At 39.0% G+C, this 213,011-nt stretch overlaps 7 protein-coding genes across 13 annotated transcripts; 4 read left to right on the forward strand and 3 right to left on the reverse strand.

Moving 5' to 3' along the window:
* Nucleotides 1-26,625: 26,625 nt before the first annotated feature.
* Nucleotides 26,626-30,816, forward strand: LOC124158293. Its single transcript, XM_046533474.1, has 3 exons — nucleotides 26,626-26,923; nucleotides 27,032-27,146; nucleotides 28,804-30,816. Exons 1-3 carry the CDS (start codon nucleotides 26,777-26,779, stop codon nucleotides 30,642-30,644), a joined length of 2,103 nt encoding a protein of 700 aa, XP_046389430.1. The 5' UTR covers nucleotides 26,626-26,776; the 3' UTR covers nucleotides 30,645-30,816.
* A 5,665-nt stretch (nucleotides 30,817-36,481) lies between these two features.
* Nucleotides 36,482-62,289, reverse strand: LOC124157074 (dihydroorotate dehydrogenase (quinone), mitochondrial). The gene is made up of 8 exons (XM_046531545.1): nucleotides 62,049-62,289; nucleotides 61,691-61,900; nucleotides 60,605-60,804; nucleotides 53,740-53,931; nucleotides 52,886-53,069; nucleotides 51,756-51,909; nucleotides 48,132-48,291; nucleotides 36,482-36,953 (listed from the first exon to the last, which is right to left on the reverse strand). Exons 1-8 carry the CDS (start codon nucleotides 62,070-62,072, stop codon nucleotides 36,875-36,877), a joined length of 1,203 nt encoding a protein of 400 aa, XP_046387501.1. The 5' UTR covers nucleotides 62,073-62,289; the 3' UTR covers nucleotides 36,482-36,874.
* An 84-nt stretch (nucleotides 62,290-62,373) lies between these two features.
* Nucleotides 62,374-78,893, forward strand: LOC124157075 (threonine aspartase 1). Of its 3 annotated transcripts, XM_046531547.1 has the most exons (11): nucleotides 62,374-62,508; nucleotides 62,589-62,656; nucleotides 62,731-62,859; nucleotides 64,893-65,041; nucleotides 67,925-68,004; nucleotides 68,966-69,039; nucleotides 72,067-72,195; nucleotides 73,230-73,443; nucleotides 75,044-75,204; nucleotides 77,847-78,002; nucleotides 78,585-78,893. In XM_046531547.1, the coding sequence occupies exons 1-10, from the start codon at nucleotides 62,481-62,483 to the stop codon at nucleotides 77,937-77,939; spliced, it is 1,125 nt and encodes a 374-aa protein (XP_046387503.1). In that variant the 5' UTR covers nucleotides 62,374-62,480; the 3' UTR covers nucleotides 77,940-78,002; nucleotides 78,585-78,893. The 3 variants fall into 3 exon arrangements, with proteins under 3 accessions (XP_046387503.1, XP_046387504.1, XP_046387505.1); XM_046531548.1 differs by lacking the exon at nucleotides 62,731-62,859; XM_046531549.1 differs by lacking the exons at nucleotides 62,374-62,508; nucleotides 62,589-62,656; nucleotides 62,731-62,859 and adding an exon at nucleotides 63,675-64,387.
* Nucleotides 78,894-85,768: 6,875 nt separating this feature from the next.
* On the reverse strand, nucleotides 85,769-148,058 carry LOC124157077 (girdin). Of its 2 annotated transcripts, none has more exons than XM_046531552.1 (25): nucleotides 147,809-148,058; nucleotides 147,526-147,679; nucleotides 147,364-147,452; nucleotides 147,171-147,279; nucleotides 144,613-144,849; nucleotides 143,370-143,622; nucleotides 142,298-142,500; nucleotides 141,491-141,669; nucleotides 133,781-134,025; nucleotides 131,770-131,999; nucleotides 129,541-129,693; nucleotides 127,833-128,042; nucleotides 126,967-127,073; nucleotides 122,213-122,446; nucleotides 118,219-118,408; nucleotides 111,845-112,030; nucleotides 111,067-111,345; nucleotides 108,568-108,771; nucleotides 102,940-103,085; nucleotides 101,823-101,912; nucleotides 99,839-99,911; nucleotides 97,291-97,444; nucleotides 93,673-93,839; nucleotides 92,760-92,896; nucleotides 85,769-90,724 (listed from the first exon to the last, which is right to left on the reverse strand). In XM_046531552.1, exons 2-25 carry the CDS (start codon nucleotides 147,649-147,651, stop codon nucleotides 90,541-90,543), a joined length of 4,185 nt encoding a protein of 1,394 aa, XP_046387508.1. In that variant the 5' UTR covers nucleotides 147,652-147,679; nucleotides 147,809-148,058; the 3' UTR covers nucleotides 85,769-90,540. The 2 variants fall into 2 exon arrangements, with proteins under 2 accessions (XP_046387508.1, XP_046387507.1); XM_046531551.1 differs by having other exon boundaries at nucleotides 93,673-93,881.
* Nucleotides 148,059-148,166: 108 nt separating this feature from the next.
* LOC124157081 lies at nucleotides 148,167-168,023 on the forward strand. 4 transcript variants are annotated; one of them, XM_046531556.1, is made up of 7 exons: nucleotides 148,167-148,298; nucleotides 148,437-148,594; nucleotides 149,185-149,356; nucleotides 149,524-149,687; nucleotides 159,281-159,486; nucleotides 164,365-164,485; nucleotides 167,297-168,023. In XM_046531556.1, exons 4-7 carry the CDS (start codon nucleotides 149,677-149,679, stop codon nucleotides 167,913-167,915), a joined length of 957 nt encoding a protein of 318 aa, XP_046387512.1. In that variant the 5' UTR covers nucleotides 148,167-148,298; nucleotides 148,437-148,594; nucleotides 149,185-149,356; nucleotides 149,524-149,676; the 3' UTR covers nucleotides 167,916-168,023. The 4 variants fall into 4 exon arrangements, with proteins under 4 accessions (XP_046387512.1, XP_046387511.1, XP_046387513.1 ...); XM_046531555.1 differs by having other exon boundaries at nucleotides 149,199-149,356; XM_046531557.1 differs by lacking the exon at nucleotides 149,524-149,687 and having other exon boundaries at nucleotides 149,199-149,356.
* Nucleotides 151,748-158,715, forward strand: LOC124157078. The gene is made up of 4 exons (XM_046531553.1): nucleotides 151,748-152,147; nucleotides 153,330-154,901; nucleotides 155,000-155,121; nucleotides 155,200-158,715. The coding sequence occupies exons 1-4, from the start codon at nucleotides 152,065-152,067 to the stop codon at nucleotides 156,285-156,287; spliced, it is 2,865 nt and encodes a 954-aa protein (XP_046387509.1). The 5' UTR covers nucleotides 151,748-152,064; the 3' UTR covers nucleotides 156,288-158,715.
* A 700-nt stretch (nucleotides 168,024-168,723) lies between the features above and the next one.
* On the reverse strand, nucleotides 168,724-206,952 carry LOC124157079 (caldesmon-like). Its single transcript, XM_046531554.1, has 8 exons — nucleotides 206,639-206,952; nucleotides 206,454-206,562; nucleotides 201,539-202,677; nucleotides 190,592-190,714; nucleotides 187,743-187,924; nucleotides 178,113-178,272; nucleotides 176,471-176,681; nucleotides 168,724-169,683 (listed from the first exon to the last, which is right to left on the reverse strand). The coding sequence occupies exons 1-8, from the start codon at nucleotides 206,720-206,722 to the stop codon at nucleotides 169,493-169,495; spliced, it is 2,199 nt and encodes a 732-aa protein (XP_046387510.1). The 5' UTR covers nucleotides 206,723-206,952; the 3' UTR covers nucleotides 168,724-169,492.
* Between the last annotated feature and the right edge of the window lie 6,059 nt (nucleotides 206,953-213,011).

Here is a 213,011-nt window from a genome sequence, read left to right on the forward strand (position 1 = left end):
TCCGGCTACACAAAGTTTTCAAAACTTTCCAAGGTGCTGAATACCTTTACGTCATTCATAAACTCTCTGCACCAATCAATCGAGTTCACCTTGGAATGCGGTGGACATAAAATTAACTTTTTAGATCTAAACATCGATATTATCACGGGAAGACATGAGTTTTCAATATAACTTAAACTTACGTTTACGGATGTCATTATGCCAATTAACTCTAACCATCACCGTATTCATTAAACAACTTCGCTAAAATCAATGGTGAACAGGCTAACAAGTATACCTATGTCTCAAGACAATTTTAAGATGGAATTAAACACCATTAAGTATATTGCCCAACAAAATGGCTTCGACCCAAAACTGATTGATAAACTTATTTAAAGATCTAACAAAAAAAAAGCCATAAATCTTATAACTTCCTTTCAAGGTGATACTGAAAATCCTTCACGCTGGTGCAAGCAACCTTTCATACACCTTGTGTCACACAAATTGTGTAATATAATTCATAATGTCAAAGTGTCATTTTATAATCCTGTAACCGTGGGTAAAATCCTTTTTAATACAAAGGGCAAGTATGACGATCTAAAAAAAATGGAGGTGTTTATCAGTTGAAGTGTGATACCAGTGAGATTAAATATATAGGACAAACTGGGAGTAACTTTAACGTTAGAATGAAAGAACATCGACGATGTTTTATAAATAATGACGAATCCTTTGGAATAGCAAAAAATTAATGTGACTAAAACCATTGGTGTAATTTTGACCCCAGGATTTTACATTGTAGTGACAAGGGGAGAAAAATGGCCTTTTTAGAACAGTTTGAGATAGTGGATTGCCCCACTAAACTTTGTAATGACCATATGTTCCCCTCTCAGTCACCATTGCTTAACGTCACGCTACCATCCCCCTACGACCCTCAACCTTGATTCCCTCATGTCTTTTAAACCTTATGAGAACCCCTCCACCTTCATCTTTTTCCTTGTCCTTTATCCCATTCAAGCCAGCCCAATCCCCCCCACTCCTTTCTTCAAAAAACACCTTTACCCGTCATCAATGCTCCTTCCCACCTACCCCCTTTTTGGCTCCCCCCCCCCCCTTCCACCCACGGTTACCTGATTAAGAGCATGCCACCCATCTAATTGGATTTTCATTCCCTGGAGAAAGAGAAAACATCCATGCTAACCGCAGTGTTGCCATATTTCCCTAAGGGACAGCGCCCCTATGGCCACATTGGGAACTAAAAACAAATGAATTATAAAATGCGGGGGATGGGGAATTAATTATGGGATTATGGCGCCAAGCATTTGACAAACACGTTCTTTCGGTGGATATACTTGTTGAAATGTGTTTATATTGTGAATTTTAAGATGCACCCTGCTATTTATTGTTATATGTATTAATACTATACATTGCAATAGTTAATGTGTTCTATATGGATATTCCGATGTTCTACGATAGTAAATAGTAATTATTGAAAGAAGGTGATCAGATGACGACAAACCTATTTCTTTGTTAAGGGAACCAACAAATGATGGAAGAGTGTAATATATTTGCTTATTGCAAGTGAAAGAAAGTGATCACAAGACAGCAAACCTAATATCTAATTAAAAATATCTTAATGTCAAAGTTAACACCAGCTTCTGATTCAGTGAAATATATTCGCACATTGCAAGCGAAATAATGTGATCACAAGACGGCCAACGTCATGTTTAATTATCAATATCATATTTTAATATTCAAGGGTATTACCAGCTTATGATTCAGTGAAATGTATTTGCATATTGCATTGAAAGAAAGTGATAACGAGACGGCCAACGTCATGTTTAATTATAAATATCTTATTTTAATATTCAAGGGTATTACCAGCTTATGATTCAGTGAAATGTATTTGCATATTGCATTGAAAGAAAGTGATAACGAGACGGCCAACGTCATGTTTAATTATAAATATCTTATTTTAATATTCAAGGGTATTACCAGCTTATGATTCAGTGAAATATATTTGCATATTGCAGTGAAAGAAAGTGATAACAAGACAGCAAACCTCATATTTAATTACAAATATCTTATTTTAATATTCAAGAGTATTACCAGCTTATGATTCAGTGAAATGTATTTGCATATTGCAGTGAAAGAAAGTGATCACAAGACGGCAAACGTCATATTTAATTACAAATATCTTATTTTAATGTTCAAGGGTATCACCTTCCACGGTATCACCATCATATGATTCAGTATGTATTATAATTGCAGATGGAATAGGGTGATCGCAAGACAGCAAACCTTATAAATATTTACAAATACCTTACTTTAATATTCAAGGGTATCACCTGCAGCTTATGATTCAGTGTAATATATTTGCATATATATTGAAGTGAAAGAATGTGATCACAATATAGCAGACCTGATATCTATTTAAAATTTTCTTACTTTAATGTCAAGGTTATTACCAGCTTATGATTCAGGGAAATATATTTGCATATTGCAAGTGAAAGAAAGAGATAACTAGACAGCAAACCGTATATTTAATTTTAAAATCTCCTAATTTAAGTAGATAAGCAATCATTCGTGGATATCCGATTTAACGAGTACAGTCGTTTTTACGAATTCCTCGTTTTTACTTAGTCCCCATTTCTACGTAGTTCTTATTTGACGAAGGTCTCATTTCTACGAAGTTCTCATTTAACGTAGTCTTCGTTATTACGAAGGTCTTAATTAACGACATCGTTGTTGTTACGAAGTCCACGTTTTTACGAAGTTCTCATTTAACGAGTCCTCGTTATTACAAATTTCTCGTTTTTTCGCAGAAAACTGTTGGTCCTAATTTAATTGCTGATCTAATCTTCATATCAATTCAACCAAAAACTTTGGGGAGGAAATATCTAATTACGATGGACTGGAAGTCAGAGATAGGTGGGGAAAAGGAGAACTTGAAATGGGGAAGCCATCAGTGGGGAGAAAATAAGAAATTTGTTGGAGGTACAAATTAGTCATAACAAAAGCACGGTCCAGGCATCACATTAGTTGTGGAGGCTGAGGCGTAGCGAGCGGTGGTTTTAGGGGATTTAACCCCTTAGAACTCAGAGAATGTTTTTTTATTAATATATTTTAATAAATAATAGATGGTAGCACTTTTCCACAAAATATTTGGAATAATTTTGTGGAAAAGTGCTACGATCTTTTATTTATTTAAATATGCCTAACTTTCACCAATTGAGTCCTGAATCTGTTGAACTTTATATATTTTATTATGACATTTTTAGTAACTAATATGAGGGGGACGGGTGGCTCACAAGCATCACATGAAATTATTCACCCAGCCGCAAACTTATACCAATTTCAACCATTTATCTTAAAAAGTTTCTTTTGCACCTACCGCTTACCCCAGTGGGTATATACCCACTGGGGTAAGCGGTATATATTCCATATATTATTATATTCCATACCACACAGACCCTTCAGAACTAGTTGTGCCTAAAGCCCCCCTTTGTGTTAATTGTCCTGGGCAGAGTTACACTTAAGTGTCCACACACAGTGTAAGTACACACATCCAATTGGATGAGTCCAGATCTGGACCTCGAGGTTTTGAGGAGATATCTGATAGACTATACCATGGTAAACCAGAGGTATAGGAATACTTTGAAAAACTTGGGCAGCTTCAGCAATTTAGTGTTTATGAGAACCCCTATGAAAAAATTGTATAAACCTGTTTCAAAATTTTATACATTGCCATGGCAATGTATAAGAATGCATAAAAATTTGAAACAGATTTATACAATTTTTTCATAGGGGAAGCAACTAGCCTTGGCTAAGTCTTTAGGAATATTATACTGACTGAAATTACCTGAATGATTTGAAAAAATACTTTAGCCACCATATTCTAAGATCAAATAAGCACAGCAAAGCTGATTGGCCTACAATCAACCTACAAACAATTAATGATGTCAACAAAAGTATTCCTCATTTTATCATCAAGTTCAATAGTATTCCAGTGTGGGAGTTGCTAGAGATTTCCAATCACTTCAATTAACAATTTTGCCAATCTGTGACGTTCACTGCATCTCTAGTCTTACTTTGATATATTGTACATACACATTTTATTTATTTGTCTTTTTTTTGGCTCCCTCAGATCTGATTTAAGTTAAAATTGTTATTGTTATGTGTTTGACAACAATCGGTCTGTGGGTTAGGATGGATACCTATGCCATTTTTTATCTGTTTACCATTTAAAAATTATATATCTGCCTCTCTGTTATATATTAAATCTTTCTCTCTTGATTGGACATTTTCCTAAAGCTCTCATAACATGTTTTATATCATCCATAGAAAAAGGTTCTTGGAGTGGTTATGAAAATTAAAGAACCATTGGCATTTCTTATTTTTTCTAAAGTCTTTGAAGCTATGTTATGACTAAATCCAGGTAATGAAAAATGTAACCTTTTACATATGTAAAGGTTAAATTAAAAAATAAATAGATTTGTGATTACATAAATGCATAAAAGTACTAGAATTTATTTTTCTGTTAATAACCAAATGAGTTTCATTAATGATTGATTTTTTCTAACTTTTGCTATGAAATGAATCATCTAAAATTAACGATGCCAGTTTCTAATCACTTTTTCAATGAAATTGATCTTTATATTCTCTTGATTGGGTTCATTACTTATTTTCTAGTGAATTTTCCATTTGAATATGAAACCGTATGTAAATTATGTGCATATAATTAACATATTCCACTGAATATAGTCCCCCCCTAATTTTGAGGCTTCAGTTTTGGAAAAAAACATAAAAAAATGGGTTTGAATATAGTCCCCTCCCATAACTTTTATCACGGGCATTTTTGGAAAAAAAGGGGGGACTATATTCAGACATATACGGTACTGTTCTCAGCATTTCCAGTGAGAGAGTGAATATGTATTTTCAATCTCCCTCTTGAAACGTTATAGTTAGTGATTTATTTTGCACATTAGATGAAATGATAGTTAATGTTTTGATACAGTTAATAGCGTTTCGTGTCACAGAGGTTATAAGAGCTCCTGGTTGGTCTTATGAGATATTCAATTAACTGTTTGACTCTGTTAAAAATTCGTAATAGGTTACAAAATCTGGTAAGCTTCTGAAGGTGATTGCTTGACTACAGATGACGTTCAGTTGCCAGTTGGTTACAGATGATGTTTGGTTGCCTACCGAACCCGGTTGGCTACAGATGGGGTTCGGTTGCCTACCGAACCCTGTAGGATGTTTCAAAAAGCATATAGCCTACTGAAACCGGTAGGAAAAATTTCCAGCTGGGCATCCTTCTCATAATGGATTCTCAAATGAATATTCAACCATAACTGCAGCCTTTCACCTAATTAATAAGATAATTTGGGGGCTTTCTAATAAGAAAGACATCATCGGATTTTTTTACACATAAAGAGTATTTGATACTAAAGACCACACAAGACACTACTTAATTTCTAGGATTATATTTTAATCTGAATATTGATTGGCATGCCACATATGAATGGTTGCAACATGGTTACAACCACATATTATAATAGTACTGCAATAATCACTAAAATAACTACTGCGATCTACATGATTAATAAACTTATACCAACTACCTCAACACAGGCTATAAGAGCCTTTTCTATTATTATAGTATTCTAAAGATTAAGGTAGGTTTCATTGGAGTACTTAAGAAGCATTCTGGGAGTCTCCCCTTCCCTCAACCACTTCCCTCTTCAATTCACAATAAGGCCTACTCCCTTTCAATCTATAGATTAGATAGGTATAGATATATCTAAAAATTCCATTCTTTTCCTTCCTCTCCGTCGTTTACCTAATATTCAACCATCCTACACTTTTTTCAGCATTCCCTTCCCAATAAGTACTCGCTCCATCCATACCTTCTGTCTCCTCCATTTCTCATATAAGAGCTGCCTCTCCTCACCCATCCTATGCAGCAGTTCATCATTCCTCCTCCTCTCCATCCGCTACACCTTTTCCATTCTTTGCCTTCATGTCCACAATTTTCTCCCGTCCTCCTTCCTAAGTGCCCATGTTTCCACACTGTAAAGAGCTGCACTCCCGATAAAAGCCTTCACTAACCTTAAAGAGTATGCCAAAATTCATCCCTATTTAGCATACCTACGGAATTGTCTTCTAGAGAAATGCTAGTGTAGCGTCCAAGTCGTTTTCAATGCAAAAGATGGCTGTTAAATCCATATTGTGCTTTTCAAAAGGGTGCTAGGAAGACTAAAATATTCTTGAAACTCATGTCACTCACTCTGCCATGTATTTATAACTAGTTATGCCCAATTCTGCAACACATTATAGCAATGAGACATGGTAGAGAAAATGTTCATGGCCAGTGGCACAGCAATGGGTGGTGGTATGGGGGATAAAACCTCAGAGCTCAGAGAAATTTTTTAATTTAATCCATTATACTTAATTGGATTGATATTACTAATAGAATAGTGTTTACACTCCTATCCTATCCTATCCTTACAAGGATTAATAAAATTTCCCTCATAAAGCCGTAAAACTCACCATTTTGATCCATTTATCTTAACATGCAGCAATTTATTAATCTCGCACCTACCGCTTATCCTGGTGGATATTATATACAACCCCCCCCCCCACACATCGCACTATTAGTTGCACCTAAACCCCCACCACCACCTGCGTTAATTCCTAGCTGCCGCCATGCATCTGGCAAATCAGCCACTAAACATAGGCAAGAGAGGTCTTCATAATTCAGCCTCAATTATCTACAATAAGATTCCATTTCGAATTAAAATAGTCAAAAAATATGCCTTTAAAATAAATTAAAAGAACTGCTATTTCATAAATGCTACTATAGCATGGTATGTTCTTGAGTGATGAATTTATGTAGTCTGTATTTATAATACGCCTAAATGTTTATACAATACCATACTTGTCTGAGTACAGGTCTACAGAACTTTAGTGGATTGCATGGTTGTTTAAGTATTACTAACTAGAGTGAGATTTATGCAAACACTTAAGATTGCAATGATGCTTTGAAAGGATTTTTTGTAGTAATAAAATATGCTGATAGTATTTTCACTCTGTACATTAATAGGTTTCAACTGGATTCAAACATTGGTCCCTTGATAAAACCATTTAGGTACAACATCATAAAAATAAAGTGATGATAGAACACTCATTACCAGGTATTTGTAGACCTAAAAAGAAAAAAATAGCTGACAAGGAAAAATTACTTCCCAAAGCCATTCCCTTCACAAAGAAATATAATATTTTAAATAATGTATACATGAGGTTTGCCATATAGTTATCCCTTTCTTTCATATGCAATAGGCAAATATATTTCACTGAAACATAAGCTGGTGTTACCATTGGCATTAAAATAAGATATTTGCACTAAATTATGAGGTTAGCCTCAAAGTTATCATTGTCTGTCTCTTGAAATAGGCAACTTTATTCAACTCTATCGTCATTTTTTGGTTCCCTTCACTATAAAATTAGATATTAGCACTCAAATATGAGGTTAACCTGGATGTTTTCACTTTCTGTCACTTGAAATAGGCAACTTTAATCAACTCTATCGTCATTTTTTTGTTCCCTTCATTATAAAATTAGATATTAGCACTCAAATATGAGGTTAACATGGATGTTTTCACTTTCTGTCACTTGAAATAGGCAACTTTATTCAACTCTATCGTCATTTTTTGGTTCCCTTCACTATAAAATTAGATATTAGCACTCAAATATGAGGTTAACCTGGATGTTTTCACTTTCTGTCACTTGAAATAGGCAACTTTATTAAACTCTATCGTCATTTTTTGGTTCCCTTCATTATAAAATTAGATATTAGCACTCAAATATGAGGTTAACCTGGATGTTTTCACTTTCTGTCACTTGAAATAGGCAACTTTATTCAACTCTATCGTCATTTTTTGGTTCCCTTCATTATAAAATTAGATATTAGCACTCAAATATGAGGTTAACATGGATGTTTTCACTTTCTGTCACTTGAAATAGGCAACTTTATTCAACTCTATCGTTATTTTTTGGTTCCCTTCACTATAAAATTAGATATTAGCACTGAAATATGAGGTTAACCTGGTTGTTTTCACTTTCTGTCACTTGGAAATGTCAAATGTATTTAACCATATAACAATTTTTAAACTCCTTCGTGTTTTTTTCACTTGTTATTAATCCGTGCTCCATTTGTTATAACAATTTCATCTGTCTTTCGTCCAATTTAACGTTTACACTTGCTTTTTGAATCGTACGTTTATATTTCACGGTATATGATTATCGTCTGCAACGGGCGCTGTTGCCAAATTTAGGTTAGCTTTCATGTTATCTCTTTCTACATTAAGAACGACTCATCTAATTGTACCTGATGATAACACTAGACGCTGAAACCCGGGTCGTGCTATTTAAAAATAAAGTGTGGAATAAAACAAAGTTATTTTATTACATTCTATCCCGAATAAATAGAATAAATACTCAACCATTTAGCCCCTCATGTGCTGGACAACGTTTTCAGTGCCCTTATCTGGGCTACCTTAATGTCAGTTACTTAAAAATATGTGTGCAATCAAACCAACTGTTTATGGTTAATTTCCTTCGCTGATATAATTGATATAAAAGTTTCATTCAATATAAAATTGAACCACCTGCCGATTTTTCATGATGGTCTCATATGGGAATAAATTTAAAAAATCAATAAAACCGAAGGATCTCAATTTGAAATCAAAATAATTTTTTATTCTCAGGATTAATGATTTTTTGTCGCGATATCTCCATTTATATTTATTAATAATGCGGCTCTCCAAATATCTCAATCACGTCGTAGGCAACAATGGATTTCAAGTACCCTTCATTCGTTACCATGGATGAGATGTTGAAGGCTCCGGCGCTGAACAACAATGGGACTCCCATGGAGACCATTGCTTTGGTTCCTCATTTGGCCTTAGTAGCTGCTTAGTAGTGGACTTGTTTTCGTTAAGCCATTGCTAAGAGTGTAAATGGGCTGCGTTCTTTGCTGCTGCCGACGCCAGGAGGAGGAGGAGACGGAGGAGGTGGTGACGGTCCTGGCTGAGGCAGTGATGGAGGGAGAGGATGAGATTTCGTCGGATGCGTCCAGCGAAATCTCGGAGGGAGGCTCTTTGGGGGACGTAGAAGACGAGGGAGAGGAGGAGCTTCTACCCGTCCCCCACGATGGCAGTGGTGATGGCTCGGAGTCCCATCGCCACCTTCAGCCGCTGGTTGATGGGGGCTATGGGTCTTTCGAGCGCATCTTGCTGGCTCGAGGTGACCTCTCAGTGGAGGACATCTTTCACGAGTGGCACCTCAGTCTGCAAGATGTGGAGTGAGTGAGAATGAACGGGGCCAGAGGAGGGTCACGGCCCTACTCTGACCTCGGGGGTGCGTGGTATAGGCCTGACCGGAACCGAAGGGGACCGGAAGGGGAATCCCCACATTAAACAGGATAACGAGCCGACAGCGCGGCCTCCTGGGCTCGGCATGGAATGCGCTGAAGAAACAATTGTTCAACACAAATGAATTAGAAATCAATCCATGTAAATTGATTACTCCAATAAAACATATTTTCCCTTAACTGTGTCATATTATCATTAAACCTTAGCCCTCAATCCCAACGGGAGTAATAGGGTGGTTTCCTATTATTTTTTATTGCCTAAATCGAAAGATTATTACTCCTGGAGTACGTTTTTCACGCTTTAAGATTCCTAAGTGACGATCTCTATTTTTCGCGATTAAATGAAAAGTGAAAATTTTCAAGCGCGCGAAAACGAGACGGCTAAGTGTGTATGCTGGCAAAATCCCGTGTGACGATATTCTGGTTCCGCCTTCCGCCGTGTGAGGCCACCTTGGCGCGAGGCTATGAGCGCCGCTACGATGTAGGCTGCTTGCACGTAGCACTTGGCTTAAATAAGGGTTATTAAAGCCCTATCAAACGAAGGAAATTTTCCGACCTTAGGCAATTTAGTAGGTGATTATTAACAGATGTTTCCCTGAGCTCTGTGCCTCATGCATGCATTGGCAATATCAGACGGTGTAAAACTCCTGACTATTCGTACAGCGTCTTGGTCCCGCTGACGTCACGTGGAGTGGCATCGCATGGGCGCCAATTTGGCCTTTTTAAAATGAGGTTAAAATTGACCATTAATTTTCGTCTAAACTGGGATTCGTGAAACCACTTCATTTGTATATTATGAATACACTAATGGCGGGTAACGAATCCCTATCAATGACTTTCGTTTTCTCTGAGGAAGGAAACTACCCTATTGAATTCCCATACTTGAAGTTTGCCTACGATGTAAAGGTTGTGAGAAAAAAAGCCAAGGCACACGTAAAATCTGTAGGCATTGCATCTGGTAAGAATATAAAATTACAAGAAAAGTTTTGAGGCTCTAAATAATTAATGCTCCTACTCCAGCTCTTCGTTTTATATGGAAGTCATCCATTTATCACTTTATTCACTTCAACTTCAACAAAAGGTTAAATTTTTTTCAACCAATTTTTATATTAATAATACTTTTAAAATAAATTTGGCAGTTTTTAAAACTTACTTTTACAAACAGTCTTCACATAAACATCAGAAATATTAATTCATTGGCATTGTTATATTAAAATAATCTGATTCATTAACACAATAAAAATTATAGTAATCACTGATTTTTTCATCAAATATTTCCTCAATTACGCGTGGGAAAAAAATTCCTGAATCTTTAAAACTTTACACTCAACACCGGTTTCGTTAGAATATATTGGTTACTTAATTTTCTGAGGGAAAAAACTGTAAATCAAATAATCCTATCAAATACATCCTACCATAGAGTAAGTATATTATATACTTACTCTATCATCGTACTCATAAATCTGTACCTCACCTTATGTGTTTTTTTCTCCTACTCATCTGACCAGGGGCCGTATTCTGTAACTCCAAACCGATCGGTGCGGCACCGATTCGTCGGGTGCGACGTCACACCGACTCCCGGTAAGAAATCGTGCGATTCTGTACGAACCCGGTCGGTGCGGCACCGACGAGAGGACGGGAGATCGTCGGTAGCCGCAGGTAGCCGTACCGACAGCAAAGAGGTGTCGGTACGGCCACCGACTAGTGGGTTTCATGAATTCCCCGGTGCGCATTGTACGTTTTATTTTGTTTTTACCTCATCACCGAGTAAATAATGAGGTTTTCTCCAATGTTATCTTTTTCTGCCCCTTCGAATACGCCTCTATAATTCACTGTGTCATCATCTATATTAATTACCTTGACAGAAATATAAGATAATGGTTAATAAAAATGAGGTTTGCTAACATATAATGACTTTCTCTCATTTATGTTACCGCACTTTCACTCGCTTGTAATAGGCTTTATTTCTCTCTATCATCATTTATTTGCTCCTTTGACATAAAAAAGATATTTTTGATTAAATATGAGTTTTGCCGCAATGTTATCACTTTATATCACTCTGAATAGGCGACTATTATTTCACTCCATCATCAATTTGGCGTTTCTCTCGGCATAGAAATAAGATCTTTTTATTAAAGTATGAAGTTTGCCACAACGGTATCAGTTTCTTTCATTTGTAACGGGCAACTATATTTCATTTCATCGTCAGCCATTGATTCCCTTGACGATAAAAGAAGATATTTGTTAATAAGTATGAGGTTTACCGCAATATTATCATTTTCTCTCACTTGGAATGCGCAACTTACACATATGTATTTCACCCAATCACAATTTATTTACTTCCTCGTCATTACACTTCTTTTAATTGCACCCAGCTCCATATTTTTATAACAATTTCCTAACTTGTTCCTCTAATATTACATTTGCATTTGAATCCTACGTTCACGTTCCATAGTATGCTATTTTCGTCTGCTACGGTGCCAATGGCATAACATTCCGTTGATAACATTTATACGGAACTTACTTAATGACAACTATATTACCAAATCATGAATAAATAGCATTATACGGAACCAATATTTACAAAAAGAAACTACGATCTCAAGGATAGTTTCAATAATTCATTCCAGCAACAAATCTCCATCACATACAAACTTTATTGTGATGTTGTAATATTGTTTCCTTCGATTCTGTAGGTACAGCATTACTACCACACATTATATAAGCATTGTTAATAATTTGTCCAATATCGTTTATCTTAATCTAGCAATAAGTCGTAATTTCCGCAAATAAAAAGATTGAGAATGACGACAACAAACTGTGCCAATGAGTCTTCTCTTGTTTTTACCCTTCTTTCATTGGTGGAGACACGTGAAACTTCGGATATAGTCGGATTTTCCCTGTTTGGGAAGGAGAGGGAACCGTACCGACTGGTTTGAAACCGACGACCTTACAGAATCGCTGAAAGTGTCGTCGTCGGTGCGGAATCCGTTGTCGGTACGGTTTGATGTCCAGTCGGTGGGCTTGAAAGGGAAACCGACCGGTGCGGCACCGACGAAATACAGAATACGGCCCCAGATTGAATCATTTTATTACCCTTATTGTTCATATTTAAAATCACAAATACTTGTTTGCCTCCAAAGGACGTGTACTTTCTGATTCACATTTTCACTCTAATTTCTTTCTTTTACTATTGCGTGGTATACAAACTTATTAGTATCTCTAATTTCTTCTTGATTTATATCTTAATTAATACGATACTTTTATCATGCCAGAGGTAAGTTTGTTACAATTGATAAGTTGCCGATGATGAAAACTTATATACTAAACTCATTTCAAATAAGAAATGAAAAGGGGAGTGATAAGAACAATGAATATGTGGACTACAAAAAAAGGAAAAATTAATGGCGCTGAACAATAGGGACATATTATAAAATTTCTGACAGAAGCTTTCATTTCTGCTCAATCAGTAAGAGTAAAAAGATCTTGATTTCTCATATATTAACTCTCAGGCCACAATTCTCACTTACTGACGCCTTCTTTTGCAATTCATTTTTTCTGCCTGTGGAATATAGATTAATATTTATTTTCATCGTTGCATGAAAATTATTATGAACACTTTCTTTGCATGGAAGCAAATATCATAGCAGCATCGGTATTTTCATTGCACAAAAATATCTGGTCACCTAATATTCTGACACCTACGTACAGGGACGTATCCAGCATTTCTTTCTGGGAAGGCACAAGCAAGGCCGTATCCAGGATTTTCTTCTGTGGGGGGGGGGGGCACTAGGATACCTCGTAATACAAAACGTACGCAATGATAACGGGACCGTATTAAAAATCTTGCATATTTTTCAAGGGACTGGGGGGGGGGAACGTACCTCCCTGCCCCCTCCCCTAGATCCGCCTATGCGAACATATTTCTTCCATTTCACTTCCTTCTTTACCTGTTCCGCATAGTCTATTCGCGGTCTCCCATTCTTGACACCCAGATGTCCCTTGACTTCATCAGGCATTCATATCTCAAGATGGGGCTGAAGTAGTTGTTAACTCGAGGTCTACCGCTCCTCAGCCGGTCCATCAGCGGCTCTTCACCTCCCCTGATATGCCATGCACAGTAATAAAAGACATTCCGGGACAATTTCAGCATCTCAGTTACTTCAGTGACAGTTAATCACCCTCCGCCATGTCTATTATCAGACTGCGTAAGGCTGAACTCGACCGCGAGTTCCTTTGCTCTTCCACAGCTCAGAAATTCAAGACTGGTTCTGAATAGGGTTGTTTCCTATTATTTTTTAATGCCTAAATCGAAAGATTATCACTCCTGGAGTACGAATTATCCACTTTAAGATTTTTACATGGCGATATCCATTTTTCGCGATTAAACGAAAAGAGAAAAATTTCAAGCGCGCGAAAACGCGACGGCTAAGTAGGAATGATGGGAAAAAGTCCGTGTGACGTAGTTCTGGTTCCCCCTGCCGCCTTGTGAGGTGACCTTGGGGCGAGGCTTGAGCGCTGATACGACGTAGGCTGCTAGCAGATAGCTGAGGACCCTGCTAGCTGGTAGCGCTTGGCTTAAATAAGGATTATTGTTCCCCTATCAAACGAAGGAAACTTTCCGAACTTAGGTATTTTTAATGTGTGATTATTAAGAGATGTTTCCCTGAGCTCTGTGCCTCACGCATGCATTGGTAATCTACTATCTCTGTAAATGTAAATGTAAAACTCCTATCTGTTCGCATAGAAAATAGGTCCCTATTACGTCACGTGGAGTGGTATCGCATGGACGCCTATCTGGCCTTTTTCAAATGAGGATAAAATTGACCCTTGCCATTCGTCTAAACTGGGATTTATAAAACCAAATAATTTGTATATTATGAATACACTAATGGTGAATAAGGAATCGCAATCATTCCATTTCACTTTCTTTGATTTACCCTACTTTACTCTCTACCCTATTGCTGATGAAGTTGTTTGTGAACCGCATGCTTTTCTATAGTTCGCCGTTCCATGGTTCACGGTTCCCATATTCCGCTCCCTTGATTACTCTTCAAAACTATGGCAATCTTTCCTTTTCACATGCTGGTAATTCGTGACGTGGAGAAGTAGTTTGAGTGTTAAATTGCTATGATAAAGTTTCAGGTTCCCACTGCCAATGAAACTAAATTCTTTTTCTCCAGAAATTCTATGATTTCAGTGTATTTACAGTCATAATTATTGTACAATACTTTTCATAGTTTATCAAATGGTTTTAATGTGTTTTGTATACAAGGAAGACTGGTGAAAAGGAATATTTTAATGTGCGTTTTCATACGCTTTTCCTCTACTCGCTTTACCATGGTATTCGGTTCCACGGATCACGTTTCCATGGTTATCAATAGAAAACTTTAGCCTTATCATACATTAGCTTTCAACTGATTAGGAGGGTACATGGTACACGCGTTAGTTTCCATAGGAAATAAATATAGGACTCCTATAGGGTCATGAAAAGTCTTTTCATTTATCTAATTGATCAATAATGGGAAAGAAAACGTTAAAGATTTTAAAATAATGCCTCAAATATGTTCTAAAATAAAAAAAAAATTATTTTTGCTAAAGTTGGTTATAAAAATAATGAATGTTTTAAATTCTCATAAATGCGCTCGATCTGACGCAATAACGATTAAAAGTGTGTCTACTACAGTAAGTGGTGAGGTCTTTAGGCCTTCTAGGTCTTACATTCTCGATAGGGTATAACAGCAATAAGTTTTCTTTTTCAGCTCAACGATTAATTGGACTGTTCCGTCCAGATAGATCTTTGCATTAATTGAGAACCATAGAACAAGTTCAGCGCGAAATCCAAGTGAAGTGATACTTGATGATTATGAAGGCTATTTATGCTATAGAGCTCAATTGTAACGTTATTTGATGACGCTCACAAAGTTATTTTTACCAATATCGATGATCACAAAATCCGCATACTTCACGAAGGTGCAAATAAGTTTTCAAGTATTACAGGACAACAGAGAACACCGAGGAGAGTGTGTAGTAAACGAATTCTAGCAAATCATTAAAACCATCATTAATCTTAGCGAAACGATAAGTTTCTAATAAAAAAGAAAATGTGTGGCCCCTTTGGCCAGTCTATGAACTGTTCACTAACGCCAAATTCGGGTTTTTATCCATCCTTCACCATCAGCTAACCCTATTTTACGGATACCTATCCCTTGAAATGTAGCCATTAAAAAAGGATAAGGCAAGCCTTGCCCTATTCCTAAGTTTAATATGCCAGAAGTAGTAAGGGAAACTAATTTTCTTCGAGGAGCAGAAGAGGTGCCGAAAACTTTGCCCTAAAACTTTTGAGAGTGGCGTACATACCAGCAGACGGTGTGAGTTCTCACCGATCACGCATTACTCCATGCAAATTGACGCTAATCATTGCAGAGGGAGACCAAGGCGAATGAAAGGTTTGTTTGACGTATTTCAAGCATGGAAACCCTGCATGGGCGGAGTTCAGGGCCAGGAGGCCATGGAGAGCCTGCCTCCCTCCCCCCCCCTCAACTTAAATGGTAATATCTCCGAAAAATTACGAAACCAGCACATTAATGTATGTACAATGAAAACAAAAACATCAATAGTTGAAATAAATTTTAGACTTACATATAACTTAAAATACTGTTTTCAGAGGCTAATTTAAACAAATTTTCCTGGGGAGGGTCCCGTTTCACTGGGAGGAGGGGTTTTCCATAGGCCCTGAATCCCTGGCGGGATTGCTAGCTCCCCAACATAAAACTCTTAAACTCCATCCATGAAACCCTAGCACGATACTTATTACAAAATTGTCTACGAATGGTAAAAAAGGCCTTGGCAATATCCACTCGCGGGATTTTAGTACCTAATTCAGACTGCGGTAATTATTTTTTTTTAATTTCCCTCATTTCGGGATGGGCCTGTCGCCCTCTCACCCCCCCCCCCCCCCCCTCTCTCTCTCTCTCTCCCACACCCCGAACATTCCAGCAACGAAACGATAGTAGCTATGGCCTTGGGAGAATCTAAAGGGGGGGCACGCACCCCCCCCCCCAGACCCTTAGAAAATATGCAAGATTTTTAACACGGTCCCATTATCATTGCGTTCGTTTTGTATTACGAGGTATATTTGTGCCCCCAGAACAAAATCCTGGATACTTAATTTTTTCTTCTTATCTTGACCTCGATTACTTAATGGTAAAATAATTCTTGGAGAACAGGTCAAATGTATATGATGCAAAAAGGTTGTTAGTCAACGTTTCAGTTCATATAAAACTATCATCAGGGCTATGAATGAAAACGTGAGAACACAATAAAATACAATGATATACAATATTTTTACATAAATAAATGTAACGATAGAGTTGTGTACATAAATATATGTAGGGTTTGTGTAAGTAATATGTAGAGTTTATGTACAATAATATAATTTTAAAAAATATATATATAAAGAGAATACAAAAAAGTTTTGACATACCTTCCCCTATGGCAATGTGTAAGATTGTATACAATTTTGAAACAGGTTTATACAATTTTTTCATAGGGGTCAGCTTTGCACATATATATTGATTTTACGTTACTAAGCTATTACCAAACCTAGTTACCATTAATTTTGATTAATTAAATAAAAATAAATTTTGCTAAGGTTTTCAATGTCTGTTTTTTTTATTACAGCTGTTAATTGATAAAGATATGTGAACCATTTCTTTGAAAAATCTTTTTCTCAAATTAAACTCATGATGTAAAATTTCGGCGTTTTCATAATCAAAAACATGGCCATTGCTTATGTAATGGCTAGCAAGAGCACATAGTGTTATACAACCTTTTACTGATGACTTGTGTTGTGAAATCCTATTTTTTAAATATTGTGATGTTTGTCCTATATAGTAAGTGTTACAAGCGAGGCATGAAATTTTATACATAATATTACTTTTTAGATTTCTATGGTGTTTCTGATTTTATTTTTGTCTATAGAAACTTTTTTTGAGTGTTATGATTTTGGTGTGCAATTAATCGTGCAAATCCTGGTTACGGCATTGCTTATGCCCCCCCCCCAGAAAGAGATCCTGGATCCGCCCCTGGCTATGGCAGCAATAAGAATTCTTCGTTTTAGCTTACGGCATCAAATGCGCACCAGAGCAGGGGGTTGACGATGTGGGAGGTTAAGGAACGGAGGAAAAAGCGAGCGCATGGCAAGTGGAATGGGAACCTGCATGGGTCGTCGATTGATATGAAAACTATTTTGAACAGGTAAAACGGATTCATTAGCTCGCAAAAATACCAAAAGTTTCCCAACGATTGTGAAAATGGTGGTATTCCCTTCCTTCCTCCTTCCCACCCCGAGACACTTAAAAAATAGACAAGATTTTCAATGGGGTTATTATCACGTTCGTTTTATTTTGTGCATTACGAAGGCTCAATCATTTAATTTTATATTAAAAAATTTCATTGCAAAATAAAGAGAATATTTTCTACAGTAATTGTTGCATTTTGTTTTTAATCTCAAATATGAGAAGTCCTGTGAGACCTTTGTGCCCTCCAGAAAAAATCCTCGATACGTCCCTGTTCTTAGGCTATCATCAACGACGGTGAGTTAACTGCTGTTACTCCCCGCAAATGATTGCATAAGACAATCGAAAAACCGGTTCCTGAAATCAGAGGCGCAGCTAGGAATTAAGGCTGGGGAGGGTTTAGGTGCAAATAATACCGAGGTGTGTGGGGGTATGGATTACCCACCAGGATAAGCGGTAGGTGCGAGATTAATAAATTGCGGAATTTTAAGATAAACAGTTCAAAATGGTGAGTTTTACGGCTTTCTGAGGGATATTTTATTAATCCTTACTCTATTCTACTATTCTATTAGTAATACCAACCCAATTAAGTAAAATGGATTAAACGTAAAAATTTCTCCGAGCTCTGGGGGGGGGGGGTTTAACCCCCAAACCCCCCCCCCTCGCTGCGCCACTGCCTGAAATACTTTCCCAAGCAACTAAAATTGGCGTTTGGAATCAAGGCTTCAGACTTCTTCGGAGAGAGAGAGAGAGGACAAACCTTAATGTGATGTGGCCTAGTCCATCCGCGATGGCAGTCGACGTCCGATGGTCGAGGAATCGGCAGATCTCTGGGTGTGGCAGGAGTCAGCCCACAACACACTGCAGCTGATAATCCGACGCGGCGAGGAGGATTAATCCACACACGCACTCAATAGCAGCACAAGACGTAAGACAAGGGCAACACACTCGGGACGACACTCGATTGCGAAGCTCAAGACACCAAGAAACACTGAGCGGCGGGATGATTCGTTAGCATTCGCAGGAGGTGAGCGTAAACACTCCGAACTGCACGGAACGCACGCTGAGTGGCGGGGCGGGCAGTTAAGTTGGGCGGGCGAGGGCGGAGGTTCGGCGGGGGAACCCAGCCCGCTTTGACCAAAGAGACGTGAACGCTCGTCGACCTAACTTCTTCCCCGCGCGCGAAGATCAGCTGTTTCACGGGCGAAGGGGAGGCAAGGGGAAGTTTCACCCGACGAGCGTCGATGCAGTCAAGGTCCACAGGCTCGTGAGATGACAGTTGAATACTGCCCTGGTTCCCTGGTAAAAGAAGGGGAGGTAGAGGGAGGTTGAATGCACTGCTAGCAGGGGATGGGTTCGAACCAAGCTCTGTTCACTCGAAAAACACGCCACACAAGGACTGTCCGAGGGCACATAGACAACTCGATGCCGAGCGAGATATAACGTCGATTTTAAAAGCAACCTCCCTCGTCAAAGACGACGGTAGATGAGGGGAGGGGTAGTATACCCGATAAATAGTGAGCCAGAGCTAAAGTCTACTCACTTGTAGGAAACACACCAGCCGACGAACGACGAGGAGCTAAAAAGACGACTGGAAGCCTCGCGAGGGATGAAAGGGAATGCTGACAGCACGTGTCCAGTTCAAAGATGATGGGAATGGGAACCACTCTATAAAAAAGGAGATGAGTGTCGAACGAAGGTCTATTCAATCGAAAATCACGCCAGCCTACGTTCGACCGGGGGGCACAACACGACTAGACACCAGGCGAATATTGACAGTGCATATTACACACGTGTCCTGGTTGAAGATGATGGTAACGGGAAGTTATAAACCACCCGATAAAAAAGGGGTGGGGTCGGATAAGGGTCTGTCCACTCGCAGAAAACAATTCAGGCGAGGATTGACACAGGTTGGCAGAAACGACCTGACGCCCGACAAGAGATGACAGCGAATAATAAATATACCGGTCTGCTAGATCAAAACAATGGGATGTAGCAAACCCGGTTGAATAGGTCGAAACCACGGTATATTCACTTGAAGAACAAGCCAGGGGGTGACCGTTGGTCGACTCTTTTGGCACTCGTCGAGAATTCACAGCATGGAGCAAAGGGTTTTTGGCTCAACCGATGAGTGTGGCGACGCGGTCAAACCGAGGTCTCACCAGAAGAACAATCCCGCTGATCGAATATGTCGAGCGCCTTTCCTGTTTTTGCGTCGCAAGGGTTTGTTGATAACTAGCATCAACTAGCCATTAGGATATAACGCAACAATCGTAGAGAATGCTCGCAAATTTCTTCGCCAACTTGAGGTGCGTCCGCTAATAGACCAGAATCCAGTCGCAAGGGCACTCGGAGATGAGCGACTGACAATGAGATGGACTCCTACCACAGACAGCGGTATCGATGCAGACGATTCCAAGACGAGTTGACGGCGTTGTCCGGCGAGGGATTGAGAACACGTGCGCGGGGCTGAGCCGATGCAGGCGAGTTCGTCCGTTTGTGTTTTCTGCCGCTGCGAGCGGGAAGCTTCGCGGGATCGACGCCAGGGGCGCACGAGCTGGCGCCAGGCGCCACGGGGCGCCGCATCGCGAAGGTGCCAGAGACATCTCGTGCAGAATTGTTTGAACTTAATCCTCGGCCCAAATACATCTAGCGGGAATCATGACAATAACGGTCAATCAACACAGCGTATTGCTAAACGCTCACACCTGCTTTCCAGAAAGGGTTTAATACTACGAGAAGAAGAGAAGATAAAACTGGGAATATATCAAAGATTTGTGAGTACGCTCTGCCAGGGGCACAGCGAAGAATTAAGGCTAGGGGGGGTTTTGGGCGCAACTAATACTTTGGGGTGTGGGGGTATTGCATACCCGCCAGGGTAAGTGGGAGGTGCGGCGGCCCTCCTTCAGAAAAAATTGTAAGATAAATGGTTCAAAATGGCAGGTTCTACGGCCTTCTGAGGGATATTTGATTAATCCGAATACTATTCTATAAGTAATACTGATCCAAATAAGTAAAATGGATTAAACTTAAAAATTTCTCTGAACGCTGGGGAGGGGGGGGTTTATCCCCCAAACCCCCCCCCCCCCTCGCTGCACCACTGCGCTCTGCAGTTTCAGTTTTCAAATTTACCATTAATTCAATCTGCATGGGCATGTACATGAAAATATCTATTGGCCACTTCCACTTAAAATATTTCATTCAATCCGTATCCCTTTTTACAGCTACATTCAGTGTAGAAGCACACCTGGAAATATTTAAAAGCAAAACCGTTCATATTAAATATTTATAAAAGATAAATCGCATTAAATTAAAAAAGTCCCGCCCGCCAAACAAGAGATCAAGAGTTCGAGTTCCGCCGAGGTAGGTTACCCCTATATCCAGGGAATGGTTGTTTGTGAACTTGTATTTGTTAAAAATTGTTGAAAAGCCCCGATGTAGAGGCTTTTTTCCGTGATATGAAAATAAATAAATAAAATTGTCGAAGTGCCAAATTATTGTACCAAATTGTCCCCGTGGTAAGAAGTGACTGAATACCATGCTGGTGTTTTCCAGCCGAAATCAAGCAATGATTCCAAGTGAAATTTAGTGTGTGAAATTCATATTATTGCTACAGAAAAAATTCCTTCAGACCTGGATTCAAACCTTGGAAAGCAAGATTTCTCATATTTACCATGCATTGCCATCCTTGATGCACACTGAGGACCTAACACATACAGCCGTGAACCTCCATAATATTGCAGAAGGCAGTGGCGCAGCGAGGGGGGGGTTTTGGGGGTTAAACTCTCCCCCCCCCCAGAGCTCAGAGAAATTTCAAGTTTAATCCACTTTACTTTATTGGATTGATATTACTAATAGAAAGTGTAAGGATTAATAAAATATCCCTCAGAAAGCCGTAAAACTCAACATTTTGAACCATTTATCTTAAAATTCCGCAATTTATTAATCTCGCACCTACCGCTTATCCTGGTGGGTATTCCATACCCCAACACACCCCGGTATTAGTTGCACATAAATCCCTCCCCCCCCCCCCCCCAGCCTTAATTCCTAGCTGTGCCCCTGACTGAAGGAGAGGCAAGGCACATGGATACAGCAATGACTAGCACAGAGTTAAAAGTCTGGGTCCGTGGTTTGATTCTTCATAAAATCGGGTTAAAACTTGGGTGGACCCTGCAGGGACACCAGTTTTGGACAAGGGTGAGTCTTTTATGAAAAAGTACTGATCACACAGGGGTGTGGATAGAAGTAGCCATTCTCACATAAGATGCCACTAAGGAGCATTTGCTGTCAACCACCTCACCACTTGCGCTGCTTCCATCTGTTTATTCATTTTGCTCTTATAGTTTATTCATTTCTCATAGAATCCTTTGGATAGATACTAAAATATGTAGTTCAAACATGCAACTGGGTAGGTTAGACAATTCATACTACAAGTTCATGCAGGTAAAGGATGATTTGTGCATACTCATAAATAGTGATTCCACTTGCCTCCAGGGGCCGATCCAGGATTTCTTTCTGGGGGGGCACGAGGATACCTCGTAATACAAAATGAACGCATTGTTAATGGGCCCATATTAAAAATCTTGCACATTTTCTAGGAGTCTGGGGGGGGGTACGTGCCCCCCCCCCCTAGATCCGCATATGCTTGCCTCTGAATGGAGCGCTTCGCCCCCTTTCTAGTTCTTCATCCGCGCATACTTTGCCCAACCTTATGCTCGAGTCCTGTGCATTCATGGGCTACAAAGTTTTAACTGGATTGTACCGGGGAATTTTTTCACTTGGCAATCCACACAAATTTCATCACCAATCATATATCAGAATAGTAATATACCGAAAATTGTATGATCCTCCTCCTCCATTTTCTTTGAGAAAAAGATGGCAACCTCAGTATACACTGAATACACTCGAAAATTAATGGACAACTAAAAATTTAAAAGCATTTCAAAATAAGCAGATTCCGCTAATACATCAGTCGCCTCGTAAAATGTGCACAGGTTTACATTGAGAGATTAGCAAAGGGGTTATCTGAGGACCCACAACGATGACAGCAAGTTCAAACAGTGCGAGTGATTAAGTGCGGTGATGGGCCTAGTCGGTCGTTTAAGTCACATCGATCACAGATCACCATTCACATTTAAGTGAGTCAATCCCGAATGGTCAAACGTCAACTGTGTAATAAAGTTATTGAAATAGGTCAATTACGACTGATGTTAGTGACAACCGATATCGGTCACTAACAACATCAATCACAACCGACTAAGATCACGAATGATTGATGACGGACATACCAATATCAGTCACCAATGACGGATATCGGTTGCGAATGATTGACAAATTAAATCAGTCACGAATGACCAAAAAGAAACTGTCGTTCATCAGAGTGAAATCGCACATCCATTGGTCACATAAATTATCTCAATTGCATATGTGACCACAAGCAAACATCCGAACCATCACTACATAATTTAGTGCACATCCGATTGCAATCAGATAACTCATTTTTAGATTAGAGTCAAAAACACGGTGGGGTCACTTAGACTTATGGGTCCACAGTGCCAGCCATCCAAGAATGGTCACCCATTGAGACCAATGTCCTTGCCATAGGACAGTGCAGGTATCCAATGAGTATAAAGGCTCCCACACACCTAAGCGGCCGCGGTGGCGGACTAGGCCGCGCGGCAGATACGCCCGCTACGCGGGCACCGCTGTGCACACACCTAAGCGGCCTACGGAAATGTTGCACTTAAACCGAGAGCGACAAACCGACGAAATCCGACCATTCTCGAGGTAGATCTTTATCCAGTAAGTCACTCGTACAATGGAGGTGAATAATAGTTCTGATATTGAAGAGGAAGCAATACTACTAGCCACGTTAATCGACGAAGAGCGAAGGCACAGGTAATTGCTTTTTGATTCTTACCAGCTTCGGTCATACTTTAATGAGCAGTTTACAAAATTGCGATATCTATTATAGAAAGAAGCGTCGAATATGGATTCATGAAATAAATCTTTCTCGAGAGGAGGAAGGAGAATTTCACTCCCTCTACAAGAAGCTAAGGGAGCATGATGAGCGATTTTATTTATATTTTCGGATGGATTTAGAATGCTTTGACCAGCTTCTGTATGCTGTGAGGCACGATATCACGAAGGACTTCACTACTGTCGGCGTCAAAATGATGTGCCGCTGTACTTTGAAAATTTATATCTGGACTTCTTTGCATGCCATAATAATGAATAATGTGTCACTTTAAAGAAAATTTTATTCTCAATTCTAATTTATTTTTTATTTTATGAAAAATTAAAAATGTAGACACGCGAGTGCAATAAATGACTCACCATAAAATCAGCCGTTTTTTCAACTTCATGAACTTTGTAACTCAACCTAGGGAAAACTACTACGTCAACAACATTCATCTTCCACAATATGTTGCAAACATAATTATAGATTAATAAAGTGGATTTTGCGAAGTTTTAAAACGCATATTTTGTTGTAAAATAACAAAAATGTTTAAACATTATCTAGTCCTACAGTTTACCCAGAAAGAAAAAAAGAAAATTGATAGAAACACGTCTGACTTTATTTTCAATTTTTCTATGATCCGAAAATACATGATTTTTATGTAGTATAGATTATGTATGGATGGGCATTAAAAAATACGCCGGAGAGAACGAAAGCTGCGTTGCCACGTCTTGCTCGCTAAATTTTACTTCCTGGTAACCAGCACAGGCCTGGCGCGGCCCCGTTTGGCAAAATGACATTAATAGAAGTTATTGACATTCACAAATACAAATATTGTTATAAATTATGGATCATAGAAAAATTTCAAATAAATTAAGAAGTGTTTCTATCAATTATATTTTTTCTTTCGGGCTAAACTGTAGGACTAGATAGTGTTTAAACATTTTAGTTATTTTGCAACAAAATATGCGTTATAATAATCCACAAAAGCCATTTTATCAATGTACATTAATAATTTCAACTTTTTGTAGAAGATGAATGTTGTTGACGTAGTAGTTTTCTCTAGGTTGAGTTACAAAGTTCATGAAGTTGACAAAACGGCTAATTTTATGGTGTGCGGAGTCATTTATTGCACTGGCGCGTCTACATTTTTGAATTTTTCATAAAACAAAAAATAAATAAGAATTGAGAATAAAATTTCCTGTAACATGATGTATTATATATAATTATGGCATGCACTGAAGTCCAGATATAAATTTGCAAAGTACAGCGGCACATCATTTTGACGCCAACAGTAAGTACCGAAGACCTATAGGCAGGGATGGCAAGCGAAACTAAACGAAAGTCAAAACCAGTAAAATTTCAATAATTTCGTTCCCAGAAATAAAATGTAGAAACGAAACGAAAAGGAATTAAACCCGAAGAGCTAAACTGAGGGTCGAAATGAAATTGGAGTCAAAACTACTTCGGGTCGAAATTAAACTAAACCTCTGGGACGAAGCGAAACTCGTATTACGTTTCGCACCGGAGGGACCACGTGATTCACCTTCGAACAGTTTAGTTTCGACCCACCACCGTCTCAAAAGATTCATCCACAAAATCGAAAGGCAGGTGCCCGTCAGTGGTAAATAAATTGACCCAGTAGGGTCACAGTCAACGTCATAAGGACGGCAAAAAGAATAGCATACCAAATAGGTGTCGATTCTTGGGTTTTTAAGGGTGCCCAAGTCAATGGTATTCTCCGAATACCCGTATTATACACGAATTGACCTTCAAGATAAATACGGAGGTCAAAGGTCATAGAGTTAACCGACTGGCCATCATGACAAACAACATGTCGAACCATAGGTTTTAAAGGGTGCCCAAGTCATTTTTGCAGTTCATGGATCCGCATTGTTATTTTTTGACCTTCGGAGGTCATAATGGGGGTCAAAGGTCAATGAGTTAACCGACTGGCCATCATGACAAACAACATGTCGAACCATAGGTTTTAAAGGGTGCCCAAGTCATTTTTGCAGTTCATGGATCCGCATTGTTATTTTTTGACCTTCGGAGGTCATAATGGGGGTCAAAGGTCAATGAGTTAACCGACTGGCCATCATGACAAACAACATGTCGAACCATAGGTTTTAAAGGGTGCCCAAGTCATTTTTGCAGTTCATGGATCCGCATTGTTATTTTTTGACCTTCGGAGGTCATAATGGGGGTCAAAGGTCAATGAGTTAACCGACTGACCATCATGACAAACAACATATCGAACCATAGGTTTTAAAGGGTGCCCAAGTCATTTTTGCAGTTCATGGATCCGTATTGTTATTTGTTGACCTTCGGAGGGCATAATGGGGGTCAAAGGTCAATGAGTTAACCGACTGGCCATCATGACAAACAACATGTCGAACCATAGGTTTTAAAGGGTGCCCAAGTCATTTTTGCAGTTCATGGATCCGTATTGTTATTTGTTGACCTTCGGAGGGCATAATGGGGGTCAAAGGTCATAGAGTTAACCGACTGACCATAATGACAAACAACATGTCGAACCATAGGTTTTAAAGGGTGCCCAAGTCATTTTTGCAGTTCATGGATCCGTAAGGTTAATAGTTGACCTTCGGAGGGCATAATGGGGGTCAAAGGTCAGTGAATTAATTTTTACTGAAGTCACTTTGACGTATCACCATATTGTCTTTGATTGAAACCCTAGTATGTGGGAACGAAATAATAATATTTATGATTAAGAAATATGTCCTACTAGTTACAACATTGAGACTCTTGTTAGTCTCGACTCGATACGGGATAAAAAGAATATAAAAAATATTTCATTTAATAATGTAAACATGAATGAATCAGATATATTATGCTAACCAAATATATATTTACTAGCAAAAAACTTATCGTATTTGCTGTAGTAAAACACTTATACAATGCTTTATTAATTACTAGAAACCGAATTAATATCCACCTATCATTTATAATAAATGAATACATTAACATCTAATCTCAACAATCAACGCAAAATGATCAATAACTCCGGTGCTAGCTTGTTTTATTAGTACCACGATCCTTGCGTACGAATGACCATTTCGCGTTCAGTGTTCTATTTGTGGTCAAGGTATGAGTGCACAAGTGCCCCATGCAGCAAGAGGCGGAAGGCCGAGCCTCGCCTTCATTCAAAGCTACTTTTCATTTGATGAAGAAACCGGCTGCTCTACCTGTACTATTGAAGACGACAAAGGAATGCAATGTGGCCAAACATTTAAGGTAAGTTGATATTTTCCATGAATTAATAGAAATGAAAACTATAGTAATTATAGAATGAAACGGTATGAGATAGTTCGCCTATTAGATTAATACTGTTTTCTTTTGCAGGGAAAGGCATCGTGCAAATTGGAGAAGCATGTGCATACTAAACATCCTGCATCAAATGCTTTATGTGCAATTATTAAAGCTAGGATAGAAATGGAGAAAGAAAGGATTCATAAAAGTAAGTTGGCAGCGTTAGTTGTGCCGAATAAATTCTAAATGAAAGCTAAGTGAATTTGGCTTTATTTTTCAATGCTTTATAAAAATTATGTTATTAGACAGCAATATTTAGATAATAATAGATTAATATGACATTGCAATATATCCATAATTTGGTGATGGTTTTTCGGGTTTACACCGCGTTGATACATGTTTTGCGGACGACAGTTTCGGGCGCGTTCCAGCTCCCGTCTTCGGGTCCAAATGATTTGCAGATCTGTGATCCTTATTTATTTACAGCTAGTCAGACGGATGTTGATTTTTAATTCCATTGTTGGAAAAGCCGTTTGAAAGATGAGGATAAAGGATAGCCGTCTTCCCTATTGACGTTCTTTGGGTGACTCGCTATTTCAATCGCCTCCCTTATCAGCCTAGGGAAATATTTATTTTCCCTGGCGATGATTTTCGATTCCTTGAAAAGTATGACGTGCCCAGGTTCCGACCATGCATGCTCTGCAACCGCAGAAAGACGAAAATTTTTCTTTTCGGTTGCCTTAAGATGTTCATTTATTCTGCATTTGAGGGATCTAGATGTTTGCCCGATGTATGATAAACCACAGGAACACGTTACTTCATACACTCCTTCATAGATATGACGCCAAACATGGCGTTCTGACGCGATTTATAAGTTTGAAGAAGACCTCTGACCTCCTCCGGAGTGAAAAAGATCGTCATCCATCAGATATCTATGAAGGAGTGTATGAAGTAACGTGTTCCTGTGGTTTATCATACATCGGGCAAACATCTAGATCCCTCAAATGCAGAATAAATGAACATCTTAAGGCAACCGAAAAGAAAAATTTTCGTCTTTCTGCGGTTGCAGAGCATGCATGGTCGGAACCTGGGCACGTCATACTTTTCAAGGAATCGAAAATCATCGCCAGGGAAAATAAATATTTCCCTAGGCTGATAAGGGAGGCGATTGAAATAGCGAGTCACCCAAAGAACGTCAATAGGGAAGACGGCTATCCTTTATCCTCATCTTTCAAACGGCTTTTCCAACAATGGAATTAAAAATCAACATCCGTCTGACTAGCTGTAAATAAATAAGGATCACAGATCTGCAAATCATTTGGACCCGAAGACGGGAGCTGGAACGCGCCCGAAACTGTCGTCCGCAAAACATGTATCAACGCGGTGTAAACCCGAAAAACCATCACCAATAAACTAACCGCGGAAGCCTCCGTAATATATCCATAATTTATTTTAGCACGACACGAATCGTCGTTTCCACAACATTCTCAATTGTTGAAACAACGACATGCATCATACTTAAATAAATTTAGTGGAAATACTGCAATACCTTATTTAAATAATATTAAAATCTTCCACCACATCTTATAACATATGATACAAGATATAATATAAAATAATTTCAATTAACTGTGAATTCGTCAAGGCTGTGTTCATAAGCTGACATTATTCTTTGTTTCTAAGCTTGGAACAAAATATGAACAGAATAATGTGGACAGATAAATATGAACACGGAAATGAGGTCTGCTGTTATGGCAAATTGCGTCACGGATGAAAATTACATTCGTGGGAGGCCTCATTGTTCCTCAATTATTCTCATTCAACGAGTAAAGGTTAACTTTTTCAATAACTCATTTCTTTTTCAGGGTATTCCCATGAACACAATGAGCAAGAGAGGCAGACCAACACTCCTGGACCTTCCAGAACAACCGTGAGAAAGCGCAAGGCAGACACAATCACGATCAAGATGTCAAAGACTCGACTCTTCGAAGCCTGTAGAGAGCTCACGACAAAAAATGGGCGTCCATTTAGTGTTGTAGAGGATAGTGGGATGAGGATGATAATTGATCCCATAGTAAATGCACTAAGGGAACAATCTGGAGAAACCAACTTATGCGTCAACCGAAAGAATATTCGGGATAGTGTTCAAGAAGAGGCCGCTGCGATGCGGGAACAGATTAAGGCAGATGTAATTGGTAGGCTAATTTGTTTAAAATTAGACTGTGCCACAAGGTTAGAGAGATCTGTCATAGGAATAAACATTCAATTCATAATGGAAGGGAAAATAATCCTACGCAATCTTTGTGTCAAACAGCTTTATTGTGCACATACGGCTGAAAACTTGAAGACCGAAATCAAAAATGTTCTACATACTTATGGGATTTCGTTAAAGCAAATATATTCAATTACAACGGACAATGCATCAAATATGATTAAAACAGTTTCCCTCTTGAGAGAAGATTTTATGGAGAGCTGTTCCAGCGAAGAGGAAGAACCTATCAAAAGTGATGCAGATAGTGAAGAACTGGACGGACAAAAAGTAGATTTAGCTTTAGGCGTCGATGGTAATGATGAATATTCAGGTATTGGCACTGATTCCTCGGATAATGCGTCTTCATCCTTATTGCTGTGGCCTAAAACAATCGATGATGTACTACACTCTCTTAAAGAATGTGGCATTATCGGCCAACGGTGTGCGGCCCATACCCTTGAGCTGGCAGTAGGTGACGCTCTGAAAAGTCACAGGGGAATAATAAATAAAGCACAGACCATGTGCAAATCACTAAGAAATCCCTCGTCGTCTGAATTTCTCCGTGGCCTAGGGCTCGCAAAGCCAATAATTAACTGCGAAACTCGTTGGCATTCTACTGCTGACATGTTGGAGTCCCTATTGCGCCTGAAAAATGTAAGTGCAGAGGCAATGAAAAAATGCCGTAGAAAAGTTTTCTTATCGGAGGCGGAATGGAATGAATTGTCCAACATGAGTTCTGCCTTAATTCCATGTAGGATAGCCATTAAGAAAGTACAGGCCGAACAATTGACCGTGGGCGACTTTCTTGAAGCGTGGCTAAGATGTAAGCTAACTATAGCGGGAATGACCTCAATACAACTAGCACAAGATATTTTTGACGCGATGCAACGCAGAGAAAAGACTCTATTTCACCAAGATACAGTTATTGGAGCGATTTATATCGATCCTAGGTATCAAGTGTTGCTGTCAGGGGACGAGAAGGGAAGGGCCATAGAGTTCCTAGCTTCATTGTGGTCGCGTCTACAGGAGTTGGCGGGTATAAAAGAAGCTCGGAGGGAACCAGCAGTTTCTGACGAAGAATTGGTGGTAGATAATGACGAAGATCCAATTGAAAGCCTTCTGAAAAATAAAGAGAGAATCCAGAAGCAAAACTCACCAGGGTGCAACCGTGGAATTTCCATCAAAACGTTATTGGAAGAGTTCTCTGGGGTCCCGAGAATAAGTAAAAGTCAGAACATTTTGCTGTATTGGGAATCACAAAAGTCAAAGAAACCTGAGTTGTATGCTTTAGCTAACGTAGCATTAGCCCTTCCGATGACGCAAGTTAGTGTTGAACGGATTTTCTCAAATTTGAAATTCGTTCTCAGCGTTCTGCGCGGTAAACTATGTCCTCAAGTGGTAGAAGATGTTCTGCTTGTCAGATGCAATAAGTTATTCAAAGATAGTTATATATGAACCTTTTTTTCACTACTCTTCACGGAAGTGTTTGTTATTTTGATATTTTAAATAAATCTTTAAGCGTTTGTACCATTAATGTAGCCTCATACCTTTCTGCCATTTATAGAATTTATTGTTTAAAATATTTGGCGAGTTGGCATACAAATATTAAAAATTCTAATTTTAAAAAGTTTGTTTTCTTTAATGCGTTTTGGCATCTCCAAACTTGTACTCTAGTTGAATGCTATTTCTTTGTAATACAGTGAAATGCAATTATCGCATATGCATACGTTAAAAAAATATTACACATATACATATACTAGGGTTCCAATCAAAGATAATATGGTGATACGTCATCGTAACTTCAGTATTGGCACCAAAGATCCGCTCTCGCCTCCCGAACCCGGCGCCGAAAAATATTTTTACGGTTCTAACATGAAACTTCAAGTTTGTTCTCTAGAATGTTAGAGTGGCTTACGAGAGGATTCTGGAAGGCGACTTTATGAGTTGAAATGCCGTATTAATTATTTGATTAGTGAAAAGGGCATTTATAGGGAAATAACTCTACGACCTTTGACCCCCATTATGACCTCCGAAGGTAAACTATTAACCTTACCGATCCATGAACTGCATAAATGACTTGGGCACCCTTTAAAACCTATGGTTCGACATGTTGTTTGTCATGATGGTCAGTCGGTTAACTCTATGACCTTTGACCCACATTATGACCTTCGAAGGTCAACAAATAACAATACGGATCCATGAACTGCATAAATGACTTGGGCACCCTTTAAAACCTATGGTTCGACATGTTGTTTGTCATGATGGTCAGTCGGTTAACTCTATGACCTTTGACCCACATTATGACCTTCGAAGGTCAACAAATAACAATACGGATCCATGAACTGCATAAATGACTTGGGCACCCTTTAAAACCTATGGTTCGACATGTTGTTTGTCATGATGGTCAGTCGGTTAACTCTATGACCTTTGACCCACATTATGACCTTCGAATGTCAACAAATAACAATACGGATCCATGAACTGCATAAATGACTTGGGCACCCTTTAAAACCTATGGTTCGACATGTTGTTTGTCATGATGGCCAGTCGGTTAACTCATTGACCTTTGACCCCCATTATGACCTCCGAAGGTCAAAAAATAACAATGCGGATCCATGAACTGCATAAATGACTTGGGCACCCTTTAAAACCTATGGCTCGACATGATGGTTGTCATGATGGCCAGTATGTAAATTCATTGACCTTTGACCCCATTATGACCTCCGAAGGTCAAAAAATAACAATGCGGATCCATGAACTGCAAAAATGACTTGGGCACCCTTTAAAACCTATGGTTCGACATGTTGTTTGTCATTATGGTCAGTCGGTTAACTCTATGACCTTTGACCCCCATTATGCCCTCCGAAGGTCAACAAATAACAATACGGATCCATGAACTGCAAAAATGACTTGGGCACCCTTTAAAACCTATGGTTCGACATGTTGTTTGTCATGATGGCCAGTCGGTTAACTCTATGACCTTTGACCCACATTATGACCTTCGAATGTCAACAAATAACAATACGGATCCATGAACTGCATAAATGACTTGGGCACCCTTTAAAACCTATGGTTCGACATGTTGTTTGTCATTATGGTGAGTCGGTTAACTCTATGACCTTTGACCCCCATTATGCCCTCCGAAGGTCAACAAATAACAATACGGATCCATGAACTGCAAAAATGACTTGGACACCCTTTAAAACCTATGGTTCGACATGTTGTTTGTCATGATGGCCAGTCGGTTAACTCATTGACCTTTGACCCCCATTATGACCTCCGAAGGTCAAAAAATAACAATGCGGATCCATGAACTGCAAAAATGACTTGGGCACCCTTTAAAACCTATGGTTCGACATGATGGTTGTCATTATGGTCAGTCGGTTAACTCTATGACCTTTGACCCCCATTATGCCCTCCGAAGGTCAAAAAATAACAATGCGGATCCATGAACTGCATAAATGACTTGGGCACCCTTTAAAACCTATGGTTCGACATGATGGTTGTCATGATGGCCAGTATGTAAATTCATTGACCTTTGACCCCATTATGACCTCCGAAGGTCAACAAATAACAATACGGATCCATGAACTGCAAAAATGACTTGGGAACCCTTTAAAACCTATGGTTCGACATGTTGTTTGTCATGATGGTCAGTCGGTTAACTCACTGACCTTTGACCCCCATTATGACCTTCGAAGGACAACTATTAACCTTACGGATCCATGAACTGCAAAAATGACTTGGTCACCCTTTAAAACCTATGGTTCGACGCGTGGGTTGTCATGATGGCCAGTATGTAAATTCATTGACCCTTGACCTCCGTATTAATCTGGAAGGGCAATTCGTGGATAGTACGGGTATAAAAAGAATGCCATTGACTTGGACACCGCTTAAAACCCAAGAATCGACACCTTTTTGGTATGCTATTCTTTTTGCCACCCTTATGACGTTGACTGTGACCTTTCGGGGTCAATTTATTTAACATAAACGGCTTAACGGTAAACGGAAACTGGCCATTCGATATTTAGCAGAATTTTTTTCCTCTCTACAAGTATGTCAAATGTGAGGGATGGAAACTATTCTCTTGTATCCCCCTCCCATCAACTTTGGGATGGAATTTTAACTATGAGCAGCAGAGTTTCGATTAATTTAGTTTTGTTCCTGGGAATTAAATTTCGTCCCGGGTCGAAATTATACTCATTTGTGATTTTAATTTCGTGCTGGAACGAAACTAAACCCTGGCCTCGTATTTTCGTTTCACTCCGGGTCGAAACTAAACCGTTTCGTTTAGTTTCGCTTGCCATCCCTGCCTATAGGACCAACAGAACGTCTAGCAGTTGCACTAAGGTATGCTATCGAAAAAATAGTAAAAGAATTAAAACATCAGTCTATTTATGTACTTTACTCGTTAGCTACGCTAAATGAAATAATGTTATTGAAATCGTGCACATAATTATGACTTTTGAAAGCATTATTTTCTTCTGATGGATTATTCGTACATGCCAATACGGATATAATTAAAATACCAATATTTTGAGCGTAATAACAAGCAAACTTTTACTAGGTTAAAGTATTAGGCTAAAATTTACTTTTGTCAAAAATACCTTTCAAAATTTCATCATTTTGTTTGATTGATGGAACTGGGGAATGGGTTCCTAAATGAATTACTGTAAACAAATACCAGAATATTTAAATTTAAAGACTTTTATTCATTTAAATGGTTAATCGTTTTATGAACAATACATTTACGATTTGCAGTAACTTCCTAGACCTAATGCGCTTATATTTGCAGACTAAAATAAGAGGAAACCGAGATATGGATACATTTTATGGCTCATTATTTTTAAACATTAGCCTCAATATAAACCTCTTCTGGTTTATGAATGTTTTCGTAAATAAAGGTACCTACATAGTAAATAAATACGTAGGTACTTCATGGTTCCAATGGTCTATACAAAAGCGTTGTATTTTTACGGCTAATTGGTCTCTGATGTTTCAATCCTGTATTTTTTCTATAGAGGCGTCTTCCAGCATATTTGAGCATTTTCTTCACACTCATTGTTAATTTCAGGTAACTAAAATATTGAAATGGCTCAGGCTCGCGAGCGATTTTCAAAAGACAAAAAAAGACTTCAATTGGAAAGTAATGCATGCGTTCTTTGATATTTTATAAACCGCAAATTGAATTATTTCAATTATGAATCACCATCGGAGAAGGTACCTGTACAACCATTTTTTAGGGCTACAATGGGTCGAAATATACTTAAAATTTTCCTCAGGTACTTGTCTTCTGATGATTACAAAAAAACTCAGAAGCAAAGGCTAAGTCATGCAAATGTTAACAGACACATATTTAGACCGTTTCGTGTTTGCGTAGCCCCATTTCGCCAAGGCAATCCATTGGAAAATTGAAACTTTGTAGGCGTGAGCAAACGCGGCCTGCGGCCAAACTCGACAGGTCGCGTTCGGCCGCCACCGCGGCGGCCAACCGCTGCACAGGCCGCGGCCGCGCCCGCTAGGCCGCTCTGGTGTGTGTGAACGCTACATTGATAGTTGGCCGCGTACCGCGGCCGCCACCGCGGCCGCTCAGGTGTGTGGAAGCCTTAACTCTTTGGGTTCCATGAAAGGTGAGCCCAAGGGCCTATACGGAATCCTCACTACCATTCACAGAACAGATTCGTTATTACCTGTGCCCCATTGGTGAATTTGCATTTTTTTCCTCCTTCTCCGACCCAGTTTTACCAAAGCAGAAAATGAGTTTTGAAAAGAACCTGATGATATGAACAACTACCCCGATCAATTGAATGTACTGATGCTTCTCAGGCTTTGCACTGGGTGATGCTTTGTACATAAAAGCAATGATGCTTCAAACAGTGTTTGGAACCGCTTTAGGGGATCAGGCACCAACCAGATGGCTGATGTGTCATTGGAATTTTGTCTGTCAAGCTAGCTTAATGCAATATACCATTGTTGACAATGACACTTGTAACCCTTTTTCACCAAATCTTGGCACTATTCAACCAGCCTTTTCAAGTGCAAAAACCTATAAGCATGAATTTCTCAATGCAAACAAATGAGTGTCAGCTATAGCCGACATGGAGAAGGAAAGTGACTGCTGAGGTAACAATGGTCGCAAGTATTCCAGCCCTGCTTAAAACCCAGCATAGCGAGACATTAGTGCCACTCCTCAGTAATTGGGCCCTACCCTCCCAGCCATAAACCCTTTATCACTTAATGTTGCTTCTAAGCAACATCAAAAATGTTTAAACTTTCAACTCTATTTAGGAGATATCTAAACTAAATATTATTTTGCAGTGTAAATTTTAATGACGAAATATTTAGCTGCCAGGATAATTATCATTGAGAGAAAAATTTTCAAGTTTTCAAAACGAAAATTCTTGAAATTTGATTTCTCCCAGAAACAGCTCTGGGTTAGAAAGTGTTAATGAACTTCCTCATAGTAGCGATCCATGGTGAACTGTTTTAATTGTTAATTATTTTTGCTAAGAAAACTTTGTTGCATACTCCAATCTTTTAAACTTTGAAATGAAATCTTTGTTTTTTTCTTGGCATAAGCCATTTTTGAACAAAATTTTAGTGTTATCATTAACAGACTCCCTAAAAAAAAATGGGTCCACAAATTATGGGATAAATGGGTCCATGGGATAAATGGGTGTAAAAATCTTAGTAACTTGTGTTTACTAACCTTTATAACTTGTGTTTAAAAACAAGTTGTTTTTGGATAACTCAGCACTAATAAAAAAAACATCACTGGGTAGTCTAACATTTACTGCAAAGGGTGACTTTAGCTGTGGAATGGGGATCACTAATGGTAGTGGCTTCTTGTAAGCCTATATTCCTCTTGCATTGCCAACCTTGATTGACCACTGGGACCTAAAATCTAGCACAATGAACTCCGTAAATTGCCGTAGGGGAGTCAAGGAAACTAGATAGCATAGTGGTCTGCTCAGTTTCCGAGAAAACCAAAAGTCTGTCCTTTGATTTGCAATCCAGGGGAATTTTTTCCCATGGATAATCTTGGGAACAACAACAGCTAGCCACTCACACATGAGAAATATGCATCTAAGAAAATGCTGAAGTAAAATTTTTAAATTTGAAGCAGTCAAATACAGACCAGGTTGTTCTCTGTAAATTTACCCAGACAGTTGACGATAGCTTATGTTTTAAGCGAGCTCCATCACCAAAATAACCTGGTCGAGAGAAATATACATATGAGTCCCCTTAATCATATTTTCTGGAAAGGATTATTAAAAAATAAAACAAAACAATAAAATAGTAGTAAAAAATTTTCATCTTCAAGATAAAAATTGATAACATTCAAATGCCGCCAACACTCATATATATCACAAAGCATAACAATGTACATGTTCAGTCTTCTTTATGCGTCACTACAACAACAATATGCAAAAGATAATTCGCTACAAAAAATGGTGAAGAAAAACAGGATTACTTTCAATGTTTTAACATAGCAGAGAGAAAACCACCTGCTATAAAAAAATATTGCAAGATTAATGGCAAAAAAATAAACTGAAAGAAAAGTTAATGATGTTTTCCAATATTGTAAAAGTAAATTGTGACAGCAGCAATATCCTCTAATTAAATTACAATATTAAAAATGTCACACGAACTTAATATAACAGCATTGTCATGCCACATTCGCCTCAAGAGTTAGCCCCAGACTGCAAATACTTTTGTGCATCTTTCCCAACAGCCTCGGCCACTGAGCTCATCCCGTCTTCCCTGTTGAAGAGAGAAATGATCAGACACACTTAAGTCATCTTTACACAAAATCAAAGCATAATACGTTAAAGAAAATCAAAATCAAATAGATGTCAGGGTTCCCACTCTAACTAAATTATAAAATTCACCGTTTTTTCCAGGTTTTCACGGTCTAAATTGCGTCAAATTCATGGTCTAAATTGCGTCAAATTCACGGTCTGTAGATGAGCCATTTTAGGAAGAAATATTGATCACATAGCAATCACCGGCCTCACGTTACCTAAAACTATATAGCAAACGCCACAAACGCCGAGAATGCAAACGCAGCAATTAAAGAGCTCTAATGACGTTGCCCATCATAAGCAAAATTTAGGGCCGGCTAAAGGTTGTGAGTGGGAAAATGGAGGGTGATAGGGAAGTGAAGAGGTGTCCGATTTCTCACCAGGGTTAATGGTCACTTTGGTTAACAGTCCTTCAATCACAGCCTTAAGGTCTGTGTGTCGTCATGGCACGCGGACCAATATTTGCGCTTCGAATATACGTGTGCAGATAAATGCGTGGACAGTGTCTGCGAGTGACTGACCTTGAAATATGATCGACACAATGATTTTTATCTTTATCCATCAATCGTAGATCTACAATCAACTTTGAGAGATTGCTAAGGTTTAATGATGAAATTCACGGCTATTTCCGGGTTTTTTCACGGTAGATGAAATTCACGGCTTATTCACGGTTTTAAGGTTTTCACGGTTGAGTGGGAACCCTGCATCATAAATTGGTTCCAGAAGTGCAACCCAAGATGAAATTTGATGTCTATAAGACTTATGTTCAAAAGTTTGGAAATAAGAATGGCCATTATGCATCTATCAATGGACAAACACAATACTCGCCCAAAAAAAAAGTCTACATGAAATTCCACCAATGATATTTGCAAAGAAAAATTCGTGGCAAGTTCCAACTATTTATACTTTGAAATTAATCTTTGTTTTATTCTTTTTGTTCATAGGCAATTTCTACACGAAATTGTAGTGTTATCATTAATGGACCGCTGGAGGAAAAGACTTAGTACCTTGTTTTTTACTAACATTCTAATTATCAACACTAGAAATCCATTAAAAGTTCTACAATACTTAAAAAATGTTAGTTACTTTTCTACAAGAGTAAATTATTGAAAATCACACACTACATTTTTTTTTAAAGTAATACTAGTGCAACTTAAGTTGACGATGGACTCGTGCTAAGAGGGACTTGGAAGTTCGAGTCGAGTGGCCAAGGTAACAGTAATGGCAATGGTTGAGTTGGATTCTAAATCAGTGGCTCGAGAATACATGGACAATCACCAAAAAGAGCTCTGTAGAGAGAGGTTTTAAAAATTGTCATGCTACTCTTATCACAGACAACGTTTTCCTTTCGTATGAACCACCAGAAAAGGATGGTAACACGAGCAATGCTAGTAGCAAGTCACTTGATGTGGTTATTAACATTGACATATTAGGAAATACAGTAAAACCTCTATGTAGTGAACCTCTTTACATCATAAACCTCCACACTTCATACCACGTCTACGGTCCCGTCTGATTAACATGTAAATTTATAGGCAAACCTCTTTGTAGTGAATCTCTTTATATCATAAAACATCATACCAAGGAGATACCCCCGAGACGGCCTAACTACCTCCGCAAATTGTACCGAGAAAACTAGAGACAATTGATGCAGCCGTGATTACGTACATGGAATGACATTTTCAGCGCTGTTTCACTCTTATTTTTCTTATATACACCCATGTCTCGTATAGCGCAATTTCGATATAGCGCAAATTCGTTCCTCGGGGAAACATTGTAACGCAGTGTAGCCTAATAAAAAATCTTAAACGCTCTCGTGATAAAACGTGAACTTGCGCTAAGTACACTCGAAATTTCTATCAATTTACGCATATTAATCATCTTCGCAGACGTTGCCATAAAATACTTACCGTATAAGCGCGTGTAAGAGGCGCACCTTTTTTCCCAAACATTGCAGCCGAAAATGGGGGTGCGCCTCTTACACAAACTTCTTATCTTCCCCCCTTCCCCTACCCGGTCGCAAGTCCAAGGGGAACTGAGGGGCCTTGGTTTACAGCGTGAGTCAGTCATCTGAAACCCTGGGTCAAAATCAAGCGGCAGATAGGGGAGTTTCTCCCTTAGTGACGTATTTTTAAAATACTCCTGTTTGAATTTCTTGTAAGCATCGCGCCGTCACGTCGGTATCCCAGAGGTGAACATTGAAAAGATCGCGCGGGGTGATTCGCTCCGGAGCGCGCGCTAAATTTACTGCCACGAGTGGGCATCCCGCGGCATTTATACTGCATATAGTAATCGCTTATCAAACGTAGGGATACGCGTGGTTTTGAAGGACATACCTGATTCGTCAACATCTGTCTTGCCGAGCAATTTCCATTCCGCTGAGCACCTGATTTTTCAAAAATTATCTTCAGACGTTAATATGAGGATTTTTGCAACTGAAAATTATATTGGTGTCAAAACCTGCGGTTTAAAAAATTCGAACGAGTGTGTTCATTGTTGGACTAGCGCTGAAGGAGAGGTCGAGGGGAAGGAGCGCGCTCCATATTTCAAGCTACGAGGCTATGAGCGAAGGAGCAAGGGAAGAACACGTCCGATCTTGCATGTGACGTCGTTGCCTTTAAAGTGAAGAGGCGAAGGCACGGCAGTGTTATATACGCAGTTTGCATTGCCTGAAGTTTCCAGTCCGTCTCGTCTTGTTTGAATGCGCTTATGCTACGCTTGTTTCTTCCGAAATTGTGCTGTTAGGACTAAGTTGAATATTAGTAGCCTTGTTTTAGCTATAAATCTTTGTGTCACTCAATTAGAGCTCAAAAAACTTAAATGCTGTCAGATATACGTCGCGTTAGGTCTAATTACTTTTTTTAACCTCGTGCGTGTCATACAATTGCTGAAAGATATCGAGATATATTTTCGAGCTCAGAAGGTGACTCACCTAGCATTTGACCTCCAGAAACTCGGAGAATTGAACCTGGTAGACCGAAAAAGGTCAGTTGGTGAGATGGGGTAGGGATGAAACGCGTTTCCATTGATCCCCTGTAACTTGATAATTTCCTATTTTCCTATGGAGTCCCGGAAAGGAAAAAAACGGCCCCTTGCACACACACCGAATTTGGACGGCCGGTAAAATATCGGCCGATATTTTACCGGCGAAGCGATGCTTGCACACACGCCGGATTTTTACCGGTCAAACGATAAGTTGCTATGTTTTTGAGCCGGCGACGGCGATCCACAGTGACAATGGCCGGCAGCTAACCGGCATTTAGCCTGTGCCGGCGCGTGTTCGGTACGTGTGCAAGCTCCAATGCTCTCCCATTGTTCACTATTGGAATGTGGACGGCCGATATTTTACCGGCCGTCCAAAAACGGTGTGTGTGCAAGGGGCCTTATATCTACGACGTGGTTATTATCCTAAGGCGCTGAGATTGCCCCGATTGTTGTCCTATCTCTTGGGAAGGTTCATGCTATGTGCCTGTCGTTTTTTGCCTTAAAATTTTCCACGGCTGCAATTCTATTGCAATACTCCTGCGAGAGCTTTTAAACAAAATTGTTCGTGAGTAGGACAAGCAACGTAGAGCGATGACGTATGCGAAGAGAGGATCGGAACTCTTTCTACTCCCTCTTATGCCGCTATTACCGCCGCAGTTATAAAAATTTCCTCTTTCAAATAGTACTGAAAGAGGAAATTTCGATAACTGTCGAAATTCCAGGCATACGTCTGCAACACCGCACGATAGGATAAAAAAAATACCGTAAAATTTTTTTCTTTACAGCTTCCTTCCTCAAAATAGGGGTGCGCCTCTTACACGTGTGCGCCTCTTACACCAGCTTATACGGTAATTCTTCATCAGGACTGTATTCTTCATACCGGGTGTGAGATGACCTGTTCATATAGTATGTTTCTCTCATTTTATGCCGACAGGAGCAAGGTTCCAACCGGAAAACGACAGGAGAAACATCTTACAGTATCGGAGAAATATAGATAGAAACGTTATTATCCACATTGATTGTTTTCCTACAAGAGACGTTTTATCATTTCTCAACGTGGTTAAGTATTGGTTTGCTAGCGTGAATTCCCAAAAAATGACACGCAAAAACCTGACGCACAAGGACTGGTGAAGGGGGCAGGACAAAGAAGGGTGGGGAAATGGCCTTCAGCTCTGCCTCAGTCTACTTTTGGGGGCCGTATTTTTTTGCGACGCACACAAGCTCAGTCTCCTTAGGGAGGGAGTGAATGGGAAATGCTGGGGAAGGAGGGGTTTGGGATGCGTAAGGTGGGTGTCAGCAAGATCAGCCAAAGGCGGCAGGAGGGAAGGGACGGCTTTGGAAAGACAGAACCCCAGCATGGGAGAACGGGGAAGCGCGTGAGAAGAAAGTTCATGGTTAGACTTGGAAGTGCGTCTTCATTACGAGAAGCCTGAAATATAAATTGGCGGTAAATAGAGCCCAGTACTTGAGATATTTAAATTGTTCATTCACAAAGGCCAATATATACACGAAAAGATATTATGGCGCGGATTGCATGTATCAACGTCCATTTCGGGATGTTATTAATTTCTGTTCCCATTTATAAAAGTAGCAAATATATTTGAAAGAATGATAATCATGAATAAAAATATCTAAATCGATATCCAAACGCACATGAGCAAAATAGATGAATGTATACATACCGATCCATCGCAAGTAATACCGCTCAAGCTTCTTCCGGTATAGGACTTAAAAATTCTGGATAATGCCTTGGTCCAAGGGCTGGGACTTGCTAGTCGAGTTCGGGGGTAAAAAGAGGACTCGAACATTAGCCAATTTTAGATCTTCCACGTATTTATGAACGGTGGCATTATCCATTATTAAAACAATTTTGCTGTTCTCTCCAGCAATTTTTCTCTGTAGACGTATAACCGTTTGCTGGAAAATTTCTCGGGTCATCCAGCTGTTTTTATTTGCATGGTAAAAAACGGGGAGGGCTTCCAATTTTACATGTTTAAGCACCGTGGCCTTTCAAATTTCCCAATGACAACGGGCTTATTTTGTCCGTGCCCGTTTGGTTGACGCACAGCCCCACAGTAACACGCACTTTACTCTTTTTTCCCCCATGGCACCTTTGCCCTTTGAAACCCAGGGTTACGTCAGGTAAGGCATTAAAAAATAGCCCAGTTTCAGGGGCCAGCGAGGGTGAGCTCGTCGAGGAAAGGGTCCCGGATTAGGGACCCTTCGAAGTGCTTCGGCGAAAAGTAGTCAAGTAGTCTTCGACGTACGTTCACAGCAGTGCAAAGGGTTAATTAGGGGTGTACGAAATACTCCGCGCGACCTTCCTGACATGTTAAAGTACGAATTATTGTCGATGCTATGTTTACGAACAGGCACGTAAATAGGGGCATAATGTCAGCCGCGATATTTTAACTGAACTCCTACTCCCCCTAAATTCCTACAGTGAGGTTTTTGGCGACCCATTTCTCTCCAAAGTTGCATTATTATTTACGATTTCGCACTTTTGATGGACCAGTTGGAAGCGCTGATTTTTTAGCTACTTACGCCGGCGTAACTAGTTTTGTTGACAAATTTTTCGCCGTAGTTCGTATAAACGAATGCCATTTGCTCCTAGGGACCGAGCCGAGGTTCGTAAATTCAAAAAATTTCGTATAATCGAAACTTCGTATAATCGAATAGCGCCATGTATTTAGCATAGGCTTTTCACCGGGACCGCAATATCACTTCATATAATCGAAAACTTCGTAAAATCCTGCTTCGTAAAATCAAGAGTTTACTGTAATTCTATTATCTTATGTGGTGACCTAAATGTAAATTTCCTCCAACAACAATGTGTGAAAGTTACACAAATCATGTCAGTTCTAGATTCATTCCATGTTACGGCCATAGTCAAGGAGCCTACTAGAATTACAAAAGCAAGTATGACCCTTATTGATCAAGTAATTACTAACATAGGGACAGACAAATGCATTTGATACTGGATTTTCAGACCATAAAGGTCTTTTAGTTAATTTCAAAGTCAATGAAAGCTCTAACCTCAGTTCACATTTTACGTATAAAAGGAATTTTGCTACTAATGAAATGCAGTTATTAGCTTATGATTTACAAAATGAAACTTGGGATGATGTGTATGGAGCAAATTCATTTGATGAAAAAATGGACGCATTTCTGGACAAGTTCCTGTTTTATTTTGATATTAACTTCCCAATGAAAAAATGCAAAATATCAAATAGATTGACAAGCAAACGCACCTGGCTCACTAACGAAATTGTTAACATGAGTAGATATAAAAGGGAACTATTTGAACTTGCAAAATCTACTGATGATAAAGAAATTAAATCTGAATATTATAACTTCAATAAATTTCTTAAGGAATGTGTCAGGAATGCTAAATCAGCATGCAATGAAAAATTTATTTCAAACTCTAAAAATGCATCAAAAGCAGCTTGGCAAGTCATCAAGAGGGAAACATGTAATGCAAGAACTGTTAAAAACTTTGAACTAGTTTCAGGTGCCAATGTCCTAATTAATCCTAATGAAATTGCTGAGAACTTCAATGATTATTTTATTAATGCTCCTGGTAATATAATTTCAGCATTTACCAGAAAGAATCATTCTAGCCGACCTAATGTCCCAGAAAGGGTTCTTCATTCCATTTTTTTATATCCCATCACCAATGATGAAATTATTGATATAGGTCATTCCTTTAAAAATAAGTTATCCTCAGGAGTTGATGAAATACCGGACAAGGTAATTAAATTTGCCATCCCTTTTATCAGCAAGCCTTTAGTATATCTTTGTAACTTGTCATTAAGTAATGGTATTTTCCCAAATCGCCTCAAATTAAGTAAAGTCTTACCTCTTCATAAAAAGGGAAATGAAAAGAATGTAGAAAACTATCGGCCAATTAGTTTATTATCAGGAATCTCTAAAATATTTGAAAGGGCAATGTATAAACGTGTAATGAGGTATTTAGAAATGAACTCCGTACTCTCAGGGCATCAATATGGTTTTAGGAAAGGCAGTTCAACATGTAAAGCTCTTCATGAATTTATTACCAAAACATTAAATGCAATTGATCGTAAACATCTGCCTATAGGAGTGTATCTAGATCTAACAAAGGCGTTTGATATTGTAAACCATGAAATTCTTCTTGAAAAGTTGAATAAATATGGAATCTCAGGTGTTGCAAACAAATGGTTTCATTCATATCTGCAGGGAAGGTTGCAATTGGTTGAAATAACTCATTTTGATTCATCATCAAATCTGAAGATAAATTATCAGTCTGCCAAATTGGAAGTCAAATCAGGTGTCCCCCAGGGCTCAATACTTGGACCCCTACTATTTTTATTGTACATTAATGACTTACCTAGTTGTATTCCTGAAGCAGAACCTGTTTTATTTGCTGATGATACAAGCATTCCTATTCATGGGACAACATTACAGTCATTAGAAAGCAGATTGCAAAATACTATGAAATCACTCAATAATTGGTTACAGGAAAATTTACTGGCCATTAATGTCCAAAAAACAGTATGCATAAATTTTAGCAAAGAGCCTATGGGTCCTGTATAATTTAATGATGCTAACCTGTCACTCGTGGATAATGTGAAATTCCTTGGAGTTATAATTGAGCCATCCTTAAAATGGTCCTCACATATTAACTCTTTAATCCCTAAATTGAGTAAAACCCTTTACCAACTAAGGCATCTTCGTCTTAGTACTAGTTTTAATATTCTTAAAATGCTTTATTTCTCTAATTTTCACTCACTCACTGGTCTTTTATTTTGGGGAGGATCAAATCATTGTACAAAAATTTTTCGTTTGCAAAAACAAGCCATAAGGATTATTTTTAACCTGCCTTACAGAGAGTCCTGTAGACCTTATTTCTGCAAATCTCAAATCATGCCTCTTCCTGCTCTGTACATATTTGAAGCTATATTGTTTGTTAAAAGGAATATGAGCATGTATGAGTTAAATTGTGACATTCACCAATATAACACGAGATCTAAGATGGATATACATGTTGAGCAAAGATCCTCTACATTAAATTCAGATGGACCATATCACAAAGGGGTTAAGCTGCATAACGTACTCCCTCACAGTATTAAGGGTATAGACTCTCTGAATAAATTCAAAGCTGAACTGAGGAATTTTATGCTCCAAAAACCAATGTATGCATCGGAAGAGTTTTTTTTGCTTTGCAAGGAGGGTCCTCTGTAAGGCAAGGTCTGTATAATACAACTGTACTATTTTATGTATATATAATGTGATATGAATGTATTGTATGATAAGGGCAGAGGCCCTTTATTGTAAAAAATTTTTTTTTTTTTTTCTTTTCTTCTTTTTGATATGCTGTAATTCTGTAAATTTAATTTGATTCAATTTGACGAAACTATGAAAATGTTCTTGCCTAAAGTGAATAAAAATTATTATTATTATTATTACTCGTCATTGGGTCCAGATAGCCGGCCTACCGAAGATTTATCTCGTCTCCTTAACAGAATGATAATAAATAATTTAGATCGTTAATTAAGCGTGGGGCTAGTGGAAATGAGTTTTTTTTTCAGCAATACGGTTTGAGACGTATTTTAGCCGTCGTAGGTTACCGGGCGATTGACTTCCAGGTAGAGGGTCTACGCTAAAGCCTTCAAGGTCATCAGTATTCACGGGGGAGAAATGGAGTGGTGGCCGAGTTGCGTATGAATAGCATCAACACATAAAAGGGTCCACTATAGAGTCTCAAACACAATGGCTTCGTTCCCTCCCCAGAGAAATTATAGCTTCATCATGAAATTAAGATCGCTCTACCATAACGGCGCGAGTGCGACTTTCGTCCACCCATTAAAGCTCAGTGGGTGGCAGCATTTCTTTATAGTAGTCGAATCCAGAATACTCCATAGCAATATTTGCGGTCGCGGGCTTCGTAAATAATTCATTGTACTAGCATCATTTCCATCGCATTCCGGATAGACAACTGCCGATAAGAAAACATCTTGAAAGGCCCTATGCAGGAGTTCTCGAAGTAAAATACGTCACGATTTTGAAAAATGAGTTTTCGAGAAATTATATTCTGCAACCCTCAGTTCGCTGGCTTCGCGGATTACGAAATTTGAGTCTATTCTAGTGAACTCATCAAACGACCCTTCAATATTCATGACTTTTGTGAGACCCTGCCAGGATTCACGGCTTTCGTCATCACTCGACTCCATCGCGTGGTCGCAGTTGACTGCAAACCGGATTGACAACTCCCGATAAGAAAACAGCTTGGAAGGCCTCATGCAGGAGTTCTTGAAGTAAAATAAGTCACGATAATGATGCTGTTGACTGTAAACCCGGTTTTTGCAAAATAACTAAATATGGTGACAGGTGCGACACGCTTCCAAGCTTTGCAAAGCCCTTGCATTACCTGCAAAATGGTCCTCTTCAATTTCGCCGATCCCTTACATCCATTCGACAAACCAAAAACTCCACTAAAATCCGACGGTAATGCCGCTTTGCCGCAGAAATGACCCCTCGGTCGAGAGGTCGCAACTTAGCTATTGCAGTTGGGGGGAAGAAAATAACACGCACATTTTTTATTGTTAGTCCTATGTTTGGGCCCGTGCAGCGATCGAGGAAGAAATCTACTTTCCCCATGAGTGCATCAACTCCCGCCAACCACCGCTGAATTAATCCCACTGTCATTCATGGATTTTTGCTGCTACCACAGGGGTGAGGCATCACCCCTGTGGTAGCAGTAAAATGGCATGTTTAGACTGTGTCGTCTTCTTCATGCAACAATTGACGGGCGTCGCAAACCTTTTTCTCAGGAGAAAATCAACACCGCTTCACATCACGTTAGGACATCGCTACAATCGCCGACAGACAGAGACTGACCTTTAGTATAAAGCACTCAATTCAACGTCTAGATCAATGGGAAATGTTGGCTTTCGTGTCTTAAGTGCGAATATTTTTTATCCAAGATTGCAGCAAATGCAAAAGTTTCTCCTATTTTTTAGATGATGTTGAAATATATAATGTGAATGAAACAAGAGTAACTACTGAGTCATATATTAAAGATAATTAAGAGATGCAAATTTTGGCTTTTATCTTCTAGCGCGCACATTGTATCTTCCGTAATTTAGTTAAATTTTAAAGAAGTTATCCAAGATGGCGGCCAGTGAAAAAAAATGCTTCTCGGAATTTACGGGTTGTAATTCTGTAAAGTATCTTAAACAACCGTCAAAAGAATGCGTTCGAAGTACATAGCTCTAGATATCATATCTTTGAGCGTGTAAATATTGGGACATTGAGTTATTTACGAAAGTCAGCATTAACATTTTTCGCAATTCGCCGCGAGCCGCGAGTTGGGGTCGGCGGAAACACACGACGGAAGGCTATGGTTACGGTTAATAATGACGATTCTGATTGGCTTATTCAGTGGAAGTCTCTGATTTGCCCTCCAACGTTACGAATATTAAATTATTCAGATGAAAATAAAAATTTAACCGGAAAAATTGGTTATTGGGAGGTGAATTTCACTCGATCGCGCCGAAATTTCATTTCGTTGATCGGGAGTTTTCGTAAAAGAGGAGTTCGTTCATCGGGGTTTTTCACTAATGTGTTTACATAGGCAATTGGCCGGACCAATAGCATTTGTTCGTTGAACGGAGTTCTTCGTTCAGCGGGCGTTCGTTAAGGTGAGGTTTTACTGTACCATTGAAGATGAGCAGTGGAGTAGCCAGGAAGTTCATTCGGGGGGGGGGGGGGGGGGGGGGGTCCAAAACCAAAGGTGAAAATTTTTGAAAAACAGGCTACTAAGTAGAAGGTTTTAAAAACTAATTTTAACACTTTTAATAATGGAAAGAACTTCATTTGTCAAAGAAATCTTTTGTAGTCATGATTTTTCAATATATTTTTTTCTTTTAAGAGGGAAAATAATTGTTTTTATATTTTAGGGGGGGGGTCTGGAACCCCCGGATCCCCCCCCCCCCCCGGCTACGCCACTGAAGATGAGCAATTTCTTACGGCATAAATCTTACAGCATATGTCTACTTATGTCTTATTGTAGACCAATCCTCTCTTTTAAAGGTGCACCTATCTTTCTCCAAAATGAATTATAATTGACTGATGGGTTACCAAGGCAGGGCACTAGCAATGGGACACTAACCGAAGGAGTTGATCTAGTTCTCTCTTGATCCGTGAAACTATAGGGGGGCCATGGTATGTGAAGGCCGTGTACAGCTGCACCAAGCTAGCACCAGCCCTCACTTTCTCATAGGCATCTTGTCCACTGGAGATGCCACCCACGCCAATTATGGGCACAGTGCCTGCAAAGGAAAAGATGACATTGAAGTGAAAACAAGCCAAGAATTTACTACCATTTCAAATATGTATATGAGATCTGGTTAAAGAAAATGATTACATAAATCTGTAACAACTTTAAGTGCAATTGCAGGCAACCACGTAAAGGTACACTGCTGTATAGTCTGCGGTTATACATTGAAAAATATCTATGATGAATTTTTCATTTTTCGATTCAGCCTTTGGACTGTAACACTAGGCAGTGGCGCAGCGAGGGGGTGGGGGGGTTTTGGTGGATAAACCCCCCCCCCCCCCCCCAGAGCTCAGAGAAATTTTAAGTTTAATCTATTTCACTTAATTGGATTAATATTGCTTATAGAATAGTGTGAGTGTTAACAAAATATCCCTCAGAAGGCCGTAAAACTCAACATTTTGAACCATTTGTCTTAACTTTATTTCTTGAACCTACTGCTTACCCTGGAGGGTATACCACTCCCCCAGGCACCCCAGTATTAGTTGCGCCTGAAACCCCCCTAGCCTTAATTTCTAGCTGCACCCCTGACACTAGGTGCACAAACATGATGCCCTGAGGCATAGTATGCCTGAGAGCATAAATCACCAAGTCCTCTAAAGCCAAAGGTTGAACTGCAAATTGAAGGAAGCCATCGTTCACAAAAGTTTTTCAACAATGATTCACATGAGGCCAACGCACAAGGCTGAGGAGTAGGAGAGAGGCAGAGACACACTTGAGTTTGTGATGTCATCAACGTCTCTGCAATAGGGTTGAGGGTGTCGATTTTTTGCTGCAAATAGCTTGGGATGCGGAATGTGAGAATACGAGCCTCTCTATTTCTTACATTTTATCACAAGCAACAGTGAAAAAAACTTAAGTGTACGGGTCCCTATGGCATCTTGATTAATTTAGGGAGATTCTTTCACTGAGAGAAGGAAGAAATCATTCATAAGCAGGGGCGCAGCTAGGAATTAAGGCTGGGGGGGGGGGGGGTTAGGTGCAACTAATACCGGGGTGTGTGGGGGTATGGAATACCCACCAGGATAAGCGGTAGGTGCGAGATTAATAAATTGTGGAATTTTAAAATAAATGGTTCAAAATGGTGAGTTATTACGGCTTTCTGAGGGATATTTTATTAATCCTTACACTATTCTATTAGTAATATCAATCCTCTTAAGTAAAATGGATTAAATTTAAATATTTCTCTGAGCTCTGGGGGGGGTTTTAATCCCCAAAACCCCCAATCGCTGCGCCAATGCTCATAAGAGTGTAAACAACAATGAACCATGCGAGGTCCATGTGCCAAGGAGTAGCTGAGAAGCTGTAAACCCACTCAGCATGACTTTGTGAAGTTATCAACTTATCTACATATGGGTTTAAGAACATTGATTTTTCACAGCAGACGGCTTGAGAAGTAGGTAAGGGATCGAAAAATGGAAAAATACAGGTCAATTCATTTTTTGAACTCTTTTGCAATAAAAAATTTCAAGAAAGAGCCCTTTATACAAATGAAATCAACTGATATTGTCATGACTTGGTGGAACGATGAGATATTCATGGTACCTAAAACAACATACCGTATTTCTCCGAATATTTCTTCTTACATTTTACTCTAATTTTGAGGCTTCAGTTTTAGGAAAAATTTGAAAAATATGTTTGAATATAGTCCCCCCCTTTACTTTTACCATTGGCAATTTCGAAAAAAAAGGGAGGACTATATTCAGAGAAATACGGTACATCATGCTCTTGAATGATTGTAGCACAGTCTAAGTCTGGGTCAGACTTATGAAGAATCTAATAAACCTCACTACCTTGATATTCTAACATTGAGGCTCAAGACATTGAACACAGGGGATCAGATTGGTGTGTTGACTTCCCACCCCATGGACCCAGGTTTAAATCCCAGCAATGGCAGAGATTATCCAGAGCCTGATCCCTACTTCAGTGCTGTATAGAGGGCACTTCAAGTACAGCACTCTATCCGTCAGATGGGACGTTAAGCCGTGGTCACCTCAGTGCCTTTTGTTGAGAGCAGCTTTCATTGAGGCAGCCATCATCCCAATGGTGTCTTTCATCGAGTGCCAGCCAATTCAGGGTTCTCACTCTAACTACATTATAAAATTCACGGTTTTTTCCAGGTTTTCACGGTCTAAATGTCATCAAATTCACGGTTTGTAGATAGGGCATTTTAGGCAGAAATATTGATCACGTAACAATCATCGGCCGCACGTTAACTAAAAATGTAACAAAGCCAACAGATGCCTTGAATGCAAACACAGCAATGAAAGTGCTGTCTCTCTCAGCTAAAATGTGTGAGTGGGAAAATGGAGAGAGCAGGGAAGTGAAGAAGTGCCTGATTTTTTGCCAAGGCTAATGTCTTCCAATCGCAGGCTTAAGGTCAATGTGCTGTCATGGCACACGGGCCAATTAATAAACGCGCTTTGAATACACGTGTGCAGATAAATGCGTGGACAGTGCACGTGACTCGGCCTTGAAACATGATCCAAATATCGATTTTTCTTTTAGACAAATCAAAATATCCATCTGTCTATCGTAGTAGGGTGGTTTCCTATTATTTTTTTATTGCCTTAATCGAAAGATTATTACTCCTGGAGTACGTATTTCACGCTGTTAGATTTTTAAATGATAATATCTATTTTTCGCGATTAAATGAAAAGTGAAAATTTTCAAGCGCGCGAAAACGCGACGCGTAACTATGAATGTCGGGAAATCTCTCCGTGCGACGTATTTCTGGTTCCCCCTCCGCCCGGTGAGGTGACCTTGAGGCGAGGCTTAGCGCTGATACGTCGCAGGCTGCCAGCGGGTAGCCTAGTGCCCTGCCGCCTGGTAGCGCTTGGCTTAAATAAGGATTATTAATACCTTATCAACCGAGGAAAACTTTCCGACCTTAGCCAGTTTTAATAAGTGATTATTAAGACATGTTTCCCTGAGCTCTGCGCCTCATGCATGCATTGGTAACCTCAGACGACGTATAACTCCTATCTTCTCCTATAGAAACTAGGTCCCTGTGACGTCACGTGGAGTGGCATCGCATGGGCGCCAATCTGGCCCTTTTCAAATGAGGATAAAAATGGACCATTGCCATTCGTCTACACCGGCATTTATAAAACGAAATAATTTGTATATTATGAATACACTAATGGTGGGTAACGAATCGCAATTATTGCCTTTTGTTTTCTTTGATGAAGGAAACTACCCTGTTCTACAATCAAGTTTGAGAGATTGCTAAGGTTGTATGATGAAATTCACGGCTATTTCCAGGTTTTTTCACAGTAGACAAAATTCATGGCTTATTCGCGGTTCTAAGGTTTTCACGGTTGAATGAGAACCCTACAATTTCTCTCCACCCATTCTTCCCTAAGGCTCAAGTGACCTTAACCGTTGGCTGCCTCCTCCAAATATGTACCACACCATAAATTGCACACACGTGCTGCTAGAGGCAGGGCAGAGACTTGCCTTTGGTGAGCAGATACATGTCAGCAATGAGGTGCGTAGAGAGCTTCGACAATGGCTTCCCACTCAGCCCCCCTGGCTCCTCACGGAATGCAGACGATAGGCTGGGACTGCGGCTCACAGTTGTATTGCTAACGATCAGACCATCGACTTTACACTGGGAATGGAAAGAGCCACACTTCAACACACAATACGTACTACTCACACAAAATTAGGGATTTCAGTGAATAACATTCACTCTTAATTCATGAAAAGAAATTAACACATAAAAATATTAAACACAAATCAAAGTAACACAAATCAAAGTAACACAAATATTAAACACTATAGCCCTGGGGAAAAAAACCCATGAAGAAAATCGGGGGAGACAACACGTACGTAACTTCACAAATTTACTTCTCACCCAGATTGCCACACAATAAGTTCTTCCAGCAAAAACATCAGGAGCAATGATGCATGCACCCAAAAGCCACTGTTTTCATTACAATACTCTCCTTTTGTTCATTTTCGCATCGTCTACCAGAATTGCCAATCATTATTTTTCAACTTCCATTGCTTTTTTCTAGTGATGGGTCGATTCTAAAATTTTAACGATTCCAATCCCGATTCCGATTCTGACATTTCCATTCCAATTCCATCGATTCTGATGCCATAGGCTCCAAGAAAAATATCACTTAATTCCAGGCAACAAGACAACCACTTAAAAAATTATTACTCTGTGAAAGAATCAGTTGACAAAAGCATCTTTCATATCATCGCTATGTAATTAAAATATAATAGCTAAATTTCAATACAGAACATACCTGAAAAGTGGTGTTACCTCATAGGTATTACTTAAGAATATTAGCACTCATGTTTAAATTTAAAATAAAAGTACCGTGGACAGGAATAAGGGATGAAGATACAAATTGAGCACATATATGGGACCACTGTATGAAAGAGTTGTAAGCCAAAGTCAGGACTTCAAACAATGCCCATTGACTGCTACCGAATGTCAGAAAATCTTAATTTTTCATGCGAAAGTAAAAGTTGTCGATTAGTAATGCATGATATGCGAATTGTTTAAAATTTGAGCGTGCGTAAGTCAAGCCAAAAAAGGAATCTCCACAAAGGTGCTAACAAAGAAATACTACCTTCTTCTTCAGTATCACAGATGCAACATCCTTCCTCTCCTGAGCAGTGAGGTCGGGGGCCAGTTTGAGCAGGAGAGGTCGGCGCATGGGAGCGGGGAGGGCATCCCGGGCCGACAACACATTCTCGAGCAGGACTTCCAGGGGCTTCTCCCCTTGGAGATCTCGCAGCCCTGGGGTGTTGGGGCTGCAAATGAGATACCACGAATCAACTATCCTCTTGATCCACATTCGCATTAACACAGAATACATAAGCATGAGAACGCAAACAACAGTCGCAGCGGATATGAGTCAATCAAACAGCAATTAGGTACTCAAATAAACTCGTTGAAAACAAAATCAACCTGACAAAGGAGATAAAAGTATTTATCTGTGGTTTTGTACTTTTTAAATCATTTCATCAGGTAAATGTTACATTTTTCCAGCTCTAGTAAGTCCCCTTTCTTTTGATTATTTTGGTTACATTTCTTTTCCCTGAATTTTGTATGTATTCTTTTTGTACACAGTAGTTTTTTTTCAAAAGAGCACCTGATTTCAGAGAATAAATTGTTCAACAGCCAAATATGTAATGAATGAATCTAGAAAAAATTATCTCATTATTTATAGCACAAACCATGAAGTATTTGTGCGGCTCAATGACAGTAGTGATTAAAAACTTCACTTTGCATGTAAATAAATTACCCAAAAATCAGAGGATGAAGTCGTTAAGAAGACCCATTGAGGGATTTTTATTATTGGAAGTTTTCTACTGGTTAAGTTTCACAAAGCTTTTGGACAATCATCCTGCCCTGTCTCCCTCCCACATCAAACTACTTCTATTAATGGTTATTGTCACCAGCTGTACCGTTTTAGCATACCTGGAGACATTTATGACTAGATAATCAGCCACATCAGAAAACTTCTGAACCCCCATGATATAATCAGGAACAGAATCCGGCGACTCTTTATTTTTTCCCAAATTTACTCCAACTAGTGCACTGCTATTCTTCTTCCTGAATTCACTTAAACGCTTATGCACAGCATCTTGCCCATCACTGTTAAATCCAAACCTGAAAAGCATATGTTCATTATTATTATTTGTCCCATGATTGAGGACTCAGTCAACGCCCAATAAATAAAATAGGCAATCACAATACAGGACATGTCAGGATAAATAAATTAGTTCTAAAAATTAATGAATATACATTTACAGAGGAATTACTTTTTTCATGCATAAAATACATATGTACCTACATACATACAAATAATATGTTATCTTAACGAAAATCATTGAAGCTATAATATTTTTTTACTATCAAAAAAATTTTCACATCTTTTGAAACATGTTCTTTTTTTATCTTAATATTCCTGAGGCAGCTTATCGTAAAAATTTAACATGGTTGATTTTGGTCATAAACTTGTATCCTTTGTACGATTATAACCAATATGCAACTTTAAATTGGTCCTAGTATGGTGCTCATATTGCTTTGAATCTTTTAGGCTGTTCATAAAAGTGTTAGAAGTAGCTATCAGAATTTAAGAAAATATGGATTAACATAAAAAAGTATTACCATCAAACTTACATCACTTTAAAATGAGCTCCCGCACCAATTTCCCATTACCATCGCTTGCAAAAGAGTTACAAAAATAAAGAGACCAATATTTCATAGACTTTTGATTTGTTGCCAATTTCTTGAGCTATCTGAGACAAGAAAACAAGATTCTTAACCCTTTTGCAGGTAATTTGGAGGCATCAGGAACTCGTGCCAAGCTATTCACCACTTCTCCACTACTTCCCAGTCTTGCGCATGGGCCTCAAGTGGGTTATTGTAATTTAAACTCTTGCAAATATATAATTTCTTCCCTCAAAGAAGGTTCTCTACGAACAGTGAACCATAATTCTAAAGACATCAACAGCCCATGAAAGTTGGGTGGTAAGTTTCCCATTTACTTACTTTCAACTTGTTAGACAACTGGCGAATGAGGAACATTTTTTCCCTAGATAACTTATCCTTCCCTTCTCTACACCAAATTTTTTAAATGAACAACAATATTTGGTGAGAATGAATAATTCCCTTATGCATCAAAATTTAGTGTAATTAGACCATAAAAGGATTTTTTCCTTTTCCTGACATCTGTATTTAATATTAAATTTAATATTTACATAAAAAGGATGTAAAAATTACCGTACAAGCGTATGTAAGAGGCGCACACGTGTAAGAGGCGCACCCCTATTTTGAGCATTGGAGCTATGAAGAAAAAAATTTAGCGGCATTTTTTTTATATTATCGCGCGGTGCTGCAGACGTACGCCTGGAATTTTGACAGTTATTGAACTTTCCTCTTTCAATATTAATTGAAAGAGGAAATTTTGATAACTGCGGCGGTAATAGCGGCATAAGAGGGAGTAGAAAGAGTTCCAATCCTCTCTTCGAGTACGCCGTTGCTCTACTATGCTAATGATGTCCTATTAACGAAGAATTTTGTTTAAACGCTCTCGCAGGAGTATTGCAATAGAATGCAGCCGTGGAAAATGTTAAGGCAAAACATGACAGGCACATAGCATGAACCTTCCCAAGAGCTTGGACAACAATCGAGGCACTCTCAGCGCCGTAGGATAATAATCACGTCGTAGATTTAACGGAACCACACTCGGCCCTCCATCAGCCAATGCCTCTGCCGTTTTTTTTCCTTTCCGAGACCCCACAGGAAAATAGGAAAACATCAAGTTACAGGGGAACAATGGAAACGTGTGTCATCCCTACCCCGTCTCACCAACTGACCTTGATCGATCTCCCAGTTTATGGAGGCCAAATGCTACGTGTTCTTCCCGTGCTCCTTCGCTCATAGCCTCGTAGCTTGAAATACGGAGGGGAGAGAGCGCGCTCCTTCCCCTCCGTATTTCGTTGCTTGCTAGAAGATCGCGCTCCTTCCCCTGGACCTCTCCTTCCGCGCTCTTCACTTATAAGCATTTCTGATTTCTTCCATCCACAATTTAGTCCAACAATGAACACACTCTTTCGAATTTTTTAAAGCGCAGGTTTTGACACCAATATAATTTTCAGTTGCTATAATCCTCATACTAGCGTCTGAAGATGATTTGTGGAAAATCAGGTCCTCAGCATAATGGAAATTACTCGGTGAGACAGATATTGACTATTGACCAGGTATGTCATTCAAAAATACGTGTTTCTCTACGTTTGATAACCTATTACTATATGCAGTATAAATGCCGCGGGATGCCCACTCGTGGCAGTAGATTTAGCGCACCCTCCGGAGCGAAAAACCCCCTCGCGATCTTTTTTGTGTTCACCTCTGGGGTACCGACGTGACGGCGCGATGCTTACAAGAAAAGCAAACAGGAGCATTTTAAAAATACGTCACTAAGGGAGAAACTCCCCTGCCTGCCGCTTGTTTTTGACCTAGGATTACAGATGACTGACTCACACTGAAAACCAAGGCCATTTTAAAAATACGTCACTAAGGGAGAAACTCCCCTGCCTGCCACTTGTTTTTGACCTAGGATTACAGATGACTGACTCACACTGAAAACCAAGGCCACTCAGTTCCCCTTAGACTTGTGACCGGTGAAGGGGAGGGGGGAAGATGAGAAGTTTGTGTAAGAGGCGCACCCTCATTTTTGGCTGCAATTTCTGGGAAAAAAGATGCGCCTCTTACACGCGCTTATACGGTACTTAATTGACAATTTGGTTCTCAATTATCATATCAACCAGAATCTTTAGAATCTTTCAACCAGAATCTTTTTGAATCTTTCTTTCATTATTGATGAGTCAATAAAAAACCATGAAGATGAGCAATAGAAATGACTTGTACTGAAGTACTTTCCATAATGTGACTCCAGGAGCAAGAGAATATTCTTCCAGGTGGCAGAGAGTATTACTTATTTAGGTTAGTAGTACTCTGTGTATATTAAAAAAAAAACATACATACCTATATTTCGTAAAATGTTATCCGGATTGTCACCGGGTCAGGATCTGCATAACTGCCAATGTTTTGATCTCCAATGATGGCCATCGAACAGTTGGCAGTTATGCAGCTCCTTACCCAGTGGCGATCCTGAGAACATTTTACGAAGTCTACTTGCCAGTAAAACACAGAATTCTTATATATACCAATATATATTGAAAAATGGCTCACAGATTAAACCTTCCAGCAACTGAAAATTTTAGGGGAATTAAGTGCCAATCACCACATTCATGCAGTAGGGGTTAGGGGGGGCCAGAGGATTTCTGTAGAGGGCATAAGCCACTACACCTACCATAGGGTAGTTTCTAGTGATGGGTCGGTTCGATTCCTCGATTCTCGGCCAAGAACCGGAATCGAAAACGAGTACTTGCCAAGGCGAAAAATCGATTCCGATTCCAGTAGTACTTCAAACAACAAAATAAACGACCGCGTTTCCAACAGTCATTTGAATTTTCGCGCCATGTAATCGTAATAACAAAACACATATCTTCTTGGGATGTGCGAGTACTCGAAAATTCAAGTCGATCGAGTAGTTAATACTCGACTCGAGCGTTTCGAGTCGCATTACGAATGTCGAGTCGAGCAGTTAAGGTTACAGTGCTTTCGAGGCTAGTAGGTCCAGCAATCTGCTGACAGGAAGCGCTATCATGAAACTCATGTAATAATGCAGTTTTTAAAGCCGATAAGTCATTCTAATGCCTTGGCCTGGTACATGAACATACATGTTCATGGCCTGGTAGTTTCAGCTTGCCGAATACACTATAGTTGTCGACGTTGGCGCCGAATACCTTTACGCCAGCCGCAGCGGCCGATCGTCTTCCTACCCGGCGCACACTAGTCCGAAATCGGAAAAAGCTGGAATAAAGTCCAAAATGACCTTTTTGGGGATAGAGACTTGAAACTCAGCGTAAATACTCATATATCATTACCAAATATTGCTTTATATGCCATTTCACATAAATACGAACCTTTGGTGAGATACAGAGGCCCAAGCATGACCAATTTTTCAATGCCACGCGAGATATCGTTTTTCCTCAAAAAATCTTTGAATTCATCCAAGTGGTTTTGCATTGGTGTGAGTTTTATGGAATATACAATGCAATATTCCTTTGATCTGGTGCTTTGCCTATACTTTCAATGACTTTCGAAGATTTTGGCTCTCATCTGTCGGGTTTTACAACGCAAAATGGCCGACCCGTTTTTCACGTGAAATTTGACATAAAGTAGACATTATCTTTCGTTTACGAAAAATATAACTCGGAAAATTTGATCCACAATATAAAGTAGAGGTTTCTAAAGAGTACTAATAAGAAATCTTGAAAAAAAATTGGGACGAAGGAAATAAAAGCGATTTTTCAATCGTGCGTCAAGGCTGAGCTACACGCTGCGGAACTTTAAGGCTCGGTAACTGAGGCCGATTTTTCAAGTTGTTTAAAACATTAGTCTTGAAAATCGTCATTTAAAGCATAGATAATCGTCTTCATTGACTTAAAACACTAAACTGAGGATGTTAAAAAGGATTATGTATAGATCGACTTGACCATTTAGCACATTACTCGAGTGAAAATACTAATAGGATTGGATATTTTTTGGAACCATCCCACGCATAAGAAATATGCCTTGGGTACTGAAGTAAAGTGAAGAGATTAAGTCAGCATGCTTAAGAGAGAAAAAAGATCTATTTCCGTGAAAGGCAACAACCGATACCCTTTTTCCCTTTCCACCTTCGCCGAGGTGAGTCGCGCGGTAGGGGGAGTTTTCACACCACAAGGCTCTTTTAGCTTTTTTTATTACTGCGACCGTCCGATGTGATATTCATTCGTAGCGTTTAGTTTCTTTCTTGAACTTAAAAAAGCAAGAGATTTTAAGGTTGATTAAATGACGTGAGAAGTATAGCATTTTTTTGGCTCTACAAAACTAAAGTTTAGTTCTATAGTTGTTCGCTTCGACCACTTGAATTCCATGAAGATTCAAGATCCAAAAAAATCGTTGATATAATTTTTAATAAAAATTCCATAGTCTCCGAAATCTTGCAATTTTGGTGGGCAAGTACTTTTACAAGTACAAGTACAAGTAAAAGCAAAGGCAATTATCTGCAGGCAGTAATACTGTAACATGGAGACGTCAAAACCTGCTGGCTGAGCATGTAGAATAATTGGTTTTTCTGCTTGAGAATTTGAAAGGGCCAAATATTACATGATTCATATACGTAGTATGTAATCTTTATTACAGCTATGAAAATTTCTGTACTCAGGTATGTTCTGTTTTGAAATTTAGCTATTATATTTTAATTACATACTCAGTAATTATTTGAAAGATGCTTTTGTCAACTGACTCTTTCACAGAGTAATATTTTTTAAAGTGGTTTTCTTGTTGCCTGGAATTAAGTGATATTTTCCTTGGAGCCTATGGCATCAGAATCGATGGAATCGGTATCAGTAGAATCGGAATCGAAATGTCAGAATCGGAATCGGGATCGGAATCGATAAAATTTTGGAATCGACCCATCACTAGTAGTTTCCTTCATCAAAGAAAACAAACTGCATTGATTTCGATTCGTTACCCACCATTAGTGTATTCATAATATAAAAATTATTTGGTTGTAGAAATACTGGTTTAGACGAATGGCAATGGTCAATTTTATTCTCATTTGAAAAAGGCCAGACTGGCACCCATGCGATGCCACTCCACGTGACGTCACAGGGACCTAGTTTCTATATGAGTAGATAGGAGTTTTACATCGTCTGAGATTACCAATGCATGCATGAGGCACAGACCTCAGGGAAACATGTCTTAATAATCACCTATTAAAACTGGCTAAGGTCGGAAAGTTTTCTTCCTTTGATAAGGTATTAATGATCCTTATTTAAGCCAAGCGCTACCTGCTAGCATCCTGCGTCGTATCAGCGCTGAAAGTCTCACCCCAAGGTCACCTCACTTGCGGCAGCGGAAACCAGAACGACGTCACACGGAGTTTTCCCAGCATTCATACTTAGCCGTCGCGTTTTCGCATGCTTGAAAATTTTCACTTTTCATTTAATCGCGAAAAATAGATATCGTCATTGAAAAATCTAAAAGCATGAAATACGAACTCCAGGAGTAATAATCTTTCGATTTAGGCAATAAAAAAATAATAGGAAACCACCCTATTGGCAGGTGAAGCCAGGGGTCTGCCATATTGTTCTACCTCACCTGAAGCAGAAATACACACACTTCCATGATAAATAAGGCTACTTAAACTTCATCAGAATCCTCTATGAGGGTTGAGGCTATGGGGGAGGGTATTAATCCTGTATCCCTTCTTGCATGGAGAGGGGAATAGTGGGGAGTAGTGCTGTCTCCAGAGGGCGCAAGAGAGGTATGGTCCAGGTGGGTGGGAGTGAACTGACCTTGTGACACCAAGGTTAGGGCAAATCTCATAAAAATCCAGAATATTTTTATCTTTCTGTAGCCTTGTCTATTTGATGATGAACATTTAATTTTCTTTGATGAGTTAAAAAATTTCAGACATTTTGATTTAGACATCTTAGAGTCATATCTGTGTGGTCACGTATGAGCTCAGAAAAATGAAGAGAATAGAACACAAATTGAGGAATGATGGTGAGTACTATATGATATATTTCTTACAGTCTATATCATTGTTTCCTACCTAAATTCAATTTTAAAATCATTATATAGCTGGATAAGGGGGATTCTAAGCAAGCATCATGAAAGCATATGATTTGAAATCATTTGATAGTAAAAAATGTTCAAATACCGGTTAATTATTGCTTCATCTTCCACGAGGCGGAAAACTCTGGGTTGTGGATTTCCAGGCTGTGGAAGAGGAGTAACTGAGCCCACCTCAACAAAACCAAAGCCTAGATCCTGGAGACCATGGATGGCTTCTCCTTGCTTATCAAATCCAGCAGCCATTCCAACTGGATTTGGGAAATGGAGACCCCATACTTCAGTGCCCTTCGAGCAGTATGCGAGAGGGTGTACATAATTGGAGAAAATATGTGAAAATCACATGAAGTAACAGTGGAGACTTAATGCTGGAAAACAATCAATCATATGAGAAGTAATACACTTTGTATATGATTTAGGGCTTCATGTGGTATCATCAAAACCTTCACCACATAATTCTAGGCTATAACATTTGTTAAATCTAAAAAATAAATCATCAATTTACCATAAATCATTGGAAATCAAGGCATGATACATTCTTAAATGTTTAACTTACGTACAACAGAGCAAATATTCACCACAGATAAACATGAGGAGAATCGGAGGCACCTCCAAGGGCGCACCCAGGATCATAACAAGGGGGGGGGGGAACCATGGTCTATGGTCTGGGGGGAGGGCAAACCAAGTTGTGACTTTAGTTTATGAGATCATTTCCTTGAAAAAATTGTTTTATTTTAGTTACATATCTTATACTAATACATATCATATTCCATGGGTTTAAAGAAAATTTGAATGCTTTCGTTTCAATTCAGTACTGATTTTGCTTAAAGACTTTTGCGATTTTTGCTTGCAACTAGCCCCTCACTGGGTACGCCCATGGGTATCTCTCTGAACCGATCTGTCAATCAGCCTTTACACATGTTTCAAAATCCTCCAAATAATAAGGCTATTCCCTAACTAATAGCAAGAAAAAGGAAATCTATTATTTCAGCCTTTGGATAAAATGACAATGTATCAAGGTCGTAATTAATGACACGTTACTCGACATATTACAACCGGGTTGACACTAAAATTAATGCCATTTTAATGTAATATGACACGTGAACAACATTATCCTAAGTAATGTTCAACACACTATATTATATTGAATACATAATAAACATTTCAAACATACCAAATTGGATCCATCTACGAACTTGGTTTTCGGAAATATTCTATACTTGGCTGCCATAATTGCGATATTGTGAGATGTTTCCGGGTCGAGTTTCCGTACAGCAGGCATAATAACATTTCTATAAAATTGTTCATTCTCTTTGTAGACACTCAAGGCGGTGAAAAATCCAAAACCACCACAAGACACCAGCACCGCGGAGGAAACTTTTCTCTGAAAATTAAGACGTCCACAGTCAATTATACACAATTGAACTGCCCTTCAATCAATTAAAATTTCAAAGGCACCTAATTAACCTTTAATGAAAAAGTAGGTGATAGAGACAACCATCCAACTAAAAAACTTTTACTGGCATACTAACCCAAATATTCTTCTTGGCGTTCATTGCCACACTAGATACGAAGAGAGAAAATTGCTGGAGTGCTCGGTAGATGATAAAATGAATCAATGACTCCTGTTTTGGGTCATAGGTTAAGTAACAGGATCGCTTGATAAGTGAACTAGGCAAACAATGACTCCCTAAGATACAAATATGGAACTAATTACAGCAACGCTGTCTTTACAAGAAATGATTGCTGATTAACATTTCATGTTCCATGTTTTTTGAATTATAACAAGTTTCTAACAAAATACACGAGCGAAGCGGGAAGCATTATGCAAACATATGACGGTGCCTGGGCGCGTGATTTAACAGCAATGATTGTGAGCACGGAAGGGCTACTTGATTGTAATACTTGCGTATAAGTGATAAACTTACTGCTTTGTATTTTACTTTTTGTTTAGAATATGCGAAATGCATGGATTCATTGGTGTACACATTGGTAGGCTGTGACGTTGATTCTACCGTCTAATTTCCGAGAATATACAAGTATGTGTAATGTCCACTAACATTATTCCACAGGAGCGGGAAATCACTCGGAAGGTTTGTCGCGAGAATATAAAAGATTATGCCGTTCCGCATGTAGAGTGGTGAGTATCAACAAGTTACTTTTACCTTTGACGCAAGTATTTTTCCTCCATTAGCTTTAACTTTCGTTTCCTAGGGCGTGTCAACTCTTTTGTCTGGAGGAACTTCCGTGGATGCTGTGATGGGTGCGACTGTAGCACTGGAGGCATCAGATCTTACGAATGCGGGATACGGATCCAACCTTAATATAAATGGAAGTGTAGAGGTTGGTACCAGAGGGATTTTGGTCGTTCGTGCATTTAAGCCCTACAGGAAATATTCAATTCCGTTCAATTGAATATTTCCAAAAGGGAAGTTTTGGATCACATGAGTTACAATTATTTCGAATCACTTGTTAAATTGGAACTCTCTATTTGATGAAAAGTTGAGACCATATAAAATTTTACTGTTATGAAATTCGGAATACCTCTACCCATATGTGAATAAATGTAAATGTACTCGTGTTAAATATGACCAAAGTTTCCGAATTTGAGTGACTCTCTTAGTAAAGCCGACTCCAGCCACCATCGTCAACGGAAAGCATCCTTCATCAAGGCACTCCTTCATAGGGTTAGAGTGGTGGGGAGGGCCAGATAGCTTTCCAGAGTGGTGTCAGATGAATGTGCTGTGAGGGATGAAGAGGACCATGTGAAGGAATTATTCAGAGGTAATGGCTATTCTGAATCATTCATCCATCGCCATTTAAGACTTTCAAAGGAATACACAGCATAAGACTGCACATAAAGAGAGTGAAAAACCACGCTAGTTGCCTACGATACCATCCCATACGTTTTGGGGTCCACAGAGAGAATTTCTCCCATGCTGAGGAAAGTAGGAATCGTGGCACTACGCAGGGCATTGAAGAAGATGAAAGACCTGTTTCCTTCGGCCAAGGATTGACTCCATCCCATAAATGTAGAAGGCATTTACAAAATCCCGTGCTCTTGCGGGGAATCCTATGTTGGGCAGACGGCACTCCATAACTTCCTGATTAAAAGAGCATAAACATCACTAACTGTACATGTACATGTACAAACTAAAACTGTATTAAATCAAGGCACGGAGAAGCAGCCATAGCTGAGCATACATTCTCTGAAGAAGGACATAATATTTTAATCAACAAAATGCAGATATTAGCCGAAGAAAGATTTAATCACTGATGACTAACTTGCCAGGCAATTTAAATGGAGAAATGCCCCCAGAATTTTAACTGAGTGGATGGTGTTAGACTCGGACATATGGGGAAGAGAATCTTCCAAAAGAAGTTACGGTCTGGATATTTCCAGAATGTTTACAACAACAATGATTCACCTACCTATAACACCACAATGGGGGAAAGTGTGCTTACTGCTCAAGGACATGGCTGAGAGATCATGTGACATCAGGGCCACCCTTCCGCCTACCTCTCCAGCGGAGTGAGGAGGGTTGTCAAGTATATGAAAGACATCCACTTTCCAATTTTTATTCATTGCCTGATGATGCTACCTGCAATGGCCTTGAAATCTTGCTTGACAAAGCATAAACGCAGATGCTCCTAGTAGCCTTTGATACTAATGGAACACATGCTGTCTTATACAAGTATGCTACCTTATGGTTTTTCAAGAGGAATTTTTTTCCATCTACGTGAAAACTGAACCCTTTCGTTGTGGCCAACCCTCCGGAAACCTACCCATCACATGCGGTGAAAGTGCTGACCGCATGGCAGGGAGGATGAAAGGGTATGTTCACAGGAGCCTGCTGTGCAAATGTGCCAGGTACGTTCAAAGCAGTGAAAGGGTTAATGAAGATCCCTTTAAAGTTTTTTCAAAACTTTTGAAAACTCCTTGCTCTCCTTATGTTGAAGGCTGTCCAATGTCTTTGTTTCACCACCTGTTTGAATTTATATTTTTGCTCATGACAAAATTTTCAAATCAATGTTTGATGATGTTGCTATTCCTTCAATTTTCCTCATTTTTTATGCAACCCTACTCAGGTTTTAAAAAAATGGTAGGGCTATTATTTTATCAAATTTAGAAAAAGGTTTTTAATGAAGGCATAACCCTGGCCTCCCACCATGATGGCATTTTGCACTCATACTGAACATTCAGTTCTCTAGATCCCATCAGCACGTTACGTTGTCCTTCATTTCACCAATTTTAACGGTGTGTTTACCTTTTACCCATGGTGTTCGCCATTTGCTTCCCAGTGAAGGGACTATGGCTGTTAATAGAATCCAGGAGAATTCGAGATTCTCTCTCATAGTTACTCTCCATTCCATAGGTGGATGCAGGGGTCATGGAGGGAGAGACTCTGGCCTTTGGAGGCGTGGGCGCTGCTCCTGGAATGTGCCACCCCGTTGTGATTGCTAGCGAACTCTGCAAAATACAATCCAAAGGATTTGTGGCTCCTTCTGGGCTTGTAGCTCCAAGGTTTGTCTTTTTCCTCCTAACTTTTAAAGTGGTCCTCTATCTTATGAATAGTCGTAACCCAGATAGCACAAGTATTAACTAGTATGCTGAATATGATGTCGCAGGTATAAAAGAGATATTATGTCCAATAGAGTGGTTTCCTATTATTTTTTTATTGCCTAAATCGAAAGATTATTACTCCTGGAGTATGTATTTCACGCTTTTAGATTTTTTAATGACGATATCTATTTTTGGGGATTAAATGAAAAGTGAAAAATTTCAAGCTCGCGAAAATGCGACGGATAAGTATGAATGCTGGGAAAATCCCATGTGACGTCATTCTGGTTTTTGCCATCGCAAAGTGAGGTGGTTACCTTGGGGCATGGATGTGTGCGCCGCTGTGATGCAGGCTGCTAGCAGGTAGCGGAGTACCCTGCTAGCAGGTAGCGCTTGGCTTAAATAAGGATTATTATTCCCCTATCAAACGAAGGAAACTTTCCGAACTTAGGTATTTTTAATGTGTGATTATTATGAGATGTTTCCCTGAGCTCTGTGCCTCATGCATGCATTGGTAATCTCAGACCATGTAAAACTCCTATCTACTGGTATAGAAACTAGGTCCCTGTGACGTCACATGGAGTGGAATCGCATTGGTGCCAATCTGGCCTTTTTCATATGAGGTTAAAATTGACCGTTGCCATTCGTCTACATTGGGATTTCTAAAACCAAATAATTTGTATATTATGAATACACCAATGGTGGGTAATGAATCGCAATCAATGCCTTTCGTTTCCTTTGATGAAGGAATCTACCCTCTTCCAATTCTAAATCCCCCTTTGTATAAGATATTATATTTTAAGGCCGACATATTTCATCCCTAGAAACCAAGTTCATATATTCTATGTACATAATTGTACTAGCTGGTAAATATAATGTTTGATTTCAAAAAGATATAAGATTTGATGAATTGAATAATGCTACGTTCCTAAGCAATCATAAATGGATTTCAATATGTTCAATAAGCTTTTCATGAAGTTTGGACTTCTTTTTTTCCCATATTCGTCTTGTCCAATTGTGGGTATTTTGGCAGTGATTTTTTGTATGCATACTCAAGATTTCAAATTAATATATGTGCCCACTGTTCATTTTCCTATTTTTGTTTTAAATGTGCAACTTACCTAAGTTATTTTTTCATTAAATATGTATGACATTATATTTTCCTCTCTCATTAAATATCTTAAGTGCATATTTATTTTCCAAGTCAGAGGTCATGCCGGTCAGGGAAATAAAAATCATAATTGGAAGTCTGGGGAATTAGATCATGGTTAGGGAGAAACTCTGGAGTTACACCAATGAGAACCCTTGGGGGGGGTTCTTTGAAGGATACAACACACCGGAGCCGGGACCCAGTACTACAACTGATAGGCCCACGCTCCCTGGGAGGGGTTTGGAAGGGAAGGAAAAAAGGAAAGAGGCACCACTGTGATAGGAGCCCGACAACACCTCTGGGATAGGGAAGGAAGGGAGGGACGGGGAATATCCTTGCCACTATGAGAGTAACCAGGGCTCACTACCAGCGAAACCATTGTTTAACCTTTTCCCTACTAAAGACGTAAATATACGTGTGGATGTTTCTTGACCCGGGAGACGAAAGCCGTATATTTCTGTCTGAGATTTTCCTGACCAAGAGAACAAAAGCCGTCTAGCTCTCCCCCTTTTATGACGGTCGCAGATGTACGACGTCTTTGTTTCAGGACCCGACACTGCGGGGTTTAGGCTCTACCCTCGGAATCCGGGAGCAGGTACCCTGACCCCTCGTCATTTATTACGCCTCTGAGTGGAAAGGGAGGGTCATGCAATTGTTTATACAGTCAGTTTTCGAAATAAATATTTGTTCATTTCTCAAGAAATATAAACTAAGAATTGAATTCTTTGTCTTTTGAGCTGCGTTTACAATTTTTAATCAAAATTCTGCGATAAATATTAACTAATATCTCGTGTTCTGTATAAACATCAACATGGAAATTGTTGCTGCATTAAATGCGTTAATATTAACCTAGAACTTCGTTTAAAATTTGACAATGCTCAGAAAAAAATGAGGAATTCAATTCAAAGTCTGCAATTTACGTGCAAGCAACAATTATCCATGTGCTAAATACATATTTAAGCAATGGATAAGTTGACTGCGAACCAATGCCGCCGGTATGGTCATAAACCCGGAAAGGAGGGAGCACAACTACTCTCGGAGTCCGAGATAATGCGGAGTCACAGCGGGGAGGGGTGAAAAAGGTTCCACAAGACCCTTCTTAACGAATGTCCTCCAAAAATGCTCCGTACCACGAGAAAGAAGTCTCTTGGGGCTCAGTACAGCAGTCATGCTAAGACGAAAACTCCGCCATCTCGAAAGGGTAAATGTTTCTACGGAAAGGAAAAAATTTCCTATGAGGAAGGAAATTTCTATGATTTTCCATAGATACTCTGGATGTACAGCAGAGTGATGAAAATTGCGGTTGAAGGAGAAGAGCTGCTGCACTTGGGCAAGCAGCAAGGTGAGCGTTTTGCAGCTGTAGCTGGCCGGCCGAGGGTAGTCTTTATTTCTGCCTGTATTGCTAATGCTTGGCTTTATTTCAAATTATACCTTGCTGAATTTTTCCGTAAAAGCTTTTAATATGAATGCTTGGCCATTGATATCAAGTCTGGGAAATTTAATTCAGGCTGGAAATCAGTGAGATTGAAAATGGAACATTTGTTTGAATGCTGTCATTCCTAGAAAGGATAAAATGGATCAGAATCATATCTTTAGGGACACCTCCCTCCTTCAGAAACTGTTCATGTTTAATTTGTCTTGTTTGGTGATAGATAGGTAATTGTTATCCTTGAATGTCAATCCTGCTGTTTTTCCAGCTTACTCGTGGGCAGTGGAGCTACCAAATGGGCAGAAATTTCCGGCCTGAGTCACGCCCTCTCCTCTTCTCTCATATCAGGTAAAGCCTTCCTCTTTTGCTAAGATTTGGTGAATTTTTTCTCTTCTACCTGTCTACTTATAAATATCTAACGATCTGATCGTTGGATCATTCTTCCTCATAGAATGATCCTCCAAGATCGTTAAAACATTAATGGCTTTGCTTGGTTTCGCTTATAGTAGGGCCCATTTCGCTTCTATAGCGTTGAGGTGCTTTTCCCCGTCCCGTTCCTTCCCCTCCTATCCTATCCCAGAGGCGTCGTCAGGCTCCTATCGCGGCGGCGCCGCTTTCCTTTTTCCCTCCCTCTCCAGCCCCTCCCCGGGTGATCGGGCGTATAAGCCACTGGCTTGGTCCCGGCCCCGGTGCGTTGTATCCTCCAAGGGCTCCCCTGAGCCCTCATCCGCTGTCTACTTATAAAATTCTCTTTGTGGTTAATGATAATGTTTCTGTTTACTCATATGATGGGTTAGAAAATCTTTCATTCATCCAGGCATGCACATAGGCAGAAATGTGCGCCAGGGGGAGCTTGGGAGATATGTGGGTTGCCTTTACATATACATACTTTGTTTTTAACTCACGCTACATATTCAGAAAACCCTGCATTTCATAGAATGTCATTATATTTCATTCACATAAAGCTGATTGTTGAATTCATCATTGATTATTAGAAAACATTATGGAATGTGACGATGTTGGAAATGGAGAGTCAGAGGATAGATACCCTTGGGCTAGTGTTCTCATCAGTAAATTTACCGTGGGTGGTCACCACTAAGGAAAAAATCTCAGGAGGGTTGGGTGGACCGAAGCCCCCTCCCCTGGCTACCAGCCTGCATGCGTTGTATACCTATAATGCATGCCCTTCGCTTTGAACTTCTTGATCATGTACCTTTTTATTGTCTGATTTTTGAATCATCCAAAATGAACTTCCTCCTTTGTTTGGTTCTTTCTTGAATACATGTACATCCTGAACTCCTTCTTGCAGAAAAAGCCAAGAGGCAGTATCACCGCAATAAACGAAAACTTCAACCATTCAGGAAGGATGAGGATTTTGAAATGGTACGTTCCCTGGTGAAAATATTTCCTGTGAGTTTTATGAGAAAGTATGTGAAAATTTTGATGCAGGTCATTCCTTTGAATTTCGTACATTTGCTAGCTGTGAATTTTTTGAGTGAATGAAATTTGTAGGCCTAGGATTCTGAGCGAAGTATGCGAAATCAGCAGGACATAATCGTGAATCCCAAACAAAATGCTTTTGTTTTTAGTGTATAGTCACTGTAAATGTAAAAACTAGAGATGTGCGAATAGTATCCGCGAATACTCGAATACCTCGAATATTAGAAAGTATTCGATATTCGAGGTTTCGAATAGTTATGCGAAAAGTACCGCCTCGAATACCTCGAATACTTTGAATTTCGCGTCATACACTGTCGCACGCACGTCGTTGGTAGTTGACTCGGAAAAATGTAGAAAACTGTAGTCCTTTAGTGCTCGCAGCGCCGTTTTACGCAAGTTGACGAATTACCTCAAATTCGTGGATTTTAGCGGTGAAAAGAGTTCGTCGAGGGGAACCGAAAATGGTCGGGTGAAAAAGTCCGAAAATCCCCGATTCCCCCAACCAGGAGAACCTCAGTGCCGTGGGATAGCAACCTTAGGGCATTTCCCACGATCCGCTATCCCCCTCCATTCAGCACTCGCCTCACTCACTCTGACGCTTTCCTCTTCTCCGAAATCAAACAAAAGGTCCCAGCTCGCGCAGGGATCGCATTGCGAAGACCCCTGCTTCGAAAAAAATATCGAGTTACGAAAACAATAAAAACGTGTTTCACACCCTCCCCCCTTTTCTCACACACTGACCTTTTTCTGGCTACCTGCTTCGAAGTTCCCCATTTCTGGAGGTCAACTGCTGTGTGAGTACCGTGGTATACTTACATTAGCGCATTTCCCAAGATCCGGTATCCCTCTCCATTCAGCACTAGCCCCCCCCCCCCCTCCTCTGAGGCTTTCCTCTTCTTCGAAATAAAAAAAAGGTCACAGCTCGCGCAGGGATCATATTACGAAGACCTTAGCTTCGAAAAAATACCAAGTTACACGAGAACAATAGAAACGTGTTTCCGGCCCTCCCTTTTCTCCCCCACTGACATTTTTTTTCCTACCAGCTTCGAAGTTCCCCATTTCTGTGGAGGTCAACCGCTGCATGAGTCATCTATTAGCACAAAAGGTGTCTAAGAATGACTTTCGTCAATTGATGTTACACCTTTATTGAATTGAAATATTAGTAATGAGCGCGTAATTTCAAAAAGAATAAGACCAAACACGAAGTATTTCTGAGTTTATTTAAGCATTTTACGCAAAGAAATAAATGTCAAAATACGACGGAGACTTAGCATTCTGGCGAAACTCGATATGAGCAGCAGAGCTTCTCGGAAGTTGATGAGGTATTTTTTTCCGAAAGCATATATCAAGTTACAATTAATGAGTGGTGCTATAAATCTTTATTGTTACAATCCCAGTCAAAGGGATATTTTCTCAGAATATTTGGTTTCTCCCTGATAGCAATTCCAATTCATCTTCTTATCTCGTGAGAACTACCAAAGATGGACTGAAAATAATTGGAGAAAATCCGGTGGAAAAGAGCTTGTATTTTGCAAAATGCCTCAGATTTTCAGCTAGCACTTGTCAGCAGAAGTGGGGGTAAAGCGATGTTAGTTGAATTAATTATATGCCCAATTGTTTCCATAAAATTAAAATATTCATTAATCAGCTAAATTCCTGTTCGAATCATTTAAAGGAAATCAAAATTACTCCCCAAAATCTTGTGTTGCCTGCTGCATAGGCAACCGAGTCAAACATTCCAGCATTCATCATTTAGTATTCGAGGTATTCGAAATTCGAGGTATTCGAATATTCGAGCAATGATTTAATATTCGAATTCGATATTCGAATTCGAGAAATCTGCTATTCGACCCATCTCTAGTAAAAACATAACAATGAAGATCAAAGGTAACACAGAAATTCGGCTACTGTTGATACTCATTTACAAAACTCTCTGACTGGAAATAAAAAAAAACTAAAAAAATATACAAAAAATAGCCTGTGAAAAGAATCAAACTCATAACTTTCACAATGCCAACCCAATAACCAACCTATAAATTCCAAATGTATCTCTAATCTCAGGGAATTTATGTACACTTAAAAACCAGGGAAATCTCGTTGAAATATCGAATTGATTCTGGAAATTTCTTCTGTGTCAATAGATCTACCTGCAACAGAAGCGATGTGCCTTCTTTAGCCAGTTGCTAAGTTTAATTTCACTTGTGTCATTGTATATTGTTTTTGTGCAATCATTGAAAGTCGGTGTTTAGCCATTCTATATTAATATGTTCTTATCAGGCTAAGGATGTAAATCAGAGGAGTAAAGAATATGCCTTTATTAGCAAGTTGCTAAGTCAACCATCCCTTGCAATGTCACATTTTTTTAGAATTTATCCTATTGTGGGGAGTGCAATGTTTTTGGAATTCCTGGAATCTGTTTCTTTTGACATTTGACTCTGGATGATTACCCTCGGAAGACGTCAATTCCCTCAGTCTTTTCTGTGGTTGAGCCTTTTTTGTCATTGTTGTCAAGAGCTAAGACTGGCTGTAATAGGTATATGTATATGTATGTACGTATGTATAACCTTCTTCTTGAGTGCTATCCTTTATTCCGTTATTTCAATCTAAGAAAGGGTCATATATATTTATCTCAGATTCTTTTACAGTTTTCACTATGCTGTATTTTTTCATCATATTCATCCAAATATGGAAGTTGAAAAATACTAATCATTGAAAAACATAGAAAAAATTTCTTATGGTTATGAAGAATTTTTAATGAAAAAAGAGTAAAAAACTAATAAATATGACTAAGAAAAACTTATAACCAAATGAATTAATAAAATAATTTTTAACGAGGAAAAAATCAATACTTCCAGTGAAAAATAAAATTTCATTCTGGAAACTTGGAAATCAGCTATAATTTTCAAACTCCCTGTTACTGAACGTCCTGATATAGCGTGGGTGGGGCTCTTCTCTCCTTGCATGTCACAGGTGCAGCCTCCGTGCTCTGAGGATCGATTGGACACAGTGGGCGTGGTGGCAATGGATGCAGAGGGAAGGGTGAGCGCAGCATGCTCCAGTGGAGGCATTGCGCTCAAGCAGCCAGGGCGAGTGGGACAGGTGAGTTGCGGACTGTAGTGGGTGAGAGGGCCTCCTTATCAACTTTCTGAGCAACTATTAACTTGATTTCATGCCTTAATTTATGCACTAAGCTCTATTATAATTGTTATAAGATCCTGAGAAATAGTCTCACAAGGAAGGGTAAGGTTAACCTGCTAATTTGAATGTATAATGAAGTTATGTTATTGACAATTACACTGACAGTGTAAGATCATCAGCTGAGAGGTGGATTCGAACCCATGTCCTTCAACGTAGTGCGTCCTTGGTTCACAGTTGATGTTTACTCATGGGGAATGGTCTCGGAAGTAAATGGAGAGCTTGGGTGACAGTAAAATGTGCCTACATAATAAACCACAGGACACCTTCATGCATATTCTTTGAATGACTCAAATCACTTTTGTAGATTGTTTTATATAAGTCGTCTCTCTGTTTCATTTTTTGATGCTCATTTGTTGTTTGTTTTAGTTGCCCTTTGGTTCTTTGGTGTTTTGGTTGAGTTAAAGGGCATGTTCCTAAACTAAGATTCCATTCTGAAGCTAACCCTAATGTGCCACAACTCATGCGAATATGAAAGATCAAAATAAGTCTCAATAATGTAGTCATTGTCTAACTGTGACTCGGTTATACAAAATTAAGGTTGAGGTCTGGTTAAAGCAACTATATCAGCTTTTAACCGTTTCAAAACTAATAATGTAATTAGAAAAGATGACAGTTATCACCAAAAATTGTTTCAGTTTCTGATAGCTGAAATGTGTGTCGTAGATATTACAAAACCCAAAGTTTGCCCCGGTAAAGCTGGAAATTTTCAAAAAAATACACCGAAAACTTTAGGATGGGATTTAGCAGACTCAAGTGTTTTGTGATCAGTTTGATTTGTTTCTGTGGTTTGTTTGCAAATGAAACTGTGCCAACAAATTGTCCCGTTCTTGCAAATTGTAAGTTTTTTTTTAACCATCATAGTTTAAGTCTGTAGTAATGACAGATGACATGAAATTTCCAACGGTTTATCATGAGTATTTTTCACTTTCATTCAGGCTGCCATATTTGGTGCTGGGTGCTGGGCCGAAAATTGTGGTGCCCGAGGTCCTGGTGATGGCTTCCAAAAAGAGTCAATAGCTGTGTGCACCACTGGCTGTGGAGAATACCTAGTTCGCACAGGTCTAGCTCAGCAGCTGGCTCAGGCAGTGCAATTCTGTGATGACATCGCCACTGTACGTTTGCATTCAGCATTCACAGAGAAATTCCTTAGTAAGTACAGTTTTCATGCACTTCCTGATGAGTGGGCTGGTTTTCCATTTTCTTTTCAGTATCGCTTATGATGGACTTAGAAACAAAACAATACCTCCACTGCACAAACACTCAATAGGGTAGTTTCCTTCATCAAAGAAAACGAAAGGCATTGATTGCGATTCGTTACCCACCATTAGTGTATTCATAATGTACAAATTTTTTGGCTTTAGAAATCCCAATTTAGACGAATGGCAATGGTCAATTTTAACCGCATTTGTAAAAGGCCAGAATAGCGCCCATGTGATGCCACTCCATGTGACGTCACAGGGACCTAGTTTCTGTACGAGTAGATAGGAGTTTTACATCATTTGAGATTACCAATGCATGCATGAGGCACAGAGCTCAGGGAAACATGTCGTAATAATCACCCTCTAAAACTGCCTTAGGTGGGAAAGTTTTCTTCGTTAGCTAAGGTATTAATAATCCTTATTTAAGCCAAGCGCTTCCAGCCAGCAGGGTACTCTGCTACCTGCTAGCATCCTGCGTCGTATCAGCGCTCAAAGCCTCGCCATAAGGTCACCTCACTTGCGGCAGTGGGAACCAGAATGACGTCACACAGAGATTTCCCAGCATTCATACTTAGCCGTCGCGTTTTCGCGTGCTTGAAAATTTTCACTTTTCATTTAATCGCGAAAAATAGATATCGTCATTTCAAAATCTAAAAGCGTGAAATACGCACTCCAGGAGTAATAATCTTTCGATTTAGGCAATAAAAAAATAATAGGAAACCACCCTATTGCCCACCGAATCAAATCCGCGCATCTAGTACTATTAGGGCTACTAGATGAGCAGATTTGATTCGGTGGGTGAGTGTTGAGTGTTTTTGCAGTGGGGGTATCGAAAAATAAACACATTTTTCACTTTTCACATACAAATTCAAGTGTTAATTCGTTATTTCCAGTTTTCCAGCAAAACTAAAATTCTTCGAGATTTCCAGATTCTCAAAATTACTGGACACCATTTCTAGACATCCTATGTAAAGCAATGTTGTCAACTTAAGATCAAATCAAGTGAAAATGTTAAGTGCCTAAAAGTCTTTACTTCCCAACTTCAGTCATACAGCCACAGAGACAATGTGAAGGAGACAGCGTCCATGTCCATCAAGTACAAGGTTTATTAATTTGCTACTTTTGGTGCTTTTTATCAGTTTTCAAAAATGCCTATAGCACAGCTATGACCACGGAGAAATCAAGTCATCCTCAATATTTTCAGTTTAGTATTTGTAATTGCAAGGAATATAATTGCAAAGTCATGAATTTGATTGATTGTATCATAAGAGATATAAATTTCAGTTTATATTAAGAGTTCTGATTATAGCTCATTTTCCCATGAAATTCAGATCCCTCCATCCGCCATATGAGGACATGCCTCAGCTCAGATGCCATCAGCAATATGACGACATTTGCAAACCCATATTAAGAGTGCTATGGGTGACAAAGCACACGGCTTTTGACAGGAGAATCCTATTATGTTTTCATTTTCACCTCTACAGCACTGATTATCTGATGTAATCACAATTTTTTGATGTGATGTATGCATTTCCTTTCTATTGTCTTAGGGTCACCTTTGTTGCGGTTGGTTGATGAAACAGGAAGACTTGCGGGAGCTATCGTCCTTCGTGGAATTGGAACAGCTGAAAAAGTGGAGTTCTTGTGGGCTCACTCAACTAAAACCATGTGCATTGGCTATATGGTGGCTGCCCCCGAAAGTAAACCTAAAGTAAGTGATTACATCTGTTAGTGATTGAATTAAGTTTTATCTGTCTAGCATATCACGACATTTTTATATAACCTCAATAAAGCTGTTTGTTTTCAGAAGCTCCTTTTACGGCATATTTTGCTGCAAGCCATTCAGTGTTCTTTTCATGAGCTGTGTTAAGTCACCCCTGAAGGTCAATGGGCAAAAACTAGAGATGGGTCGAATAGCAGATTTCTCGAATTCGAATATCGAATTCGAATATCGAATTCGAATATTAAATCATTGCTCGAATATTCGAATACCTCGAATTTCGAATACCTCGAATACTAAATGATGAATGCTGGAATGTTTGACTCGGTTGCCTATGCAGCAGGCAACTCAAGATTTTGGGGAGTAATTTTGATTTACTTTAAAGGATTCGAACAGGAATTTAGCTGATTAATGAATATTTTAATTTTATGGAAACAATTGGGCATATAATTAATTCAACTAACATCGCTTTACCCCCACTTCTGCTGACAAGTGCTAGCTGACAATCTGAGGCATTTTGCAAAATACAAGCTCTTTTCCACTGGATTTTCTTCAATTATTTTCAGTCCATCTTTGGGAGTTCTCACGAGATAAGAAGATGAATTGGAATTGCTATCAGGGAGAAACCAAATATTCTGTGAAAATATCCCTTTGTCTGGGACTGTAAAAATAAAGATTTATAGCACCACTCATTAATTGTAACTTGATATATGTTTTCGGAAAAAAATACCGCATCAACTTCCGAGAAGCTTTGCTGCTCATATCGAGTTTCGCCAGAATGCTAGGTCTCCCTCGTATTTTGACATTTATTTCTTTGCGTAAAATGCTTAAATAAACTCAGAAATACTTCGTGTTTGGTCTTATTCTTTTTGAAATTACGCGCACATTACTAATATTTCAATTCAATAAAGGTGTAACATCAATTGACGAAAGTTATTCTTAGACACCTTTTGCGCTAATAGATGACTCATGCAGCGGTTGACCTCCACAGAAATGGAGAACTTCGAAGCTGGTAGGAAAAAAAAGGTCAGTGGGGGAGGATAGGGAGGGCCGGAAACACGTTTCTATTGTTCTCGTGTAACCCGGTATTTTTTCGAAGCTAAGGTCTTCGTAATATGATCCCTGCGCGAGCTGTGACCTTTTTTTATTTCGAAGAAGAGGAAAGCCTCAGAGGGGTGGGCTAGTGCTGAATGGAGAGGGATACCGGATCTTGGGAAATGCGCTAATGTAAGTATCCCACGGTACTCACACAGCAGTTGACCTCCAGAAATGGGTAACTTCGAAGCAGGTAGCCAGAAAAAGGTCAGTGGGTGAGAAAAAGGGGGAGGGCGTGAAACACGTTTTTATTGTTCTCGTAACTCGATATTTTTTTTGAAGCAGGGGTCTTCGTAATGCGATCCCTGCGCGAGCTGGGACCTTTTGTTTGATTTCGGAGAAGAGGAAAGCTTCAGAGTGGGTGAGGCGAGTGCTGAATGGAGGGGGATAGCGGATCGTGGGAAATGCCCTAAGGTTGCTATCCCACGGCACTGAGGTTCTCCTGGTGGGGGGAATCGGGGATTTTCGGATTTTTTCACCCGACCATTTTCGGTTCCCCTCGTCGAACTCTTTTCACCGCTAAAATCCACGAATTTGATGTAATTCGTCAACTTGCGTAAAACGGCGCTGCGAGCACTAAATGACTACAGTTCTCTACATTTTTCCGAGTCAACTACCAACGACGTGCGTGCGACATTGTATGACGCGTAATTCGAGATATTCGAGGCGGTACTTTTCGCATAACTATTCGAAACCTCGAATATCGAATACTTTCTAATATTCGAGGTATTCGAGTATTCGCGGATACTATTCGCACATCTCTAGCAAAAACCCTTCGTGGTTAATGTATGTCATTTCACAACCTTTCATGTGCAGGGAATGCACCTGCGTGTTTTCAAGCAACCAACTGTGGAAAATATGCGCTGTGTGTTATGTTTGACCCTTCCCTCTCACTTCATTCTCATGGCCCCCTCTTATCTTTGTGACTTAAAATGTTTCTTTTTTGAGAGGGACAATGGGCATGTTCAACTTTTTTCTTTTTCCGTCGATTGGGATACTGCTTGAAAAATAAAGAAACCAATAAGTCTTTCCAATCTGTCGCCCACTTCTAGAGCCACTCATGACAAAATATCAAAGGCTTTGACCCTTTCACAGATAAGTTGATGACATCATTTGACTGCTTCTGCATAACTCCTAGGCCTGGTGCATTAGTCTGGCGTGGTTCCTTGTTGTTTGCACTCTCTCGTTACTGATTTCTTCCATCACTGGAAGGTTCTCACTGAACGAGAAAATGCACTACTACTCTCATGGCATCACCGAATCTTTAGTGACGAATGAGAAGTGGGCAGTAACGTTTTTGTTTTCTTATTTTTAATGTACAAGAGAATGGCAGAATGGGAAATATTTTTTTCACCTTAAGTTATTTTCCTTCCATCCGAAGAATTTCTTAAATGAATTGCAATTTTGGGCCTGGGTTAACAACCTCTTTGGTAACCTTCGCTTTTCAGATCTCTAGATGAAGGTTGATTAACGATTGATTTAAATGCAATCATTTTCAAACCAAGAATTTCATTGCTGACATGATTATTTTTTTTCAGAGCCATATGTCAAGATTGCCTGTGGGTTTTACTCCTGGTAGCAAGGTCAACGTTGAAGGAATCAATCTGAATTTGAACTCTGAACTTGGCTGATGGGCACATACCACCAGCTGCTACATAGGTTCTTACCATGGTTCCTTAGCAAGAGTGACATGTAAGTGCTTACATTTTTTACTGCATTTTTAAATGCTGAATACGTGGTGATATAACTACAGGGTTTACATTGTATATGCTTTTTCCTTCATTCCCAAGGGCTCTTACTCGTTCATTTGCCAAGTATTGGTTTCAGTGCAGCAGCTTCATTTTTTGCTCTATAAAAGTACTTTCAACAAAGATTGAAGTCTGGGATTTTTTAAACAGACACAGCAGGAAACATGAAGTTCATAATTTGCTCTATCAATTTTCCTTTATGATTTGCATTTTCATCGAAATCACTTTTTTAACTGAATATCTCATTTTTTCTTTAAAGTCAACAATAAAATATTCCCTGGACAGCCACTTGTAATAACATTAAATAGCAATTGTGATTATAATTATTGATTGGGTTGTGAGTTTGAAATGTAATGACATTTCCAGTAGGATTTTATTTGTATTGTATGTATAAAATTTGATTGACATTGGAATTTTAATGCATGACGGTAGTTGCTTTGCAATGCTTGTTTTTGTTGGCAATTGAATGAAGCATTTCTGTGGTTCAAGTAGGAGATAATTTGAAGTGTTTATTGTCATAATTTTAGGTTTCCCATCAACCAATCAAGAGGTTCTACGATCACTCCATAGGATTCATGAAATGGCAATCATGAGGATGATAACCACATCGATTCCTCTGGCTATTCACATGAAGTGTCAAAAAGAGGGGCTTTGTTGAACAAGAAGTAAAGTTTGGTAATTCAATCACTTTGTGAACTCTTTTCCACACAGCTGATGCCCCAAGCTTCAAGTATGTACACTGGTTTGACAATGTCTTTAACTGTAATCTTGTACTATAAAATTTGATTCTAAATAAAGACAATAAGGTCGGTGTATTGGACACGACCGTCCACAGAATGACTTTTTTTACTTTTTTGTAGCTTGCAGCCACACTATTGCTTTTATATCTATAAATGAACAACAAAACGCACACTAGCTAATTGACACAAAGGAATCAACTTGGCAATATCTTAAAGGTTTAAGTTTCTCAAAGGGCCTTTAAATGAAGCCTCTGAGTTAGAAAAAAATACAGTATTAAAACATAATTTACATGTCAGCAGTAGCAAGATCAAAATGACAAAAGAAAATAAAATGCTGTAGTGGAGTGCATATTGCTATTAAATGGGCTCCAAATGAAAAGAAAATGATGTGCCAAAAAGAATAAAATTTTGATAGAGATCAGGCAGGATATCAAAAATGAATTGATAAATACGATAATCACCGAGGTTGAAAGTCATGCTGGGGAAACTTGATTGGATAGGAAACTATGATGGTATAGAAACATCTTCACGATGGAAAAATTGCCAAGGTCGCTCTAAAATGGGTGGTAGAAGGAAACAAGGAAGACTCTTGAGACCATGGAGGTACGTATAAAGTGAGGAAGGGTATGGATGAGAGGGAAGCAGTTATATGTGGAAACAGCTATTTGCACGTGTTGTTGATTCAGACAAACGGACTTGTTACCAGGGTATTGGAAAATATTTTGAGATCATACTTTCTACTTTTTACAGAAATTTAGTCTTTTCTAATACAGTAGATTCCGGTTAATTGGGACATATCGGGACTTGTGCACTTTGCCCCAATTAGGCGAACTATCCTGTATATGGGCATAAACAAACATTAAAATGAAAGAAAGAAGACTTAAGAATGTTTATAATGCAGCATGATTTTATTAAACTATTAATTTGATTACTAAATCAGTGAGTTTAGCTAATTTATTATGATTTTTAAGAATTATAACAATGTAGTCAAAAATATTTTTCACAGCCTCGGGCGACGCTGAATGAATGTCTTTTACTAAGCCCTATTAAAGAAAAGTCCTATCCTCTTACGTGTGGTATAACAACAAGAGCTTTCAAAATAGGGCAAGAATAGGAACATTTGTGAAAAATAAGAGTAAATCAAAGGAGGAAAATATAAAAAAATAGTATTCTGAAAACAAAAAATATTAATTTCGTCGCTAGCATAGAGTCTATGTCGCCGACTCATGGCCCAATAAAGGGGCATGCTGTCCCAAGTAAGAGAATACTCTGGGATATTCCTCTATGGGGTTCTGTTCTTCAAGATCTGCCCCAATTAAGTGGGTGCCCCAAGTAATCAGTGGACCCATTAAACGGAATCTACTGTACTTTGAATTCTCTCTTGATTGTAAAATGGCCAATACCACCAAAAAAACGCAGACAACTCTCTGTGAATACGAAGTTGCACATTTTAGAAACGTCCATGGAGGAGTGACAACAACAGCAAGGTATGGCATTTGGAGGAGGTGACCGACAGCTGAGGTCATTTGTGCCATAAGGGGAGGGTATGGAAGGAGGGGTCGAGAGAAACCCGGCGTCGGCATTAGCCTGCTCTTTACGAAAGGCGCCAAGGGGACCACGGCTTAACGTCCCATCCGACGGACGGAGTGCTACGCTAGAAGTGTTCTCCACACGACATTCAAGCAGGGATTTGGCAGTCTCTGAAAAATTCCCTGCCACCACCGAGATTTGAACCTGAGCCCGCCGGGAGGGAAGGCAACACTCTAACCACCACACCTACCCGATCCCCACCAACAGCAATCATGGAGAAATTAGAGATTCCAGCATCCACATTTTACTATTATTGCCAACAGGCACCAAATGGGAAATATAGAGCAATTTGTTCGCGAAAGGAAGAGGTTGTGACCATGTAAGAGTGATGAATTAGACAGGAAAGTAAAAGAGTGATTCACAGGAGTGACAAGAGCCAATCCCTTTATCTGGGTCAATCCTACAGGATCGGGAAAATACGATATGTAGCGCTAAAATTAGGGATGCATAAAAGGGTGTTTCCTATTATTTTTTTATAGTATAAATTGAAAGATTATTACTCCTGGAGTACGCATTTCACGCTCTTAGACTTTTAAATGATGATATCTATTTTTTGCGATTAAATGAAAAGTGAAAATTTTCAAGCGTGCGAAAACACGACGGCTAAGTAGGAATGATGGGAAAAGTCCGTGTGACGTGTTTCTGGTTCCCGCTGCCACCCTGTGAGGTGACCTTGAGGCGAGGCTTGAGCGCTGATACAACGCAGGCTGCTAGCAGGTAGCAGAGTACCCTCTAGCAGGTAGCGCTTAGATTAAATAAGGATTATTAATACCTTATCAAACAAAGGAAACTTTCCAACCACAGGCAGTTAATAGGTGATTATTAAGAGATGTTTCCTAGAGCTCTGTGCCTCATGCATGCATTGTTAATCTCAGACGATGTAAAACTCCTATCTACTCGTATAGAAACTAGGTCCCTGTGACATCACGTGGAGTGGCATCGCATGGGCGCCAATCTGACCTTTTTCATATGCTATTAAAATTGACCATTGCCATTCGTCTAAACTGGGATTTCTATAACCAAATAATTTATATATTATGAATACACTAATGGTGGGTAACAAATCGCAATCGATGCCTTTCATTTTCTTTGAAGAAGGAAACTACCCTATTTCCAGGCCTCAAATTGATGGCTGTCCAAATTTAACCATCAATGGAATTTGATGACTTAAAGTAAGCAGCAGTGGATGAGTGGAAGAAAAATTCGCCTTCCTTAGTGGCTGGGTATGGGCCCAAAGGAATTATTAACACTGATGAGTCTGGCTTTCATAATATCCATCCAGACTCCAGGTTAGCTACAAAGGGAGACCTTTGCCATGGGGGCAAGAGAAGGGAAGAATGATCTACCGCTCTTTTCTGCACTAACAGCGACGTTTTAGAAGAGGTGAAACCCTTTGTGATTGGTAGGTTTGAGAGTCAAAGGTGCTTCAAGAAGGCCAATAAAAAGTATTGTTCTTTTTCATTATTTATTTGCTCTTAAATATTTTCATCAAAACTTTTTTAAAAATTACACGCATACAAAAAACGAACTATAAGTGAACAATGCATGATGCAAATATTTGGCTTAAGTACACTCAATAGTTAAACAATAACCATCAAAATGCTATGTATAAAAATATCATCTGCACCATGTTGCCAACACAATATACTCACTCACTTTGTGCATTCTTCAACTTGGACACAATCCAAACACTTTTAAGTTAAAAATTAAGTACCTTCAAGCACAGTACTGCATGATGCAGTTTAGAAAGAACATGTGCAATTAAAAAATGCTGCCAAGGTTGGATGGGGAATGAATCACGTGACACGCACAATTCACCAAAATTACAGTAAAATTAATACTGAAGGTTGATTCAAAATCATAAGTACCTCACTTCATTCTTTGGCCAACAAGTTCAACCGAGCGCGAATCAATGGAAAAAAAAAGCCTGACACTGAAGCATTCCCCATGTTTAATTAAAATTAGTTTCGAGATCTTTTGAAACTTTATACACACTCATTACTACCACAGAGAGATGAACATTATGCCTAGTCCAGAGGGAGAAATAAAATTAGTCTACAATACAGGAAATTTGACAAAAAATCCATAATAAAACAAAAAACTCAATCCCCAAAAAGGTAAAAAAAGATTTGTCTAAATCTATGAAAATAGCACCATGAAAAACTGTGATTGAAACATTATTAAACACATGTATCAACCAAAAATCAGAACATTAATCACACAACACACACACACACAACTGGCAAGAAACAGCATGTAATAAAACCTATGGTATAGATTGGTAATGAAGGCGTAAGCTATCCAAGCAAGACAAAATCCATGCAATTCAACCGTAGCTGAACAAAAACTTTTGGATGACAGAATCACGTTAGCTTATCAGATATTTGACACAAATTTAAATCCAATCAATACAAATGTTGAGAATACAAAAACAGACTGCATACAGGAGCTCATAGAAGAATTATAATGGTCATGTTCTTTCCTGAGATTCGATGCAAAGCACACCAGTCACAAATAATGCAACTGTTGTACATAACTTGGTGGTCTGGCTAACTACGCTGACAAATAAGAGGCACACTGGACACACAGGGACACAACCAATCGTGGAGAGCATTTCACCATTGTATGGAAATTCAATGCATTCATCAGGGTTCCCTCTCTAACTGAATTATAAACTTCACGGTTTTTTTCCAGGTTTTCACGGTCTAAATATCATCAAATTCACAGTCTGTTGATAAGCCATTTTAGGCAGAAATATTGATGACATAACAGTCACCGCCCATACGTTAACTAAAAATTTATCAACTGTGACAGGCGCCGTGAATTCAAACGTAGCAATGAAAGTGCTATTTCTCATGACGTCACCTATCGATATCAAAATTTAGGTGTAGCTTAAGGTTGTGAGTGGCAAAATGGAAGGAGCAGTGAGGTAGGGAAGTAAAGAAGTGTCTGATTTTTCACTAGGGTTAATGAACACTGTTTGCCGGTCTTCCAATCACAGATCAATGTGTCGTGATGGCACAAGGCACCAATAATTGCACTTCGAATATAAGTGTGGAGATAAATGTGTCTGTACGTGGCTCGGCCTTGAAACATGATGGAAATATCTTTTTTTTATTTTGATCTGTCAATTGTAGTTCTTTTTTTATAAGTTTGAGAGATTTTTAAGGTTTAATGATGAAATTCACAGCTATTTCCAGGTTTTTTCACGGTGGACGAAATTCACGGCTTATTCACGGTTTTTAGGTTTTCACGGCTGAGTGGGAACCCTGTTCATCTTAACCGGTTTCTTTCTTTCTTTCTTTATACGGCATTCAGAGTTTTGGTTAAAATGCAATGTCAGCAACATAAATATACAAAGGATCATGTAAGACTTTGCGCTTCCGCAGCGAATGATATTCAGTAACTGTTCTTGGGTTACCAGCAGGGTACATCTCCATGGCCTCCAGCACTTTGGCTCCGACTCGCGAACTGTCATCAGGGAAATGAGTGACAGAAGAGTCAGGAGAAAATGCTGGAGTTCGTGGGGCAATTGAGCCGGCTGGAAAACCAAGTGCAGTTCCTGGAAATTGAAAATGATTCTCTTCTCATTTTGCAACTCATGTAAACAATAAATGCTCATCCAAGCCTACTTCAGCAATTAAAATAATCAACATGCGGACCAAATGCATGCTTAAAGCTGCTTCATATATAACACTCACCATTGTTAAGTACAGAGATTTGTATGAGCAAGTGCCAGGCAATCTTTTACGAGGTCTGTCTCATCAGAATCCAGTCTTCCCTTCCTTCATATCTCAGTTTTGGAATATTTTACTAACGTCTATAAGGTATCACAATAATCAGAAACTCTTCACAAACTCATCAGTTGCCCACATTTACTAACATGATATATATTTTATGCACGGCATGTATTTGTTTAGAATGCCTTTTTTTTTTAATTTGCCAGATTTTATCGCTAAGAATGACGAAAAAGCTGATCAAAAAATTTGCATCAGCTTTTGCTTTAAACTCAAAAAGACTTGCACAACAACTATTTAAATAACAGAAAAGGCTTTTGCGTATAAGAGTATGAGCAAAACCCAAGTAAAGGAATAGTAAGGAAATTTAAATTTGGCCGCAAATCTGATGATAGTGATTCTCGTTTTTGTAGAACTTTGAAAGTAATAAAATAGGAGAATATTGAATAAGTATGACTTGCAATTGAAAATGGTAACCAGTCCATTTTGTGTGAGTTAGATAAGAAACTTCAAATGCTTAAAACAACTGTTCACATAATTTAAAATCAACTATCTGAGAATGACCCAAGTGGAGCAAAATTTATCCCCATATTGCTAACAGCAGAGCCGTGAAACGTTCACCTTGATATCACCCTGGACAATTTGGAAATGGTATCTGATGATGAAAATGTACTAAAAAAAGACTTTAACTTTTGGTTAGTACCAAGGCTAAAGCTAGAACTTAGAACTCCAGCACACTCACTATGACATTATTCAAGGGATACGTAACTGCAGACCAGCCAATAGAAGAAGATGATGCCATGGTGGTTGAAACACCTGCAGGGTTCCCACTCTAACTAAATTATAAAGTTCACGTTTTTTTCCAGGTTTTCACGGTCTAAATTGGGTCAAATTCACGGTCTGTTGATGAGCCATTTTAGGAAGAAATATTGATCTCATAAAAATCACTGGCCAATACTAAAAACTAAAAATATAGCAAACGTAATAAATGCCAGGAATGCAAAACACAGCAACGAAAGTGCTCTTATGACGTCACCTATCGTTAGTAAAATTTAGGGCCGGCTTAAGGTTGCGAGTGAGAAAATGGAGGGTGACAGGGAAGTGAAGAGGTGTCTGATTTCTCGCCAGGGTTAATGATCGCTTTGGTTAAAGGTCGTCCAATCACAGCCTTAAGGTCGGTGTGTTGTCATGACCTATTTTTCTATTGATCCGTCAATCGTAAATCTAAAATTTGAAAGGTTTTTAAGGTTTTATGACGAATTTCACGGCTATTTCCAGATTTTTTCATGGTAGACGAAATTCACGGCTTATTCATGGTTTTAAGGTTTTCACGGTTGAGTGGGAACCCTAACCTGGAGAGGATTGACCTGGGTTTGAATCTCAGTCAAGGAAAATGACTTTTTCTCTGTGCAATTTTTGTACTTTTATGTACACATGTGGGTGACTCAGTAGAGGTATGCCATTGGCTGGTCTGCAGTCATTTCTTGAATTATGATGAGTTGTTAGAAATGATTGAAATATCGTATATGTCTGAATATAGTCCCCCCTTTTTTTCCAAAAATGCCCATGGTAAAAGTAAAGGGGGGGACTATATTCAAATGCATTTTTTTTTACTTTTCCCAAAACTGAAAACTCAAAATTAGGGGGGGGACTATATTCAGAGGGGGACTAAATTCGGAGAAATACGGAATAAGGGGGTCTCAAAACTGCTTGGAAAATTTTTGACAATAATGGGAGTACTATGCTTTTCATAAAAATGGAGACTAGGATCTTAAAAGAGCGCCACTTCTCGCAAGATGAAGAATAGGACCAGTGTAGAAATATGAAGGAAGGGTGGATACTCATGATTTCTATTTTTCCATTTCCCTGACTTTCTGCTGATTTGCAGGCCAATTTTTTTAAATTTCCGGAACAAAATATCGAAGCACTCACATTTAGGGATTAATTGGAATAATGAAGCATTGTGAAATAAATTCAAGCAGTAGTGACAGTTGCACAAACAAAACAATGTCGAGTCGGCCCAGCCAGGACAGACAAAAAATTACCCAATTAGCGACTCGAACACAGCTACACACTGGACATTCCATCACAATTTTCACCTCTTTGCTGCACCTTTGGAGTTTTCGCACCACCATAACCTAGTCTCCCAAACACTTTTCATTTACTATTTCCATGACTTCCCTGGCTGGTATGAGCTCTGATACCTATGGAATGAACCTTATACTTCTGAAGGAATGGAGAGGAAACTAGATTGACTAAGGATAACTATATTAGGGATGGAATGGTTCGGTTCTCAGTTCCACTGACTCTTGAGCTTAGTACCAAATTGGAACCAAGGTTGAACAGAATCAGCACCTAAATAATTACTATCTCAAAATCCAGTTTGAAGACTTTCACACAATAAAAAATGAAGGCTTTGGAATAAAGCCTGGTAAAGTACAAAAGTTACGGACTCAAAAAAAATTAATAAGCCATGCAAAACTGAAAGTATGGCAGGTACCACATTTGAACAACTATTACACACAAATTTGTTAGTTGATACCACTCCAGTAAGATGAATGCCTGCCACTTTTCACATATGAATAAATAGTTACAGCTTAATTAATAACTCATTGTTCGCATTCACTAAAAAAATGGCAGAGTAATGAAACATATCCCAAGAAAGAATGTACTTATGTACTAATAGTACTTATGGATACAAAGGCAATCTTATCCTTATTTAAAGCAGATAATTTTACAGATGAAATCAATGCCAAGTGAGCTATGTTCACCTTTATCACTTTCGTATCACATTGGAACATACATACATAAATAACATTATTTTTTTTGTCAATGACAAAAAGGCAAGAAGTTGCTAAATTCTCCTCATCTTGGGGTATACATACTATGAAGCATGACTGGAGTGCAAAGAGTTGGATCCTGAGATGTAACTTCAAACAAGCAAACATTTGTCCCTTATCCCACATTAGCACCTCATAAATATTTTCTCACGCCCAGCATATTAAGTCAATATTTATAATGAAACACAGTAATAACACTCCACATCCAATGCATTATCAACTAATCAAGTTCAGGGTGCAGAAACACACGTCATCTAATGTTCAATTGAGAGTGGTGTATTACAACTGTTTCATTATGAATATTAGCAACCTCCACAAAGGCATCCCTAAAACATTTCTTATAATTGTAACCCAACTTCCTGCATGCTTATGATTTAAGCATATTGCATGTATCTACGTAAATTACCATGGACTGATTGTCAAGGCATATTACCAAACAGTGGTAATTTTTACGTATTCATCAGCCCAAGTTTATATATCATTGAATATTATAAACAACGCAAAATGCTAAGACTGCCAACACAAAACTCAGAGTGAAACAAATTTTCAGCACATATTGAAGGGGACCAGTGACAGACAGAAAAAAATTCAAATGCCCACATACAAGTCTAGTCCAAAGGCATCATCCAAGGACATTTCAGCATTCCATTCAAACATAAAATGACCAAAACATGTGGTAACATATAAAGCAGATTTAAACTAAGGGTGAGTTGATTCCAATTCCTGATTTTATCAATTCTTTGAGAAATCAAAGCCTTCACAATCATTTCCCATGTTTCTTTTCTTTCGTCTCTTACTTGCCCATGTTAATTTTCCACAATGCTCATGGTGAAATACACTTTGAAATTAACAGGCTAAATTACCATTTTATGACTCCTATTTGGTTTTAATACTACGACATTCAGCTAATATGGACATTCCTCTCTGTCCAATGCCCATTCTTAATCAATTTTTTTAATATGTAAAAATATTGTTTTATTATGATTTGTATAAGTTTTTTTCCAAAAGAAATCCAAAACTCATTGCTTATTATATTTTAAAGCTTGGCTATGGTTAATCACAGCTCATTGAAAGATTTCAATATTAAAACTCTGCACTAGAGTACCATTTCAGAATCGAAAACACAGGAATTGTGATCAGATTATGAACTGATAAAAAAGACTGGATTCAACTCATCCTTAATTTTTAACATAGATCATGGATTAAACTTCCGGTAAATGGTTGCCGGAGCAGACAACGTGATTACATATATACATTCATATATTGTGGATGTTGGATTCTTACCCCACGTCAAATACATATTATAAAATACTCACACACAAACACAAAAATAGCTGAAATTTGGACCTTCAATCACGGATTCACTCCATTCCAGACACAAAATCTAAAATCACAAGCCAAGACTCCTGAGTAAAGTTTCTAGGTTTTCATAAAAGTAAATTTAGGGCAAAGCATGCATACCTGCAGTCTTTATGATTACTAATGATGTTGTGATTAATTATGACATTTTCCATGATTTAACAGGATTTTTAGGCCCTACTATATCTAGTAAATATTGCAAACAAAATTTATAAGGTCATGCAAAATTCACATTCGTGAATATAAAGGAGGCCTACCAATGAGATAAGGGATTATTTATCTACAGAGTGGGAGGAATCATGAAGCCAGCGTTACATGACAAATCCGCATTTCATGCACCATTTTCCTTGAAGTCCATGGAGGTGTAAACATAAATAGGCACCAAAAAAGAGTTCTGCTTCTCTTTGACGAGGGTTTACATTGGTTTGAGGATAGAAGCTTCTTGGGGAAAATGATTCCAAATAACCTCATACAGCCCTTCACACATTAAGCCATAATGCTCAAGAATATCGCACCAATCCCCATGGAGCTATAATACTGCTGATATAATTTAACAAGTAGCATCCTTTTCTCATAGATGGACAATGGTTCCAAATTTCCCATGATGGTAGATTTTGCCAGAACTTTACTAAATACTGCAGTGCCATTCATGTAATATTAACAATTCTCCTCAAACCTTTAACGAACTGGCAATACCACCTGATGCAAATATGGACATTAAAGATACATTTAAATCTCTCATGCAATTCCGGGCATCGTCTCAATTAAAGCAAACAAAATCTCTGATGGAAAACAGATACACCAAGTAAGCAATACAAATATGCACCATGACATCCATAACTTTTCGGCATAAGTGTAGTTAAAATTGGATTTATAAAATTTCATAGCATCCTAAGAAAAACAGCACGATAAAATACCGGAGAAAAATGTTTTTCCAGTCATGAAATTAAAATGAAATATTATCATGGACCTTTCACAATGTCGATCAAAGATTTTAAATCCACAGAACTTTGATGACTGCTTCCAGTAAATACAATGTAAAAATTATAAATACAGCAGTGGTTGAGACCACAGGTTGTAATATCATATTAAAGATGTCCATCCTTTCCAGAGGTGACACACAACCACGACTCACTACAATGCTGAATTCTGCGCAGACAGTACTCTTTTTCCAGTAACAACCGGATTACTTTCTTTGCAGCTGATGTGTTTCGTTTGAAATACATTATAACGGATATTTGTTGTATACCATAACTTTTAAGTAGCATGTTTACAATACACATGAGTTGTTTGGCTTTCATTCAGAAATTTTTCATTCCCTCCCTTTCAGAAACTTTGGTATTCTTGTATGCACTTCTGAGTCAACTTTGTATCTGTGTGTTTTGCATTGTTTGTTTTCTTTTGTGTAAAAGAAAGTTAGCCGTAGAAATTGTGTAAGGTATATGGAATGTATACGTACGTCTGTTGTATCCTTATTTTTAATTGCAGGAAGACATCTTTGTAAGAAATATGTTCCTTTTTGTTGACAGTCAAGTTATGTCGCTAATCGAACAATACACCTGTCTCACAGGACTTATCCGAGGACAAATAAAAGTCAACTAAAAGTTAAAATGACAATCATGCTAAAATCCATTTTAAGCACTTAATCAGGTATCACTACCGAGTTACACAATCCTTTTCAGTTTATAAAAAAAACAAATTTCTTTTTCATATAGAGAGCGGTTACGCAGAGCTATTGGTGAGAAACAATGTCGACAACAGAAATCCAGCGAATTAATGCACAGCAAATGGCAAATTTGCTGTGTCATACATGCATTTTATATATTTCAGGAAAAACTCTTTGCTATGATAAAAATTCACAATAAACTCACTTCCCTCTCTATTATGTCACAACAATTATAAAATCTATTTCATTCGAGAAACAGCTCAAGGAAAAAATATTTAGCTAGTGCATTAGGAAGGCACATAGACCATCATGAATCAACAAAGGGAAACACAGGTATTCAAACACACTCATTTGCACACAACAGGTTAGATCAGATCAAATAAATATGTGAATGTGCAACACTCGTCTCCAATTCCATCTATCCCACACAAATTCTGATGGGAGCTTTTTTTTGATTATCAAGGGTACCCTTTAGGTACTACCTAACTTGCTTTCTGGTCCTCGTCCAGTGGAATGCAGGCAGGCAGAAGGGAACGGGATGGTCACGACCAATCACACACATCCAAACTCATACCACTGTGGCTCGTTCTCATCGGACGGAGGGAGCGAGCTGGTGTCATCGCCAGCTGCCATGGGGTGCGGCCGGGGAGAGGGCGTACTGCAAGCTGCCGTGGGGGTGCCTTCAACCCCCCCAAGTCCAATGTTGGCGGTAATTCGGTTATAAACTAACAACGACCTGAAAATTATGAAGCCAAATAATCAAACTGAATCGCATGTGGGGCTGTTGCCTATAAAAGATTAGCTTCAGCATTTAATTCTCCAAAGGAAAGCAGTTACACTCTCTGTAAGATGACATTCAACATGGTTCCAACCCAAACTGAAATACAAAATTCATGGTTTTTTCCAGGATTTCATGGTCTAGATGTCGTCAAATTCACGGCCTACAGAAAAACCATTTCAGGCAGAAATATTGATCACGAAACAATCATCGGCCGCAGGTGAACTAAAAATTTAACAAACGTGACAGACGCCGTGAATGCAATCGTAGCAATGAAAGCGCCTCTCTTGACGTCGCTGGCAAAATTCAGCTCCAGCTTAAGTTTGAGAGCGGCAAAATGGAGGGACTAGGATGCCAGGGAAATTAAGTAGTGTCTGAATTTTCGCCAGGGTTAATGAACACTTTGGTTACCAGTCTTCCGGCTTTGGTACAGACTTGAGGTCAATGTGTCATCACGGCACACGGACCAACAATTGCGCTTAGAATATACGTGTGCAGATAAATGCGTGGACAGTGTCTGCAAGTGACTGGCTTTGAAACATGATCGACACAATGAATTTTTATTTTGCACTTTCAATCGTAGTTCTAAAATCAAGTTTGAGAGAATTTTAAGGTTACATGACAAAATTCACGGCTTTTTCCAGGTTTTTTCACGGTAGACTAAATTTACAGCTTATTCACGGTTTTAAGGTTTTCACGGTTGAGAGGGAACCCTGTTCAAAAGAGTATTATTTCACAAGCACGTTGGGTGGCCAAAGAAAGATTTTTACGTAATGAAGAAATGATCTCTAATGACTTTTCAATAAGGAACTAACGTAAGTAACGGACATGCTTCATTCATGCCTCCACCATAATGCCATTACAACAGCACCCTTTTTCATCTTCCAACGATCTTTCTTTATACCATGTCCCGCCATGTAGCACCATGGCACTTCATGGTAGCATGGTGGTGGCTCACCATGACACTTCACCTACATTTAGAGAGAATACGTGAGAATATCAACTTCCACATAATTTTGAGTAAAAGTGCTTTCACCAGGAAAAACGGCATATAAAGAAACTTGTTTTGATGAAAATTTTGATTCTCCCAGTATGCGAAATAACTCAATGAATGAAAAAGTCGACAATCATACTTCAAGGGGGAAAATGAAAAACAATTATAATTGTGTCATGCATTTTTCATAAAACTGCAAACATCCTCGGTCAGATTTTAAATAATTTTGGGCACACATAATGAAACTTCAACTCATTTCCACTCGTCTGCTCATTGAATCCTAATTAATAAACATTGTACATTGATGCTGTGAATTATGTTGCACAAAATCACCGCATCTGGGTATCCTATGTCACATAATAAGATATTTTGCAGAGTAGAACAGCAAATCAGTCGACTAACTTTCGCAGCATTAGCGCGAAGACAGCAAGGCTCCAAGATAGCAATTAAACCACTTAGAGAGCCATATTTTAATTGGTTCAACTTTAAAATATACGCATTCTGAGAAGTTCTGGAAAACCTGCCGCTGTTCAGATCATTCCATTATTTAGATTTCCGGGTTATTGATCTTTGACACTACTTGTATATGTTATCAGTAATGCAAATTGAAATGCAGTCGTCTACATTATCCACACGTAAACACATCACGGCATATAAAGTAGCCATAGCACAGCAGCCATATAAAGGCCATGCAAGTATGGAAAGTTTGTTGTCAATACAATTATAAAAATAAAAATGCTACACATATTTCAAGAAACATAATTGTTTTCTCAATAAGTAAGGCAAATTATGTAATACTGAACCCACCACCTGATGTAAACAAAAGCTGACATGTTTGCTTCATACTGTACTCCACCCCACCTCTCCCAACCAGCATCAAATGCTTTCACTGATTGGCTGACTGTTAAATGGTCAGGTGCCAACTTAAGATGGTCCGACAATAATATGCCCCAAAGCAGATTGGAATTTGGAGTTGGTGGAACACAGGAGGACACTCACCTGCCGCTGTTGTCGCTGCTTGGGGGTGCTTTGGTGGGCGGTGGAGGGGCAGGAGGTTTGGTAGATGGGGGACGAGGAAGTTTGATGCTGCTGGCACTGTCACTTCCGCTCACAGCCGCTGGACTGCCAGGAAATGTCTGGAAAGGGAGCAGAAGAGCATTAAAGGCTCAACAACAAGGAAACACATCTCACTACAAACATAACCTCTGGACATCAGCACTTGCATTTCTAACAGTGAAACCAGCTACTATGAGCATCAAGGGTCTACATGGTCTATTGGTGAGAATATATGAAAATACAGCAGATTCCCGATACTTGTCTCCAATATATTTGTCGCTTTGAAAAGTCTCTCACAAGTCTGTTTGGGAGGACTGAAAATTAACTACAATGAAAATGGGGTCTTCAAGAAGTTCATTATCACGTTGCATACGGATGGCGAGAATTCTCGTCATTTTTTTCCCGAACGTTCCGGATGGATGACGAAGATTCTCGTCATTTAGACAAAACAATTTTAAAGCGCATGCATATTCGAGTGTACGCTTTAAAATTGTTTACATTGACGCGCCTAAATGACGAGAATGCTTGCCATCCGTATGCAACGTGTTAATATACACACAGAGGAAAAATAGAAAACGTAAAGCAATTTCAATTGAAAGGCAATAGATAATTCTCTCCTGAGGCTCGAAGTCAGCATATCATTTTCTGAAGGAACTTCTTTGAACTAAAGACTACTGTATCAGCCAAGCAAACATTAAAAAGCTAAAAAGAAGAAAAATACTTTAGAGGTCACTGAGGAAGACCATAAGAGGAAGTAACCTAGCACCATAGTAAGATAATCGGAAGAACTCAATCTATAACTGGAGAATGGTACTATGTATTTTAGTATTTGTGGCATTAATTATGAATCACTCACGGCGTCATCATTTGGAGTGAAGCACGGTACGTCCACATCCGCCGTATTTGCTGGCTGGGCGACACGATCTCCTTCGCTGTGTTTCTGAGGAGACTTGTCCGAGGTGGCTCCCGTGTAGTACACCCCCTGGCGAGAACCTGCACCACCAAAGGCGATGGATGCAGGAGCTGGAAGGAGTGCATCAGTGTCAGCCATCGCGGACGATTGAGCTGCAGAGATAAGTGAGCGCGTAATTAGGTATGTGCAAAACCTTTCGCCATCACTTGTGGAAGTCCATGACACTTGAAGAAGTAGACTGAGTACTTTTCCATGGTGAATTTATCCCTCAACCCGTTTTATCTAGGGATAAGCAAGTACAGTGAGTCCTCTTTTAACGTCACTTACCGTTCCTGAAAAATGTGACGATAAATGAAATGACGTTAATCGAAACATAATATCCCATAAGAAACAATGTAAAAAGTGAATATCGGCTCCTAAACCTCACAATTCCTGCACAAAAAAATTTTAGCGTATCATATCTGGGGCATTTTTTACAGTGGGAATGCCAAACTATGGCATAAATACGAGTTCCTGTCTTCATCGACGACAATAGCAGCAGTGATGTAAATCCTTCTCCATTTTTGTATCTTCCCGCATTTGCTTTTCAGTTTCGCTATGGTGGTCGCCCGGTCGAGTGTCGCCTGGGTATCATCATCGCTGAAACATCGTCGCAGTTACAGGAACCAAAATTATTGTGGACACGGTGAAAACAGTGATGACAAAAACTTCGAGTTCTATACAAAAAAATGCCTTGAAATCACTTTTTAGGTTCCTGAAAACCATTATGTCAAGTAAAACCTTGTGCACCTACCTAAGAATTCATTTTGCAGAAAATTTGCAAAAACCGTAATCCCAATTAACAATAAACACACCGTTTTACACTTTGTTTAGACTGATTGCATTACCACCCAAAAAACGAACTACCTGCAACACCCGCCGCTTCGCGTTTTTTCTCGCGCAAAATTTAAAAGACTTGACGTTATCGCGAAGCTAAGGTGCAATAAACGAATGACGATCTCAAAATTTTTGTGACGTTATCACGAAATGAAGTTAAACGGGGTGACGTAGAACAAGGACTCACTGTACACAAAAATTCGAATGGAGTCGAGTAGTTGGTACTTGACTTGAGTGTTTTGAGTAGCATTACGAATTTCAAGTCGAGTCGAGTAGTTTCGGTAACAGAGCTGTCGAGGCCTGTAAGTTCAGAAATCTGCCTACAGGAAGTGCCATCATGAAACTCATGTGATAATATCGTTTTTTAAATTGATCAGCCGTTCCAATGCCATGGCCTGGGAGTTTCAGCTTGCTGTTTACATAGCAGTCAACCACTATAGTAGTCGACGATGTGGGCGCCGAATACCTTTTCATTTTCCGACCCGGCAGTGCATTCGAAGTAATCGGAGTGGACCACTTCATCGTTCATACTTTCTTATGTGTTATTTTTAAACCCAACCCTATTTTCTTCACTCAAACGCCAATATAATGCACAAAAATTGTTAATATTTCTACGAAAAAATGTGTAACTTCTAGGTTTTCGCGGACACAGCCGGTTTTTGCGGTGTTTGATATCGCGAGTGGTGCCATCTTTTAGTCTTTTTGATTTCTAGGTATTTCTGGTTTTAATTTTCGTTTATTCCCAAGTTGTGTCTATTTTCCCTCTTAAACTTACAAAACAAGAGTCGCTAAGCTTGATTAAACAAAGTGAGAATTAATACTTTTTTTGTCCACAAAACTTAAGCTACATTCTATATTTCGTTTGCTTTGTCCACTTAAATTCCGAAAAGATTCAATGATGCATAGAAATCGTTTATATAATTTTTAATATAAATTCCCAAGGTTCTGAAATCTTGCAATTTTTGCTACAAAGTACTTGTCCAGCCACACAAGTGTGTAAAGAAAGGCAAATTTTTCAAGGAGTAGTACTGTAAAATGGAGACGTAAGAATCTGCAGCCTGAACAGATAGAACAAATGATTTTTCTGCATAAGAATTTGAAAGGATCAAATATACATGATCCATTTACGAATTTAATCTTTATTACAATCGTGCAAATGCCTTTACTCAGGACTCTTCCGAGCAGTTGTCGACTTGAGATCAAAAAGTACTACTCGCACATCCCTAGTTTCAACACGTCAGTGCCATTGTCAAACCTCTCAGTGCTGTGAACCGATACATTTGCTTCATATTAATTAAATTTTCACATTTGATGAGACTGCAAAAGTGACATTAATTTTTCAAACAGTGTAAAATGTATTTATCATTTCTGAGTAGCACATACATATATACAATGAAAAGCACCATCTATTAAATGAATGAAAATTTTTTAATAAAAGTTATTTTCCCATATTTTTCGAATCAAATGAACAAAAATATTTTTTTTAATTTTTAAAGTGTTTTTTTCTTACTAGGTGAAATGAAAATTTTGTTATCAGTGAACCTCTACTGAAAAATGCTACTTCTGGGCGTATAAAAATGGCTTCATGAATTTTTTTCCTAATGTGCAACATGATATTTAATTGCTCCCAGCAATTTTTCCTAGTATCCACAGAAGAAGTCACCTCTAGAGGATTAAATACATATTCAGGGTGTCTACTGGGCATCAATTTAAAAATTCCCTGAGATTTCGAAGGGAATTACTTCACATTCTCAAATATGAGCATTCTTGGGCAAATAATACTCATGGGATAGATATGGGGTTAATGACTGCGAGAAAAGCTAACAAGTCAAGCTAACATATCACATAAAACTTCAGGTCACATATAATCACAAGAGGAATTAAAACAGCACAGGAATTAAAATGTTAACCTGATATTTATAGATAATACCTTGGCAGACAATCTCACATACCTCCTCTTTAGTATCTTAAATGTTCCAAAATGACGGTGAATTTCATACCATGAAACACAACCAAAAGAAACTGACATGACCTAGAAATGAATACCAGTAACCAAGCAGCCATGATAACTGGTTTTCAAATATGAGCCGTAACTATGTGACTAAGTGAAGGAAATGCATAAATCAACTATCCAACAAGGAAATTCTTTCAATGGAAAGTTATACGAAGAGGAGGATAAAAGGGAATTTAGATTTCATGTTAAGTTTAAGCAACTCCAAACAAATTAGTTTATTTTTCCTTTTCTGAGTATGAATCACAAGAATTCAGCACTATGGTAGATTTTGCTGGTGCTGCACGTGACAAAAGCTGATCTTTCTAAGACACTTGCCAAATTCACTGAGCTTTTCAAAATTTTCCCAAGACCATTTTTCCCTCAGTAATCCACGTTTTCCCAGTTTTCCACATAAACGGGAACTCTGATAATGAAATACATAATGACTCTTTTGTTCCACCAAAATTAATTCAATCATGGCTATCCAATATTTTCAGCATACATATGTATTACCCCTAAATCAATTTTATTGCCCAACTGATTCAAGTATCCATTAAAACATGCCATTCTTTGTTTATTATTTTATAATATGTAATTATACGGCTGTCTCTATGATATGATATAGGATATGCCTATATTTTGGTCCCCTAGGTTTCCATTAACAGGGGTTCGACTGTATGTGAGTGACTCACCTGACGCATCCCACTCGCCATTCCCTGAGCTTCCCTCTTCGTCGGCTCGGTCGTCGTCTTCATCGCCACCAGACCCCGAGGCCACATCCGACATGAGCAGCACATTGGAGTGGCTCAGCGATCGACGACCATCACGGTGCCACGTCCGTCCACCCTGCCAATCACATCAACACTTCATCCTCAACAAAACACCTCAGCAGCATGCTGAATGAATTTTATTAAAAATGAGTCGGACCCAAAACGTCCACTGACCGTAAAACACAAGCCCAAGAAGATTTCAATCAGGTCAATCGTCAGGAATGTGCAAAATCATAAATGTATTTCAATACATATTTATATTTGCTGCCACCATCACCAAAAACACCACCCATATCAAAATAATAGAATATTTTCCACTAAAATAAGAATAGTTGCATTGGTAACTAATGTTAAGCAAAAATTTCATCATTAAACTTGAGATGGGTCGAATAGCAGATTTCTCGAACTCGAATATCGAATTCCAATATTAAATCATTGCTCGAATATTCGAATACCTTGAATACTAAACGATGAATGCGGGAATGTTTGACTTGGTTACCTATGCACATGAAACACAAGATTTTGGTGGGTAATTATGATTTCCTTTTAAGGATTCAAACAGGAATTTAGCTGATTAATGGAATATTTTAATTTTATGGAAGCAATTGGGCATATTGTTGATTCAACTAACATCTCTTTCAAATATCCTAAGGGGACACACCACCTCGAGAAAAAATGATTGCCTGCCGTCTCGGCATTTACACTGCTACGATGGATTTCTGTCTGATGTATACATTCTTATCTACCAAATGCCATTTCAGCAGCATGCCCATCTGATACTCGGCTTCATCCAACATCTTATTTTCAACAGGTAGCTCGCTTTATCCCCACTCCTGCCACCAATGACGTGCGTGTGACAGTGGGTGGCGCGAAATTCAAAGTATTTGAGGTATTCGAGAGCGTACCTTTAGCATAATTATTCGAGATCTCGAATATCGAATACTTTCTAGTATTCGAGTATTCGCGGGTACTATTCGCACATCTCTAGATTAAACCCATCAGGTTTTATAATCAGTACCTATATTCAGGCACCATATGTATTCATCGGAAATTGCCCGGGAGTCTCGACGGGTGTCGAGAAGTCTCGAAGGGGCGAGACTTCTGTAGTTTTGTCAAGGCTCTCAACCCAGGTGAGACTCTTGCCGTGCAAAGAGTCTCATGCCCACAATGCCGAGAAATTAACGTGTCACCTCGACAGTTGAGATGAGAATCTCGCACAGCACTATGAGTAACTCAATTGTTTTGGCAACCATAACAGATGACAATAGAATATCAAATCAACAAGCAACTAGACAGCAATTAAGATAATTTAGAAAATGTTCACGCTATTTGTGGCAGACATGGTTAAACAAAGAAAGAGTGACCTATTCCATAACCGCCATGCCTCAACCAATGCCAAAACCCAACCTACTCCAGAATTATTCAATCCACTGACTCGCTATGGAAGCTGACAAAGCTAGAAGGAACCCATTCCTGATCAAGATAAGAATCGCATTTTTTAACACTCTAAGCACTTTCCTCCGTATGGTGCCGAATGGGAAATATGTGATGAATTCTAAATTTGGCCGCCGACCTACAAAAACTGCTCCCTTATCATAAAATCTCACCTATTAAACTTCCTCACTTATGAATCTATACTTGGCAGTCCACTCAAAGTTTCATAAGTGAGGTTATACTGAATGTATCACAGTCTGTATCGTATCAATGTATGTTTTTCATTTCATTGTGATTAATAGAGTACAATGTACTTGTTTAAAAGAACACATTGCAAAATTCCTTCATTCCTGTCAGTTACATATGATCTTTTCAAACAGCCAGTGTACTAACTCAAAATAAACGGATACATTAACAGACATGTATTAATGCAAAGCAATAATTTAAAATTCATGTAAACAATAAACTAACTCATGCGTGTTTAAAATTATACATGCCTTTTCTTCAGTACATTCCTTCTTTTAATTCTTATTAACGAGTGAACACAAAAAGTTGGTGCTTCTTCGTTATTATTTGCCTATACATAATCTTTTTTATCCAAAGGGCTACTAGTAAAGATACAATGGAGTAACGTTAAATTGAAGAAAAGAAATGTTTAAAGTTTTCAATTTCTACCCTGTGCAAAAATACAATGCAATATATAATAAAGCAATGCAAAAAATAATGCGATGCGAAAGATTTTCCACATTACACAGTAAAATGACAAAGTCATGACCAAATTAAAAAAAAAAATGTTGACTATGTATGTTTTTTTATGCATGCTTTGTACCCACAAGCACAGTCAATCAAGAGTTGGCAGTACTTCATCTAACGTTAACTAAGAAAATATTGGCTAGTAAACTATTTAGAGGAAATATTTACAAAGGAGAAAAGGATGAACATATATACCAGCCTGAAAATAAAGCAGAATTCATACATAAATTAAGAAGTAAGAAAAAATGGTCTTTTGTGTTGGTAGTGAAAAAAGCAAACTTACACGAGGTACCTTGCTGATGAAATCAGATCCAGCTTTACGCACTTTTTTAACCAAATTAGCACCAAAACTTTTCCTAAAAAAATGCAAAACGAAAATGAAACTAAATAAAATGCAAAATTAAAGGTAAACTACTAAAAAAATATATTAATAAGCATCAATAAACAAAAGTAGCTCAAAATAATATTTATGCACATGCTTTCAGATATTTTGGTAAGGACATGTATTATATATTTAAAAAATACAAGCAATCTTGTTACACTTAAAAAGCATAATGAATAAAACAATTACGTAGGATAACTTTATTAATGGGCATTTTAAATGACCCTACTAAGAAAGAAAAAACAATTACTCATTATGTGTTGACATGGGTGTGTAAAAAATGCAGGAAGTAAATACATGAGTTAAGAGAGGGGAAATGAAGTCCATACATAATGTACAAGGTAGTACAATACAGGGGAGAGAAGGGAGGGTATTCATAGGGCTTAAATCACCCTAAATACTTTTGAGAAAAGGTCTTAAGTTTTTAGGGGCAGTGAGACTTGGAAGTCCATTTACCCATCAAACCCCTTCTATTAGAATAATACCAAATATTTACTGAGATTTGCATTGTCAATTAAAATTATGCCTGAAAATTTAAATTAACATTAAATGCAGTCAAGAAAAAACTCTCAGATGTAAAATACAGGCAGTCCTCGACTTTCGTACACTCGACTTTCGCACAATTCGCACTTTCGTGCATTCAAAATTGACACCTTTTACTTGACTTCCGTACGCTAAATTCGGACTTTCAGACTTTGGTCTGTAATTTTTTTAAATTCCCGCAATGTTTACTGCACATCCCAACATTCAATTGTTTCAAATGGCAGTATATGCGAACAATACGAACGTATACAATGAAGGGAATTGTTGGTAATTGACTCTAATCTAGGTGATTTATTTGGGAGAGAGACTGCCTGCTATGGGCTCCTTCATCAAGAGAAAAAGAAAACCTTCATTGGAGAGATTTTTCAAAAAAGTTGACTAGACATCATCAAATAGCTTTCAATAAAACTAGTAAGATCTTCTTTCTAATTGTGTTTTTTTCGTTTGAGTGCTGTTTAATTCATGTACACCTTCAGCCAAGGTGCGTATGCACCTTACCTTCAGCAACGATATTGCACGAAATATCACCCGAATTCCGTTTGTCTTTTGTCTTTTTTGAATAACATGCAAAATATACGCGATCACGAATGTCACCGGCCGAATGTTGGATTTTGGGGTAAAAATTAATAGGTATCCAGAGTGCGGGTTCAACAATTACATTTTGTTATGCTTCTTGATATGTCTTTTTATTTTTAGTGGACGAAATAAGTGGAATGTCAACTTAAATGCCAGAAGAAAGTTTCACTCGTTAGCCAACGGAGTTCTTGTTTTTTTAACTTTTATTTACATTTTCTGCGTAATTTCGAAAGAAATTAGATGATTTGAGGAATTTTATTAACATATTATTAAAATTTAGTGAATTGAAATAAGATCCATGAAAAAAAAGGTTTTAGTACGTATATTCTGCTATTTTAGAACGTTACCCCTAATTAGTATGGAAGTCAATGGTTCGACTGTCATAAATTCGACTTTTGTACAAGTTTTCGGGAATGCATTGTGTGCGACAGTCGAGGACCGCCTGTACATCCAGTTGAGTGCATAACTGAAATCCTACTGTCTTAAAGAACTCTTCAAATTGTATTGACAAAGATACACTGATAGCAGCAACAGGAAAAAACAAGATAATTAAATAGTAAAAGACAAGATCAGCATCAGTCAGGAAAGTAGATTCAAAAAGTTTAACTTAAAAACCATTAACCAATAAAGAGGTTTCACACAGGATGATTCACAAAAATGGAAAACACTTAGTGCCATTATATACCAATTGAGAGCGCAATGAGCATGAAATCCCAGTCTCAAGAGTAAAGAGCAAAACTCAATTATTGAGGTTAAAAAAACTCACTTCTTAGAGGAACTCTCTGAAGATCGATAGAGCTCCATTATCTTTTCCTCTAATTTTTCTTTCTGCCGCTTGAGATCATTGACGTGGTCCCTGAAAGAAAAAATAAAGTCTTGCATAAGAAAAATCACAATAAATGTGTAAATATGGGAATGATATGGTGATTTAAAAATAAGATACTAAGTCCCAATGAGCTTAAATCTATTCCTAAAGAGATGAGAGATGACAAAATCTAGAAATGGGCTGAATATGTACCTCTTTTTCCAAATTCAAATATTGAGAAAGTACACCAAGAAATGAGCAACTATGTGTGAAGTCACAAACATTAGTGCAAATTTAGGATGGAGAAATCATTCATCTTAGCTGCAATTTGAACCTGGATCTCCCAAGAGTCGGTCAGGTGAGTCAGCAATTACACCACCAAGCCCTCTTCCTCCAAGGCAAATCTCTGACTGGGTTTACCAAACAACATGTTGACGTCGTAAGTTCACATGGAGTCGAGAGAGATGGAGGTCATGCTTATTAAGCCATTGTTGGAGAGACTCATCACTTTGGAAAAATGCCTATCTCAGAATAACCAAAAAGTAAGGTTTTTCTTTCCGACCTTGACTTACTAAGCATTAACTCCGACCATAGAGTGGACTTGAGATTGTTAACACCTTGCTTTACAAAACCAGTCTGATGTTTGCCTTAGAGGCAGAGTGTTTGGAGGTTTAACTGGAAGCATACCTGACTAGCAATCTGGTGACCTGGATTCATATCCCAGGTTAAACAATGATTTTTTCATTGAAAATTTCATCCTTGAAGTCAGATATTGAGCTTGAATAATACATGTTACCTTGAATATCAGAATTGAATGTCAATTAGATTAATGTCACATTACATTTCAAACCCCTATATAGAAATATTTTCTCCATCTTTCTAGCTACAAATTATTTTTCTGACCATGCTGAACATTTATCTACTTAGAGACATAGACATCAATAGCAGGCCCAAGCAGTTGGTTGAGTGAAGCTAAACATGGATACAACTCCTAACAATGGCAAATAGAAATCTTTGTTTTTATTAGGGGTGCAAGATGACAAGGAACGGTAAGGAGTAAAATAAAGGCAATGCTCACATGAAAGCCCTTTCTTCTTTGTGGAAATGCTGCTTGTCTTCGAGAGAATGAGAGAACAAGCCATGACATTCATTCAACAGCTTGCTGGCGTGGTTCATGAGGGAGCGCCTCTCTTCAATCAGCTGAGCGTTCATGTCGCGCAGCATCTAAACACAAGGAAACAAAAATATATCATTTAGTTTCTTTCAAGAAAGAGGAATAATAACTAGACAATACATAACAACCAGAAATTATAAGACCATTTTCAATTATTCTCTATTAAAAGTTCGTTATAACGAGTACAACCTATAGCAAGGGTACAGCTATAGCAAGTGATTTTTTTTGTGTTGGTTGGCCCATACAGGAATTTGTAGGGAAATCATCCACCTATTACGGGTGCTCTTATTTGCACAGTAACAAGTCCCTTTTGCCATGTCTATACAGCGAGATGTATAACTCTCTGGATAACCCCACACTAAACTTTGACCTCAGGATGGTTGTAAGCTTATTTTAGATTTATTTCACCAAGGCAAGGCGCTATTATGGCTCATAAATGAAACATTATCGTCTTCCATTCAAGTTATGGATATTATCTTCCACTGTATGTCATATTTCCTTACCTGCAGACCACTGAGAAGCAAGAAGCAGATTAAAGCAACATTGCATCTGAATGTTGCTTACTACGAGTTTTCAAAATATGTACCCCTAACAAATGAGGAATACTGTAAGGAGTTAACCATCATTAAAGCTATAGCTACAGCTAATGGTTTCACGGAGGCTATGATAGGCAACAAGGTAGCGAAAAAGAAAAAAGAAATTTCCCTCAGGCAGATCTAAGATTCTTTGAAACCTGGGAAAGCTCAACGCTGGCAAAAAATAAATTACATTGGTAGTGCTTCCCTAAAAGTAGGTAAATTTCTGAATCATCTTGGCATCAAACCAGCCTTCCACAATAGAAAAAAACTAAAATATTTGCTTCCCAGTGTAAAAGACCCTGTTGATATCAGGGACCAAAGTGGAATTTATAGGCTACAGTGTGGGGATTGTATGGCGTCATACATTGGACAGACGGGGAGAAGTCTGAATGTCAGAGCAGAAGAGCATAAGAGGGACTTTGAAAACAGGGAAGGAAAATCCCAGTTCGCGGCTCACCTCCTAGAAGATGGACACCGGGCTGATTTCATCCCAGAAATGCTGCAATGGGTTAATGAAGGGAAAAAAATGGACATTTGGGAAGAGTTGTACATCATTTCTGCCAGGAAAGATGTTATTACTAATGACCATGTTTTTCCCTTCCATTCTCTGCTCCTTGACCTCCCTCAGCTAATGGGGAAAAAAACCCTTCGAGCACCTGAAAATAGTCACCATCCCTAACTCACCCCAGACCAACGGTCAGTTTAAAATTCCACACCCTCCTTTCCACCCCACCTTCCACCCCCAATTTCTCAAATTTTTGCGAGTGTGCAATTTGTGTATATATATTGGTATGGTTAATTTCTTGATTTAGTCTTGATAATGCTGCAGTGCAGCGAAACATGTCGACTGTAGTAAAATAAATTTTTATGTGGAAAGTGCAAAGTGCTCTGGCTGTTATACTGGCATACATCTCTTCAATATCGTAGAGGGTAAGGAAAATGTAAGAGGAGAGCGCTAATGGCTCACTGTGCTGCACAGTATATGGCACTTATAATTACCGTATAAGCGCGTGTAAGAGGTGCACCTTTTTTCCCAGATATTGCAGCCGAAAATGGGGGTGCGCCTCTTACACAAACTTCTTATCTTCCCCCCCTCCCCTTCACCGGTTGCAAGTTCAAGGGGAACTGAGTGGCCTTGGTTTTCAGCGTGAGTCAGTCATCTGAAACCCTGGGTCAAAATCAAGCGGCAGGCAGGGGAGTTTCTCCCTTAGTGACGTATTTTTAAAATGCTCCTGTTTGAATTTCTTGCAAGCATCGCCCTGTCACGTCGGTATCCCAGAGGTGAACATTGAAAAGATCGCGCGGGGTGATTCGCTCCGGAGCGCGCGCTAAATTTATTGCCACGAGTGGGCATCCCGCGGCATTTATACTGCATATAGTAATATTGGTGTCAAATCCTGCGGTTGAAAAAATTCGAACGAGTGTGCTCACTGTTGGACTTAATGGTGGATAGAAGAAATCGGAAATGCTTATAAGTGAAGAGCGCTGAAGGAGAGGTCGAGGGGAAGAGGGCTCCCTCCCCTCCGTATTTAAAGCTACGAGCGGAGGAGCAAGGGAAGAACACGTCCGATCTTGCATGTGACGTCGTTGCCTTTAAATCGAAGGGGCAAAGGCGCAGCAATGTGATATACGCAGTTTGCGTTGCCTGAGTTTCCAGTCCGTCTCGTCTTGTTTGAATGCGCTTATGCTACGCTTGTTTCTTCCGAAATTGTGCTGTTTGGACTATGTTGAATATTAGTAGCCTTATTTTAGCTATAAATCGTTGTGTCAATCAATTAGAGCTCAAAAAACTTAAATGCTGTAAGATATACGTCGCGTTACATCTAACTATTTTTAGAACCTCGTGCGTGTCATAAAATTGCCGAAAGATATCGAGATATCTTCGAGCTCAGAAGGTGACTCACGTAGCATTTGACCTCCAGAAACTCGGGGAATTGAACCTGGTGGACCGAAAAAGGTCAGTTGGCGGAATGGGGTAGGGATGAAACACGTTTCCATTGTTCCCCTGCAACTTGATATTTTCCTGTGGAGTCTCGGAAAGGAAAAAAACGGTAGAGGCATTAGCTGATGGAGAGCCGAGTGTAGTTCCGTTAGGCCCCTTGCACACACACCGATTTTGGACGGCCGGTAAAATATTGCCCGATATTTTACCGGCGAAGCGATGCTTGCACACACGCCGGATTTTTACCGGTCAAACGATACGTTGCTAAGTTTTTGAGCCGGCGTCGGCGATCCACAGTGACAATAGCCGGCAGCTAACCGGTATTTTGCCGGTGCCGGCGTGTGGTCGGTACGTGTGCAAGCTCCAATGCTCTCCCATTGTTCACTATTGGAATGTGGACGGCCGATATTTTACCGGCCGTCCAAAATCGGTGCGTGTGCAAGGGGCCTTAAATCTACGACGTGGTTATTATCCTACGGCGCTGAGATTGCCCCGATTGTTGTTCAATCTCTTGGGAAAGCTCATGCCATTTGCCTGTCGTGTTTTGCCTTAAAATTTTCCACGGCTGCAATTCTATTGCAATTCTCCTGCGAGAGCTTTTAAACAAAATTGTTCGTGAGTAGGACAAGCAACGTAGAGCGATGGCGTATGCAAAGAGAGGATCGGAACTCTTTCTACTCCCTCTTATGCCGCCGCAGTTATCAAAATTTCCTCTTTCAAATAGTACTGAAAGACGACATTTCGATAACTGTCGAAATTCCAGGCATACGTCTGCAACACCGCACGATAGGATAAAAAAAATGCCGCAAAATTTTTTTTTCTTTATAGCTTCGATCCTCAAAATAGGGGTGCGCCTCTTACATGTGTGCGCCTCTTACACAAGCTTATATGGTACATATTATTAATTCCCACATTTTGAAACAGATTCCAAGATCCCAGATCTGTCTTTTCCCTGCCCAATTCTGCTGCATTTCATTTCTGTCTATTCAATGTTTTCCAGATCTAGAGGCACCCTGTCTGTGTCCCAATAATTATCATAGGTCACGGTCCCCAGGGTACATTCTGTATTGAAGGCTGTTGTCCACAGGCATAAACAGAAAAACCAGAATTTGTATTTTTTCAAGTCCTCAACTACATTTTACCTGTCCAGCTCATCTGGGAGAGGTTGGGAATTCATATACAGGCATCCCCCAAGTTACGTAAGAGATGCGTTCCGGCAGACTGTGCATAAGTCGAAATTTACGTAAGTCGAACATTCTGCGTTACTGCTTCAGAGATTTCGATCGGCGCGGTGAAATTCTCAGCGGAGAAATGCGTGGTAAATTCTCGGTGAAGTTTCATTCAATTCACTGCGATATTCATTAATTCTACCGCGTATTCTTACGTTATTAGATACAAAATCGATAAACATTAATATAGTCTGAGAGTTGCATCTCGAGCATTGCCAATCAAAATGCGTAATATTATTCCCCGAGTTGACCGATCGCATGGATTCGGGAAATTACGGTATGTCAACGCTACATTACTAAACTGAATACTTAAATTGATTCATTATGTTACACTGCGATCTAAGGGCCCAAAGAAAGCATTGCCTACCTACCTATAGTCATTATATCATCTGCCTTTAATATATTACGTTGATCGATGAATCTGGTGGTTTCACTGTCACAGTTAGAAAACGTAGGAGGAGAGTCTAGGATTACGGGCAAATAACACACACAAAAATACCAGTTAATTACTATATTCTTAGATACATTCACACGCACATACACTCAATCTTTCACGCACGGAAACATACTTTCATTCTCTCATATCTCAATAAAATAACATGAAAATATCATCATTTGAATATTTACTTCGCAGGAAACATCGAAGAGTATTTCCAATGCACGAAGCTAATTAAAAGTGAGCTTTTATTCAGCCAACTCCGTCATTAACGTGCAACAAAGTTAGTGGGGAAAAGCTTTCAATGACGCAATATTCATTTACAATTGCACACAATATGAGAGAACGAGAAAATGCAGCTTAATAAAATCTTCCGCCAGAAACATGTAAACAATTACGCAATTAATATCGTGTGTCAACTTTTTCTTAACTTTTTCGCGGCGTTCATTGCCAGCACTCAAAATTTCAATGCCGTTACGTGGGTACTAAACAATTCTTTTCCGCAATAAAGATTTCTGCTTGAACTTCATTTTCTTTTAATTCCACAGATGGAAATGTCCAAACTTAAGGATACAATTCTTAAATAGTTGAAAGTCGGAGTTCGGGTGTGTATGCTGTGTAACAAGCTGTACGGTATAGGAGTGAGCGCAACCACTTACATCGCTAGAACTGCAAATTTTCACGTTTATTGCTGACTTGGGATTTATTAGCGATTTTTCAACAGAAATTAATGGAAACTCCTTCGAGGAATGACAAAAAAGGGTCACTTCGTTATTTTTAGCACATATAAAAATCGATAACTATTCGATATTTTTTCTACCATAGGTTGTACGAGTGAATATCTACTTCTTCGCGCTCGCATTCGAAAATTAACGTAATCATTTGAAATACGGTTATCACTTACGTAAGTAAGGATTTACGTAAGTCGAGACATACGTAACTCGGGGGATGCCTGTACATCAGTGAGTAAATAAGTCAGTCACGCAAGAGGCTTCATATGTCACGGGAATGCTTCATTTGTCAAAATCGATGGAATTTCCCATCCCTTAAAATAAAGTCCCAAAATGAGTCCACAGCAACCGTTATGTTGTGACTCATGTCTTCAATTTACATGAACTTCTTCCTCATTCTGTAACAATACAACTTGAAAAGCACCTCCATTTACTGAACCCCCTTAGAACGAAGTCACCATTTTCCTTATCACATTGAATTCCTTATGAGGAGACTATAATGCAATAGAGTATACTGAGAATGAGGTCCCTCACCAAACTTTGGAAAATGTTGCCACCCTTTCAGCAGACACACACACACACACACTAGTGAAGAGGAAGGGTTGAATGGACATACCAGGACCTCAGCCTCCAGCCTTGCCCTCTCGTCTGACGCACACATCTCTCCTTCCCTCCTCATCTCGGCCAGAGGGCCCTGCGGCTGGGCCCCATCCCTCGGGATCACCTGATGGAGGTTTTCCAGCGCCCTGTTCTTCAGCTTCAAAGCCTTGATCTCTGCCTTCTGCTTCTCAGCCACACTATAGACCCACCTGAAGTCCTCCTGAAAAGTTATACATGGAAGAAGAAGGAAAAAATTGAAAGGAGAAATTGGCACATCAAAATATCCAGGACAACTGCATGGACTAGCTCAAAAGCTTTCAAATCTATAGTGGGGTCATAGTGAAAGGACAAAATTGTATTTTCCAAAGAAATTAAATAATTTATGGTCTTTACATAACGTCCTTACAGGAGTCCACAGCAGCTGTATTATTTGTGACTCACATCATTACTCTAAATGAACTTCTTGTTTCTTTCAATACAATGCAACTCACAAGAAGTAATTTAACAGGATTTATTTAATAAATTTTGAACGTTTGACATTTCCCTCACTACCCTGATTATCCAGTCCCGCAAAACCCCAGTCGGTATATGTTTTGTCCATTCACCCACCTCCAGTTAAAAGATGAATCTGGTAATATAATTAATGATCCATCGAAATTAGCTGCAGCATTTAACGATCATTTCTCGCAACCAATGGTTCAACTCCCACCCCTGGACGTCCATCTCACCAACCCAACTGTTCAACAGCTTCATTATTCCTTTACCCCTGCTCTGAAACTGAGTTAACCTCTATTATCCGCAAGTCTTGCTCTAAATTTTGTGCAGGTACTGACGAAATACCATATCACTTAATACGCCTGTCTTATGATTATATTAAATCACCTCTTTTTTTCCTTGTTAATGCCTCATTACAACAAGGAGCATTTCCTGATTCTCTAAAGGAGTCTAAAGTAATACCACTCTATAAGAAGAAGGGCTCTATCCATGATTTCAGCTCCTATCGACCCATTTCACTTATAAATCAGTTTGGCAAGGTTTTTGAATTAACTTTTTATAGAAGACTGACCTCTTATTTAGAGTCAAACAACTTCCTATCACCTTTTCAATATGGCTTCCGTAAGTACAGATCTACCAGTCATGCTATTGCCCAGGTAGTCGACAAAATTTTAACAGCACTAGACCGCAAAACGGAAGTACTTGGCATATTTTATGACTTCTCCAAGGCTTTCGACAGTGTCAACCACCGTATCTTGCTGAATAAGTTACCCTCTTTTGGCATAAGAGGTATTCCCTTTCACTGGGTAGAATCATACCTCTCCAATAGATCTCAAATTGTCTCAGTGGTGTCGAATGGTCATAAGTTCAATTCTCTTCCGAAATTTCTGACCCAAGGTGTTCCTCAAGGATCTATTCTTGGCCCAATTCTATTTTTATTATACATAAATGACCTCACCAACTTTGTATCCTCTGCAACTGGTATTCATCCAGTATTATATGCTGATGATGCCAATTTTATTATAACGTCCTCAACTGTCAAAGGGTTACATACAGCAGCCAACTTTGTCTCCGATCAGGTTCTTACTTGGTGTAAATTGAATTGTCTTAATCTCAATGTCACAAAATCCCAACTTATTTACTTCTCTAATTTCAACAAAACCCCTAGTTTGCTTAATGTTGACCTAAATGGAACATGTATTCCACAGGTTGACGACACCATGTTTCTGGGAATGAATATCGATGCGCATCTTTCCTGGGAAAAACTTGTCTCTAATCTAGCTGGTCATCTTAGCTCTAAGTGTTTCCTAATCAGATCAATTAGATCCACTGTATCCATTGATGTTCTTCTAATTATTTACTATGGGGAATTCTACCCCCATTTACTATACACCATTCTACACTGGGGCTCTTCACCCCATGCAGTGACCATTTTTAAAATCCAAAAAAGAGCTATACGTTTGATTGCAAACAAACCATGTAGAACCCCATGTCGCCCTTTGTTTAAATGTCTCCGCGTGCTACCCATTCCCTGTGTCTACATACTTTCTGTTTTATTATATGCCAAGTCAAACTTTAAGGACTTTGCGCTAAACTCGGATATTCATAACCAGGGTACTAGGCAGCAGGGAGACTTGCATATCCCATTTGTACGTACTAAGAAAGCTATCTGTGGCTTTAAAACAATGACTCTAAGGCTTTATAACAAGCTTCCGAAGAACCTAAAAGCTCCCATGAGTTTGTCGACCTTCAAAACTAAGTGTAAAAACTTTTTATTATCCAATTGTTTCTACTCTGTTGATGAATATTTATCTTTGTAACTGCCTTTGTATTTAAACTGCCATTTTGTATATAACTTGATTTTGTATTCATGACGTGCCATATACAATGTATGTACAATACTTGTCGTCTGGCAAATTAATAAATTATTATTATTATTATTATTATTATTGGGGAACTCTTGTTTTGAGCCAACACCGTGAGGGTACGGTTGGCATGTGGCTGTGGTTGACGCGCTCACCTTGAGCCTAGAATGTTCGTCCCGCAGGTTGGCGAGTGAAGAGGAGGTGGTGTGCATGGTGTTCCTCTCGGCCTGCAGCACTTCCTTCAGCTGCAGCAGCGCCTTGCCACACGCCTCTGCGTCCACCTTGGCAGCCCGCGCCTCCGCCCTCGCCACGTCCCTCTCGCGAGCCACGTGCTCATAGTCCGAGGTCAAGTCGTTGTGGAGGCAGTCCAGTTTCTCCTGCGACTGCAGCAACAGCTTGCGCATGCTCTGCTCCCTCTCCAGTTCACGAACAAGCTGTAAATGGGCATGGGCATGGAGAAGGGAGATATGGGATTGCGTAACTCAAGCAAGGGTCACATTATTCACGGGAAAAACCACAGACTAGCTAGAATACTACCTTTATCAGGGCATCCAGCAGCAGTTCATTTGAAAATTCCCAAAGATTACTTTTTTGTAACTATAATTTTAATTTCTCCACAGGGAATATTGATTTTTTCCTCATTGACAATGAAAGATTATTTGATGTTTTTTGAATGATTAGAGTTAAAGATTATTTTGTTAAACTGCTTTAAAAATTACTTGCCAAATCAAACTTGCATGTTTGGAGGGAAATATATAAAAATGGAATTATTAAGAACTTAAACACAGTGTGAGATGTAATAGCATACACACACTTTCTTAGATTAAAACGATGTCTTGCTGGCACTCAGGAACATGGTTATATAACTGGCCAGCTGCTAGACTTAGCCAGGAAGGAAATGAGTATGCATCTCGAACGAGGGGCATCACTCACTTCATCCTTCTCTGCAACCAGCTGGGAATTGGCCAAGTGAAGTGCAGTGTGCTGATCAGTTAGGCTCTGGATGCGTGACTGGAGCGTTGCTATTTCCACCTCCTGGGTGACCCCGACCACCATTTTGGCGGCGCCCCTCTCCCGCTCTTCCCTCAGCACCTTCAGCTCCTGTTGCAAGCTGCACACCTTTCAAAGGGCAATCACAAAAGGCGTTGAGGAATAACCAACCCTCACACCCACAACACCTACTACAACTGTCAACTCCAATCATGGTTCCCAGTCAAACTAAATTATAAAATTCACGGTATTTTCAGGTTTTCACGGTCTAAATATCATCAAATTCACGGTCTGTTGATGAGCCATTTTAGGAAGAAATATTGATCACGTAACGATCACTGCCCGCACGGTAACAAAAAATATAGCATATGCGATAAACACAGGGAATGCAAAACCCAGGAATGAAAGTGCTCTTATGCTTCGCCTATCGTTAGTAAAATTTAGGGCCGGCTAAAGGTTGTGAGTGAGAAAATGGAGGGTGATAGAGAAGTGAAGAGGTGTCTGATTTCTCGCCAGGGTTAATGATCACTTTGGTTTAAGGTCGTCCAATCACAGCCTTAAGGTCTGTGTGTCGTCATGACACACAGACCAATATTTGCACTTCGAATATACGTGTGCAGATACCGTATATCTCCGAATATAGTCCCCCTCTGAATATAGTCCCCCCCCTAATTTTGAGACCCCAGTTTTGGGAAAAATTTTAAAATGCAAAGGAAGGCAGTTTTTCTGTGGTTAGCAAGTTAAGATTCTAGAGTCAATAAAAACTATTTTTTTCTGTGAATAATAAGAACAAATCTGTTCACACATTTTCCATCACAACAAAATAACTATTCCTAAAATATGTTGTTATCCATTGCATGTATCAGTAATTTATAGTTCCTTAACCAGATGTAATGAAGTAATGAGAAAATTTTTCAACTATCCAAGGCTATTGTATTTTTTTAAACACTCACAAATTATTAATATTTTTGATTTCCAAATGACTACAAACGATGTAAATATATAAGCTTTAACATAAAGCCCATAAAGAGTATTGCATTTGGCCCTGAAACTTCCTTAGACCCAGTGTAACACACCCATCAAGTCATGTCAAATCCAAGTGACTAGAAGATTTTAGGAAATCTAAATAAAATTGTGTTAAATAAATTATAAATATTATAAAAATATTGCCATCTAATGCCTGCTAAGCAAAATAATTAAACTACAGGACTTACAAACATCAAAGTAATAAAATTAAGAAATAAACTTTTTCCACCAAACATAAACACTGAAAAAATATGTTATCAATTTTCAATGCCTCATTGCGAATCATTGCATAAGTTACGCAAGGAGTTTCTGCTTTGCATTTGCGCACAAATTCGACGATATTTTCCTCTAATTCTATGAATCTGCCGCATCGAGACCCCCGAAATGACTTCCGCGATGTATTAGCGCTTTGCAATCTTTCCAAAGACTTTCTTTCCACGCCAAATTTTTCAGCCGCCATATGAATACTATGATTTACGGCGCATTCTGCAACGGCTATTTTTAAATTGGCATCGAAACTCCGTCTTTGATGGCTTCTAATCTGCCGCAGGATTGATCCTCATCTTTCTACTTGATCCATCACCTCACTGTTGAACGTAAAATTATTTTTAATGAAGAAAATATCGCGGAAATAATTGCGAAATATTATGTGACGTAATTTATCGATCCTACTTACCCTGGCGAATTGAAGATATTCCTCCATAAATTGATCGCACTTTCGATGCTGAGTCGCTGGATTTCGATCAAATGCAGTAATGCCGGCGCTTCTCGTTTAAAGCCATTGATTATTGCGCCTTTTCAGAAACAAATGCATAACTATTGCGCATTCTTGTTCTGTGAAGGCGGTAAAGGCAGTGGTTGTAAACACGAACCGCACGGGCACATGGACATAAAGTAGCTACGGCCGCAATGAAATGCAAAATCGTCACGAAAGGTTTACTTTATCTGTTTATTTTTCGCAATGATTTAAATCGTGTTACTATTAAATGAGCGACGGGTACATATACTATTGATTCAATTCTAGTGTTCGATTAGTGTGATAGTGTGTGTTTAGTTTTGATTTTAATTATTTATGGTTTTGCGTCATAAAGTGATCAGTGTCGATTGAATTATTCTAACAATACTTTTCCAAGAAAAATTAATGGCTACCCGATGGATTCCGTGAAAACGCGTATTCGATATGCTATTTGAATCGGAAGAATCGTATCTTTACAACATTTGTAGCAAAAATTGTCTTAATTTCCGGTAAAACGTGGCAGTATTTATTCATATCTTTGATTATAATCCTCATAAATATACTCAAATAGAAAGACTACGAGAAAATTAGCCATTATGCCGTTATTTATAATTTGATGGTCACCTTTAGTATGCTAAATTGGATTACACTCTATTATAGTCCCCCCCCTTACTTTTCCTCGGCCATTTTTGGAAAAAAAGGGGGGACTATATTCGGAGATATACAGTAAATGTGTGGACAGTATCTGGGAGTGACTGACCTATTGTTCTTTTGATCCGTCAATTGTAGATCTAAAATCAAGTTTGAGAAGTTTTTAAGGTTTTACGACCAATTTCACGGCAATTTCCAGGTTTTTTCACAGTAGACAAAATTCACGGCTTATTCACGGTTTTAAGGTTTTCACGGTTGAGTGGGAACCTTGTCCAATGAGTGGCACACACGACACTTCAGTGCAGGGCTGAGCTCAACCCACTACCACTTCACTAGAATGAATTTCGCCGAAATGTTCAAAGACTTTCTATCTTAGTAGATGGTTTGACCTCTCATTTAGACAAAATAAAGAGTGCCTTTTACCACAAGCTATCATCATATGAACTCTTCAGTTAGCGCCTTATTCTTATTCGTACACTCCCGATTATCCTAATGGCTAATTTAAATACACCAAAGGATGAAGTTCGCCATGAAAAAATATTTGACTTAGCCGGGATTCGAACCCGGATCTCCCGATTGCCGGTCAGGCGTGCTACCAGTTACACCACCAAGCCATCTTCTCAGAGCGAACTTCGGGATGGGTTTTACCGAACAAGAAAATCTTGAACAAGAAAAAAAAAAACAAAAAAAAAACAAGATCTTGTTCGGTAAAACCCATCCCGAAGTTCGCTCTGAGAAGATGGCTTGGTGGTGTAACTGGTAGCACGCCTGACCGGCAATCGGGAGATCCGGGTTCGAATCCCGGCTAAGTCAAATATTTTTTCATGGCGAACTTCATCCTTTGGTGTATTTAACTTTGCACCCGTGCGCGTGACTGCGTACAAAGTCACTTGCTCCTTCAGTGCTAATGGCTAATGATGGGGAGAGACGGCATGAATAATCGGAAAACACGGATAACCCAAACTTTCACTTAAATGTCTTGTAATGCTCATAATATATGTAAAAAAAACAATATTTTATTTATTTATTAAGTTATTCTGTTATTAAAGAGTTCTTTCCAGACTCGTTGAGAGGTTTCTTTGCCAGTTCGTTATCTTTTTAGTGGCGATAACATGGTTGCACTCGTATTATTAATGCTCCATTTAAGGCTTGGTTTCGAATACCACACATCCGTGGCTTTGTGATCACGGATACAGAAAAGTGGTTTGCACAAATTCTTCAAAACCACTGATCAGCGTCGGAAACTACACTGTCAGGCACCACGTCACGTAGTCGCATCTCGCATAAGGTGCCCGGGTTGAAAATGCTGCGCGACATGTATCCGTGATCAAGGAGCGCGGTAGTGCACTGCGAGGCTTGGAAAACAGGAACACGGTGCTCCCATGAATGCAGCCAGCACGTGATAGCTTCTGTTTTACGAAGGAGATTCTAACGGAAATAATAAGTCCCAAGTATCCTAGCATTTATGCCGTAATTCCGATGATTTTGTGTCCGATTTTTTTTATAAAGATCGCGGAAAAAATTGAGCAAGAGTGAAAATCATGCGCAGATAATCTGCAACCCGGATAAACCACAGCCAGATAATCGGAAGTCTGCGGTATATAATTTACAGAGCCTTGATCGACATAATTACTTTTAAAAGTTAGGGTAGATAGTAGAGATGTGCGAATAGTATCCGCGAATATTCGAATACCTCGAATATTAGAAAGTATTCGATATTCGAGGTTTCGAATAGTTATGCGAAAAGTACCGCCTCGAATACCTCGAATACTTTGAATTTCGCGTCATACACTGTCGCACGCACGTCGTTGGTAGTTTACTCGGAAAAATGTAGAGAACTCTAGTTATTTAGTGCTCGCAGCGCCGCTTTACTCAAGTTGACGAATTACATCAAATTCGTGGATTTTAGCGGTGAAAAGAGTTCAACGAGGGGAACCGAAAATGGTCGGGTGAAAAAATGCGAAAATCCCCGATTCCCCCCACCAGGAGAACCTCAGTACTGTGGGATAGCAACCTCAGGGCATTTCCCACGATCCGCTATCCCCCTCCATTCAGCACTCGCCTCACCCACTCTGACGCTTTCCTCTTCTCCAAAATCAAACAAAAGGTCCCAGCTCGCGCAGGGATCGCATTACAGAGACCCCTGCTTCGAAAAAAATATCGAGTTACGAGAACAATAAAAACGTGTTTCAGGCCCTCCCCCCTTTTCTCACCCACTGACCTTTTTCTGGCTACCTGCTTCGAAGTTCCCCATTTCTGGAGGTCAACTGCTGTGTCAGTACCGTGGGATACTTACATTAGCACATTTCCCAAGATCCGGTATCCCTCTCCATTCAGCACTAGACCTCTGAGGCTTTCCTCTTCTTCGAAATAAAAAAAAGGTCACAGCTCCCGCAGGGATCATATTACGAAGACCTTAGCTTCGAAAAAATACCAAGTTACACGAGAACAATAGAAACGTGTTTCCGGCCCTCCCTTTTCTCCCCCACTGACCTTTTTTTTCCTACCAGCTTCGAAGTTCCCCATTTCCGTGGAGGTCAACCGCTGCATGAGTCATCTATTAGCACAAAAGGTGTCTAAGAATGACTTTCGTCAATTGATGTTACACCTTTATTGAATTGAAATATTAGTAATGTGCGCGTAATTTCAAAAAGAATAAGACCAAACACGACGTATTTCTGAGTTTATTTAAGCATTTTACGCAAAGAAATAAATGTCAAAATACGACGGAGACTTAGCATTCTGGCGAAACTCGATATGAGCAGCAGAGCTTCTCGGAAGTTGATGAGGTATTTTTTTCCGAACGCATATATCAAGTTACAATTAATGAGTGGTGCGATAAATCTTTATTGTTACAGTCCCAGACAAAGGGATATTTTCTCAGAATATTTGGTTTCTCCCTGATAGCAATTCAAATTCATCTTCTTATCTCGTGAGAACTCCCAAAGATGGACTGAAAATAATTGAAGAAAATGCGGTGGAAAAGAGCTTGTACATATTTTGCAAAATGCCTCAGATTGTCAGCTAGCACTTGGCAGCAGAAGTGGGGGTAAAGCGATATTAGTTGAATTAATTATATGCCCAATTGTTTCCATAAAATTAAAATATTCATTAATCAGCTAAATTCCTGTTCGAATCATTTAAAGGAAATCAAAATTACTCCCCAAAATCTTGTGTTGCCTGCTGCATAAGCAACCGAGTCAAACATTCCAGCATTCATCATTTAGTATTCGAGGTATTCGAAATTCGAGGTATTCGAAATTCGAGGTATTCGAATATTCGAGCAATGATTTAATATTCGAATTCGATATTCGAATTCGAGAAATCTGCTATTCGGCCCATCTCTAGTAGATAGTAAAAAAATCGTACAGCAATACAACAGGCTGATCAATCGGCTGGGTGATTTTCAATAAGTCTTGAAATTAAATATTATTCCCAAGTTTTACAGAAGAAATAACAACATTGGAGAATATTTTAAATGTGACATAAAAAAAAATAGCTTTGACACATTCTTCATCAAATTTTAATAAAAGGCTGATTATAATGGTACAAATTGGTCAAAAATCCCTGGCTTTCTTTGAGTGTACCAGTTTACGGAGGATGGCACTATAAAGTTAATATGCCATATCCTTGGGCCATGATTACAATTGCACATATGCAAGTAACTTGATATTCTAGTAAAAATATTTTACAATGCAATAAATCAAGGGCTTTTTAAATCCCCCACCTCACACCTATTGAGGTGGCTTGCACAGAAGTATGCTGATGCAGACTTTCAAAGGTCGAAAAGGTTTCTCAGAGGAGCATGTATGATCTTACTGGGAATCAGCGGGTCTCTGTGGCAATGTATCAAACTATGCAAAATACTACGGAGCTAAAAAAAAAGCAAGAGGGAATGGCTTACTTCCTCCTCCAGCTTAATCACTTTCTCCGCACTGGCCTCCAGCAGAGGTCCCCCAGCTGAGTCTCCTCCACAATCGTCCCCATTCACTGGCGTGCCAACGTCACCACTGGACTCCACACTGCCTTCAGAGGCCTCAACAGGAGGCAACAGCTCCTTCACAATCCGCTGCATCTCTTCACTGCATTTTATCCTTTTGGAGTAAATATTACAGAAAGATATTGATAAAATGTGCATTTTCCTAGATATCAATAAGTACACTACTCTATATTGAGGCACATTAATAATTAGACTATCAGGAATCCAACAGTTGTATATACAGTATATAACAATTCATAACTTTAAAGGAGAAGGTTTAAGTGAAATTTTTTTAAAAAATCAATCAGCCAAACTGTCCCATTTTTAACATCTCAATTTTCACTTGAAAATGACTTTGATAAGGTATTTTAAAGATAAATAGTGTATACCTGAAAGAGAAGTGCTAATTTTTTTCCCAGGGTCAGACTTGATGGTTGGGAGGGGGGAGCTTTCAATTGCAACTGCAGGAACAGTGAAAAAAATTGACTAACTCCTTCAATTTTTTACACACTTTTTCAGTTTTAACTCACATTTCCCAAAATTTTTACAGACACAAAAATTTAATGGCAATTACAGGCTTTTTAATTAGGGTTGAAAACTCTGATTAAACATATTCAAATGAGTGATGTTAAGATACCAATCATGTGTTACATGACTCAAAGTGTTCTTTCGGGCATTTTCCTAATGCCAACGAAAATGAGTAACATTTTTTGAAAGGTAAGCAATGAAAATGATACACTTGATTATAAACTGGGACTGAGAATTGATGACACAGGAACCAAACCAGAGATGGAACCGACAAAAAAGTGTAACTGACCCATGATTGGTTAAAACTAGAGATGCGCGAATAGTATCCGCGAATACTCGAATACCTCGAATACTAGAAAGTATTCGATATTCGAGATCTCGAATAGTTATGCCAAATATACCGTCTCGAATACCTCGAATACTTTTAATTTCGCGTCATACACCCGCTTGCACGTCGTTGGTAGTTGACTCGGAAAAATTAAGAGAACTCTAGTCGTTTAGTGCATGCAGCGCCGTTTTAGGCAAGCTGACGACCTACATCAAATTCGAGGGTTAGAGCGGTAGAGCAGTGAAAAGAGTTCGACGTGGGGAACTGAAATTGATCGGATGAAAAAAATCCGAAAATCCCAGATGTCCCCCATCAGGAGAACCTAAATGACGTGGGATAGCAACATTCGCGCATTTCCCACGATCCGCTATCCCCCTCCATTCAGCATTCACCCCACCCAATCTGACGATTTCCTCGTCTCCGAAATCAAACAAAAGGTCCCAGCTCGTGTAGGGATCGTATTACGAAGACCTTAGCTTCGAAAAAATATCAAGTTACCGGAAAATAATGGAATCGCGTTTCACCCTTCACTCTTTCTCCCCCACTGACCATTTTCCCGCATCCATCTTTTGATAAAAATGAGACGAGGTGTTTACCATGTGCACTTTGTGGCTAATAACGACAGGCACTTTTGAATCTTCCCCAGGAGATGAAACTACCATAGGGAGACACTCAGGGCCGTGGGATAGTGACATTGGCGCATTTCCCACGATCTGCAATCGCCCTCCATTCAGCGTTCGCCCCACCCCCTCCGACGATTTCCTCTTCTCCGAAATCAAACAAAAGGTCCCAGCTCGCGCAGAGATCGTATTACGAAGACCTTAGCTTCGAAAAAAAATCAAATTACACGAGAACAATAAAAACGTGTCTCACGCCCTTCCCCCCTCTACTCACCCACTGGCCTTTTTTTGCTTACCTGTTTCGAAGTTCCCCATTTATGGAGGTCAACTGCTGCATGAGTGATCTACTAGCCCAAAAGTTGTCTAACAATGACTTTCGGCAATTGATATTACACTTTTATTGGATTGAAATATTAGTAATGTGCGCGTAATTTAAAAAAGAATAAGACCAAACACGACATATTTCTGAGTTTATTGAAGCATTTTACGCAGGAAAATAAATGCCGGAAAGACAAAGAAATACGAAGGAGGCTTAGCATTTTGGCGCAATGCTCAAATAGGGTGGTTTCCTATTATTTTTTTATTGCCTAAATCGAAAGATTATTACTCCTGGAGTACGTATTTAACGCTTTTAGATTTTTTTAGACGATATCTATTTTTGGCGATTAAATGAAAAGTGAAAAATTTCAAGCACGCGAAAACGCGACGGGTAAGTATGAATGCCGGGAAAAACTCCGCGTGACATTGTTCTGCTTCCCGTTGCCGCGAGTGAGGTGATCTTGGGGCGAGGTTCTGAGCACTGATACGACGCAGGATGCTAGCAGGTAGCTGAGTACCATGCTAGCTGGTAGCGGTTGGCTTAAATAAGGATTATTAATACCTCATCAAACGAAGGAAACTTTCCGACCTTAGGCAGTGTTAATAGGTGTTTATTAAGGCCATGTTTCCCTGAGCCCTGTGCCTCATGAATGCATTTCTAATATCAGACGATGTAAAACTCCTATCTACTCATATAGAAACTAGGTCACTGTGACGTCACGTGGAGTGGCATCGCATGGGCGCCAATCTGGCCTTTTTCAAATGAGGATAAAATTGACCATTGCCATTCGTATAAACCGGTATTTCTATAACCAAATAATTTGTATATTACATATTAATACACTAATGGGGGGTACCGAATCACAATCAATGCCTTTCGTTTTCTTTAATGAAGGAAACTACCCTATTGTTTACATAAAATTAAAATATTCCATCAATCAGCTAAATTCCTGTTTGAATCCTTTAAAGGAAATCACAATTACTCGCCATAATCTTGGGTTTCCTGCTGCATAGGCGACCCAGTCAAACATTCCTGCATTCATCGTTTAGTATTCGAGGTATTCGAAATTCGAGGTATTCGAATATTCGAGCAATGATTTGATATTCGAATTCGATATTCGAATTCGAGAAATCTGCTATTCGACCCATCCCTAGTTAAAACAATGAGGAGAGGGGCAATACCTGCTTACCTTGCTGCTATCCAAGCTTGGTGCGATGCTTGGCAGTTAGAATTAAATTTGGAAAAATGCGTCGTAATGAATTTCTGGAAGAAGAATAACTCCCTACAGCGTAACTATGTCATTCGGGGCGCGCAGTTAAAGGCAGTTGAATCTGTGAAATATCTAGGGGTTAGACTCAATAATGATCTATCGTGGAATAAACATATTCGAGAAATAACCGGTCAAGCTAATCGTAAAATGGGTTTTGTCAAAAGAATATTAGGAAAGTGCGACGACAAAGTGAGAGAAATTAGCTACTTTTCCCTCGTTAGACCACATTTGGAATACGCTGCCAGTGTTTGGGACCCTCATGAAAAAGGCTTAATAACAGAGTTAGAACGCGTGCAAAGAAGAGCTGCCAGGTATGTGAAAGGTCGTTACGATAGTCTTGTTAGTGTAACTGATCTCTTAGATAAACTCGGATGGGAATCTCTGTCGGACCGTAGATTGAAAAATAGACTAAACCTTTTAGATAAATTCAAGAGCAGTGTCTTTTCTGACGAAGTTAACCATATCTTGCGGACGCCAACGTACTACGGAAGATCAGATCATATAAATAAAATAAGAGAGATAGATTGCAGAACAGACAGATTCCGAATGTCATTTTTTCCACGATCAATAAGAGATTATAACGGCAGCAATAGAACGCGTAAATAGATTGCATGACTTGTAGTGTAGCCTACTAACCTATGTAAAACTTACTGCATGTTTCTGAATTTCTATTCTATATTCTATTTCTAACAGCATATAGTAGTATAGTTTGTTATTATACGGGACGTTTCTTGGACGGTGTGGTGTGCATGTGGGAGTCCAAATGCATGCTGCATGCTGGTGATTGATCACCCCCTGCCAAACACCCTAGAGGTGGCTCGCAGGGTAATTTGTAGATGTAGATGTAGATGTACCTGTCAATGAGAAGATCAGGGTCCACTGACGAGCCGACTTCCACTTCGGCCAGATTCCACGGCATTTCCACTCCTATCTTAGACAGGGCACATTCCACCTGAGTCAGTAAATTGTGGAATATCTGCCGCTTGGTTTTCTCCTGCACCAGATCGCCCTGAAGAGTGACAAGGGCTTCCTGGTCTTCCAATGCCTTTCGCTGAGATTCGGCCACTTCACGTTCAACATCCTGAAGCCTGACGAGACAGAATCGAGGGTTATAGTACTCACACCAACTCTCCATTTCCCTCTCTTTTCCCACACTTTCAACCATTTTTTTGTTATTTCTACTGTATAGATACCTTTTTCTCAACTTATACGCAACCAAACTCTACAAATGAAGTACCAAAATTAACAGAATTTATCAAAGAACATGCGACGGCATATCTTACTTCCTAAATATTGCTATTGTTTCCTAAAATTGGTTTTTAAATAATTAAAAAAAAACTGTAAATATTCCTGACATTAACGGCGCACAAACTGATACATTTGTTCATTTGCAACATTATCTCACATTCTTTAAATAACTTTTATCAAAATGCGGCTGATTCCACATTTAAGTCTCCTGTTGATACGTAAGTATAAGTCATCATATGCGTTTAACAGAGGATAGTGTAATTACTTCCAATGTTGTGTTTAAAGAGGTCCTCTGACCTCAATTTATACATGAACATTCCAATTAAATTTGTACATAAGACCCTGTCTTTTTTTTCTACATTTTAAAATTAAAAACGCGCCTATCCCCCTGTGGACCTGCATTGAAAAGAGCAGGGGAAGCCTGCTGGGAGCGGGCACATCACGCTCGTTTTTTTTGTTATTTCCTTGGCTTTACATCAATGGAAAAGCACAAGTGTTTAGGAATTTTACCAAAAAATGCTGCATGATATATTGTAACATAAAATCTTATTTACTCCTGGAATATGACATATTTCAGTCAAAATCCAAAACAAAACAAAATGCAAAATCTAGGCAGTATTTACTAAAACCTGAGATTATTGAAAATCGCAGAAAACATTACAAAAATGTGATTTATTATAAGCTTGCAGTTACTGCATCAATCTGATCATCCATTGCCCTTTTTTCTGCAACCTCCTTAGTTGCTAACGTGATCAACCACTATTTTCATCTTTCTGTTGCACATCTGAAGTTTTTCCCTGAACATCATCTAATTTCCTAAATATTTCCCTAATCTCTCAGACTGGTATGAAGCCTGTGTTACCGGCCAAAAAGAGGTGGAAAGCCGAATCTTTCATTTCATTGATTCATTCCCCTTATGACATATACACTTACAAAATATTATACAAGTAGTCCCAGGGATATATTCAACAATTACATGATTAACTATTAATTATGCCCAAGTGTATTAAGTAGTGATAGTTAATTTAGCTATACAGTAAAACTTTGATTTTACACAGTTGGAGGGACCGAAATATGGGCACTGTGTAAAATCAAAGTGTGTAAAATCAAGAGTTGGTATTGAGGATGAGTAAGTTTTCAGGATAACACTTGCTCATTATTTTTAGAACGCTTAGTCATACACTTTAATACAGTTCTGATTAAAGCCAGAACTGGAACCAGAAAAAGTCTCATATGTGAGATTTTACGGTAAAAGAGCATGAAATCCTTTTCAATGACGTCAGATATCATGGATTCAACTACTCATTTGGAGGCAAGAAAATGAAGCCTAATTATCTTATTCACTCACAAGCAATACCACAGATGACGTGTTACCTTAAGAGAAACAACGTTGCATTCCTGAACAATGTTTCCCATGGTTGAACAACATGGTTGAATTGCTAGCATTTCTGGCACTAAGATTACTTCTGTTACCCAGGAGAAATTTTGGAATGGTGACACTAACTGCTCGCAGATAAGCTAATTTTCGAAACTATTCTCATAAAAAGCAGTTTTCAGGAAATCCGTTTAACCACCTGCAGACAAACAAAGATTGGAGATTGAAGAAATGAGATATCTGAGGATAGTCATCCAAATTAACCCCATTATTATAGGGTCAATTGACGGTGCTTCGGCTATCTCTCGTAATAGCGGGGGTGTCGCTATAGCCCGTACTCGCTTTAACGAGGTTCCACTGTATTTAAATAACTGCGCAACTGCCGTCATGCCGCCAGTGATGAATAAAAAATGATTAATAGTCCGGAACAAATTTCCCTCTTTATAATTTCTGCGCATTAATAAAGCATTTTCCTATGAAATTTTAGCATTAGTAGATTGAATCTACCGGGTATAGCTTCTCCGTCGGCATTCTTCCCCGAATTCAGCACCGGGACCTTCAACTCACAAGCCGTGTGACTCATCTTCACGTAATATTTGCCTCCCCATATCTGAAAACAACATCGGACACTTTTTGTACTTCGATATAATGGTGCTAAGCCATTCCTGAGTTTAAAGGGACAGCCTTATCATTCACATCTTGAATTTGACTACAATGATTACATGACGATTGACGACGTGAGTTATTCTCCGAGGATATTAACTCCCATTCCGTTAAAAATAAATGCTTGCCACCAAGCAGAGTTAAGCTAATAGCTATCCAAGTTCCAACCATGTTGCATTTAAACCCACTGACAATGAGATTCAAGTTGAGTCAGTTCTGATGAGCGCGCCGCGCAAGCAACTTTCCCTCGCCTCGATTCGTCCCAAAGTTGTGGGGTTAGCCCGCAGAATGAGACAACGCATGCTGCTTTTACCATCGTGTTGAATCACCATTGACTTACGCCCATACTAGAAGTTCGAATATCTTTTTTGGATCACCTTGGAAGCTAAAATTTTGGCACAGCAGGATTTTTAATGGCTCATTTTGCCGTTATATTTCGCTGGGGCGACGGAAAATATAGAGTTGGCAAAATTCTAGAAAACCTTCCGTTAGGGATAGATATTCCGTAGTTCATAATTCCGGATTAACGACCATCTACTGTAATTACAATAAATATGTTATAAACAGCGTTGATCAATAAGTCGAATAATAAACGAAAGGTTAACATCTCCGGCGATCATCTGTCTTAATCAAAAGTAGTTACGCATACACGGCGATTGCCGTATGTTTTAGGTTTAGATATCCTTCTACGGCAAACTGATTGAACTAAGAGCGATATTCGCGTTCCTAATGGAGCCTGAAATATTACTGAGAGGGCGCAGGGGAAAGCAATAATTAGATTCGCGATGTTTCTAGTTTCGCGCTCAACAGCACGACGTCATTTCAACCATTCCTGTATTCGTTTTTGCAACTCATTGAGACGAATAAATAAAATAACTTCATATTGCTCCAGCCAGGATTTTCAAAACAAGCCGAGAGACAACTGCATAAAATCAAAATTAGCAGCCTATTTGGGGTGGGGGTTATGCTGCGCAAAATCGAAAAACTGCGTAAAATCAAGAAAAGATGTAAAATCGAAGTTTCACCATTTCAATTCCCTATGCTTTCCGGCTGAGCTGGGCTGCGTAAAAACGAGACTAGATGTAAAATCAAAGTGCGTAAAATCGAAGTTTTACTGTAATTCATTTCTTCAGTGTGCAAGCTTCAAACAACGTATTGCGTTGCTCAAAATGTCCATCTGCATAATTGAAGGAATGAAATGACTTGGGTGGGGAAGTAAGCATTTAAATTAATGGAGTCCAAGGCAAAGCAAAGAGATGTTTTTAATGTATGCTTCGCCCATGAAAAAATTAAACAATGGGAAAAATACACATTTTCCCCTTGAGTTTCATACGCAAGCATTGCATCCCATGGGCAACCATCCACACTTGTCACCTGGAAGAGGATCATTCCAGAAGTGGCAATAGGGTAGGCACAGTGGTCTTAGGAAGATTCACAGTGTGGCTGAGGCATATCAATAAAAAATATCAATAAAAGTAGTCCCTAAATAACAGTTCCTGAGAATGCCCATACGTACACAACCCATAAATACATTGCAATGAAGGATGAGTTGGTTCCATTCTTTGGTTCTCGGTTTGACTGGTTGTAGAGCTTAGAACCAGAATTGGAACCAAAAAGAAAAAGATCAGTACCAAAATAATTTTCACATAGCCCAGTTAGAAAAATTTTTTGGAACAAAATTTACATTTCATATTTAAAAAGAGTCACCCTTTGAATCCAATAACCAGTGAGATAACTTCATGTGTTATTTAAGGTTATTTTCATAACATCGTAAGGAAAATCAGTCATAGCTTTTGGAAATTAAGTGATAAAAATGAAACACTTGATTTAGAAATTCAACCATGTCAGGCGAAACATGATGGAACTCCGTCATGATGAATCGAAAAAAGGAAAGACAATGGCAGGTTCCACAATTTAATAAATACTGCGACCGGTTTCGAATACATGGTATCATCATCAGACCATACAAGATCATAAATTGTGGAACCTGCCATTGTCATTCCTTTTTTGATTCAACTTGATTTAGAGCCAAAACAGAGTGAATTGTGACTGAATGAACCCATATCAGTACCGACAAAACAAAGGAATCATCCCATGAGGTATAGCTGAATTTTGACTTTCTTAAGAAAAGTTCAATCATACCAACAATCAAAATCATAAGAAACAGAGAAAATGGGTGACTTCAAAATTAAGTAAAGATTAAAGAAACTAGGTGAAAACACCCAGTCCCAACCCACTTTGAGGCAATACAATTTTGCATAAAAGCCTTATCATATCATCAACAAAAGAGGAGTGGGTGAGAGGTGGTAGGGATGAACGAACCTGTTGACCAGGGCTTGCATGTCCTCTATCTTGCGAGTCATCTCCTGCATCTGATCTTCCCTCTCCTCACCCTGACAGACCAGCTGCTCCACAGACACCTCTTTGGCCTTTTGTCCATGCAATCAAGAGGAGAGACATTGTCAAAGCAACATTCACACAAGTTACTCAAGAGATAGCCTTCATATCATTACATATTATCATTTACAATGAGCAGACAAAAACACAGCAGCTAATATTTGCTTCCCATGACATTAGGTTATTTTCCCAGATACCACAAATGAGATTCCCCGGTGTCTCCCTAGTTTCCCTGTTCAAATCCCCACACTTTCCACAGATTATCCTGACCTGTAATAGCTCTGTATGCATAAACACGTGCTAAGTTGGCACTCATCTCCTCTACTGGCCATTTTACAAGGTACATTTACGTGTACAAATGACAGTCTTCTCCTACTCATTGAGAAAGAATCCATGTGCTTCAAAAGCTCCAGATATTTTTTCCTGAGTCAGTGTTCTTCATAAGCGTTTCTTTTATTTAGAGCTGGCGACTTAATGTTTTTATTATTATGTGCTACACGCATCATTTCCTTTGAAACTTTGTAATTGTACTAATGAATGTACATGAGACAGCAGGTTAAAATGTGAAAAACATTTTGTGCACATGACTCGATAATGTTTTACATGATGAATGCAAAGGTGTAATTACGTATTTTACATTTTGAGGTCAAAAATGATTGAATTTTGCAAATGTTTTGTTTTATAAGGAGCGATACAAAGTGCATTAACATTATTAACATATATATGAACACAAAACTAGGTTTTTAAATTCGCGTTCCAGCTTATTTTTGTACAGAGAATTGGATGGGTACCTCAAGGTCTTCTTTGAGATTGGAGATCTCTCGTAGCAAAGCAGTCACCTCCCTTTGGAGGCTGGCCACCTTGTCCCGTGCCTTCTGCACCTCCTCCCCCCTCCTCTCCTCCTCCGCCTGCAGCTTGCGAATCTCGTCTGTCAGACGCTGGTTTTCAGAGCGGAGCTCCCGCAAGCTCTGGTCTCTCCCGTCAAGCTTCGCCTGCAACAGCTGTAATAATAACAATGGTTTATTTGTCTGAAGGTCACATTATAACATGATACATATAAGATATGGAAATGACTAAGTCAGTGCAAAGATGACATTTCCACATAATATTACACAGGTCAATATCAAAGCCTGCACAATGGAAATACTTTGCCAATGGAAGTCTATTCTGCCCAATTCTGCTTGGAATTTATATGCATAAAATATTTATCAAACCAGGACCTTGAAAATAGAAAGGAATGCCCATTGCATGGTTAATAATCATCAAAGTAGAGACGTCATGCCTTCAAAAATTTCAAGGCTAGTCCCCTTGCAATCCTTACTGAGTAAGGATCAGAACCAAACCTGTTTGACCACGCTTGCTGCATGCAGGGACGGAAGGAAATTGAGACCGAGTTTTGTCGCTCTGGTTGAAAATGTTGCCATGAACTTTTTTTTCTGACGGGGCAGCTCCCTGCATTGCAATGAACAAATGACATTCAACTACAAGTCTTCATAAAACAAGGTGATATCACTCCAAAGGACAAGGTAGGCCCTTTGTAAAACAATAAAATGGAGGTATCACAAAACAGAGGTTATTTTACATAACTATCCTTACACATACGAAAGGGACCACAAGAGTAGTTTGTAAAATGGCGTCACTTCATTCATTAGACGTTCATAAAGGGGAGGTTCTACTGTATATGTTATATTGATAAGGAAAACTAACATTGCGTTTATTAACCATAAAGATATTAATTCACAGAGTAAAACAATTTTACGTGAGAGAACAGTGAACATAATACTTAAAGGCACTAAATGATGTCATTTTTTTACATGATTAGACAATTTTTTAAATAAATTTATGCCCATTTCTTTGGGATCAGAGCTAGTTCTGCACTAGTTCGAACTTGGCTTTCATGGAGATGTTTAAAATAATGAGTCTCATACCTGTTAAAGTTAGAATTTAAAGAGAATTTGGCACTTTTTTTAATATTACATTAAACAAGAAGTACTCAAAACGGAAGAGAAGAATGTTAAGGTTAGCACAGATAGGTCTGGAAGGGGAACCCATGAGCCTTAAAGGTCTTTTCTGTAATTTAAAAACTTAAATGACTTGTGTGGATAAACCCAATGGAATTAAATAGAAATTCATATGTGAATAAAGGATACCAAAATAAAGGAATAAAAGGACATGAGCCCTACATAGGGTTCTCACCAGATAGCATGAAGAAGCTAAGTTTTTTTCATGAAGGTGTAAATCACAGAAGAGATTAGCAGTGTGGTGCACCCCATGAAATTTTGTACAGCTAGTCTTCTATCATATCATTTTTGAACAAGACAAAGAAGTAACTTCCTGCTGTTTCCCAGAATACAGTAAGCTCACATTAGGAGAAAACTCATGACTTTGATCCACAAAAATTAAAAAAGAGGCAAGATACTATTAGGCATGCCCTTGAGTCAAAAGAGAATCACGTTTAGATGTGATTGCAAAGAAAATAAAACGAAAGCTATAACTCACCTGCTTCTCCTCCACGTGTGCTTTGTTCGCTTCCTTTGCCGAATCCAGGGAATTCTGGAGTCGCCTTCTCTCCACCAGCGCTTCCTGGAGGCCACCCTCCAGCTGCTCTCGCTCCGAGTTCCACCAACCACTTTCCTCCTGAAGCTGCTCAACCTGTTGATAAACAAAGGAATCAATCGTGATAGGGATACGCGAGCTGAAGATTTTTTCACATGGGTTCAAAAACTGCTAATGAACTACCCCTATCAATGATTAAAGTCACTTTTATTATGGAAATAATTGAACTAGTGATTGGCTCAAGTGAATGTGCCACCACTGCCACTTGCCCCCTCTGAAAACCCCTTTTCGAAACCCTAAAGTTTGCTGGGAAGATATCAACCGCTCCCTTGACCTCATACCCTGATCCGTGCCCTCCTTTTTCATCCCCAAAGAAGGGAAGGACTTCCTGTATGCCATCAATGAGAGTGCCGTCAAGGATTTTGTCCCTGCAGTGAAACTCAGAACCAAGAAATTCCCCTTTTAGTTTGAAGCTGACACCCTATATGCTCTCAGAAACAAAAATCAAGCATGGTACCTCTACAAAACCACTCGGAACTAACACACTTGTAGTTTTTACACGGAGCTTCATTACTCTAAAACTACTCTCACATGACTTGATCAGAAGGAATGCACGTGGTGTGTGCTCATCTATTACTGCCACCCCAAACAATTTCATGTCTTCTGTGAATTGCCGCCCTAATCATTCCTGAATTCCAGACACTGCTTCTAATGAAAACATTAATGCCGAGAGCTCCGAAGGACCAAACTTGTTTGCTAAATTCTATTCAGATTGTTTCATGCCTGCATCCAATCTACCTTCCATCCACGACCACTCCCTTGCATTAAAATCTACACACTGTCTATCCTGCATAGGGAGCAATCCAAAGGAGATATTTCACTTTCTTTCAAAAATACCTCTCCACCATTCACCACGTCCTCATGGCCTCAGTTTTATCTTTGCACATAACTGTGCCTCCTTGCTCCCAATTCTTCCGAGTCTTCTCTTGACACTCAGCATCTTTACGCACCAATGGAAAACAGCAATCAATATTCCTACTTACAAAACTGGTCCTAAAGGTGAAGTTACAAACTATTGCCCTATTTCATTACTAATAATCCTATCTACTGTCTCTGAGAGGATTATCCTTAATGTATTATACTACTGTACATTCCCTATCCCATCGAATAATCAACATTGTTTCCCACCTAATCGTTCTTGTCTCACTAATCTAACTATCTTCCATCACCATGCTGTCCCTCAATACCAAAAAATTTTCAACTTGATGCCATATTTCTTGATTCCTCTTTCACAAGTTTAGTCAAGAGTTCAGCATACCATTTTATTGATCTCATCAAATCCTTCCTAAGCAATTGAACACAATGGATTATACTTTCTGGCACATCTTCTCACTGGTCCCCAGTAACACCTGGTGTTCCTCAAGGCAGTGTCCTAGGGCCACATCTATTAGCCTCTTCATTGTTAATCTGGCCATACTTTTGCCTCCCTCCCAGGCTAATACTCTACTCTATGCCGAGGACTGTAAAATATTCATACCAATTCACACTACCTCGGACAGCAAAGTTCTTCAAAATGCCTCAAATTTGACTGTCAAATGGTGAAATACTTCTCGGAAGCTCAACTTGAATTCCGATTGATCATCCTGATTTGCTTTCCTCTATTAATTTCAATGTCCCCTGTTGATCCACACGTACACATTCATAATTCCATAAGACTATTCCTCATCAAGCGCTCACTCCACTACCGACTTTCCTCCCCACTGAATTGATTGCTGTATAACATTGATCCATTTATTTTGCCCCTAAACTCATTTATCAATGTACCATTGCCCTATGAATAAATACACCTCTTTCTCTACCTCCCTTTACACATGTCTTGTATTTATGTTCTTTACTATTTTAACCCAATACTCTTGGTCAAAATAGGAAAAAAATTGAATTTAATATGCTGTACATATTTAGATAGCATTGTGCTTAGGGACCAAGATGAAAATATTGAAAGCAGAGTGGCACATCATTTTGACGGTGATATAGTTTATCATAGAGAGCACGAGGATTCAAAACACAAATTGATAACTCTCTTCAGAAACATTGAAAATTCTCCAGATTCTAATGCTGACCATGGTTTTAGAAAATTTAGTCTTTAGAGAAAGCCTGGGGGAATGCACTCACTTTCATTGTAAGTCGCTTGTTCTCTGCCTGTAGGGAATCGACTCGTGCTGCCACCTCCGTGTCCATCTCTTGCTTCTTTGCCTCCAGCTCGGCAGTGAGTCGGCTGTTCTCAAGCTCCAGTCGAAGCACCCTCGCCTCAGCCTGCCTGGACAGCTGGTCGCTCAGGCTTCGGTTCTCCACGCCACCACCTTCCTCCTCATCTTCATCTGACCCAACCTCACTGCCTTTGCCTTGAATTCAAAGGGGAAAAAACACACTTAACTCACCATCATCACGTTTGCACATTAACTGTGCTATTTTCTCATCCCTACACTAAGCAAACCACCATGTTGTTTGTTACCATAAATAAATTAACAATCGTAGAGAGGAGATAACAATAGTAGCAAAGGACGCGAGAGAAAACTAACGGGAGACGTATGAAAGATCCACAGAGAAAAAATCATCCGCCTTGACCGGGATTCGAACCCGGATCCCCCGATTTCCAGTCGATTGCTTTAGCCAGTTAAGCTACCGAGGCATCATTCTTCCCTGTGGATATTTGTGGACACTTTTTTTTGTTTGATTGGATTTGTGGCACCGGACAAGGTGCTGCTGGACTGCAGAGTACATGATGCCACAAGCAGTCCAATCGTGCGCACAGCACCACAGCCGGAGAGCAGGCCCGGACATAGAACACAAAGAGGTGTTCGCTCTTGACTAGTTTTAAAGTAATGATTTTTTCTCTGTGGATCTTTCGCACGATTGTGCATTGCGGGTGACTTCCGTAAAAGTTATCACCGCGGCTAGTCCTGGTATACTTTAAAAAAAAAAAGGAAGTCGTATGTTGAGAGAGCTATGAAAAAGACGTGTTTTAAAAGACCAGCAGAAAAAAAAGTAGAGGACGCAAAGGAAAAGGAGGCGCCCACAAAAACATCCATCTATATACACATGTAAATACATTAATCCTGTCACTGTGCATGTAAAATTTGTCAATTCTGTCGTTCATACGACAATATAATATCAATATGAAGGAAGCATTTGGCTGCTCGAAGCATATCATAGTGTGACAAGTATTTATTTCATGGGGTCACCATAGACCCTGTGTGTTATTGTTGGCCCTGCAAATACCAGCGAACAGCTTGCATTGAATTATTTTCATTCACAGCACATGAATTTATTTTAACTGACGGGAGGTTGCCAGACTGGATGCATTGGATTACCGAGAGTCTGGATTACACAGGTTCAACAGCAGAGTCTAAGATAAGGTGCGTGATGATGGAGACAAGGTTTTTATTTATTCAAACTCATTCATAACGCTCTAGTTAATACCAGGCTTAACAATGGTGTATTTAGTTGGGGTGCAGCTTATAAAAATTCTATAAGATCCATTGTTGTATTGCAAGAAAGGCCTATTAGAGTAATTTTAAAAAAGAGCCGTCTTGAAAGTTCCTTTCCTTTATTTTGTAGTATAGGCTTTCTTCCCTTGAGACATCTTTTATTTACAAGGTTTTACATTAATTTTTCATGAGAAGTGGAAATACGGGGTTATTATTATACAACCGTTCTTCCTTCACCCTACGAAGATCACTTTACTTTACCAAGATTACTTTACCAAGACCTAACCTTAAGCTGTGTAAACGTTGTTTCTCGTTTATAACCCCAAAAGTGTATAACTTATTACCTGATTCATGTCTGAAAGCAAAAAATAATAATGCAATTGTGAAAAATATACAGTCTTGGTTGTTTAGAAAGCAAGGTATGGAGGATATTTTTCTATGATAAAATACCATGTAATACATGTACTTACTTACTTCAACTCAAATACTGAGCCTAAATTATTTATATGTCAGCATGACCCTATGTAAATGATGGTAGCCATAAAACAGGTTGTCCTTAATGGCTACCTAAAGTTACTCCATTTTATGTAATTAATTCTATTCTGTACTTTTTATTTTTTTGGAGTAATAAACAATTTATTATTATTATTAAAGAAGAGGGGTGAAAAAGAGAGAGAGAGCCAAGATGGACTAACCTCCCTTGGTCCTGTGCTCACTCTTGAGCGCCTCCCTCAGTTGCTCAATCACTTGCAGCTTCACGCGCATCGCCTCCGTCCCCAGCTCCATCGCTTTCGCCTTCTCCGCCTCACGCTCCATCTTCAAGTCCATCATCTCTCGTCGCACGCAGTTCACCTCGCTCTGCAACAGCGATGCCTTCTCTGCCTTCGGACGCACAGCACTCAACTGATCTTCCAGCAAATCTTTTGTTTCCTGCAAAACCCTGAGCCAAGCAAAACCATAGGTGGTGAGCACTGGGAATCTTTTGGGGAATTCATTTCGATCACTATTTTACAATTGGGACAAATGCCTCGTGGAATTGAAAGTACAGTGGAACTTGGTTAGTACGTTCCTCCTTAGTACGTTTTCCTCCTTAGTACGGCGATTTCCCTCGGTCCCGGTACCATCCGAACAAAATACAGGTAAAAGAATTTGGTTAGTACGTTTGAAAAAATTGCGCTTTCCTGGTTAGTACGCTCAATTGCTTGCCGTGACGCAACCCGCAATTCGTTCTCTAGTGTCTTCTTAAGGGTCGCAAACGTCTGAATTCATGATTTAATTTATTATTGTTAGCCATTAACATTCTTCCATTCATTCCACATCTCTTTCTTCTACCGTAATTTATCCAAATGCATTTCTGAATTCTTGTGACGTGATGAAAAATAAAATGCGGCCGTTTTTCGGGAATGTCTGACCAGTCTGACTATGAAAAACTACAGCCAATAAGAAGCCCCAATAGGGAAGTGCACTAGTGTTTCAAATGCACCAAACACATTTTTTAAATTAGAGTTCAGAATAACATAATGTCGTAAAACCACAGTTTAAATCCTAATAGTGAATACTTGATTCGAGATGACCGTCTGAAATATGGAAAAATTCAAAGGCCGCGAAAACGGGTGTCCATGTTGAATATTGGCCGTGACGTCACAAGGCAGTAGCAGAAGGCAGCTTCTACACCGTTTAGTTTTACCACTATTATTGCATAGAAAAATTACAGAATTTGAGGGTATCCGTTTTTTGCTGTCATAAAATATCTTCAGATTATATATGTGGCTGCTTCTCTTTTGAGTAAACGACTTCATCATTGCGTAATATATTAATATTCATTTACGTGTCAACTTCAAGTTTGGAAAGAGTAGTACGAATAACACATTGAATCTTTAATAAATGCATGATGGCATTTATTTTTCGCTGGGTATATTTTGGCACAATGCCGTTTATCATGCCAAAACTTTTTTTGTAAGAACCGAGTCAAACTAATATACCTATTTCAGACGTTTGCTGCAAGACTTATTCGTTGCGTATGTATTCACGCCGGCCGGAACGTTCGCCCTTCGCTACTAGAATCATGGGATGTTAGCCTTATTTCCGAGCTGGCTGGTTGTTGCAATGGTTCGCTGTCCAGGATGGGTTCAAGAAAAGATAATCTTGGTTGGGAGAAGGAAAAGTCCAACGATTTATAATTGGTATACCAAACTTTGATGTATTTATGGGTACTGAATTTTTGAATAAGGAGGACAGGTTCAACGCTCCATAGAAATGCGAGACGTTAAGGCTAACAAGGGGAGACCGCGTACCTTGCTGCATCTTTTTCAATTAGGGCGTTAGTTAGGCTGTAATTAATTAATTTTCATGCGTTACTTTTTACAAGTTACATATATAAATTTAAAATAATCTCATTGGGTCGGTTGGGGTAGTGGTAGAGTGCACGAGTCAAAGGATAGACGTTACCCTAAGGACCATGGTTCAAGTCTACGTCATGGCATTATTTTTTGTTGCCTTCATTGTGATCATACGGCGTCTAGTTTATCATTAATTATAATTGCAGCAATCATTGACATGAGACAATTTTTTATCGTCATTATGGCGTTTAGGTATTTTAGCAGTGTCATTACAAACGCCGAGATACGATGACTACAAGGGTTGGTGTGCGCTAAAATGTTAATTTTTTCTTTGCTTATACTGACCAACTTCCACATTAAAAATGAAAACCACTCTTGCAAGAGCACATACCATTAAAGGCTCGCGGCAAGCAACAATATGCGTACAGGCATAATTAATAAGAACACAAAGCGAATATAAAATGCCATATATCTCGAACACTTGTAATTCACATTACTCCAAAGGGAGTTTACTTACTCAGTACATACCTAAGAACCTTGTACTCAGTACCTACCAGTTTACCTCAGTAGCAGTGCTAAAAGAACCATTCTGAAATATAATTTCAACTAACAAATAGGATGAAATAAAAGTTGATAACCCTGGACCGGGCGCGCTGGCGTATAAAATACGTCAATCTTTGAAAACCAAGGATTTCGACATTGTACGTACATTCTGGGCTATAATGGTCTCGTGTATTCTTACAATGTACTTTGCCTATATTGCGAGTTTTCAAAGTTCGAGGTATTGTAGCTAATTTTTTAGATCAGCAAGATGAGCCCGTCACCAGTGGAGTACAAATTACGCCGCGCGACCTGCCGTGTACCTTTATATCTGTATCACCTATAAATGTACTAATTTCAACAAATAAAGATTAACTTTAACAAAAATCGTTTGTTATCATATATGCACATATCATGGGCAAAGTACGCATTTTGCCCGGTCGTGTAAAAAAACAGTTGCGCCATAATTCTTTAACCAAACTACTTTCAGTTTATAAATTACGTAGGTCTACGCGGAAGATGCTATATTTTGACTCAACACACTTTCTGATGTGACTGAGGTACCTATTAAGTAAATTATTATAATATAAATATCAATTTGATCTCACAATACCTTCAAATGATCTTCAAAACAGAATATCATCGATAGGTAAGAGTCAGGAGCATCCTTGAACCATTTATTCCGTATAGCTTGTGCTTAAGGCACGGGAATAAATATCTTCTCCAGGCTTTTGTTTCGACGTCGAGATGAAATTTGGAACAAAAAATCATTTATAATTCTATTTTGAATTCATGTTTTCGGTACTAGACGACATTTTTAGGAAGCAAACTCCACCGATTCCCGGAAACTCTCGCCGCGCTAAAGAAGGCGACGGAATACAGCGATACTCCACTGGTGACTACTGCCTTGTGACGTCACATCTCAATCAAGATGGAGGCACTGTGTTTCAGTGCAACATGAAATTTTCCGACTTTCAAAACGTTTTAAAGTGCATACCCCAGATGCAGAAAATAAAAGTGACTATACTAATGTTTCTTTTTTAGGCTAAACTTTCAAATTCAGCAATAAAAAAAAATTAGTGCACTTCCCTATTTTCCCCACCCCGAGCTCCTCACCTTCTGTTGCCTTTGGAGCGCTTGGGAGTGCCCACTGCCGCGCACAAAGTTCGTGAGTGGGCAATTGTTGCTATTGCACGAGTTATCATGATGAAGAAATGAGTCTTAACGGTATTAGACAATTCCCACATTATCTAAAGCAGTACTGCTCCATAAACTCGACGTCGTGCGTATTTACTTGACTACTGTTGCGGGAGCAGACGATCCTCTGGATCTCCACGCGAAGCTTAGCTTAAAAATACTTGATCTCGGAACAAAAGCAGACGACATTAGACAAATTTTGAAAGTAAATTTTAACTGTTTAATATAAAATTTTCTTGTAATTACGTCGTAATCTAATAATCTTGCGTGTCATCAGTCGATATATCGATCGATTTTACAATCGAAATGGTATCATTCCAGAAGCGAATGTCTACGGCTGTTGCCGTAATTTGAAAGTCAATATAATTTTGCCCAATTTTTATGATGTTTAAAAAACCAGTTGACTTACTCCGGGTTGTTGTTATATTCTCCGAGTACGCTGTGAGAAAGAAAAATGACTTGTCTTCGCTTGTCTGAGCTTCACTCGTCCTCGTTCTGTAAATATATATAGGATAAATCACGGGAGATAGACGCCGTAATCATGAAATCGTCTCCGGGATGTCCATGAAAAATTGCGATTTTTATTCACATCGTATTGTTTTTCATGGTAGCGCTCATTTTCTTGATTTTAAATGTGAAAAGAGTTCAGGAAGGCGATCCTATGAGAACTACCGATAGTAATTGTAATTATGACGACTTTTTCACTGATTGCAATAACCCCGACTGCTATTATTTACTTTCCTCGTTAGTACGTTTTCCTGGTTAGTACGTTCATTTTTCGTGGTCCCTTCAGAAACGTACTAACCAAGTTCCACTGTATTATATTTCTCCGAATATAGTCCCCCTCTGAATATAGTCCCCCGCCCCCCTAATTTTGAAGCTTCAGTTTCCGGAAAAGTTAAAAAATAATGCGTTTGAATATAATCCCCCCCTTTACTTTTACCACAGGCATTTTTGGAATAAAAGGGGGGACTATATTCAGACATATACGGTAGCATCATCATAAGTAATAAAGATATCATAATACATACTGAAACAACATGTTTAAAATTAAATTTGCCTTCAGAAGGATAAGCATTTAGTGCTAATGATCAGGATTTAGGCAAGGGTACAAACATTTCAACACTCAGCCAATTCAAATAAAGAATAACCCTGTTTAAAAGAGAATGTTAGGTAGTGTCACTTGATTTTTTTTCCGTATTTTTCCTTACACAATTAGGCCTTATGGCATCTGTAAGTTCACCCCAGCCTTTGTCCCCAGGGATTAAAATGGGAGTGTGGAGGCTTAGTAAAGGTTCCACAAGATTCCACCGTTTGATTTCCATGATAAAAATCTTTATGTAAGATTTAACACTTTTCCAGCAAACAGAATATAAAAACTTTTCTTGGGATTCCACACAAGTAAGATTTTGTAAAAGCGCCAAAAAAAAAAAAAACCTACCAAATCTTACCTGTGGGATAATTTTTTTTTTTGGCACTTTTACAAAATCTTACCTGAGTGGATTCCCGAGAAAAGTTTATGTATAAAAATCTATGTTTCCCCGGACTTTTTCACACTCTCCTTCCAACAATTTCAAAAAAATTAAGATTTGCTAAGTCAACTTCACCAGTGATTCAAGTTTACCAGGGAAATACACATCATAGCTGTTATGGACTACTTGGAGAAGCATGCCTTGTGGTCAAATTATCTACAACTTAGGAATTGGTTCACTTGCTCGGGGTAAAAAACACAATAAATGTACAATGGATTGATAATTCTTCTTGACCTCTATATTATTATATTAGTTGATATTTCTCTTGAGGTGGAAGTCCGCAAACGAACACTTCAGTAGGAAAACGTTTAGAAAATTTATTGTTCTTCCTCAGGGTTTATCATGAAGTACAGCAAGTCCGCGACATATGAACAAGATGCATTCCAAGACCTTGTTCGAGAGTTGAATTTGTCTATAAGTTGAAAAACCTGAATAAGGCAACAAAAAGCGTAGTTATCCTACTGAATGCAACACTGCATTACAAGTTTCTGTTATGCCCTTATAACGAACTGTTGGCGGCTGGGCGGTAGAGATCTAGTAGCCAATAAGAAGCACTGCCCCTTCCACCTTGCCATTCCCCTCCACCCCCTTCCTTGTCATACGGCCGACCAGCATTACCAGTCCATGAAAAAAACTGTACGTGAGGCAGTGCAGGTGTGATCTCCACAGATTAAGTTTGGCAACACTGCATCCCGGAGAGCAATTTTCACTGCACAAAAGTCGGATAGAGACTGTGGCCCCCTACACACTTTCACCTACCACTCACTCTTTCATGATTGGCTAGAAGAGTGGGTGGGCCTCGAGCGCATTCAAGGTCACCCACCATCAGATGGGGAAAAGGGTCTGACTGCGTCGCATGCCCAGCTAGATCAGTTCGTCACAATAGGGTGGTTTCCTTTTATTTTTTTATTGCCTAAATCGAAAGATTATTACTCCTGGAGTACGTTTTTCATGCTTTTAGATTTTTAAATGACGATATCTATTTTTTGCGGTTAAATGAAAAGTGAAATTTTTCAAGCGTGCGAAAACACGACGGCTAAGTATGAATACCGCGTAATCTCCAGGTGACGCCGTTCTGGTTCCCTCTGCCGCAAGTGAGGTGACCTTGGGGCGAGGCTTTGAGCGTTGATACGATGCAGGATGTTAGCAGGTAGCCGAGTACCCTGCTATCTGGTAGCGCTTGGCTTAAATAAGGATTATTATTCCCCTATCAAACGAGGAAAACTTTACGACCATAGGCAGTTTTAATAGGTGATTATTAAGAGATGTTTCCCTGAGTTCTGTGCCTCATGCATGCATTGGTAATCTCAGACTATGTAAAACTCCTATCTACTCGTATAGAAACTAGGTCCCTGTGACGTCACGTGGAGTGGCGCCAATCTCGCCTTTTTCAAATGAGGATAAAATTGACCCTTGCCATTCGTCTAAACCGGTATTTCTAAAAACAAATAATTTGTATATTATGAATACACTAATGGTGGGTAACGAATCGCAAACAATGCCTTTCGTTTTCTTTGATGAAGGAAACTACCCTATTGTGAGTTAGCACACAATTGTGATGCAGTGTTGCATTTTGCAGGATTACTGTACTCCTCAATGTCTTGGATACAGTCTGCCCAGCGAGAGTTGTCCGATGACAGCACAAAAAGAGGGGTGGAAAACCCTGTGCCAGCATGGTTTGCGGTTAATCGCTGTCCTCCAAACGCACCTCACATCCTCACCTAGTCATACAACGTTTTCACATGTATATAGAGCACTGAAATAAGCCTGAACAACCAAAACAAGCCCTTTCTTCTAATCACCAAAGTAGGGGATTCCTCCTTTGGGTCCCTAATGCTCTTGTCCATATGGTTCCTTTCTTCACGGAACCCTTTTGTTTACAAGTGACGTCGGCATTTCCCTTTCTTACCCGGCAACCTTACCCCCTACCCCAAACTAGACCCTTCCAACTGTCATCGGACAACTCTCAGTGGCCGGAGTGTATGTTTATCAACTTACGAACAAGGTCTTGGAACTACAAGGACTTGCATATCGAGGACTTACTACATTCGGGAAGTGATCAACCTTCGATTGTGTTCTGCCATTGAGTGAAAAGAATTTTGTTGTTTTTACATATTAGAGCAAAATTTAATCGCATATATTATATACTTTTTTTTTAACAAGTCCTAAAAGAAACGTTCATACGAACTTAAGTTATTACAAACCTCTGGTTTTTCGGTCCCGTGAACTTCATAATAACGAGAGTCTACTGTAGCATCATTACCTGACGATCGTACAATAATTATAAAATTGAGGAAATTGCTCCTGCTTCTTTGTTATGTTCCATTTCAACTCCATCTCGCCTGAAACCTCTGATTATATTTGTGTTTGTTCATAATTTAATCATGTACATCATACACATTACTCTGAGGTTATGCATGTTTTTTGTGATGATTCCTAAAATAAACACTCTTACAAAGTTCGTTATTAAGAACCTCCAGTTTTTCAGACTACTTCGTAATAATGAGAGTTTACAGTAACACATTAACTTTTAAGCAAAACTGGTTAAATTTGAGGAAATACCATCTAAATGAGCAAACCTCAATAACTCATCACAATCGTCGGCCTCAGTGGCGGCGGGTATAATTCCTCGCCTACCACACCGAAGGTCGCGGGTTCGAGTCCCGCCTGGATAGGTTGCCCCTTCCAGGGCATGGGTGTGTGTTATCATCTGCTGTTGATTGTTTATATACTTCCGATGTAAAGGCCTCATTGTGCTGTTTTCGGGGGTAAGGGAAATAAATAGGGAAATTATTACCGATTATCCTCTCGCAGTTCATCCACCATTGCCCGATACACTTCCATGTCCCTGAGCCGCTCTTTATACCGACGAATGTCCTCCTCCATCTGGTCTGCCTGCACGGCACGCTCTCTCAACGCATCCAACTCGTCCTGGTAACTGGCATACTCCCGTGCCTTCTCCGTCAAGTCTTGAACCTTAAAGACAAAGCCATCAGGGTAAGAAGCACATCACCAGACACAAAAAATTATACATAAAAGTACATAATAGTTCTTATAGCTCAGCCACCAAGGCTACATTAATTTTCCCCAGAAACAAAGCCCAAAATCTAAGAAAGCATAAGGAAGATGATTACCCAAAATCCAGATTCCTGGTAAGAATTCTTACACGTTCAACCATTCTCTCATAAGTAAAAAAAAATAAGAAAAAGCAAATGTTGCCGCCCATTTATCAAGAGTTGGTGTTGTCATTAGCGTTATGATTCATTTGCATAAGTAGAGCCTTCGATTGAGGTAAGGAATTGCTGACAAGAGTGAAAACAAACACAAGCCACACAAAGCAAATGCACAAAGCTGAGGAGTAGCAAAAAAGGGGCAACCCACACGGCATGAATTCATAACGTCATCAACTTATATGCAAACTGGTTTAGGCCATTGATTTTTCTTATCCAGCAGCTAGAGAAGAAGGCAACTGACCGAAAAGCGGAAAAAAATAAGCATCTCTCTACTTTTCAAAATCTATCAAAAATAAAAATATTTGGTCAGCATGCCCATTTGAGAATGACTCTTTGAACTACATTTCAGAAGTAGTCAAAGAAAAACGCACCCTCCTCCTCAAAGCACTCGTCTCCGCATGTGACTGCTTCAGCTCTTCCCGACAGTCGCCGAGTGTCTCTGTCCTCTCCTCCAGCTCCTGTCGCAGCCGCCGGATTCTCGCCTTCAGCTCAGACACCTCCACTGAGATGGCAACAGTGCTCTGGTGATGGCTGGAACTCCTTACCTTCTCTCGGGTAGCATCCTCATCCTTTCCTGAGGTTATAATGAGTAGGCAAGCATTAAAACCCCATAGGCTTCTATGAACAATTTGGTCGGTGTCAGTCCTAGGCCCATTTCTTTTTTAATACGTACATTAATGATTTAAGAGCAGTATCAGAGGTGATTCAATACCGTATTTCTACGAATATAGTCCCCTCCCTAATTTGGACGCTTGAGTTTCAGGAAAAATTTTTTAAAAATGGGTTTGAATGTAGTCCCCCCCCCTTTACTTTTACGATAGGCATTTTGGAAAAAAAAGGAGGGACTATATTCAGACAAATACGGTATTATATGCTGATGATGCAACATGCCTCCTTAAAGGAAAATGCATTGAGAGCTTAAAGAATACAATGATACAATTTACAAGAGTTGCCCAGAAAGTAATGCACCATATTTTAATTGTTTGTCATTTATTTATTGCACACAATGAGAATTACACACACGAATTAATGATGTTTCAACCACACCCTATTTTTGTTTATTTGACTAAGCATGCGTATTTCTTTAAAGAACTTAACGCATAGGGGAGATCGATATCAGAATTTTCTTCAATACAGTGGTTATTCTGTGTGAATTCAATACATAACTGCGTAAAATCTAGATTAGCTGGCTCTTTGGAGCTGAGTTTATGCTGTGGAAAATCATGAAAAGATGTAAAATTGCAGTTTCACCATTGCAATTCCATATTCTTTCCGGTCAGACTTGAGTGCCGCTGGGTAAAAACAAGACTTGATGTGAAATCAAAGTTTTACTGTATACCAATAATGTAGAGGAATTGGGAGTATAAAATACGCTGGCATTTAAGAAATGCCAATTGAGGTTGATTATGGGGTAGTCTTAGGTAAATATAGATGATGGCTCACCACTGCCATTGGACGAAGGTGTCACAGCACCACGGCTTGCCTCACATTCTGGCCCCTCGCCCTTGACACCAATGCAGCCACCACTCTCGTCCCTGAGGATGCTCTTGGTCCACTTGTTCAAGTACGCATCCCTCTCCTTGGCCAAGCGCACCACATGCGACGCAAGAAGCTCAGGCACAACCACATCATTTCCATTCGTACCCATCACTTCCTCCCACTCCTGTGTCAACACCAACTCCTGGCTGTTGGTCACCTACAGACATTCAAAGAGACAAGAGACAAACTTGCATAAAACTTAAGAAAATCAAGTATTCAAGATCACACCATAAATGACTTCATTGGGTGTGTTTTGGAAAAAATCTGGCGGACTGCTGAATTCACTGGTATCTTTAAAAGAGAATGACATTAGTATCTCTTTATGCATACACAAGGTCCATCAAATGGTTACAGGTGCCCCAAATTAGAAGACTTATGTGAAGTGCCACTGAAAAATGTTCTGCACAAATTGCCCCAATTGTTTCCAGTTCGTAGCAGTGGGCATTAGCACACATTTGACAATGAAAAAGATTCTTTCTAATACCTCTGCTAAGACAATGAGCACAAGTTCCCAGACAAATGCAACTATTTCATTAAACCTAATGGCCCCTAATCACTTCCAATATCATAATATGCAATAACTGACAAAGGGTTTCCCAGAGTGGTCGACGCCCAGTCCAGGCCCAACGGGTTCACTTTTCTCCCCACGACTGTATTTACAGAACAGTCGTACCAAAATATAACAAATTTCATGAGACCCAAAAAGTTTGCTTTAGTGAAATTATTTATTGCGAAGTTGAAATTTTTCACCAAATTTTCAATGATGCCATAGACTGTAATATACGTTTCTATAGAAACAGTACTGTCATTAGCATTGAACGCATCTTCTTATTAACCTATAATTATAATTTAAAATGTTTAAAGATATATTAAAATATTGGTAAATTGGCCGGAGCTGATAAGATACCATGTGCAGGAGTATGCTTTTGGCAGAAAATAGTTTCACTCAACCAATGTGAATGAGTGAAGCTCTTTAGCAGAACATTCTCAATGGATCCATTTGTTAATCTCAACCACAACTTTGTCTCCTGGCACAAAATTTCAATACTGGATGGCACACAGATCATGTCGGATGATGGAAACATCAATTGATTTACACCGTCAAAGTGGCAAAGACCAATACAACAAACGTGGCAGGCCTACCAACCTGTTTGATGCAATCGACGATGGAGTGTTGGCAGTCGAGCGGGAGCTGCTTGATGGCCTCGATGAAGGGCTCCTTGGAGGGCCCCTGCACCGCTGCACCCAGCAGCAACAGAAGCATCAAGTGCATCGCAGCCAAGCACTGCTCCTCCCTGCTCCCCACGCCACCACCCTCGCCTGAATCACCTCCAGCCAGCACCACCGGGTCCGGGCACACGAGGATTGTTTGAAAAAGGTCATTCTACGGACGACACGCAATGCACAAGGAATCAATATCTCAGGCTTTTAGCTGCACATGTACATGCTTTTATTGACCACGTGTATTTTTGAGTGTGAATGAGTGCGTAGTGAAACTGTTAACTGGAGAGAGAGCAATACTTCTCTGGAACATCTACATAGCAGTCATGAAAGACTGGTGGATTTCAAGAAGACTCTGATATATTCATACGGAAAGGATAATTACCAGTATTACCTGATAATCAATGTAAATAAAATTTTAAGTTATAAATATATAGGTAAGTAGCAAAACAGAGGAGACAATAACCAACGTTAAAGTAAGAAAATAAAGCTTGAAGAGGTGAAACTTTTGCTACCTTTGAAGCTCAGTAAAGAGCGATGGATGGTAAAACTGAGAAATAGTCAGCAGAATAGGACAGAAACAGATGGAATTAGGAAGAATTAAATTACAGCCAATAATATAATACAAGCGTAGAAGTAAGGAAACAATTCATCAGATGGGTCATGTTTCTTTATTGGAGCGAGTCAAGGACGTTGAGAACAGCAGGAGACATTCTGGCCAATCTTACTTCAACCATTTTGAAACTGAGATCATACATATGTTGTGACCTTTTAAGCTTTTTTGATTACTGCATTAGTGTTTGCAAGGTTGTTTATCAATTTTTCACGTCATTTTATGGCCATACCATTTATTGAGCAAGTCTTCCATCGCATATTGTGACACATGCAGTCAACAAAGTTACACTAAAATGACAAGTTGACCTTTCCATCTGATCCACCCAATCAGCACATGACAAAACATAGGCACATGCATGAAAAAATGCATTTACTTACTTACCAGACAGACCATGTACGACTATCATTATTAAATTGGTATACAATCCCATTATGAGACTTGATTATTTTTTCACTCGTTGTATTCAATAGTTGAAATTAATAAATTCTCAATAATCCTGAGTAAACACCCTATTTATTTGATTCCAAGTGATCATATCTAACCTAACTTAGGGATAAATCAAGGAACCTAACTCGTCCATAATCTCAAAGCCAGGTTCATATTAATACACACAGTCGACCAAGTCATGGCTACAAGAGAGAGGAATTAATGAAATTCACGTCAACTTTGACTCCACAAAAGACAACTCCTCATTCCCAAAGAAATGATCACATGATGACAAGAACAATATAAGCGAGCAACAGAGGCAGAATTTCCTTTTTTTAACCTACGTCTCCCGCTGTCGCACAAGTGAGTGCATGAAAACCCTCTCCTAATGAGCAAATGGCGAACAGCCAGAGCACCAGCAGCACTCACACAATTCCCCATTCTTGACTGCTTTGTTCACTACAAACTGACTGAGCTGGACCTCTTAAGCACATCAAGAGGGGAATAATTACCCTGAGAAATTAAATTGCTAAAGTAAACAAAAAAAGAGAACGCACTAAGACATCCAAATGCCAACTAAATTCACCAAAATGAAATACTGAATAATGAAACGGGTACCAGAAACAATGAGTTATTCCTTACAGTCGAAAAACGTAGCACGACACATGTTAGCACATTAAAGTCACTGAATTCAGGGCATACTCCACTCGAAATCAGTAGTGGACCCGACTGCTGATATCAGCACACCTAACCCTTCAAATGCACCAGACTCATCTGGAACATGCAGTCATCACACAACAACTACACAAGAATCGAACCCAACAGTTTTAGACTAGCCCTAGGTGGGTTTACACTTGATATCTTCCCCATTGACGATCGCCTGAGACAATCGAAAAACCAGTTTCAGAGATAATTTTCCATCCAACTTTAGTTGGCATTTCAATTTCCTTCCCTGGGAAAATTCACAAAAGAACAGGGACCCAAACAAACGGACAGCAGGGCTTGAAAATCACACATGAGGGGGGGAAATGAATATCCACCTTCACAGAAAATACTTAAATGAATTGAAACAGTAGTGGAGTACGAACTGAATGAAATGTTAGAAATTAGATGATATTTAAGATGTATACCTATGCACAGAGGAATATTCAGATGTAACTATTACAGCAAATGCCATTCCTTCAGACTTTCCCTGACACTGCACTACTTCGCTGATACATTGGAATACCCCGGCTTTCCACGTCCTCCAGAACAGTGGTCACCCCGAACTTTTCTTTCATTTTTAGCTTGTCCTATTCAAAAATGTTTCCAATCCCTAAACAAAAATGTTTGCAGGAATTTCCCATGAAGAAAAACCCAATAATTTCCGGATAATGCCAGAAAAAAAATGAATTGGAACATAAATTGAAAACATCTTTTCAAGCACTTGCATTCTCACCCACCTCATAAACAGCTCGAACATTTTGCACATTCGATACCATGTTACGGATTCTGATGAGAGGATCGTTGTGACTTGGAACCACCAATCCCTTGTGTTCCGGATTTGGTTGTCTGCATAAAAAATAAGTTCATATAAGAGCATCACTCGCATTTTTCAATCAGAGTTGGTTCAATCGGTATCTTAATTGCACTTACATTAAGAGTATAACTTCATGAATGAGCACTCCATCCACTAGATCATCTAAAGTTACTAACTTCTCAGGGTTACTCAAGCAGGACTGAAACTGAATTAAATCGCAGGTTATTAAATATTCTCAAAACGCAAACAGTAGTACCCATTAATAAAGAAAAAGTTACCCATGTCACCAAAGGACTGGCCATAAATTGTTCACTTTCAACTGATGAATCCATGGTTTTAACGTCTGCTTCAGCGGATGCCATCGAAAATATTGAACTCATTCCTTTGAAATACCTTTTTGGCATCTACAACTCATCACAAAAACTTGTTTACCTACAAAATTGAAGCAAAAAACACTAGGTAAACAAACTAAAAACTGTCAATCGCACTATCAATCGTAGCATTCACATATATTACAAAAAATGACGAATGAACATTTAAAAGGCTATTTTAAACACTCACATGAATAAGAAAAACATTTAAAGGCTTGGTTAAAACTAATCAGCATTATAATCAAGGGCAAACATGGTAACAAGGAAACTTCTACAACACATTCCGGAATTCTGTACATTAACAACTATTAGTGAAGCATTACAACCCCGGAGTAGCATTCAACATTTATCAGGAGTATTTTTCTGGATACGGTACGGTCATGCCACCGCCCAAGAAAATTTCCGAAGTAATTAACAAAAACAAATCCCCTCCCGATCACTTTTCCCCATCCCTTCGTCAAGTGAGAATCGAAAAACACAAAAAATAGGTTATCGAATATATCGATTACTTGCCATCGACACGTCTTTCGATATTAGTTCACCCGCGATTACAAACAAGGAATTCTGGTGTACTTTTTCAAAACATAATGTTCCTTGCTATAAATTACACTTTTCATGTCGAAAGTATTATTCAAAGCATTTCATCTGCTTAATTCAGTAAAAATATCAATGTGGCACAAGTAAACAAACAAAACTTAATTCCATCTTGCATAAAGTGGATTGTTTTCTGTGAAATATTTTAAATTTAAGTCGTCACTAGGTTCAAATACCGTCAATTATTGCTTTTACAAACTTACCTCAATTATTTTCATTTCTAGGTATCTTACTTGAATGCTAATTTCATTTTTTCATGCCAAAAATATAAGCGATGCTGATATTGAATGTGAGGATATATGTGATTCATGCGTGCTAAATGCATTCCTATGGTTTCCTTGCCAGCCATGGGACAAATTGATCCATAGTCATTGATTAGAAGGTAATTCTCTTTCCTTTTAGTTACTACTGTCTCTATATTTTATTTATTTGTAGTCCACATGGAATTAAGTCATAATACTAGCAATGCTTTGATACCAATGAGAATTCAATGTAACTATTTGAGCTGAAATGACCATTAATAATCCATCTGGTCTCCAGTTGAGTTCAACTGTGTCGGTAAAGCTAGAAATATTCTGCCAAAAGATTAGGTCAATATTGTGGTGGGTCAGCTTATTCCTGTGCCTATGGCTTAAACACAAATCCTCATGCTGATATACATTTTTTAGAATAATACTCAAAACCTGCTATGGTGGAATATGGAGAGCACTTGCAAGTACAGCACCCCATGTGACACATGTGTAACCTACTGATGTTCATTTTTTGCCCAGTTTTGCTTGACATTCCTAACTCTGCATTTATTAGTTTTCATTCAATTTCAACATAAGATCTGCTAGCCAAGTAAAAATCAATTGACAATGCTAATGATATAGGACCTGACTGTATATATTCCCATTAATGGTCAGGGATATATGTTATCCTTTGCTTTACCCATTACACTTACATATATCCTTTTAATAAGTGATTATTTAGTGTTTCTTATCCAGAGTCTTTCAGAAGAGGCTACATTATTTACATGCATAAGAGTGAAAGCAAAAAAGAAATCACCAAACTGTTGTTCATGAAGAATCTGAGTACTTCATGGTGAATGACTTGAATAAATTCTGATATACTCCACGGACTCTGAAAATTTTAAGATGACAGGGTAAGTTTTAAAGGAGTAATCATCACCTAAACAGACAAAATATCAATGGTCAAGATTGAGGTATGCCATGTAGGTATTCTCAATGAGAGACAAATCATCATTAGACTGGCAATCTCCACAGCAATCAAGGTGTAATTTTCTATGAAAATTTTTATCTCACACACAAGGATCCAAAAAGAGCACAGTTGCCTAATGGCTAGAGGATGAGGCTGCTGACGTAGAAGGCCTGGGTTCAAACCCTGGTTGAAGCCTTTGGACATTTCCAGCAAATGAGCTCTATGTAAGAGGTGGCCCAAGGAAAGGAGGCAGAGAAATGAAATATGTATTTACGGTAATGACACTCCCAAGCTCAAGATTTACTCTACCCTAACCTTTAAATGAACTCTCAAATTGAATCACCCAGTGACGATTCAAACTTTGGGTCCTTTTCTCTCAAGCCTCAAAAAATGACTTTCCATTAAAATTCAATAGAGCTAACATGTCTTTGTAGATGTGACTTTGCTTACGTTTTACTTTTGCCTTCTGCTTAAAGAAGAAGAATCAGAGGTTAACCTCTGATGGTATTTATGATAACCTGAAGGTATTTATCGATTTAAGAATGCATATGACTGCATCAATGGAAACCAAATGAGGAAATATCTACAGAAGATGGGAATCCCAGACAAACTATTAACGTAGAAAAATATACAGTGATAAATCTAGATGAGAATTAGAATCAAAAGGATTTAGTGAGTGAACTGGGACCAGACAAGGAGATGGCCTTTCTCCTCAGCTATTTAATCTGGCTGTAGAAAGATTCCTAAAAATGTAAAATTATAAGATCGAGGAATATAAGAAGGAGCAAAAGTTTATGCCATAACCTTAGGAGATGATTATTACTGGATGATGATAGTGGCTCGGGGAGTCTTGCCAGTTCTTTAATAGGAGGGTGAGCGAAGAGAGTGGCATTGGAGGTAAACAAGCAGGAGATAAAATGCCTACTGTACCGCCAGCGACGGTGATCAACGGATTCAGCTGAAGAAAGGAAGGGAACCAAGGGCAATGACAGTCAGACAAATGGTGGATAGCGTTTACTGTCTTCACTCGATTACATCCTCGCACCAACAGTACCTCGGTGTCTCTGCGTGCCCCTAATGACATCGTCCGAAACCCTCATTGGTTCCCGATGTCATCAGTGCATTGCACGTCCAAGTACAAAGTACGCCACTGACTCTATAGGTAAGAAGGAGGCGCAAGAGGAAAGGGGGAATGTAGGTGGAAGAAGGAATGCCTAGATGCAGGCAGAGGCACGTCTCGAGGACAGGAAGGAAAAAGTACAGGCAAAAAGAGATGGACTCAAGTCATAGGCTGGTCAGCAATATCACACTACGTTAGAGTAGACTGGCCCAGAACAGAGTTAGCCACTCTGCAAGGGTGGAAAATTTTGCATTTGAAAGAGTAAAGGAATTTAAGTATTTAAGAGTAAATATGGACTAGACCAACCAAGAGGAGAAAAAAGCCAGAATATCAAATGCTAATATGTAGATGCTTCTCGGCTTTACGAGGGCTTCTAAGAAGTAAAATATGTATGTATTGTCTACAACATTTTAAACACAGTTACATATATAAGACCATGATGCAACCAGTGGAATTTTACGTGTCAGAACTATGGACAATGTCTAAAGTGACAAAAAAACTGATCGTTTTAGAAATTAAAATCTTTTTGATGCACCCATGGCGCCATACATGAGGATGGAACGTGGAGAATCCAAGCCAACAATGAGCTAAGGCAAGGCAGCTGTACAAGAACCCAGATATAATCCGACAAACCAAATTCATGAGAATTAGGTGGGAAGGTGAAGTGTGGAGAAGAGGAGAAAATGATACAGTCAGAGCAGACCCAGAAGCCATACCAACAAGAAAGCAACCTTTGACATGACCCACTCGCTTTGCAAATCTTTAAATTCTAGCATTGGCATCACTATATATCCTGAACTTAATAGTATTTATAAAAATCAAAAATAAACTTTAATATATTCTACACAGTACCCATGCATTAAAAACTCTACCGGTTTGGACCTTTTCAGGTAATTATCAAGAGGTATCAGAAATGCTGCTGCTTTTTCTGGATGAAGTTCTGTTACCTCTTGATAATTACCTGAAAAGGTCCAAACCGGTAGTTTTTAATACATAGGTACTGTGTGGAATATTATAAAGTTTATTTGTAATTCTATGATGTCACCATTCCACAAAGTGAACTTGTGAACCTATGATTTGTTATTTATTCGAACACATATACACCCCTTTGATCAAAATGAGGAATACCATAACTATGAAACCCAATACAGAGATAGACTATGCGTTGAAACCACAGAAACCATTGGAAGAAGCTTAGTAGAATCCAGGCCAAGGAATCAGTAATGGCGCGACGGGGTAGGCTGTTTCAAATCGGAAGAAGTTCGCAAGTCGGGTTTCAAGAGGGCGCATGGGGTCTTGGCAGATGGACACGTAGTACTCCTCTTTGTATGGTAGGTGTCGACACTGACGACGGAGGCGCGAGGTTCACAGGCGCATGAGGGGAAGTTCACATGCGCATGAGGGGAAGGGATATCAGGTATCAGTCCCGTCGACTCTGAGAAACGCGAACGTTCTCACGTGGTCACTTGTGGTCACATGTTCTGGTTTCCTGCACGCCTTTGCCTGCTGAAACACCTGAAACATCTTGGAAAATGCCGAAGACAACTTGTGCAGTGGCCGGCTGCAGCAGCCGAAAAGTTGACGGCATACATAGGTTTCCTATGACGGTGGAAAGGTAAATAATTATTGATTAAATCTTATTATTTATTATAGTGAAATTGGTCGTGTTGCAAATATCGGCGAAGGTGGTTTGTATTAACGCAGTTCTGGTAATGCCACTGTTATTTAATTATATTTCTCTTAATAATGAATGCTCTCTATGACTGAATTGTGGAATACTGAAATAACACATACATATTTTAAAAATATATTTCCCTTCGTAATGATTGCTTTTCGAGGGTTTGGTGACTATCTGCGTCGCATGATTTGCGTGCTTGCATTCGAGCAATTGCAAGCCAGATTGATAATATTACAGCTCTAAGGGGGGAGGGGTATATTAAATGCTTAATTGCGGATTAGTTAATGAGAGTCCTATCCTCGCCGTCTCCGGTTGGGGTCGTGCGACTCCGAATTCCGGACACCCGAAGCACGATTGTTTTCTTACTTATTCACTAAAGGGTATGCTTTATTTGGTTGACAATATTTTCTCATTATATTTTCATTTCGCCGCGACATAATGTTAATTTTCGATGGTGTCATGACATGTCCCACAAGCGCTAACTTCTTTCTTATCATCGACATCAAGATGTGCTTGGGGGTATTGTGTTTACATGGACGATTCGGATTCCCGCTGTGTATAGCGAAGGGAAAATCTTGTGTGAAAAGGTACTTTCGGGTATCCCCTCTGGCGTTCATTGTGTTGGTAATTTGAAGTTTAGGTTATAAAGTTTTTTGACCAGTTATTAGTAGTGCTAGGGTGGCATCGTTATTACATTACAATGCTTTCAAATGTCATCGCTAATACTTTTTCCGAGGCTATTATCATTTTGACAGAGTAAAACATCACTAACTTCATGATGGTGAGAAAGTACTGAATTTGTTCTTGATTTCCTGGTTTCTTCGCCTCAATTGAATACACTTTGATCTGCTCATTTTATGCTGGTGTAACTATTCCTATGCTCAATCAGTCGCAGGTCTGATATCTTTAGTCATTGAAACTCTTAATTCTCAAGGCAAAGGAATTTTCACAATTTTTACTCAATACTATACTCTCACTAAGTGAATGATAATAAATTTTCATTCTCTCACTCCCAGTTGTAAATGCTATGTGCTTGTTTCAACTTTTCAGCTTTGAATGACGTTACTTTATTCAATGTCTTCTTTAGCTGTTTCTGATAAATGACTTCATTTTTTTCAGGGCAGAGATGTGGCGTAAGTTCTGCCAGAACCCAGCCCTGGCGAATATCCCCGCAAATGCACTACATGCTCGAGTGCAGATGTGTAAGTTGCATTTCTGTACCACCCAGTTCCAAACAAGCGAGCGCATCAAGTTGAATAGGAACGCTGTGCCTACTCTTTTTCCTCCATCTTCCCTTGACCCTGTTAGCACTCCTGATGCTCCTGTCCCCCCAACCAATGATCTCAGCACTCCTCCCCATCATATGACCCCTCCTCCTTTACCATGTTCTGTGGGTTCATCATCAACCAATTTGGTTTTTTCTACTCCCGGCACCTCAGCTCCCCATCGTTTATCTCTAAATTTCACCCCTATTTCGACCTCTCCCATCACATCTAGGGAAGGGTGTTCTGCAATACTTCGAGATAGTTCACCTTCTTTAGAAATGATGGAAGATGAAGTGCCTACCCTTAATTGTAATCCCACCTCTTCATTTGTCACTGAATCTTCCCGGTCAGCAGATGTTTCAAAATCTAGTGAGATTCTTGCTACACCTTTGTCATCATCTGCTGCTCGGAAAGGTGGAAAGCGCTCCATTCTCTTCGACCTTGGCATGACGAGGGTCAATCAGTTGACTCCTCGCAAGAAAATCATGTACAAGAGGTTGGTGAATCAGCGCCGACAAATAAATCGGTGGAGAAAGCTTGTGACTAAAAAGTCTAATTTCTCTGATCTTAACCCTGACAGCAGATTCATGAAGGCCATCGAAAAAAATTTATCCCCCTCTGCTGTCACTTTTTTAAGCACTCTTTTGAGGGAAGGGCAGAAAAAGCCAAAAGGTAGGAGGTGGACCCATGAACTAAAGGTAAAAGCCCTATCCATTTTTAAGAAGAGCCCTCGTGCATATACTTTCCTTCGTAATTTCCTTCCAATTCCTTGCCGCAAAACCCTCACCAAGCTTCTTTCTTCTTTCCCATTCACCACGGGGATCAACCCTACCATTTTCAACCTCCTCACCACCTCCGCACAGAGAATGGAGGAAAGGGATAGGCACTGCTGCTTGCTGTTTGATGAGATGTCACTCAAAAAGGAGCTGGTGTGGGACAGGGTTCATGACCATATTGCTGGATATGAGGACCATGGAAGTAGCAGACGGCGGGAAGTCATTGCTGAAAAGGCTTTGGTTTTCATGGTCCGTGGCCTCTGGTCCAAGTGGAAGTGCCCTGTGGCATACTACTTCAGCAATGGGGCAGTTACTTCCACTTCCCTACAAATCCTGATACAGGAAGTCCTCCACCATCTTATGAGGACAGGGTTAAAAATAGTAGCCACTGTCTGTGACATGGCTACAACAAATGTCAGGGCCCTTCAGCTCTTGGGAGCTTCATTTGATGAACCATCCTTTGAGTTCGAAGGGAAGACAGTGGTTACAATTTTTGACCCTCCACATCTTTTGAAGTGTGTCCGGAACTTGTTCTGGGCACATGACTTCATGGTTCCTGTAACTATAGGGGGCAATGTGGTCATGATGAGGGCATCTTGGAGCCATGTGCGGGCGGTATATGATGACGATGGCCAAAATCCATGTGGAAGGTAGGATGCTATTCAAAATGGAATTACTATTGTTTATCATTTAAATTTGCAGCTGTTTTGCTTGGTGTCATTTCACATTAATTTCTTGTGATTTTCAGATTATTTAAGCTCACGGAAAACCATTTGAGCCCAGAGGGCTATTTGAAAATGAGGGTTTTCCTTGCGGCCCAAGTTTTCAGCCTCCATGTTAGCCGGGGAGTCGGGGCTTTAGTTGGTAGAGGTAGGTTCATTCATCAGCTCTCATATAATATTGGATCAAGATTATATTCGCGATCTCATTCTGTCCCTTTATCTGCAGCTGTTTTACCAACTGCTGCACTGGGGACAGCAGAGCTGCTGCTCCTGATGAACAACCTCTTCGATTCCATGAATGGAGATAAGGCGGGAGCGAAGAGGATTGGGAGCAGTAGCATGTACCGGGTGCCAATGACAGCCAGAAGCCACCATTTGGAAACATTCCGGCTCATGGAGGAGAAAATCAGGGCACTAAAAATGTTCAAGGGCCGTGGGGTTGCTGGAGACCACATCCCTCCCAAATGGCGGCCCAAGTATAAGGGGAAGAAAGTGCCTCCTCCCAATGCGATTTCAGGACCTCCCCCTTCTATAATGGGGTGGATAGCTACCCTTAGGGGAATTAGTATGTTATGGGAGCGGGTGGGAAGCAGGTACGGCCATATGAACACTCGAAGTTTGAATCAGGATCCCATTGAAAACTTATTCAACCTTGTGAGACAAAATTGTGGGTGCAATCGCACTCCAAATGCATATCAATTTGTCTCAGCCTTGAAGACTGCTGTCATCAATGGATTGGTTATCACAAATTCACGTGGTAACTGTGAAATTGATGACTGCAGCTCTTTGAGTGGGTTGAATGAGCTTTTCAGTGGAGATAATGAGGATAGCTCTTCCCTATTGCATGAAGAATATGCTCTAGGATTGATTCCTGTGGCCAATAGAACATCACCTAAAATGGTGAAGTTGTCTGCCAAAGAAATGCAATCAGTTGCAGTCGTTGCACAACACGTGGCAAGGACAGTTCTGAAGGACAACACATGTAACTTGTGCTCTTCATGCCTTCTCACAGACAATCCAGATCCATGTAATCTCTTTCTTGAGATGCAGAGGGGAGACCATGAACCTTCTCAGTGTCCCACTGAGGAGTTAGTGGTCGCCGTCGGGGAGGGGATTACATGGTTGCTGGAGGAATTGCCTGTGAGAGGCCATGAAGAGCGACTCTCTCACAAAATGGAAGAAGAGTTGTCCCAAAAAGTCAACTTTTCTTTCATTTTGTGTGAGATTCATTTTAAGGCCCTTCAGGCAAATATAGTTAAATGCATTGTGATAGTAGGTATAGAAAAATATATAAGGAAAGTAAATAGGGAATAATAGAATAGTTTGAGTAGTTATTTTATTTATTTTTAAGGGTTTCATTGCGTTATCAGTGCATGTCTGTTTAATGTTTATAGGAATGTATTTTGTGACTTTCATATTAGCATGTAGTGTTTCACTTTGAGGTGTAAAATGATTTTTTTAATGGAAAATGTCATTAATATCCAAACTTGATTACATACTTGTATAATTACAGTTTTATTAGATCCATAGTGTCTCTCTTCTAGAGTTTTTTTTGCTATATTTTGTTTTTGCTACGGGGAGGTCCTGAAGTGATTAGGGATTTATTTTTAATGTATTACCTGTGCTTGTATCACTGCCTGAATCATTTGATGCCATTCCTTTACTAATGGGACAACTACTCTGTTTTCTTGCCCTGTGGGATGTGGTCATAAAGGGGCATAGGATTTTTTTTGCTATAATGCTTGCCCTGTGCTTGTATCACTGCCTGAATCATTAGGTGCAATCCCTTTGCTATTGTCACAACTTACTTTGAGTTCTTTCCCTGTGGGATGTGGTCTTAAAGGGAAATTGTACATTTTACTATAATGCTTGCCCTGTGCTTGTATCACTGCCTGAATCATTTGATGCCATTCCCTTACTAATTGGACAACTACTTTGTTTTCTTGCCCTGTGGGATGTGGTCTTAAAGGGGCATAGGATTTTTTTTGCTATAATGCTTGCCCTGTTCTTGTATCACTGCCTGAATCATTTGATGCCATTCCCTTACTAATTGGACAACTACTCTGTTTTCTTGCCCTGTGAGATGTGGTCTTAAAGGGGCATAGGATTTTTTTGCTATAATGCTTGCCCTGTGCTTGTATCACTGCCTGAATCATTAGATGCAATCCCTTTGCTATTGTCACAACTTACTTTGTGTTCTTGCCCTGTGGGATGTGGTCTTAAAGGTAAATTGTACATTTTACTATAATGCTTGCCCTGTGCTTGTATCACTGCCTGAATCATTTGATGCCATTCCCTTACTAATTGGACAACTACTCTGTTTTCTTGCCCTGTGGGATGTGGTCTTAAAGGGGCATAGGATTTTTTTTGCTATAATGCTTGCCCTGTTCTTGTATCACTGCCTGAATCATTTGATGCCATTCCCTTACTAATTGGACAACTACTCTGTTTTCTTGCCCTGTGAGATGTGGTCTTAAAGGGACATAGGATTTTTTTTGCTTTAATGCTTGCCCTGTGCTTGTATCACTGCCTGAATCATTAGATGCAATCCCTTTGCTATTGTCACAACTTACTTTGTGTTCTTTCCCTGTGGGATGTGGTCTTAAAGGGAAATTGTACATTTTACTATAATGCTTGCCCTGTGCTTGTATCACTGCCTGAATCATTTGATGCCATTCCCTTACTAATTGGACAACTACTCTGTTTTCTTGCCCTGTGGGATGTGGTCTTAAAGGGGCATAGGATTTTTTTTACTATAATGCTTGCCCCGTGCTTGTATCAATGCCTGAATCATTAGATGCCATCCCTTTGCTATTGTCACAACTTACTTTGTGTTCTTGCCCTGTGGGATGCAGTCTTAAAGGTACATTATACTTATTGCTATTATGATTGCCCTGTGCTTGTATAACCGCATGAATGATTTGATGCCATTTCTTTGCTATTGAAAAAACACTGAGTGTTCTTGCCCTGTGGGATGCAGTCTTAAAGGGACATTATACTTTATTCTATGATGCTTGCCCTGTGCTTGTGTCATCATGTGAATCATGAGATGCCATCCCTATGCTATTGGCTCCACTTACTCTGTGTTCTTGTCCTGTTGGATGTGGTCTTAAAGGGACATTATACTTTTTGCTTTGATGATTGCCCTATGCTTGTGTAACCACATGAATCATTATATAGATGCCATCCCTTTGCTATTGACAAAACCTAATGAGTGTTCTTGCTCTGTGGGATGTTGTCTTAAAGGGACAGCATACTTGATATGATGCTTGCCCTGTGCTTGTGTCACCAAGTGAATCATGAAATGCCACCCTTTTGCTATTGGCTCAACTTATCTTTGTTCTTGCTCTGTGGGATGTGGTCTTAAAGGGACATTTTACTTTTTGCTATAATGCTTGCCCTATGCTTGTATAACTGCATGAATCATTATATTGATGCCATCCCTTTGCTATTGGCAAAACTTAATGAGTGTTGTTGCTCTGTGGGATGTGGTCTTAAAGGGACATTTTACTATTTGCTAATATGCTTGCTCTGTGCTTGTATCACCACGTGAATCATTAGATGCCATCCCTTTGCTACTGTCGCAACTTATTCTGTGTTCTTGCCCTATGGGATGTGGTCTTAAAGGGATATGGATTTTGATTGCATTTTGGAATTTATTTTCATTTTTTACAGTATTATTTTTACTTGTATCTATGTTGTGTTTACCAACGATCAGTGCTAATAAATGTTATTTCCTCAATTGGCCGTTTTCTTTCAATATAACCTATCCTATGTCGATTTTAAATGTTTTTGGCTCAATTTTTTCTGTCGCTTCATTTTTTGGTGAAATTGAAATTATAGAAACCAATTGAAGCAATCTGCATGGCGACCGTGCGCGAATTCAAATTTGCCGCCGACGCCACCTACCGACCAAATTTCAAACTTTTTGAATATATGTCGATTCGCGCCACCTAGGAACCCGACTGACAACTTCTACCAGAGGGATATGACGTACGCTTTAAATTTGCCGCAGATTCCTTGGCCTGGTAGAATCTAAGAAGTGGTGACTCTTTCGGCATAAATCAGTGGTCATTAACTTATCCGCATGGGTTAAAACTGATGGTTTTTCATCGTGAATAGCCCAAGTAGTAGGTGATGGATTGGTAAATGGAAAAATGAGTCTTTGTTTTTCAAACTCTTCGGCAGTCAACAATGAAATAAAATTGGTGAATGAGTTCACTGTGGATGAACCTAATCTTTATGTAATCCAAGCAGGAGCTAACTGTAAAAGTATAACTAACAACAATTATGTATCATGTTGGCAGATCCAGTAACAGCCAATCATCAAAAATGCAAGAGAAAGAGTCGATCGACCGTGCAAGTTCTTCCGTGGAGTCAAATCATTCCGTCTCTCCTGAGTTGGTGCCAAAGACTCGTCTTGTGGCAATGGCTCCATTGGCAAGAGCCCAAATACTGAGATCTAGAACTTCAACCTCTGGCCCTGATAGCTCCAAAAGTGATGTAGAGAAAGGTACACATAGAATCATTTTCCATGGACACCAGTAGAAACTATGCATCAGTATGTTACATAACTATAAGCTATTTATTTGCTATACCACCCCCAAAATTTTATGGAGACCTGAACAGTGACGCCCGATGTTGTTTAAAGTAATTTAATGTGTTTAACAGAGCAGTAAAGGGAGTGTGGTAGTCTATTTATTGTAACAGTAACTTTTACAATCCACTATAGTCAAAGAAGAATCTTGCATAATCCGGATTTCAACGCAGGAGCGTCATCATCAGGTGCTACATTTCAAATATCACTATTGCTGTTATAATAAATTGAATTCTATTAAGTGAGCACTATTACCATTTCATTCCAGTGAGGTAGTCTTCATGCAGCCCCTTAAGCAAATTTCTGGCTATGAATCTGCTAATCAGTAAATATTTGTGCCAAGTCAGATAGACTGAGTTTGGAAAAATTACTGTAACCTAAAGCCCAGATGGTCAGTTAAATCTAGAGAAATGAAAAAATTCAAAGATGTAATTAATGGTAACAATGCAGAGTAAGGATACAAACAAATATACAGTAACCATGATAGGTAACCCAATGATCTCGGAAGAAATAAGTTAAGTAATAAAGGAAGAAACTTGGGACGCTCATGAATAAGTATCACACATGATGGTGTTAAAACGGCAGAATAGAAGACGGAGAGAATTGATGGCAAGGCAGATAATAACGAGAAACTAATCAATCATGTGGCCACTGTAGTAAAAAAGGCTACCACAAGATCAAAGAGAGAGGGAAGACAAAGCCTTATGTACTATGAAAAACAGAGAAAGGAATGAGAGATGGTTGTTTCAGAATGCAAAGTCAAAGGAAAAGAGTGGATATGCTCCAACTGATGAAACTGACGCTTTATGAATTGATGTAAGACCAATGAAGTATATCTGTGAATAAGAAGAGTACCATGAGATGTACAGAATGTCAGCAAAGGAGATTTTATGGGTCGTAAGGGAAAACAAGAGAATGGTTTACCACAATGTCCCACCTGGAAAAGACAGACACATATTCCAGGAAATGTTTTAGGAGTCATGCGCCACAGATGGAGGTGAGGAGAGTACTCAATTTGGGCAGTAGGTAACCAAACAAGAATGGAATACCCCACAGTCAAGATAAGTGAAGCCAAAGAATTGAGACAACCCATGGGAGATAAGAGCCTTATCCATTATCTCCGACAACATTTTGGATGTGATATCAGTACAGGAATGATATAAAATAGCATCAAAATGCTTCCTCAATGCCTAGCATCACTTGGAAAATGTGAGAGGAGATAGAAAATGGGAAGGTGATGAGCGACAACAAAATGAGAGACATCCATAGATGGGAAGCAAGAGTAGAATGGCCAAGGAAAGAAGAACATACCATGGCAAAGGATACTACCCAAGGCCGGAAAGAGGAGCGAAAAGGTTATTATAACCAGAAATCAGAGGCCCTGAAAGAAATGAAACAGAGTGCAGCATGTTCGACAACTCTATGGTGGTGCAGAATCAAAGATAAGTCAAACAACTACAGAGAGGAAGGCAGAAAACTGAAGGCAGTGTGACATACACAAACTGTAGGAGTGACATGCAACAAAGGAAAAAGAGAGATGGTAAACACAGAAGGTGAAATAAAGAGAAAGAAATTACAGCGCTTTTAAATCTTTTAATCACCAAGAGACTCCTTAGTGGAAGAAAAAGAGGACACCCTGGAGGAGAAAAAATGTCCGTCGATAGAAGTACTGATTGAAGGATTAAAGGTAAGTATTGATTGATAAAGAGGTTGGAATTGACCTGCATGAGTGAATAATTTCACTAAAGAAATAAGGAAAAGTTTAGGGATACCCATGAGATGAATATGGATACTAGGAGCAGCGGGAAAGAAGAGTGGACAAGGAACCAAAGAGATCTGTTCCAACTCCACAGTTGGGGACATAAGTTATAATGCTTCATGCACAATAGTACCAGGATTAATTAAACCCATGATTGGATAGAGGATACATCTATAGCATAAATTAAGGAGAATAGGAGGTGGAATGCAGATTCAAATAATTGAAAATGGTGATGTAGTACATATTTGCTTCTATTTTTGGCAGGAGACCAAGTGGATAAGGAAAGGTTGAATGGGTTGATTACGTGAGAGACAAATGATGATGCACGGAAAAAAATGTGTCATTGTAACATATTTGAAGGAGAGTAAAGATGTAGTTGAAATACTTAGATTATTGGGACGAGTTGTTCAAATAGTTAATTGTGTTTGCTATATATTCAAGGTAATTTGTATTAACCTGTTATGCTTTGTATTTGATATCACATGCATGCGTGATAAAGAAGGTATGGTCATTGAATACCACATACATATATATTACGTGAAGGGCATATTGGTGACTCAATCTATCAATTCAAAATGAATTTGTAACTGATATTATTAATATTTGAAAACCTTAACTGTTGTAAATTATTATACATTTCTGCAAGTAGACTATTGCCTGGTGGCAGCATTAGATATACATGAATAACAAATGTGTACATACCAAGTTTCTATCTATCTAATACAAAGTTTAGAAACAGAATAGACACCCATGGTAAAAATAATACAATAAATCTAATCTCATACTACTAAGAATTTAACATTGTCCCAATAAACCAATTTCAAACAATCCATTAAATACATTAATTCTAATATAATACAACTAAAAAATGAACATTGACCCAATTTCACACTCTCCCATTTAAACCACTATGTATTTAATCAATTAGTGATGAACACTTCTTCCTAAAAATTTTCGCATTTGCAGGGAAGATCTTGAAAATACCTTCAGGTAGGTCATTCCACTCCTTTATTCCTCTATGTAGGAAGGATTTTTTCAAAATATCTGTTTTCTGTTTTTTCAATTGAATTTATGATCCTTCCTTCCTATGTAGCAGGGTGAGTCCAGCTTCAGACCTATTTCTTTCCAACTCCACTCATTTGTAAAGGCTTTGTACACCCCACATAGCCTATTTATGGTTCTTCTCACTTTTAGAGGTTTCCATCCTAAGCTCCCTAGCATAGCTGATACACTTTCCCACCTTCCATGTTTCCCTAGAGTGTACCTGGCTGCCTTTCGCTGATCTTGTTCAAGCTTGAAAGATTCATTTTTACAGTAGGGATCACACACCAAAGTTGCATATTCAAGTACAGGTCGAACCATGGTCAAGTAGGCCATTTCTTTGGTTTCTTTTTTGCTCTCTTTTATATTTCGCAAGACCCAAAGCAGAGTTTTAAGTGATTTCCCTACCACCTCATCAATATGCACTCCCCAATCAAGATTAGATGTGAAATTAACCCCCAAGTATTTTAAGTCACCAACTTTGGAAATATTTTCCCCAGGTAAGCTTTATGACAGATTCTCCGTGTTTCTCCTTCTCGTTAATGTAATTTGCTTGCATTTTCCCGTATTCACATCCATTTTGTTGGAGATTATCCATGAAGATATTTTATTCAGGTCATTTTGAAGGATATGTGGGTCTTCACTGCTTGTGATCCTTCGGTAGATTATGCAATCATCCGCAAAATGTCATATTTTGGAGTCAACTCCCACATGGATGTCAGTAATATATATTAAAAACAATAGCGGACCTGATACGATTCCTTGCAGGACCCCTGATGGTACTGCTATCTCCATAGAATATCCTTCACCTACTCTTACCCTCTGAGATCTACCTTTCAAAAATTTCTTAACCCATACTTTAATCCTATCATCTATCTGTAGCCCACTTATTTTCTCTATCAATTGAATGTGTGGCACTGTATCAAAAGCTTTTTTGAAATAAATGATCACCGCATCAATTTCACTGCCTTGATCCAGGACTTCAGCAATGTCTTGCAATAACCCTAGTAACTGGGTCTCACAAGAAAAGCCTTTCCTGAACCCGTGCTGATATGTACATGAATAACCAATCATTTGAGGCCCAAAATCCGTGCAAGTACCTAGCGATAACTTTTTCAATTAATTTAAACACTACTGATGTTAGGCTTACTGGTCTATAATTATCTACTTTAGTTTTATCACCCCCCTTAAAAATGGGTATGACGGTTGCCATTTTCCATTCAGAAGGTTAGTCCCCATTATTTAGTGTGACGAAAACAAGTCATCTAATGTAAGGAACTATTGCTTCATCCCCTAGTTTCAATGCATCCATGGACACATTATCAGGACCCATTGATTTATTTCCCAGCTGTTTCCGTATTAGTTTTAATATTTCATTATCTGTTACGCTAATATAGTCGAATTTGTTTTGTCCACGGCTTGATAATAATTGAAGGGGTTAAGGGGTACTCCGGTAATAAACCTCACTTCAATAAAGTAAATTCGACCATGTTTATTGCGATGGTAAGCGATACGCTTGCTCAATATCTCTCACGCGCGATAGAACTTCTCCGTTGCCGTTTAGGAGTTAAAGCAAAATTACCATCCCTATCCTAATAGCTCTTGGCGTACCACTTATTTAGTTCATTTGCTTTGTCTTTATCACTTAAAATAACTTTTCCACCTTCACTCACGATCATAGATATGTCGTTTTTAATATCTTTTTTACTTCTATTATATTTGAAAAAATTATTAGTATTCTTCTGGCTTAGCATATTCAACAGTTAGTTCAAATTAGCCCAATAAGTTTTTTATACTGAATTAAAATGTCACTTTAGAGGTTACATTAAATATTTTGTGTGATTTATATAATGTTTTAATCATATTCGAGGCAACACATAGGATGAAGGTGTATTATAGTACCCACTTCAAATATATAAATATGCATTAGAAGATGCCAAAAATGATAGATTTATTAAATAAATGAATAAATTCCTTGCATTTCTATTACGTAGAGAATGGACCAACCAGTAATCCAGAGGAGTCTACCACTGACAGAGCACTGAATACCATGCTTGCAGCCATTATCAGTAGAGCCACAGAGGATCGAGCTGACAATAAGTCACGCCGAATACGGTCAGCCACTTTCACACTTTACATCTACCTACATCTTAGAATCAGTTGCTGTTGCATACATAGGTCAATGACAAAGGCAAAGGAATCCAAGTGGGAATTCTTGCTCTATGTATCCTTACAAATAATCATGAGACCTTAGTGAATACCTATCTCCTCATGCATTAAAGTAATGTGTGTGTGGTAGATACATATACACTATTATTTCATTATGTAAATTTTCTTCAATTACATCAAATTATATAAAGCCTCTTCAATCAGTTCACCATCAGCGATTCTTTTCCATTCATGAGTGCAGCGGAAAGGTTTTGGGATGAAAAAGATAAGAAAAGGTACTACTTTGCACTCACTAGACCACACCTTGAACACAGCATATGTGATGGGAGCATAAGGGATCCAGTACAGAAAGTCTTAAGCTGTTAGTGTAATAAATACATACAAAGGTAATCAGTGTGTTTCGTCAAAAATTCCTAAAAGCAGAGACCTTGATATAACTTTTACACGCATTAAACTGGGAGCCTCAAAGTACCCCTGGGGCTATGTATTAGGCTTATATTGATTGGGCTATTAATAAAATATTACTCAAGGCGACATGGAAAGCATCGCCTTAGAACCTCACTGTCTTTAAGTCTGATAGAAATGATTAAACAAGGAAGATGTTTTTCCATATGGTCAGGTTTAGGAATTATATAGTTATCCCCTGAATAGTAGATGACTTCAATACAGGCTGTGTGGCTCTCAGTAGCATCTTGAATATGCATCTCCTTTTCTTTCCAAATGGCTGGAGTACTTACACCCCCAAGACGTACCTAGAGAGCAGACTTGATATGTAGGTTGATGTAGATGAGTCTTGAATCAGCCAGTTTATTTCCCCTCACTGGGTCATTCACTAATTCTTATAAATGATCAATGAACTTCAGTTCCTCTGCATTTCAATTGATTTGGATGTTAGCGCACTGCTGCAGATGATCATTTCCCATGTGCCATCATGTCAACCAAACTTGTGAAACATTTCTATTGCTGCACTGTGAGAGATTTTGGGAGGGAAGTCATATTTTGATGGAAACATAACATGTTTTTATATATACCGAGTCAAACATTCATCATTTAGTATTCGAAATTCGAGGTATTCGAATATTCGAGCAATGATTTAATATTCGAATTCCATATTCAAATTCGAGAAATCTGCTATTCGACCCATCTCTAGTTAAAACATCACTATCATGGAGTGTTGACCTCCAGAAATAAAATCTTCACTTCAAAATGTAAACACACAAAAATATTACCATGTTTATGGATGCAATATTAATACATTTGTATATAAAACAACAAAACGTTGTAACATAACATAAACAAGCCACCATTTTGTTTGTATATAATTTAAAACTAACAATGGTAGTGAGGGACGGGGAGATTGTTGTGAACGGAAACGGGGAGTCGTGTATGGAGAGGAGGAGGAGGCAGACGTGTTAAAAAGAAAGATCGGGAGAAAGGCTAAAGTGTATTGAGAGAGCAGAGGAAGAGATACGGCAGAATTCAAGATCGGCAGGGAGAAGAAGAGAACGCAGAGAAAAGGAGGCGCCTACGAGAGGAGAAGAGAACGGGAGGAAAGGGATACGAAGAACTCAAGATCCACAATGGTGCAGTACATGGCGGTGGTTCAGTGAGTGGTAGTACAAAATATAAATGGGATTGTGATAATCATGGTGGCTTTTTGATGTTGTTTTTTTTTTGCTCCCAAGTATTAAAATATAGAGCTGGTTTTTTGAATTGTACTGAAATTATTTGTTTAGTTAGTAGTGGATATTCTTAAAACGTTACAACGTCCAATCACACACTGACCTACTGACAGACTCAGTAGCATAAATGATGATTGACTTAGCAACATCTTTGATATTTAAATAAAGGATTGAACCACTTTATTGTGGAAAAGTGCTACCATCTTTTATTTAAATATGTCGAACTTCCACCATATAACGCCTAAATCTGCTGAACTTATTTGGAACATCCTTGATGTTTCACATTTACAGAGGGCCTTAAAAAGAATCCCATGAGCAGGGGAAAAAATCCAAAATCCTGAAAAAGTGACCTTGTACCAAAAAACTTTCAATAAGTTTAATCGGGAAAACATCATTTTCTCTTCCAGGCTGTATTACTTTGCTCATTTAAATTAGAAACAGCAAGCTACTACATATCTTGCTTTTTCTTTCTCACTTCTCTCCATTCTGCTAATTACTTATTAGAACGAGATTTTTCCAAAATTGAATGCTCATTTTTGGAATATTTTCTAACAGCATTGCTAATGTGGAATACGTGTACTCAGTGAACACACAAATGAAATTAAGCATCTGCCAATGTACCTACACGAGGGCATCATTACGTATATGTATTTGTACAATACATATATTTTTACATAGGTTTTTGGATAGGATTTATGGGATTATAGACTAGATAAGGACAAAAAATTTCTTTCCGAGCCATTTCACTTATGACTCCCATTTAAAATAATTATAATAAGATGTAACTGCAGTAATATTCAAATCCATTAGTATTATGTAAAGGCTCTGTTTGTTATTATATTATGTAAAGCTCTGTTAGGCATTAAAATGCAATAAACGATTGTTATTGTATCATATCCAAATGAAAACAGAATTAAAACACACATGGCTCTTTTGCTGACTAATGTAATTTTTTTTTATATTCAAACAGACATGTAAGTAATATGCAAAATAACATCACATAAAAAAATCTCCGAATGATTTCAAGGTTCATTTGACATATTTCAATAACAGCTAATAAGTTCTTTGTTTGCAGTGTGCTGGACAGCAGGGGTCCAATTGGTTTTGTAGAAGTGGAAAAATTGAAAAAGATGAATGAGATGGTTATTGGATTGCAGCAAGAGAGAGCACGTAGCCAAGCCCTGAATAAGGAAAACATTTGGAGAGAGGTGATTGGTCCTGATGATCAACCGCTGACACAAGTGGTGGAAAGGAGTGTGGATCAACTGCTAAGTAAAGCCCTCTCATGGAAAAAGAGAGGCAGCAAGTCAGTGGTAAAGCCAGCTGTTTCAAAAGAAGATGATGGCCAGAGGGAAATGACGGACAGAGGAGGAGGCAAAGGCAAAAGTTATGGAAAATTCCAAAGCATGATAAACATTGATGACATGGTTACAGTGGGTATTGAAAGATTAAAAATAGAGAATGAAGCAATTAAAAAAATAGAGAATGAGAAAATTAATGAAATAAAGAATAATGAGGTCACCGAACAAGCCAGTCTCAGTGACCCTAAGAGCGGCACATCATATCTGAAGCAAAAAGAAGATGAAATGGTAAATGATATTAGGGATGAAATAGACTTGTGCAAGGAAAGGGTTGATCCCTCGGTTCTGAGGGAGAGGATTAGGATAGGACTGAAGGCAGCGCGGGAAGCTTGAGACTTCAGGCAAAATGAAGGAAGGAAAAATCCTTCACTTGTTTCCTCACTTCTCTCAGATTTGCAAAGCATTGCATGTTTTCCACCAACTATGAGGAGATGAATTTTAATGTTTGGAAAGGAAATTGCTTAGCTTTTCTACAAAACACACACTTTATTGCCGACTAGTTTCGGTTACACTGTACCATTATCAAGACTAGTGATACACATCAGAATTTGCCGGTATATATACTCTGTGGTCGGGTGATTGGAGGGGAAGGGGAGGGGGGAGAGGTAAGTGACGGGGAAGGTGAAGGAGGGAAGAGATTTTACTTCTGGCTTCACCTTCCCCGTCACTTACCTCTCCCCCCTCCCCTTCCCCTCCAATCACCCGACCACAGAGTATATATACCGGCAAATTCTGATGTGTATCACTAGTCTTGATAATGGTACAGTGTAACCGAAACTAGTCGGCAATAAAGTGTGTGTTTTGTAGAAAAGCTAAGCAATTTCCTTTCCAAACATTAAATATGGAATTCTACAAAGTGAAGGCCTCAACAATTGAATTCATCAGATGAATTTTAATTTACCTATGCTTCAACCAGAGCCATCAAAGAATTACGGTGGTGATAGATGATTGAGAATATGGACAAAAAGGCTTAGAGAGAACACTCTAACTGATTGCTAGACAAAATTATAATATTTTAACAAAAACAATCTGAAACTTGTTTCCTCACCACTCTTAGATTTGTAGTGAGTGGTGTCCAATGAAAGAGAATAAGGCTTAGGAGGAAAACTCATTTGAATACTATGCCAAGAGTAACATTAAAAAGGCTACAAAAAAAATGTATTGCATGAAAATATCAACTTCACAATTCATAGCGATAGGTATATAAAGGAACGTTACAACAAAAAATTGAACATATATAAGATATACCCTCAAGTTCAACAATTCATCATAAATCATGCAAGTGAAGACCTCATTAACATCGGGACTGACAATCGAGGTGAAGTGTAATTTTTGTATGTACTTGTAATTTTTAACAGGGAATTTCTCCTCATAAAACATATTTTTAGGATTACCATTTTTGTCTCTACTTTTTAATTTACGACTCATAAAAGCAAAATATTGTGGGAATGATACTTGAAAGATCACTAAGGAATTTTATTTAATCACAAAATATCCTGATGAGCAAAGATTAAATGGAGTGATAACATGATACTTCAATATAACCCTAAACTTCAGAATAAATATGTACAAATATATGATACAAATATGCAGATGTCCACACAACTTGACATGTCGATATTTGGTAAATAAAATGTGAATTTTGGTTTAACTCACATATGTGGAAATTTAATTAAAAATACATTTGAATGGTGAATTAAACACAATGTAGAAATATACAGAATTAAAATACACAAAGCTGTCCAAGTAGACAATTAAAACATAAGAGATATCTAGTAATGCAAAACAACTTCCACAAAATATGTATTTGAATCATAAATAGTACAATAATTGGTTAAAAATATTTCTAAAAACAAGTTTCAAGGCTTAAATTAATTCTTCCTCACTCTCACCCTTTTTTTGTTCAGTGCCTACATTTGTGAAGGAGGTGTATGCCAAACGGCACTGGAAGTTCTGTAGTTAAGTCCTCGTCTCAGAGTGTTCTTTGATACCTGAGTGCCAAAAAGCTCTTGAATATTAAGTGCTCTTGGTTTTGCTTGCCAGAAGTCATGTAAAAGCGAAGTAGGTATGAAGCTGTGAACTAATAGTGGTTGCCTAGTTTCTGCAATAAAAAAACATTATGATAGTAAAGATTCCAAAACGGATTTGAATTATGGGATATGGGATGGGATTTGAATTATGGGAAGTACAGTTTAATTGCAAGCACCAAAGTCAACCACAAAGAAAAATTTCCTCTTCATATTTGAAGTTGAAAGAGTTGAACTTATAACTTTTTCCAAAATTATGCTGGGCACTACACAAAGAGAAAAGGTAATTATCAAATGGCCATCACTTGGAATGTATGTAAAACCTTAGACATTCTAGATGAACTAGAAACAAGGTAACCTGAATTCATTAATAACTTAGATGATTTCATGGACAACATTGCCAGCAAGCAAATAAGAGTGAATGCTTTTGATAGTGAAGAGTTTCAAAAATCAAAATATAAACATTAACACTGACTTAAGTCGTTCCTGCAAAAGCTCCATAATGAGTAGTGGATGCCCTCATGGTTTTTTAGTTTCCACTTTGTTGAATAAATATATAATGGAAAATTGGTTTAACGCAATATATACAGCTGCAATTCCACAGATTTGTCAAAATTCACAGCCCAAACTGTGATAGGTGTGGATATTTGGCTTATTGGACGTAAAAGTAAAAAAAAATTCATCAGGAGGAAAAATCTGAAAACTTAAAAAAATCGATTAGTTTTCGAGATACAGTGAAACCTCTATTTTACATTATTGAATGGACCACTTACAAAAAGTGCAAAATTGAGGATATTGTAAAATAGAGTATCGTTGTTTAAAGGCGGTATTGTTTGGGACCTGATAAAAATGGTGCAAAATCGGGGAAAAAGTATAATGGGGGAATGTAAAATCGAGGTTTCACTGTATATCGACTTGAATTAACATGGGAGCCTTATGGGACTAAAACTTTTTCACTTTTATTTTGTACTTTTAAACGTCTGAGGAACATGATATTCATTGGACATAAACTAGATTTTTTGGTTGATTTTTTGGTATGGTTGTCATTGCGACGAATTGATATTTAGTATTTTTTATTAAGTTTGAACTTTTCCAGTGCTTTTCTTATGGGAAAACTTTAGAAACCTAAATTGTAACGTTAAAGCCTCAACACTGTCGCGGAATAAACTGCTACAAAGTCGTCGCATTTTTCTCAGAGCAACGGTAAGAAGGCAACATGATTTGCCTCTGATTAGAGAGATCGATTCAGTTGTGATTCCGTGCCTTTCAGAATGTTACGATGGCAGAGAAAAGAAGTTATTACACTGCCGCTTTCAAAAGAAAAGTTATTCAGTGGAACCCCGATCTATCGTACCCGTATTGATCATTTTCCCGCATTCATCGTTCGCCGTTTCTGGTCCCAAATAAAGGTCCATATAGACAATGTAATTTTTTCCCGCATCTCCGAAGTATCGTTTTCCTGCATTGATCGTTTGAAGATCATGGTCTCGACGTATAATTTTCCCGCATCCATCTTTTGACGAAAATGAGACGAAATAAATACAATTTATGGCTAATAACGACAGGCACATAGATTAAATCTTCCCCACGAAATGAAACTATCATTGGGAGAAGCTCAAAGCCGTGGGATAGTAACATAAGCGCATTTCCCAAGATCCGCTATCCCCCTCCATTCAGCACTCGCCTCCCCCCTCTGACGCTTTCCTCTTCTCCAAAATCTAACAAAAGGTCACAGCTAGCGCAGGGATCGTATTACGATGACCTTAGCTTCGAAAAAAATATCAAGTTACACGAGAACAATGGAAACGCGTTTCACGCCCCCCCTTTTCTCACCCACTGACCTTTTTCAGCCTACCTGCTTCAAATTTCCCAGTTTCTGGAGGTCAACCGCTGCATGAATCACCTATTAGCTCAAAAGGTGTCTAACAATGAATTTCAGCAATAGGGTAGTTTCCTTCATCAAAGAAAACGATAGGCATTGATTGCGATTCGTTACCCACCATTAGTGTATTCATAATACACAAATTATTTGGTTTTAGAAATACCAGTTTAGACGAATGGCAAGGGTCAAATTTTATCCTTATTTGAAAAAGGCCAGATTGGCGCCCATGCGATTCCACTCCGCGTGACGTCACAGGGACCTAGTTTCTACACGAGAGGATAGGAGTTATACATCGTCTGAGGTTACCAATGCATGCATGAGGCACAGAGCTCAGGGAAACATGTCTTAATAATCACCTATTAAAACTGGCTAAGGTCGGAAAGTTTTCTTCGCTTGATAAGGTATTAATAAACCTTTTTTAAGCCAAGCGCTACCATTCAGCAAGGTACTCAGCTATCCGCTAGCATCCTGCGTCCTATCAGCGCTCAGAGCCTCGATCAAGGTCACTTCACAAGGAGAGAGGGGGAACCAGAAATGCGTCGCACGGACTTTCCTACTTACGCGTCGCGTTTTTGCGCGCTTGAAAATTTTCACTTTTCATTTAATCGCGAAAAATAGATATCGTCATTTAAAAATCTAAAAGCGCGAAATACGTACTCCAGGAGTAATAATCTTTCTATTTAGGCAATAAAAAAATAATAGGAAACCACCCTATTGGTATTATGCTTTTATTAGGCTGAAATATTTGCAATGTGCTCGTAATTCAAAAAAGAACGAGACCAAACACAACGTATTTCTAACGTTATTTAAGCATTTATAAGCAAGGAACTAGTTGGAAAAATACGATGGCAATTTTTGGCGAATCTTGATATCCTCGAAGCTGAGCTTCTCGGCAGTTAATGCGGCATTTTTTTCCGAAAACAGGATATCAGGTTATTATCAGTTATCAATTTACGAGTTATACCATAAGTCTCACTTGTCAGAGTTACTGACGAAGGGATATCTTCTCAGGATATTTTGTTCCTCCCTACTAACAATCCGAATTCATCCGCCTGTCTGGCGCTACGCTAATTAGAAAAGAATGGGTATCTTTGGGACAAAAAATTTCATGGCGCAGTCATGTGGTCATGCTTCACCCTCTGCAGTATGCTCTGCGTACGCCGAATGCGATAGCATAGCTCGTACGAGTGGTTCCCTACTTTCCAGTGTGGCTTGCCTTCATACCACCAAGTGTTTTCCGTGTGGGTTTAATAAAGTCAGGTTTCATTTTCACTAGTTTAATTTTATTCGTCTTCGGACCATGGCCCCTCCGAAGAAATAATTAGTCGAATCAACAATAAGACCTAAGTGTCTCGATAAAGTACCACTATTCCTATCATTACGCACAAAAAAGCCTGTGTTTCCTGGGACATAGGCAACCTAGCCAAACATCCCCGCATGGATCGTTTTCCGCTAGAAAAATGTTTTTCCCATAGTGGAGTTCCAAAAAAGGGGGGGGGGTCGTCTTACATTCGTGCAAATACGGTAGATGTTTCCTTATAATAAGGGCTCCATGGCAACCATAGTTTTCATTTCATGTTGACATTTAATTTCAATGTAAAGTAAATGGGGATACACTCAAATCGTTTTACACAAATTTCCCCTTTTACGAGATAAACAAAAATTTAAGGATATATGTAATCCTTATTACTGAGGTCACAATTAGCAATGATGGACATTCCGCTTCATCTATTAACCAGCAAGAAAAATCATATCGAAAATCCTTGAATTCGATTTTTACCTAATATATTTATTTATTTATTAAGGAAGCAGACAAACTCTTGCTGAAAGATAATATTATAATACAAAATAATATTAAAATTAAAGAAAACTAATGCAGTTATTACAGTCAAAGTTATAATTGATCTGAGCGTGCTTTCGATAGATCCCTTTTCCACACAATTTTTAATAGTAATTGGGATAAGACTTTTAACAATATGTTAAAAAAGCAGTGCACTATTCATAGATATAAATAATTTTGATGCGCTACGCTTCCTTATGAAGATATATCGATATGAAATTATATATATATGAAATTATATCGATATGTTTCATTTTCTCCTGTGATATTGACCTTACCTGTCCGAATTTTTCAGCTTCATACCATGTTAACAATATGATTATTTAGTGAAAATAAAGTCTCCTTGCCAACCATAGTTTTCATTTTATATCGATATCTATAATAAATGCAAAGTAAAGGGGAAAAACCTCAAATCCTTTTCAATACAATTCTATACATGGGAGCTGAACAAAATTTTAATGGTATAATCCTTATAATGGAGTTCACATTTGTGAATGATGGCCGCTCCAAATAATCAATTTTTCTGCGAGTAAGATCAGATCGACTTTCTTTGGATTCGTCATGTCAATGTTTATAATTAATAATCGTCCAAATGCTCTGGGCCTTTTTCTGTATTCATATAATGACGATACCTATTTTCAGTGTAAAGTAAATTGAAATAATGCTGTGTCCATTTTACGTACGTATTAATTCACATTTTCGATGTGGTTGCTAAGGCGGGATGTGATTGTTGAAGCCTGGTTATCCTACTCCAATTCACCTAAGTGAAACTAATTCATTATTTCGGTGTAAATACTGACTACTATTTTTTATTTGAACGCTGCTTGCCCGCATAATACTAATTCAGGTTTCAAAATGACTAATTTAACGCAATGCTCAATAAGTCCTCTGTGGAATGGCTTGCAAAGCGATCTACAGAATTGCATGCATCGTAAGTATTATTTATCAGTTTTAGATGAAAATTCATGATGGGCTGAAATTTTATGGTAACGGTGACTATTTCCTCATGTAATTCATGGTTTATAAATGTTTTACACGGGAATTGTATGGGATTCAAGTAATCGGGAACGATGTCTAATGAAGGTTGCGTAAGGCATCACAATAAATAAATGCCATAGCCAAAAATTGAATATTCCCGGAAAAGACAATTTGCTGTGAATATGTAATGACTATGAAAATATCTTGCGCGGCTGGTCGTGAATACTGTCTAACGCTGATTTGCGTTCGTGGTGCCATCTATGCCGTAACAATTAAAAACATGCTTTAGAATACCTATTTTTATGCATAATGTTAATGAAAATAACTTACGTGCTTGCTTACGGCTGGTGATACTTTTATCTCAATATTTCGATTTCCTATTGCCATCTCTCACCTCACAAAGAAGAACAGGTTTTAGAATAGCTAATTTTATGGCTGTTTGTGAAAATAAATTACAGGCCAGGTGATAGCTATTTTTCTGCGTTCATGAAGCCATCTCTTGCCTTATAGTTATCAATAGATGGACATGTGTATGAATTGTCGAATTTTTATAAATATACCTCAAGGAATATGCGAATGCTAGATTTTTGGGGACAAGGCGTTGGTAGCGCCTTCTCTCGCTTTAAAGGTGATAACATATAATAGATCCCCAGTTTTTGGGATTATGTCTTCGAAATGAACTTTAGCAGCTGGGCATTGATTAGTTAGTATCAGTCGATTTATTTAAAAAAAATTCTGTTTTAATTTGTCTAAGTATGTTGGGTTCAAACCCTCATAATCAGAAATAGAGAAGCTACAATCCTAGGGTAAAGGATAAAATACGAAAAATCTGCAATATTTCGCAAGTTCATGCGTCATTAATTTTATATTTCTCTCCATTACGTAAATATTCAATTCAAAACGTTCCCTCAACGCTTATATCATCGTGGTAACTAAGGCGACCTTAAGTATTGTTGAGGGCGAATGAGCGTGTTGTTCGTCCATTCCGCCCTTTTCAACGACATTTGAGTGGTTTTTTTTTCGCTTTTTAAGCAACTTATGGACCTATTACTTGAACAGACATGACACAAATATGTTCCCACCCCCCTCCAAAACCCGCTTGATGAATTTAAGCGCTCATCGACTCGTTTTTTTTTTACATAGAGAAGTTGTAACCTTTTACTCGCGGATAAGTTGTTTGATTCTGTGTGCCTTGAATTGTTAATTAGGTTTATTGAGAAGTAATTTTATTTTCTCCAGTGCATCACTTCGTAACTGACTTGTTATATTATATACCAGCAATCCTGGCAGCATCTCCAGGTCAGCAGTAACCTGAAGAAGCTGATGGGTTTACCAGCAAAACTGACAAAATCAGACATGAAACAAGAGTCGGAAACGTGGAAACCATGAGAGCATCTTACAAAAATTAATAATTATGGGAAACAGTAAATATATTTTTAATAAAAAATTTACAAAGTTCATCTAAGGGACATCCAGTTTACCTCCAATCCCATAAAAACAGTCAACTCACAATTAACCATGCAAATGGTTTTAAGTTAAGACCCAAATTTATGATACCACTCGTACTTTTCAAGTAAATTTAGTTTCACTTGCCTCTCTTCTTTTTTTCTTTGGCTACACATCACAGACATTTCATTTGAGCGTGAAGATATGTATACATATGCACTCAATGGGAGAAGTTTCTTCATTGTTGCAAATTTATCATTCTGTTTCGATGTATGTTGGATTTAATGATTATTTCATGTGGATTCACTGCATTACTGTCTTAGTTTATGCTCATGGTTTCTATTTCGCAAATTATATATACATATAAGCCTTGCATTGCTGGAATCTACAGTGGCCTAATGGAGAACATTAGCTGCTGGTATACTAAAGTCTGACAGATTGGGTCCCTCTCGTGGGATACTGTACTCGTAACTTCTTTCAACTTGTTCACTTGTTTCTTATTTATTCACAGAATTCTAATCACCATAAATTTTCTGCAATTGTTAAATCATTAAATTAACTGATTGGGATCTCTTGAGTTTTCTCCAATTTTGAGGAGGACGACAGTGTGGTCAAAAAATAATTGAATTTTACAGCCAATTCAAGAGATGATGTAAAAACAGCAACCAACGAATGCAGACCTCATATACCAAAATGAAATTAAAAAATGTCTTACCTTTAGCCCATTGAGGAACTTTCTTGCGTGGATCGCTTTCCTCCTCACTTGAGCAGTCTGACTTGTCAACAATGCCATAGTCATTGGGATTGGCTGGCTGCTTAGGGGGTACATCAGCCCAATGGGATGTCATGTTATACTGATCACTCTCCTCTTCTTTACACTTTGTAAATGTAGAGTTATGCTCATTTATCTCCTTGAGTTTGGCAAACTGAAAAATTATCATTTTCATATTATTATTCACATGCACAAAACTTTTTTTATCTATGAAATTACAGGAAATTTCACAGTCATAATTTTTCTTAAAACATTTATTCTTAAAGCTAGGTTACAGTTCAAGTTTCACTAGTTGTTCGAAGGCCTTCTCAAAACTACCCGGGAAGCTCTCTTTAAAGAGTGCAGCATGCAGCGATAATTGCATCATAAGGAGTGATGGGCATTGTACTGCCATAAGGCTGATAATTAACATGTAAAAAAATATGGATATAGGGAGGACAAGAAGTCTCTGCATGGCATGCCCTCTGTATTATGAGGTACCCACAATATGTGCTCAGCATTGCGAGATTTATCTCATCAGACTATTGTTTAACTATTTAACTAGAAAGAAAACTGTTATCACCCATTTTAAAGGTGATGGCGGCAATGTAGTTCCAAAACCAAGTGCCAGCTACCAGGCACGGATCTTTAAAAATGATCTGCAACATTAAGGCCAGCATAGCTTCGCGTGGATGGAAGACTCAGCGCGCATGCCGTACTGCTCATCGTCAATCAATGGGAGCGAGCTCAACGAGGCCACACTCCAAACTGATCAGCACTGAACCAGTGCTGGGCAGAGATTTTGCCACAGCTATCATTAATTTTAGTCAACTACAAGTTAGGATGCAAAATGTGCCATGCCTACATTATGAATAGTCTCAGCATCATCTTAATGTTGGCAACATGCATATCGCCAATTCCAACCCTGCTCATCAGCATGGCTACCACTGTGTTATCATGAAATCCAGGCCATGATACACCCTAAATTATCCCATCTCTTGGAAATTAACTTTTTTAAACTTCCAAGTACTTGAAGCCAAAAAGAGAGGGGGAGAAGCAGAGATTTGACTGACATAGATCCGGCTGGAACGAGAAGATCAGCTTGTGATAGTGATCCTATTTAAAAGGGAACGTGAATATAAAGATTTATTTTGAAAAAAATCTCTGTTCGCCGATTCCTTGGCCTAACAGCCATCGTACACTACCCAGCTAAGCAGTCACTAACCCACCATCTCCGTACCACCACGATATACATGTATCAAATTCACAATCATATAAATTGCCATAAGTAAGAATACCAACATAAATAAAAATTGTTGATGAAAAAAAGAGATAGGAACACAAACACATCATGATGATCCAGTGGTGGCATGTGGATGGGATGATGGGCAAAAATACATGTAAAAAATTTCACATTGACCAGGAATCGAACCACACTTTCTGCATTACAGGCAAATGCTCAGACCACCAAGCAATTGAAGTTACCAAATACATGTACGTGCCATGAATTGAGTTTCCCAAAACAACTAAAACTAAGCACCTCGTACTGTAAAAAAAAGCGCTCAGTTGACACTGATTCGTGATGCGCAAGATAAGATTTCCTTACCTTAATAGGTGTTTTTTTCTCTACTACTTCTGGCACAACTTCCTCCACTTTCTTCTTCTTCTTTATAGGCATCTTTGCCTTCTTAGTTTTCTTGGCTTCCAATTCTTTCTCTTTCTCCTCTCTTGTTCTTTTGACTTTCGACATTTTTTCTTCCCTTTTCCTACAAAAATTCAAGTTCATCAGCAAGGTAAGTAAACACAAGACATCAAAATGATAAACCACCAGTCACAATAAATGTAGAGTCAATGATGTTCATAGAAAAATTACATACCATAGTTTCTGATGATGATTAATATGCTTTAATCATGTGAATCAAGGGACATTCAGTCATTCCATTTTAAATCAACTAAGGACCATTCCATGCCAATGGGGAACTTGCATGAATTTTTTTTATTTCACAGGCGGACAGAAAATTGTTTTCTGAATATAACAAAGAAAACCGTATGTATATCTGAGTTTTCCTTCGCGAGATATTTAATGATAAATATAACGAATTTTAAAGAGCGGGAAAAACTCCCTCACCCCCCTATCCACTGCCGACGAAGCCTCGATGACGTCAAAGGTGCCTAAACATCACGCGAAGCTATTGTTGTGATTGTTTGTAATAGTTGCCGGCAGTTGTGAGAGCTTCGTTTGTTAGACGTGTTGATATTTTTATTTTTAAAGATAAATATCCGACGATAGAGGCTTGGAAGCCCTCATATTTTGCATTATTTATAATATTAATATCTGAGTAAGGGCATAAAATATATGACTGGAGCAGTTAAACCAAAAATTTTATAAAACCTAAATAATATCGTTGTAGGAATCTGAGCCAAGGCCATTGGAAGGGGGATGCGTTATTGACGGCATATCATTCATTTAAGTATGTAATTAGAACGATTTTGATGTTTACTAATGTCCGCTTAGCTTTTATATACAATAACTTCATCCGTTTATTCGTAGGTACCGGAGAATTCGTCGTTTAGGACTGTCTGTGCTTGTATTATGTGGTGAATTCCAGTCAATGCAACTTTTGCTCGCTGATTGGAGACATCTAGGAACATTTTTGTGCCAAAATAGTGTTATTTTCAACGTGACATCTCCCGTTAAGCTACTGCTAATAATCACAGTGCCAGTGGTTGTAATGCACAAAGTTTGACAAGGTTGAAAAATATCGGCCAAGAGTTATTGCAGAGTTCCATCGTGATTGAATTGCTAAAAGTGCTATTACGTTATCGATAAATGTCTAACAGTAGTGTAAAAATTGTCAGTGGCGTGCTAATCTCCGTTGTTCACCGTAGATATGACATTTCACGATCAAGCTATTGAAATAAAAACTGTTTGTGAAATTTGTTATTCGATTATTTCAACGAATAGTAGTGAGAAAAGTCACCTGTGTCACTTTTGTGGGCTAATTTAAGGGTTTAAATCAGTGAATAAATAGTTGTTTTCATCATAACGAGTTCTGTTATTGTAAGTTGTACGTGATGAATATAAGAATGTGACAGTGACTTCCAGTTTTTGATAAGAGAATTTGCCTATTTCTCACTATATTTTTATGGTACATGCTATTATATTGTATATGGATAAACCTATATTATTGAAATAGGTTGTAGCTTGTGTGTGTGTTGGCAGCGGAACCGATTCGCGATCTCACATGTGGATTGTGTGCAACTGTTTCGCTGTGAATTCGTACCGTAGGACGGACCTTCTCCGCTGATTCGGCGTTGCCAAATTCAACAGCACAGCTTACTCTAATGTCAACAGCACAGCTTACGATCGTTATCCTCATTTTTCTTCTTTTACATCTCGATTTGCCGCCGACGTATAGCAATAATTTGTCTTAACAAATACCATGAGGGTCGTGGCATCAATTTTTGGTGTCCTAAAAAAAGGCTGGTGTCCTAACACCCCATGCCACACGCCTTTTAGGCGGCCTGCGGTGTATTATGTAGATGTAGATGAATTTCAGGTGTACTATTCGAACGAGTGGAAACGTTATCATCCATTTTTCTGATAACTAAAACATACGAAGTGAAACGCTTGTACTTCATCATCCCGATGCCGCATTATTAATATCACAAGTAATAATCGCGGCACAATAGCAATAGGAAAACTTGCCCAAGAATAACAGAACAAAATAAAGCGACGATGAGCGGCTAAATACTCCCTCAAAACAAATTTTACACCATGCGCTCAGCGTATTTCCCAACTCCCTACGGTTGTTTAGGCACCTATGACGTCACGCCTGGCCTCGGCAACGCTCGGGTGTCTTCGCGCAGTGGTCGGCTCAGAGAAATTTTTCTAGATTTTAAATGCAATTTTTTTATTTCTTTTGATGTTGAATGGAGAAACTGAAGGTATTTTTGCGAGCTAATGTATCCATTTGACTTATTCAAAATAGTTTTTAGAGCAATCTACGACCCATGCAAGTTCCTCATTGAATCGTTTAGTTTGCACATGCATGGCTGGTTTTAAAATAAAGGCCTCTATCTTAAGCCATTCCAGAACTGGAGTAACTTGATTTTCAGTCTAAGATATTACAAAAAAGTAGAGATGGGTCGAATAGCAGATTTCTCAAACTCGAATATCAAATTCAAATAGTAAATCATAGTTCGAATACTCGAATATCTCAATTTGCGAATACCTCGAATACTAGAATTGCACAAAGCATAATGAATATCATTCATCTATTTCACTTGATAAATATATAAACAGATAGGTATGTACCAAATACATTTTTAAAATCAACTTTTAATTCAAATTTAATGAAATCATTGGCATCAATAACATCATTAAAAACCGTCATTAAGAATAACATTAAAACGAAGAATCATTAAAAATTAGAGATGGGTCAAATACCAGATATCTTGAACTAATATCGAATTGGAATAGTAAATCATAGCTCGAGTACTAGCGTCAAATCATAGCGGTCCCGATGTATAATTTTCCCACATCCATCGTTTGACGAAAATGAGATTAAATGCATGCAATTAAATGCATCTTTTATGGCTAATAACAACAGGTGCATAGTTTGAATTTTTCCCACAAGATGAAACTACCATAAGGAGAAGCTCAATGCCGTGGGATAGTAACATAAGTGCATTTCCCAAGATCCACTATTCCCCTCCAGTCAGCACTAGCCTCCCCCTCTAAGCTTTCCTTTTCTCCAAAATCAAGAAAAATTTTCCAGCTCGCGCATGGATCGTATTAGGAAGACGTTAGCTTTGAAAGAAAATATCAAGTTACACGAGAACAAAAACAAAACCTTTTTCACGCCTCCTCCTCCTCGCCCGCTGACCTTTTTCATCTTACCCCCTTCAAAGTTTCCCATTTCTGGAGGTCAACTGCAGCATGAGTCACCTAATAGTCCAAAAGGTGTCTAACAATGACTTTCTGCAATTGGTATTATTATTTTATTAGACTGAAATATTAGTAATGTGCACGTCATTTAAAAAAGAATGAGACCAAACACGGCGTATTTATAAGGATATTAAAGCAATTTAAGCAAGGAAATAGTTGGAAAAATGCAATGGAGACTTAGATTTCTGCCTCCACCCATGGTACACCCATGCCTCGCCTAGTGCAATGTCAATATAGTGCACATTCGTTCCTCAGGGAAACATCCCAACGCTGTGTAGCCTAATCAAATACCTTTAACGCTCTCTTGATAAAATGTGAACTTGCACTAAGTAAACACGAAATTGCTATCATTTTACGCAAATTAATAGTATTGCTTGCCTCAAATCTTCTTCTTTGTTTTTATGTTAATCGAAATAGATTGTTGTGCAATGGCCAAAAGCATTACTCGTCATGCGGTCCAGATAGCCGACCTACCAAAGCCATTTATCTCGCCTCCTTAAAAGAATGACATTAGTGAATTTAGATCATTAATTAAATGTGGAGCTAGTGGAAATGAGATTTTGGAAAACAATACTGTTTGAGACGTAACTTTAGCCATCATAGGTTATTGGGCGAATTGACTTCAAAGTAGAGGGTCTACGCCTTGAGCCTTCAAGGCCATCAGTATTCACGGGGGAGAAATGGAGTGGTGCCCGAGTTCCTTATGAATAGCATCAACACATAGAAGGGTCCGCTAGAGAGTCTCAAACACAACGGCTTCATTCCCTCCCAGCAGTCGTAGGCCCTCTGCGTCTCAGGAATACAGTGCAGCAGTTGCCCAGCAGTAGATAACACGGTGAATCAACTGATGGGTGAGGGGGGTCCGACAGTGTGGTACAGGGGGAAATAACTTTAATCGGCACGGCCAGAGGCGCTGCAGTCGATGGCACCAAACTTTCGAATATGTCTGTTCTCCTAAGCCTAGTATACATGGTTGAAGAGCCAATCACAGAGGGGAATTCTGAAAATCGGTTGCCGGCCTGCTGGCAAGGAATTCAAAAATTTCAGTCTTCTGCTAGGAAGCATGGCGCTATCAACTGTTGAAGAAGGCGTGCTCGCGACGAGCCTTTAAAAGTGCATTAATTCTCTCGTAATGAATTGCTGTGAGTACTGTGGTGTAATTACTTTAGGATTACGTATTGATTTATTATATATGTAACTTGGAATCAATTTTCCCTCATCTGTTTCATCCCGGCTTTTCACCTTTATAAATTCAGCACCTGTTACGAATTCCACTCTTATTCATATTAGTGCATTATTTAAAAAACATAGGTTCATATATTGCTTACAAAGCATTAATTTTTTTTTAATTCATTTATGTACACATGTCTATTTGGAATTTTCAGATATTGAATGGTGTTGGCTATTCTACAAGTTACTTCCGTGGATGTGATGCTCGTGTTTCAGCTTCAGGCTTAGAGCAAAGGGCATGCCATATAATTGATCCCAGGTTTATTCTTTTAATTCATACTCCATCGAATGCCACAGATGTTTCTAGAGATTTTAGTTCCTCTAATTAGTACATATGGTGACTTTTTTTTTATCAATGGAAATTTTGTGCTTCTCACATCTCCGTTTCGTTTGATTTATAATGCAATGATTTGTTTGTATGTTCTGCCGACTTTTCTCATGCATGCACTCACTGAGTGAAAGTATAAAAAAATGCACTGTAATTTTAAATATGTTTTCTCAGCTTTTTACTTACGATATCATTGTTATACTTATGGCTGCAACCATATGGTTTTTGAAGTGCGGACTCCGTTTAGCTTATCGTACACGTTAACGAACAGCCAATTTAATGTAAAAGCCAATTAAATGTATTTAGTCTTTCCTTGTACAAGGTATTTGATTTAAATAAACATGTAAATTCATATTGGGATTCTTTATTTCACGACAACCAACCACCCTCAACTGAAGTGAATGTGTGGCTTCCGATTACTCTCATTAAATATAATGATCTAGAACTGTCAAGTGAAAGAAACGAAAGAAAATATTTATTTGATTTCAGAATAATAACATTAATTGAGAAAAATGCTTCATATAAAACATCTGATGATGTTAAATACGAACTACAACGGAAACGCTGGAAGAGCTTACTGCTATGCCCCCTACCATCTGTCCCCCACCCCTATCCTATTATGTCACGGCGACTGTGGCACATAAATGTGGCGGCGTTGCCGATCGAAGTTGCTATCCCCTTTGCTCCCTGCCCTGCCCTCGCCCTGAGTTGACGCTCCGTGTAGATGATTTCGATAGAGCCATACGGAGTACTAATCAAGAGAACAATGACAAAAAATAGGAATGCGGGTAGAAAAATCAATAAGCTATCACGAAAAAGCATAAACCTTAGACCAGCCAGAATATTCGCAAAATCCTTAACTTTGGGGCTCGAGCGGCGGTGATTGCAATTTTGAGAAATGTCTAATCTGAGCCCTTAATGTAAGTTGGCAACTATCCCGCATTGAGAATTTTTGATATCTTTCATTCCTGCCCATTGGTTGCAGGGATATCTGTTTACAGTGAAACCTCGATTTTACGCACTTTGATTTTACATCAAGTCTCGTTTTTACGCAGCGACAGTCAAGTCCAGCCGGGAAGCATAGGGAATTGCAATGGTGAAACTTCGATTTTACATCTTTTCTTGATTTTACGCAGTTTTTCGATTTTGCGCAGCAAAACCCAGCCCCAAATAGGCCGCTAATTTTGATTTTATGCAGTTGTTTCTCGGCTTGTTTTGAAAATCCCGACTAGAGCAATATGAAGTTAGGTTATTTATTCGTCTCAATGAGTAGCAAAAATGAATACAGGAACGGTTGAAATGACGTCGCACTGTTGAGCGCGAAACTAAATACATCGCGAATCTAATTATTGCATTCCCCTGCGACCTCTCAATAATATTTCTGGCTCCTTTACGAACGCGAATATCTCTCTTAGTTCAATCAGTTTGCCGTAGAAGGATATCGAAACCTAAAACATACGGTAGGCATAACTACTTTTGATTAAGACAGATGATCGCCGGAGATGTTAACATTATCACCTTTCATTTATTATTCGACTAATTAATCGATGCTGTTTATAACATATTTATTGTAATTACAGTAGATGGTCGTTAATCCGGAATTATGAACTACGGAATATCTATCCCTAACAGAAGGTTTTCTAGGATTTTGCCAACGCTACGATTCCTGTCGCCCCAGCGAAATACAATGGCGAAAATATAACGGCAAAATGAGCGTATGGGGTTGGAAAAGAGGAGGGATTCATTTCCGGGAATTCATTATCCTATGCCCGAATCGTCAACGCCTGGACCCATCACGTACCATTTACTATTGTGCCCTGTGCCCTCACCAAACCTTCATTTCTCCTCCTGCAATCCTACCCTCATTAGCCCTTTGGTTCCTCACCTACTTCTCCCTCTGTTGGTGGAAGATACATCAAAACTGGAAAAAATCTACCAAACCTAGAGCCTCTCCTCCGCCACTTATCAATTAACTTTCAACTAACACCACCTTTCTCTGGTGCAAAGATATAAAATCTCATAAGTTTAAGCCCACAGCTTGCACAATGGCAAAGAAATACATGCAAGGAGAAGCACCTTCACTGGCTATTCAGGGGGTTAGCTCTCAAAAATGATACTCTGAATTTAGACAGAAGCACTTAGATACAGAGGAACCTAGTTAAAGCGAGTACGGGCTATAGCGAGACCCCCGCTATTACGAGAGATAGCCGATGCACCGTCGATCGACCCTATAATAAGCATGTTAAAAAATTCGTTTTTACGAGGCCCTTTTGGTGTTGGCTCTCGCCATAGCGAGGGTTTCACCGCCGGAAAAACTTACATCAAGACTCCTTAATATCTGTAATTGCTAGCGATTTGTTAGAAATGAAGTTAATGGAGTGCTCTGTCTCAAATTTGTGTTGTAAACTGTCGTTTGATAAATAAGTAGTTAATTTTGGTGAAAATATTGTGGCATTAGCATTCGCGAATACTTGATCTTCTTTTGTTCCTCGGACGGCAGAAAGCAGTCGTCTGCATAACTGCACGTCCATGAGCTGCATGAATAGAAAGCATTTGATGGCAGACACCATGGCCAAGAAAACACCAAACAATTAGTCGTTGTTTGAGTAAGGAAATTTAATGATGCAAAAATATCACCTTTCTAAAGGATTTATGCTTACATTTATCAGATAGAAATTTATTTGTCGCCGCACCACTCTTTTCCTGTATAACTGTTCGCAACAGGTCACCTCCGGTAAAGCGACAATTCGATATAACGAGTGTTTATTGGTGCACCGTGGGGTGTCGTTTTATCGAGGTTGCACTGTATAAGATTTAGATATTGAGAATAAACAACTGCTACTAAGCCCGTTTTGGTAATAAGCAGTGATAAATATAACATTAAAGGTTGTATTTACGAAGTTTAAAGTTTATCAAAAGAATTTCATGCTTTTACGACGAGTGAGAATGATAAAAAAACATTGAGAGTATGCAACCCGCGTGCCACCCAAAGTGTCTGACTGGGGTGGCACGCGCTCACTCTCAGTGCGATATCTCGGGAACGAAAGGACAGAAATGAAAGAAATTTGAGGTGATACTCTGCAAATGTCTATCGAGTCGCTGTAGAAGACAAAAAAGTGATAGAATAATCTGAGAGTGACATCATCTTCACTTATGTCCGAAAAACACCCGAAAATACCAAAATTTCAAAACTTTAAGTGCGATGCGGCACGCTTTCCCGGTATCCGATTGCAAAAATAATTTTCATGATTAATTTTCTCACCAAGTGGAACAAAACTGGGGGGTGTCCCAAAAGAAATTCGAAAACTGAAAATAAGGACCACCCTACTGCGGATATGCCAAAGTCAGCAGTAACTGAATCGTGACAGCCACATATGTCTTCCTTAATAATAAAGACTAAAAATTACCCCTTTAGAAATTGAAAAAATAAATATGTATTGCAATATGCACTGTATTTTGTTTCTATCTCCCATTCAGTTACTACACCACATTGATAGTTTAAAGATGAATCCAAGCTCCTTCATAATATCTTTTGAGGTAGTTGAATTGATCAGACCTGTCAACAATGTCTATGGCAGTATATTATTTCCAACAAATTCCAATCCTCCTAGCTTTCCAACCCCTGCAATACACAACTCAATTCTTTTTTATCTTAAAAATCAAGTCTTTGCAGTCATTTTCTCCGTCATGGTTGAAGAAACATACACTAAATTACTCGCCATAAAATAACTATGTGCGACTGTTGACATAGAAAAATGGGGCTTTTCCATCAGTGTGCTTCTAGGCACTTACACTGCCTAAATTTACAAAAAACGACACTTCCAAGTTTTGCATTGGAGCAGGTATTATACCATTGAATTTCACATTGAGTACGTTATTAGGTGCATTAAGATAAAGTGCATATCTGGTGCTTTAAAACAATGTGTTAGTTATTTCTGTACAAAGGAAAACAAACCTACAACAGCTTAAATAAAAAATGGCATCAAATGGTGTTTTTAGCACATGATATGACAGAGTTCATTTGTCTATAACTCAGTGCAATTTTTTCTTCAGAGAATTTGGTTGACTCATTTGGCTTAAGAAGCACTTATCTCCAACCACCCTGAAATGTGATAAGGTGAGGCAATGGCCAATTGTTGATTTTGAATGGAATGACCTTGTTGACATTTCCAATAGATTAACAAATTTTGCTCAAGAAATAATAATGGGCCCTTTGCACAAAGATATGAAAACAACCTCTTTTAACTACATGTACTTTAATTACTGAAGGTCAAAAGAAATAAACTTTCCATGCAGTAAGTTCTGGTAATATCACTAGTAGCAACTACATATTATACTGTAAGGGAAAAACAACCTTGACAATTACATAGTATGTATTGATTTTGCATTTATGGCTACAAGTTAAATGTGACAGAAAGTTAATACTCTTACTATTTACAGTGGTGGAAAAAATTAACGCAAAGCTCATTGGCATCGGAAAGTGGTCAGTTCAGTAACTACTTGAAGACGTCTGTCTTTTGACTTTTTTGCCCTCGCAAAGCTCCTATACAACTGGGAATTTTAAAAGCTATATTCCCCTTATTCCGGGAAAATAATCAAATACTTCACATGAGTATTTCAGCCAATAAGTTTTTACTCGAAATCGAAAGAATAAATGAATAAGACAGTAACCAACGACATAATGAAAGCCAGCTGAGGAATTTTAGGAGCTAACTACAGGATCTTACTTCTTAGCGGCTTCAGTCCTCTTCTTCAACAATTCTTCCTTTCTTCTGAGAGCTTCCATTTCTTTCTCTTGCTGCCTCTTCAGTTCTGCTTCCTTGATTTCAGTTTCTACTTGCTTAGAAGCTACTGTCGCCAAATTAGCAGTACTCTTTGAAATAGTAGGGGTCTTTTTTCCTTTAGCACTCTGGAATGAAAACAACAATACAACCTCTGTATCAATGCATAAAAATAAAACTTTTATCAATTTATAAAAGCTGAATTTGAAGAAGCTGAATAATATTTAGCAAAATTGCTGTCATACAAACCCACACCATATGCCAACAAAACATAAACTGATGCTTGGAGCAGCAGAAAATGGTGGATAGATTTCTTAAATGATGGTGAATGCAATCCAGGATTTTTTCGTGAAAACAGGGTGAATAAATATAATGAAAAATTTTTATCCACTTAACTTTCAAAACACTGTAACATTTTCAGTAATATATAATTATAAATTTTTATGTAAGCCTTGGACAAAAATTTCTTTAACCTTACATAAATCACTTAGCAAAGCCAGATTTTTGACATACTGAAATACAGAACTCTAATTATTAGTTAAGTATTATAAGTTAAATGTTGCCCACAGGCAACAAAGTTCCTTGAATTGGAAAATGTTACCATAGCCTCCTGAAATTCTTTTGATAGATGACTCAACAGAACAGACTTTAGTTTCCATACAGATTGTTTCACAAATTTGCCAGCTGTGGAGTGGCAAGCAGTTGATTGCAGAAGGTCAGCAGTTTATAGTCAAAACTGTCAATCAGCTGATGATTGGAAACTAGGGATGCATTCATTTGGTTCATCAGTTCCACAGGCTCATTAGCTTAGAGCAGGAACCAGCACCAAAAAGTATTGGTACCAAAGTAACTGGTGCAAAAACCAGTTTGAAGACTTCATTTGTTTACGTTACAAACAACTGCTACAAAGCCATGATATAAAAATTTTTGGTGCATTAAATTTTTAACTTATGAGACAAAGTGAACAACTGAATAAGCCAGGAAACATAATGAAAATACACTTTTGTATGTTCCACAAGAGTTTTTAATACCGACCCAGGTTTTGGCAGTACACACTGTCATTATCAAGGTGAATATACAAAAATTTTGCGAGCTTATATATACCTTAGGGAGAGGGGGGTTAAGACAGGGAGGAGGTGGTGATGGTGGTAGGGGAAAAAGCTAACGAGGAATAGTTTCCTCTAGGTCAGTGGGTTTACTTGCCGAGTCCAGCAGGACTGATAATAAAGGGGAGGAGTGTGGGGGGTACAAAAGGTCGTTAACCACCCTTACATTTTTGATTCGACATGCTCTTAAAATTTCTAACTGCTCAAGAAAATCCATCTTTTTACCTTTACACACATTGTGGAGAACCTTGACATTGAAATCACTGCTATGGTTGCAGTCTAACAGATGTTTGGCAAAATTAGAGGTTGAATCGCCTCTTACCCTACACTTCATATATTCATTTGTCCTGGTTTTTATGGCACGTCCGGTCTGACCAATATACACAGAATTACAATTAGGCTTATTGCAATACAATTTATACACACCGCTTTGGTCCTTGTCAATAAATTTTGGTTTTGAATTAAATAAAAAATAGCCAACAGTTGTCATATTATAAAATGTTAATCTTAATTTATCTTTTGGGAACATACCAGTCACCCGATAAGATAGGGGGCCAAGGAATGGTATTTTCCTCCAAGATGTTACAGGTCTATCACTGTTAGGAGATGTTGAGGGTAAGGTAGTGACGGTCTTCATTGCGTGCTTTTTAAGTTTCCTATTAAGGATTTTGTCAATTGTAATAGATTCATACCCGTTTTGAACAGCAATTAACTTTATAGGGGATAGTTCTTTTTTATAATTTTCATTTGACATGGGAATGGCGACCAAGCAGTGTATTAAGGAGTGAAATGCCGACATTTTATGCATGTGATGATGGCACGAATCGTTGGGTATGACAACATCACTGTAAGTTGGCTCCCTAAGAATTGAAAATTCATGTGTACCGGAGTTAATATCTATGGTCAAGTATAAAAAATTCAACGTATTGCCCCCAATTTCCATAGAGAAATGAATGGAGTCCTGAAGGCTATTCAAGAGGTCTAAAAATCTGTCTAGTTGTCGGAAACTACCTGTCCACAAGCATAAAATGTCGTCAACATAACGATACCAGTAACTAACATTTTTTATTAACACGTCATTGGATTTAAAAAGATTATCTTCCAAGAAGTCAGTCGAAACCTGGGTCGGTATTAAAAACTCTTGTGGAACATACAAAAGTGTATTTTCATTATGTTTCCTGTGAACAAGTTCCACCAAATATCGCCTTCCAACCTTAAGCTAATGAATAAGCCAAGTTAGCATAGAATAAGCTAAGATGGCTTTTTTGCCTGAATATTGACACTTAAAAACTTCTAGCTCATCTAAGATCAAGCTCTTGAAGTTCTAGCAGAGGGACTGCTGTCACTAGAATTCCAAACATTGACCTTGATATAATACACAAGGTAAGACACATTTACTAACATGCACATTCTGACTTAAGTGCATTTCATTATCTTCACATTATCAAATAATTGCATAGCAATTGTGAATAATGGATAACAGTGCCCTAACAGGATATATGTACATAATACACATTTACGTTTCATGATCAGTTCCACATGTCATTGAGATGCCCTGGGATCATAGAAAACACACAGTAAAGTTGAGAAGTAACATTCAACACACACATTTCCATAGAAATCAATTAACCTTTATATTAGTGGTAAAGCTATTCACATGCAAAAATAGTGAGTGTCACCTAAACTCACCAAGGCCAGTGACATCTCTGAAGAGGCATGCTTAACTTTCCTGTTCCTCAGTGCTTTATGTGAATACAGGACTTCCTGTGCCAATTTTGATGCTGAAGAAGACTTATGTTTTGGAGTGCAGTACTGAAATGAGATATGCGTGAACTGTCAAAAATCCATGTATTAAGACAGTACAATATGTATATACTCAAATCTTTGAAGATATTTTCTCACTTTTTCCCCTAGTCTAGTTGGTTAATCTAATCATTGCAAAGATCTTGATAATTACTGCATTACTGGGAATAATTTAGATCAGTGCTGCATTAAAATTTCATCCTATCATGAAAATAAAGTACCCACTATTTGCTCCTAAACAGAAAGAAATCCTGACACATTGAATCAAAACAAAGATGAAACTATTGATCACAGAGCTGTGACATCTTTAGGATACAATGTGCACAGTAAGCATTTTATTGCTGATGATTGTGATTTTTTTGAAAAATGAAGACACCCATATTTTTTGGGTTTTTAGATCCATTACCTACTTCTCAACTCATACACAACAAAAAATACGAGAGGGTCACCGCTTCTCAGCTTTTTCTCAGCGACTGCACGTGCATGGGCAGTTAATTGTTCCTCACTCAAATGTGAGTGATTCCTTCTCACACTGAAAGGTCTCTAAGGACGTAAATTGAGTCATGATTCTTATGGGAAAAAATGTCTGATGACAGCTAGAAAGGTGGAGGAAGAGCTGAGTGATTGCTGACAGGTATCTTGTATGTATAGGTACATATCGAGGTTCCCACTCCAACTGAATTATAAAATTCACGGTTTTTTCCAGGTTTTCACGGTCTAAATGCCATCAAATTCATGGTCTGTTTTTATTTTAGGAATAAATATTTATCACGTAGAAATCACCAGCCGCACTTTTGCTAAAAATTTAACGAACGCGATAAACGCCGGCAATGAAAGTGCTCTTATTGCATCGCCTATCGTTAGCAAAATTTAGAGCCGGCTAAATGTTGTGAGTGGGAAATGGAGGATGGCTGGGAAGTGAAGAGGTGTCTGTTTTTTCGCAAGGATTAATGAGCACTCTGGTTTCCGGTCTTCTACTCACAGGCTTAAGGTCTTCATCTTGTCATGGTACATGGACCAATAATTGAGCTTCGAATATGTGTGTGCAGATAAATGCGTGGACAGTGTCTGCGAGTTACTGACCTTGAAACATGATCGCCATATCGATTTTTCTTTTGAATGGCCAACTGTAGTTCTACAATCAATTTTGAGAGATTTTTATGGTTTTATTACGTAATTCACGGCTTTTTCCAGGTTTTTTCATGGTAGACGAAATTCACGGTTCATTCACGGTTGAGTGGGAACCCTGCATATGGTCTGTAACTCATAAAGAGACTGAAGAGAAAACGTTATGCAGCCATAAGTGATGACACTGTCAGGGTAGGCAAGGGAATGAGGTGGTGACTGCACTGGTCCAAGGGTTTGCTAGGTACAATCCCACCCTTTCCGTTTTGAAACTGTTATCGCACATTTTTCGCTGTGGTGACTCACCAGCTAATGAAAAGCTCGTTGTCCTTGACGCGTACCCTCATCATCACAGGTCAACAATCCTAAGATTGGTTAGACGTAGCTCTCCACTCCATTCTCATATCAGCTAATCTTTTCACACCTACATATATCTTCTCTTTCTAATTTCATTTTCGGTTTTTCCATTCTAGCCAACTACTTGTTCGTCGACGATTGTCTTCATCAGACCATCATGTCTCTAGATATGGCCTATTAGGTAGTTCCATCTTCTTGTCAAGGTTTTCATGAGGCTTCTCTTCTCTCCAACTCTTCCTAGGACTTCCTCATAACTTACTCGGATGATCCATTTGATCCTCATCATTCTCATGAGTACTTTAAATTTTTTAAATAGACAATAGGCCCATTTTATGTGGATACCAACTTTTACTCCCACAAGAAAGCTTCTAATAATAATTATCATCTGATCACATTAAGTACCAAATGCAAGAAATGAGATAGAACAAGGATACATTAAAATGATGACATGAGGTGAAGGGAGTTTTTGCTGAAGACAAGCACACAGTAATATGTGGGGGAATATCAGGGGGACTGCCGAAGCACAGAAAATATTAGCAGGACTTCTTTACCAATTCAATAGATTACCAACCCTCTAGTAAAAAAAAATACAGACAGAACTCAAAACTCATAAGAGCCACCTGTTCAGAAGCCTCTTTGGAATATTGCACCCCAATGTCATACAATACAAGCACTAGACTAAGATTTACGAATTTTATGCCAATGCTCACACTATTCCTACAGCCTCTTGTTTATTCAAGGGTAGAGGTGTTGAGCTATTAGATTCTGTTAGGAATCACCTCTACCCTTAGAATCAATGTAAGTGCAGACATATGCCACCAAGAGCAGTCTAGATACGCCCACACCCTTCACCACTAACACAGCATTGGGAAAAAATCTCCGTAGCTGTAGCGACCTGTAGCTCCGCTCAGTCTCTCCTTGCCCTAATCTCCACCTTGGAATCTGCCAGGCTTTTAAACTCACTCAACATATTATGCCTAATCTCCCAGCCCATGTGCAGCTCTATGCTGTGTCCCTCATAATGGCAGGAGGGGGGTTTACTCACGACCTCATGAACTAACTCCCACAATTTTCATATGAAAAACCTCTTAGGCTGTAGCAAAGGGGAATGGGATTAAACACCACCTCTCCCACTTGGCCAGAGTATTAATAATTAATTAAACATCTATATTACAACTTAACTTCTTAAGCAATTATAATTAACCTTACCTTCCTAACCTAACCTTATAAGTACCTTCAAAGTACGGGCAGCAGAACATAGAAGATGTTATGAAAAGAAAGACACTAAATTCCAGGTAGCCGCTCATCTCATCAACGAGGGCCATTTGTGCAATTTCACCCCAAAAATGTTGGCCTTCGAGAATAAAGGACGTCGGCTCGACGCACTTGAGTAGTGGGAGATCACCAGAAGGAGGAAATGCAAAGTAAATCTCATGAACGACATTGAGTTCCTTAGTCATTCCCCGCTGTTAGCCCTGCCCCCGCTAAAACCTTCAACTGAACCCCAATTCCTTACGTATCCCATCCGCCTCCCCACTCCATTCCCCCATCCTTTACCCCCCAAACCCCCTCTCCCACTTCCACCAACTCATAACCATACCCCCTCCTTTCCGCATGTACATATGTGTGATGTATTACGTTTGTCACTTGATCCTGCCGCTTCACGGCAGGCAATTGTTCCTGGAATAAAAACGTGGTGTTGCCGCCATCTTGGCAGTTGCACGCTGGCACTGGAATGGTCGTGTTGATTTGCCCCGATATACCACATTGGCGACGAGGATGCCGGCATTAATGGAGAAGTTTATCGCGGAGGAAGAAGGGTGGGACTCCTACGAAGAGCGGATGGAGCAGTATTTTATCGTGAACGACCTGGTCGGGGATACTCACGAAGAAAAAAAGAAGGCCGTGTTACTTTCTTCGGTAGGAAAAGCTGCATACGCGGTCCTGAGGAACTTGTGCGAGCCGAAGAGGCCGGCAGACATAACATACCGGGGGCTTTGCAATCTACTCAGGCAGCATTTCTGCCCCAAAGCCTCGGTGATCGCCCAAAGCCATCAGTTCCACAAAACCGTGCAGGGGAAGACAGATTCCGTAAGAGACTTCGCCGCAGAACTGAGAAGGGTTTCCCGAGGCTGCAATTATGGCGCTTTTTTAGATCGCGCACTCAGGGACCAGTTCATATTAGGGCTTCGGGACAGAGAGATCGTACGGGCCCTGTATCTTGAAAGTGAGGACCTAGCATTTGAGAGGGCGGTGGAAATCGCTTCATCGCGGGAAGGAGCCTCCAGGAACGCCGAGGCTTGCAACTTGTTCGCACCGTCGGAGGAAGTGGCTGCGGTTGGGGTCCATTTTGTAGACCGGGACAACTCGACTGGGGTTGGAGAGGAGCATGAAGAAGACGTTTTTCGGGTCACGACCCAAGGAAAGGGGAGAAGACCGGCCGGACCTCCCCGAAGTGCGACATCATCAGGGGGAAACGCAGCGATGGTGTGTTTCTGCTGCGGAAGGAGGGGCCACTCAAGAATGGAGTGTCGATTTCGGCGTGCTAGGTGTGATCGATGTCAACGGGTGGGCCATTTAAAGGCAATGTGCAAACAGGGTCACTTGGGTGAGTACGAAAAAAGGGTATTTCATAGTGAGATTTCTGAAGGGTGTATGGAGGGTTATGAGCGGGAAGAAAAGGGTGTTGGAATTTTTGATTCAGAGGTTTCTTCTGTTAGGGGTGAGAGTTATGGCGAAGAGTTCCCCTCACTTTTCAATATTAATTCTGCACTCGGGGATGCACCATTTAAAGTGGCAATCGTAGTAGAGGGGGTCAAGCTGGATATGGAAATTGATACGGGTTCGGCCATTTCAGCAATATCGGAGGGCTGTTACCAGAAATATTTCTCAGAGTTGCCCCTGCAAAGAACAGCCATACGGCTTAAATCTTACTCCAACAACCTTATAAAACCAGGGGGCACCATTAGGGTAAAGGTCCGCCACAAGAGTAGAGTATATGAATTGTCACTCTTTGTCATCAAAAATGGAGGGCCGCCAATCATGGGGAGGGATTGGCTAAAAATTTTAAGAGTGACCATACCAGTAATGCATTTGGGTGTCAGAGATCCCAAGTTGGAGAGGGTGCTAGAGAAATTTACCGCATTATGGGAAGGTGAACTGGGCACGTTTAATAAGGGTGAAGTGGCTTTAATTCTAAAACCTGAGGCCAAACCGGTTTATTGCCCTCCGAGAGCATTAGCATTTGCGCTCCGAAACAAGGTGGATGAAGAGTTAGACAGACTTGTTAGGGTGGGAATCCTGCACCCTGTAGACTTCAGTGCGTGGGCCACACCAATAGTACCGGAGGCTAAGAATGATGGCAGTGTTAGGATCTGTGGGGATTTTAAAATTACTCTCAATCCAAATTTACAAATTGAGCGATATCCCTTGCCAAGGGTTGATGAAATATTTGCTAAATTAGAAGGGGGAGAAAAATTCTCAACAATCGACCTTGCCCAGGCTTTTCAGCAACTCACTCTAGATGAAGGGTCGCAGGAGCTTTGTACAATCAGCACCCACAGGGACTTATTTAGATATTGTAGACTTCCCTTTGGAGTTGCTTCTGCTCCAGCAATATTTCAAAGAATAATGGACCAAGTCATGCAGGGATTAAAGGGAGCAGCTTCTTTCCAAGATGACATTATTGTAACAGGTAGGAATGACAAGGAACATTTGGAAAACTTGGACCGGGTGCTGAACAAGCTTTGCAGGTTAGGGTTTAAAGTCAATAGAGGTAAATGTCGGTTCATGGAAATGTCGGTGGAATATCTGGGTCACAAAATTGACAGGGAAGGCCACCACCCAACTATTTCCAAAGTAGAGGCAATAACTAAATGTCCACCACCTAGAAATGTATCTCAGCTGAGGGCATTCTTGGGGCTAATTGAATATTATTCCAAGTTTCTGCCAAACTTAGCAACCAGGTTGGCCCCCCTTCATGAGCTGCTACGTAAGGAATCCAAGTGGGATTGGTCTGAGAAGTGTGAGGAGGCTTTTCAGTCAGTTAAAACCTCTATTGCTTCAGCTGGAGTCCTTGCACATTACAACCCCTCCTTGCCTATCATTTTAGAATGCGATGCATCTCCGTATGGACTAGGGGCAGTGTTGATTCAGAGATATACAAATGGACTAGAGTGTAGAGTGCCCCATTGCTTTTGCTTCAAGATCACTGAGCAAAGCGGAAACTAATTATGCACAAATTGACCGTCAAGCTCTAGCAATCATCTTTGGGGTTAAGAAATTTACCCAATACCTATATGGGCGGAAATTTACTTTGAGAACAGATCACAAGCCCCTGCTTTACATTTTAGGAGAAAAGAAAGGTATTCCCCAAATGGCAGCCAACAGGATACAGCGCTGGGCAATAATCTTGCAAGGGTATGATTTATAAATCAAGTACATAAAGGCCACGGAAAATAGGGTTGCGGATGGACTTTCAAGGTTGCCACTTAGAGAAGAGGAGGTAGAAATCAAAGAATTCTCATATATTGAGTTGGGAGAAAGAGAATTTCTGCCGGTTACTGTAAAGAGAGTGCGACAGGAATCTCAAAGGGACCCCCTATTAGCCAAGGCCCTGGACTATTGCATGTTCGGGTGGCCAGTAAAGGGGGAAGAGAATGTAAAGCCTTATTTTAACAGAAAAATGGAACTAAGTGTGGAACAGGGATGCCTGATGTGGGGTAATAGGGTTGTTATCCCTGAAAAGTTGAGGCCCATTATCTTGAACGAATTGCATGCCAGTCATCAGGGCATTGTAAAGATGAAGTCTGTTGCGAGGTCATATGTTTGGTGGCCTAAGCTGGATGAGGACTTAGAAGCGTTAGCTTGGGCATGCACCGCATGTGCAGAAAATAAACCCCTCCCAAATAAAGCCCCTTTGAAATGCTGGGAAAGGCCAGATAAACCATGGGTACGCTTACACATAGATTTAGCTGGTCCATTTATGAGTAAAGTCTTTCTTGTGGTAGTTGACAGTTCCACAAAATGGCCAGAGGTTTTTCAGCTGAGTAATAGCAGCTCAGAGGAAATTTTGGGTCACTTAAGAGCTCTGTTTGCAACCTTTGGGCTACCTGAGGAAATTGTGAGTGATAATGGCACACCATTTACCTCTTGGGAATTTCAGAACTTTTGCTCTATGAACGGGATTAGGCACAGGTTTTCCCCTCCATACCATCCTGCTACAAATGGGGCTGCAGAGAACCTGGTAAAGTGTTTCAAAAGCAAGATAAAGACCCTAGTAAACTCAAATGTACCCTTGCACATTGCCTTACAACGGTTCCTGTTTGATTGCAGAATAAGCCCTCATTCCACTACAGGGGAGCCACCCAGTCTGTTGATGTTTGGGCGGGTTCTTAGGTCACGCCTATCACTTCTCAAACCCAGCATCAATCAGACTGTCACCACGAAGCAGGAGCACCAAAAGAGGTCCCATGGCACCTCTACCCAACTGAGGACCTTCAATGTGGGTGACAAAGTGTGGGCTACAGCTTACACCAGAGGAGGAGCAAGACAGTGGAAAGAAACTACTGTTGTGTCAGTGCTGGGATCAAGAAATTACAGGGTGGAGACAAAAGATAGAAGTGTGTGGCATCGCCACATTGATCAGCTCAGGGAAGTGGGGACTGGGGTGATAGGTAGGGCTGAGGAAACTCAGGTTTCGAGTGAAATGAAAAGTGAGAGAATCGTTCCAGGGAAGGCAACTGCTATGAGCTGCAGCAGAAGTGGTAGTTCAGAGCCTGTGGGGTACTGGCAGACAGGGTTGGGAAAGGGTTGTGACAATGTGGGGAGTGTGCAAAATGACTCAATAAAAAAAACAGGGGGGGATAGTGAACCAAGTGTTCAGGAAATGCAAACACGGTACCCTAAAAGGGCAAGGAAAGTAAAAGAAATGTGGAATGTGTGAGCATTGGTGGGGGGGGGAGTGATGTATTACGTTTGTCACTTGATCCTGCCGCTTCACGGCAGGCAATTGTTCCTGGAATAAAAAGTGGTGTTACCGCCATCTTGGCAGGTGCACGCTGGCACTGGAATGGTCGTGTTGATTTGCCCCGATATACCAAAATATGTATATATGACTTCTTGACGTAAACCATGCGTTTGTACCTGATGATAGCGATGGATCGCTGAAATGCGTCGTACTTGAATAAATACTGTGGACATTCACAAAGTTTTTTCACTTTCATTTATAACTGCAATATGTTCCACAACATCTAGCCAAACTCCGTTGAATACATTCTTAAGCAAGACAATCGAAATCAGACGAATAAATTAGTACAGAACTAGGCTTTGAAGAAAAGAACAACTAAGATTTAATAGATTAAGTCATTACTTTTTCAATCATGTTTTACATTTCTAATCAGGAATGCGAAATTGCGCAACCTGACGTACGTACGAAGGCTCAATCAAAATTGCATCGCGTAAAGTGGTGAATTGCTAGAACACATGCGAGAATGCGAGATGGCAAAATAGCCCCTGTTCTAATTTCGTTCATGCATTCGCGCAATTCCACGCCATTTCAGAAATTAATGCAGCTCTAACCTGTGCAATTCTGTGCCCCGTGTAAAAGGGCCTTTAGGAAAAAATATTCCATAATCAATTCCTTGACTTCTGCTCTCTTGTCACAATCAGCAATAATGTGAAGACGATTGACTCAGTCTTAATTTTCATATCTATGAGATGAATTAACAATAACAGGTAAAACCCTCTCGCTACCAATACTGCAACAATCTCATTCCTTCATGAAGTTTTCTCAGGTCTTTCCGTAGATCAGGGCATCCTTTTAAGCCGACGTATCGATCTTCTAGTCGAGGATCTAAACATTGGTCCAAATGGACACCCTGGCTAGCAGGAAGACAGGAGAAAACTTCTTGGAGAAGAAACACAGGGAAGAAAAAATATACTAATTATGTAATCTCATTTCCTCATTTGATTTTGAGGAAGAACAAGCAAAATTCCCACAGTTACCATATAGCACGTGCAAGAGGCGCACCCTTTTTTCCAAGAAATTGCAGCCTAAAATGGGGGTGCACCTCTTACACAAACTTATCTTCCCGTCCTCCCTTTACCAGATCGCAAGCCTAAGAGGAACTGAGTGGCCTTGGTTTTCTGCGTGAGCCGGTCATCTAAAATCAAAGGTAAAAAAACAAGCGGGAGGCCGGGGAGTTTCTCCCTTAGTGACGTATTTTTACAATGCTCCTGTTTGTGTTTCTTACTCGTAAGCATCGCGCCGTCACGTCGGTACCTCACATGTGAACATGGAAAAGATCATACGGGGTATTTCGCTCTGGATGGCGTGCTAGATTTACTGCTACGAGTGGGCATACCGCAGAATTTATACTGCATATAGTAATCGCTTATCAAACGTAGAGAAACACGCAGTTTTGTAGGACAATACCTGATCAATAGTCAACATCTGCCTTGCCGAGTAATTCCCTCTACGCTATGGGCATGACTTTTCAAAAATCATCTTCAGACATTATTATAAGGGTTAATGCGATTGAAAATTATATTGGTTTCAAAACCTGCTGTTTAAAAAATTCAAACGAGTGTGTGCATTGTTGAACTTAATGGCAGATAGAAGAAATCGGAAATGCTTATAAGGGAAGAGCGCTGAATGAGAGGTTGAGGGGAAGGAGCGCGCTCCATCTTTTAAGCGACGAGGCTACGAGCGACGGAGCAAGGGCAAAAACGTCTGATCTTGCATGTGACGTCGTTGCCTTCAAAGCGAAGGGGCGAAGGCGCAGCAATGTGATATACGCAATTTGAGTTGCATGAAGTTTCCAGTCTGTCTTGTCTTGTTTGAATGCGCTCAGGCTACGCTTGTTTCTTCCGAAATTGTGCTTTTTCGACTATTCTGAATATTAGAAGCCTTGTTGTATCTATAAATATTTGTATCAGTCAACTGCTTAAAAAACTTTAATTCTGTCAGATAGGCATCGTGTTAGATCTCTTTCTTTATTGAACCTTGTGCGTGTCATACAATTATTGAAAGCTATCGAGATATCTTCGGGCTGCGTAGGTGACTCACCTAGCATTTGGCCTCCAGAAACTGGGAGCATTGAAGCTGGTAGATTGAACAAAGCCAGTTGGTGAGACGGAGTAGGGATGAAACAAGTTTCGATTGTTCCCACGTAACTTGATATTTTCGTTTGAGGCAAGTGATTTATGATCGGTGGAGTCTTGGAAAGAAAAAAAAACGTCAGAGGCATGGGCTGATAGAGGGCCGGGGGGGATTTTGTGGAATCTACGCCGTGGTTATTTTCTTACGGCGCTGAGATTACCCCGATTGTTGTCCAATCTCTTGGGAAGATTCACGCTATGTGCCTGTTGTGTTTTGATTTAAAATTTTCTACAGCTGAAATTCTATTGCAATACTCCTATGAGAGCTTTTAAAAAAAAAATTGATCGTGAGTAGTACAAGCATTGTAGTGCAACGGCGTATGCGAGGAGAGGATTGAACTCTATCTACTCCCTCTTATGGTTGCATTCACGAAAGCATTGATTTAAAGTTTTGGAATCAGATTCAATTTCTTCGACGAATTTGGATCCGAAGTACATTAGGGTGAAGGGCATTATTCGTGGATATTTGGATCTGAGGTATCCGATCCTCGTCCCTAGTAAGTATCATAAGGCTAAGACTGCAAGCGAATACCTACTTATCTCTGAGCGCAATACATATCGTGTAAATTTAGCTGAAAAATGCCGTGTGAATTATTAGTATTGAAAGTGGAAATTTTGATGATTGTCAAAAGTCAAGGCATAAGTCTGCAACACTGCGCGATAGGATAAAAAAATGCCCGAAAGTTTTTTTTTTCTTTAGCACCGATGCTCAAAATAGGGGTGCATCTCTTACACGCGCTTATACGGTATTTTCAGAGTGGAAGAAAATTGAAAATCATCCAAAGTCTGTAAACCAGAAAGGAGTCAATTCAAAATAAAATGTGAGGAAAATATTTCAAGGACTAATATTGCCAAGACATCTCTCATCCACCAAGTATCACAACATTCCATTCAAGTGATGCACACAGATAGGTTGAGTAGCATGCTGTCTTATACGTAATACATAAACAGGTGGTATAAGATACAGTTAGCTGTCTTCATTCTAATGATAACCATTCATCTCACTGTAAATACATTTTGATGATTACTTATTTTTAGTATTGATTAGTATCTAGTTTTTGTATAAATTAGTATTAATTAATTGGCATTGATAATTAGAGAGAAAGAAATTAATCTCATAGTAATAAATCTACCCTAAGGACTACCTGAAAGCAATCATGAATCTCTGCTGATTAACCATTCAACACTTACGTTATCTAGTACCTCTTCCTTCTTCTCTGAAGGCTTATCTTCATCATCGGTCATCCACTCATCACCTGATTCATTCCGTTCATCTTTCTTGAAAGAATCTTCAATTAAATTGTATGTGCAGTTATTTTCATTACCCTTTGACTGCATAGCGCCAGTATATTCCCCCTCAGCATCAGATGTCCTCAATAACTCTTCCACCATTACATCCATCCTGTCCACCTCCATAGCACTGGTATCCTCTTCAGCTTCTTTTATCAACACAAAAGTTGTGTTACCACTCTGCTCAGAAACTGCGCCTTTGCTACTACCATTGACCATCGCACTTTTATCTGAATCTTCCTTGGTTTTGCCTTGCATTTCTTTGGAACCTGCAGAAGACAGTCCCTCAAATGCTTCAACCATGTTCTTTACTGTATTCTTGTCATAAGGACTAAACAATGACTTCTGCCTCGTTGTCTTTTTCGACAGCTGCGACGGAGATTTTAACATGTGCTCGTCGGAGGCTATTACATGGGAAACTTTGCCAGCTGTTGCCCTTGTTGCTCGAGCGGGCTGAACAGACGCTTCAGCTTGAGCATCACAGACTTTAAAATCGGACACACCATGGGAGCTTTTACGAGAAGAAATTACATAGGAGGCTTTTCCAGCCGCTGCCCTTGTGGCTCGAGTAGGCTGAACTGACTCTTCAGCTTGAAGATCACAGACTTGAAATTCGGATACACCATGACAGCTTTTACGAGAACTGGAGCAAGTGCTGGCAAGGTTACTAGCTTGAGTACCAATACGAGAACTTGCACGTGCATGGGTTGCCCGACGAGATGCTCTTGGAGCAGCTTCATTCACAGTCTTCGTTCCACGACGACTCTTCTTTGACTCCTCAGTCATGGAAGAATCTGAATTACAAGCAATATATGAGTCATTCACACCACGACCAGGGGATAGTACTTGTGTTGCTCTGGTAGCCCGGCCCCTTTTTGGTTTATCAGTCATGCTCACATCTCCTGACATTACACCTGTCATTCTAGATGAACGAGTTACTCGCCTGCTGCCAGGTGTACTTATTACATCATTCGTCTTTCGCTTCCTTATTCCACTTCTAACTGGCATCTTTGGAGCTGGCATCAAGAAATTTTCTTTGTCTGCAAAAAGAGAATAAGAGATAACTAAATTAATGTGAAACATGAATCCCTTCATCGTTCAGAAAGTAAAAAAGAATGCAATAAAATAAATAAAATTATTATTATCATTGATTTGAGTATAAACCTAAATTCAAAGTTTTTCATTGAAGCCACTGATATATGCATTCAACTATGTATGCTCTCAAATGTGGCCAACAATCTCGGTAAAGTACATTTTATAGGGGGATTTACGAGGGCAAATATTGCTAACATATGTACTAGACCTCACCCTAAGAATTGATGGACCTTAACTTTAAGCACCTGAAGAAACCCATTGTTGGTTGCCCCAGTGGCCTGGCTCAACCTTCGGCAACCCATCACCTCTGCATAACCATTAAAGGTAAACTAAAGGGCAATTTGAAGCTAAGTACATCATCATTGTCTTTGACACCCTACCTAGCCAATGGTTGGCCATATTTGAGAATGTACACAGTTGGATGCATATCTCTCTCATCTTTTATCTCAGTGACCGTTGTCCCTTGCACGATCGTTGGTCACCAAATGGCAGCCAAAATTGAGCTACGGACACCTTCATAGACTTTTAAATCCTCTCAAACATAGGGTTTGACACCTTGGCCGTCCAGATACTCCACCTAATACTTCAGTGACGTTTGACCTCTGTCCAGCCATTGTAGGTCATCTGGTTGACAGGTGGGATTTATGGGCCACAACAATGGCTTTGGCAACCTTAAAACCCAACAGTTAGGCATGCTGGTTGTTCATATACAGAGGAACAAACCTCAAGGCCACTCGACCCTTGAAAAAATAAGTTGACAATACTGGTAGGTGTACTGTGCCATTGACTTGGGCACACTTGAAAACCCCAGGTTCGACACCTTGGTAGCAAAGCTTCACTTTGACCCTGATGGTGACCATCCTTGTGACCTTACAAGGGTCACAATTTGATTCTTTTGCTAATAAATGTAGTTCTTTTCTTTATTCCATGCCCATAAATATAGGAAAAGACATTTTCACCAAGAAATCAGACTTTTTTATCCCCTAATTTTTAACTTAGAAATCCCACAAGACAAAATTTTGCATTTGGACCCACATTTTTAAGTCAAAATGTCAAAATTATAAAACTTGGTTTACACCAAACAAATCTTACAACCTTTTCCGACGTTTACGCCAAATTACATCAGAATTGCATGACTGAAATTAGAGATCAAAACTGACAAACACACTAAAGGATAATGGGAGAGTCTGCATATATCTCCGAAGGTGAATAAATAGTAATTTATAAACAATTGCGGTGAATTGACTTTTGTTTCAATAAACTTTATTTTGCAAATGGAGTACCACATGTAGCATCTAACAAGAGGGAGTGGAAAAAAATTCTTATTCTCTTTTTGCATGAGCTGAAGCACTGCAATGCTTGTCCTACTCATGGACCATTTTGTTTAAAAGCACTTGCAAAGGTTATGCAACAGTATTTTGGCTGTGGTAAGTTTCAGGGCAAAATACGACAGGCACATAGGGTGAATCTTCCCAAGAGATTTAAAAGTCAACGGGGGAAGTTCAGTGTTGTAGGAAAGTGACTCTGTCGCAGATTTCACTCCCTCAGCCCTCCAACCCTGGACCCATGACATATTTTTTCCTCCCCGAAACCACAAACACCATAAATCATTAACTTCGGAGTAAAATATCAAGTTTCCATTATTATACCCTATTCCTATTCTGCTAAGATATTTTCATACGCCAGCCATTAAACTGTTTTGTAATAATTTTATGCGGATGTGAGCTTTTGAGGTTTTAGTAGCTAGATCTCTCTAAAAGTATGACATGGTAGTAGGGGTTTCTAACATTTCTTCTCTAGTAAGTGGTAGCCCAATAAAGTTTTAATATGATGCAAGAAATGTGGTTCAGAATTTTTTTGAACAGGACTTTCTTTGCCCACCAGTATCTTGTACTATTCCTGGACCGACTTTCTCAAATAAGCACTTGAACTAGATTGGTTATTATTCTTTTATTGTAATTGAGCAGGTTCATATTCACCAGGCATTTATTTTTCATGAATTGAATTCGGATGTGCTGAGATTTTAAAACACTAATTTCCATAATTATACACAGGAGACCCTAACTTAACAAAATTAAAAATTCTACATTTGAAATTCACATATAGCAAGCAAAACTAGCTCAGATCGTATGTCGAATTAGTTGTAAGTCTATCATCATCATCAGTTAAAAAATCTTAATATTGGTTTGATGCAGCTCTCCAATCCTCTCTCCTATTTGCTAACCTTTTCAAAGAGACGTATTTCTTCTCTTTCACATCCTTTATAACCTACCCTATGTAACTCATTCGGGGCCATCCCTTGCCCTTCTTCCCATTCCACCTGTCCTTCTACGGTAGTCTTCATCAGGCCATCATGCCTCAAAATGTGGCCAACGAAGTTGTCCCGTATTCTGCATATGGTTTTTAGAAGACTCTTCATCATTCTTCAATAGCAACACACTTCAAATGCTTCCACTCTTTACTTCTCTTCTGCTGTCAACATTGAAGCCTCGCATCCATAGAGAATCATATGCAGCATCTGATGAATTGTTTTTTTCCTTATTTCTATGCTTGTACTCTCAGCTGTAAGAACTAACCCAATGTAAAGCGGGGTTCAACTCTATGTGCACGCCCAAATAAATATGTGTGCCGTCGCATTGTAAATGAAAAAGGAGAGATAATCAACACATTAATGAACATTAACATTACAATATGGCATTGTCTGTGTAGAGCATGTAAGTGGAGGATGATATAAGAGGGGGCTAGAGATGGATTTCTGACTTAGCGACTCCCCTCACTTCCTGCTGCCGTGGACCCGCCCTCTTCGCCTTGGGCACATACCCCCTTCCCCTTAGCTTTGACTGCATTGTGGATCCCTGCACCCATACCCCCCTCCTCCGCCCCAGAAAGGCAGGCAGTGCCCCTTGTTTAATCTCCCATTTGGAGTAGCACATTAGCATTGAAATCGCATCAAACCTCCCTCCCTTGTCCCGGCTATGCTCCCCAACCCCCCAATTGCCCCCCTCCTATTTCCCATCACTTGATAACCACCCTCTTTCCTCTCTGAAATGGACTAGGCTTCAGTTCATCTCGTCCACAAGTTAGTATGCAATGAAGAAAGACATTTGAATGCATTCAACAATTTCTCTGAAGATTTCTCGAAGAGTGAGGAAGAAGAAGCCCACTTCCATGACCAAACACTAGCACAACGACTGATAATCCTTTAGTCGAGTATACACTAAACCCATTGTCTTCATCTACAATTATTTCATCAGCGTCAACCACAGTATACTATAATTAATGGCAATGTTAAGTTTTCAGCAAACCACCAAGCAAATTTTTAGTCATCAGATGGTCAGTCGATGTGTCACCAAGCTGATTGCTAAAATGATGCGTATTGATGGCCTATCATTCTCCACAGTGGAGATTTGGGTTTCGAATTCTAACCGCACATCTGTAGCCATGTTACATAGTCCCTATATGTAAATAATTTCAACGAGATTAATTTCTGATATTAAAGACAGATTGCCCAGAAGCCTTACAGTAAAAAAATTAAAAATGCACTTGGATCCGAAAACAATCCAGAATCCGTTCATCCCTTATCAAATTTGATTATAATGTTTTTTTCCTCGGTGATCGACGCCCTAACATCTCGCACTGATATATGTACCATTCCCCTCATTTCCACACAAAATTGAAATAAAAATAGTAAAACAATAACATAATTACTATGTAATTTTACCTTCTGCGGTACTGTCTTTCCTTTTCTTATCCACCGCTATACCCTTACAAGAGCTATCCTCCTTCACCAATGCATATCTCGCACACAATTCACGAAGCCTCTCTAGGTCCTATAATCAAAATTTGAAAATTAACACCAGTACCTTAGTAATTAGAGAGAAATCATAACAGAAGTGTCAAACATACCTTGTTATCAGCCATCATGCAATTTTGCATTAGTTGCGAAGGCATTGCGGAAAATGCCTCAAACATTTGCAGATCCATATTCATAGATGTGACAAAATACAACAACAACGCAATACAACAATGCTAAACGATTTCTAAAGACTAAAATCACTTAAATACTGTACAACAAAACGGACTAACCGGGACTCAGCGCCTTTTAGCGCGCCCGATTAAACGCAAATTCAAACAAGATTCAAGGAGTATTCCAATTGGTTGATAAGCATCCAGCATATCAGCGACTTGACTCGGGTGCAAAGCAATTCAGAATAGAGGTGGGATTTTCGGTTCATTTCCGTGATTCGATTCATTCGGTTCTATTCATGTGAATGAACTGTTCTTTCATGTCGTTCATAAAGAATCACATGAACCAAATGAACACCGCGAACCGAATGAACAACGTGAACTAAATGAACTCTGCGAACCGAATGAACAACTTGAACAAAATGAACTCTGCGAACTAAATGAACAACGTGAACTAAATGAACTCTGCGAACCGAATGAACAACGCCCAAGTAACATTGACCGTTGGGCCTCGGTTGGGGAACCGTAGTCACGGTTGGCTCATTGTGGGTGGATATGCCTACCAAATTCCGCTGTTGGCCCAACGCAGATATTGTTCGTCGGCCCAACGAAACGGTTTATGCTGTTGGCCCAACGGAAATCCCCAACGATGGCCCTACGAAATGGATTATCATTGGGCCACCGTTGGGACATCATACCATTATAGCACGATTGCATACGTTGCAGGATACGGTTCACATTGTTCCCTAGCAACCTAACAACCAAAACTTGTTTGGTTGTTAGGGGATTGCTTTTATATGTTAATCATTCACTATGTCTTTGTGATAGCAGTTAAATAAAATAAGTCGAGTGCTTCTAACAAAAATAAGTCATTGACCTCATTTGGTAAGTCTTACAAAACTGGCATTCCTAAAATTATGTTACCTTAAACAGATAGTTTCGTGGAATTTTAAACTTTTCATCATTAATTTAGATAGATCGATATGTATATTTTTTTCAGATTGTGGCATATCTAGTATCAGTGGAAGTTTTAATGAAAACAGTGTTTCAATAGACAAAGTGAGTGATTTAGACCTCTCTGAAGAGAATGAGATTGAATTTATATGAGTAAACCTAAATAACATCTGCACAGTTATTATTTTATGGAAAATACATCAACTATTATACTCAATCAGTGTTTCTGTGATTCCTATTAATATCCCTAAATTTTGCACTTATTGTTAGCCATATTCTACATATCCTTTTCTCCAAAATGGCATCAAATTCCATTTTGCTTTGTTTATTTCTTTCATTATCTATCCAAATCTGCATGTAGAGGTCTCATCTCTCTGGTATCTTAAATAAACATTGCTCATATGCATTTGATTTATCAAATTTTACTTTTCCTTCCCATATAATTTCTTGAAGTACCTATCCCCAGTCGAACTTGAATTTTATTTCATTTGCTTCTTCAACTTTCCAGGTTAAATCATATTCCATATTGCGATTCCTGTATCTTTCATTGTGTAATGATTGCCAAAGTCGTATCCAATTATCAGTCCATCATTCTAGGCTATCGTTGGTTTCATTGATTTTAGTTTCTTTTAGCATGTGAGGATGTTAACCCTATACAGAACCCATGCCCTGAAAGACCTCTATGGTATATCGCCTTGTCTGGCCAGTCAGGTGAACTTTGCAGAGCTTGAGTGTCCTTTTTGATGTACACCAATGATAGACATCTACATTTGGTTCATGGAAAATCATTAGGTTTGCTGTATACCAGATATAGGCATCTACATTTGGATTGAATTAGGTATAATGCTAACTTTGTACTCTCAGTAGGGATGTAAATCTTATGTAGCTTTTTATAGAAGTTTGCGCAAGTGTTTTAAGCATGTTGATATGATATTTATAATAAATATTTCCATCAGAAAATTTCTTATTAATAACATTTAGTAACTGATAGGTGTAAGAAATATTCTTGTAGAAAAATTTTATAAGAAATTTTCTTATAAGAATTTTCCAATAGGGGGGGGGGGGGTTTTAGGCGCAAGTAATACTTAGGAGTGTGGGAGTATTGCATACCCGCCAGGGAAAGCAGGAGTTGCGGGGTCGTCCTCCAGGAAAGTTTTAAGAACAATGGTTCAAAATGGCGAGTTTTACGGCTTTCTGGGGGATATTTGATTAATCCTAACACTATGCTATAAGTAATATAGCATTGTGTTAGGATTAATTAATTTATAACTGATCCAATTAAGTAAAATGGACTAAACTTAAAAATTTCGTTACCGAAGACCAGAGAATAGATTGAATCAAATAACTCAGGGGTGTACATCTTGCAGTGTGACAAGGAGGATTTCTTTGAATTACCTCTTAGAAGTGGTACCATTGGTATATTTGTAGTAAAAAAATTAGTACCTGGATGCAAATTGCAGTCCACCCAGATTTTATCTAAGTGTGTTTTGTTGCCCTACAAAGAAGATGGACAGTTTTTGTGTGTGCCATATTGTAATATGGAAAGGTGCTGTTGAAATTTTCCTAATTTTGTCCTAATAAAAATTGTCCTAATTTGTGAAAATAAAAGTTGGGGACCTTCTGGACTGATATTGATTTTTTGTTTTCCACTTTTAACCTTACTTTGTCCAATAGCATTGATTGTTTATGTATTTAATTTCATTTAGATTTATAGAGAGTTAAAGGTAAAGATTCTATCTACCGGTATCGTATCAAGTGAGAAGGTAAATTAATTTAACTTTCATTCTATAAAAATGAGAAATGCCAGTAAAATATAGCTTTTGTTGGGAAATGGATGGCAGAATGTAAAAGGGCCAACGGTATATCGTTGGAGATTTGTTGGCCTTGGGTTGGGAATACGAAGGCCCGACTGTAATGCTCTGTTGGCCCATCGTTGGGGAATCGTTGGTTGGGATACGGTTGGCGAGGTGGCCAAATCATACCATGGGCCAACCGCTGTGTCCCACCATCTGCCAACAGAGGGCCAACCAAAAATGTTACCTGGGCGTGAACTAAAGGAACTCTGCGAGCTAAACGAACGATGTGAATCAAATGATTGCAATGAAGCGAAATAATCCAGAGTTAACCGAAAACATTGAAGGCTGTACGCATGAACTTACATAATTATGTATGTAATTATTAGTAAGAATATCTTCATGAATATATGCATATAAAACTTTAAGGTAATAATCGATAAATACGACTAAACATGTTTCCTTCGTATTCGGTGATTCATTATTAAATGAGATTCTATTAATTGGCGTTACACCATAAAGAAATTTTCCCTAAAAACAGAAAGACTTATCGGGAGCAAAGTGGTCATGAAATTATTCCGGGTAACTCACGCAACACCTCTGACAGCGGTGTTAGCAATATTGTTAGGCATCATGGCGCACGAGACCCCTACAACATACGGGTAAAACGGCATAACATTTGTCATATTAAGTCTAGGAAAAGTGTGATTTTATGAAAATTCAGCGACGAACCTTAAGGTGCTCAAAGAAAGAATTAAAGCCCGAGCCACCTGACATTATGCGTCAGTCTCTCAGAGGGCTTTTAACCTTTTAGCATCAAAAGAGAATGATCATGATGCTACCGCAATGAAATCAATTATGCTACAAAAAATTAGTTAATGAAACCATAGTGACATAGAAAATAAAATAAATGTTTCACGAAGTAATTCAAGAAGAGGCAATTAAGATTTAACCTCTCAAGCGAGTATAAATATACGTCCTAGATATTCCGTTCTTATACAAAAAATTTAATAAGGAATATTGCTATTCTTGTCTCATTGAATTTAAGTAATTCCTATTTTTCAGTATATTCCTATTGATGTGTTTTCTTATGTATCAACTGTCGGAGGATGAAGAACGTTAAGTTCCATAGGTTCCATATAATAAGCGAGAAATTCATGGAATATTCACTCTCAACCAGTGCAGGTGGATTCAAGATTGTGACAAGAAGGGGGCTAGGTACCTGGGGTAACCTAGGTAACGTGGGGGGGAATGGGAGTAAACCTTCCCCGACAACTGAACAAAATTATTATTTTCTTTAACTCTAAATATAATGGTGCATTAAAAAACTCAAGATATAATGGTAATATTTAGAGGCTCTCTGGATCCGCCACTGCTCTTACATGACTAGAAAGACCTACTGTCATCCGCGGCCCGCGAAGTAATTCAAGACCTTTATACTTCTACTACTCCGACGATTGTCCAAATGATTCTTCGATTCTTACATGATTCTTCAATTCTTATGATTCTTCGGTTCTTAAACGAATCTGCGATTCTTAAATGATTCTTCGATTCTAAATGATTCTTCGATTCTAAATGATTCTTCGATTCTAAATGATTCTTTGATTCTTCATGAACCACACGATTCTTTATGAACCCTTTGAACGAGGAGCGTATTTCGATTCATTCGATTCATGCCAATGAACCGTTCAAAATGAACGATTCATTCATGAACGACACAGCTCTAATTCAGAATGAACAGAGGAACCGTGACGACGCGAACATCCGAAGCAATCCGAAGTCAACAGAGAGCCGGTAATTTTAATCCAAAGAGTTTACTTGTATGTTTTAACGATTTTAATTGAGTGTTCCATTACTCGTAATTTATTCTACGGAATGGCCTACGAATCCTTCAGTTTAATTTTTCCAAGCCTGAGATACCTCTTGGGAGAATTTAATCTTGGAAAGCGAGGTATTGACTGTAATTTAATTATGCTTCGTGTTACCAAATGAATTTTAGGAAATAGCGGTGGTAATTGTATGATTTATAGTTAATGAAATTTGGACTATCTACCCAATGTTATTCATTACTTACATAAGAACAGTATCTGTTGTTCCTAACTTCAATTAACTTTTAGAGAATAATAGTAATGCTTATTATATGGGATCTCGCCATATTTCTAGTGTACAAATTCATATTACGTAAACGAATTACATTTGGTTAAAATTCAGTGACCACATAGTGGCTTAATTCTATTTATAAAAATGTAATTAATTTCATAAAGTTATTATTTCATTATTAACAAGAAGAAATAATTTGGATCTAAAGGTATCAGATTATAACAAAGGTATATTACGCTTACGTTATTTAATACGTATTTCTTAAAAACTGAGGAAGGAGAACAAAGATTGTATACAAGAAGAATAAAAAATATCAAAATTATCAGACAATATATGTAACTTTAAATCAGTCGTTTCTCTGTAAATAATCAGGATTTAGGTTAATTTAGGTGCAGTTAGATGGTTGGTAACGGACATAGAAAGGGAAAAAATTCTTGTCTGAATGTTAGAGATTTTGAAAGTTATTAGAGAAAATAAATTAGGGGGTATGATTATCTCGTGTAATTTGACATTTAGGAAGGACATTTCAGCGTGTATTCTATGATTCAATAGAGTTAGCAAAGGGGGATTTCATCTCAAATCAGGCAGAGGGGTGTCAGGTGACCATCACCGATTTCTCTGAAATTTATATAAGTGAAAGCAGTATCCTTATGATGAATAATGATGCCTTTATCTCAGCTCAGAACCAAACCGTCATAAAGTTACCGTCCTTTGAACATTGCAGTGTCAGGCCTCAGAGTAAAAAATGAAAAATCACATAAATGCTGAATACATAAATGCTGAATAAAGGAACCACGGCCTGTAATGCAGTGGTTATTGTTTCATTTTGAAGAGAATTCATTTATGCACATTATGGCATAACTTGCAAGTCATTTGAATTAATAATAAACAAAGAGGACTTGTTTAAACAATAAAAATTAGTCATTATTTAAGAATTTATTACTAACAAAGGCCACCTTTGATTTTCTTTAAAATTACTCAAAGGGCAGTTTAAATGTTCTGCTTTCAATGAAAAAAGGTAGTATTTTTATACTTTTTCTTTTAAGGCTTGTCAAAGTTAGGTATGTTTTCGACTCTTTTACAGCAGGATTGCATACCTTCCAGGGAATAAAAATGAAGTTTCATTCTACTTAGCATTCATAACAGTGAAAAGTTCACATCTGAATGATTGGTTACATCTATGAGTGAAAGCAAGTTCAATCTTGTTTACTTCGATGGCATCCAATGTGTGCAAACACCCACTGCTACTGGCTGGAAACGGTGAATGAGTCGCGCAATTTGCACAGAGAATTTTTAATGGCACTTTGCATAAGTCTTCTACTCTGGGCCATGTGGAACAATTCGATGGACCTTGTGGATGTATAAACGAGACACTAATGTCATTCTCTTCTAAACACGCTGCAGTGATTTTAGAAATTCACCAGGTTTTTCGGAAGCACACGATGAAGTCATTCATGCTGAGATTT

Source organism: Ischnura elegans, chromosome 4 (genome assembly GCF_921293095.1).
Source record: "Ischnura elegans chromosome 4, ioIscEleg1.1, whole genome shotgun sequence".
In the NCBI taxonomy this organism is placed as follows: Eukaryota; Metazoa; Arthropoda; class Insecta; order Odonata; family Coenagrionidae; genus Ischnura; species Ischnura elegans.

Excerpts from the sequence above, each read along its gene's own strand:
- LOC124158293 (XM_046533474.1), top strand. The coding sequence starts at position 26,777 with ATGAGTGCACAAGTGCCCCATGCAGCAAGAGGCGGAAGGCCGAGCCTC. Across the intron at positions 26,924-27,031 it reads AATGTGGCCAAACATTTAAG|GGAAAGGCATCGTGCAAATT; the intron begins GTAAGTTGATAT and ends TTTCTTTTGCAG. Across the intron at positions 27,147-28,803 it reads GAAAGAAAGGATTCATAAAA|GGTATTCCCATGAACACAAT; the intron begins GTAAGTTGGCAG and ends TTTCTTTTTCAG.
- LOC124157074 (XM_046531545.1), bottom strand. The coding sequence starts at position 62,072 with ATGAACGCCAAGAAGAATATTTGG. Across the intron at positions 60,805-61,690 it reads TCGTAGATGGATCCAATTTG|GGCACTGAAGTATGGGGTCT; the intron begins GTATGTTTGAAA and ends TACTGCTCGAAG. Across the intron at positions 51,910-52,885 it reads CTGTGATACTGAAGAAGAAG|TGTAAAGTCGATGGTCTGAT; the intron begins GTAGTATTTCTT and ends TTCCATTCCCAG.
- LOC124157081 (XM_046531556.1), top strand. Across the intron at positions 159,487-164,364 it reads CAAAAGTGATGTAGAGAAAG|AGAATGGACCAACCAGTAAT; the intron begins GTACACATAGAA and ends TCTATTACGTAG. Across the intron at positions 164,486-167,296 it reads AATAAGTCACGCCGAATACG|TGTGCTGGACAGCAGGGGTC; the intron begins GTCAGCCACTTT and ends CTTTGTTTGCAG.
- LOC124157079 (XM_046531554.1), bottom strand. The coding sequence starts at position 206,722 with ATGAATATGGATCTGCAAATGTTTGAGGCATTTTCCGCAATGCCTTCG. Across the intron at positions 202,678-206,453 it reads GAAAGACAGTACCGCAGAAG|ACAAAGAAAATTTCTTGATG; the intron begins GTAAAATTACAT and ends CTCTTTTTGCAG. Across the intron at positions 178,273-187,742 it reads AGGACTGAAGCCGCTAAGAA|GAAAAGGGAAGAAAAAATGT; the intron begins GTAAGATCCTGT and ends GAATTTTTGTAG.
- LOC124157078 (XM_046531553.1), top strand. The coding sequence starts at position 152,065 with ATGCCGAAGACAACTTGTGCAGTGGCCGGCTGCAGCAGCCGAAAAGTT. Across the intron at positions 152,148-153,329 it reads TTTCCTATGACGGTGGAAAG|GGCAGAGATGTGGCGTAAGT; the intron begins GTAAATAATTAT and ends CATTTTTTTCAG. Across the intron at positions 155,122-155,199 it reads CGGGGCTTTAGTTGGTAGAG|CTGTTTTACCAACTGCTGCA; the intron begins GTAGGTTCATTC and ends CTTTATCTGCAG.
- LOC124157077 (XM_046531551.1), bottom strand. The coding sequence starts at position 147,651 with ATGCCAAAAAGGTATTTCAAAGGAATGAGTTCAATATTTTCGATGGCA. Across the intron at positions 147,453-147,525 it reads CCAGTCCTTTGGTGACATGG|TTTCAGTCCTGCTTGAGTAA; the intron begins GTAACTTTTTCT and ends GATTTAATTCAG. Across the intron at positions 141,670-142,297 it reads CGAGTGCTTTGAGGAGGAGG|GTTCAAGACTTGACGGAGAA; the intron begins GTGCGTTTTTCT and ends TTTGTCTTTAAG.
- LOC124157075 (XM_046531547.1), top strand. The coding sequence starts at position 62,481 with ATGCATGGATTCATTGGTGTACACATTG. Across the intron at positions 62,657-62,730 it reads GCCGTTCCGCATGTAGAGTG|GGCGTGTCAACTCTTTTGTC; the intron begins GTGAGTATCAAC and ends TTCGTTTCCTAG. Across the intron at positions 72,196-73,229 it reads AGCCAGGGCGAGTGGGACAG|GCTGCCATATTTGGTGCTGG; the intron begins GTGAGTTGCGGA and ends ACTTTCATTCAG.